General features: G+C 41.0%; 23 protein-coding genes across 60 annotated transcripts; 12 read left to right on the forward strand and 11 right to left on the reverse strand.

Annotated features, from left to right (window-relative positions):
- Nucleotides 1–10,685: 10,685 nt before the first annotated feature.
- vex (vexed) lies at nt 10,686–23,918 on the reverse strand. 5 transcript variants are annotated; one of them, XM_065366624.1, is made up of 7 exons: nt 23,275–23,408; nt 22,541–22,948; nt 20,781–21,303; nt 14,558–14,749; nt 14,355–14,463; nt 12,139–12,215; nt 10,686–12,004 (listed from the first exon to the last, which is right to left on the reverse strand). In XM_065366624.1, the coding sequence occupies exons 3-7, from the start codon at nt 21,070–21,072 to the stop codon at nt 11,697–11,699; spliced, it is 978 nt and encodes a 325-aa protein (XP_065222696.1). In that variant the 5' UTR covers nt 21,073–21,303; nt 22,541–22,948; nt 23,275–23,408; the 3' UTR covers nt 10,686–11,696. The 5 variants fall into 5 exon arrangements, with proteins under 5 accessions (XP_065222696.1, XP_065222697.1, XP_065222698.1 ...); XM_065366625.1 differs by lacking the exons at nt 22,541–22,948; nt 23,275–23,408 and adding an exon at nt 23,781–23,918; XM_065366626.1 differs by lacking the exon at nt 22,541–22,948.
- LOC135847184 (serine protease HTRA2, mitochondrial-like) lies at nt 23,884–26,477 on the forward strand. The gene is made up of 7 exons (XM_065366620.1): nt 23,884–24,341; nt 24,436–24,559; nt 24,696–24,785; nt 25,157–25,351; nt 25,466–25,613; nt 25,732–25,891; nt 26,075–26,477. The coding sequence occupies exons 1-7, from the start codon at nt 23,884–23,886 to the stop codon at nt 26,253–26,255; spliced, it is 1,356 nt and encodes a 451-aa protein (XP_065222692.1). The 3' UTR covers nt 26,256–26,477.
- LOC135847185 (trichoplein keratin filament-binding protein-like) lies at nt 26,358–29,618 on the reverse strand. Its single transcript, XM_065366621.1, has 10 exons — nt 29,412–29,618; nt 29,139–29,328; nt 28,815–28,920; nt 28,595–28,717; nt 28,112–28,338; nt 27,757–27,885; nt 27,369–27,608; nt 27,154–27,259; nt 26,880–27,041; nt 26,358–26,782 (listed from the first exon to the last, which is right to left on the reverse strand). Exons 2-10 carry the CDS (start codon nt 29,324–29,326, stop codon nt 26,738–26,740), a joined length of 1,326 nt encoding a protein of 441 aa, XP_065222693.1. The 5' UTR covers nt 29,327–29,328; nt 29,412–29,618; the 3' UTR covers nt 26,358–26,737.
- Nucleotides 29,619–31,565: 1,947 nt separating this feature from the next.
- On the reverse strand, nt 31,566–36,423 carry AP-1-2beta (adaptor protein complex 1/2, beta subunit). Of its 2 annotated transcripts, none has more exons than XM_065366614.1 (14): nt 35,976–36,423; nt 35,726–35,896; nt 35,410–35,655; nt 35,119–35,312; nt 34,549–35,038; nt 34,137–34,445; nt 33,757–34,025; nt 33,481–33,661; nt 33,223–33,407; nt 33,048–33,134; nt 32,831–32,960; nt 32,575–32,746; nt 32,243–32,397; nt 31,566–32,111 (listed from the first exon to the last, which is right to left on the reverse strand). In XM_065366614.1, exons 1-14 carry the CDS (start codon nt 36,081–36,083, stop codon nt 32,037–32,039), a joined length of 2,772 nt encoding a protein of 923 aa, XP_065222686.1. In that variant the 5' UTR covers nt 36,084–36,423; the 3' UTR covers nt 31,566–32,036. The 2 variants fall into 2 exon arrangements, with proteins under 2 accessions (XP_065222686.1, XP_065222687.1); XM_065366615.1 differs by having other exon boundaries at nt 35,726–35,917.
- A 295-nt stretch (nt 36,424–36,718) lies between these two features.
- LOC135847182 (heat shock protein 60A-like) lies at nt 36,719–39,776 on the forward strand. Its single transcript, XM_065366616.1, has 9 exons — nt 36,719–36,887; nt 37,089–37,244; nt 37,311–37,563; nt 37,643–37,915; nt 38,000–38,168; nt 38,254–38,461; nt 38,557–38,712; nt 38,796–39,131; nt 39,221–39,776. The coding sequence occupies exons 2-9, from the start codon at nt 37,089–37,091 to the stop codon at nt 39,383–39,385; spliced, it is 1,716 nt and encodes a 571-aa protein (XP_065222688.1). The 5' UTR covers nt 36,719–36,887; the 3' UTR covers nt 39,386–39,776.
- A 1,440-nt stretch (nt 39,777–41,216) lies between these two features.
- Nucleotides 41,217–44,883, forward strand: IntS10 (integrator complex subunit 10). 2 transcript variants are annotated; one of them, XM_065366618.1, is made up of 14 exons: nt 41,217–41,426; nt 41,490–41,708; nt 41,797–41,864; nt 41,935–42,062; nt 42,163–42,278; nt 42,402–42,483; nt 42,608–42,732; nt 42,819–42,934; nt 43,044–43,195; nt 43,309–43,530; nt 43,666–43,844; nt 43,984–44,157; nt 44,238–44,497; nt 44,593–44,883. In XM_065366618.1, the coding sequence occupies exons 2-14, from the start codon at nt 41,553–41,555 to the stop codon at nt 44,741–44,743; spliced, it is 1,929 nt and encodes a 642-aa protein (XP_065222690.1). In that variant the 5' UTR covers nt 41,217–41,426; nt 41,490–41,552; the 3' UTR covers nt 44,744–44,883. The 2 variants fall into 2 exon arrangements, with proteins under 2 accessions (XP_065222690.1, XP_065222691.1); XM_065366619.1 differs by having other exon boundaries at nt 41,508–41,708.
- Nucleotides 44,884–47,612: 2,729 nt separating this feature from the next.
- Nucleotides 47,613–48,869, reverse strand: LOC135847187 (ATP synthase subunit C lysine N-methyltransferase). Of its 2 annotated transcripts, none has more exons than XM_065366628.1 (5): nt 48,710–48,869; nt 48,466–48,570; nt 48,192–48,364; nt 47,928–48,116; nt 47,613–47,847 (listed from the first exon to the last, which is right to left on the reverse strand). In XM_065366628.1, the coding sequence occupies exons 2-5, from the start codon at nt 48,542–48,544 to the stop codon at nt 47,689–47,691; spliced, it is 600 nt and encodes a 199-aa protein (XP_065222700.1). In that variant the 5' UTR covers nt 48,545–48,570; nt 48,710–48,869; the 3' UTR covers nt 47,613–47,688. The 2 variants fall into 2 exon arrangements, with proteins under 2 accessions (XP_065222700.1, XP_065222701.1); XM_065366629.1 differs by having other exon boundaries at nt 48,688–48,856.
- A 555-nt stretch (nt 48,870–49,424) lies between these two features.
- mRpL15 (mitochondrial ribosomal protein L15) lies at nt 49,425–51,080 on the forward strand. Its single transcript, XM_065367319.1, has 5 exons — nt 49,425–49,741; nt 49,909–50,054; nt 50,133–50,298; nt 50,446–50,605; nt 50,694–51,080. Exons 1-5 carry the CDS (start codon nt 49,637–49,639, stop codon nt 50,993–50,995), a joined length of 879 nt encoding a protein of 292 aa, XP_065223391.1. The 5' UTR covers nt 49,425–49,636; the 3' UTR covers nt 50,996–51,080.
- LOC135847667 (coiled-coil-helix-coiled-coil-helix domain-containing protein 7) lies at nt 49,465–60,266 on the reverse strand. Of its 3 annotated transcripts, XM_065367321.1 has the most exons (5): nt 51,909–52,221; nt 51,709–51,797; nt 51,505–51,603; nt 51,345–51,435; nt 49,465–51,195 (listed from the first exon to the last, which is right to left on the reverse strand). In XM_065367321.1, exons 1-5 carry the CDS (start codon nt 51,937–51,939, stop codon nt 51,071–51,073), a joined length of 435 nt encoding a protein of 144 aa, XP_065223393.1. In that variant the 5' UTR covers nt 51,940–52,221; the 3' UTR covers nt 49,465–51,070. The 3 variants fall into 3 exon arrangements, with proteins under 3 accessions (XP_065223393.1, XP_065223394.1, XP_065223395.1); XM_065367322.1 differs by lacking the exons at nt 51,709–51,797; nt 51,909–52,221 and adding an exon at nt 60,175–60,266; XM_065367323.1 differs by lacking the exon at nt 49,465–51,195 and having other exon boundaries at nt 51,208–51,435.
- Nucleotides 52,399–57,702, forward strand: LOC135847664 (adiponectin receptor protein-like). Of its 2 annotated transcripts, XM_065367317.1 has the most exons (10): nt 52,400–52,585; nt 52,667–52,722; nt 53,454–53,614; nt 53,986–54,102; nt 55,114–55,369; nt 55,484–55,664; nt 55,927–56,114; nt 56,201–56,394; nt 56,490–56,667; nt 56,772–57,702. In XM_065367317.1, the coding sequence occupies exons 3-9, from the start codon at nt 53,459–53,461 to the stop codon at nt 56,613–56,615; spliced, it is 1,218 nt and encodes a 405-aa protein (XP_065223389.1). In that variant the 5' UTR covers nt 52,400–52,585; nt 52,667–52,722; nt 53,454–53,458; the 3' UTR covers nt 56,616–56,667; nt 56,772–57,702. The 2 variants fall into 2 exon arrangements, with proteins under 2 accessions (XP_065223390.1, XP_065223389.1); XM_065367318.1 differs by lacking the exon at nt 53,986–54,102 and having other exon boundaries at nt 52,399–52,722.
- LOC135847659 (uncharacterized) lies at nt 58,967–74,966 on the forward strand. Of its 6 annotated transcripts, none has more exons than XM_065367302.1 (8): nt 58,969–60,034; nt 64,469–64,645; nt 67,069–67,194; nt 68,367–68,606; nt 68,836–69,143; nt 69,235–69,415; nt 71,424–71,530; nt 71,651–74,966. In XM_065367302.1, the coding sequence occupies exons 1-8, from the start codon at nt 59,974–59,976 to the stop codon at nt 73,454–73,456; spliced, it is 3,006 nt and encodes a 1,001-aa protein (XP_065223374.1). In that variant the 5' UTR covers nt 58,969–59,973; the 3' UTR covers nt 73,457–74,966. The 6 variants fall into 6 exon arrangements, with proteins under 6 accessions (XP_065223375.1, XP_065223374.1, XP_065223376.1 ...); XM_065367301.1 differs by lacking the exon at nt 58,969–60,034 and adding an exon at nt 60,424–60,673; XM_065367303.1 differs by lacking the exon at nt 64,469–64,645 and having other exon boundaries at nt 58,967–60,034.
- A 236-nt stretch (nt 74,967–75,202) lies between these two features.
- LOC135847669 (U6 snRNA-associated Sm-like protein LSm8) lies at nt 75,203–76,615 on the reverse strand. The gene is made up of 4 exons (XM_065367324.1): nt 76,277–76,615; nt 76,150–76,190; nt 75,559–75,686; nt 75,203–75,470 (listed from the first exon to the last, which is right to left on the reverse strand). Exons 1-4 carry the CDS (start codon nt 76,302–76,304, stop codon nt 75,380–75,382), a joined length of 288 nt encoding a protein of 95 aa, XP_065223396.1. The 5' UTR covers nt 76,305–76,615; the 3' UTR covers nt 75,203–75,379.
- Nucleotides 76,616–76,933: 318 nt separating this feature from the next.
- On the forward strand, nt 76,934–79,424 carry LOC135847666 (leukocyte receptor cluster member 1 homolog). Its single transcript, XM_065367320.1, has 3 exons — nt 76,934–77,340; nt 77,524–77,623; nt 77,800–79,424. Exons 1-3 carry the CDS (start codon nt 77,318–77,320, stop codon nt 78,478–78,480), a joined length of 804 nt encoding a protein of 267 aa, XP_065223392.1. The 5' UTR covers nt 76,934–77,317; the 3' UTR covers nt 78,481–79,424.
- Nucleotides 78,980–84,346, reverse strand: Cnot4 (CCR4-NOT transcription complex subunit 4). Of its 3 annotated transcripts, none has more exons than XM_065367309.1 (15): nt 84,027–84,346; nt 83,182–83,296; nt 82,828–83,091; nt 82,658–82,744; nt 82,375–82,564; nt 82,127–82,259; nt 81,722–82,014; nt 81,489–81,630; nt 81,189–81,325; nt 81,052–81,108; nt 80,583–80,716; nt 80,249–80,499; nt 80,026–80,162; nt 79,866–79,931; nt 78,980–79,735 (listed from the first exon to the last, which is right to left on the reverse strand). In XM_065367309.1, exons 2-15 carry the CDS (start codon nt 83,287–83,289, stop codon nt 79,596–79,598), a joined length of 2,139 nt encoding a protein of 712 aa, XP_065223381.1. In that variant the 5' UTR covers nt 83,290–83,296; nt 84,027–84,346; the 3' UTR covers nt 78,980–79,595. The 3 variants fall into 3 exon arrangements, with proteins under 3 accessions (XP_065223381.1, XP_065223380.1, XP_065223379.1); XM_065367308.1 differs by having other exon boundaries at nt 80,953–81,108; XM_065367307.1 differs by having other exon boundaries at nt 80,941–81,108.
- A 1,258-nt stretch (nt 84,347–85,604) lies between these two features.
- Nucleotides 85,605–89,582, reverse strand: LOC135847662 (uncharacterized). Of its 4 annotated transcripts, XM_065367313.1 has the most exons (5): nt 87,956–89,582; nt 87,730–87,856; nt 87,511–87,644; nt 86,166–87,413; nt 85,605–86,084 (listed from the first exon to the last, which is right to left on the reverse strand). In XM_065367313.1, the coding sequence occupies exons 3-5, from the start codon at nt 87,554–87,556 to the stop codon at nt 85,966–85,968; spliced, it is 1,413 nt and encodes a 470-aa protein (XP_065223385.1). In that variant the 5' UTR covers nt 87,557–87,644; nt 87,730–87,856; nt 87,956–89,582; the 3' UTR covers nt 85,605–85,965. The 4 variants fall into 4 exon arrangements, with proteins under 4 accessions (XP_065223385.1, XP_065223382.1, XP_065223384.1 ...); XM_065367310.1 differs by having other exon boundaries at nt 85,605–87,413; XM_065367312.1 differs by having other exon boundaries at nt 85,605–87,413; nt 87,726–87,856.
- Nucleotides 89,583–89,749: 167 nt separating this feature from the next.
- On the forward strand, nt 89,750–190,834 carry LOC135847658 (dystrophin, isoforms A/C/F/G/H-like). 12 transcript variants are annotated; one of them, XM_065367292.1, is made up of 66 exons: nt 89,752–89,954; nt 90,125–90,263; nt 90,739–90,800; nt 90,986–91,078; nt 91,493–91,570; nt 92,438–92,530; nt 92,690–92,779; nt 92,914–93,112; nt 93,238–93,386; nt 93,500–93,721; nt 93,815–93,996; nt 94,084–94,325; nt 94,436–94,674; nt 94,787–94,963; nt 95,061–95,174; nt 95,274–95,544; nt 95,850–96,064; nt 96,552–96,682; nt 97,139–97,313; nt 97,931–98,108; nt 98,210–98,358; nt 98,478–98,687; nt 98,822–99,161; nt 99,240–99,343; nt 99,427–99,579; nt 99,677–99,838; nt 99,962–100,090; nt 100,189–100,359; nt 100,440–100,583; nt 100,763–100,945; nt 101,049–101,234; nt 104,697–105,923; nt 108,335–108,478; nt 108,712–108,876; nt 109,016–109,176; nt 109,400–109,550; nt 109,700–109,798; nt 109,946–110,119; nt 110,257–110,364; nt 110,657–110,804; nt 114,631–114,857; nt 114,947–115,045; nt 131,385–131,490; nt 136,946–137,157; nt 145,133–145,287; nt 146,545–146,764; nt 157,359–157,531; nt 158,994–159,138; nt 159,403–159,538; nt 163,226–163,452; nt 165,827–166,081; nt 169,186–169,316; nt 169,604–169,813; nt 169,889–170,025; nt 170,212–170,416; nt 171,361–171,446; nt 172,385–172,569; nt 172,682–172,824; nt 172,952–173,063; nt 176,877–177,139; nt 177,287–177,424; nt 177,633–177,870; nt 179,326–179,413; nt 183,498–183,623; nt 185,875–185,932; nt 188,421–190,834. In XM_065367292.1, exons 2-65 carry the CDS (start codon nt 90,242–90,244, stop codon nt 185,928–185,930), a joined length of 11,313 nt encoding a protein of 3,770 aa, XP_065223364.1. In that variant the 5' UTR covers nt 89,752–89,954; nt 90,125–90,241; the 3' UTR covers nt 185,931–185,932; nt 188,421–190,834. The 12 variants fall into 12 exon arrangements, with proteins under 12 accessions (XP_065223370.1, XP_065223371.1, XP_065223363.1 ...); XM_065367291.1 differs by lacking the exon at nt 185,875–185,932 and having other exon boundaries at nt 89,751–89,954; nt 177,290–177,424; XM_065367289.1 differs by lacking the exon at nt 185,875–185,932.
- LOC135847663 (uncharacterized) lies at nt 99,121–128,996 on the reverse strand. 2 transcript variants are annotated; one of them, XM_065367315.1, is made up of 5 exons: nt 128,069–128,769; nt 120,575–120,816; nt 118,639–118,920; nt 117,981–118,527; nt 116,374–117,351 (listed from the first exon to the last, which is right to left on the reverse strand). In XM_065367315.1, the coding sequence occupies exons 1-5, from the start codon at nt 128,083–128,085 to the stop codon at nt 117,045–117,047; spliced, it is 1,395 nt and encodes a 464-aa protein (XP_065223387.1). In that variant the 5' UTR covers nt 128,086–128,769; the 3' UTR covers nt 116,374–117,044. The 2 variants fall into 2 exon arrangements, with proteins under 2 accessions (XP_065223388.1, XP_065223387.1); XM_065367316.1 differs by lacking the exons at nt 116,374–117,351; nt 117,981–118,527; nt 118,639–118,920 and adding an exon at nt 99,121–99,161 and having other exon boundaries at nt 120,593–120,816; nt 128,069–128,996.
- A 1,731-nt stretch (nt 190,835–192,565) lies between the features above and the next one.
- LOC135846220 (uncharacterized) lies at nt 192,566–198,059 on the forward strand. Of its 2 annotated transcripts, none has more exons than XM_065365191.1 (5): nt 192,566–193,060; nt 193,404–193,728; nt 194,221–194,338; nt 194,715–194,925; nt 195,347–198,059. In XM_065365191.1, the coding sequence occupies exons 2-5, from the start codon at nt 193,464–193,466 to the stop codon at nt 195,491–195,493; spliced, it is 741 nt and encodes a 246-aa protein (XP_065221263.1). In that variant the 5' UTR covers nt 192,566–193,060; nt 193,404–193,463; the 3' UTR covers nt 195,494–198,059. The 2 variants fall into 2 exon arrangements, with proteins under 2 accessions (XP_065221263.1, XP_065221262.1); XM_065365190.1 differs by having other exon boundaries at nt 192,580–193,060; nt 194,218–194,338.
- Nucleotides 198,060–200,902: 2,843 nt separating this feature from the next.
- 14-3-3epsilon (tyrosine 3-monooxygenase/tryptophan 5-monooxygenase activation protein epsilon) lies at nt 200,903–207,127 on the reverse strand. The gene is made up of 6 exons (XM_065365189.1): nt 206,909–207,127; nt 203,721–203,920; nt 203,530–203,636; nt 203,243–203,380; nt 201,746–201,951; nt 200,903–201,056 (listed from the first exon to the last, which is right to left on the reverse strand). The coding sequence occupies exons 1-6, from the start codon at nt 206,970–206,972 to the stop codon at nt 200,998–201,000; spliced, it is 774 nt and encodes a 257-aa protein (XP_065221261.1). The 5' UTR covers nt 206,973–207,127; the 3' UTR covers nt 200,903–200,997.
- Nucleotides 207,128–207,468: 341 nt separating this feature from the next.
- LOC135846221 (selenoprotein F-like) lies at nt 207,469–209,043 on the forward strand. The gene is made up of 5 exons (XM_065365193.1): nt 207,469–207,800; nt 207,923–208,038; nt 208,115–208,230; nt 208,368–208,477; nt 208,725–209,043. Exons 1-5 carry the CDS (start codon nt 207,747–207,749, stop codon nt 208,827–208,829), a joined length of 501 nt encoding a protein of 166 aa, XP_065221265.1. The 5' UTR covers nt 207,469–207,746; the 3' UTR covers nt 208,830–209,043.
- Nucleotides 209,044–211,786: 2,743 nt separating this feature from the next.
- Mdh2 (malate dehydrogenase 2) lies at nt 211,787–215,359 on the forward strand. The gene is made up of 7 exons (XM_065365188.1): nt 211,787–212,229; nt 212,411–212,605; nt 212,740–212,907; nt 213,028–213,153; nt 213,258–213,395; nt 213,559–213,750; nt 214,523–215,359. Exons 1-7 carry the CDS (start codon nt 212,134–212,136, stop codon nt 214,646–214,648), a joined length of 1,041 nt encoding a protein of 346 aa, XP_065221260.1. The 5' UTR covers nt 211,787–212,133; the 3' UTR covers nt 214,649–215,359.
- Nucleotides 215,360–215,534: 175 nt separating this feature from the next.
- Deaf1 (deformed epidermal autoregulatory factor 1) lies at nt 215,535–219,965 on the reverse strand. Its single transcript, XM_065365187.1, has 10 exons — nt 218,531–219,965; nt 218,076–218,171; nt 217,822–217,965; nt 217,493–217,638; nt 217,268–217,367; nt 217,045–217,177; nt 216,701–216,894; nt 216,458–216,576; nt 216,196–216,283; nt 215,535–216,062 (listed from the first exon to the last, which is right to left on the reverse strand). Exons 1-10 carry the CDS (start codon nt 218,762–218,764, stop codon nt 215,898–215,900), a joined length of 1,419 nt encoding a protein of 472 aa, XP_065221259.1. The 5' UTR covers nt 218,765–219,965; the 3' UTR covers nt 215,535–215,897.
- Nucleotides 219,966–226,513: 6,548 nt separating this feature from the next.
- Kdm2 (Lysine demethylase 2) lies at nt 226,514–250,442 on the forward strand. 5 transcript variants are annotated; one of them, XM_065365183.1, is made up of 14 exons: nt 238,490–240,093; nt 241,536–241,689; nt 242,720–242,845; nt 244,238–244,410; nt 244,684–244,884; nt 244,982–245,251; nt 245,585–245,752; nt 245,861–246,043; nt 246,131–246,367; nt 246,636–246,827; nt 247,557–247,649; nt 247,793–247,843; nt 247,957–248,094; nt 248,195–250,442. In XM_065365183.1, exons 1-14 carry the CDS (start codon nt 239,929–239,931, stop codon nt 249,494–249,496), a joined length of 3,453 nt encoding a protein of 1,150 aa, XP_065221255.1. In that variant the 5' UTR covers nt 238,490–239,928; the 3' UTR covers nt 249,497–250,442. The 5 variants fall into 5 exon arrangements, with proteins under 5 accessions (XP_065221257.1, XP_065221254.1, XP_065221255.1 ...); XM_065365184.1 differs by having other exon boundaries at nt 238,494–240,093; nt 246,666–246,827; XM_065365185.1 differs by lacking the exon at nt 238,490–240,093 and adding an exon at nt 226,514–226,793 and having other exon boundaries at nt 245,861–246,367; nt 246,666–246,827.
- The last annotated feature ends 11,673 nt before the right edge of the window (nt 250,443–262,115 follow it).

Genomic DNA, 262,115 nt, shown 5'->3' on the forward strand with positions numbered 1-262,115 from the left:
CAAAATGATTTTTTACTGACTAACTCAGTAATTTTTCACTGTTTTGCAGTAAAAAAAAACTACTGCTTTAAAAAGGCAAAATGTCGTGACTGCTAAGCAGTGAAATTGACTGTTTCAAATTTAGAGAGTAGGTACGAATAGACGGAATAGACGTACTAAGACGCGAGACGCGTGAAGGCATGTTAAGCAAGGGGAAGGAGCAGCGGGCGGCAGAAACACTCTCTCGATGTTATCCCAACTTCGTAGAGAAATAGAAATTTCAGGTTTTCGGTACAGCGGTACGGTACGGTAGGCTACGGTAGCTTAAAAATTGCAGTAAAAAATTACGATTTGTTGGAACGGAAAAGGCGACAGATTGGCCATGGCCGCCATTCGATTTAAAGTTAACAAATCAACGTTGACGTTAGCGTTGGCGTTAGCAGCCGTTACCTATAATTTAATTTTTACTCGTACTTTTCATCCGTACTCGAAAATGTTATGTTACTTACGAGTAGTTACCTATTTTTCAAGGAATTGGAAAAATTTAACAAAAAAGTCATCAAATAAGTAGGTAGGTACCACTTTGCCGGCAGTTTTGCGCAAGTCTCCCATATCTAATCGGCCATATGGGCATGGGCATATCCGTGAAAAAGTGAAATCGCCAAAATGTGAGATTGTGAGGTGACTTGGCCCCTTTCTGTTCTCACCGATATTCAAATGACTGGAGATAATTTTTCAAAAACAAATTTTACAAAGACAACGACGCGACGCGACGACCAAATTACCGTATGGCTCTTCTTCACTTTAAACCCTATCGTAAATGCTGAAAATTTATTACGCGTTGGTATCACCCATCACTCGGTGTTGCAATATGGAATTCTACTTTGGGGTGGTGCAGCGGACTGGCATATAGCGACGCGACGTTGGGCTGCTAAGGAAATCGTGGGTTTGAAAAAATGGCACAGTTCGGGTCAAGTCTTTGAAATACTTGATATACCCGATGTTGGTAATCTGTTTAAATACGATATCAGGCGGTAAATATTATGCGATGAAAAAAAATACTTATGCTTTCGGGGTTATGCAAAATGAAAGGAGTAGGAAGGTTTGCAAGCTCGAGGCAAAAATACCCTGGTTCCGTTTTGATAGATCCAACAATCAAGCTCTCGAGACGCTACCGAGGGTATTTCAAAAAGCTATGTCAAAGAACCACTCGAATTGTAAGGCTTTTAGAACTCGGTTAATTCAAAATTCAAAATAAATAACTCGATTCGGTAGAACTTGAAATCTTCATTTGGTTTTGGCTGCACTGCTACTGCTGCACTGCACCTCACATTCTACAGTGTCTCTCTATTTAGTGATGATTGCGTTCTTTAATTATTGTTTGTTACGATGTGTTACTTACCTGTTTTTTAATTCTTTGTTTTTATTTATTTATTTTTATTTTTTATCTTGTTTTTTCTCCTTCCCCCACTCCCGACATATTGTAAGCCTATTGTTAAACTACTTTTAGTTTTACCTGTCCAACTGATCCATTTTTTTTCTGCCTGCCAGATTGATTTTATACTTCCTTGCCATATTATTTTTCCAGTCGAGACTGCGATTACCTAACTCTATTTTTTTACTTCATTTTTTTCTATTTATGCCTTTATGTTAGATAGGTACTGATTTCATCCTACTTATATGTACAGGGTGCCCAGAAATATCGTGAACCCCTAACTAAGTTTCCTGCTAAATATTTTGGTTGGTCACAGTGAATGATACGAGTAATAATGATAGCACATGATTGGTATTTGGTTGTTAGACTGAGATGATAACATTCCATCAAGCATATGCATCTACTTCACATTGCCAACCTATATTTTCAATAAAATACTTTCTTCGAGGTTCACGATATTTCTGGGCACCCTGTATTACTCGTATCATTTTTTCATTATTGTTTACTTAGGTACTTTATTTTACTTTGTTATTAATAGTAGTTACAGCTTGTGTGATTCTATCTGGTTCTGTTAATATTGTGATATAGCCACCGCCGCGCGCCGCTCGCGCCTCAGCGCATAGGGGTACTTGAATTTGTTAATTGTATCGCATAAAAGAAGTAAAATATACAGTAGACTCCCAATTATCCGACCTAATCGTGGGGTGGGGGGGGGGGGGGGTAAGGTGGGTCGGATATCAAAAAAGTCGGATAATCCCAAATGGATGTTTTAAGCGTAGAAACGAAGTGCATAAGCTTGAGAAGACAATCTTTTATTCAGAAAATCAAGTTTTGGCTCAAAACAGGATAGCCCAGTCAAATTACGATTTGACCCGGACATAATTGGGATCAAAGGTTTTTTTTGCGAATATTGTCTAGGATGGTGTAGTGAACAACATACTAAAAGCCCCCGCCCCTACCCCTAGAGCTAATCCCCCCACAGTGGAGCAAAGCCCCCCAAAATCCGTTTTTTGTTCAAAAAATTACTTTTGAGTAAAATGAGCACTGATTATTTAATCTCTCCTCAAATACCTATCAAATGAGCTATCAACCAACTCCCTAGCTCCAAGGGGGGCGCTACGACCCCTCAAAGTGATGTGATTTCAATTTCATGACTTTGGGCCTTGAAACCTGTTCTAATCGATCAAATAAAGTCAAACTTGGGGAATGAGATTACTTTGGGACCTCAAGTCGACCCCTAGGGTGGGGGAGGGTCAAATTCGAAAATTACGGTAAGGTCATTTTTTTGGAGGGCCATAATATGGTCCCAAATGAATGAAAATGGTCCAAAATCATATCATTGGTCAGTACTCCCATTGTGATCAACATATCCAAATTTCAGCTTCCTAGGTCATCCTCACTTCTTTTAAGGAGGAAAAAACTGAAAATAGGAGTAAAATGAGGGGTTTCCACCTTAATTCCGCCTTAAATGGGGTGGGAATGACCTAGGAAGGTGAAATTTGGATACATTGATCACAATGGGAGTACTGACCAATGATATGATTTTGGACCATTTTCATTCATTTGAGACCATATTATGGCCCTCCAAAAAAATGACCTTACCGTAATTTTCGAATTTGACCCTCCCCCACCCTAGGGGTCGACTTGAGGTCCCAAAGTAATCTCATTCCCCAAGTTTGACTTTATTTGATCGATTAGAACAGGTTTCAAGGCCCAAAGTCATGAAATTGAAATCACATCACTTTGAGGGGTCGTAGCGCCCCCCTTGGAGCTAGGGAGTTGGTTGATAGCTCATTTGATAGGTATTTGAGGAGAGATTAAATAATCAGTGCTCATTTTACTCAAAAGTAATTTTTTGACAAAAAACGGATTTTGGGGGGCTTTGATCCACTGTGGGGGGATTCGCTCTAGGGGTAGGGGCGGGGGCTTTTAGTATGTTGTTCACTACACCATCCTAGACAATATTCGCAAAAAAAAACTTTGATCCCAATTATGTCCGGGTTCACCCATTTTTTCCCGCTATTTGACTGGGCTAGGAACAAAGAATCAAAAAAATAACGAATAAACGAAAATAATGTACTCTTGTACATACAAGACGATGAAATACTGACTCAAATTATAATTTTTTGAGATAAGTTGGATCGATTTCAAGGAAAATAACACCGTTAGAATACAAAATACTGCATACTGCATTATTATTTACACTCCAAAATCAGAAATTAGGTGTTTTTTGGATTATCCGACCTTGGTGGATCGGATAATGCGAAAAGTAAGTCGGATAATTGAGAGTCTACTGTATACATATGTACTTACAACTATATACTACTACTACTACTACTACTACTACTACTACTACATACTCGTAATGAAACCGATTAGGTAAGTATTGCAAATTGCAATTTTTTTAGAGCAAGTCTGATCAAATTGAATTTCATCAGTTATTAATTATTATGAAGAAAATGCTAATGTAAAGGTCTCGGCGCAGTGTAGTCCAAGAGCTATACCCACTGCGATTGCCCTGAAATAACTGAAAGCTGGGACTGGTCTCAAAAGTTAGTATACATACCCCTATTTTAAAAGCACTCGGTCTGCCAATCCGCAGCTGCTGCTTTAAAGCTCAGCGAAAGCTCAAAAGTTCACAATTTTTCTGAACTTTTGCCCGAGAAAACTGATGGCTCAAATTGGTGCCAAATTATAGCATTTTTCGCGCTGAATCCGAATATGTAGGTCTGCCGACCCTAAAGTGCTGCCAAAGCCCCGCCAGACTGGTTTAAAGAGGGGTCAAATTTTGCAAATTTCATCTTTTTGGGCTAAATTCGCATAAAAAGCTATAAAATCGATTTAAAAATGATTTTCAAGCAGTTTAACGAAATGCTCTAAGGGTAAGATGATTTTTAGATGCCAAAATTTTTCAAAATTTTCATTTTTGGGGGGGTGGGGCATAAGGGGGGTGTTGAAAAATTCAGCAAATAGGGCCTTGTGATACATCAAAATATATGTTTTTTGGGCCGCAGAGTTCGATTATGGCAATATTTTTCACATCATCTGGTCCCCCGACCCGCAGCTGCTGCTTTAAAGTTCAGTAAAAGCTCAAAATTTCACAATTTTTCTGAACTTTTGCCCGAGAAAACTGATGGCTCAAATTGGTGCCAAATTATAGCATTTTTCGCGCTGAATCCGAATATATAGGTCTGCCGACCCTAAAGTGCTGCCAAAGCCCCGCCAGACCGGTTCAAACGGGGGAGTAAATTTGGTAAGGGCGCGGCGGGTTTTTCCAATGTGATGACGAGTGCCAGGAGGATAGGTGCTGGGTGCTGGGTGCTGGGTAGTAAGCATCGACAGCATTTCAAGAAGGTATGTACTGTATATGATTGTGTAGCGACATCAGGGTTAGGGATCACGGATCACGGATCACGAACTTCAAAGTGATCATTTTCAGATCAATTTTTATTAGGTATTACGTATTATTAGAATCATCGAATATGAAAATTGAAAAAGTACTTTTCTCCCACTTTGAAACAAAAATAAATAATTTTTCACATTCCACGTTTTGATCTCATCGCTACTTGAGCCACTTTGGGCAAATCAAACTTGTCATTTTGATCTTTCAATTACCAATTAATCGATTTAATTTAAATAACATTAAAATCGCCTTTATTTGAAATCTTTTCAACTTTTTCTCTTTTTTAAATTACCTTACATGAAAAGTTTCAAAACAAGTAAAACAACGCTGAAACGGTGAAAAGTGAGAAAAAAATGAGAAAAGTAAAAAAAAGATGGTGTCGATGGTGATCCGTCGAATGATCCGAAAATGAGTGATCCGGATCACGGATCAAGACCAAATTTTTGAAAATGATTCGGATCATAAAAAATGTGATCCGGATCATGCCGAACCCTGAGCGACATACTCGTACATAGCGTTTATTTTTCATCAGGGAGGTATGGGTATGGGTTGGGGTTGGTACGAGTATTACTCGTATCGTGAGCTTTCCATGTCTCCAGAAAGGCCAGCGCCCAACACGTATTTACGGCGAATTGCTTATGCAACTTACGAGTACTCGTATACGCGTACCACACCTACTCGTAGTGGGTTGGGTAGGCCAGCCGGGTAGAGGGTTTCGATTCGGATTAGCGAATAGCAATTACGATTACCTAAGTTAGCGATTAGTGCGAGTACGAGTACGAGTCGAGTAGTAAAAACAGAATTCATGGTAGGCATGTGTAATTGTGTATATGTATGTATGTAATACTTATAGCCAGCCACAGGTATTGCGCATTGTGTATGTAGAATGTAGATGTACGTAAATTGTACAACTATGTAACAATGTGCTACATACGATTACGAGTAGTACTTAGGTAGGTACTTGGTATTCTACCCAAGTAGGTAGTTTACAAATACGAGTACGGCAATACGCGTATGCCGTATATGGCATATGGCGATCGCGATGGCTGTAATTTTGGCACATTTGCTCGTTATATCGCGATCAAGCAGGCTTCGGCTTATAAGCACTTACAAACGTACGCTTTCATTTTCATTTTCATTTAGCTCGACTGACGAAGGCGCGATAATTTACAACACATGGATATGCCAACTGCCATATGCCAGCGCCCGCGCCCGCCTTTCAACTCGAAACCTTAACTACTCGAGTGCTTAACGAATATAACGACTATATACTAGTATCAAATACGTGCGACGCGACACTGCGACTTTACTGCCCGCTTTTCGCACACAAACACTACCACTTCCACTTCCACTTCCACTACCAACCACCTCGTTATTACGGGTACGTACCTCATTGTACGTAGCCGTAGCGTAGTAAGTACGTAACGGTAACGTAACGTCACGTAGTCCGTAGGTGAATAGGTGTACTGTATTTACAACATGGACGCGGCCGCGGCGACGTGACAAGATGCGGATGTTGGTGCGTTTTTCAGCAACTGGAGCCCGCATCAAACGTGTCTTGTCTTGTCTTGTCATGTCGTGTCATGTCATAAATCGTATATCGTGCGGCTGCGGGTAAAGATATGAAAAACTACGAGTAGGTACAACAGCCGTGCGTGGTACCGTGAAAAATTTCGCATCGCCAGTTCGAACCTACCCCCACCCTCTAACCTCTTATACCTACGAGTAAAAAATAGGTAGGTAGGTAGGTAGGTAGGTAGGTAGGTACTCGTGTGTACGTACGAGTATAGTATACAATAAGCTCGATTAAAATGCAAAAACTGAAAAACAAAACAAAACGAAACGAAACGAAACGAAGCAAAAAACAAAACAACAAAAGCAAAAACGAAAAAAATAAAAAGAGACGCGTACCTACCTAAAATAAAGAGGAAAAAGTAAAAAGTAAAAAGTAAAAAATGGCAGAAACGAGAACGGCGATAGTTGGAGGGGAAAAAACACGACGACGACGACGACGACGACGCTTAAACTCATTAAATAAAGTAGGGGTGCGGGGACGAAACGGGCGAAAGGGGCAAAAAAACGAACAAAGTGGAATAAAATGGAAATGAGCAATGAATGCTAATGTAAGCATAAGTGCGTTTGATGAAAACCGGAGAACGGGTCATTAATTTTATACTTCTTTTTGCCCGCACGCGGACGCGGACGCGAACGCGAACGCGCACCGGGTGTGCAAAAACAATCCGCGAGTACTTTCTGGGCTTTACTTTATTTCAGCTTATTTTACTCGTAGATATATCTACGAGACGACTACGAGTACCAATACCAATACGGTATGTCGTACCTATTTCAGCAGAAGGTAACACTCGTAATTGCCGAGGCTGTTGTTTCGATTAGCTTACAAGTGAGCCAGCCGCGAGGGGCTAAGGGCAAGCTGTCTTTTGTCCACAATTTCACAAATACTCGTAGTATGTAGTAGTCGTCGACCGTGTACTTGTAATTATTATTACCTCTACCTAACTCGTATCAGTACGGCTAGAAGGCGGCGGAGGCGGCGGCGGCGCGGCGGCGTGTAGTCGATGTAGTAATTGCGAAGGCAGAGGTACCGCTACACGTAATTTTTTCACGTTGAAAATTTACGAGCTACGAGCTACGAGCTGGCGTACGAGTATACTTATGTATGTAGTTAATGGTCTTGTTGCTTGGCGATTGCCAAATCTGCCAGCTGCCAATACGAAAGTCGAAAGCGATTAGCGATACAACGCGACGCGACATACCAATCACCTTAAGCGTCGAGTATTACATATTACAGGTAGGTAGCTAGGTAGTAGGTACCTATTACCTAATGAAAGAATTCGGCGGCATTTGGCACACAAGAGCTCGTTCACCATTATACGAGTACGAGTACGAGTACGAGTAGGTCTAGGTATAGAGGTACCTCTACCTACATACGTATCAACCACGTACAGTACAGTACGATTGTGAAATGTGAAAAATTGTTAATTAATCGACCGAATAGACAACGTGGTGGTGGTTTGCCGCACTCGTTTGTTGCACAAATGTACTCGTAATTCGGCAGCCCGATACCGATACGCTACTGCAGCTACGCCTACGAGTATAAATCTCACGTCAGCCATTTCGCACTTACGCACACCTACGCATTACGCGTTACCACTCACTTACGGGAAATTTTCCCTCCCTTTCTCTTTTTACCTATTCGTACGTACACGTAGGTCTATTTCCTCTCGCTACGGCGCGGCTACATAGTACGTACTAATAGATACGAGTATTCTTCATCTCTCAACTTACGCAGGTACCAATCTTTCTTTGCTCGTAAGTCGCGAGTGCGAGTCGTACTCGTACCGGGTGACCACCTGACCAGCTGACCACTGACCAAGAATAAGGCATTTCCATGTTATCACAAAGGAGAGAAAATTCGCATTATAAAAAATCGGCGTTTGAGTGATTGTTTCAACGAAACGCGAAATAATCTTTCATTTTGCATCGAAACGACGATTTGAAAGCACTTTTTCCCGATTGTTATTCCATTTTCCAATTTTTACTCGGGGAAATTTTTTCCCCTTTTTGGCTTATCAGAACATATCAAAACCCATTATTCTTGGTCACCCTGATACTGATAAGGCACGCATTAGGGTCCAGGCGCGGCGTGCGGCGTTGAATCGCTCTCCCGTCCATCCATCATTCCATCGAGAAAAAAAAATCGGCAAATAGGTATTTTGGAACGCGGTTGCGCTAATTTATTTGTCATTTTCGCCAATTTAAGAAAATGGAAAAAATTTCACAAGGATACGAGTGATAATGATAGCACTGAGGGTGATAACATTCCACCAACCAACCAACCAACCAACCAATCAATCAATCAATCAATCATACGCAAACGCATCGTACCATGCATCTATTACACCGTTTGGCGTTCGGCGTTCGGCGTTCACGTTGCCAACCTATACCTACGGGTATTTTTAATTTAAAAAACTTTCTTCGGAGCATTCGATATTTTTGCGCATCCTGTATATCGAAGGATGGAGGACGTACGAGTAGATACTCGTAAGCCTACATAAGTACATTCCATTACCTACGTGGCTACGTATTACCCAATACGAGTACCAACACATCATCCGCGTACATACGAGTACGAGTACACTACATTACGCAGTAAGTAATTACCCTTATGGGTACATTTAGGTTTACTCGGCGTTTTAGACAAGTACATAACTCATACCGACTATACCTATACCACTCCATGGTCAATTGGTTACTTGGCATCGCCATCGCCATCGCCATCGCCATCGCCCGACTTTCGACTCTCGACTCGAGAGGGTGATAAAAATACTCGTACACGTATTCGGCGACGTTTGTAGGCCTTGGCTAACGACTCGCAGTCGTTCCTTTTAGGTACCTACTCGTACATACAACAAGCATTAGCAGGCGATTTTTGGACGTTGGCGCATATACAATATACATAGACATACATACCTATATTAGGTACTTACGCATAAATACGCACTTACCGTACGCGTATGCACGAGCAATAACCTGTACGTGCGTAGGTAGACTGGTAGAGGTTAGAGGTACATAAGGTACTACATACTACTCGTACACAGACATACGAGTAGTACAAGTAAAATGTACATACCTTTACCTACCTATACTCGTACGTAGGATTAGTATACTCGTAGGATAGCTATACAGCCATACAGCCATACAGCCAAAGCCATAGCGTATGGTTTTGCCTTTGCCAACGCCATTCACCGCACTTGCTGCCCTTCTTTTTGCTTCGATTTCGTTTCGTAGCATCTGCCATCTGGTGTAGTTTTGAGTTTGAAACCACCACCACCACCACACCACCGCTGCCACCATCATCTATCAACTTGTACTCCACCACACCCCACAATCCGTTTAAAAGGGCCTTTTTAAATGAGTTGCTTAACGTTAACGGTTAGGTGGCGAGCGAACGTTTGTCGTTTAACCAACGATTTGTAGTTGTACTTCGTACGTCGTTGTACGTTTGTATCTTGTATTTGGAGCCGGCCCAACCCAACCCAACCCAACCCAGTCCAGTCCAGCGCAGCGTATACTCCGCACCGCTCCTCAATTCCCATTTCCCACATGGTACGGTATATTCTCGAATCTCGACTATACCTACCTACCTACCTATCGTGTATACTGTACAGCGCCGCGCTGTAGCGACGAGTCAAGTATACTCGCTGGTAGGCGAATACGACAATTTATTCGAAATCGACTAATCGTATCCCAATTTTCTACCCGAACGTGAACGTGAACGTTAACGTTAATCTACCATCGCTCGTCGTCATTCGTAACGATAGCATACCGCGTACACATTTTTCGACACAATACAACGTACCTAGGTACTTCTACTCGTACTTACTACTTAGATTAGGTACGTAATTGATTATCTATCATTCGGGACTACATAAGTACGGTAGGTACCTATACCTACATGCAGGGTGCCCAGAAATATCGAGTACCCCTAAAAGAGTTTTCTACTAAAATACTTGGGTTGGTCACAGTGAATGATACGAGTAGTAAATTAGTAATGATAGCACATGATTGGTTGTTGGCCGGACTGGAGAAGTGGAGAGATAACATTGCACCTTCACGTTGCCAACCTACGAGTATATTTTTAATGAAAAACTTTCTTCGGGGTGCTCGATATTTCTGGGCACCCTGTATAGTGTATGTACATGCACTGCTCTCAATAATACATCTGTAGGAGTATGTAGATGTACCTACTACCTACTTAAGGGGCACGCGCCGCGCCATAGAGCATACATACGAGTACGCGTGGCTGACAAAAGTCTACGACAGTCGCCAAACGTAATGATAAATACGTAGCGTAGATAACGATATAATTGCTATTACGATGGGTAATACAATAGTCAGTAGTACATAAAACATAATACACAGGTTACGCATATACGCATACGCGCGCATACGCAGATTGGTACTTGCCACTTGGTAGCAAACACTGAACCAACAGAATCGTTAACACAACAACACCGAACACGAAGCGAATGCGAATGCGAATGCGAATGCGAATGCGAATTGACAATTGACACGTAGGTCTAGGTACTAGGTACCTACGATAAATCTCAAAACAGTCAAACGTCTGCTAAGTACGTACGTACCTAGTAGGTAAGTAGTTGAGTACTCGTATCGCACAAATTCGCGAATTAACTTTTTGCCTCGGCTCTCGTCGCCCGTCGCGTCGTTACGCAATTTCGCATCCACGTCAATTTTCAACGTTATCGATCATGTACTCGTACGCGGTACGAGTATATTGTTTTTGACCGGCTACCGGCTACCGGCTATCGGCTATACTTTTTAATTACTTAAAACGCTTCGTTTGTATTTCTTTTCGTCTTTGTTCTGTTTTGTTTTTTCCTCTCTTTTTTCTCTGTAAAGAAAAAGAAACTTTTTCCGAACTACTCGACTGAAAAGAAAAACGAAAACAAACTTTTGGATTTTGGTTTTCACACGACAACGACGACGACGACGACGACGACAAGAAATTCAATTACTTACGACGCGAAAAAATGTTACGTAAGTATTCGAGTTTAAATAGCCAATAGGTACCGCAACGGCAAAAGTAAACGTAGGTACGTAGCGGAAATTCTGCACAACGCCGCGCCGCGCCGCGCCCTCGACAGATTTGTCGTGACAACACCAACAAGTATAACAACCCACATGGTACGTAGAATATCCGTAGTACATATTACGATTCCGAGCAACCAACAGATGAACGGCGCGTGCCGCGTGCCGCGTGGTGGTTTGATGGCTAAGATCTAAAATACTCGTAGGTAGGTAGGTAGGTAGGTAGGTAGGTCTGGACGCGAGTAAGAATTATACGAAAACGTATCGCGGCCCTTCGGCACATAGACGACGACAAGGATCCGCCGGAAGCGGGTCTGCGGCGGACGACCAAGAGCTCGTCTGAAGCTGCGCTGGCTGTGGCTGTTGCTGTTGCGACGGCGATGGCGACGGCGACGGCGACGCTAGCGAGACACGCAATCGCACCCATTTGCCGTGGCAATGAGGCGCGGACAAGGCGCTCCAGCTGGTAGATCGATCCATGGTACCGTGGCCGCCACATCGATATCCTAGAGACGGCCGCATCGCTTCGCTGTCGCATTGCACGCATACTTTTTCACCTGCCAAACACCGATACCAGATTAGCTTAGCAGATTAGTTAGGCAACTACATACGAGTACCTACGTATGTACTATATACGAATGACGAGTATAAGTATCAAGTACCCGCCCGCGCCATCCGGCCAGATACGTACCTTCGCTCAACGCCGAGAAATGCGACTCTTTTTTGCACGCTTTGGTCGCTTTGACTACTCGAAATAAAACGCAGTACCTGAAAAACCAAACAACTCGCTAAGCAACGTTCCAAAAGTACCATAACCTTTTAACCATTTCATCATTCCTTATACTCGTAGATAGGGAATACCTACCTAAAATACGAACGGTAGATGCGGGCGAGTACAGACGATGTAAAATCATTGTCGAAAATTTTCAACGCGATATGGCGCAGGCGAGTAGAGGCAATGAAGAAAAGAACAAACGCGAAAAGAAGAACGAAAACGACAACTTTTGCACATCGGCATCCAGCCATCCGACCATCCGCCGCGCCGCCGCGCCGCACCGCGTCGTTGTTTAATGCGACTTTGACAATAAAATTGGGCAAAAACTCGTTAGCATTTCGAATAAGACGCGAGGCGGCGCGGCGCGGTGCGGCGGTGGCCTACGGATGGCGTATGGCCTCTCATCTCGCAATTATAACGATAGCGACGAAATGCGGAGCGCAGCGAGGATACACGACGAGCAAAATTCAATTTCTTTCTTATTTTTCTGGAAACGCGAGGTTTGTTTTTTATTTTCGTAGTCGCAGTATACGGCGACGGCGACAGCGATGGCGATGGCGCGATATTCGTCTTTTACAAACTACGACTACGAGTATTGTAGCTCGAGCCGCCGCCGCCGCCGCCGCCGCCGCCGCCTACGCCGCAGGCACCCTGGCATCCGCGCGTCTACTCTTGTCGTTAAATCGACGGCACGACACGGCACGGCACGGGGCGCGTTTTAATTATTACTAGTATTAGGTATCTACGTGTAAAACGACGCATTCGTAAAGCTAACGAAACGAAGTAACGAGACACGACGGACGCGACGAACAAACGACAATTATTTTTGACGCTTTACGACGACATGGCAATTGGCAATATGCTCGCTGCTCGCTGCTCGGGCTATCGTCCATCACTCGCTTACTCGACGTTTCGAAATAGAGTTGATAAAACGCTCGATTAGCAAAAATACGAGTAACGCTAGCGTGGGCATACGGGTTGGAGTGGCGTGGCATCGCATCGCATCGCATCGCATGACGTAGCTGTCCAAGTGTCGAGTGTCGATGTACGAGTATGTACGTAGACGTACCTCTTCCTACGCATAACTACGTCGTCCGAGACGCCATCAAAAAAAATTTCAAAAATAACGCGCCGATCGTTGAAAAAGTACAGTTTTTTTTTCATTTTCGACGTCTCGTCTGCCCCCTTCTCCGCAGCTGCATCTACAATTTCTGGAAAAGTAAGAGACACGGCGCGGCGCCCATTTACTCGTATAATTATTTTGCAAATCCTCCGAGTTCCAACATTATATACGTATCTACACCCAAATAGCCAAAAACCCGAGACGCGAGCGGCGCGGCGCGGCGTTAATAGAATTGCATACTCGGTTCGCCGTAAATATCGCCATCGCCACGTAGTAGTGGTACCGGGTACACATACTCGTATGTACTTGTCCGCTGGATCGCGATCGCGATATGTGGATGTGGATGTGGCGAAACTCGCGCCTACTCGGAGAAAATCTGGTTGCACGGTATTGACGACAGCTGGTTGCCGGTTGATAGTAGTTCGAATAGATCGTTTTAAACACTAACGAGCATTTAACTGAACTCGCGAGTACAAAAATTTAAATGCATTGTTTTAAAGCCTGTTTTTAAGAAACCAGCACCAGCAAACCGCAGTTGGTACGTCCGCGTCATCCGTCTCATCTCCTATCACCCGCGTCCCGCGTCCCGCGTCTCGCGTCCCGCAGTGTTCTCGTCGAACGAGGGCAAAATATTCGACATTTTTCACATTTAGAAAAAGCTAGGTACGCAGTACGCGTCGATACGAATTTATCGCGCTCTTCGATTTTACGTAGGTCTAGGTAGAGGTACAAGTACGAGTATATATGATTGTAATTTGTATTGGTCTTTGGTCGAACAAAAAAATGGCTACGAAAACTACTCGTGTTTTCTTTTCTCGTAAACGCGTCGCGTAATCTTAGGAACGGACAAACACAAACCCAAAGTTGCTATGCAGAAAACGATGGTGAATTGGTGAAATGGTGAATTGGTGATGGATTGCAATTTGTTAAAATACTCGTACGAGTACGAGTACGAGTACGTATTCGGTATTTCGTGTTCGTCTTTGCCGCTGAGGCTGAACTCACTTACAAATTATTATTACGATTTTGCGCAGCCACGTCGTTTTGCAAGTCGAACGGACCACTGCGACGGCTACTGGTGAGTTTGGAAAATTGCGCCGGTAACAGCATAGCTATTTCTGCATCGAAAAACAGACGCAAAAGAGACGATTAATCAAACAGCGGCGCCGGCGGGCCAAGTCGTAAGTGGTTGGCGTGGCGGTTATCGGTTACCTTTGAGCGCGCTGCTCGGATTTTGAGCGCAGCTGGTTCCGAGGCAAGCCCGCCTCTGTATCAACGATGGGCAATGTCTTCCGCCGTTGAGCGGATGCTTGACGATGGTTCGCGTTCTCCACGTGATTCCGGTGCCGCAGTTTGCGTCGCATTCGCTCCAGTTGCGCCACACCGATACCAGACAATCGACCACTGAAACACACAATCACAAGTACAAGTACAAAACAGATGGACAGATACTCGTACTCGTAGATGATACGAATTACGATTACGAAATAGGTAGGTACGAATCGAATGTACAACTAGTCAACTACAAATGTATGTTCTACGACCACGACCACGACCATCATCGTAATGCTATCCGCGCACGCACGCGCGTGCGTCTCTGTTATAGGCAGTTTCAGTTTGAGAGCGTTTGAGGGAAAAGCTAGCGCTAGCACCAGTTTTAACAACCGTAACCATAATAGGTACATTACGAGCGATGTGGGTACGAGTAGTTGGTCTACCTAATTTGGCGCAAAGAAAGACCGCCGCCGCCGCCGCCGCCGCCGCCTCCTTTTGCACCACAATCACGCACACGGTACACGTATACCAATTGACCACTAGAAAAATGCTACATAGGTATTTGTAACGGTAATTCTAGGCTAAGGGCAACTGGCTAACTGGTTAACTAACAAACGATGGCGACGGCGACGGCGACGGCGACCGTCAAGTAAAGATATGTAGAAGCAAGTTGCACATCAAATCCAAGTGCCATGCCATGCCATGCCATAGCGGGTTGCTGGACTGGACTGAATAGGAGGTCGCGCTGCGACACTAAATCATAGTCCACAATACACATTTGACATTACGACATTACACGTACAGACGTACACCTCTCGTACTATGCGAAATTGAAAAGTGCAAAATTCGCGACAGCCATTGCCATTCTAATGGATAACATGTACGATACGGTACGGTACGGTCGCGCCGCGCCGCTTGCAGTGGATACTAAACGCACCTATAAGTAAATGAGTGAGTAGGATGTGTAATAAAGCGAATGAAAGAAAAATACGCTCGTAAAAAAGAAAAGAAAAGGGAAAAGAAACGACAAATAGGAAAGTAACGTGACAGATGGGCATTTCCAAGTTTACAGCAGACGCAGAAACGGTGGCCGTTCCGCGTTCGTTTCAAACATTTTTATACGAGTACTTTTAGCCGGTTGACAATGATAAAGCGCATTTGGCATTTCTTATACGCGTAGAGTAGATGGCACGGCATACTTATTACTTACTCGTTAGTCGTTAGGCTACCAGTAAACCAGTAAACCAGTAAACGGGTTTGGGACTTGGGTACCTCTACCTACCTACCTACCTACCTACCTATTCGTGAGCGTGATAGCTTTACTACGTACCGTACTTCCACATCGCCCGACAACGTAAAATACCTACTCGTACGTAAAAAGTCAACCAACTTTCGAGTGAATCGTCGTTAGCGAATCAGCGGCTACCAGTACCTACTCCACCCCACCCCACCCCACTCCACTCCACTCCAGCTAGGTACTCAGTGTGTTTAATTCAACCGTTTAAAAACAAAAACAAACTCGGAAATTCGATTTGAAATTTGAAAAAGGTACTCGACTTCCTGGGTACCTGCCCAGTGCCCATCTATCTACCTATCAACCTATCAACCCACATTACATTACATTACGGTAACGATTAGGTAACGTGAGAATAAAAACTCGACTCGAAAAGTACGAGTAGATAACTGTGAAACGAGCGAGCTTTCGGATAAAAAGAAGAAAAACAAACTGCCGGAAAAGGAGAAACGTGTCGAAGAAGAAATCTCCGCTCTCCGCTCTCCGCCGACGCCACGCCACGCCACCCCAGCCACCCTTTCACAGCTTCAAAGTTTGCCGAGCGCGAGATGAATAGCTTTTTGATTAAAACACGATTCTACCGACGCCATCGCCATACACTGTACGCTGTACGCGTACGCTGTAAGATTCGTTAATTAGATTAGGCTACGATTAATGCCAAATTCGAACGCAAACACGCCGCACGCCGCGCGCCGCCGCTTCGCCACGTTCAATGCACGTTCACCTACGTCCATCATCGTGCTCCTAGTCTCCCTCTCTCTTTCTCTCTACATCGACATCGACATCGACACGCCATTTGTTATCAAATAAATAAATGTATGTATGTAGCTTGTAGCTATACACGCACACGCACACGTACCTGATACCTATACACATATAGGACATAGGTACTCGTACGAGTATGTACTGTAATAGGTACCTATACCTCCACCTACACCTACACCTACCAGGGTGTACTTCATTTTACAAAGAAAGTTGCAATTTTCTACCTCGGCTGAGAAAATATCTGACTAAAAAGTGATGCGATGCCGGTAGCCTCCTCCCCGCAAGTTGAAAAAAAATGAAAAAAAAGTTAATTAGCGAAAATCCTTCGTTTCTGCATCGAGAATTTCTCTAAATAATCCTCTCTCCGAGAAAAAACTTTCCCCGGCCCTTCAAACCATATTGGCTCGCTAGTAAAAAGACCATAAAAGCCGAATAAATCGTAAGTAAGAAATGAAAATATCAAAATCGGAGGAAAGTTTTTGAAAATATCTCATTTTCACATTAGAATATTGTTTTACATTATGTACAATAGGCCTAACGCCTTTTTCGAGAAAAAACTTTTTATCGGTTCTCTCTAGTACGGAGCATTTCAGCCCCCCCCCTCACTACAAAATTTGGGGAAGGATTGAAAAATATAAAAAATAAATGCCACTGCTGCCTGTAGAAATTTTAGGGAAATTTTTGAACGAGCAGAATCTTTCTAAATAAGCACATTTTTAAGAAAAACCTAACCCCCGATCTTCCGAGTAAGGTTGGTTCTCTTATACGTATAAAGCTCCTCGAAGTCGAAAAACAATCGACAAAAAATAGTTAAAAAATTGATGGATCCCCCCCCCCTACGATGTTGGCCATTTACATAGAGACCTTCGAAGTTTAAAAAATTAAACGATTGGTTTTTTTTCAATTCAATCTCCTTTCAGAATTCTTTTAAATGACTTCTCTTCGAGAAAAAGCTGAAATCGATCCCTCGGTCGTCCAAGCAAATGGAATAATTTTTCGGATTTCTTATACATTTTGAGATCTGGGGGGGGGGGGGAGAAGAAGAGAGGTTTCCTGGCACAATTTGATTTTTACTAACACGGTTGAAAACATTTTTCTCGCGAAACCCGGCAACTTTAGAGCGTTAACAAATCTTTCTTTCACGAATAAGTACGTACTACGTACTACGTAATATAAATAAAGAGTTTTCTCCTCTACTCCGCCGGTTAGTCATCGACGGAGACAGTAGGCTAAAATTGTGGTACATACGAGTATATAAGTTGATTTTACCTAAGTATGGACTCGACTACTGAGGTGTTGGAACTAGAAAGTTGTCAATTTCAAACATTTTGTCATATTTTGCATATTTTGTAAAAACTAGCACCACTTAGGTATTTTTCATCGAGGGGGCTGAAAATTTCGCGGTGTGATTTCCTCACTCGATGTTGCAAGTTCAGAGAATGAAAGGTAGAGGTGGAAAAAACAAAAAACAAAAATCCCATCGTAATACGACGAATAAGGTACGGTACTGGGTACACCCTAGTAGGCTTTCGTCTGATATTCAAGAGCATGCGTGTAGCTACTACTACGTAGCTATAGAGCTAATTACCACCCTCGCACTTTCCTCTCGTCTTTCTTGAAAAAATTTCACAATTTGTATACGAGTCCTACGCTCTTTCCAGTAGGTAGCGGTACGTCTAACGTATCCAACACCAAACATTTGTACACGTTCGAACGAGATCAAAGAAATAGGCGAAGGAAGAACGCGCAACTTTGCTCGAAATCACGAAATCATACGTACTGCCGATGAGAAAGGTGTCATCGTGCAGACTTTTCGACACGCGAAAGGGCAGCGATTACCACTAAAAAAAAAAAAAAAAAAAAAAAAACGCGGTCAAAGTGGACTCTTTTTTTTTGGTCGGTACTATGTATTGGTGATTCGTGCCAGGTTCAACCAACGTGAATACTTATACCGAGGCGCACGCGCACGCACGAAAGCGCTCCATCTCACCTGAGGTAAAAATTGATATGTATTGAGAAACTGACGCCGCGCCGAGGGTGAGCATCGAACCTAAAAAGCTACATGTAAATCACTACATACTCGTATGTACTTTCAAAAACAGGTAGATAGGTATACATAACGATGGTATACGCGTAGGCTGTAGCCGTAGCCGTAGCTACTCGTATTACACTTACAGCCGGCTGACGTCGCGACGCTAAAACGAAAGCGACAGTCATTAATTAAAGCTCGCAAATTCTTAAGAAATGCAAGCGAATTAGAGTCGGCAGCGGCCCGCGCCGCGCCGCGCCGCGCCGAGTACAATTAAAACGAACAAAGCTCTTTAGCGATAGCGAGCGGGAAAATTTCTATAAATTGAAATAACTTATCCAACAAGAAAGCTGTCTATGCGTAATGCGTATACTGGTGCTGGTGCTGGTGCTGGAGCTGGAGCCAGCGGGAACGTTATATCGTTCGGTTTTGCTTACAGGTGCGCTACGCCATACGCCATACGCCGCCCCGCGCCCACCTCGTCCCTCCGTCCGTTCGTCCTCCTATCGCAACTTTGTTAAGCCTCGTTCTCGTTCTCGCTTTCGCAATCGCTTCGTAGTTCGTGTTCGTGTTTCACTATTGTAGACAAGGTAGACAGACACACGCCGTCGACGCGACACTACCTACTGTATGGTACTTACCCCAATACCCCACCTCACCCCGTCCATAAGGCAGATTCGTAAACGTAAACGTAAACTTAAACGTATACGCGCTCCTATACGCATAATACGTATGCATAGATGGAGGCATTGGAGGCACGCAGCGCAGGTAGGGTAGCGGTAGGTATCTCTTTCCCTACAGTTTCCCACATCACGTCAAATTGCAACGCTTCACGACTCGATGCTAATTAAGTCGTCGTCGTCGTCGTCGTCGTCGTCAGCAAAACAGCGAGTTGATTAGGTGTCTTTGATATCAAAGCGAATTCTACACTAGCAATAGGTACTCGTGAAACCGCTCGCGCTCTTACGAGTACTACATAATTTAAGACCTTCTATGTATGTACCTTAAAATTAAGCGAAGCTGCTCTCAGCTCCATGCTCCATCAACCTAAGCCCCTATTTTACTGTCGTGTGCGAAGTACCTACGTACGTAATACGTATCATGGACGACACATCCAACAATGAACGAATGATTCGGTATCATCGGCAATATTACGAGTAAGTACGTCTGCAGCACAATTAAATAGGTCACTCTTATCGCAGTCCATAGATGTGGTAAATACGTCTAGTACACATATCTACCTACCTACTCGTATCTACTCACTTGCAGTAAGCTAAACCCGTAAATAGAAGAGAAAATGAATGCGAGGAGCACCGCACAAAACGCTTACTTACAGTTATACACACACACACACACACACACACACACGTATAATCACACGTAACAATGAAATAAAGCGAGTAAGTATGAAACATAAAAATGAAAAAAAGAAAAAGAAAAAGAAAAAAAAGAGAGAAAAAACGACGGTGCACGGGGCAGCAGAAGATTGCGATCTGCGATGCGATGATGCTGGGCACGGGCGCGCGGGCTTAGCGCACACATTAGTATTCCGTAAACGAGAAATACTCGTTTAAACAAACGACGAATAAACAATATCGAAAGGAACGCGAAAAGAAAACGAGTCCATTTATTTTAAACCGCATTTATCAGCGTCAAAAGTTGGAAAATTTTACGACAGATATTATCGAGCTCGAGCTCGAGCTCGAACCCGAGTCCGTAGAGAACGCTAAAGTAAGATTTTTATGCTAGCAAGGCTACGATTAGGTAGGTAGGTAGTCGTCGTAGTGCTACGCTACATCTTTTTGTCGTCTCGCCAATTCGCCAATTCGCCGATACCCTACCTACGAGTACATAATTATGTTGTATGGTACATGTGTACGATAATTTCGCAAAATACAATACGTAGGTAGGTAGCTAGCTAGGTACCTAGACCTACGCGGTTACACTCAGTGACCTGATGGACCGCAAGTGGTCGTGGTTGTAGACGTAGCTACGGTATACATGTCTAATTTATGCGTACGCAGTACGCAGTACGCAGTATGCAGTATGCACTCTGCTATTAGCGGGCTTACCGTGACACGATTTTTTGAAATCGTCGCAACAGTCGTCCAACTTGAGACAAGCGTGATCGCAATAGCATGGTTTCTCGTTGGAATCTTGGTCGACGGCGTTCATCAGCAGCGTTTTCTGCACCACGCAAGACGAATCTCTTCCCGGACAACATAGTTTCGCCTCGGAGCACGAGCCGCCGCCGCTAGCTACGCGTACGCGTACGCCAATCAACAAGCAAACGGCAATCGAAATCGTAACCGAAACAATCCGCATCCCAGTTGGCCGCCGCAGCCGCTGATATCCTGCCATCATGTCCGTCGTCGTCGTCGTCGTCGGGTATTGTCGGTCCGAATATCGCAGCCGCTTCCACTAATCACCCGACCAAACGTTCGCCGATAGCACGCCTTCCAGCAGCTAGCTAGCTAGCTAGCTAGCTAGCTGGCCGGCCAGCTGGCGGGCCACCGCGCCGGCCAACTAGTCACATACGCGAGCTCGATGTAATTGTTGATGCGCTGCGAAGAAAGCGGTAAGCTGCACTGACACCTGCATCCGAACAATCGCATACATACGAGTAAATATTTATACGCATTAACCACAAGTACATACGAGTAAAATATTAATACGAGTAAATAGGTAGGTAGGTAGGTAGGTAGGTAGGTAAGTATACAAATTCCGCTACAAATACCTACAGCACTGTTGACAATATGTAGCTATCTCATTTTAGTTCACCTACTCGTATGCATGTGCTATGCTGTGCTGCGCTGCGCTGCGCTTACAAGTATGAACGTGACATGTACGTACATAAATATACGAGTAGGTGTTCGCGCCACCGCGACAGGGACATGTGAAATGCGAGAGCGAATCGCATTTTAATCTAAATTCGACTGGCTTTGATAACGGTCGCGGTATGGGTATAGGAGTAGGTTTAATATAGATTACGATACGTACCTACCGACAAATAAAGCGTTACACCGCTCGCCTACGTACAAATGGGACGATAGAACGACGACGATGAAAAATGAAAAATGAAAAATAAATTAAGACTGAAAAAGTGAAAATCGACGCAAAAACACGTCGAACGCGAGCAGGACGCGACACGACACGACACGATACGATACCACGCACGTGCTATACACGCCAGCACCTATTCGAACATTATACGTATACTCGTAGTCGTAGGTACGAATTACGAGTCGCCGCGAACAGCGAGCCAAGAGCGAACACTTACTGAAACGAATCGCAACTAAAGCGAAAGCGCAAAAGCTTACTCATACTCGGCCGTTGCCGTCGCTGCTGTACACGACTACACGTCACACTGCCACATCCGCGGAGAGAGAAACATCGCAAAGCGCAGACAGATACCCAAGTCGAAAACCAACCAACTCCGCAACAGTGCAGCACTTTTGGAATAGCGATATCCAGCGTAAGAGTCGACGACCACGACCACGACCACGATCACAATCACTACCAAGACTACGAACGCCAAACGCCAAACATCAACCAACGAAGAGAAGCCAAGCCAACGCGAAACGCAAAAATTGCGCACTACCAAATAGAAATACCTACCTCACGAAGACACGCGGTATCGCAAAAACCCAGTAGTTGATTTCTCATCTTCCGCAGTTGAACGGCGACGGCGACGGCGACGGCGACGGCGACGGCGACGGCGTTAATACACTATATTCGCATCATAAAAGTCAATGGTCATCGCTCATCGCTCATCGTCATCGGCATTGCCAACTTGCCATTACGATCATTAGCTGTGGTACGTAGTACGTACCTATTACGAAAGTATTCCTACAGTATTCGCCGCGTAGGACCGCATCCAATTTCCAAGCTCCGAATGTAACTGTCGACATTTCGCATCTCCGTTAAGAAACGTAACATTTAAGTATGTACTCGCTACTCGCTACTCGTACCGTACCATGCAGACCGATGACTAATGTTCAAGCCTACGCGTAAACATATAACACGTACCTCCGAGACTTGAAACAAATTTGCAAGACATTTTAACCAAACCATCATTATTTTGATACGGACCTAAGTACCCCCCCCCCCAACATTTATCGAATTTCGCAACGTCGAGCCGCGCCGCCGACTACAAAAATACTGTAGGTGAGTATCCATCTTTACATATCCCCAGCATCCGCTTCGCTTACGGCTTAATTAATCGTGGAATGAGCTGAAGCTGGAACAATGTATAAAAGAGCGAGCATAACTCTCGTACATAAGTATCTGATACTGATAGCACTCGATGACGGATGAGTCATGTCATGAGTGACTCGAAGGAGGGCACTGGCCAAGTGGCCACTGCACTGGGCAGGGCAAGGCAAAAACATTCTACAGAAATTTAGAGCGGGGGAGGGGCGAGTTTATTTTACGAAGGTACGCCCGCAGAGAGGTGCGGTAGTTTCGATTCCAAAAGCAGGATAGCGCATGCATGATTGCATGAGACATTAGTGACATTACTAATAATACGATACATAATTATAATACCTATTGGCTATTACCTACCTATGTGTATTACGACTACTAGTCTACGACCAATGGAAAATGATGACAGGCTGTTGCTGCAGTGTTGCATCGCTTCGTTCATCGACTACTCGTTTCGCTCACAAGTCAGCAAAAGTTACCTACCACGAAGTACGAACCCACTGAACCCAGTAACTGCAAGTAGGTAAATCGGCATTTTTTCACGCAACACGCTTTTATAAATTGATACGAGCGGCATTGATAACGTCGAGTTTGCGTCGAGTCCATCATTTACTCATTATTCGCGGTAAACGTAAAAAGAAGTCGAGTAAAACTGAACGTCGATATTTTCCTTCGTTCAGTTCATTAATTTTCCGTTATTTTTCCATTGGCACATCTACGTAGGTACGTACAAGTAGGTACTATTACCTTAGACGCGTATTTATTATATCAATATGTAGGTAGATAGATACTACACGTTTAGGAGTAAATAATATCGTAGGTAGTTCGTGATTACGATTAGGGATAAAAATTAAAAATGCGCTTACCGACTCGATTCGATACGATTACAGAAACACCGGCGCTGGCGATTCATTAATTAGCGTGCGGAGTGGAGTGGACCGCGACCGTATTGTCATTACGAGTAAGTAAATGGCTGCGAGATTGTGGTTTCTTAGTACCAGTTGCTGGAAGCGCGTACACGCTCATCGCGAACGTTTCTCGACGAAATTACATTTTGTCAAGTCGAGACGATTCGACGTCGATTCGCAACGTCGGCATTGCGGCACTCAACACGACTACGGCGACGGCGACAGCGGCAACCGCAAGACGCGTTTCTACGCGACAAACCAACTGCGGAAGGTGGCTCGTAACGGTTTAACGTGGTGCGGCGCTATCGGCATCGGCATAGGCATCGGCGGATACTATCTCTATAAAAATGAAATAATAAGAGTGAATGCGAGTACGAGTGCGAGTGCGAGTATATGGCCGGTGGCGAGCGCGGCCAGCCTTTCGAAACGCAACCTACGCGATCAATTCAATTTCATAGCCGACATAGTGGCAGAATGCGCTGATGCGGTCGTATGCGTCGATATCAAAGACACCCGCAGGTGAACCTTACATTTACTCGTATCTACACGTATGTGTTGTACTCAACTTACCCGGCTACGTGTACGTGTATCTTATTCGCTTCGCTTTTCGCAGGCTCGATTACTTTTCGAGGAGTCACCCTTCGATGACAAACGGTTCCGGATTCATTGTAGAAGAAAACGGTTTGATTTTAACCAACGCTCACGTCGTGATGGGCCATCCTCGTTCCGCTGTGCAAGTGAGTGGCGCGCGCTTCACCTAAATTGGTTCTACTCTAACATATGTGTGCCTCTACGTACCTGCTCGGTGCTCCAACTACACATACATACCCGTATAACGCGTACCTTGTACACATTATTGCACTATATGTACAGATCAGACTGGCCGACGGAACCGTTTACCCGGGCATCGTGGAAGATATCGACGTAAAATCAGATTTAGCAACGATACGCGTAAAACCCAAAGTACGTACAGCTCGGCGGCCGGCTGATGATATCCGTTTCCTCTACGCATTTGTTAATACTCGTAGTCGTACGAGTAGTTGAATTAGGTACTAAATTGTTAGCTACTCTTCTTAGTAAGTACCTAATAAGTAAGAAGTCACGTTACAGCCTTTACTCGCGCCCTGGCGCATACGGGTATGCTAAATTTGATGTCATAAGACGTATTAATAAAATTCGTGAGAACAAAATTACCGCCACCTAGTTAGGTACATCTTTCGCTATAGGTACACTAAAAATAACGTGCACCAACGAAATCGTACTTTACCAACTTACTCGTACGGCGAATAACGAAACGAGACACAAACTTTTTACGAATCGACGAATCGTTACAGGCCAAGTTACCGGTCATGAAGTTGGGAGTGTCGAAGGACCTGAGACCCGGCGAATGGGTAATCGCGATGGGAAGTCCGCTGTCGCTATCCAACACCATCACAGCCGGAGTCGTCAGTTCCGTCAGCAGAACCAGCACGGAATTGGGCTTATTCGATAAAGACATGGATTACATACAAACGGACGCTTCTATAACCGTAAATACGAGTAACACCTTAACACCTTACGCGAACGCGTGGGTAAGCTATAAACTATAATAACGAACGTTCTTTTTTCTCCTTTTTTTTTTTTTTTTGCCACGTTCTCTGCAGTTTGGAAACTCCGGAGGTCCTCTGGTCAATTTGGACGGTCAAGTGGTGGGCATCAATTCGATGAAGGTTTCCGCCGGTATTTCATTCGCTATTCCCATCGACTGCGCTCGACAGTTTCTGAAGAGAGGCGAAGCTCGCCGTTCCAAAGGTAAACGCGGCGACAAAATTCTTCTATTTTCGATTATACGACTACGACTACGAGTGCGTAACTACTCGTAGTTGCTACGCAGCCGCGAGCTACACGATTATAAACTATTTTTTTTAAGGAATAATAACGCCACCGTCCAAACGCTACCTCGGCATAACCATGTTAACGTTGAACGCCGATACTCTGCGCGCCCTGCAAATCCGAAATCATCACGTTCCGGCGGAGATAACTCGAGGCGCTCTAGTTTGGAAAGTGGTAATCGGATCACCCGCCTACAGGTAATACATTTAAAATACCTACCTAATATACTCGTACTTACTACTTAGCCAGCCTAAGAAAACTACATACAGATAACCGATAGACAAAGAGTGAAGACTGAAGAGAGCTGCAACCGTAATCGAAAGCCAACGTGAAATAGTCGATAGTCGATTATCATATGTTTTGTAACGTTTTCTTCGCAGAGGCGGTCTGGTGCCAGGAGACATCGTAGTCGAAATAAACGGTCTTCCCGTCGAGTCATCCAACGCCGTATACCAAGCGTTAGAAAAGCATAACGTTCTAAACGTGAGAATTTACCGCGATAACGCTTACTTCGACTTAGTTATCCAGCCGGAGGACGTATCTTTCAACGAACAACGTTAACGATTCGAATGCGCGCAGTTTCGCCGACTTATCACGCGTACGACTAGAAAAACAAAACATAAAACGAAAACGAAAACTACTTACATACCAAAGAACAAAAAATTGAAAAAAAAAGCACGGTTTGTATTTATATTTTAAAATTAACGTAAGTAGCGTATGTAAATATGTAATGTATGTACATTTCGGATGAAATTCGCAAATAAAAGCCGAGTATTCGTTTCACATTGGTCAACTCTCTTTCTCATACACGCGTAAACGATTCGTGGTGCTCTTCTTCTTGATTTACTCGTACGTACTTCATCTCTCGTCAAAAATAAACATCTCGCACGTGTACTGCCGAGTATTACAAATACGTGACGCTGAAATCAGTGAGGTACATATATGTGTATTTTATAAAGTGGCAAAATTATTAGGAGCAGAAATCCGGCTTGATTTGAAATCAAACTAGTAGAACTTCAACGGAGACATCACAGTGAAACTTCTTATTGGTTGTTTTCGTTTTGAACATTCGAGCATTTCTCCAATATCTGTACGAGAAAAAAAATCGTGTAAAGCGAGCGGTGAAACGTAAAGCGAGAAATCAGACAATTAATGACGATGAATAAACGTAAAGTTTTACGAAACCTGAGTGTCGAGATCTTGTCGATATTTCTGCTGTTTTTCCTTCGCTTCGTAATTGGTTTCCTTTAAACGAATATTCGCCGCTTCTATATTCTTCAGTAATAATTCTTTTTCTTCGACTAATTTCGAGTGTTGTTCGGCGTTTTGTTCGAGTTTATCTTTAATCTGCGAAAACGAAAGATTTTCACGCCTACGTAAATGTAACTAGTGACTACCTAACGCTATATTACGAGTATGTACTTATAAATGTTACAACAAAACACGTAGGTCTAGGTACCTGTTTTTGTAAAGTAATCAATACGTCACTCATTAGATTATTTCTGGCTTCCTGTTCGGCAATCCAGCGTGTTTCTTGTTTGTGCCAGAGTTTTTTCGCTTCCTCGCTACACAGAGCAATTGACACCGGTTTTAAAAATCATCGCACTCACGCGACGAACACCTATTGGCGATAGGCGCTCGCGTATACGGAATCGTGTAAAAATATCACATTACAAAAATAAGAAATCCATTTCTTTTTCACGCTGCTTTTCTAGATGGGAATATTCGTGCAATACGGCATTGGCGCGATCTATTTCCTTTCTGGCCTGTTCGCGAATCAAACTATTCTTCAGCTCTTCCTGATCTAGGCAGCGAGTGAGTTGCTCGACGAAATGTTGATCTTCTTTCAACTCTTCTTGGACGCGTTTAGTTTTTTGTTTCAACTGCATCTGATACTGATGACGTAGAAACGAGCTGCGCAAACATTTATTTCAACACCGGCGTTACTTTATAGGCTTTCAAATTTTTGACGCGTACGTAAGTATAGAATTTAATTGGAAACAAAACTCGGAGAAAAATTATCATTTTTTGAGAGTGAAAGGTGCGACTATTTAGTACCTACCACAATTCCTTGCTACGTCGTTGTTTTTCGATTAAATTTCTTCGCACAGCCATTTCTTCCAATTCTCTCTTCAATTGTATATCTTGTCGTTCGCGGTGTTTAATTTGCTGCGTTAATTCGTCTCGCTTTCTTCGTGAAACAGCGCGAAGATAATACGCATTAGGAACTAGGTAGTGGTTCGCAACTACGCCATTTTACGTAAGTATCTAAGATTACGATTTGAAAGGCAATCGCCGACTTATACGATAACTACCAATGATACGAGTACAACGATACGTAGACGTACCGCAATAAACATTAAAACATTATACACATAGGCGCGCAAACAAAATAGGTTGGATACTTGGTAACTTACTTCACCTCTTCTATTTGCGACTGTAAGTACGTTTGTAATTTTTTCGTTTCTTCTTTTCTTTTCTGAATATCTCGCTCTCGTACCTGTTCTTCTAGCAACCGTTGTCTGGCGGTTTCCTCTTCTAGCTTCAACGCAAGTTTTCTTTCGAACTCTTTCTGCATTTGCTTCTCTTTTAGCTGTTCGTCCCAGCATTGTTTCATCGATTCTTGAAAACTTCTCTTTTCGAGCTACACAACAATAAGTAATACACCGCGCATGTGAAAAAATGTGCGATAGATAAAATGCATTTTTCCAACAAAAAAAAAAAAAAAAACGGACAAGAAATACACCTACATACAACGAGTACAAATGCCCTGAGCAACAAGCAGTGCCATAAATGATTGCGCAGACACCTCGTACGAAAGAATACTTGAGCACCGTTTCGGTGATTTTTTCACTACAATACGCAGATAATCGCGATCGCTGAAATAGCGACAAACTTACCGAAAGATGACGAACGCCGGAAGACGTCGAATTTCGGGATGCTTTGCAATCGTCGTCTTCTGAGCTGCCTCTCATCTCGGTTTTCTTACTCGCAGTTTTGATATTCTTCGAACGTAGCAACAACTACGGAGCCGATTTTATCGATTAGTAACGATACCTGCTGGGACTACAGCATTTAATAGACTCACATTCGGTGCAACTAGCAGCACTAGAAACATACCTCCAAATCGTGTTCGTAATGTCGGAACTCGTCGCTCAACAAACGTGACAAACGGTTTCTTCTTTGTTCAAGTTGTTCACTGCCATTACGATCATCATCCTCGCATCTACATATTTCGAATAATTTACGCAAGTTCTTAAGGTACAAAGAATCTAGTGCGTCCACATACTATTCACATGCTACGTAGGTACGGGGTAATTGCCTAATTGGATACCACTATAGGCACTATACGGTAGCTGCACCCACCAACGTCGGTGAACATTGATTGTTATGCTACGATAATACCTACTTACCTAGTACCTACTGGTAAGGTGGTCGACTTACTTTGTAGGAGTAGGCGGCTGAGAGGCCCAAGAATTGTATTTGGCAGCTTGTACATCCCAAATCTTATAATAATTGGTGATATCGTTCCAAAACAGTTGCTTGTGATACTCTTGATTGCGTTTACGGGCTAAGCTTTCTTCTTTCAAACGATACGTTTTACGATCGATGCCTATTTTCAGGTCTTCCATATCTATTGACACAAATACATATAATATGGACAATCCGTTCAAATGCTAGTAGTAGGTACTATTAATAATACGTAGATCAACTCACTACCAACGGCACCGAAGTAAACTGTTGATTCATTCCTATTTCGTATCGATGAAGATGAAAAAGTTTGAATAGCGTAGTTTTCGGCAGCAATCTCGAACTCGCCTTTAAATATCGATGAAAATGAAATTGAACAAACACTTTTTAAAGTCCTTAGTAACGTAGTTACCTAAAGATAATTCTTTTTTTCCCATCTAATTAAAAAAAAAAGTTCCAAGTTTTTTGGGGGATTTGTTATTCTCACATACAGTTAGCAACCTACGCGAACGAATCAACTTGAATGAAACGTTCACTGTTCACTCACTTATCAGGTTATCTTTTCGATGAACTTAGTACATAAATCGCTAATTTTGTTGGAGAAAGAATGAAGCTATTAAAATTTAATAATTTTCAAATTTTGCGACTGAAACAACGTAATTAAAACTATTTGAAGATGATGTATTGATGTAGTACAAGTTTTATGATCACAACATCTGATTGAATTTTCACTCTAATCGCTTTCAATTAACAAAGGGTTTATTCTTGTTTTTGTCATCTTGTTTCATACATTTATCATTTTGCATTCAGTATAGGCACACAAATTTACGGAGGAATGTCGGCAAAATGAGAAGTCAAATGAACTATAGAGATGAGAATCTGGTTGTATAATTTCTGAAGTTTGTTTTAGATGATTGCAATCACTGCAATCAGGAATAGAGTTCGAACCAAAGTGGAATAATTAGATCACTATAGGTATAGGGTACAATAGGTACTGTATTTACTTTACCTCTGATCTTTCAACTAATTCAACTTGAGCAATAGCAAATAACAAGTACCTAGTAGTAGATCAAATTGAATTGAATGAGTGGAGTTGAAAATGAAATGCTGAAGTAGTGAAGTATCATTATCGTCATAATCCTCAATGGAAAATTTAGAAGAAAATATGCGTAATTAGATGATGTTGAATGTTGGTCTTTTCTTTATATTATCTTGCTGAATCCCCTTCCAATGGACCAATTCCCCTCAAAAATTAGATAAACTCCATAGCTGCAAGTTGCAAGTTGCAACTACTTAGTTAGTAATAATAATTACTTATTAAAATAATAAAATTACATCAAATTTTCATTCCAAAAACATTCCGCTAAGTTTATCCATTGATGGAATGATTGATGTTTGATGATACGATGTCGATTACGATTTTGCACTTGGATGTTGGATTGATGTTTGTATGTAAAAAAGGAACGAGTTTGAGCGTGAATAAGAGATAAGGTTGCTAACTGTATGTGAGAATAACAAACCCCGTTTTTTGGCGCTCTGGCGGCTGTTTTATTTTTAGGCTTTCTCAGCATGATACGTTAACCAGCATGTCGCTTTACACGCACCTTTACACGCACTCACGGTCTCACGCACTGCACCGCACACCTTGCACCCTGCCTAGCGTGACGTGAGAGGCTGTGACGCGAAACGGAACCGGAACGTGGGAACGTAACTTTTCAGTGTCACATAAGGTTCATGACTTCATGCCCTTTTGCATTTTTTTTTTTTTTTGGGCAAAAAAAAGTAATGAAAAAACGGGTTTTTTGCCCAAACGCGCGACTACTTTGCTGAAATCTGAATCTGAAATGCTGAATGTTGGCGGATTTTTTGGGGACGAGGAATCCAATTCGGGTGTCCAATCGCCAAAGTAAACCAAAGCGAAGCTTCCCAAGTTCCTACTACTCGAAAACTTGCAATTTTTTGAACTCAAAATGAGCTGGAAAAAAATTGTCAAATTTTGCATTTTAATGATGTTTTCTGACCTATTTGAGGTCACTGAATCCAAAAATGACGTTTATTTTGCGATCGGACTCGTATTCAGCGAAATAGTCGCAATTTCTCACTGAAGCAGCGTCTCTCGACACAAACGGACACCAGATTCGGACTTGGCGACCTCGAATTAGTAGAAAACGACATTTTAATCGATTTTTTTGGAGATCAAAAAAATCCGAAAAATGCGAAGGGAGGGTTCAATTAAATTTTTTTCATATTTAACAACCACCGCAACATCAATAATTCGTAGATTCTGAAACCGGCCGGTTCCTTCATGGGTGGAATGAGACTTCTTCGTTGCTTTTTTTTTTCATTATTTATTTTTGGCTAACTGGCTAAGGACGATGATAAGTTTCGAATCAGTCCTCGTTTTCAACGATAATAAAGATTATTTATTTACTAAAATAACGAATGCGTGATACATTAAATACATAGGTAAATAAATAAATAAATAAATGAAACATGACTCGCGGAATGATAATGGAAAATAACGCGCCAAGAGCCGCACGCGAGTAATACTTATGAAGTGTGGCATACGAGTACGCGAGATTGACAAGTACGATCGTGTACATAGGTACATAAAATGAAATAGAAGGTAATCGACTACAATGCACATCCAAGTACATACAATTACATACACATAATTATAATAATACTGAAATTGTATAAAACACAATTTCTTACTTATGATAACGTAGGCAAGCGTTACAATACGCGATACCCCATATCGACGCTTTTATTCGAATAAATATTAAGGAGATATATAGGTACCAAACATGTATGAAAAAAAGAAGCGACTTCGTCGTAAATAAATATAAGTAAATGTACCGCAGTCCACATTCAGTTGCGTAAAATCGCTTCGTAGGCGTGATAAACTCCGGGCGCGACATCCAAAGCTTGGGTCTTCAAAGACAACTGAAACAGTTTTGCGTCAACATTATTCGTACGATAGCAAAGCAATACACATAATGTAGATTCGACGCGACAGAGTATGAGATATTCGTTCTACACGACATAAAGGCGGAATTATTAACGTAGGTATTTACCGTAATATTTGGATTTCCTGGTTGAATTTTCAATTCATTCAGCACCCAAATACCGTTAGTCAGCTTGAGAGATTGATACAGCATATCTTGACCTTCGACGTTTCTTTTGGCAATATTAAATACGTTGTTTTGTCGCATTTTTTGCACCACGGCATCTATTTAAATCAAGCCCGAGAAATGGATGATGAAATTAATATTCGCATTTGCAAATTCGTCGTCGGTAAGTATTTTACTCGAATGGATATTCCAAAAAAATATTGATTTTTTTTTAGAGAAAAAAGAAGAAAAAAGGAAAACAAAGAGGACTATGTCAGATGAAAAGTTTTACTCACCAGCGTTACATGGAACATTACGTATGGTGTATTGCACCTCGTTTTGGGATGGAATATCTTTCCACGTGTTCAAGAACAATCGTTTATCCATTTCGCCGTCTTCCATGAAAAATACGTGCATAGGTACGACGCAAGCGAAATAAAATATGTCGATGCTGTTCTTAACTGCCACCTATATCGCAACGACAACGATAAAAAGTTGGATTGGATATTTTGCAAGCAAAACCACAGTACGTATGTAGTACGACCAACGTACCTGCAAATTCGTTAACGGATCCATTCGCAATACAGCGCCGCTCGTACTCAGAGGTAAGGTACTATCCTGAGAACCGCCGGGGATCAACGGGCTGACTACTTGCAACGGTCGCTGAGGTGTCAATCCAAAACTGAATTTGAATAAGAACCGAATTACAAATTGATTATTCTTCCAATTTAGACTAACAATAGTAGTACAGTACATCGATAGCAGATACCTGTTTTTATTCAACTGAATGGCGAAATCCATCATCGGTTGCATTGCTTTATTTTTAAACGTGAATTCCATGTTGATTTGATTGTTCCTGCGAAATGAAAAAAATGAAAAAAAAAATAAAAAAATTAACACAAGGATAAGCAGAAAAAGTAGCGCGCCTAGATTGAAACACTTACTTTCTGGAAAAACTGCCCCATACTTCCAATCCTTTACCATTTTCAGCGGTCAACCAAATTTGCTTGGGCGGTACATAAGAGGCGGACGTGGGAGCGAAACCAAAAATATCGCCCAATATTCCGGTAGTCGATTGCGACACTGGAGCAGCGGTAACTGATGTAGACGAGTTGACATCCGAAGTTAACTGAAGAAAAGACACGGACGATATTCAACAATACGAATGCGCATAATCGAAAGTTTACCAGTTTTTCACGTACCAGACTGTCGATGCCGGAAGCTAAAAAGTCCACAGACGGACTCGGAGCGGCGGTGTTGTACGTGGCTGGCGGAACGTTCAAATCCATACTTAACAAATCGCCTATGAGCGTATCCTGAGAGGGTATAACGGCCGGTTGCGACACTACCGTAGTTGATGCGGACGTCGAGCCTGTATCGTTTCTGCCAAGACAACACAATACACAATGTATTACATACGTAGTTACGTACATATGCGCATTTACATATATTGAGCGGGATCACATTTATACCGATACCTTGCGGGCAACGATTTTCGAAAACCTGGTCTACCTTCGACGAAAGCAGACGGCGGTTTATGATAAACGGAAGCTAGACTGGAAATGTGGCAAATTAATTCGTCCAGAAGTGTCGGTTCCAATAAATCCGTTTCCTCGGAAATTAACGGTTTCTCAGCCAAGACCACTTCTTTGGCAGCAGCCGGATCGGTTGATAATAATCGCCAATAAATGAAACCACGATCTCGCAAATCAGGATTATCGGAGTCTTGCGTAGCCAGACTTAAGACCTGAAATCCGAATCGTTACAAATGCCAAATGCGATGACGGGATGGAGGTGCGCCGCGCCGCGCCGCGCTGAGCTGGCATCCATCGACACCACACCGCACCGTAACACGTACCTGTTGCACCAATTCTTGCGTATCTGTCGGCCTCTTCAAGAACAATTTCACGATAGCAGTCAACAACTGTAGTTGTACTTGCGTATTTTCATCTTGAAAACCCTCTAAGAAACTTTCTAGTAACTCGTCAGCGTTGTCTATTCGTTCAGCGTACTCGCCAATTATCCATATCATCGACGCTCTAGCTTCTGGCTCGTCCAACGTATCCAAATTTTCGCACAATGTCGATATGATACTTTCGTATTTGTTGGGATATTTACGAAATATATCTTTTATGACGACAATGGCTTCTTGAACGACGTAATTAACCTGCGAGTGTAAGAAAAAAGTCGATGAAAAATCCGTAGGGACAGAACAAGTGTACGCCAGACGCGGTTCGTAACTAATAATGAAGAATACGAGTATCACTCACTTTGGTTTGAATCAGGTCCAATAAGGTTGAAACACATCTCTCGGCTGACTGTTCGACTTTGATAGCACATCGACCGATCGCACGAACGGCTTTTCGCACAAAATCAACGTCCACCTCGGTCGCGTACTCTTTTAATTCGGATAAAACTTGAGCGATATTAGCTTGAGACGCCAAGCGTATCATAATATCCAACTTCTCCAGCTTAACGTAAATAGGATCGTTATACTTGACGAAAAACACTTTCATCTCGTGCTTTAGAATGTCGGGTCGTTTTTGTACGATCAAATTAATGTTACGTAAAGCCACGTATTGCACTTCGGGCTCCGACGACAATAAGGTTACCAATGGAGGAGCTAATTTCTTCGTTAGAGTGGCCACGAAGTCCGAATCGGATGGCAACATTTCCATAAACTTCATCAGCACTTTAACCGCCGACAATACGACAGCGGCGTTAGCGTGCGCGAGTCTAGGTGTAATCCTTTCGCAAATGCTATCGAAACCAGTCACGCGGAATTAAAATCGCGCCAGTACGATTACGTAATATCGAAATTGACGCTCGAAAGCACTCACCTTTGAGCCTCGCGATCGTCTTTCGGCGCGTAATTCGCCAGCGAATCCAAAATGAACACTTGACCCCATTCGGTACATTCGTTAAGAGCGGTCAGCAACTTATTAATCGTTTGCGAATTCATCTCGATCAACATCGATCCGCTGGTGTTGGTCTCGTTCATTTCCGAAAGCGCAGCAACCGCGTTAGCGACAACCTTGAACAAAATATTTCATTCGTAAATCATCGGAAATGGACAAAAAAAAAAAAAAAAAAATAGAAGAAGAAGCACGGAATACCGTATTTGTTCTCACCATCGGATTGGAATCGGACAGCAAATCCTTCAGCTGGTCCAAAAATCCTTGATCTTCGACCAATTGCGCGTTTATGTCGTATAATTTCGCTACGCATACTGCGGCAGTTTTTCTAACGTAAGGATCTTCGTCTTTCAAGCATTTCCTCAACGGTTCGCACAGATATTCGGTTATTTTATCGACACGTATACAACCCATCGTACGTACGGCTAACGCTCTAATAAGAGGATTGGTATCTTCGCAGTCCTAGCAATCGAAACAAAATGTAATTACGCCGACACCTTGCGCAACAACTCACTGTCGACACTGCGCTTACCTTGACAAATGTGTTTACAGCCATAATGGCCATATCGGGATGGCTTTTCGCGTAATTCATTAAATACAAGTAAACCAACTTTTTCAATTCCAAGTTATCCGTTTGCATACAATTAACTACATCGGGAAACAGAGCTGACACATCTTTACCAACTGTCATCGAGGCTATTACCTAATCAAAATCGTTACATATCTTTCGATTACTTTATGAATACATACTACATAAGAGCGACGTGTAAAGCGAAACTCACTTTTTTCACAGCTTCGCGTTTCTTCTCTTTCTTATCGCTATTCAACTCGGATTTTAGTTCGAAAATTTCTCCCTTTTTGGTGGTTGTGAAGTACTTGGAATCCGTCATAGTGATGCGATATACGAACCAATATAGTAGAAATTTAACCAACTCGAAATCAAATTATCGAATGTTACCATAAAAATCACATATCAATTTCAAACTTCAGAGGCGCTTGGTATGGTGACTTGGTGACTTGTTGGTCGTTCAATTTAATTCACGCCGAATATTCACGAAAGCACTAACTTTGCAAGTAACGAACAGTTCTGTTGGTACTTGGTACAGTCAATCATCGATCAAATCAAAAATTAACTGTATTAATAATTAAATCGGCAATACAAATACCTATTACCTAGGGAACTTCCGTCGATCATTAATTTTCTTGTTTCTTTCTTCCCTCCGGCTCCGCAGATTAGATTCGTCACTCGTCGCGTCAACATGACCCATGACTAAACAGCGTTGTCAGATTTCAATTTTTCGTTTCATAACGTTACGGGCTGTTTGATTTTTGTTTTGTTACATCTGGGATTCGTGTGCCGAGAATCGGAACGAAACGAAAACGAAACCTCTTCATGGCACGGATGAAATAGGACGCGTGGCACGGAAGACGGAACGAAACAAGAACTTCTAGAACGTTCCAATTTTCTGTGATTTTCTATGAACTTTGGTGTTTCTGGTGTTTCGGTGTTTCTGTGCTACTTATTTCATCATCTCAACTTATCAAGTTATCAAAGTTCGCAACCGGCTGCTGTAAGTTTAAAGAACCGTGTTCTGCCTCTTTCTTTTTTTTTTTTCGATAAAAGTTTCACCGTAAAATTATTTGAAATTATCATTTTCGAGTCTCTAGATCACCATTATCTGAATTGTGCCAAGGTAAGAATTCGGATTCAAGTTCGTCGCTCGTTATTCTAGATTTTTGTCACCTGAGTAGTGAAACCACGTGCTTGTGACTGATTGCGGTCATTTTTGGCGTTGTTACCCTGGTTTTATGAGACGATTCTGCGTAATTTTTAAACTGCGCAAGTTTGTTTAGTTATTCGACATTCTATTCTTTAAATGTTCCCCGGGTTTCAGATGTATCGTCTACCTAGAATTTTGAAGTCGTCTGCCTGTCGTCAAATGTACAGATGTTACGCCAAAGATGTGAAATTCGGTGCCGATGTTCGAGCTCTCATGTTACAAGGCGTAGATGTGCTGGCTGATGCCGTGGCAGTTACAATGGGTCCTAAGGTAAGTAAGATACGCTATGCATATCGTAGTAGCCGGAAACAGTACCTCAGCATGGAGTGTTTTCAGGGCCGTAATGTTATTCTCGAACAATCGTGGGGCTCTCCTAAAATCACTAAAGATGGGGTTACTGTAGCCAAGGGCATCGAACTGAAAGACAAATTCCAAAATATCGGCGCTAAATTAGTGCAAGATGTGGCCAACAACACTAACGAAGAAGCTGGAGACGGTACCACAACCGCAACTGTGTTGGCTCGCGCTATTGCGAAAGAAGGTTTTGAAAAAATCAGTAAGGGCGCGAATCCGGTCGAAATCAGAAAAGGTATAACCTGCCCAGCTCGGATGTATGATCCGGAGTGAAACTGGTTCGATTTCTTATCCTTGTTAATTTTACGTCGTAGGTGTAATGTTGGCCGTCGACGCGGTGAAAGAAAATTTGAAATCAATTTCCAGAGAAGTTACCACACCTGAAGAAATAGCTCAAGTCGCCACCATTTCTGCGAACGGTGACCATACGATTGGAAATCTGATATCCGAAGCGATGAAAAAGGTTGGGAAAGATGGAGTTATCACCGTCAAAGATGGTAAAACATTGAACGATGAATTAGATGTAATCGAAGGGCTGAAATTCGACCGTGGATATATATCCCCTTATTTCATAAATACTCCGAAAGGTTTGCATACATTTTCCTCTTCAGTTATTAACTGCTGTAAGTTTATCAGCGTATACGCTTATTCTTTTTCATCGCATTTTGCAGGTGCTAAAGTCGAATATCAAGACGCTTTAGTATTATTCAGTGAGAAAAAAATTTCCAGCGTACAATCCATCATTCCCGCTTTGGAATTAGCCAACGCTCAAAGAAAACCGCTGATTTTGATCGCCGAAGATATAGATGGCGAAGCTTTAAGCACCCTAGTTGTGAATAGGTTCGTATTTGTCATTATTAAGTACGTGTGACTGTTGCCGCTTGTTTTTTTTTTTTTTTTAATAATTTTTGTGTTTCGTTTTCAGACTGAAAATCGGATTACAGGTTGCTGCTGTGAAGGCACCAGGTTTTGGAGACAATCGTAAAGCCACTTTGCAAGATATGGCTATCGCTACCGGTGGTATTGTATTTCAAGACGAAGCGGAGACTGTCAAATTGGAAGACGTGCAAATCACTGATTTAGGTCAAGTTGGTGAAATCGTCATTACTAAAGACGATACGCTAATTCTGAAGGTAATTGAATGACGGTATTTTTCTCAAGCGAACGTCTTCGCATTTTGGAAGTTCATTTGATTTACCTACTTCTCTCTTTTTTTTTTGGTTTCTAGAGTAAAGGTAAAAAAGAAGACATCGCTCGAAGAGCGGAACAGATTAGAGATCAGATCAAAGAAACAACGTCCGATTACGAAAAAGAAAAGTTGCAGGAGCGATTAGCCAGGTTAGCATCTGGTGTGGCAGTTTTGAAAATCGGCGGGTCGAGCGAAGTGAGTATTATTCAACGATTGGGATTGAAACATTTTGTAACAATAACATCGGTCGTTGGTTAACCTTTGTTTTACTCTGCCAGGTGGAAGTCAATGAGAAAAAAGATCGCGTTAATGACGCGTTGAACGCTACTAGAGCTGCCGTCGAGGAAGGTATCGTACCTGGGGGTGGTACCGCTTTATTACGTTCCATTAAAATTTTAGATAACCTTAAAGTCGGTAACGATGATCAAAAGACTGGAGTCGAAATTGTCCGTAAAGCTCTCCGTATGCCGTGTATGACGATAGCGAAAAATGCTGGAGTTGACGCGGCTGTGGTTGTATCGAAAGTTTTGGACGGCGCTGGAGATTTCGGATATGATGCTCTCAACGACGAATACGTTAATATGATAGAGAAAGGAATTATCGATCCTACTAAAGTGAGTTTTTGTAATCGTTCGACTCGAATTTATTCTTGTCGTTGACTTTTTTTTTTTTTTTTTTTTTTTAACGAAAATCACGTTTTCAGGTGGTCCGAACCGCATTGACGGACGCTGCTGGCGTTGCATCTTTGCTTACAACTGCCGAAGCTGTTGTCACCGAAATACCGAAAGAAGAGCCGCCAATGGGTGCTGGCGGTATGGGTGGAATGGGTGGAATGGGAGGCATGGGAGGTATGGGTGGCATGATGTAATGCGCTGAACTCTGAAGGTGCGCGGATATTTTCTTCCATTTCAAATTCCACAGCAAGCAACGCGAAAAGAACATTCAGTATTTTAGAGGTTCATTCATTCGTACGGTTTATTACGAGTCCGTTGAACATTCTGTTGGTAATGCGGTATCAACGTATTTGTGTAAAATTTTCATCAACTCTGCGAATCATATACATTACAGCATGCGTTTGTTATTTTTGTGCCTGTATTACGTTACATTCTTAGAACAAATGATGTAGTAGACTTTAATTTTAAGTTGTGTCGAAAGTGTTCCGAACGTTAAAAATGTATGTAAATTCTATTTTAAAGATTGTTTTGTATCAAGTTAATTATTTATTAGATTGTATCAAAAAAAATTTTTACGGTAAACTATTCGAGTAATTTTTTTGATGACCCTCAATTATTTGAAAGTATTTCATAACTGATAGATAACACTCTTCTATTTTGAGGAAAATTTTTCGTCTCTTTTACTTTTACCTTACGGTCTCGATGGTTCATTTATTTGAATCCTATTTACCTCGATCCGTTCCGGCCATGACTTCAGTTGAATAGATGTACGCTGCACTGAGCACCTACGTAATTTTTTTATTACATTCTGTTTAGTCTTCGTTGCGTATTTCTCAGTCCGTAAGATTTCTCCGAAATAGTATGAAAACGTCGACTTGATGTTTGCCAACTGGGCCTGATATTTTCCGTAAATGGAAAAATCGAACTCTATTCTCACCGTTGATCGTGGTTTCCCCAACAACTTTCAAAATGATGGGCTCGGGGGAAAACTTTAATAGAAAAGACACCTGACAAAAGATTTTTACCATGACGACTTTTTCCCTAGTTCAATTGAAGCATACGTTTCCAAAACGCACCAAGTCCAAAAAAATATTCATAAGAAATTCATGGTACTTAGTACAATTTGGAAATGTAGAAATGGCCCAAATTGACCGATTTTTTGATATGTTGTAGCCAAGACCCTTGGGCACAACATATCAAAAAATCAACCATTTTGGGCCGCAACTTTATGCTAGATGGCCTTGCAACCTCAGAATCTTTGAAAATGGACTTGGTGCGTTTTGGAAACGTATGCTTCAATTCCATTCTCTTTTCCGTCTTTCATGTACCACCTTTCTCAAGGGCTAGCATCAGTCAAAAAGTGCTTTTTGTTTTTTTTCAAATTTTAAGCCAACGTACCTACCCTTTCACTTTTGAAATTTGAGTTAGACGCATCCCATCCCATTGGGTTGAACGACTCCTCTCCCCCCCTTTTTGAATTCAGTGATAAGATAAACATTATCAGTTCAGTTTCGGTATGATATGCAGTGCTGCCGTTTACAGTATAATTATACGGAAATTGTATAATTTTAAAATCTCCGTATAACGTTCCGTATAATTCAATTCCAGTATAATTCCCGTATAATTTACCAAAATTGCCAAAAAATGCTGTAGATTTTTCAAAATTTCGTATAATTATGAAAAAACTATAGAAATGTACGGATTTCTTGATTTTTCTCCAATAAATCATGCAAAAATGGACGTTTTTTCGTTTCTTAGACCCATTTTTTTCAAAAAATTTTCGCTCTCGCTTCGCTCGAGCAGTAATTTTACCTTCCCTTTTCTAAAATTATCACATGAATCACGAAATGTTTTCACTTCTGAGTGCAAATGTTATCATATTTTTGAATCAAGATCCCTGAGGATTCCGGAATACCCTTTTAAAAATTGATAAAATGAGTGTCAAAGTGAAAATATGGTACTGAAAAAAAAACCGTATCTTTTCAGAATTTCCGTATCTTTTTTCGTATAGTTGTGAAAGACCAAAACGGCAGCACTGATGATATGCCATGCAAATGCATCGGAGCTCGCGTAAATGAAAAATGAAGAACTTATTCAATAATTTACAAAGAGAATTGATTTGTCTCGATTTTATTTCATTTTGAATAGATATTCAACACCTGTGTGAAATACATTGTAGCTACTAGCTAGCCTGCTGTTTTATGGTGCATGCATCCTAATTCCTAACCAGTGCAGGTAAAAATTAATTATTTTATTCATCTGAAAAGTTGAGAATGAAAGGTAATAGAAACATCCTAGATTACTTTATTATTTCAGCGTTGATCGTTATTCATACAATCGGTTGAAAGTATAAAAATCAAAATGCCTCTACTGGGTGATGATCCAGACTCAGATAATATAGCTGATGAAGAATATTTGGTGTCGAAGTCGAAGGAAGCTTTCCGAATCAATCCTTATCTTTGTAAAGCTTGGATACTGACTGCTAAAACATTATTTCCTCATAATTTTAGAATACAAGTGAGTAATTCTCCTTTGATATGGTCACCGATGACCGATTCGATTGTTATAAGTACCTATAGGAACTTACTAACCATATAATTTGTAGTTTGAAGCTTATACAATCGAGAAGAATAATGATAACGCTAAGGAAGCGGCAAAATGTTTCGCTACACTGTGCGTATAATTTTTGTGTTGATAAATTATCGATGTACGCGTGTCGATATTAATTCTTATTTGTTTAAAGATTCCAGTCTTTCATTTCGGAAAGCGGTTTGTGGCAAGAAATCAATACCCTGACCAATGCGCTGAGGACCGAAAGTTCGAATCCTGAAACGCTGTTTCTCAGGAAAATGTTTTCTTGCATACCTGCTGGTAAGCTCGAGTTGACGTTGATTTACTTAGTATATGTGTAAGTACTACATCGGAATTTTACGCGTTCTTATTCAAACGCGTCTTGCATACATATTCGCAGTTACTCAGCACGATATTCTAACGGTGACCGCAGAACGAAGTGAAGATACCATGGAACATTGTCGATTGATGTTACTTTTATTTCGAAAATTTCCGCAAGCAACGCCGCAGTTGATTGTAAGTTGAATTGCTGTAGAATAAAATAGACACAAAGACGAAGTAGCGAATGGCGATGCTACTCGCGTAGGAATAATGCTTATCGAGTACGCCGCATGTCAAGTATCGTTTGTTTGATCGTAGGTGCGTTTGGTTGACACCCTAATCACGGCAGAAAAGCACGGACACTGCCCGAGCGTTATAAATTGCTACAGAAAAACATTGGGTAAGAGTATAAAGAAGGAGGAGAAGGCGATATCACCATCGCATTATGAACTAGACAATGTAATTCGTGTCACTGGCAGACGATTACTTACCGGCATTTTTTTTTTTTTTTTTTTTTTCGATAGTGTGCGACGTATTACCTTTACTGCTGCACGCGAACGCGGATCTACCCTCTAAACAATTATACCGATTTTTACACAAATCAACCGAATTCTATTTAGCTTCGTTAATGACAAAAAATTCTCAGGAAGTAAGATAGCGCATTTTGTTAGAACGGAGATGTACTCGTATTTCGTTACGCTCAGCCATCATCGTGGTTAATTTTTCCGATCTTAGACTTTTGCAGATGACGAAAGCAAGATTGGCGTTAACTGGGAATCCTTTTACGCTTTGTTACGGTTGTTCGGTGGTAAATTAGATTGGGAATTGTGCTCAATTTTTTCTTATCCTTGGTAAGAAGAGTTTTATTTTATTTCAATTTTTTTCTTATTTCGTAATGTACGAAGGTGAAGGTATTTCGTTCATTTATCTAATCCGTTTGTACCTACGTTCTGGGTGTAGGAATAAAGATGTCACGTGGCAACATATCCTAACTTTCAGTACCGTACGATTAAATGCATTAGATCCGAGTAAAGGAGTTAAACAATTAATTTTCTGCCTTACGATTTTATTTGCATATTGCTTGTATCAATACAATGCCTTACTCCAATCAAGTAAGCTTTCGTGTACCTCTTTAGATTTCCTTCTGTTTTTATTTCTTTATTTCACTCGCCGTTGCAATTTCATATGTATTTTCATTTATACTCGTATTCGTAATATTCATTAGGTGCGGATAATAGAATTTCCTCCGTTCTGGTTGAAGCATTTGTTAGTGAAGAAATGGACGAAATCAATACAATTCCTTCTTCGAAGAGAATGAAAATCGATTCTTCCGATCCGACTTTACCTAATTTGACTGGTGGCGAAGGTACCGGCGATATTATCAAGCATTTCAATTTTGCGCTTACATGTTGGAGTATGTTACAGTCTACTGAAACCTATCAAAAAGGTGCGTCCGAACTCCGTACTATCTTATCATCATTTTTTTACTTTCTCGTTTCGTTAATTAATAAGTTTGGTAAAATCGAGTATACATATTTTGATTCGTTTGATCGTTTCTCGTTTGCTTTTTTTGTTTCCTCAGAATTCTTCAAATTAAAACAACATATACGGCTCGATAATTGGCTTCTAGATTTTACTACAGACGTCGCACTTTATCGAGCCAAATTCGACGAATTTCAATCGAACATTCAAAACGATAACGGTTCAATTCGAACTTGGATTCAAAGACTGTCGTATAATTTTATAGTCAAACATTTCCGCGTAAGTGCTTATTCGAGCAGAAATTGAAATTACGTTTTCTGTATTTTTATTTTATTTTTTCCTACTCCTATCCGATTAAATGTTCATGTTGTGGAAATGTCGCGAATTGATACTCACGTTTGATACGTATTTGTATCAGTTTTTAGGCGAAAGTAGTATTCAGGTGGTGAAGCAGTTGCATACGGTTCATACTATTGGAAGCTGTAGTCAAAATTTAACCCAAGTCGGCGTGGCTCGGCATCTTCATTACTTGCCGTTGACCAAAGTAGCAATTTTACAATACGTGGCCAAATTACTCATTTTGAAGTTCTGGGTAGAGAATTTTGGTTTTTTATTCGTCTGTTTTTTTTCGTGTCGTGTCTCCAATTCGTTTCCTTTTGCTTGTATGTTTAGCAAATGTTGCCGAACGTCGATGGCGTCGATGCGGATAGAATATACGGTTACTTATTGATTCTCGTGCAAGTAAATTGGCCGTCGGAAAAAAGAATTGCGCTGGATGTACTAACGCGAATTAGAAATCAGCGTTCCTTCATATTTCCTTTATTTTTCAAGTACGTCGTAAATGTGGAAATCTTGGAAGAATTCACGCACATGTACGCCAACGAACATGAAACCATTAAATTAGATTTGATGGGTCCAGCTCAAACATCAGGGTATGAAGTGGCACGTGTTCCTAATAATTAGTGGTAAACGTCGCTAGCGATAGCGATAGCCAACTTTTTACAAATATCTTCCTTTTCATTCGCAGGCAAAAAAGAATTTCAACGAGAGGCGCTGACAAAGAAGAACGCGAAGATTTCTTACAAATGATGAAGCAGCAAGTTTGCCGACAAGAACCCTTGTATACGTTGGTAATTTCGTTTTTGTTGGAAGAGGAGAGGTTTATTTCGGTCAAATGAATATTATACAATTTTTTGTACGACGAGCGCATTTCATTTGTTTGGCTTTTGGTCGAGAAAAGGAATGCTGAGCTACAGACATGTAGCCTAATCCTTGCTCGGTCGTTATCGTTACGAAATAAACGCGTGCGTTACATTTACACGTGTATTTTACTAGATATTAATTTGTCAAATCATAGACAGATTTCGAGTACGTATGACAGTTTATTAATGTCAAATGTTTTGACGAATGCGATGTTCGCGGAGCGTTTCGCTGCATAATGTTCTAGGGCCGAGGTGCTCGTTTAACCCACCAGTTTTGCGAAAAAGTTATTTGACTCGTTCGATCTGCCGCCACCGCCATTGAGAGAATTATTCGCTGGCAATGGTAGAATGGTGACTACGGATGGTAATGAATTGATGGCAACCGGTTGATTGGTGGTGGGTGGAATTATAACGTCGGTTGGAGTAAGGGTGGGCGAAGTTTCAATGGCCGGCCTGTTGATCGGCGTCGATCTGACTTTGGGGAAACCAAAATTTCTGGGCACAACTCTGGCTCTTAGTTGGAAACTGCCGTATTGGATATGTAGTTGTGCTGATTACAGCCATGTTGGTGTCCGTGAATGTAGGAAACGTTTCAAATTTGTTACTGGCCAACACAACACCGGATTCTCCGTAGATACTCGTATGGGCTGGTCACAACAAGTTAGATCCGAGTCAATGATTTTGTAAGTAGTGCAAAAGTATAGTCTTCAATTGATAGGTAGTTGCCAAGTAGGTACCATGAAAAAAAAAAGTAAAAAACAAACATACCTACAAGTTTACCATGCAAGTTGCAACTTACTTTTTCAACAGTATTATACCACCGTCTGTTTTCACATCGTGCAGTTCCAAGCAAGGTGGTGGATTGCTGGTGGTTTCTTTGCCAAATAGATGTACTTACTTCTGCAATCACCATTTCTATTCTCGTGTTCAGATTGTTCTCCAAAGTGAAAACGCATTCGCCTGGTCAAATTGTAGCGTAAGTAAGTAAGTATTTGTAAGTACCTACGTATCAATCAATACGTCAACCATTGACAAGAACCAAGATGAAACGAGGCCCAAATATTACTGAATTTAGATAATGGGTTTCCTTAGTATTGGTACGTTATCCAATTCTGATTGAAAGCTGTAAGTATATTAGGTACCCAGAAAGAGGATTAACACGGCGCCAAAGACCATAGAATTGATGTTTGTGTTAGGTACAACTGTTGTTTCGGATTGAGCTAAGGAGAAGGACTGCAGTAAACGATCAACGATCGATATGAAATATAACAGCAAGTGACGTCTATTGAAAAGCCCGTGTTAAACGATGATTCAGTTACACATTCACTGTGTAGTGTAAAAATTTAAAAAAGGGAATGAGGATTGACAACTTACGAGCTTGGTATAAATGTTATGTATATATCTAACTACATATGATGTGAAAAGTAGATACCTATATTCAACTCATTCTTTTCTTCTTGCGTTCCTTTCCCCACTATATTTGATTATGCGAAAGTTGCGGCTTGTGGCCAACCAGTATTGCAATTGATTTAGAGTTTGCATTTCCAGCATAGGGGTATTCTGATAAGATGTGGAGAAAGCGTTGTCAACACTAATTTTACCTATAGGTAAGCGTATCGGGCTTTTGAGAAGGAAGAAAATAATTATGTACCTACTTACCTTTACTCGATATTTCACGATTGTGTGGTGTCTCTATGGCAATTAGGTATCATAGTCATGTCGCTACATACGAGGCCGATCTGTTCTCATACCTAACAGCTAACAGTCAATAAGTAGGTACCTAATAGTTTCTTTCTCTTTGACTTCAAGCGTTTATCCCTATAAGCTGTTAAATTTTTAAAGCGACAGTAGGTGTAGGTAATGTGAAAAAAAATCTGCTTAAAAAAATGAAGAAGGCATGTTCGGACTTGGGACACCTGTACATCTGCTGATGCATAGCATCAGTGCGACTATAGGAATGCCGCGAGGGCCAGTACATTACATACTCGTAGGTAAAGTAGAAGTACTGTTAACTATCAGCATAATCTTTGAACAAAAACAAATTAGGTATCAAAAAATTATTCTTACTTGTATGTATTTTATTAGGTAAATATACCGTTTTGGGTAGTTAAATAAAACAGACACTTTTTCACGATGAAGTAATCTACCTAAACGATTGTTGTAAGAGTATATAAAATTATATTACTTGTATATAGGTGCCTTACATACATTTTACTTACGTACACAGGTAAACGTGACTTGATGAATACCTACGTGTACGTAATAATTCGAAACAATAATTTTACGTTGTTAAAAATAAGATGAACTGTCGGCGTACTTGGTGTAGCATACCCGGACACGAGCTGGTTCTTCAATCACATAAAAATTCAGCCGAGTCGACAATTTTTTGCTTTCAAAATTCATCGCTCACCCGAAATGTAGGCATATCCTGACCATTGACTGACCGATTCTACAGAGCCAGGGAAAAGGCACGCCATGTGCCCAGTTCCTGGTAAAAGTCGAATCTGCAGATGGCTTTCCGCCTTTCCGGTTTTCTCAACTGAACCGCGAGTATTCGAAAAACCCTAATATACCTACCTAATTATAAACAATAACCAATAACCACTTTTGCAGATTTAAGGGAGCAATTTGCGGATTTGATTACATATTCACATTACCGTGTCTTTTACATGTACATGGCTTCGAAAAGAGAACAAAAACATTTAAACACACCGACGAACATTTCACACGCTTGTATTCCATTAATTGGTCACGTCGATCTAGTCGCGCTTACATTGCCTACCTTTTTTCCTCAATTTTTTCCATGTGTTTTAATTTTTTGCGATAAAATACCTACGATCAATAATTACAACTTACGGCGATGTATTTCGAAAATTAAAAATCAGAATATTATCGCAACTGGTGCATTTTCTACCATCGTCTCAGGTCTGAGCGTCAGTTCTGAACACGTATTTCCAAACGGTATCCTGCCCTTCGCCAATAATTTCGACGGCTTTAAAATTGGGAAGAGGAAATCGACACGTGATCACGACACTTCCGTTTGACAATTCGGTTGCTAATTTTTTTTCCATTACGTCCATCTAGATCACATCGTCGAGTGTTTACAAAAGTTTGCAGGTTGAAACGAAACTGAAATGAAGCCATTATGGGACGGGCTTACCATGTTTTCGGCTCCAAATAAAATTACATTCGAATACGGCTTCAAATCGAACGACCATATGTTCTTACGGTAAAATTTCGCGCTCGAGGAAAGTCCGTTCGTAAATGACGAAAAACGTGAATACAATATCAGCCAAATATTCAGTTCTACGCCGACAGCTTCGAACCCATGGGCAGTGGCCAATCGCACCTACGTGATAATACGAAGTAACTTGAATAATGTAGAACTCTACCTTTGGTACGGTGTAAAAAAATTGTACTTTACTATTCGTCCATCTCCGCTACCCAAGTCGACCAATTTTCCCGAACGGTTTCTCAGAGCTTTCATCACGTTACTCATCTGAGTGGACGTAGCAGGAACGTACGGTAAGCATATTTTTCGAAATGCGGGGGATAAGAAAGGAGCAGCTAGCAGTGAAATAGTTACGGCCGTTCCACCTTGTCGAGGCAATGATAAGAAAATTCATACCGTTGTTGTAACTAATATAAAATGACTGTACGCAACTGGGTATTGAAAATTTTCTAATTGATAAAATTACCTGTGATGCTAAGAAGTATATAAGCGAGTTTCGAATGCTTTGTGTTTTCATTAATCGGCTGAAAAGTGGCAGGAGACATTGAAAGAAATTTATCACAGCAACAGACTGAAACAAAAAAAAAATCACTCAAATTAGAAATGGAAGAGTAGTCTGATAACGGTACTTCTAATTGACTTTCAAAGCTGTGTAAGGTAACATCGAACGGCACAGGCACATACACACCATTTCATAAGAACTGACTTACGTTTTCGAATTATTTCACTTCTTTTTACGATAATTTTAAACGTTTTCGGTTTTCATCTCTCGTTCTGAGCTTTGGAAGGGTAATGGTATAGACACTGGACCTGCGTATAAGACAACCAACTGGCAGCCAACTGGCAGCCATCTTGGCAAAAAAACCTGAGTAACGCCAATTTATCCCGCTGGGTGATCTTGGCAGCGCTGTACTTCAATTTTGCAGGCAACAGGGAAGAGGGAGGGTTGTGTAGTCCGGAAGGAACTCCTGGCTGCGCGCGCAGTCAGGAGTACCTCGCGAACTACACAACCCTCCCTCTTCCCTGTTGCCTGCAAAATTGAAGTACAGCGCTGCCAAGATCACCCAGCGGGATAAATTGGCGTTACTCAAGATTTCCTTACCATTTCCGTTCCCCTCGGCCTGCAGTTGGTAGTCTTATACGCAGGTCCAGTGTCTATAGGTAATGGTTAAAAATGGTAACTTCAAAATGAAAAATATAAATGATGAATGATGATAACAAGATCATGTCCGGTCATATCAAACATGTGCGTGTGCGGTGTGAGCATAGACACAGACACAAGAGTACAAACTGGATATGAAACGAACTGTGAGGGGGTGTAGTGTAACGTAACCATAACGTAACGCAATGTAGCACTACTGGTTACGAAAGAGTATTAATATACCGTTTCCTTCCAGTTTTGTGGATTGTCGTATGTATCCATCCATTTTTTTTCCTTATCAGAAATTTGAAAATGAAAAATTGATTTGAAAGTCGAAACTATTTTGAAACTAAATATAACTGGTAATTTTATTGTCGGCACTTGGCGTAATTATTCATCACTAAAATCTTAATTCCGAAATTTTGAGTAGTGATAACTGGTAATCTGTTGAATAACGTTGTAAAGTATTTTGGTTGACTATCAATGTGCGTTTAAGATGAGTAACATTAAGAATCTTACCGAGCATTCGCTGAACCTTTTACGTTCTTTGCCTAGAATTTCTTTAGCAAATATTGGAAATTTGAAGTATAATGCCAAGAAAGTGAGTATTTCCTGTGTGAGAAATTTCACCATTTCTTGTTATCGAACCCTTCTGATGGAGTTGATGAATGAGTATTTTGCTCGTCAGCTCGTGAAATCAATACTGAACGTCAGTAGCGCTACCGAATGAAATTTATCATTATTATATCTGTACTTATTCTTTTATAGAAAGTGAGTAGACGCGGTGATTCCAAAGGCAGCTGTAGTGGACGTGGAAAGACCCGCCGAATCAGTTACTTCCCGTTGGGAAGCGAATGCAAGAAAACTCCGTTTTTCTTGATGTTTCATGAAGAAAATTACTATAAAAATAGACTGTCAGTAAACAATTAACTTAACGGTATTGTATTCGAGTTTTGAATGTATAAATTTTTCACGTTCGATTATCGTTTCAGGTTGAGAAGAGAATATCCACCTTTGACTCTCGCAGCGTTACAAAGGATGATAGATTTGAATCGTGTAGATACGACGAAACCGATAGATTTAGCCGCTATTTGTCGTACGGGACTATACAGATGCGATAATTCGTCGAATCATTTTGGAATCAATTTAACAGACGAAGTAAATATTGTAACAACTACGGCGCGGCGATGGGTTTTCATTAATCGTATCAGAATTTCCGGTCTCCGTAGTTTTTCACAATCATATTCGACGAAGAAGCGGTTCACAGTGCTTTTCGATATTAATTACGTGTACATTCGCTTCCAGGGTGCGGACAAATTCAATGCAAAGATCAACATCGAAGTACAGTGGGCTTCTGAACCAGTTATCGCAGCTATCGAAAGAAATGGAGGCGTAATAACTACAGCTTACTACGACGTTAGAAGTGTCGGTATTTTAGCTAATCCGAAGCGGTTTTTCGAATCCGGTTTGTGTTTACTTTTTTGTTATTCTGTATTGCAATCGTCCTAATTGTTGTTTCAACATTTTGAAATGTAATTTTATTTCATTTTCAGGCGAATCGATCCCAAAAAGAATGCTTCCTCCTGATGATGCAATTTTGTTTTATACCAGTGCCGCGACGCGAGGTTATCTGGCCAATCCGGATGAAATTTCGTGGGAAAGATTAGTGTTATCTCAGAAATACGGCTACAGATTATCAAAATTGGAAGAAGATCCGGATTACAAAATGTTGACATTGAAAAAAGATCCGCGTCAAATATTTTTTGGGCTTGAACCAGGCTGGGTTGTCAACTTGAAAGACCAAGTTATTTTGAAATGCACAAACTCTGACATTGGTGAATTTGTCAAGTCGTAATGAGAGGAACGAGTAGTTATACATACATATAATGGATGTCACTCTGGAGTACATTCTTCTTATTAAAATATTGAGCTAGCATCGAGTAGTGTGCATTTTTTTTTTGCTGACCACGCATAAGCCGTAACACTTATTCAACATCGGAAAATTGAAAAATTCTGGAATATCTCGCATGCTAGTGGGTGCAAACAAGATGCTCACTGTTAAATATGTAACAAACGAAAAATTTGTATGTATTTTTAAATCTAAAACAAGGAGACAGATAATACGAAAAGAAATCTATAGCACAACTGGATTTATATTTGATTCAACGATGACTACGAAGACTGTTTATGTTTAATCCATTTACCAATGTATTCCTTTTTTACGCGCTCTCTTTCTTCGGGAATCGGCAAATTTGGCACGATCCCATTGAACCACCGGTCCCAACTGACGTATTTCTGAAATAATAATAATATCAAGCAATAGTACGAAACATATCAAAGAGCAAACAAACATTCCAACCTTACCCAAAATCGTCTACACTCCGTATAGTTATCGAACACAAGAATACACTTCTCCCGGTCGTAATTGTTGTCATACATGCATTTAGTCGTGAGATTTTGTTCCTGAAAACAGCGTACTTACAATAAGTTGGAAAGAAAATTTAGTAATCCCCTCTTTAGATGAGAAAAAATGCATCGAAACCGGAGACACCCGAATACAAATCACACCTTGACACACGGATTAGTGCGTTCGTCGATTAATATCGGTGATTTTATGACATAATTTCCTTCGTCACCCTTCACTTTTTTCTGTTCTCCTGAAACGACGCAATAAATTTGTGAATTATGTATTGTTTCGTTTTCTAATGAAAAATAATGGTCTCAGAAAAAGTCATCATTATTATAACAATTCTATACGTGCCGCTTACTTCCAATTTGAACCGAAGAAAGTGAGGACATTATATGGTGAAATATTGAAAAATTGAACTATAAGATCGCGATTTATACATTCACTATTAATCAAATTTTTTAATCTAACCGAACGGGGAAGAATCGTAAAATAAATTTTGATATCATTGCGGATGCGGATTCAATGTTTTCATAAAGGTTTTCATAGTTTTCAAAAATTGTTATCAGTGATGGGATGGGAAACCATTGGGAAACGGAAACGCACAAACGCGCACCTGCGCACCACAACAAAATGAAAAGGTTCGGTTTTCGGTTTGGTAGTGTGACCGTGACCACCGGGACCCACCAAGACGGAAACGAAAACTGAATAACGGCATAATAACGGTAACGAATTAATCTGGATCCGTTCACGTTCCGACGTTCCGGTTCAAACCTTAATTGGCAGCGCAGCCTTACCTGGCCTTGTCATTAGTGGTGGTACTTTACTTTGCTTCGATGTCACATTAATTGATTTGATGGCTAATAATAATTTTTACTTTATTCTTTTCTCAAGTTCAACTTTGAATTAAATTTGATTTTAAAGAGCAGAAGTTCAAAGGAAGCGGAATGATTGTTTCTCATGCGACAAGATACGCCAGGAATTGTGCACGTGTTGATTAATTTGCCGAACTTCTGAAGAACATTCCACGGAACTGAAGTGCTTATTTTTCTTCGTGAAATCATAATCTCCAATCTGAGTCCACTTTTCGTGTTTTAAATCGCTTATTTTTGATTTAAGAAAGGAGTTGCTGCACTAGTGCCCAGTTTTAATCGGATCGATCTTCAAGTCTTACGGTAAATGGCTTATTTTAAATGTTGTACCCTAGCTGATTGTACTTATCCCTAACTCTGCAGTCAGTCATCTGAATTCCCATTCACTTTCAAAATTCAAGCTGAATTTGAGTACTCCTGCGCCGTTGATTTGCGTTATCACGGTGAAATGTTCACGAATTTATCTGAAACTGGCGACGCGACGCGACGTATGGCTTAGTATTACGTGTTCCTGTTATTCCATTTCTCTGTTCACGTAATTTTGGTTTAGGAACGAGAGTCGTTAATTTTATGGTTAATTCCGTGTTCTGAAAGAAGGTATCTCGCAGTATCGTAAGTTTACGAGAAATCTATAGACTCGTGCATTCTGTCAGCTCTGCTTCGCGCGTTTCTGGCCCTTTTTTCGAAAGCTGCATTTCTCAAGTTTCCGTAGGTTTTCGTTATGCGTCAGTTATCTATGAAACATTCGGCTGTGTCATTCGAACATTTTCACGTGAAGTGGAATTACGGAGCAATTGAAAAATATCGTCTCGAAGGCACCTCCGAAGCTGAAATTTTTTCATCGGTGATCGGCTAATAATTTGTTTACCCGACTTTTGATCGTGAGGATGAAGTTGAAAGTGAATATTGTTACGCTTCACGGTGCCTACGTGGAACGTTATCGTCGTGATAATGAACTAAGCAAACGTTGCTTATCTCGTTATACAAATGTAGGTATACGTAATAATGCGCGATGATTTGTTTTTTGTTGCTAGGTGCCATGGATAAATCGAATTGCGGTCCTGCGGAATCTGAAAAATGTGACCGGAACGCTTGTATGGATTCTGCTGATGGTAACCGCGGTTTGAGATACAGAAATACGATGGCAGCGTCGTCTCAAAATCAACAAAGTGGTCGCTTACCCGATAAACTAGAGGTGAGGAGCGTGTTTATTCTCGAGTATTCGAAAATTCAGCGCTCACCGACGACGCGTCGGCGAATCTTTGGTAAAAGTAACATTTCGAAAAGTCGAACCAACTATGTACTATAGCTGTAACTGCTAGTGGATTCGTCATTCGTCGACAGTTGCGTAGATTAGGAAAGCGATTCGTTGGTTTGAATTCTGCGAATTAGCGTTATCGGATCTGTTCCTCAGTCTCAGTTAGAGGTAGACTTTCGAGGGATCTCGTTTTTCGCAAAAAATAGTCGTTAATTTACGGCGTCGACGCTAGTTTCTGTTAATTTGTTAATGTTATTTTCTGCTACGCTGTTGAACGATCGGCTGAAGGTATGATTTAACATTTCTAGGAAAATTTAGAAACCGAAAACGGAATTAACGAAAGAAGCGAATTGTTCAACGAATTTCGCGATTCTACTTCGAAGGGAAACGTTGATTTCAAACCGGAATTGCCACGTACTGCCGAGGTAATGAGATTTCACTGTATCTAACCAAGCTATATCGCGTAAGATCGTTTGAATTCCGAAGAAGAATCCGCGTATTCAATTTTGGCGCGGTGTTATCCGAGTCGCCGCGCCGTTGACACCATTATTCATTCTCGGTGCAACGCCTTCGCATCACTCGGTTATGTTGAATAACCGTGTGTTTGTTCAATTACGAGTCCATCGCTAGTTTTTCAGTCTGAATTTATTCGCAAGATCAAATCGAGTAGATAAAAGTTGTAGTGCAATTCTATTCTACATACGACGTGTTACTACTGTTTCTTTAAAAACGAAAGAGACCCGTGATTGAATAGACACAGTTTTGGTAACATAACTTTGACCGGTATGTAAACTGTCTCCACTCCTCAGTATTATTGACTCGCGCTGGTGCAAGGGCAAGGTGCATACACATTACACACACACACACACACACAGCAATATTGTCAATTCGTATCGGACCGGACGGTTTCGCGTTGGAAGAGAAATTTGGTCGCATCGAATGAATTTCGTTTGTTTTTTAATTATGCGAAGTAGTCGCGTACGGAAAGTTGATAATATTCGAGAGTGCACGAGTCTGTTTGAACTCTTGTTAGATTAGACTGGACAGTATGTTATGTGCCTAACTACCTACTCGCCATTCACTGACCCGTCGTTTGCACCTATTCGTTCTTTACCGTTAATTATTAAGTACTAGGTACGTAGGTAGGTAGTTGACGTGAAAATGAGAAATGTCATCTTTATCGATTCACGCGTTATCGTTTACTCGCGCAATGTGCATTGTGGGCGGCTGCTTAAAGTTTGCTCCAAGTGCAAACCAAAGTGAACGACGAAACGAAGATGTAGGCGTAGGCATATTTAAAAAATGCGCGACCAATCCGTCGCTAACGAAATCGATTCGTTGGTAGTAAGGTTAAGAGAATGAAACGATAACGAAAACCGAGACGTCTCAATTTACGAGTACCTATTGTACCTATTCGCCTTGTTGCAATTTTTTAGACTGAAAATGCAGCGAGCATAATCAATACGGACACCTCCGGTATCGGTTCGTTAGCTCACAATGCTGCCGAACAAGCGGAAGAATTTGTTAGAAAAGTTTGGAAAGGATGCCATTTTCACGCTTTACCTCAATGGCTACAAGACAACGATTACTTACACACTGGCCATCGACCGCCTTTGAATTCGTTTTGGGCTTGCTTCCAATCAGTTTTCCGGGTACACACGGAAACGGTGAATATTTGGACGCATTTATTAGGTAAACTCGAATACTTAATCGAATAAAAGGTGTTATTTGCGCGTTTGCGTTGATGCGTTCATGTTGCGTATTTACTATTTACCGAGATGAATTTGATTTTGTTACGTAACGCAGGCTGTATAGGTTTCATGGGAATCGCTGCGTACTTTCTGACCCGGCCGTCTTCCGAAATCAAAGTGCAAGAAAAGATTGTTTTCATGTTATATTTTGCCGGAACTATCATATGTTTAGGATTATCGTCCGCATTTCACACATTACACTGTCATTCGGAGTGGGTTGGAAAACTATTCAGCAAGTAAGCGCTCTTCGAACGTAAACGTAATCGCTTCTTTTTTAAAAATGGTGCGAATTATTAGTTAGAGAAGCGTTCGATCCAGTCCTGTTCTGTTCTGTTCTGTCGTTTGCTAAACGCGTATAAAACGACGAATACGTAAATGATTGTACTGTTACTGTACATATGTATGTACTTGGCTTATAAGTACATATTATTTGTAAATTGCTTACCTCGCGAACCATGGTTAAGTAACAGAATATTAAATTGCTCGGGTTGATTTTAGATTAGATTATTGCGGTATCGCCGTGTTGATTATGGTTTCCTTCGTTCCTTGGTTATACTACGGATTTTACTGCCACCTGTACTCGAAACTGGTCTACACGTGTGTCGTGCTCGTCTTGGGCTTTTCATCTATCGTCGTGTCTTGTTGGGATAGATTTAGCGAACCAGCATTGCGTCCTTTGAGAGCATGTGAGTTGGTCGAGCTCGGCTGCTTAGTGCTTGGCCAAAATGCCAAATGCATCTCTAAATTCGTATCGTCCTTTTTCACATTTCAGGCGTATTTATTGTTTTTGGTTTGAGCGGCGTTATACCGGCTATGCATTACGCTTACGTTGAAGGCTGGTTCAATCGTATCGCGCTGGCCAGCTTAGGCTGGTTAATTTTGATGGGCAGCCTCTACATCATCGGCGCCGTCATCTACGCGTTTCGTGTACCCGAACGTTTTTTCCCCGGAAAATGTGATATATGGGTATGTCGCTTTTTTCGTACATACGAGTACGTTACGTACGAGTATTTGCATTGCGAATAATATTCGTTTTTTTTTCTTGTTTTTCGGTATTCCAGTTTCAAAGTCATCAGATTTTCCACGTTTTCGTCGTCATCGCCGCATTCGTTCATTACCACGGTATCACAGAAATGGCAATGCATCGAATGACTGTCGGAGAATGTCGAACCGACATTGTATACTAAGATCGGCGCGGCGCGGCGTGACGCAAGTTTTTCTGTGAAACACAAACCTACGGTACCGAGAATATATTTTACATATTTTTGCGCTTCGCGCTTATCGATGATATTTTTTATCATTTTCTTTTACGTATTTTTCTATTTTTCTGTTCCATAAAATAGTGTGACATCGATACAAATATACCTACTGCATATGTTATACTCGTATGTACCTAAAGTGTAGTTGTAAAAAAACAAGAAAACTCTCATTTTACAACTTACTTAGTACTTCAAGAATGAAATAGAATACCGTATCCAAAAATATCATATGCCGACGTGAATTTGGTCGAGGTTATAATTATTTTAGTGATAGCAAATTGTGAATTTTCTGTGATTTTTAATGGTACCTAATAATTACAAATAACGTGTTATCGACGCGTATTGTCCGGGCAATGTGCACCGATGAAATATTTTTCAATATTTTGATCACGAATCCCGAACACGGTTTATCTACATTATAGGATTATTAACATCGAAAGAAAGAAAGAAAAAAAACAAGCATCAGATATTGTACTATTTCATAGCGTTCGCTCGTAGTTGATGAAACTTTTGAATACCTAGTTTTCCTTAATTTACGGCTGAAAAATAGCAACAGCAACAGCCGTCATTTTTATTTGTTATTTTACCGAGTGTAGTTATTTTTTAGCGTTTTGCTTTTTAAGAGCTAGAAAAAAACAAAAAACAATTGTACATAAAATATTTTCGTTTGTTCATTTTTAAATTTTTAATAATGTAAAATGTATATAACGCATTGTGATATTTTTTTTTCAGTCAGCTCTAAGCACTTCCGTCAACTACTGTTTTCTTTTAAACATCGTAGGTAGATAAGGTACCTTATCTACCTGCGTCTACGCATCAACTTGACGTATGTATTTTTCAGCGGAAAAAGTAGATTTGCGAATTGCGATCGAGTTTGAAAATGCGATGGAAGAATTTTGTATCGGAAGGCGGACATTGGCGGATTGGAGATTACCGAATTACGTACATATTTTTTTATTTCACGACGAGATGTTTATTTTCTGAAGGCAAATTATAACGTGAATTTACAATGCGACAGTGTAGTTGTTTTATTTTCCAACGCTTTTCGCGAATTCTTTCAATTAGTTGAGAACCGAGTGCCTGCCGATATTACCGATACCCGATACCTGCGAATGTAAACACCCCCTCCCCGCCCCGCCCCGCCCACCCTCGAGATATAGTAGCCTATACTCGTACAATATTTGTTCGCGCGAGTAGGTGGACAGATGCGAGATGGTATTTTTTTCACTCGCATTAGACTGGTCAACCGCCTCGTGCTGTTGAGAAAGTTTTCCAATCGATTTGTCGGTGGAGGGGAAGGGTTACAAAGCGAACTTGCTGGCGAATCGTCCACGGTTACCTACGATTCAATTCTTCGCTGCTCAGTGCTCCTGCCAGACATTGACCCGTTTGCCGTTCTCGTCAGTTGTCAGTGATGTCGAATATGTGAAATTTTACCGAATTTAATCGTTTAGGGTGAACATTTAGACATTTCAAGTAAACTACGTATGCTAACCGAACGAAGTCCGAAACGAATCCGATTGGGTTAACGGGGTAGCCGCAGGTGGTTTGGTGGGGGGGGGGGGGGCGGGGAAGTGGGCAGAATATAGAGAGTCGCGACAATTGCGAGTAAAATATCTGAAGTACTCTGGATCAAAGTGCCTTCGAACAAATTTTCAATTTCTCTTTTGCGCGCAAAAAAACGAAGGTACTGCGTACCTATGCGTTGTCGACTTGTCGTAGTGTCGTATGTATAACGGAATTTTTTCGTTAAAATAGACGACAACGGAAACGTAATGAAAAGTGAAAATACCTAGCATCGTTTTCGTTTTCATAGGTAAGTATTGTAAGTAAAGTACCATACGATACGAATACGATATTGTGTCCTGTGAAATTTGAAAATTAGGTTTAATATCTAGGTACCTACCTATATGCTGTAATTGCTGTACAAAGTCGGTACCTACTCGTCACGATGTCATTTAACGAAAAAATCCAGACAGCTGACTTTAATTTTTCGTTTTTCGTTTTTACAGCTCGCATCGCAGCCGCAGGCCGCAGCCTAACGATTTGATTTGACAACTGACAAGAATTGCAAAGAAAAGTGAAACTGCTATTATTTCAAGTTTCAACGAGCACGGTCAACGCCTGAACGCCCGCCTCAACGTCAACGGTTCTCTAATCTCTTTAGTATGGTTTGGTTTATAATTTATGGCTCCCCGATTAATATGTACGTAGACGTACACACGTAATACGTAAGTATTTCATTTAGGTTTTGTTTCAGTTTCAGTTTTGGTTTTAGATTTTTACGCGGCGCTTAGCAGTCAGCACTCGGCTCAGCAGTTGTGCTACATAGTTGTGCCTGTGCCCAGAAAGTTGGAAACTTGGAAATATGCGCAAAGCGCAATGCGCGTGTCGTTTCACAATCAAATGTTTTTATTCGTCGTACCTACTACTCGTACACTCGTACTCGTACTCGTATCCGTAGGCGTAAATGCGTAATCCGTATTCCGTATCCGTATCGCTATCGTCGACCGTGAGACCGTCAGACTCAGACCGTCGTTCAGCGATCGCCGATCAGCGCCCAGCGGGCCATTAGTTCGGAGGTTGGTGTTGGTGTTGGTGTTTTACTGTTTTTTCAATTTTATCATTTTGCCAAGTCGAAAAGTCGAATTTGAATGTTGAAGATATTCGTGAATCGTGATACGGCCGACCCAACCCGAGTTAAGCGAAACGAGGCGAGGCGAGGCGAAACCCAGTGCGAGTGCGAGTGATTTAAATCGAAGTAATAGTAAAATCAAGTGAACCGTTGGCGAAAGTTATCAAAAAGTTGGAAAATTTTCTTTACCGTTGGTTACGTACCATAATTACTTACCTAATCAGTCGTCAGTCGATGGTCGCAATAAATTAGACGTTAAATTTACTCGTAAAGTCGTAGTATAGGTTTTTAGGTAGGTACTCGTATTTATACTACATTACTACGCGATGAGTGCGATTGATAATTGATTGACCGACCGGTATATTTTGTACTACTCGTAATTCTACTCGCACTCGCTGATCGAATCGTAATCGTATTTTCATTTTTATGAACTGTTGAACTTTCGTCGCCCTGTGCTGTGCTGTGCTGTGTCGACTTCCACCTTCCAGTCCGCCGCGCCGCATGCCGCATAACCGTGAAAAATACGAGTAAATAGGAAATAGGCCTAAATTAGCGAATAAAATATAGGACGGCTATACGATTGCCGTTTTGTTGAATCGTGAGTCGTCGTAGCGTATTCTAATTTTTCAACTTGTCGAGAAATCTTCGATTATGGGTAAAAAAACAAAGAAAACTAAGTGGCGAACTTTGGAAATTTCTCTGCCAGTATCAGGTCAGTATCCGATATGCGACTATCAGTATCTGTATAGCCCTTACTATACTATACTATACTCTATACATATATACGAATTACGATACGAGTATCTACGTATGTATATTGTATTTGTATGTAGATGTACTTGAAATACCTACCATAGTCCATACATTGAAAATGGCACTTGGGAGGTGCAGAGGCGCAGACAATTCTTCCATAGGTAGAGGTACTAGGTACTATTGAAATATTTACTAGTAGCTACTTGTTTCGCGTAGGTAAATTACGTAGATAGAGATAAGGTCGGTTAAATTAGTGCGGGTGCGTAATGCGTAATGCGTAATTGCGTAACTATGCATAACGGTGTAAGATTAAAGGTATCTACTGGTTAGTTATAAGTCCTACGTAGGTACTCGTAAATGGGATTCGAAAACGACAAAAAACCTACTTCACTCGTCGGGGTCTCTTCTCCACTAAAACTTGAAAAACTCTAGTACTCGTACACTATTTCACAATATCAATTCGCACGGGTTCGCATTTTTTTCACGTTAGTATGCATGTACGAGTGTGTAGCTCTGGTGTTTTACGAAAAACATTCTTTTCACGAGGCTGAGGCTGTGACTGTGAGGCTGAAAATTGTTCAATGCGGGATTGCGGGTGGTAAGCTACATATGTAGTACATAAACATAGGTATAGTACATAATCGTACATACACTTTAGCTTACAAGTACCTACTTGCACATTTTTCGTATCGTATATAGGTACATAGATGGTATGGTAGACGTACCTGAATTAGTCGATAATGATATAGTGATAGGTACACATTTTGTATGGTATTGGTATACCTATGGTATTCGTAATAAGACATTTACCGTTTGTGTACCTATATGTAGTGTATGCCTACTACATACATACATACATACATATGTGTATAGTATATTATCACTAGTTGCCTATAATAGTAAATACCCACTGTATAAGTGTATACTAGAATGTAGATTTACTGTCGTCTTACTCGTACATTAACATTACCTACGAGTACCTGCCCCCAGAATGTGTTATGTGTTTTTCAAAAGGTTTCAATTTCAACTGATTTGATTCGAAACTTGATTTAATTGTACCTACTTACTCGTACCGTACGCGAGTACATGTGGTACGAGTACCGAGTAGGTAGTAGGTACACCGGATGCGGAGGGCGATGACCTGAATTTTACGTACGTCTTCAACTGGCTCCGCAACGACTTGGGAAACCCGGAAACGGGAAAAAGATTGCTTAAATTTGGCAAATAGGTCGAAATTACATATATTTTTTACATTTCTCCACGTGCAGCGCGGCGTGTTTTACCTTATCTGGCTACGTACGTACTACGTAGACTACGTAGTACCTACTACCTACTACCTACCTACAGCGAGTTTTTCGAAATTTTCGATTTAAGGGGACTAAGGCCACTAAGGGGCCTTGGCGGAAAATTTAGGATTGCTCGTCCGAAATACCGAAATCCGAATCGGTTCGAAAGTTACTATAAAAATTGATTGACAGATGCCAGCCAGATCTGAGGGAAATTACCGATTTCCGTAAAATTGACGGAAAAAACGGACAAATTTGCGTGAAAGTTTACAATTTAAAAAATGAATGAGAACTGAGAAGCGATGAAACGTTGCAAAAACCGAAAAAAGTTGCACAAAAAGTGCCTTAAACGGCGGAGATTTTTTTTTTTTTTTTTTTTTTTACACATAATCGTGAAAAACTGAACGGAATGAAATTCAGTGAAACGAAAATCCTCGTAGGTATTTTTTGTTCCAATTATTTATTTATTTTTTTGTGGCAAATTTTGGACCGATTTACACTACTAAAGTTGTTTCAACGACGCAGTTGAAAGTATACCTTTTACTGTATTACTACCTAGTACCTAGACCTACTTAGGTCGTATTTTATACTGGTATTCCAAAATTAGGTAAAAGAAGGGCTTTTCATTCGACGTTTGTGTGCCCTGTGCCTTTGGCCCACGCCCATCCTTTACCTTCAAACCTCTGAACCGCCTCGAGGTGTTGCTCGGCGCGGCTACGCGACTCTGCCGGATCAACGACCAACGTGCGCTGGAGCGCTGGTCGAAAGCCATACACTTTCGTCTCCTACCCGACTCGTATTACCACCCGCATTTTCGGACAAATACTCGAGTGAAAAGTAGGAAGCTACCTCCATTCTATTTGCTAGTAGGGTAAATAAGATTGTTTATTATGTACATTTTTAAATACTCGTCAAAAAAGTAATTGGCCTAGGTGCGAGCAACGCTGGGCACCCGCTAGAGTGACGGAGCGTCCAGCCGTCCAGCGATCCGGACAATCTGCCTCGCTGTCGCTGCATTGCACTTTCGAGACCGAGGCCCGAGGCCCGAGGCCGAGGCGAGGTTCCCTCGAGACGGTTCTGCTTCTATTCGAATGAGCAATGAGCTCTGCGACTGCGAGCAGCGCAACTACCTATGTAAATTTCTAATCTACCCCTTCCAGCGAGAATTTTTGCCGCCGCCGCCACCACCACCACCACTTACACCACCATCGTGTCGGTGGTGCGCGCAGCGCAGTAAAACTGCTTGAACAAGATAATCGTAATATGGACAATACTATACCCAATACCTATTGTATGTCATTTATATTGCGCAATGTGCATTGTGCATAATGCGTAGAGCGATAAGGAACAGGGAACAGGGAACAGGGAACAGGGAACAGGGAACAGGTGGTCTCTGGTCTGGCTGGGTTATCGCTTCGATGGTAGGTGTGCGTGCGCAATGCGCTTAGAAGGGTTTCTTCCATTCTTGCGCATTGAAAACACATTTTGCCAAATGCAAATCGAGATAAGGGCGATGACGTGTTCATTGTTCACCTGTCTGGTATTCTTGTAAATTTGGAATTTCCCGTTTATAGTAAAACTGCTCGGTGCTCTGCCAAATTGAATTACAATAGAGAGATAAGGTCTCCTGCATATGTGGTCTTTTGACTGATTGTGAGTTGTGGCTTCGATAACAGGTGTGCACGAAAGGGGTTCTTTATATGAAAACATATAACGCCAAAGATGAATCAGACGAGGTTGACTATAACGTCTGGTATTTCCGGATTCTTTTTTTTTTTCTTCTTCTTCTTCTTCTTCTTCTTCAATTTTACATAGGCACTTAGATAAGGGTTTATCAGCAAACTAGAAATGAAAAGCACCGTCCCGGGCGTCCGCTGTCGGCTGTCGGCTGGTTCTTCGATAGAATATGCAGGGTGGTAAATTTTTCACGTTTGAAACTCGAAATTGTATACACGGAGGTTCGGATAGTGAAATTTTTTTGACACGAGTGATTTTCATCGCTACTGCGTTGTACAATGTACATGTACTTACTTATGTATTTCTGTAAATTTGGAATTTTAAGTTCGTTGAACTCGGTTTATGTTGATGTTTTTGACACTAACAGTAGGTATGAAGAACGAGAGAGAGCCTGTGGAAAATTTCGCCTGAATTCGGAACTGGAAAAATCTTGAGGTGGGTACGGGTAAATCGCGCGGGGATAGGACAAGGTGGAAAGTAAAATCAAAACAAGTACGCCAATTGGCAAACAATTTTCAACCGAATAAAGCTACTAAGTAGGTAGTAAAGTAAATTGGAAAAGCATGCGGAAATCATCTACATTTTGCGAGTTTCTGCCTCGCTGAGCTCGGTTCAATTTTCTTTTCTATTCCTGGATTTTTTTTTTTTTTTTAGATATGTTCGAAGGTGACATTCTCTGATCGAGAAGGGGGCGGGGCGGGGAGGGGAGCAAAAATTATTTGGAAATGTTTTTTAAAATGGTAGCGACAAAAGTAGTGATTTTCGTCTAAGAACTGTCGAAAGTAGGTAACTGCAGTTAGCCCGTGCAAACGCAAATAGTGTTTCTTAGTAGCCTACTGGACCGCGCGATGACTCTATCGACGATCATCCGTTTTGCGAAATCGGTTCCTGCCATTAGAGAAACTAGACGTTGGATACGAGCTGATGAGTTGGGTTAAAACGGTTTTTGGATAGCTTAAAAAAAAAATTGAAAAAATTTGGAATTTCCGAGTTACGTTCGGAGGTTGTAGAATGGCTTCAAACTATACGCTTGTTCGAATAGCTTTCAAATTTGATTTTGTGAAAATGTCAACTTTTCAAAAATCTACTGGAGGCTGCAGAACTGTTTAAAACGGTTCGAAATTGTTTGCAATCGATTCGGGTGGTCGAAAATAGGGTATGTAGTATGTACACATAAGTAGGTACCAAATTTCTGTCTTCTAAAGGATTTTGCGCCATTTTTGAGTAAAATTTGATTTTCAAACATTGGCTGAGATACTCGTACTTACGATATATGTACCTAATGCGCATTATTACTGGTATTACTTAGGTATACTCGTACTCGTACTCGTACTCGTACTCGTATTTTACGCGTTTTTATTGTGTTACAGGCAAAAATTATCACGAAAACGGCGCCAATTTGCAGCTGGACGACGGATGGCGCGCGTCTTACTCGTATGACAAATATCGACGAAACGCCGCCGGCTATGATAAAATCGTCAAAACGTCCGCGTGCGATGCAAAAAATTCATCTGTCGAACAAAATCACGCCAAGGCACAAATTGAAGGTTTGTCACAATCATTGCGTAATACAATACGTATACTTCAATAGGTATAGTGGTATACAATATACGTACTCGTACTCGTACTCGTATTCGTACATACTCGTATTATACCGTTAGCGAAATATGTACGAATTGCATGGTGGCTGCCGAAATCTGCTCTCGGTGTACGGCGTACGGCGTACATCTCGTCTATTAATTACTTACTACATACTCGTACTAGGTACGTCTACGTAATATCTACATACGAGCAAATATGCCTACTGCCTAATAACGATTTCCTCGCGTTCAACTTGGGTCAACTAACAAATTTGTAGGTATCTACTGCTGCGCTCGTATTTGGCCGTTGCGCCGCGCCGCGCCGTGCTATGTCGTTAGTGTATCCTTTAACGTTGGATTAAACCAGTTACATCCAAAACTCGATTTAACAACAGCGTCAGCTTCAGCGTCAGCGTCGAGCGACGACGAATAAAAACAGCTATAGCCTAAAACGACGGCATCGTCGCGTCGCGTCGTTCCATTTCCTTTAGTCAACGAGCTTGCGAGCTTCACAACCGCATCGGAATTATCGCTGATAAACGACTGACAACTTAAGAGGAAAAGTGTGTTTGGACTATATTCTGTCAGTGTCGTGCCTTGTGCCGCAATGTCGGTTCGGGTTCTGTAATCTGTATACAGGATTACAGGTAGAGGTACGAATTACGAGTTTTTGGTACTACCTACGCGTAACTATGTACGTAGATGTACCAACTACCTACTGGGAAAAGTGTAAAATTTTTCGAGGCAAGCCAAGCCCAGCCCCAAGTCTCGAGGATTGTGAGATCATCGCCGCTGCCGCGTTAATTAGATACCTACGTATAATTCGATTGGTGTTTGAAAGGGTGAAATTTGGCATTGACATTATTGGCGGATGATTTTCAAATTTCAAAGTGCAGTTTAGCTATTAGTATTAGGTAGGTAAGGTAGTAGGTCTAGGTACTCGTAATTTTGATTTTCGTCTTAGCACTTAGCGCTTGGCGACGATGGCGTGTATCCTGATTCTTTGTTTGATGGCATGTAAGTACGTGTACAAGTGGCCCGTAGGTAGAGGTACCTCTAGCTATGTAGTATGTAGTGTGTAGTTGTACGAGTAGGTACAGGTACAGGTAGAAGTGCGTTCTGCGTTCTGCGTTGGTTTCTCTCTCCCAGTGTACGAGTACATTACACATACCTACAATATGTCGATGTCGATGTCGATGTCGGGCGAATTGTTGATTACAGTAATGACTAATGTGCTCGCCGAATCATACGTACGAAGTGTACATGACTACCTATGTACAGTACAATGTACATGCAGGATTGAACTCGTACCGTACATACGAGCTGCTGCTTTGTTTGTTCTTGCAACTTCATTCGTAATTGCTATTTGCGTATTTGCTAATTGGATCATGTCGGTTGTCAGTCGTCAGTCGTCAGACGTCGGTTCATCGGTTGTTGTTGTGGTACTTCGTGGCTTTGTCTCTGCGCAGCGCACCTCTATCCTTTAGATACTAAATCAAATTTACATATACTATATGAATGCATTCGTACGAGTACCTATGTAAGTACTAAGTAGTAAGTACATGTAGTTAGCGAGAGCGACGACCATCATCGTCGCACATATTGGTAGACACTAGACAGTGACACAGACAGCTCAGCTACCTTTACGAGTATGTAGGGATACGGGATAGGGAATGAAGAAAAACCTATTGGCTATTACCTACTTGTCTTTTGCTTTCGAATACGTGTATTACGTATTGGCTTTTACCTACCTACCTACCTATCGGTTTAAAAGACGTAAGACGTTATAAGACGTATTCTTTCGAGTTTCCGCATATACGAGTACGAGTACGAGTACCTATTATGTACAGGTACACCCTACACTGTACACTGTACAGGGTGCGTGTGAAGATATCGAGCACGTTGAAAAAAGATTTTTTATTAAAAATACATACGTAATTACGTACATATACTCGTGGCCTGGGCTGGCGAATGACAACGTCAACTACGAGCACTAGATAGATACGAGTATAGTAGCTGATAGTCCAGATCTAGATATACAAATACATTACATACCTAAACCTACATTACATATGACTGATGCGGAATGTTATCACCTCGCCTCATCGCATGAGATATCACTCGTAAGAGTATCATTCACTGTGATCGTGACCAGCCGAAAGGTTTAGCAAACTGTTTCCGCGTATTTCTGCGCACCCTGTAGTCTGTGCCTAACTAGTTGTATTCGTAGGTCTAGGTATGTATGTAGGTACGAGTACGAGTACGAGTGTCGAGTATACATACACATACTCGTATTGTCTACTCGTACCTATAATGATAAGTAGAAGTACGAGTACCGAGTACCGAGTACGTATGACTTACCTATGTTTACTGTTGATTGCGATGTTTAGACGAGTACACAAAAATCACGACGCCTCGTCAGGATGTACTGTTCAAAAAAGGCTATCTTACAAGGCGTAAAACATGGAGACATACGTGCGACGAAAATGCCGCCGATAGTTTCGCTTCAAACGAAAGTAAGTAGCCTACCTTTACGTTTACGTTTACGCTTACTCGTATCTACGAGTATGCCTGCTTAGTAGGTATAGGTACATCTACATACTCGATAGTTCCTTAACAGTTAGTACCTACTACCTAGTACCTACCTCTAGCTGTCTAGCTAATAGCTATATATACACATACACTCACACTCACACTCGTACTGTAGGTACTTGTATACCTACTTACTTAATACTTGGCAGTTACCATTTAGCTGTAGCTGTACAGTGTACGTGTATACGTTTACGTAGTACGTGGAACGTGGACGTACCTAGATCTGATTTGAAGTCTGACGAGCTAGAGGCTATAGGTACCTAGACCAGTAGACCTACTACCTAGCATTTACAGTATGTAGTATGTAGTATGTACGAGTATTTACAGCTATTGTGGCCTCATGGCCTGTAGGCTGTCGCTGTACGACTAGTTCGGATAGTACAGTATAATGGAAATAAACTCTGCAGTTGAATGAAACAGCAAACCCAGCGGGCGCATTAAATTAAATGCAAATTGCAAATGCGCGGTTGCATTCGTTTTTGTGTACACCTAGAGCTAGACCTACCTATACGTGTATGTAGTACTCGTATGTAGATGTACTATCGCGTAAATCTAACCACAAATTTCATCATTCAACGCGCAAACCCACCCTCGCGTTGGCGTTGACCTTCGCTCATTTTGCGAGTGCGAGTGCGAGTGCGAGTGCGAGTAGGTGTAACACTCGTTGGTACACAAACACCTGATTGAAGAATCGCGAGACTTGACGAAAAGGGTTGTTGGTACACTATACATATGTATTATGTATTTTGAGAATAGAAGATTTTTGCAGCCTCATTTGTCGATTCGATTCGAATCGAATCGAAGGATTAAGCACATTCTAACGGAGACGCAGACGGGAGACGGGAAACGGATTTCAAGTTACTAACTATACTACATACTACATACTACATATATATACGTATACTGTATAAACGATTATTTATACTTCAAGTTTTATTCTTAGTCGTATATATGTAGATGTACCTACTCGTACTTAGCTACATATGTAGGTAATTACCTACTCGTGTGTCGTACTACGAGTAGTATACACAGACACACGGTATGGCATTTACGAGTACGAGTACGAGTATTTATATCGCGTCGATACATTTTGCAGCGGCGGTTAATTTAGGCGATATTCAAGCTCAAGCGGACTACGCTAGCCATAATGGCGACGAAGAATTTTGTGATTACGCGTCTATGACGACGGATGGTGGCAGCCGTTTGCCGTCGTTGTCGCCTGTGCAGCCCCAGTCGCACTCGCACTCGCACTCGCAGCAGCTCTTGTGCGCTACTTCTCAGCCTTACATAGACGCTTCCGCAGCTGCAGCCGCAACCGCAACCGCCCTTTATTACGGTAATTCGTTATTTGTGGCGCGCTTTAGTTTACTTTCGTATTCTCGTATTACGTATCTGATAGGTACCTACCTATAGAAGACTGTGGCTGGTTGGTAATTGCCTAATTGGTATCCACACCCAGGCTCAGGTCCAGACCCAGACCCAGACCCAGACCAACCTAAGGTTATTCTCTGTTTAGTTTGGCAATTTCAAGATTTTAATGGACGTACTGTACGTGTGCTTTGTAGGCGGTGGTTATGAAATTTACGATCCGTACACGGGCAGTGTAACCGCGCTGGTGGTCGGTGCGACACCGACGGCGAGCAGCGCCGCTGCCAGCGCTGCCGCCGCCTCTTGTCAACCCCTTTTAACGTCGATGCCTTGCAGACCTGTGCCTTTGCACTCGCTCCAGTGGTTCAATCCTGTACCGTCTTCGAATGAATGGTGTTGCGACGCCAACGCCGCCAGTTCCTACGCTGCCATCGTCGACGACGCCGATGCCGATGCCGGTGACGGCGATTCCGCTGCAAAAGCATCGCATTCCGGCGATTCTACGGTACGTATGTTCGCTGTTTACCTACGATTAGCTGATGCAGCCTACGCTAACATGTACGTGTATGACTGTATGCGTGTATTTTTTGATGCAGAACGCCAACACATCAGCTTCCGAATCATCGTCTGTGGCCGAAAATACGACACCTACAACCGGTGCCGGTGGCGACGTTGCTGCGTATTCGCCGCATCCTCCGCATCCTGCGCATCCGTCTGAGTCGTATATTTATCCGAGTTATGTGTTTGGAACGGCCGCCGTGTATAGCATAGAAGACGGTGGGTTTTCTCTATACTCTAGCCGTAGCCGTAGCCGTTGATATACTCGTACTCGTATCATATAGGTATCTGCATGATCGTATTCCCTTTGTAGCGATGTGTACCTAAGAGTGTTGTATTGCCGTTGCCGTTGCCATTGCCGTTACGTACGAGTATTTGCTGCTTAGCTACGCTCAGGAGTATCATCGTTTTCCGCCTTGTTTTTTTTTACGATTTCGCCTACCTACAAGTATATCGTGGCAGCGAGTTCGTATTACCGACTTCACGTGCCGATGCCGCGTATTTATCGTTCGTTTCACACTCGTACCTCTACCTGCCTATACGAGTATTTATGTACGAGTACTTTCTTCGCGAGCGTATCGCGATCGCTCGATCGTAGCCCGATTTGCTAATCGCTTGTACTCGTATACGTATGTACTATTGCCGTTTGCCGTTTGCCGTTTGTTGGGACGGGACGCGACAACGCGAACGCAAATTCGAGCGCGAGCGCGTCCATGTTACTCGTACATAGTTGTGTAATCGCTAATCGCAGGTAGATACCATTGTCGTCGACCGTCGACCGCCGGCACCTTAAAAATCACTTGGAAGTTTGCCAACATTTCTTTCTTTCTTTCTTTTTTTTTCTTTTCCTCTTCAACATTATAAAAATAGATAATACTGTACTAATACGTAGGCAGTCGACAGTCACAAGTCACAACCACAGCGTAGTGTGCGTGTAATCGTGCATCCGCCTTTTTCTGTGTGATGTGTATGCGTAACAGCGTAATGTGTACATCTACGTTCTTATTCTACGTACGATAGACGATACGCTGGTATTACACTGTAACTGTAACCTGTACAGTGTATACAATTGCACCTGTGTACGTCCGAGCACGAGTTTTGTACTACAGTAGCCAGTAGCCAGTAGCCAGTAGCCAGTAGGTTTTGTCACTGCGCCGCACCGCTGTGGTCGCTGCATGTAGTTCGTTGTTTTTTTCTTTTTTCTCTCTCTCTCTTTTCACATTCGCAATCTTCAGTACACTACACAGTACACACTGCACACTACAAGGGACGAGGCCGAGGACGGAGTACCAGTACATCTGCCATATTTTTCTACATGCTTACCTAGCCTGCCGGCTACCTAGTGCATAAATACCTAGCATACTTGAGTATTTACTTCTACTCTACCAAGTATTTATCAGTTGGCACCGTTCATTAGCTACGAGTGCGTGCTGAGCGGAGCGGCGATTGGTTCAATAACACGAGTACGGGAGAAAAGCAAAGCATTTCCTTTTGTTAATGAACAAATCCGTAAATACCTATCTATAAAAAATTGCACCGTATTGCGCCTTAATTGTCTGCGCGATTTCTTTCCATCATCTTGATGCATTACTCGTACATATTTGTATTGTACGTGCGAGTGCGAGAACGAGTGCGAGTGCTACTACATATTCATTTCAATAGGTTGTCCAGCAATGTGTATCGTGTTGTGTACTGTGTAGTGTAATGTAGTGCCGACTGCCGACTACCGAGTATAAGTACCCGTAAATCCTATCGTCTTGATGTGTCTATAAATAGATAGTATGTCTACGAACATGTCGTCGTCGTCGTCGTCGTCGGTAATCATTGGTCGTAGTTGCATCGTATGTACACTGTACACTGTACACTGCGGTGTTTTCTGTTTGCAATTAGCGCGGACAACGCGAGTTACAATAATCTACAAAAATACGAGCTACCGCAACCGCGCCGCGCCGCGCCTCGCCGAAGACGCTAAACACGTATCTTGTTCTACGAGTATCAATACTCGATAGTCGATAGTCGATAGATAGCGTAGACCTAGGTATTACTAATACCGAATACGAGTAGCAGTAGATAAGTACTCGTATTAGGTATATTCTAAAATCTACAGTCTGCACGTTGGCGAGTATCAACACCCAACGGCCACGAGTATTGTATTGTACTTGCCAGTCGGCGGCGGCGTCATGCGATTCTAACGAAAATTTATACGTAGGTATTTGGCGTGTTACAGATGGTACCAACGTTCGATACTGTTCGCCGGAAAGCTCGATTTTCAACGGCAACGAATCGGCCACTACCAAAAGGAAGAAGAGAAGAAAACGACGCCGACGCTTCGGGGTAATTGTCATTTCGTACTCGTCGTAATTTTCCTACTACATAAGTACCTACATACTACTCGTACGAGTATGTTCGCGTAATAATACGTATGTATTTTCTTTTCATTGTTTTGGCCGACAGGAAACCGAGGACGATTCTGAATCCGGCGTCGAAGAAAATCACGACGAATACGTTTTCAGCTGCGAGAATCAAGTCGTCGATTACGCTCACGACGAGCTCGCTGCCACCGTTCACGTTCACGTTCAAAATCAATCAAACTATTCGCCATTCGGTTCGCAAAATGCGCTTCACGGTCACGGTGGTCGCCATTGTACTAGCTTTCCGCATGCCAGCATAAACGCGCCGCCTTTCGTACCCGCTAATTGTGGCGGCGGCGGCGGCGGCGGCGACGACGATCTATCTTGTTGCAGGTCAAACGACAAATACGTCGATAAAGTCGAAAATAAATCGGCGGCGGCGGTGGCGGCGTCGATAAACGCCGTCGACTCCAAAGTGCGCCGCGAAACGTTCGTCGACGGTGAAAATCAATCGCCGACCGATTCGCCGTCCAGTTCCAATAATTCCGATTCCGGCATCAGTTCTCCCGGAATCGAGGATTGCCCTTCTATCGGCGGCCAAGACCACGATTTCAGAAAATCCGTCCAAGCAGATCGATCAAAAACGAGCTTCAACAACAATTTAGCCACCTCGCCGGTAATGCGGAGTGGCGATGGCGGCAAAACCACCAGCGGCGCCGCCGCCGCAGCCGCAGCCGTTATTCCGGCGGCAGTGGCGGCAGCAGCAGCCGCCGGCGACGCCCCCGCCGCCACCCTGTCCCCCGACGATAAGGCTAAAATATGTGATAGTAGTTACGCTAGTGCCGAAGCTAAATGCGGTCTCGATGATAAACCGCTAAAGAAAATACGCGCCAAAAATACGAGTAGCCGCGTCAAACGGTGTCATTCGAAGAACGAAGAGCGTTACCGTAGGCGTAGCGTTTCCGAGAGAGACGGCGCCACCGCCACCGCCGCCGCCGCGGCTTCACTCGATTTGGGGGCGACCGATCGCCGTGTCGACGACGAAAGCGTCGACTGCGCGCAGAGTGTCGCCGTGTGCGACCAACAGCCGCCGAGCGCCACCGAAAACCGTTCGAAAAAGTCGACGATAATAATTGAAACTACTCCGCGAATCGAAAGAGTCGAAAGAGTAGCCGTCGCCGATGAGAATTCGACGAAATGTTCGTCGAGTGCGAATGAAGAGCGTTCTTCGCCAAACGAAAAGAATCGTCGCCGCTACGAAAGCGAAAACGGCCGAGTTATCGATACGATAAGCGACGTAGTCGACGGAAACGAGCCGCAGGCGGCCGAAAATGACGCGTCTCATCTTCACGGCGATCCGTTCGAAAATCAAATCGCAAATTGCGACCAAACTGACGCGTATGCCGTCGATCCGAATGATGCGGCGTTATCCGCATCGTCGCTATCGCGCGCCGTCCCCCAACAAAGTACCTGTTGGCCGAAAGCGAACGTCAACGTCGACGTCGACGTCGACGCTAGCGAGCGAGCAGCCCCGCAAGATGGCAGCGTAAACCAAGACTCGCAATCGCGACACAGCAGCGAGCGCGTCGCGTTGGCGGCGCGAATTTTAGTCGACGAAATAGTGCAGCGAGCCGAATCGCAGATCCGTATGTCGACGACAAAATGTGATAAACTTCAGTTACCTTTAACTCAGGCTGTGACTAATTGGCTGAACGAACGCGGCGGTTTGCCCGCCGCCGCCGCCGCCGCCGTCGACGGCTTCGAAATCAAAAACCATCGCCGATTGTTTTCGACGCAGCCGCCCTCGGACGAGTCTCTCGACGACGAAACGACCGTATCGCGCCTCTCGCAAAGTAAAGAAACGGTCGATAAGTCGAAAACGTCGTCGTCGAATTGCGTGATTTGTTGATCTACGAGTAATACGTAGGTATCTACTGTAATATCGTATTAGCCATTCGCCATTCGCCATTCTGTCTAGTGAGTCGAATTCGTAGTTGGCGTCGTGAACCAACGATCGACTCGTGACTCGCACTCGCAGCACGCGCGTGCCGCAGCGATCGAATTAGCCAAAAGGGCCGTACGAATCGGGTTTTTAGTTGTTTGCGGTTGCGCTTGTAACGGATCAAACTTATTTGTACTTGAAAATGTAATAATTTGTAATTTGCAAAATTTCACTTTCGTTTTTTTCTCGGCTGGCCGGAGTACGTATGTCGTATACCTTGCTATGTGACTACTCGCACGTAATATGCGAGCAAAATGCCTAATTATTGGAAAAATTTCAAAAATTGTCGTATCGATCCCGATGTATTCCGTCTTCCACTCTGCGGTTTAAATATCTACCTAGAGTATACCTTGCTATGCGACTACTCGCACTATTCGCATTCGCATTCGCATTCGGAAACGTATAACGTATGCCACAGTTTGTTGATTAGCAGCGACCGATACGCGCGCATCGGTTTTACCTATTTTTTTTCTCGAATTGGGCGGTTTGTATCGTAGTTCGTAGAAAGCTGTTTTTACTATCACCGGGGAGGGCGAAGGCCGAAGGGCAATTCGAATTTGAATTTCTCGCTGCGAAATCGTCGCATAGCATACTCGATTCGAGTTTTCGTTTGATTCGTATACGCAATTACGCAGACACGCCGGGTATAATACGCGTACAACCCGCGTACTATACACAATACACATACACTACAGTTATACTCGTACAAAATATGACAATACCGGATGATGTATGGCGTATGACTCGTAAGTCGTAGTCGCCTCGGTAGTCGGTACCAATCACCCAGGCCTGCGCGGATGGCTAATCGTATTATGTAGTATATAATACGTACATAGACGTACATACTCGTCTCGTACACCTACATAGGAAGCTTCGGGCGCGACGTTGGAAAGTTATGCCTGTCTCACGTTTGGCATCGAAGCGATATGTAATGTACCCAAGTACAGTAATGTATAGGAAGGTTGGATTCGCGACTCGCGACACGCGACACGCGCCGGCGCTTGTAATTAAGCGATTAATATAGGCTTAGATATACGATGATAATACTGTAGGTAGATAGAGTAGATAGATACTGCTGCGTAGTGCGTAGGTCTAGGTAGACACGGTTTATCGGTTTAAAAAATAATAATCATTCGTACGTACGAACGTACTCGTACGATTACGATATACATACATATGTGATTATGTCGTACGTATTTCTAATCGTTCGATTAGTGCACGCATTTCAACATACGCGCCTTACTTCATCAGCCGAATACTTACTCGACAAATTCAACGATTCAAGACTGCCTTCATGTCCCCTCCCCTACTCCTTCCAAATAAGAAGGAAATCTTTACGTTATGTATTTTACATTTTATTTGTAATCTGTTATTTATACCAAGTTGAATAAATTACACGTGGCTGATGTTTACATAATTCGTTTCGAAAAAATATGAAATTCAATATCGCCGACTGACCGATTAAGGTAATCATATCGGCTCCGGCTCCGGCTCTTTGCTCGCTTACTTAGTCGTTGCATCGAGGCTCTCTTTACCTGCTACCCACGTGTACCGAAGACCAAATATCGGGTTTACAGTTCGGAACCGACACGTTTTTCGAACGATAATCGACAACGCCGTCGCGTCGCAGACGCAGAATTAAGGTAAACTGACGAATGTACATGATTGTGTATTATACATACATAAGTTAAGTGTATCTCGGTATCACATTATACGTTAAATAGACCTAAGGAACGCCGAACAAATGCTCTCGAAAAAAAGCCATATCGTTCCTTTCCACTTGACAATTACGCGCGACGATTTAGACGACAAACGAATACTTTTTCACGTTTAGTGAACAATGGATGGCAATGGTTCCGCTCTAATTTTACTAAAATCTATGCGAGAATCTATCGTTTCGTCGATTTCACCAACTATAACCCTGGAACAGAAAAATCATCGGCAAAGTTGAAACGTGAAAAAAAAAACAAAACCGAAAACTGTAGACGCGTAGAGCGAGTGTTTCTTACACATTGTCGCCGCGAATGATATGCAGTCCCAGCACCACCTGTTCGACTCCTTGCGTGGTGCTATACACTCGTTCGTGACTGTCATCCAAAATCAAATTCAAAGTCTGATCGAATCCTTTTAAAGTTCCCTGGAAACAACAAGAAAATTAGAGAGCGCGCAAACACGCGAAATTCAAGCCTCACGATCATGTAGTTACAGTACGTCTAGTTCGCCATTCTCGGCTCGTACAAAAAATAAGTCTGATCTCGATACTACGAGTATAATCGCCGTCTCAGCCTTATAGGGACATTATTAATTACAAATGCGTTAGTAAATGCGTCTTATCTACGCGCTCGAACAGTCCTCGGGACAGGCAACCTATCTCGACCCATAGACCGCTAGTGGTAATCTTAAATCGAATTCTTTCGCGTAAGTTGATAGCGAAAAACGGAATTGAAACCGTACGATAGACCGAACGCATTATCTACCAGTCTGAAGGAATCTGCGGGCGTTCGAGGGCTGTTGCTTATCTTAATATCGACAAGTCGTCTGGTTACATCGGCATTAAAATAAAAACACGAAATAAAAACTCCGGTAGAAGGCTAACTCACCACGAAGTGTCGTCCATCCGCCGTTATTATGGCAACCGTGTCTAGGATTAACAAAGTCAAGGAATCAATCTACTTCTATGAAAATCATCGCAATACAAAATATGCATTATTCTACTGTAAAGGATACGATTTACGTAGGTTTCTAGAGCTGCCATTCTTCCATATACGCTGCAACGATTGACATCAACAAATATGTTTGTCGGTGAAAATAATTTTGAGGCGCGAACAAATCGTCAACTTTCTCAGTTTCACGTACTTGTCAAATTACCTCAACTATTCTGTAATACATACGCTATTAATCCGATCATCGAACATAACTTTACTAATTTTTGGCGAAAACTAGATTTTTTCCATTGATTATTTGTCCGTTTTACTTTCCTCCTTTACGTCTTTTTGGTTTTGATTTGGATTTTTTGAAATATTTCAAAATCAAAAAAAAAATTAAAAAATTTCAATCAATATTATGTAGCTGATTAGTGATTATGATTCTGAAACGTAACCGTAAAGCTGAGAACGGAACTTGAACTAGCGTCACCCATCAGAATTCAGAACGGTACAACGGTACGGACAGCCGGCAGGACGGAGTGCTCGAAGCGTGAGCCGTGAGCCGGACTGCGGGGACTGCGACGATTTGAGGACGGATCCACGGATCGGAACAGATTACAGAAACAAAACGTGTCACTCTCACAATGACTCTCACGCGTCGGGGATCACGCCACACGGATTAACTCACGTCACAGTTCCTTGACGTCACGAATGTTGCGTTGGTTTTGCGTAGCGTTATCATTTTGATTTTATCAATTATCAAATTTGCAGATTCCTAATAAAATATAAAAAATCAATTCTAATTTCTATTCCATTTAATTGGTTTGTACTTAAATTCTTCTTTAATTCGCGTTGTTATAAAATGTTTCATGATTTCGACAACCGTATTGTTTCGATGCAGTCTCATTATTGTCTGAATCTTCACGTCGTATTTTTGTAGCGGTTGTTGGGTCGATGATAATAGATAGGTCTGGTAATAATCGTTGTTTTCGAACTTTTCTAACGCAATGACAGATAAAAAAATGTGACATGCGAATTCTATAGACAGCGGACATAATCGTATTTTCACCAGCAATTAATCCACAATTGGCGTCGTTCCTGGATTCGATCACTTCTAAGCGACATGAATATACTGCCTAAAAAGAGGTTTGTATTGGTTTCACTTTGCTGTTGGCACTACATAGAATCGTTTGGGTACATTTATTGTCCTCGTTTAATATAATTATCTATACTTTATACCTCATTCGATCTTTTGAAAATTTACCAATCGCGCCGATGAATAAATGGTCTGTAAACGGCATGTAAGTAATGCGTATGTACGTTTGTTAGGTGGCACGTTCGTAACCGAGATAATATCGCCAGAGTTCGAAGAGATGAACTTGCTGCGCAGAATGAAGAAAAAGAAAAGGAAAGACGAAAACGCATCGCGGTAAGTACAATAACTTGAGATTCAAAGTTACAAGTATTGATAAAATGATACCTAGCCCTCGAAATTCAAAAGTCAAAACCATTTGCAAAACGCGTAAGCGCGATTCGGAAGTCTGTAATCGTATCGTGCCGATTTATGTGCCCCGAATAACGTTGTCGTCTGTATTATTGTTTCAGGAACAAGAAGCCAAATTGGAAATCTTGCGAACGGAATCCAAACGAAACGTCGAATCGCAGTCGCCGACAATTCCGAGAGAAGAAAAATCGAAGCGACGCGAGCATATAAATTTTTTTGAAAAAATCGAAACTGCCGCCGCAAACGAAGAACACGAACGGGAGATAAAAGAAGACAAAGAAAAATATGAAAAGCAAATCGGGTATTTAACGTATCTAGGTCAAAATACTAACGAAGCCGAAGGACGAGTATCCTGGTACAACAAACCGCGCAAACAACTGGATCATTTTGTCAAAGATGGCGACAAAAAAGACGAAAAGTCTAAATCGATTCTGGATCCGTTGACGAGAATAGAATCTATTTTGCATAAAAAATCGAGCGCTGCGGATTGCGCTAAAGTCGAGCGCAGTGTTGAAAGAGAAAAAACAATCGGCCTCGGTATTTCGCCCGAAATCAAAACGAAAAAAAAATACGACAAAAAAGCAGACTTGGCGACGTTACGCGAGAAACGATTAAAAAGAGAGAGAGCGGAGCAGAAAAGAATAGAAAAACTTTTATCGAGCGTTAATGGCGAAAAAACTACTTCGCTCGAAAGCGAGCGAGAGAAATCGGCGACAAAATTCGCTCAAAGGTACAATTCTCAGTTCAACCCGCACTTGGCTAGGCAGAACTTCGCCGAATGATCGAGTTTCATTTATTCGCTAGCTCGAAGTACGATCGTTTTGTTTTGTTTTTTTTTTTTCGAGTAGCGGCTTTTTATCAACGAATGACTCGCGTTTCAAGCGTTCCATATGCGGGTACTCGTCGGTGGCGGTGATTGTAATATTGTACTTGTACGTCTACGCACCTGCGTACAAAATTCGCCGCTCGGATACGACTATTCGTAATCTGCGGAAGCCTGCTGACTGCTGACTGCCGATCGCTGATGCTAAATTGTCGTCGTACCCACTCTTTCGACGTGTTGTTGTGAGAGGTTCGATCGAAGATTGCTCGCTGTCTTACCAGAATACCGTGCAAGGCCGCGCCGCGACAAAATTTCGATAAATAGAATCCGAAGACCTACCGACTTTACACAAATCGTATGGAAACTTGGGCGGCGGAAACCTGTCGAGTTTCAAGTAATCGTCAAGGTATACCTATAGGTATAGGTATTATGGCAATACGAGGATAGAAAATAACTCGTTGCGACAAATATGTTTGTATATTTAGAATTCAGGAAGAAAAATACATAGAAATAGTAACACTAAATAATTGCACCATAAAAGTAAATCATACTGTTCGTTGACAAAAATATATATTTAAATAATAACATAAAGGGATTCATTAGCACTTTCAAAATATAAATCAAGTAATATATATATATATATATTTTTTAAATAAATAAATAAAAGTTTGCTTTTAAGCTGACAAAATCATTTTTATGATGCAAGTATTTAATCTGATCTTTCACATTAATTCACAAGCTGGATTTGAATGAAAAAACCGTCAGATTGACAGACTACAGACACACGAGGTAGAATTTTTACATTCTTCGACGATTTATGAATTATTTCAAAGGAGAGGAACGGTAATGAAAAAAGGGAAGAAAAAAACAAAGAAATTGAAACGAATAATTTTTAGATGAATTCTCATCGAACAAAAACTGCAGAATTTGACGGTTCCAGCATGTACAAAAGAAAATATATATCACTTTTTTCAAATAATCGTCACTTCCTTCCGACACACGTCCAACACAAGATAGAAAAAAAATGAGGAAGAGGATAAAGGGGGGGGGGGGGAGGTAATTGGTGCCAAAAGATTAAATGTAATTGTTGAACATGTATTTGCTATCTATTGTAGGAGTTAATGTAAAGCCAGGCGGTGGCTGTGTGGCATATAAATCACAATGTTGAGCTGTCGCACTGACGATAGCTGGATCTAATGACGGCCAATCCCAGGCTGTGGACAAAATGAAAAACCAAAGCCGAATTAACAACACGTTACGAAGTCTGTCCGTATCTACTGTCGTACTACATATTACTACTACAATTACTACTACTACAACATAACCTAACGACGATTATCTTACTCGCTGGCGAAGTGTGTTGTTGGAAGGCTGTTAGAGTTTGTTGCGTAAACGGCAGAATTTTGTTACCTGCATAGCGCAAAAAGAAATTAGTATCACGACGTACGTACGGCAGCGCTATATAAGTATAAATGAGCGGAAAATGGTGGACGCCTCAACGTACCAGTACGTGGAATGCCTAATCCAAATGCATTCATGTGATTTGCAGAGTTGGAAAATCCAGGAGGCGGTATATGCGTTCTGGGAGGAATATTTCCTATTCGGAGCTCGTCTAATAATTTTGTACAGTTGGCTGCTAGCCTAAACATCGAATAGAACATTTTTGAGCGATAAGTAATCGCGGTTGTAAAAATACGCAAATTTGCAATCCATCTCCTCCTCCATACCTGTTGTTTTGCTGCACTGCAATAAATCTTTTTTGATACACGCTATTGTGGTTGTGGTTGTTGTTGTTGTTATTATTATTCATCATATTACTACTGTTATGATTGTTATTGTTATTATTATTATTACTATTACTATTATTATTGTGATAATAATATCCGCATGTTTGTTTTTCATTTTCTATCATTTCTGCTAAAGCCTTCTGTGTCTCAGTGAACGGATCAAAGCCCAGATCGTCGTCATTACGATAAACCTACGCAAACAAGTCGTCCAGTTGAAATTACGCGTAATCGATAAAACCAGCGCCACGACTAGACCCATAATCTATCATCTTACAGAATCGTCCGTTATTTCGCCGTTGTGATCAGTGCCGAAACCAAAAGCTGCTTGCCAATCTTCGGAAGAATGCACAGGAGGCAAAACGTCTGGCATGTGAGGCTCTCCATTTAGTAACCATTCGTTATGTGATGCTGAAAGCGATAAACATGGGTGAATTTCGCACGAAAATTTGAAAAAAAAAATACTCGAATAAAGGATAAATTTAATCCGATAAGGTCGAAACCGAATGTAAAAGCGCAAAAAGCAAACGCGATTCCGAATGAGTTAACAATCACCAAATTTTTCTCCAACCAAGTATCGTACGATAATTATTTCGAGCGACTAATTGCGGCGGGTAAATTTTTCCAATACATACTATTAGAATTACCGTTTGAATTACAACGGAAATTGTATGACGAGAAAAATGACGTATTATTATCAATATGAACATTATCGAAGGTTCTTGTAGCAACCGTAGATGACGTACATGAATTTTGTTGACTGTGATTATCTACCGTTGGTAAATCTTCCACGTCTGAATTGTCTGAAACAGTGACAGAAAAAGTAAAGGAAATGCGCTTACAACGAAGCAAAAAATCACGGCGCGGCGTATCAATTGCTCACCTAAACGGATAGTGTACTGAGCGATTTCTGGATTACATTGATTTTTAACGATAACTGACTGCAGCATATCTGAAGTTTGCGTTTCCAACGAATCCGACGTATCAGAATATAATGCGAGGTCGGGTTCTTCGATTTTTCTGCGATCACGAATACGAAAATTGAACAAACAAAGAAGACGATTCGTAATTACTTGTTACTTAGGTACTAATGAAAATGCGGGTAAAAATACGTAGGTAGGTAGGTAGGTACTAGGTACGTATTTATGTGTACATGATATCTTATTTGATTCGAAATGCTTACCGTTCGCTTGCGTATCTTTTTTTACTGTGCTTGGGATTGTGTTTTTTTGTACTCGAATCGGAGTAATTTTCGGCGCTATCCGAAGTATCCGACAATGTACACGTATTTTGCTCCTTGGTGTCGTTAATGGAATCATCGTAGTCTGAAATGGCGACGAAATGCGCGTTAAAAAGTAAGGAAACACGAAAGACGATACAATTTACAATAGGACGAGAGCGGCGTGACGGCGTTACTTGAATTTGCTGGCGAGTACGGCCTTAACGAGGGCCAGTGTTCTTTGGGTGAAGTGGCGATAGGGATAGCCACCGCATTCGTAGGTTGCTGGTGCGGCGTTGGCGTGGACGTTGTAACCGAATTGCACGTGTTCGAATTGGATGCGAGAACGGTAGGCGAATTTCGACTGCTGCTGCTGCTGTTCGACGGTGTACCAGGCGAGACATTTTGAAGGTTTGGCGAACTGTTCGATGATGAGTATTGATTCACGCAAGCCGATAATTGAACGGATGGAGGCGACGGAGTCGGTTTTCTGCGACGAAACGACGAAACATTGAAATCGAATAATATTGAAATAGGCTACCAGTAGAAAAAAAAACAACGATCGAGCGAGCGGAGCGACTATCGCAGTTCGCAGCACGTACCTATTCTGCTGCACTTGTTGTGCCTGTACAGTTTGTTGAGTGCTGTTTATCAGATGATCGTGCAGTTTCTTCTCAAATTCTTGATGTTTACCTTGTTGCATTTCTTCTTTCGTAAAACTAGCTTCCGGATCACCTGTTGGGCGAGCGAAATTGCGCGACGAGTTAAAAAACATACCTACTACATAGGTACAAGTACGTACGACGTACGAGTAGAATTTAAAGAGCGAACAGCCGTTTCTCATACACACCCATTTCGTGCAGATACATGCAGTCTGTTTTCGGACACTGTTGATTTTTCATGAAATGCGAACAATATTTCGTAGTGCCGAGAGACGTTTTTATAACGCGTCCGTCGACAGAAATATTATTAACTGCTTGAATCGCTCTTAGAGCGTCTTCTGATCTGGAATACGTTACGTACGCGCTGGCGCATGGACCCTGCGACAGACGACGGTAATCAATTTACGAGCCAACTTAAAATAACAACTTACGGACTACCTATATTGTACTACATATATAGCGTACACGTACCTGATTACCGGCATACGATGTGCTTTGATTAACTACAACTTTTAATATTTTACCGAATTTTCCAAAGTATTCGTGCCTTTTCAACACCTACAACGCAACAGCCAATAATTATACCAACATACATACATACTCGTATTTGTTACTCGAATTAGATATTCGTTATACCGTACCTCGGCATCTGCCAATCTCGTTGGTAGACCCAAAACGAAAACTAAATTCCTTTGCACTACTCTAACATTCCCTAAACTCTTTCTATTCTCTGTGATTTTTTGTTTCTTTTGTTGATTTTTCTGACGTTTCTCGGCTTTGATGCGAGCGAAATCTTCTTTGGACAAGGGTTTGAAATCAGCAGGATCTTCGGGGTAAGCTTTGCGACAAGCCGGACACAATCCATTTTCATCGGTACGAATACGATGCCAACAAAATCGACATATCTGCAATAAACCGATTCTTCGAATTAGTTTCACAAGTACGCGTCTTTTTCGCGTTTCGATAACGAAGACGAATTTTAATCAATAACCGACCTGATATCCGCAAGTACATGGAAAAAAATTCAAATCGTCCACCTCTAAAGGTTCCATACATAATGGACATTCGACCGGCTCTTCGCCGCCTTGGTTTAGCACGGACATTATGTATCTGCAATAAATATTTAAACCAACATCGAGTTAAAATTCTGTTTTTCGGATGAAATTGAAACTGTACAAATAATTCGTAATTTTAGATAGGTACGATAGTAAATTTGAACGTAGAACGACGGACGATAATTTTTTTTCGCTTCGATTCGATGTCACCGTTTCAGCTTGATAGATTCGGCGAAATTCATTTTCTTTTCTCGCTCACGTACAGCGATAATGAAGTTGACGCGTATATGAGAACGTATTTCACTAATATTTTGGTCGTACTCGTGTATCGTGTATGTAGGTCTTTTCTGCAGTAAGTTGCACCAGCATAGCCGTACGGATGATAAGATTACAATTGTTTCCGAATCCGCTCCGAAAGCGTTACATTGCAGATAGACGTTACCATTAGGTATTCGCGATCAAATCGCCGAAATTTCTCACGCGTACATGAATCATCGATCTACCTACTTCGATAGGTTAGTGTAAGTACTGGGAAAAAGTTGACGGAGAAAAATTTGAAATATCGACGATGGATTATTCGCAAAAGTCGAAGCATACGTGATAATGAAACGAAACCGATGGAAATATCGCACGTATCCCAATAGGCATTAATGGGTAGCTTGGCCTACGTCGACCGAATCTTCAATACATCGAAGTGATTACGGATGTTGATTGACACGAACGATCAGCGATCGAATGAAAAATGAAGAATACGATGCGATGCAGAAACAAATATTAATGCGTACCTTGAAGATTATTTTCCTTTTCTGAAGACGAAGAAAGAAAGCTGAATAGAAAACTGTAAATTATGAATCAAAATTATTGTTGCGCAGCTGATAATACGCACTACAGTATAAGGTTAATCAATACGACGTTTTTCTTTTTAAACGAATCTAGTAATAATCACAAAGTGGAAAACACAACAAATGTTAACAAATCTACAAAGATCAGATAAAAAATGAAAAAAAAACAATAAAGTTAAAGTTGAAAGAATTTTGAGGCCACCGATAAATAATACTCTCTCTTTTCCACTCGACTCTCATAACGTAACCAAAAAATCAGGAATTCGACAATGGATAAAACAAAGCGTCCGATTGGTTAAAAGTTGTATACGTGCATCACTTACGAATTCAGTGTTGCCAACATAACGAGACAAATCAAATTCGCCAGACGACCGTCACCACACAGTCACGTAATATTTTTTCGTTACCGTTTAGGTTCCGGCCTTGACACTTGACAGAAACCGAAACAACAAAAACGTCTTCTGAAGTCTGGATTCCAGCAGTGAGCAGTTCCAGCTTCGCCGCTTCGGTCTTGTTTTGTAGTTTTTTTTTTTTTTCATTTTTTGGAAATTTGGAAATGGAATTTTGTGCTATGATCGAAGCCACCAAAAAAGTGCCACAAGTAAAACGTATTCAATTTATAAATAGTCCACAATACATTTTCACTTCACTTGTCAGTTTTACTTTCACTTTACTCCACTCCAGGACCCTGCTGCAACCGCAACGAAACTAAATCCAATCCAACTTCATTTCATTTTTTGCCATTTTTAGTTTTCTTTTAGAAAATCAAAATCAAGTCATTAATTAAGTTTCAATAATTCAATTTCATTATTATTATTCTTCCTTCAACCCTATTTTTCTCATGATTTCATAGTTGAGTTTCCTTTCTATACCATACCTTACCTACCTTACTTACTTGAATTTAATTTTTCATTTGTTTTTCAAAGTTTTGCGTTTCGCAACTCGTAGCTGTTCAAAAACTGAAGAATCAAAATCAAATCATCGAATATTTCAACATTTCTCATTATCTCATTTTTCTGTTTTCGCAATTTTGGAATTTTATCAGTAAAAACCAATAAAATAAAACATTGAAAATAGAAAGTCTCTCGGAGTCTCGGGTAAAGTTTTTGAAAAAATTATCGAACTCCGAACCTGAGAGAATCTTGCCCCCCCCCCCCGGTCCACCACTTTTACCTGTGACTGCAGAAAGTAGCGAAAAAGGCGAAATTAAGATAGGTAGTTGAAAACTGCGATCCATTCAAAAAACACAGTACTTATACGTCTTGTACATATGTAGATACTAGTGGTGTTCAAGCGCTCTCCAGCAAGTTGCAAAAAAAACCTCCAGCAATACATAAAATATAAAAAAATTGTGGATGGAAACTGCGGTTATTAAATACAACATTGTTTGCAGTTTGCTATAAATTATTGAATTGACGAGTTGCAACTCCAACTCAATTATTTCTTTTTGAAGCTTTACTTTACTTTCAAATATGCTGATAACGAAATACAATATTGTTGAAAAATAGCGGGAAAAAATGCTTTACTACGTTTAATAACTCGAATGGAAATTCATAATCTTCTCGATAACAAAGGTACCTAGGAAAAAAATAAAAACCAAAAAATTACACAATATTTAGATTTAGAAGTGCCATCAGCAAAATCTTAGAAAAAACATAATTACTACATTTTGTATTTTTTTTTTCAAGTAAGAACATAAAAAATTGGGAAAATTTCAAATGAAAAGTCAAAAACAGTATAAAAAGAATAACAATCAAAGTGCAATATATGTAAAACAATATAACATGAAATACAAAACTGAGAACTCGTAAATAATAAATATAGCGTAAAAAGAAAGTCTTTTTCTTCCTTTTTCTTTCATCACAGGAACGAACTACGCGGGTTAGTCTTCAATTAAGAAGCTTGGCTCAATTTTATCAGCGACATCACTCGGCACTGGTATTTTCAGTTTTATAGGCAAAGCTCCTTGATGTTGCTCTCGAAGTTTTTCTACCTGTAAATCTGATAGCGGTATGAAAGTACCATTCGCCAAATTCACGACATATCGTAATAATCCTCCTATACTGCGGCCTGAAATAGTACCTTCGATTTCATTTTTAAATAGCTTTCTCTGCTTGGGCGGCTTTTCGGGCACAATTTTACGAGGAGTAATAGTTACGCTTCCAGTTCCGGTATGTATTACGGTCCCACTCGGTGAAATATCTCCGAATTTATTCAAAACACGAGTTGCGCTAGTTTTCATCAAAGAGCAACCTCCTTTCGAAAGCATCGTCTTTTCACTAATAATGGATGCATCGATATTACGAGTATTTTTAACTATTCTACCGACGCTGGAAAGTCGCGGATTTTGATTTTCAGGACACATTTTGCGAGGTCTAGTAACAGGCGCATGATCAATTTTGTGATTTTTCACGATCTTTACATTATTTAATCGTGTAATGGACGAAGACGAAAGTTTATGAGAATCGGCAGCAGGCTTTTGCTTAGACGGAGCGCCTCTCGTTTTTGGTATCGAAACTTTACGTCGATTGGTGGCGGTCATGTTGGGAACATTACTCGGAGAAATACGAGCAGTTATATTCGAAGGAAATTGCGAACTTCCAAAATTTCTTTCGCATTGGTAATTGAAATCGGTTGATTGACTGGTTCCTTTATTCGAGTCGCCATGTTTCTCTGAAACCGTACTTTTCGCCGAAACTACTTGACTAGAAATAATTGAAGGGTCCATTTGAGATGGAAATGGCTGCGAAAAGTTGGCAGGAGAGGTATTCATTCCGGAGACTTGAAAATGATTAGTGGAATATTCTATAACAATCGGTTTACGATCGTGTTGGTCTTTGTTTTTCACCGAATGTCTCGAAACATCGTCGTCATTTTTTATTTCAATATTTGAAGCGGACGACTCGCATTTAATTTTCTCGGCTAATCTATCGAGCGAAGGCTTTGTATCTCTTGACGAAGTAACATCATTTTCATTCGACGTCTGCTCCAATTTCGTTTTTACCGGCGACGCGATGCGGTTCTTTTCTCCATCAACAGTCGATGGAATCGATGAAACCTTCTCCTCAGTTGGTATACATTCTTCGACTACAGCTGCAGCTTCAGCCAACGCACTAGTTGACTTACTGAGTTGCCGCAATTTTTTCGTTTTCTCCAATAATTTCGACTTGAGCGTTTGTTTGAATACAGTTTTCTTGTTTCGTTTGACTTTCTGTTTACGAGAAACATTCCATTCATCATCTGAATCGTCGCTGCTGGAGAAATCATCTTCGTCGGATGCGGGAAACGGTGCAGATCTTTTCATTATTCTGGTTCGTTTTGATGTTTCCGCTAAAAGGCACAAAGCATAAATCAACCACACGCATCAATGACAATGAGTACGGAAACAACATCGTATCTCTTTAGGAATTGAATGAGCTTAACTCACCGGAATCGGTATTTTCGAGACAGGGTTGTTTTTCTTTATCTTCCATGGACGTTTCAAGCCGGAACAATATCAGATCACTTGAAGAAACAACACTATGTTTCAAGCATGAAGCAGTACGCCGAATACGCGATGTGCTGCGAAAGCAAAAGTAATAAAAAAATAGTGAAATTAATGGTTAGACCAAGGATTTATGAAAAAACTGAAAAAAGTAATACCTACACAGAATAATTTGTCACCAGGATACTGGAAATAGTATTTATAGTTGTTGCTCGATCAGAATAAAAAAGAAATTATTAAAAGTTGACCAGAGACATATTTACGATTCGGGATTGGAGAGCTCTGAATTCTGAAATGCATTCACATCACAATCAATACAATATAGTATGTTATCACACGCATTATTTTTCAATTTTGCATTCATTTTACAGGAAAACAGTATCCTTACATTTTTTATATTTGATTATTATTATCATTATTTTTAAATGAACAATATTATTTCCCTCCCTTACTGCAACTTGCAAGCTGCAAGTATATAGTGCAATTTGCAATTGCAATAATGCATTTTTCGGAATTATTTATTGCAACAATTGCAACCTGCAACAGTCACGTCACGTTGGCACTTGGCAGATCGGAGTTGGGCCGGAACGGGAACGAAATCGGAAACAGATGCAGCCGGAACCACGAAAGAACACTCAAGTGAGAGCAGTCACAGGGCGGCTATTACCGAAATATTTTTGCCTCCGCAATCGACGTAATCCAACGCAATGAACGTAAAAGATTGCGTCGTTTGCATAAATAAAAAGCAACCGTGTTGAGCGTAATGTGCGTTATTTTAATATTTGAGTAACAATAATGTTAATAAAAGCCCAATTAACAATTAAAATTTTTTATTTTTCCAGATAACGCCAATAATTTGCAACGCTCATTACGTCGATTGCGGCGATTGCGGAAGCAAAAATATTTCGGTAATAGCCGCCCAGGTCACAGTCACACTCACATTTTGAAACCATGCAATACCACCTATAGTAAAAGGCCTGAGCGCTGTTTTGTGACGTCATCACTATTGGGGAGTACATACTCCGATAACACTATAGAAATGAATGCAATATTAATGCACTAGAACGAAATAAATCCCAAGAACATTTAATTTTGCGTTTTAAATCACATTCTGATATTTAATAATTAATTTAAGATCACTAAGGAATGATTTAAATGAACAAAATGAAAAAATGAGGTGATAAACAACACTGTTTTTCAACATTAAAGATGAAAGTTATGCATACACATGACAAAATTATACCTTTTGGAAGATATTACAAAACTCACTGGTGAAATATAATGAATAATTGTCGAATTTGTCCAAATCCCACTAAATTAAAATGATATCAACTCTAATTCCAATGTGTGTATTCCATTTCCATTTTCAACTACAGGTAAAAAACCACAGGACAGATAACTGTTTAGTTTCTTCAGCAGTGATATGATCGATAAAAACAATTTCTCTGATTTTGCTGACCAACTTGAGTGATAAAATTGATGATTCGAACACTTTCAGCAAATTGGTTTGAGATTTTGATGGTTTCTTGATCAGATATCCATTGTAGTTGGATGGTTGTATTCTTGTATTCACTATGCAGGTTTAAAACTCATTGTAGATTTTATGGTGCACTATTCATTTCACTGCAACGTTATTCAAGTAAAACACAGGCACTAGTACACATCAGTTTTCATTTTTATTCACTTCACAAGATATCTACACATCCAAATCACACAACAGTCACAACACAAACAGATCGCGAAAAATTCACTTTTGTACAAAAATAAATGATAATCCAACACCACCAGTAGATAAAAACAACAATATTTCATCACTGTACCACATTTTAGAACGAATTTAATTAATTAGTCATCATTTTAATAACTTTTTCAACGAAAGTTTTACTCAATTTCACAAATTCGCCATTTAATCATACGTTAAAATTCAAATGGTAAACACAATCGAGTCCCCTTAAGGTGTGACGTCAGAAGGTGATAACGATTCAGCGCTCAGGCCTTTTACTATAGGTGGTATTGAACCATGCCGTTTCTGTGTCCCGTGTACGTTACGTGTAAGGTGTTTGTGTTATCCTTAACTTTTAAGTTTCAACCAATCAGATCTTTACCTTTTGGGAATCGACCAATCACGAATCGAGGCTAAGGAGGTGTAGCGGGTGTACGTGTAGGCGTAATCGTGAGGCTTGCGCTCGCCGTCTCGCGTCAACTAGTGTCAACGTAAATCTTGCTTAATTAATTAATTTATTTCATGTACCTAATTAAAATGTAAGATGTGAGAGAAATTGTGTGATAGTGACCGATGAATTAATATTATCAATAATAATTTGAGACCCAGGAGTTGGAATTATGATACAACATACAACTTGAAGATCGTTCGCATTCCGACCATCGTAAGAATAAGACCATATACTTTTTTTGAAGCCTATCTAAGTATAAATTACCTTTATTTGTTCAAGATTCAGTCGAGTATTCTGTATTTTCAGTTTTCAATTGGTAAACCGAAAGAAGATTGATACTGTTGCAAAATTTGATTTAGAGTTTGTATTTTTTGTTTGCTTAGGCTAGAGACTGGAGTCGATTATTAATTGTAATATATAATTTGAAGAGCGAAATTCTTACCATGTAGTATTTTCCCTAACGACGAATAATTGTTTTCATTGAGTTTCGATTTGGAAAAATGGATGAGAAACTTTTCGTAGGTGCGTATACATCATCATACTCAGTTTTAGTCTAATATACATACCTACATACAGTTTTTACAACTTCAATTGTGTTTTAGGCAGCCTAGGTACTCATTTTGTGTTGTTTATACAGATGTAGTTAGATTTAGTACTTACTACATATGACAATGTAGATAGTAGATACATATTATTGACTGGCAACTAAACGATGCTATTTTCCTAGCATTGCTATATCCAGAATCCAGGATTCTCTCGTTTTTATGGTCAATTTTTTCTCCTACAACTACATAATACATATGTCCTTTCGTAATCTCTCAGCTTGCGTGTACGACAACACTGCATTTTCTATTTTCCTCGATGGGTTGAAGTGAGGTTATTCCTCTTCGTCGAAGGAAGAAGGCGTTATTTCGTGCAGTGTGCATAGTGTGTCAATTAGTACCTACGCTTATCAGGTATCGTCGGTAATGTTAATTTATGCTATTATTTTGCGCAGACGAGCGAGAAGATATTCAAAAGAAAACTTTTACGAAATGGATGAACTCTCAGCTTTTGAAAGTAAGATTTTCATCATTGTATGTATGTATATGTACGTATGTTAGATGTATACTCAAGTATGTACTACGGACCATATTACGTACATATTTATTGTACACATGTATCTACTTTGGATTTCGTTTTATGTTACGAGTAGAGAGCGGTACCTCTACCTATATTCTTACTCTGCGAATTTGATTGTTTAGGGAGGATATGCTACCGTGAATGATCTATTTGCGGAATTGCAAGATGGAACAAAATTGCTTTACCTATTAGAAGTGTTGACCGGCCAACAAATTGTAAGTTGGATTAATTTACACCGTAGCCTAAGATAAATTATCCTGCAGGTGTAGCTAACGCGTGTTCGTTAAATATCAATTCAACTGTCGATATTTTACGCACTCATCCGAGATTCTATTTGAATACGTACCCTGTACCCACTACCCACCACCTACTTTCTACTTGCTATTGTATTCATTTTGATCGATGTAATTGTACGACGGCCATGGGCGACATGGTTGCTTTGCAGAGCTGTAGATAAGTTAAGGTATACCGTATATTATGGCCTCTGAAGCGCATAGATGATACGATTTGCGGTCTGAAGAGATTACCTAATTTGCAACAGGTTTTCACGAGAAATCGCCCAATAAACACTCGTATAAGCGCGTTTTAGCGAAAAATTGCTTTTACTTAAGGATGTGTAATATTTTCAGAAACCTGAAAAAGGATGTATGCGAGTTCATTACCTAAACAACGTGAATAAAGCGCTGCATATTTTGGAACAGAACAACGTAAGTGAGAATCGTTATTCGCTGTCGAATGTCGAACGTTTATCAAGCAAATAAGTACCGGGTGTCCAAGAATTAGGGATTTTAATGTTACCAAAAAGGAGAGAAAATTCCCTGCTTGAAAATTAGAAAATTGAATAATCGTGTAAAAAATGAAACACGAAAGAATCTTTCATTTCGCATCGAAACAAAAATTCAAAAGCACATTTTTTCGATTGTTTTTCAATTTTTACTCGGGGGAATTTTTTTTCCCGTTTTGCCTTAGCTGAACGTGAGTGTACACATCAAAACCGCCTATTCTTGAACACCCCGTAATTGACTGCGGCACTCGCGCACTTGATGTACACGTCTAGAGCTGAAAACGGTTTCGCTAACCGTTTATCGGTTTAAAATACCAGCTAACTCGCTAGTAATTTGGTAACAAGTCGACTCCTATACTACGTAGTCGTACCTAGACCTACACGTAGATTGTAGCGATAACAACCACATTATATTCGCATTCGTACTGGATTAGTCATCACATCCCACTCGCTGCAACACTCGTCGCACAATGCCACCCTTGTGTTCGTGTCCATGATTGACGTTTGATTGTGATTGATGACGTAACACCGATACAATAAGCTACAAGTTAGAATGTGAACCGGTGTCAAATTTTTTCAAGTCGCTATCAAGTATCAGCTTTATGTATGTCGATGTACTAGCGAGTAGCTGGAATTTACGGTGCGGGTACAGAGAGTAGTTGCCCGTTGTTCGCGAATCCGAGCACCATTTTCAGCTCTAGCGATGTAGTATGTAGTATGAAGTGTGTATGCGTACTGTGTACCACGTAACTATGCTCTACAGTGATGCTCATCTAATGACGTTTTGCAGGTAAAATTGGTGAATATAAGTAGTAATGATATAGTGGATGGCAGCGCCAAGTTGATATTAGGTCTTATGTGGAGTATTATTCTGCATTGGCAAGTAAGTACCTATAGGCTATTAATGTTGATTTTTGTGTACGAAATGCGAACAAGGTTGTCGTTGTATCACCTGTTGCGCGTTTGCGTACCCAGAGTCCCAGGCCCACTGTATATATTTATGCGAGCAGAGTGCGGCAATTTACCTTAACTCGTTTATTAGGTTCATTGCCACTTGAAAAATCTTATGAGCGAATTTCAACAAACTAATCTGGAAAAAACGTTATTAGCGTGGTGTCGCCAGAATACAGCGGTAAGTTGCGTCGTTTTCCATATTCGAGTGTGTCTTTTTTTGTCTTCGGTGGTGCCGTACAAATCAGATGATAAGGTATCCAATCAACTCGTATTATCACGGTGGTTTTTCGTTTGTTTGTGTTTTGCGTACAGAATTACGCGGTCGTCCATATTAGAAATTTCACATCGTCGTGGAGTGACGGACTCGCTTTCAACGCTTTAATTCATAAATTTCTTCCGGACTTGTTCGACTTCGACGATATTGTCAAAAAACATCCGAACGCTCGTCTGGAGAATGCGTTTCAAATTGCGCGTGATCATTTGGGAATCGAACGGCTTCTCGATCCAGAAGGTAGGTAGTACGTACTACGTACTTAAGTAGTTACGTAGGTAGGAGGTATATCTAATATCTACATTTATATACTCCGTACTCGTATACTATCGTGCGCTGGTTGATGACATTTTATTAACTCGTAGATATAAACACTTCGCACCCTGACAAAAAGTCGATAATGACGTACGTAATGTGTTTATTTCAATCGCTGCCCTACTCTGGGTTGGAGGATTCGAGCTTTGATTTTTCCGACAGCAGTTCGTTGACTTCTCCCATGGCCGAACAATCAGAGGTGAGAATACATACGTAGGCTACATACCTATTACCTATACCTACCTAAGATTGCATAGCGCTTGCGTTTACCCGCGGTACGCGGTACTTATCCTTTTGCCGGTAATTTTATAGCTGAATTACGAGGCTGCGATTACCAGTCAGCGTCAAATGACGTCCAACAGAGAAGAAAGACCAGTCAGTTTGATGACCAACGTATCGGTCGAATTGGGCGCCTACCAAGTTGCTTTAGAAGAAGTGTTGACCTGGTTGCTCGAAGCCGAGGATAAATTAGCTCAAAACCACTTCATTCCCGATAATCTTGAAACGTTGAAAGATCTTTTTCACGTTCACGAAGTACCTACCTGTAGAATATTTTTCGATTTTTTAATGGCGACGGTCAATCGACGCCGCGCTGCCGACTTGGCATTTACCGTGTGAATTTTTCAGAAATTTTTAATGGAATTATCCGGCCACCAAGAAGGTGTCGGTGCCGTCTTGGAAGAAGGCGCTCGTTTATTATTGGAGGGAACGCTATCGAGCGAGGAATCGGACGAGGTTCGTTTACAAATGAAATTATTGAATTCGCGATGGGAAACGCTTCGAGTAAATGCTATGGAAAAACAAGCTAGGTAAGCAAAGTTAACAGCCTAAGTAAATTTATCGAGTTGCAAACTACCGCGCATAACCGCTTATCTGTCTTGTGCGCGCTTGCGCAGGATTCACGAATCTTTAATGAAAGAACAACAGAAACAGTTGGATAATTTGAGGAAATGGCTTACCTTGACCGAAGACCGAATATCGAGATTATCTGAAAAATTCGGCCCCGATATAAATGCTCTTCGATCGCAAGTAGACTCTTTGAAAGAACTACAAAGCGACCTACAATCGCAGCAGAAAAACGTGGATTTACTATCTAATCTGGTTGTAATCGTAGACGAAGGAGCCAACGAAAACAGTGGTAAAATCACCGCCTATTTAATCAATTTTTTATTTACTTTACTTACCTACGTACTAACGTATTTTATTTATTTTTTTAATTTTACGTTTTTATTCTCATTTTTTTTTCAGTTTACAATCAAATGGAAGATCAATTGGTAGCATTGGGAGAACGATGGGCGCATATATGTCAGTGGGCCGAAGAACGGTGGTCGAAATTACATTTACTCATCACTCATTGCAATCGAATCAACGAGAATATGTGTAAAATTCAATCGTGGATCGAAACAAACGAAACCTTGATCAAACAAATGGAGTCGGAACCAGTACTCGAATTTGCAGCCGTTTTCGATCGCATGAAACAGTTGAAGGTTTGTGAATTTCAATCGTTACCTATCACTTGTCAGTCAATGTACTCGTATGTACGATAGTTATTCTTATTCTCGAGTTGTTCGATAATTTTCGCATGTACGAATTACGCAGTCGATTAGAAGACAAATGGACAAACAGCAAGTAGTTCTCAACAGCTTACTGGAATCGGCGCAGTATACATTCGAAGAGATAGGTAGCGACGAGAATAGGAAAAATTTCGATAACGTGGAAATGCTGCAAGATAAATTCGACGCGTTACTTCAAATAGTCGAAACTCAAGCCCATAGGGTTAGTATACGCCGTGTGTGTGTGTGTGTGTGTGTGTTTTTTTATTATTATCATTTATTTTGAAATTTTGAAATGCGGACGCGCGTGTGTTTTTCAGATTTCTACTTTAGGTTTCGAGTTCAGCTTGAGCGGCGAACACGAAGAATTTTCCTGCCATAGTTCGAGTTCGGATAACGAACGTGCTGTTGCAACCGTTGCTAGTGCTCTCGAAGTAAGCATGCAAGTTGTTGACACGCCCATTACTCGGGCGCGTTAGCGTTTCCGTATCGGCTACGAACTGCGAATTTCAAAATTTGCGTCTTGTTAACAGGATTCCGATAAGAATAGTCGGAGCTGCAAACGTAGACGATTAACCGGCGTGAAACGGGTGTCCTTGGAGTCGTCGATTAACGAATTACGTCGCTGGCTCGTCGTTAGTCGAGATGCGCTCATGCAACCGAATCCGAGTGCAGCCGACGAAATGGCGAAACTGTACGCGCGTCTGCAAGGCGAGATGATCTCCAAACTGGACGAGTTGAAAGCCGTTCAAATGCTGGCTGGCGAGTGCGTTAAGGAAGGAGAATTCAATTCAGATGACGACAGTAAGCAGCCCTAGCCTATTCGTTATCCTCGCCTTTTACTGTATCTACTATGTAGGCCTGCAGCCTGCGATACGAGTACGAGTACGAGTATCCAATTATCCATCCACGCTGGCAAGTGTGTGAGCTGAGCTGGCTGTCTTGTCAGCAGCGTGACAGCCGATGCGATGCGATCGCGCATACCTAGTTACCTAATACCTAGACCTACCTACCTAGCTGATCCCCTTGAAAATTGCGATATACTCGTATTGGGTACAGCGAGCGTAGTTTAGGTGAAGTAAAATACACTCTTTCGTCGTGTTTTTCAGCTGATGATTCGCAATCACCGTCGCAGTCTCGAAAGAAACAGCTCGCTTCGCTGGAAGATCAATTTTCGAGCTTGCAACTGCAATTGCAAATGTTCAGGAATCAACTCGAACCGCAAAGTTACGACGTAAAAGCCGAATTCGATTCGTTGAAGAGAAAATTGGAGGAATGTGATAGATGGTTGGAATACGGCGCTCATAATTTGGAAGAATTGAAGGTTAGATTGGCACGACTTGATCATAATACGAGTATCGACGTAATTTACAAAATGCGAGTTGAAAAAAATTTGTTCGAAGTAATACATATTATTTTCGTTGAAAAGCTAAGAAACGAGCCCTTTCTATCGTACGCGTAATTTGTGTGTCGTATGGTTATCAACTACTTATCAATGTGCGAGTCATTTATGTCGGAATAATATGTATTCGCACTTTTCGTTCGGCACGCGTCACCTGTCTATTTGTACCTTATGTTGTCGCATCATTCTTACTGTATGAAAAATACGAGTATCAACTAAACGTAATTTATGTAAATGCGAGTTGAAAAAAATTATCGAATGTTATTAGCGCGTTGTTACGGATTACCTATTGGCTATTACCTATAATTATTACGAGTATTATCGATAAGCTCGATTTGCATACCTCTATAATTTATGTAGTAATCTACCTTGTACTTACCGATGTGATACGATTTGCACGTGTACGTAGGATAACTTGAAATGTTTGCGAGAATTGGAGGAAAGAATTTGTCGACTGAAAGAACGAAGCGATACGTGCGACGAATGGTGCCATAAAGAGATACACAATATATCGCATCATTGGGAAGATTTGATTATCAGGTAAATACCGAACTAATTTATCGTATCGCTTTATGTAACCCCAACCCCACATAGTGGAAATGGCTTTGAAATCAACATAACACTGTGCTTAATGCTTACGATTGCACGAGCGTCGATAGCTTTTCAAAATGCATATGTGTAGGTGTAGGTATGTAGATTGTAGAAGTAGAACGTAGGTACGGTACAGTACAGGTAATGAGTAAGGCAAGATGGCTCGCGCTTGATGTTTAAAAAAAGGTAAACGTTGCGGCTTAGGCGTGTATGTACTCTGTACCTAACCTATTATCCTACTGCCTATTACCTACTACATACCTAGTGCCTACTACGTAGGTAGTGTGATCGGAAATATCGGCACCTATTTCCAAGTTATACGCATTACACATACGCAGAGGCAGAGGTAAATACTCGTAGGTATGTGTCGCTAATAGAGCACTCGTTGCGTTTTTACTCGTGTAGGTTTACGTCGTTGGAAGAATTATCGAGCATCGGCGATGCTGCGAAAACGCAAAAATTCGTAGAGAACAAGATTAACCTTATGAATTGGATTCACGACGTCGAAGGCGTTTTACTGAGCGAGCACGCGGTCATCAACAGCATTCACATAATGGAGAATCAGTTGAAACGTTTTAAAGTAAATAATCTCGAATTTTTCACGTTGATTTAGTCTGTAACGGATTTTTTTTTTCTCCGGTGTTTTCGTCGAATGATGAACAATTATTATTTTTCGCGACTTCAACTTTGAAATACGGAAGTAATGAAGCGACTTTACTTCGGGAAGCTGTTTGAATCTGGGGTGGGTTTCAACTCGAATAATCTAGGTAGGTAGGTAGGTACGTACGTACGTACGTACGTACAGGGTGCCCAGAAATATCGAGCACCCCAAAGAAAGTTTTTCATTATAAAATATAGGTTGGCAACGTGAACGGTTTAATAGATGTATATGATTGGTGGAATGCTATCTCTCCAGTCCAACAACCAATCATGCGATATCATTATTACTCGTATCATTCACTGTGACCAACCAAAGTATTTTAGTAGAAAACTGTTTTAGGGGTGCTCAATATTTCTGGGCACCCTGTATGTAGACCGGTGCCAGGTTGGTATTACTTACGTGAATTTCCGATGTATGTACGTACTCGTACTGTGAAATCAAAGAGTAGTGGGGGAAAAAATATGTAAAAATGAACGAATAAATAAATAAATAAGCAAACAAACAAACAAACAATACGACTCGTTGATTGATTACAGGATTTAGAACGCTCTATCGACGATCACCAGTCAGAAATCAAGTTTATCAACGCGGTAGCGGACGAAATATTTCACGAAAACAAAGAAGATCGATTACAAATCGAAGTGAGAGAATTGAATACCAGATGGACCGACATTCCCGCCTTATTGCGAGAACGATGCTCAAAATTGGAAAACGGTACGGTCATTTATGGTAATCGTATGGTGGCGATGCGATGGCGCGTGTTTGGCGTGTCCGGTGTCAGTAGCTAACGTTTGGTTTTGGTCGGTGTGTTGTAGGTATCGAAGAGCTCAAACATCTTCATAAAGACATGTCAAATTTTTCCGATTGGTTGAACGCGGTGAAATACGATCATTCGAATACGTACGATGTGGATAATTGCATTTTGAATGCGGACGCGTTCAACGAAAAGATGCAGAAGAGAAAGGTACGAGAGTACAACCGTACGTCTCGCACGTACTATATCTTTTTCTTTATCTACCTATTAGTTTCGGTTATTAATATTATCTAGCGAGTTTTGATTTTTGCGCGCGCCCCTTTTCGCAGGATGTTTTGAAAGATATCGCCGATAAATGCGATTTTGTCGAGCGTATTCGTGGTAAAATTGCCGAATTGGAGCGCAAAAATGCTCATTCCGTATTCCTGGATGAAGTGAAAAACAAAGCCGAAGAATTATTCGTCGATTTCGACGATTTATTTTCGCGATTTTCGCAACAGCAGGATAAACTGTCGAAAATAAATAGTTTAAACGAAAAAGTAAGCGTACTTAAGGTAGCCGGCCGGCCTGCCTGCCTGCCTGCCTGATGCGAAAATCGACTCGCAGACGGCGTTTTACAAGTACATAATAATGCGTACTACGCGCAATTACGTATTGCCGTACCTGTTTTCAGATCAACGATAACATGTCCGAAATTAACGGTTGGCTGGCGGACATTCAGTTGGCTCAAAACGTTCCGAAAGTATGCTCGCCCGCTGCTCTGTTTCAAACCAAAGCCAAGTATAAAGCATTAATCGAGCAGATAGAACGCAAATGCAAAATTATCGCTACGATCAAATCGGACGGAAATTTGCTATGTGAAATGCTGAAGCGCAGCCATTTGTCAGATAGCGAGATCGCTTTGACCAAACAGATAAAAAATTTCTCCGACAAATGGAATAATATCGCGGAGATCGCTCAACGTCACCACACCTTGCTTCAAGACGCGTCCAAGAGTTACGGAGAATTCAAAGGTGAGAAGAGTTTTGATTTGGCACGCTCGCGCGCTTTCTACATATCTTCTAACTAACGCGTTTGACGATAATTTTCAGTGTTGATGGCTCAAGAAAACGATTGGATGGATAGATTGGAGAAGCAACTTCGCCGTTCTCCTAAAATGGCTGCCGACGCGGAGGAAATATCCGAAGAGCTCGACGTACGTATGTCGTGTATGTCTAGCGGTAAGCGTTAGTAACGTTTTAAACTATCGTCTATTACTTACCTGCCTACCTACGCTAGGATTTAGAAAACTGCTTGCGCAAACATTCGGAATCGAGGCTGAAACAAATTCAAGATATCGGAGAGGCGCTTATAAACCAGCACATTATGTCGGATAAATTGCGAGCCGATTTGGACGACGTTACCGATAGATGGAACAAACTTAGTCAGCAGGTGGGTGGTGTTTTTCAGATTTCGCCACATTTTACGAGTACTTACGTAGACTGTAGACACGAGTAGTTATGTATTGTGTACCTCTACCTTGGCGTAGGCGAGCGATCGCGCATTATTGCTAGAGCAGTCTGTGGTCGAAGCGCAACAAACCGAAAACAGTTTCAAAGATTTTCAAGAATGGCTCGAAGGTTTAGACGCTCAGTTGACGGCACGCATAACGAACGATACCGACGCTAACGACATACCGGACGACGTACAGGTTAGTGTACGTACTACGTACGAATAATTACCTATATGTACTATACACCTATACCTATACTCGCGCAATATCGATTCGAGCAGTTTTTCCGAATCTGAACTGAATTTCAACGTTTGTTCGTAGCGTATGGCGGACGAATTTAAAGCGCAAGCGAGCGTGGTGCGTGAAATGCACGAACAAATTGAAAATTACGAAACAGCGGGTAAAAAAGAAGCGGCCAACAGATTGAAGGAACAATTGGCATTGTTGGAGGTACGTAGACGGACTACTACCGCAGGGCGGAGACCCTACGAGACGTATTTGTGTCTTTTGTGATTTGTAATTCGGCTTACCTACTCGTCATTTTGCAGAAACGATTCCGCGGATTGGAAGAAAAATTCGAACGATTCAGATCGACCGATTCAGAACCAAAGTTGATGCACGCGTTCAAAGAACTGCGAGAAATCGAAGAATCGCTATGTTTATTAGAACTGGCGTCCGATGATCCGGAAGGAATCCAAGGCCAGCTCAGGCATTGCAACGTAAGTTTACTCGGGTACGCGCTATGTTGGCAGCGACAGCGGCATGTTTGCACTACACGACGACGTATTTCTTCTTCTAGAAATTCTTCGACGCGCTTAGCGAAATGAAACACGAAATTGAAACGTTGATTCAAAACGGTAGAAAATTAATCGAAAGCAATTGCGTCGTCGACGCCGATAGCTATTCCGCACGATTGGACGCTTTGAAGAGCTTATACAACAAGGTAGGTAATCCCGCGATCGCGAATCGTGAAGTACTCGTAAGTATATGTATGTATGTATGTATGTATGTATGTATGTAGATTGTAGGAGGTATACATGTAGCGTAGCATAGCGTAGCGTAGATATACTCGTAAATCGTGAATCGTAATACGCGGCGGCGGCTGGCTAATTTCATGTACAGTTGGGCGTCAAGATTGTGGATGCGAAAACATGTATCGAAGCGGCTTTGGAGTTATCGAAAAATTTGCAAATCGATGTGACGGCTTTGTGCAAGTGGATGGACTCGGTCGAACACGAATTGGATGAAATCGACGCGACTCCGGATGCTGATCGAGATGTAGACATCGAGGTAGCGTTTATAACGGTGAGCGAGTCTCTATCGACATTTTCAATACAGTACGAGGTCGAGTATGTTCAACATTTTCAATTCGGTAATGTGGTGGTGGTGATGATTTGCAATTGCGCAGCAAACCGTCGATGTGGAATGCGTGAAATGGGAAGCGTTGAAAGATTCGATTAAAAACAATTTCAAGGCCTTCTCCAGCCTATGCGATCCGATGTATTTGGAAAATTTACGCGATCGCGTTTACGAATGCGACGACAGATGGAACAATATCACGCGCAAGTTGCAACGCACCATGAAACATTTGCAGGTAATACCTAATTTTGACTGGCTAACTACCCATACCCATACCCATACCCACCTACTCCGTTTCTTTATGTACCTATTGTATCGTACGTAGGCCTATTCGCTATTCGCTATTCGCCTGTGTGTCTGTATTTGTACTCGTACCCACATGGTGGATGGCGAATGGCGGATCGCATTAATCTGCCTACGTAGGTAAGGTACATACTACATAGTACATAGTACATAGTACATAGTACATAGTACATAGACATACATACTCGTACGATATACATACATATGTACATGGTATAAGCTTAATGGCGAATATTTGTAGAAATACCGATACCGCGCTTCCTTCGACGCGACATTGTACCGTGCTACCGTGCGTTATTTTTCTCGAACGTCTCGCCGCATGTTGCATGTAGTTTCTACGTCGTCGTTTCGAACTACAGTATGTACAGGTAGACTTGTTTCCCGAAAGAACTACAAAGTCCCGGTCCTGTCCGGTTAGCGAACTCGTCGTTTTCGGAATTTAACAAGTATTTTGTTTGATTTTTTTTTTTTTTAAAGACTCCAGTAGAAAGATACCATTAGAAATTTGTCGAACTACAAGTTTTGTACATGTGTCGATGAGTCGAGGCTAAAAAAAAACCATTCGGTTGCGGGTAAGTTAGTACTTACACTACGCGGGTTCCCAAGCTATGCCAAAAATCGAATCCAGGTACGCGCTTATTTAAAAACCCCGCCCAACAACCAGTACCTATCTATTATTTTGTAAATTTGTGTTCGTCCCTCAATTCGTTCGTTCGTTCGTTGGTTTATTTATTTATTTATCTATCTATCTATCTATCTATCTACTTAGTACATACGTATTTATTTTCACTGTATTTGAGTATGTATTTACTTGTTTGTGTTGTTTTTCTGTTGTTCTCTTTTTACGTATTGGCGGATGTTTGGATCACTTCACCGAAGGTGGCGTGATGGTGATGGTGATGGTGATGGTGATGGTTATGGTAGTGGTCGTGACGAACTTTATTCAGTATCTATGCGTATGTGTATGTACGTACCTACTCGTAGATGTACTCCTTTGTACGTATTTAATACCCCTCGAGTATTGCGTAATTTTATTATACGGTGTGCGCTTTGAAGGTATACTACTATACACGTATTAGGTAGGTAACTCATCTTCGAGTACTTACCTACTCGTAGTTAGGTAGTTTGTAAAATGTAGTACCCTACCTACTCGTAGTAGCTGCTATTGCTTATACTCGTATGCGACTTACGAGTACTTGTATTCGAAAAGTGAAATGCATACCTATGTGTAGTTGTGTACCTAAACGTAAACTCGGGCGAATGAGCTTATGTACTCGTAAGTACCTAGTTGAATAGGCTACTTGTATTGTTTTAATCGCGTTTCCTCGTTGCTTGTCAGTTGTACTTACGCGTGTGCCTAATTGCCTATCCCTATGTACTGTACAAGTAGATGTACATAGTACATAGTACATAGTACATAGTACATACTAGGTAGTAGGTACGATTTATCTGCGGGTGCATTTACTCGTAACTCTGATTGAGAAACATTTTTAAAGGAAGCTCTATACTCTATAGCTCGTATACTGTATCAGTTTTTGCGTTTTTAACTTATGCGTGTGCGCTGTGCAGTGTGCGTTGAACTGTTAATGTGCTAACGAATCGTTTGCGTTTTCATCAACGAGTATCTGTATCTAGTCTGTGTGTGTATTGTGTATTGCGTATTGTGTACGTACGAGTGTGGCCAGTAGTTACTAGTTAGGTATAGGTACTGGTACTCGTATACGAAAAACGTTTGCACCTTTACAAATGTGCTAAAGGTACCTGGTACCTGGTACCTGGTACATAGTACATACCTAGACCTACTCGATTTAGAAATTTCATACCGCATAAAAGGAGGGACAAGGCCATCGCCGACCGCCAACCCCTGCACACTGCAAGTCCTCCCTCGTATACACGCAGTAATGTAGACCTGCTAATGAAGCTGCATAACCAGTTTGCCGTAAATACGCATTTCGGCTTTCGAGCCTACTTTATTGTACATTGTACCTTCTCGAGTACAGGCTACGAATTTTAGCCAATAATTATTATCGTCGCGTTGCGTCGTGTCGGAATGAATTCTCAAATCTCGAACATTATTATTTATTCCACGCTTGTCGTGCAAAAATTTTCCATTGTCACTTTGAAGGGAGATGGTTGTATAGAATTGAACCAAAAATCAAGTTCGACGGTACTGTACCTAAGTAATCGGATTTCGTTCGTCTTTTTAATTTTTTTTTTTGTTCTTTTTGTTTTGTTTTTCACAATTTTTCTTCGATGATCAAGTGAAATGACCATCGCGAGTGCCGCCTTAATCTCCCGGTGGATGAAATGAGAGGAAAGTGACGAATGACGATTTGCCGTGATTACCATACGTACGACTTTTTTCAAAGCTGCGGAACTTAAAAACCTCAAAATTTGTTTGCGAGGTTTTAAACGGCGCGGCGCGGCGACATATTAGTGGCCGATTTGAAGTACGTACAAAAGTTGAAAGATACGACGAGTTGAGTAACACTTTTTCTCGGCGTCTTGGGGTATCGCCTTTTCAATGCGAGAGTTTTCAACACGTCTGGCAGGCACAGCGGCAAACGGCAACAGCAACGGCAACGGCTCGCAAATTTTCATCCAATTTTTGAAAGAATCTCATAAGAGTGACGAAGAAGCGTGGCGCGGCGCGGCGTATCGAATCGTTGAATGCTGCTGAAGTCGAAGACGTCGCGTCGAGTTTGAATATCTGACCGATTAACGGCTGGTAGTGGTGTTTTCTATGCAAACTCGTCACCTCTCTTCTCCCTCGCAGTGTCGCAAAAGTGGCGAAAATTCCGAAAAATTGGTTTTTGACGGGGCTGATGGGCGGCTGGGTTGGGTGCGGTGCGGTGCGGTATGGTTTGTGGTTGCAAATATGGTGTACGGTGAATGGTGAATGGTGAATGGTGAATGGTGAATGGTATCTAATAACGCGTAATACGAGTAAGTATGTACGTACTTAGCCGAGTGCAAACTGCATTTTTATTCTGCCTCTGCCTCGTATTTGTAGCTAATCTGCTGTCTGGTTTCTCGAGTGTCCTTTTCGTTCGCTGAACCCTCTGGTTCAAGTACATACATACATACGAGTAATGTACTTGGGTAGCTACCTACTCGCCTAACAATCGTGCTTAATAGTGCCTGCCTACCTACCAACCTACTCTTTACCACCTAGTCAATTATAAGCGTTAGGTAGGTAGGTAGGTAGGTAGGTAGGTAGGTACCTATTTGTATTTTGCGTTGCGTTTGTAAGACTGCGGCTGTTTACGTTTTGTGTACTGGCCTGCTCGAATTGAAACGGAGCTACGAGTATACCTAGCTGCCTAGCTGCCTAGCTGCCTACTAACGCCAACATTGACGAGGAACGAGTATAGGATTTTTTTGTTTTTTCCAGGAATTAAATTGGTTAAATGATACTACACGTAAATATCGCGCGTCGCCAAATACGAGCACGAGCATATCGAACATCGCAGACGTTGAAAATACGCGTAAGAAGAAGCGTTTCGATCGCGAGTCGGTAAATATGACTCGGCCAGCGCCAGTGCCAGTGCCAGTGCCCGATGAAACGGGCACGTGTGCCGAGGCCGAACGTATATCGGAGGAAATGTGCGACGAGAAAAATTCTCTACCGAGCTGGTGCGATAACGACGAAGAAACCTTCCTTCTTACCAAAGATAGCTCGTTGTTTTCGCAAATATCTAAAAATCAACTTTCTTACGGCGATGGCGATGGCGATGGCGATGGCGATCACGATCACGCCGATGCGAATCCGTGTCAAAAAGTTGAAATTAAAACGCGCCAATTTATTCCTTCTTCTTTCTCGTGCGCGGTAAAAAAGTCGGCTGTTTCTTCTTGTACTTCTCCTTCGTCTTCGTCGTCGTCGTCGTCGTCGTCTGCCGATGATTTGGTAAGGTTGCACGAAAGCTGCGTTCCTTGCTATCCGCAAAGCGCCGAAATTGTCGAATTGGTCGAGCAAAGCACGGATGAAGAAGAAGAAGACGACGACGACGGTTTTGAAGAAACGAAAGAAGAGCGGAGAGCAAAACGAACGGAAAACGCGAAAGAAGACGATCAAATTTCGGCGGTTTTCGATACGAAAAAAGCAGAAGCAGGAGCAGGAGCCGGCGACTGCAAAAAGCTATTTCGTAGCATATTGGTAGAAGTAACCGACCGTGTAAATCGCACCGAAGAAGCTATCGTCACGGCCGCTTGTGATGGCGATGCCGAAGCCGATGCCGATGCCGATGCCGCTAATGCAGTGCAAGTCGCGGCGGACATATCGTCGCCGTCGCTGCCGCCGCCGCCGCCGCCACCGCAGTCGTCCTTTTCTGTCAATGAAGTGAAAATGAGAAAGGAAATTCAACTCTGTAGAACTTATCGCCTTGTCGGTAGTTACGAAAAACGCCGTTCTAGTTCCTCGTCTCCGGTCGACGATTGTCAAAGTTTTTACGGCAGCGACAAAGAAACCGACGACGTAATTACATTTTCTGACGAAGAAGAGGAAAAGCCTCGACAACAACAGCCGCAGTCGCAGCCGCATCCGCATCCGCACCTACCTGACGGCCCGTCGTCTAACACTGCACCGCGTCCGTGTCCGCGTCGATTGGCCGGCCATTTCGAGGTTGGTTGCTTTCTTTTTGGTTTTTTCCCGTATCCCCCTCCCCACCATTGCTGTGTAATGAGAAAACCTAGTCGCGTGTAGACGGATGGGTGAAACGAGGTTACACATTCGAGTATACTCGTATCTATGTAGAATTTACTAGGCAGGTACTACATACATACAACTACGAGTATGTACGTGCGTACCGTACCTTACCGTACCGTACAGAATCAGCATGTTGGCCGATAACTACAAAAATGTACTCGACCCGTACTCGGAATTTTTCGCGCCAAAAAAAAATTACCGTCGCGTCGCGTCGTCGAATACCTATTCACCTTGCGAGATCGCATATTAGTGTACCTACATATTTCTATAAAAATATAATACCTCGACTCGACGGTCGACGGTCGACGCAAGTCGCGATTCGTTGGTTATGTTATGTCTCATCGTCGAAATTCGTCAAAATTTAGCAAAACTTGCGCGTACTCGTAACACTAGTAGAATGTGCTGGAAATACGAATGAAGCGTGAAAATCACTGCAAATCGTCGACAACAGAACCGATGGAATTATCGCAGATCTATCGAAATTTAAATAAATTTTCACGAGACAATGTGAAAACTTGTTGAAAAATTACATTAAAGGGCTAAAATAGAGCCGCGAAATTAATTTAAACTACCTATTGTACGTCTACGTACGTTTACGTCGTACGTACCAAAAGCAGATCGAGTTTCTGCATAATCGTATCGAAAAAACTGAAAACACGTACCTATTGTATGTACAAAAACTACATACAAAGTAGGTAAATCGTTCGAAACGTGGCAATTTTATTACGTACTTTCTTATCGTTGGTAAAATTCGAACCCACTAAAAATATTGCGTTGGTCGTTGATGTTTCGAATAGATATTTTTTTTTAAAACGATGAATTTCAATTGTTGCGCTGATTGTGAAAAGTTGAGCTTTCGTCTTGAAAATTCAGTGAAAAACTTTATCCTATTGCTATAGGTATTAATTAAGGTAAACTTTGAAACGCCGCGCCGCGCCGCAGTTATACAATCGTGTGCACAATACGTAGGTACTCGTAAATAATAATTTGTGTCATTCCGCAGGTAAAGGGCCCGTTTGGTCGATATTGAGTTAGGGGTGGGGGGTGGGGGGTAAAGTAGACCTCCGGAGCAATCATATGAGCTGGATAGAAGCCCAAAAAGTGCAAAAAAACCTCCAAAAAAAATCCAGAACTAAAAATTTGAAAAACTCAACTTTTGAGAAAATTGTCTTCAAAGTTTTTTTTCTGAAAAAAGCTGAAATTTCACGTAATCCGAAAACCTTCATACCTAAAATTGAAGATTATTGTTTCTGATGTCAAATATTACTACCCACCTGGAATAGCGATTTTTTTTTTACTCAATATTTTCATGTTTATGAGTATTTTAAGCCTGAAAAACAATGATTAATAAATTTAAATTTTGCCTAAAAATTCATTACTCTGTTCAAAAGCAGAAAAAAAATGATTAAATTACATTTTCTGTCAAAATTCAACTTGTAAAAATAAAAATCATGAAAAAAAATTTTCAAAAAATTTCTTCCCCCTGGCGCGATCCGAACCCAGACCTCCTGCTCTGCAATCCGTTATCAGTGTCACACGGCTAACGCTGCACCAACGTGAAACGTGATTTTGAATGGTATCCATGTTGCCACTGGCAACTAGGTGCAGTATAATTTGTAGGGTATTTTTTTGGAAGCGAATTTACTGCTGAAAAGCAAAAACGACCAAATGGGCCCTTTATAGAAAAACTTTAGTTCCGTTTTTCTCTGCTTGGGGCGCACCTGCGGCCTTGATACTTCGACACGAGATAGTCGGATATGTTCTACATCGAAATCCATCAAAACCTCGATTTTCGATTTTTTTCAACTGTTTCACTAAAAACACAATCATCTCGATAAATAGAAACGACCAAATGGGCCCTTTACCTACGGAATGACATTTAAAGAAATACTCGTACGTGTCGAATGATTTGCATACTCGGTTTGCCGTAAATACGTCTAATACACGCTTCGCGTTCGCGTTGTGCCTCGTACCTATTTACGGCGAACCGAGTATGCAATTCTATTAACACATTTTCTCTTTCTTTTTTCTACGCATTTAACGTTTGGTCGTGAAATTTCAACTTCTCACGATGCGACGGACGAGCGAAAAAATTGAAAACTGACATTTATGAATTTGAAAAAAATCATCTATAAAAATTAACTACCTAGTACCTACTGCGAATCAAACTCTTTGCCCCTTTGGCGTTCGTAACGAATATGTGTGTGTGTGTGTGTGTGTGTGTGTGTGTAGGTACCTCTACCTACCAGTGTAACCCTATTTACTACGTAGTACGGTACCTATAATTAATTTGCGGTTGTTTTTTTTCTTTTTTCACGTGTTCGCAGTCGACCATGGGAGACAGGGAATGCTGTCAAGACGTGATCGAGATGTGCGGCGACACGGCCGTCGCCTCAGTTTCTGCTGTCACCAGCGCCGAAGAGAACTCGTCGTCACTTTCGGCGCAAGTCCGCTCGGACGACGGTCAGCCGGTATGTTCGAGTTACTTTTGTTTGTTGGTTGGTTGGTTGGTTGGTTGACAAGAAAAATTGAATAGTCAGTCCGCCGATAGCCGATACTGTTTTTTTCTTCTATCGCGTGGCAAAAAAGAAAAAATGCCGCACTGACGCGCATTTGGCAAGGCAAAGACAATACCAGTAGACAGTAGGCAGAGACACCGACGCTACAGGTATGATTTTTTAAAAATCGGTTTTTATTTCAACAGGCGAACGACAGGAACGTACTCGTGAGAAACTTTGTTACCGAAGTGAACAAGAACAGAGAAGCCGTATCGCTTCTCGGCAGACAGCTCAATTCGTTCGTCGCCGAAACGAAACCAGATTCCGATACGCATTCGCATTCGCATTCGTCGTACGAACAACAGATTCGGGTACGTTGCCATTTGCCGGCCATGGCCTTTGTTTACCTATTGTATGTATGTATTGTATGTATAGTGTATAGTGTATAGTGTATACCTAACCGAGGCTATTCGAATCTTGTGTTTCGCATGTGGTCGGCTGTTGGTGTAGTTTTTTGACAACAGCGTCGGAATTTTGAACGAATCGATGAAAAATATCGAAACCGCGTACCAAACGTTGGACGAATCTATCAAATGCGAACAACGAGAACAATTTGCGCGTGTAATGAGCAAGTTGAACGACGAATGGAGTCAATTGCTCGATTATTACAGGTTTGTGAGGATAATATGTACCTACGAGATACGTAGTACATTAGGATTAAGTACCGATTACGAACGAACATACGAGTATGAGTATCTATCGTGTTTCGTGTACCCGTACCTGTACCTGTACCTGTACCTGTACCTCTACCTAGTACAGCTACAGTACCTACGTACTATACGTTCTGTATTTGGTTCGAGTCGAGTTGACGATACGTTGCTGTTGCGGTTGCAGGAAGAACGTTCAAGTTTGTAGAATCGCAGCCGAAGACAAGGTCATATTGGAGGTGGCTGAGTTGTGTATGCGAGAAGCTCGCGCCGCTTTAAGCGCACCCGTCAATTGTTCGGACCAAGATTTGTTAAATTCGTCGTTAGCCGCCGTCAAGGTGAGTAGCGGTCTAGCGGTAGCTCTATGTCTACAACTCTATACGTATACGTATACGTGTGTCGTGTATTTTCCATTAATCGCGTTTTGCGAATGTACGAGTACCTATACTGTAAGCGTATAGTATACCTTTCTGGTTTCGATTTGTAGGAGTTGGAGAGCAAATTAACCCTGCACCGACAAGAAATTGAAAAGTTACAATCTGCGCCATCTCACGAAAAGCACAGTCTCGTATTAACCGTAGATGAGGTAAGTAAAGTTGGCTAATACTCGTATGTACTATACGGTACTATACGCGTAGTTGGTAGGTATAGCTCCTACAGCAGTGTGCTGATCGTTGGCTCGCCTACGCTCTGTTTTTATGGCTATTGGCTACCGCTTCGATGATAATCGCAGACGAGAAGAGAACTGATCAGCCATCACGAATTGCTCGCTCGCAAAATACTGTCGCTGAAAAAATTCCTTTCGCAGTTGGACACTCTGTCGAAATGGTTGCGCGAATGTAAGTTGGAAATTTGCGACTACAAGCAGCGCTCTTTAACTCGTAAGAAAAACATTCGTCTGGTTTTGGTAAGTACGCTACGTACTCGTACAATGCAAAATGTACAACGTACTGTACCAGCAGTACCTGCTACTACGTACGCGGTCATTTATTTATGTACCTATTTATTATTATTATTTTTTTTTTTCATTTCTTTCATTTTCAGACCAACATTTCGGACAGAGAAGCAGAAATTACGCAAATACTCCGAGATTTCCTTGTTATTCGAAAAGAATGCCAAACAAATCAGCAAATCGTTTGCCAATGTTTGCAGGTTTGTAGGGAGTTTGAAAAATGTAATAAATAGAATAGAATGAACTTTCGCGAGTATTTAAATATTATGAAATTTGCGAATGTCAAATTGCAAAAACAAAAAACAAAAAAAAAAACGTAAATAAAAAATCACCAAAAATTATAAGAAATACTCGTAGACTTTATTTTGAAATTGTTACGGTATACATTTCTCATCTCGGACTAGGTATGATAGAATGTAGTGTATAACTGCGTACGAGTATGTAGCTCACTACGATTAAGCGCTGCGTTTCTTTTTTCCCTCGGTTTCGTAGCAAAAAATGGAACAGTTGGAGAATGATTGGCGAGTGGTTACAAATTTCAAAAACGAACCGGAATCCGAATTGGCGAACAGCGACTACACATCGACGGCTTTGCAAAACCTAGAAGAGAAGTTGGCGTTGGCTGACGCGACTGCTACAGGTAGGTTGTAGCGAAATGTTACCTTTTTTTTTTTCCTTTTTTTTTTGCGGTATTTTGTTTTAGTTTTATTTGCTCGGGTTTTAGTCGCTTTTATGGTTTGCCGGCGTGGCTGCCACTGTCGATGTCGTCGTATTCGGTCGACCGTGCGTTGGTGGTAGTGTGAACGTCGAATGTTGCGTTTTAAACGAGACACGCATTTGCGAAATCTTTTCTATAACTTTTCCATAGCAGGGTATCTTAACAGGCTGGTTGTGCTGAAAGTAGTGAAAAAGTAGCGAATTTTGTTGAAAAGGTAGTGAAAAAATGAAAAAGTTGAAATTCGCTCCCTTTTATCGATCTTCATTCCGTAAGAAAAGATCTCATTTGTCGATTTTTTTTAGAGCCTGAATTACAGATTTGCGAGGCCTCGTGAAAACCTTACTCATTATTCAAATTCGAGAAATGTTGAAAGTTTGAATTAGAAAAATGAACTCCACTCCGCGCGAAGAAACTTTTTTTTTTACTTCTCAAAACGTGAATTTTTGAATGCTTTTGGCCTCGCTTCGCTCGAGCTCGATTGTTTTTTTCTCTCAATTTTGAATTTTTCAAAACAAATAATTTGAATTTCAATATTTTGAAGCGAAGCGATAAAAAATACTGATTTTCGAGAGCATTTGCCTTCGCTTCGCCAGGGTGGCGAGTTTGTTCCTCCTTTCCGCAATTAAAAAATTCCACACTCGAAGGAAAAATCAAAATTTTATACGTTGTACGAATATTATGCAAAATTGTATCTTTCAAATGACAAAATTGTCATTTTATCTCTTACTTGTTGTACTTTTGAAACTCGCCGTTTCATTTCGAAAAATTGGTATATTTTTATTTTTTCCCCACGTGTCGTTCAAATTTTCCGTCAATTTTTTTTGTATTTTAAAAAAATTTGTTACCCTATGTTAAGAAAAAGTTTTTTATTCGCCCAATTTCATAACATTAGCAAGAACCTACTCGTAAATGGTGAAAATGAAATCAAAAACTGAAACGATAAAATTATATTTTCGACATACGCTCGCTAAAAAAAAATCTCGGGATGTTCGAAGACATTGGAAAAGCGAAAAATTCTAATTTAAAATTTTGCCTCCCACCCGGCTCCATTTTCTTATAAATTTTTTTATTTCGTACAAATTGTTCTTCCAATTTCAATTTTTTTGAGGATTTTTAATTTTTCGGCGAAAACTTCGACTTTGTTAATTTTTATGTGGTTGGGGGGGGGGGTGGGCGAGTGGATAGCATTCTGAAAATTTGGTTGAAAACAGATAGTGAAAAAAGTAGTGATTTAGTGATTTATCCAAATAAAAATCCGTTAGATACGTACCATATGCTGATAGGTTTCGAGTTGGAATCTTTGTGATTGCGTTTCGGAAGGCGCACGTGTGGCGTGGGGCGTGGGGGTGGGGATTGCGTTCATATTTCAAAGGCCTCTCTAAAGTGCGAGTACGATGGCGTGTATGTTGATAGGAAAATATTAGGACCCATCGCGTATACTCGTACCTACTGGCTACAAATATTCTCGTAGGTACGCAAACACATACACTCGTGTACAGGGACTACAGGGTGCGCAGAAGTATCCAAGTTTTCTGCTAAATGTTTCGGTTTCGTTTGGTGGTCACCTGGTCACCAGTGAATGATACTCGTACGAGTAAGAGTAATAATGACGGCACCGTGATTGGTTGCTTGACCGAGGTGATGACATTCCACCAATCGTACGCATCTATTTCACTTTTTGCCGTTCACGTTGTCAACCTGAACCTGAACCTGAACCTGAACCTGTAGGCTGTACCTGTATTTTTAATTTAAAAAAAAAACTTTGTTCGCGGTTCTCGATATTTCTGCGCACCCTGTAGGCTGGCTGGCTGGCTGGCTGGCAGGCAGGCAGGCAGGCAGGCAGCTAGCTAGCTAGCTAGCTAGGTAGGTAGGTAGGTAGGTAAGGTGAGGCGTTATGTTATGGTGTAGCCAAGGTGCACGTGCACGTGCTAAGGAGCGTGAGGCAGTGGCGCGGCGCGGCGACGCATTACATTGCTTTAGTCGCACTCACCACTCACTCGACTACGGAATCAATGAAGGAAGAAGGAAGAAAGAAGGAAGGCTGCGTTTTGGCGATTGTTTTCGCCTTTCGCATATTGAAAGTTTGAAAGTTGCCTCTTACCGCTTTCCGCGTGTTGCCTTCCACCTTGGGCCGCCGCCGCCGCCTACCGCTTGCCAGGTTGCTGCAGGGTTCGGTACCTCTGCCTACTTACCTACTCGTATTCGGTAGACTGTGTGGTGATGGTGATGGGCGCCGGCGCTGGCGCACATCGGCACATCGACCCTCGCTCGATTCGGCTACGGCTACGGCACTCAGCTACCTGTCGCACCGATTGCCGTTCGCCGTTCGCCGTTCACCGTTTTCCGTTCCGTTCATTTAGTCGAAATTTTCGCCCGCCTATTGCCGATTGCGTTTTACTTTTGTTGCCGTCGCCGTCGCCGTCATCATCATCTTGTCTTTTAACCATAATTACCCTGTGCACATCGTCATATTTCTTACTCGACGTACTCGTACCTACTACCTACCATGTAGGCAGGTTAGTTGGTTATTTGGTTGACGTTCAAGTTGAAAGGCATTTGTACTGGTAGACTCGTAGCTGTGGTATCTAATACGAATACACGATTAAGCATTGGCATTTGGCACTGTTGTTGTACTTACGACTCTTACGAGTATGTATGTGTAGGTATGTGTTTTAAGCTGCGTAGTGTTGTGTAATGTGATGCGTCGTGTCGTGTCGTGTCGTGTGGTGTGTAGTCGTAGTTTTACGTTCTGCGTAAACTACGTACCATGTACACGTACAGTACAGTACAGTACAGTACAGTACCAGAGTACATATCTACCTAATTACGCATAGCATACCTATATCGTATCTACGAGTACGTACTACGTACGTAGCTACGTACTAGTTGGACCTATTGCTACTCGTCGTACTCGCCGGGCAGTGGGCTGGTATTTTCGAATCGAAGGCTACATTATAAGCTTCCGGCTTCCGGCTTCCGGCTGCTACCTAACTGTAATTACTCGTACTCTGCCGAGGCTATGCTTTTTTTTGTGCAGTCGACTTCATAGCGTATTGAAATTGGTTTGCTGAGTGAATAACCCTTCATTCTTGGACACCCAGTAAGAGTATATGATTTGTTTCGATACTTTTCGCTGGTTTCGGTGTTACGATAACCATTCGGACTACCGTACGAAGATGTAAGTAGACGATTGTGCCGCTGCCTAGTGCCTACTACCTGCTTGAGAAGAGAAGAGAAGAGAAGAGAACGAGTAGCTAAACAATTTTAGAGTTGGCGACGGTGGACACAGAGGGTACTGTTGTAGGTTGTAGCCAAGCAAAATACAAAAATGAAAAAAAATGCACCGGTTGAAATCTGCTCGGCTAAACATTACCGAGTAGGTAGAGGTACCTTATATCCACTGAGATAAACTCAAAACTCGCTCACCCAACTGCCCAAGTGCCTACTAAGCATTGAAGTACGCTTTAATGCGACGCGACCAGTAGAAGTAGCTTAGATATTGTTGGTAGCGGAGCTAGAGCCGGAGCCGGAGCCGGTGTCGGTGCATCGAACGTTGTCGTTGAAATACTCGCTCCTATAGGTGTATAGTATTAGTGTACGAGTATCTGTATATATATATATACTGTATAGTGTATGGTGTATGGTGTATACCTATTACCTACACCTACTGCAGTATGTAGGTAGATGTACCTTAGCTACCTAATGTAACTAAGCCGTTTTTGCGTGTTTGTTTGTTTTCGGATATCAGCAGCTGCGACGCGAGAAGAACATGATTTCGAGTCGTTTGTGCGATCGACTGCGAATAGAACGCCGTCGCCGCCGCCACCGCCGTCGACAACGCCGCTGAAACATGTGCGATCGGTTCAAGTACAGACTCCTTTGCCGTCGCCATCGCCATCGTCGTGTGGTCTTCCCTTGGCTTCTTCGTCCCCTAGAGTTACATTGCTAGCTAGCTTCGACAAATCTATTTTACAAGTAAGTCGCCTCCACCTCCACCTCGTCGCTGTTACCACCCTTAGCGTAGGCTATTCTTCTTCATTTCGTACCGTTTTTTGTTTGCGTAGATTTGCGATTGGCTTACTTACGAAGAAGAAATGTTGAGGCAGCAAACCGTGGTCGTAGGCGACGTCGACGATATATTACAAGTTCTCGACAAACAAAAGGTAAGTTCATGCCTGTTACAGTGACGAATTTTGTTTTCAATACTCGTATGTACATTTTAATCGAAAATTTGTGATATTTGTACGGATGGCTAGTACGGTATCTTGTCTAAACCCAATCTGTCAAAAGCCGGAAAATGAATTCGGGCATCTGAAATTCTTGCGTTGTAGGGGATCGCGATCGTATTCTTGGAAAAAATCGCGGCATCGCGCATCGTTAGAATGGGAAAATAGTATTTTGAAAGGTTTCGTCGCGTCGCCCTCGTGAGAATGACAGAATTGCGATGGAACTACGAGTACGATGCGATGTAGGAAAAAAAATAACGAGTAGGTAAGAGGGAAAACTGCAACCTCGGAGTGCGTCGCCCGAAAAAAGGCGGACGAGTTTGACCAAATTTAGCGGAGACCTACATTTTGATTGGAAACTTACCCGAGGCCAATACCCGCAAAAAAACTCGATCTCCGGACATGTTGCGGGAGGGGAGAAAAGTAGCGGTGCCAACTCGAGAAGATGGAAAACATTTTTTCAAGTTTTCGACTACCGTATCATTTTTTTCAATTTTTTGAATTTGAAATCGACAGTAATGACAATGACCAAAAAATTGGTACCACCGCGCCGCGTTGCAAAACGTTTCCCCAGTTTCGGGCGCGATATCTTCCGATATTTTTGCTAAATTAATGCGAAATGTTTGGCGAGAAAAAATTTTTAAAACACGACAAATTTATCCGCAGAAATAAGCGATTTGCAAATTACTCGTATTTCTAACCGCTCGGCGAACCCCTAAAAATGGGTCTCGGATTTTTACGACAATAGCGTAGATCGACGCAAAATCTCAAATACGAGTACCTACTTTCATTCGAAACTGGACCATTTTTCCCAAAACAGATTGGCTAGCGACAGGAGCGAAAAAACCGCCGTCCCCCCCCCCAATGCCTCTTCTTTAAGGTCCCATTTTTACCTCCGGAGCTGAAAATTCTTCGCACAACTTTCAACTCGAAAGGAATTTTTTTTTTAGCGATCCACTCTACATTTATAATTTGCGCGTACAATCTTCTTTTAAAAAAATTTGGCAAAAAACGCCAAATTCTTTGCGCTTGGCGAAAAAGCAGCGAAATAGTGCGAAAGCAGTACCTAACGTTGACATTTTAGACTCGAATACCTCCATTGTTTCTCACCTTTAACGTTTGTTCAAAAGTTAAGTAGTCGTGTCCTCGTGTCACCTGTGAAGTAATCGACCTTACGCGTTGTTTTACGTATTTGTATTTGAGCATTGAGAGCAGCGAGTATTCTAAAAGTCGATGTAATATTTTAATAACTTCCACGAACTAAATAACGTTTAGATACTTCGAATAAACAAAATAATTTAATCAACGAATGAATAAATTGCAAATAAATAAACAAACAAACAAACAAACAAACAAAAAGGTAAGTAAATTGAAGAAGAAACAAACAGACAACATTGACAACAACGAAATAAATAAATAAATAAATAAATAAATAAATAAATAAATAAATGAATAAATGAATAAATGAAACACACACACACACAAACAAACAAGAACTAATTATCGTATACAATAAAATGAAAAAACATTCGCACTGCTAGTAGAGCCTAGTACCTACTACCTACGTACAAAAACGATTAAATAAAATGAAGAAATAAAAGGACGGATTTGAAATCTATGTGATTGGGAGTGAGCTTTTTTCTTTAGCGAACATGTCCGTTGTGGCAACTGGCAAGGTGTCCGACCCCAGAATGTTAGTCGGTTTAGATCGGACTGCGGTAGTTGGCCCAACGAACACCGGTGCGCATGCGATGCGAGTAGATATAACTGCCGGCTGCGTATACTGGTTTCTGGATGCTCGATGGACGATGGACGATGGACGTTATATGTACTGTACGCAATGTTCAGCCGCTGATTGTGAAGCTGCAGAAACGAATGACTCGAGTATGTCGGTGGATAAAGAAAGGAATCCAGGTCGACGATAGGATAGGATGGGTTAGTTGATGGCGGCCGTTGCGACGCTTTTGACCGTGGTCGCGGTCGCGGTCGCAGTCGCAGTCGTAATGGTGGAACTTGCGTCGTCGTTGTCGTTGGTGTATGGCCGTGGGCTGCTTCTGGCTAGCGCTAGCTGTCTGCTGTAGGCTGCCAGATGAGCGTAGGGTACGTTGAATCGTCGAGCTTGTTGGGCCGAGATGGCGAACGAATCGTCCGAATGACTCAAACTTCTCGCTTGAGCCGAGTTGGCAGCGGCGGCGGCAGCGCCGGCGGCTGCCGCTGTGGCGCCGATACGCGACGTGGTGTACCTGCGTGGAAAAAAAAGCATTTTCAGAGACCAGCGAGTAGCGAGTAGCGAGTAGCGAGTAGCGAGTAGCGGATATAGGCTACGTATGTACGAGCAACAGTATGCGTAGGTGTAGGTGTAGGTATTGCGTAAAAGCGGCTATCAAGTTTGCTACTAGTGTGGCAGTGGCAGTGACAGTGACAGTGACAGTGGCAGTGGTTCACTCTTACATGAAACCAAGTGCTTGGTGAGGGGCTGAGGGGCGCTAATTGCATACCGCATACCGCGCCTTTGCAGTGAAAATGTGTTTCATATTTTCAAATAAGAGCGAATTTGAAATCTCGCACGCGCGACGCGCGACACGTGACGCGACGACCAACACTAATCGTTTTGTTTTGGCCAAAAACATAAGTGCAATGGTGAAATTTCACATTTTTTTCATACGAGTACGAAACAATATTACGAGTGCTTATATGTACTACGTATCTACAAAGTGCAAATGTACTGTACGTAGCCAGCGGGCCGGCAATCACTCCAAATTTGCGTTATGTGCAAAGTATACCGCTACGCAATACACATACGTACGTACGAGTACATATTTTATTTATGTACATACTCGTAGAAACAGTAAGAGTAAGTGTAAGTGCTTACCTGGAGTCGATGTCGGTGTCGCTGTCGCTGTCGGCCCCGACGTTGGTGGCATCGGCGGCAACATCAGCGTTGGCGTCGACCGCTTTCAAGGTTATTCGGTGCGGAGATTGCGGTTGCTGTTGCTGTTGGTAGTGGTATTGGTGTTGGTGTTGGTGTTGGCTGGCCATCGAGTGCGCTTCGTCCAAACTTCGCGCGTAAGGTCCGCCTTCGTATCCGGTGAAATCGTTGGCGTAGTGCGCGTTTTGCGCGGCGTTGCCGCCCGAGTACTGATGCGAATGCGTTATGATGGGCGTTTTGACTATTTCGTAGGTGGTCTTTTGCGAGTGGTGACCGCCGCTGAACAGCTTTTTAATCGCCACCAGCAGAGCCAACGTCAGCGCTATTTTACTCACCAGCAACGCTTTGCCGGCCAGCAAAGCCAAACCCTTGTACGCTAGCGCCATCATACCGCCCTTCATCATCATCATGTACATGTACATGCCTTTATTTTTGTCTTTTTTGCCTCGCGCCGCCGCCGCCGTCGTCGTCGTCGTTCCAGTCGTCGAAGCTGCAACATAACACAACACAAACTCAGTCCACATACTAATAGCATGTACATTGTACATTGTACATAATTCGCTCAAATCATACGGGCTAACAGCTGTAATGGCCTACGTACCGTCATGAGTGAGGTTTGCGTTATCGTTGTCCTTGTCGTCGTAGTCGTAGTCGTAATCGTCTCCGAACAGCAGTTTGTTCACTCTGAGCTGTAACGATCTGCTTTCGACGAATTGCTTGACTCGTTTCCACAACAGCTCGTCCAACTTTTCGTTGGGCTCTTTCGTTTCTTGCGGCAAGACCGCCGCCGCCGTCGCCGCCGTTTCGTCGATAGCGTTATTCGTCGTGGACCAGTGCTCGTCTAGCGATCTTTGGTGGTCTTCTCGTTTCGCCAACGAAATTCCTGCGCATCAAAACCAACGCCGAACCGGCGCTACATTTTATTACCCGCTCCTTGTCCCAGTCAAAAATCCACGTTTTTCGCGAGCGCAAAATTTTTATACAAAAAAAAAACAGGAGGCCCGGGCCGGGTTTAAAATACAATTTAACAGTTATCAAGCTGGAAATCTGATCCCGACGATGGCGATGTCGTGTAATTTTGCAACCTTTTCTCGTAACCTGCCCACCCCACTAGGCAGTAGGCAGTAGGCAGTAGGCACTATCCATCTTGGAAAAAAAGAAAAGTAAAACTTTGCCTTTGAAACAATAGTCGCGCATCATCACCGTTATTCGCTTATTCGCTTATTCGCCTCACCAGATATGAGATACGAGTGAGAGACGTTCGGGCGAAAGGAACCTTTGTTAATGAATTTTTTAAAAATCATTCCCGGTCGTTGGTAACGCTGAAATTCGATAGCTAGTAACCATGCTCGATATTAGGTACCTAAACGTACAAGTATATCTAATCCGTAACACCGGCAAAATTTGATGTTTTCGAAGTGTACTGTACATAGATGAGACATGTTCAAAATGATACTGTTAAGGTAAATTTAGTTACAGTTCAACATTCAAGTCACTGGGTCCACGAGGCTTGCACCGCATATGAAGGGGTTGGTATTGTTATGTACCTAAATTACGCTAATTAAGTAGGTCCCAAATTATTTTATAGTCGATTCCGTCGGCCGTTTTTATATCAACTTACTTTTTTTACCTTAAAATGTAACGATTTTGTTAGCGGTTCTTTTTGCCCGGGCATTATTTTCACGTCGAAAAAAAGGTCCTCCAGAAAAATCAAAGTTTATCGACCTTAAATTACGCCAATTTCGACGTACGAGTATGTGTAAATACTCGTATACCGTTTTGTAGCCGAGAGCGTGCTTAATTCGATGACGTATTCGGATTTGAAATTGACCCGAAAAGAAAATATTTGACAGTACTTTTGGCTTAAGTGGTTCCTCTTGCCCGAACTTGCCTTACGTTAAGTAGGTAGGTATAGGTAAGGGGTAGACGGTACAGGGTGCACATTTGATTCGGAATACACTGTAGGGTGAGGGTGAAGTGGAGTATTGGGCTACGATAGCTACCTATCTACGTATGTGATTGGCTGAACAGTGAACAACTGAACACCAACACGTACTCGTAGCACCGAGTTGGCGGATGCGAAACGATGTCTTTGTTCCACTCGCTCCCGAAGTGTATCCCGAATCAAAAGTGCATTGTTTTTGTGCACGCTGCACTGTACGTAGGAATAAATACGTACGAGTAAGTAATTACTCGTACGTAATTCGAGCCGAGCAAGGTGCACTGATAAGATGAGGCTAGCGGGATTGGAGCGCGAAACCGCTCGAGCGATCTGCCGTGCCGCATTTTACATCATTTCGCGAAAAAAACAACAATTGCGAGACAAAATTTGTTTAACTGTAAAACTTACATTTTCGATTTCGAAAATTAATTAAAAAAATTAAAGCGCTCGCGTACGAAAAAATGTAAAATTTCCAGCTGTCTGGCGCTTGCCTTATGTACACTAAGTGGCGGCGCGGCGCACCATATACCTACTTGCTCGGCCCGAATAAGGTACATAAATATACAATGTACGTTACGAGTACGAGTATAATCACCTTCTGAAATGGGAATATTGTTGATGGCTAATGCCCTGTCGACTAATTTGAGCGCTTTCAATTTCAAACACGACAGCATGTTGGGATCGCCTTCGCACTGTTTGTAATTGTTGTAAACAGTTCTGAAACCGGATTCGATGGCGAAGCCTGCGGTACCACTGCCGCCGCCGCCTGCATCTTGATTAATTGAGGAGGCAGCGACCGTTGCACCGCAGATTATCGTCACCGTCAGCAAACTCAACCTGCGAAATCAAAAATCAAAAATCAAAAATCAAAAATTAGCCGGCTTAGGTATTCGAATGTTTTTTCGCTAGACGAGATTATAACGGCGGTCGCCAAACTACGAATAGCATTAATGGCATTGGCATTGGCATTGGCATTGGCAGTTGGCAGGGCAAATCAGAGGAGGGCATGTGGAAGGTTTTTCGCGCGTAGATAGCTCAAAGTACATACGTTACGTACGTATGTAGTATGTAGTATGTACTCGTACTACGAGTACCTTACCTATGTATGAAAAAAGTTTCCGATGGAAGATACACGATACCTACTCGTACTCGTAGTAGAGTTACGAGTACATTACATAGTGATAGTACATTTACGTAGTAGTTTAGTTTTGTAAAAATATCCAAAGCCAACGCCGAATGAAACGAACGAAAACCGCAAAACTAGAAGTAAAGATGGGAAATGGGACGAGCTGCTGTAACCGTTTTTACGGCGCTCGGTTAGGCAATTTTATTAACGTGCCGTGCCTTGCCCTGCCCTGCCCTGCCCTGCCCGTTGTACTACTATAGGTAGAGGTACATATTATCGCACCTTGGGAGTAATGAGATTACATTTTTAAAAAAAATTGATTTTGACATTTTCGCATTTTTGGGGTTTGTATGACCCTCCTTCTCCCCCCCCCCCCCCAACCCAAAATAACACTTTGAGTTGGGTACCCTATCTAGATCTTGTAAAAACGTCAATGGTATAACTCAAATTCCAAACAACATCGCAAGTTGTTTCGACTTATACGGGGTACATCTCAAAAAACTCGGCCTTTTTTGAGTAAATTTCGTACGTACAAAGTGTTAAAAACAGTTTTGATTGTTTCAAATGTTTGTCAGATACTCGTAGAATTAGTCGCGAGAAGTGTATATTTTTTATTGGTTTGTACCAAATGAAGAGTGATACATCCAAAACTCGCTTTGTCCATTTTCACAACTTTTCAGGAAAGAGGAAAAACAGTTTCCCTTTAAACGGGTAAATTGGCTTTTTAGGCGAGTTTAGTACTTGATTTGGGTGGATTTATGATGTAGGAGTGTAGGTATCTGGTATACACTTCATCCACTAAAATACTGCTGAAAAAAATTTTAATAAAAATGGACAAAGCGCGTTTTGGAACGTTATATTTTTTTTTTTTTTAATTTTAGCGAATTGGCTATTTAGGCGAGTTTAACACCTCATTTTGGTAGGTTGATGGTGTAGGAATGTGAGTTAATACTTCATCTACCCGGTACCGCTGAAAAACGCACTTGGATAAAAATGGACAAAGCGAGTTTTGGTATACGAGTATCACTCTTCAAATGGAAAAACATTTTTAAATCGATCACTTTTCAGAAAAATGAATTCGCACGTATAATGAAATTTTAGATTTTTGAGAAAAACTAAAAAACTAAGCACTCTAGAAAAAAACCAACGACATTACGTCGCCGTCGCCGTCGCCGTCGCCGTCGCGTCGATTGGAAATTTAATTCTCTACAACTTTGTCGACGTGAATGTTTTTTGGGCGCTTCCTTTCGCCTCCAGATCCGAGTCTCGCAATCTCGCAATCTCGCTCGAATAGCTAAGTAGGTATTAGGTAGGTCTAGGTACATACTCGTAGTAGGGTACTGCAAATACGAGCATAGGAGACGAAACGAACTCTTACGATTGGCATTGACGTTGTACCTCTCCTCTACTTATACTCTCATGTAGGTACTAGGTACCTACATTGTGCGAATAACTTACTAAATAATATTTTTTTACGCGTAATTACGGTAATTGCGTACCCATAGTACGAGTAGATATTAGATATCTGTACCTCTACCTAGCTACCTAAGTACCTACATATACTCGTAGATACTCGTAGTTAGCGTATAAACACTAAGCAGGTATAATCTGTGGAAAGTACTCGCACTACGAGTACACACGAGTACGAGTATGTAATAGACAATAGTACATACATATGTACATACTCGTATAATATAGGTATAAACTCGCGTAATACAGTATGGGTTACGCGGCTCAGGTTGGAATTTGATAATGGGTAAATGGGTAAATGGGTCTACTCGTATTAGTAGTAGGTACGTGTTGGTAGATCTAACTCTTAAATCTGCACTGCACTGCACGCTGTTCGCTGCTCATTGCTCACTGTACGTGTACCTGTAGCATTTGCATACTCAACTGATTCGTTTTACTTTCTTCGAGCTTCGGCTTCGGCTTCGGCTTCTACGTACGTCTTGTACTTTCAATTGATTTTCATCTCGCTGCTCGCTGTTCGCTGTTCCTTTCTTTTCGTTTCGTTTCGTTTCGTTTCATTTCGTTTGGTTTTTCTTTTTCTTTTTCTTTCCTTTGCGCCTTGTCTTTATTGTTTGTTGCATTTTGTCTTGTTTTATTTTACTCGTACTCGTATTTTATTCAGTTAGATCAATCGATCGATTGATTGTTTGTTTGTCTGTCTGTCCGTCCGTCCGTCCGTCTGTTTGTTTGTTTAACGGTTCGGTTGGTTTGGTTGGTTTTTCGGGTGATGGTGATTTAACGGTATACCTTACCTTACCTTACCTTACCTTACCTACCTAGCTAGCTGCCTTTAGAAGAGTGTCAAACGTAGGCTACGCATTCGCACAATGGATCTGGTAATAGTCGTAATTACTCTTCGTACGACGAATCAGCGGCACGGCACGGCGGCGCGGCGCGGCGCGGCGTCTGCTCTGTAGTAGGCAATTAGAGAAATTACACGAGTACCTACTACCTAGGTATCATTATCGAGTTAATCTGTGGCTGTCGCCTTGCAAGTCGTCGCTGTCTGACTCTCATTGTCTCTGTATGAAGTGCATCTGCATTGGGAATCCGCAATCCGCAATCCGCGCCCCCCCCCCCGCCCCGCGCCCCGAAGCCGACACTCAGAAATTGCCTTTTACCGTTTACGTAGTCTTCGCCTTCGGTAATTTTCCTTACAAATCAGAGTACCTTGTGGGTACATATTTTTCCCAAGTTTAGGCCGTTCGCGTTGTTTTCATTATGCGACATACGTACGTATGTACGTATGTCGCATGTACGTACGACATACTCGTACGTACAATATAACGTATTATAACTTTTGCTGCCGTTGATCTTATTCTTGTTTCACGTACCGTACGTCTTATTCGCGTTAATCGGTATTCGGTATTCGGTATTCTACTAATTTGCGTATTTACGTTTCTACATTGGCTAGGGAGTAGGGAGGTACTCGGCGCTCGGAGCTCGGTGGACAAACTAGCGATTCTCTGTCCCTTAAGGGCCGATTCGATTCGATTCCGCATACACGATTGCATACCCGCTCCGCCTGATTTTCGAGTGTTGAGATCTCGAGAATAGATCTATCCGACGAAAATCGATGAAATTCGAAATACATAAATAGATATGTAGATACTACGAAGCAATTAGAAAAAAATGTCGGATGGGATTTTCAATTACATACTTACTTAAATAGGTATCTGTAGTTTCGGAATGAACAACCATTGAAAAGTGTTCAAATTTCGTCGATTTTCAATTTCAAATTCTGCGAAAAATATTCGATCAAATGAAAATTCCATCCGACATTTTCTTTTAATTGTTTCAAAAGTATATTACGAGTATATATTTCATCTAATTCTGTTCAGTAGATCTCCAGTTCTGAAGATGCAAAGATTTACGCAGTAACAAGCGGGGTTCACACGCTGCTAGTTTATTTGATTCGAGCAACCGCGAGTAACTTACCTAATTTTTTAATTAATCGCTCGAAACGAGTGAACCTTGCTGAAGGATTCTGCGTGCTGCTTATGCAAAAAAGCATGCGGAATTGTGGAATTGCGGAATTGCGGAATCGGTCCTTGAAAAACGTAAAATATCTTACGCAACTGGGAATGGGAAAATCACATTATCTCCCTAGTTGCATCGCATAATCTATGTACTCGTACGTCTACGTACTATTGCGTTTGTGTGCGCTCGTGCGCGTGCGCGTGCGCGTGCAATTATCGAGTACAGTAAATACTATACTTAGTGTTACAAGTTAGGTATAGGTATAGGTAGAGGTACCCCAAAAAAAGTTTTTTTGTTGAAAATATAAGTATGATTGGTGGAAATGTCATCTCCTCAGTCCCAACAAACAATCGTGCGCTAACGTTATTGTTATTAGCAGACATTACATATGTCATATGTCTCATCATTCACCGTGACGCGTGACGCGTGACGTGACCTGCCGAAACATTTGGCAGAACATTTTTTGGGGGTAGGTACAGGTAGTAGGTACTCGATATTTCTGCGCAATGCGCATCCTGTATCTGCACGGAAAAAAAAGTATGAATAATTTTTACTATTTCATACAGTAACCGGATCCCATTCAAAAATATTGTGATTTTTACTATGAGGATAGTAAATTTTACTATGAGATTAATTTTTTTTTCCGCGTGTGTATCAGATAACCACAACTTATAGGTAGGTAGCCTAGGTAGTAGGTACCTACCTAGTACCTAGGCTACCTATAGTTATTACTTATTTGCGTACTGCCTCTGTACTCGTAGGTAGGTCTAGGTAGGTAGGCTTGTCAAGGATACCATTCTTGAAAACGATTAGGTAACAGTTGAAAGTATCTTCTTTTTTTTTATTATTTGTCTCTTTTATCCATATTTTTTCTTCATTATACCTACGTATGATATTGCCGCCTGCCTGCCCGCCCGCCCGCCCGCCCGCACGACGCGACGCGACGCGACGTGACGCGACACGCGCGCGAGAAAGTTATCGTTACAGTTGCAGCGTTTTAATTATTACCTGTACTTACTTCGCGTCGCTTAATTTCCCATTAAGTAGGTAAATGTGCGGAGATGCGTATGCGTATGGGTATATGTACTCGTAGATGTAGATGTAGATGTGGATGTGGATGGCTATGGCTAGATAGGAGTAGTGATGCGGATTAGCGTCTTGAAAATTTCCAACAAACCCCCGGCACGGCGCATCCACATCAAAACCAATGTTCTGAAAAGTTTGGGTGAAAAAAAACGGCACTGCGATAGGTACTTACGAGTATGTTTTAGCGAATGTTTGAAACCTGAACGAGGTTTAGCTTCGGTAATAAATAATATTGAAGCGTAGGCGTGAGCGTGATGAGGAGAAATTAAAAATTTTAGCAAAATTTGACGAGTCGGAGTGTTATTTTTACTCGTAAAAAGCGATACCTAAAATCATTTTATGTGTAAATTAAGGTTAGAACTGATTGAAATGGTGCGCGTCGCGTCGCGTCGCGTCGCGTGTTGAAATGGCCTACGAGAAATACATACAATAAGGTAATTTGCAGCAACATTTTGAAATGCGTTCGAATCGCGATCGCGATCGCAATCGCGATCAAAGCTGGCTACATGTACGTACGAGTACATACGAGTACATTATTCGACTCTAGGAAAGTAATGTGATTTTTCATTTTTGACAAATTTTCACGTTTCGGTTTACTCGTATTTGTTCTGTATTTCCCAATTCCCGACAGAAGCGAGGGAAGTAGGCAAATCAAAACTATTGAAAATCGTTCGAGTATTTTACCTGCAGTTGAATAATACCTATTTATACGTACGTAGACGTACGTGTACGTACGTTTACGTACTACGTAGCGTAGGTATATTTTATCCGCAATTGTGGAAAGAAAAGGCGTATTTCGATCACTCGAACGATTAGCGAAAGTGAATAATAAGCGACAAGAAGCGTAGATACGAGTAAACCCCGTCGCGCGTCGGCCGGTCGTTAAAATACTCGTACGAGTAGGTGGATCGCGAATCGCGATGGTTGAAAACTACCACTACCGGGAATTGGTGAAATTTACAATTTCAATTGGCTGGGTGTGCTGGGTAGGTCAGCAGGTCTGCATCTCTGCAATTTTAGAGGTGAATTTCAGTGAAAACTTGGCGAGTGTTGCGACGATGTCACTTTTAAATCGTTGAAACCCGCGGCGCGGCGCGGTCCTAGGGCCTAAGGCCTAGGATGTCATGTCATGTCATGTCACTATAAGTTTCTGGCGATTTTTTAAAAGTATCTACTTTAGGTAGTCTTACTCGTATACCAATCTAACGCGTTTTAAACACGTTTCGCGCAATTTTTCTCCAAATTTCATCGCATTCGCGTTTTGGTAGTCTGGAAACTTGATTTTAAGCCTTCCAAAACTCGTAGGTATTACGCGATTTTCGCTGAATTTTCACAACTCGCTTTATGCGCAAGAAAATGATAAAGCTCCCCGTACCTAAATACCTATTGGTTAACGTACTCGTATGTACGAGGTTGGTTCAAAAAGTGGCGTCCTTTTTGACTATTACTCGAGTTCTATGGCATGAAACTGGAATCTAGAAGCAGGAGAGGAAAGCTCGAACCTTTCCGCGTCTTTTGACGTACTAACCATTCCTGTACTGTACACGTTTTAGTTGGTTTAATTGCGGGGTGACAATGAATGCTCTAATGTCAATTTGTGCCCAAGAAAGAGTGCGTTCGATTGATCACTTAAAATGCTTAAAAAAACTTGGTACCCATGTTGAAAGATAAAGAAAAGATCGTAGATTTCGAATTTTCAACCCGTTTTTGTCTACTCGTATGTTTATAATTAAATTTTTGACACCAAAAAACGACGTTACATGATGCAGAACTGCAACAGAAAATGCATTCGCGCTTATGTAACTTGGACACGGAATTTCATTGCAGCGAATAGCGATATCGATAAACTCCTCCTAAATTGGGATAAAAGTATGTGTATGTGTAATTTTGGCGACTATGTTGAAAAGTAAAGGAAGGTCGGTAGATTTTGAATTTTCAACCCGTTTTTCTTTATCTTTATTAATAAATTTTTTATGCGTAAAATGGACGTTACTTTTTGAATGTACCTCGTAGGTACCTTACCTAGGGCAGTATTCAGACACTCGGTAGGCCTATGCTTATTGCTTACTATGCTTACTATGCTTATGCCGATTGCTAATACGCGAGTACTCGTACTTGGGCGATCGCCGATCGTACAAATCAAATCGCGTACATTATTCATAAAATGGCTAATACAAATACCTACGTTCCGTTCGTCGTTCGTAAATAGCCGAATAGGAGGTGCGAGATACGACGATACGAGTAGGTACTAGGTAGAGGTACGTATTGGAGCCTCGCCGCCGCCGCGCCGCGCAGAGAGTACATTAGACATTACAATATTACATACAATTGCGGTTACGACTTACGAGTTATCGAGTATTAAATTATTGTACGCGTACGCGTAGTTACCTGAGAATTGCAGACATGCTGAAAATGTAGGGGATAGCTCGACCTACGAAGTACACTCGTAGTTTATAAAAGGTAAATTTCGCGACAACACCGCGCAAAACACGCAACACGTAACACGTTGTACGTTAAAAATGACACGTTACATGTAACGAACAACCACCACTGCACCGCAAGAATAACAAAAATCAAAACCGCCGCAAAAATAACGCAACACAGCGCAACGCAACGCAACGTAACGAGGATTGCACTCGAACTGCAGCAGCAGCAGCAGCAGCAGCAGCAGCAGTAGCAGTAGCAGTAGCAGCACAAAATGCACGCGATGCGTCTACGTCTGCGATCGTCGATCGTCAATCGTCGATTGTGACGAGAGAGTCGCTGTCGCTATCGCTATCACTATCACTGGACTGCTGCTGGTCTACCTCCACTGTCTGAAGTGTCTGCGGCCGACTAATGCGAATTGCGAATGCCAAGAGTCGCCGATAATCGCCGAGTACGAGTACGAGTTTGAGCGACGAGCGTATAAGCAGCAGCGTTTTAACGATAGCGAGAGCGAGAGCGAGAGCGATACCGGTGTCAATATTACAGCCGAATCGAACGCCGTATATTAACAGAGCATGAAAAACGAGATCATTGCTAGTTATAGCCAGGCTACGCTACGCTTACACATACTGCACGTACCTGTATGGAGTATGGAGTATGTCTGCACGTCGCGTCGTCCCACCCTGGCCTATGCCTATGCCTATGCCTATACCTATCCCATTCATCGTACCTATATCATTCTACGCTATCGCTATCGCTGTCGCTGTCCTGGAATGATGCGGTGTGTGGTGCGCGGTCCGCGGTCCGCGCTCCGGATCAAGGCTCCATTGACCATTGTATATGTAGTGTAGTATGTACATGTACCTAGACCTACAGTAGGTAGAGGTACGTAGACGTACTCGTAATCTATAGGTTAAGGTATTTACTCGTACATGACGTGTAGATGTACTCGTACAGTACAAGTGCTGCAGCAGTAGCGGTAGCGGTAGTATTCGGTTCACTTTCAATTCCAACGTCGCGTCGCCGCTATGTGTGTAGACGTGGACGCACCCGCCCATCTGTAGCTGCTGTAGCTGTAGCTGTACTACGAGTACCTATGCACAACCTAAAGGTACAATATAGCTTTAACTTCTAGACGTATACGAATTACGAGTACATAGTATGTCTATCTCCTCCTCCTCCTCCTCAGCTAAAAAAGGCGGCCGATTCTGACCTGCAAATTCAGCGCAGACCTTAATTTTGAGTTGAGAGTTACACGGTACATTTTTTAGCTCCGGAGGTGCTACTGACGGCAAGAAATGAGCCCTGAATGGCGTTTTCGCTCCTGTCGCTACTCAACCTGCTTTGATGAAAATGGCCCGGCCTCGGCCTCGGTCTCGGTCTGCGGTCTCGACTGAATAGTACCTACCTAGTTTATTCAACTAGGGAGTAAAAGTGATTTTCGACGAATTTCGAGGTTTATTGCCTGAAATAATAATTCAAAATCGTCGAAAACCACTCTTACTCGCTGGTTGGATAATACGAGTATACTCGTATTTTTCGTTATGAGGAAGAAAAACGCCAGTATTTATGTACATATGTACGAGTACTTGCAAAAATCAGAAGCGAGAGCAAAAGTAGCACTTTTTCTTCCTAAGGCCTAAATAACGAAAAGGGAGATCTTTCGTCGATCCAGCACGCTACGTGTACGTCTACGTATCGCAGTTGCCGTCAAAATCCCGCATCACTTTTAGGGCTTTACCGAGTCGGGCGGTTGAAAATTTGCTGCAAATCGCCGCCGCCGACTGCGGCTTATTTTCGGATAATACTCGTACATATGCAACGCGGCGCGGCGCGGTGGTGTCGATTTTTAAAAAAATGAAAAAAATTTCGCGTTACTTTTCAAGTACATATTTGAAATTGGCAAAAATGGTCCAAAAATGATACACTTTGCCCAGTTTTAAGGACGATACGTATTATTCGATATTTTAGCCGAATTAATGCGAAATACTCGTACCTACGTACTTATTCTCTATACGTATCTGCGTATCTGCGTATCTGCCAAGAAAAGATATCCCGTCCGCAAACTCTTAGGTAAGTGATTTGCAAATTTTCAACAACCACTCGTTAGAAGCCGAAAAATGTCTCGAGTCTTAACGACAATCGCCTTATTAGCCTTATACGCGTAGTCGCGTACGAGCAGGAGCAGGTCGACGCGCAATGTCGAATACTCGTCATACTCGTAGTACTCGTAGTTTCATTTAGGACTTTGGGACTGGGCCATTTTCCCCACAACAGATTCAGTATCGACAGCAGCGACAGAGCGAAAGAGCCACTACCTGGGTACTAGGTGTAGGTAGGTACTTAGGTACTAGGGGTACCTATTCCGTTACTTGTACCTACTAACTCTGCTCTCTCTCTCTCTCTCTCGCAGCCCGCCGCGCCGCGCCGCGCAGGCAGTGTTGGGCAAACTTTTTTTGAAAATGAAAAACAATCGACTCTTCAGTCGATTCAACTTATTCTGAAAAGAATCGCTACTCGACTCTTTTAAAGCTCTTTTTAAACAAGAATCATAACGATCCGTATTAACGACTGCGACTGCGACTCCGTTCGAGGAGTTGGGTTCTTTTTCAACTGTTTCATGCAATTTAAGCCACTTCATCTCGTACCTACTTGCGAATGCACATTGCACATTGTACATTGTACATTGTACATTGTACGCGTATGCACCATCAAAAAGAAGAGCGTTATTGAATTCGAAAATGAATTTAAAGTACGTAGGTAAGGGTCTGCAAATGAGGATTCAGTAGGCACTAGGCACTAGGCACTAGGCACTAGGCAGTAGTTACTAGTTGGAGCTAGGTAAACCTACTACGTATACCTACTCGTACTCGAACGCCGAAAATATGTACAAATACGTACGTCGCGTCGTACGCGTACGAGTGCGAGAGAAAGTCGCCGCTTGGCGCTTGGCGCTTGGCCAGGGTCTGAGGGTCGGGTCGGTACTCGCGAATGCCTCTTGCAACTTGCATATTGCATTTCTAACCAATAACCACGAGATAATGATTTATGAAATCGCAAATCCAAAATGGATTGGGTATGGGTAATTGGGTAATTGGGTAATTGGGTACCATACCTAAAAGCTATAAAAGGGGTCGTCTTACGTTGGTGGTGAATTATAGGTACATACGAGTAATACATACTGTATTTACGAGTACATAAGTACGTATCGCGTATTACGAGTAATCAATGTATCAACGATGTGATAATGATAAGGCGCGTATTTTTGTGTTTTCAGACTGTTTTGCGAGAATTGGAACAAAAAAAGCCGCAACTCGACGAATTGGTGCACACGGCAGAAAATCTAAAAGCTGACTCTAATCGTCAACAATTGCATGGAAAAGGTAAGCGCTATGCATCGATAGTTTTACTTACTTACTTATGCGTACATAGACATACTATTACTACATAGTACATCTACATACATACTCCGTACTCTACTCTACTCTACCTCTACCTCTACCTTTACCTCTACCTCTGGCTCTGGCTCTGGCTCTATATGTCATATGTCGTATACCTGTTACCTGTAGGCAAGGCTGTAACGCTGCGCTGTAAGAATAAGGCGGATAATTTACTAGGTGTAGGTACTATGTACTAAGTACCCTACTGGCTAGTGGCTACTAGTACTATATTACCACTACTCGTATCTGCATGTATCGCGTCTACTATACGTGTACATATTTAGATATGGAAATTGGAAAATTTACGCGAACGCGAATATTCGCGGTGAAACGCGTTGAAAGCAAAATGAAATAGCTATAAGCGTGGCGTGGATACGAGTAGGTAAGGCAGGCAGGTAGCGCTGGATCGAGATCGAGATCGAGATCGAGATCGGTGGATCGGTTATTAACATATCCAGTACATTGTAACGGTAAAGATATTGAAATGCGCCGCGCCATCGCTATTCGTCACTTTTCGCGAAAATCGCGATTGGATCGGCTCGTGCATTTTTGTCGTGATCGTGATCGTGATGGTGATGGTGAAATATTCGAGTAATTCTCGGAAATGATGATACGAGTATCTACCTAATACCTATCCAGTATCCATCGGCATGCGGTATGCGGTATGCGGAATGCACATGGTACGAGTACGAGTACGAGTACGAGTACGAGTATGACGACGACGGGACTACGCTTGTAACTCGATACCCGCCATGTACCCTCTGTTTTGGGGGCATGGGCACGCTAATTCTCGAAACGTCCGAGTCCGTTCCAAGCATCCAAACAGAATTGATTTCAGTCTTACCACTTGGCACTTACCCTACGCCTACGCCTACGCCTACGCGTACGAGTCTCTGTTAAAAAGTACTTTTCTCGTTTCAAAATTGCAAAATTGTCCGATGCCCGACCAAAGTTCATCTTTTTGCCAAATAATGCCCCAGTCAAAAAGCGTCAATTTTTGGATTATCCAAAAAATTACCCGAATTTACCAAAATTGTCGAGGCGCTTTCTTCGCCAAAACCTCCCAAAAAGCATTGACAGGGTGTCTAACAGGTCCTACTGGTCCTATTAGTCCTACTAAAGTCCTACTTTTTCAAATTTTCAATTTTTCCCCCTTTTCCAAAATTTTGAAAAAATGTAGAAAAAGGCTCATTTGTCAACTTTTTCAGATTTTGAATTACACATTTTTGAAAGCTTTTGCCCTCGCTTCGCTCGGGCTATTTGCATATTCTTTTCCTGCGTAAAAAACTTTTTGTTCAAATTCAAGAAATGTGCAAAGTTTGAATCAGAAAAATAAACTCCTCTCTTCGTGAAGAAACTTTTTATTTTTACTCCTCAAAACATGATTAAGTTTTTTAAAGCTTTTGGCCTCGCTTCATTCAGGATTGTTTGCTTTTCTTTTCTAAGTTTGATTTTTTTTTTAAAATAATCATTTGGATTTTAAAAATTTTGAAACAAAAATAATGAACTTCTTCATATTATATCGTACAAGAAAACATCGTTTTCATACCCTTCAAGATACTAATTTTCGGGATTTGCCCTCGCTTCACTCGGGTTTGTTTGCTTTTCTTTTTTCAATTTTAAATTTTCCAAAAAAAAATCATCATTTAAATTTTAAAATTTTGAAGCAAAATAATAAACTTTTTGTAAGTACGAGTGCATAACTCATCACACTAAAAAAGTTGGTTTTATACTTTTAATTGAACATGATGTGATATTCATCAAATTTTTAAAATTGATAAGAAGAAAATCAAACGAAAAATTGGAGCAAAACATTATATTTTTGGCATCTACTTGTTTAAATAAAATCATAAGGTGTTTGAAATCATCAAAAAAGCAAAAATTTTTTTACAAAATTTGGCTAAAAACTTGAATGTAAATTTTGACCCCCCCCCCCCCAATAAAAAATTCCATAAGTGCTCGAAAAATGACCTGTTGAAAGTCCTGCTAAAGGTCCTACTTAAGTCCTACTTTTTCATATTGAAATTTTGTTAAGGGGCGTACACATGATCCAATATATTTGACAAACTCGATTTGTCAAATCAAATTGAATTTAATCAAACATATTCGGTTGTGTGGACGCTCTGATGATGTCTTTCTCAAATTTTTAACGTTTTGTTGATCGGAGACACCATAGACACAACTCTGAAAATAATTCTGAAAATATAAATAATTTCTATTTTCAGAATTGGTGTCATCGATCAACAAAACGTTGAAAATTTGGAAAAAAAACTTAGATTATCAGAGCGTTTACATGATCTAATATATTTGACTTTCCATGCAACCAAATATATGTTGATTATATGTTGATAAATTTTATCAACGATGTCAATTTGACAAACCTGGTTTGTCAAATATATTGGATCGTGTATACGCCCCTTTAGACACCCTGATTGATTTTTGCATCGGCTGCTTAAAAAGTAGGTTTTTTTTTCCAAGTTTGCCAAGCAAAAGTGCTGTTTTTTCATTTTACGAAACTGCCTAAAGGCTAAAATTCGTCTTTTTAGAGTTTTAATCTCTATTGTACTCATTTTTTCATTGTCGTCGTCGTCGTCGTCGTCGTCGTCGTCGTACTTTCATCAATAATACATTATCCAATCAGTGAGTAGTATTTCAGCTAAAGGGCCAATCAGCGAGTAGATTTTGAAAATGCTAAGCAATATGCAAAAATAATTGGCTACGTTTATGTTTGTTTCTAAATTCCGAATTGTCCGAAAAACGGATCGAATCGGAGATACGGAGAACATTGTAATTTTCCAAAATAAAATATAACGATATTTCGCGTAGCAAAATTTCAAAGGTTATTTTGAATTCAATTTCATGAAAATCGGGCATCTTTCTAAGTATCTACATATATTAGAATTGAAACGGTAAATTCAAAAAAATAAATTCTCCAGCTAATGATAAATGTCTGAGGTGAGATTTTACTTATTGATCTTATCATCGAGATTTGTTGAAGAAATATTCAAAAGCATAGAGCATCAGATCACCCAATAAGAAAAAGGTAAATGCAAAAACTCTCTCGCAATCAGCAAATAGCTGATGGCTTGTTTTGTGTCAGATTTCATTTTCCGCTTAAACACGAGTAGGAGTAGGTACATTGAGAAAAATTTGCGTAGTAGGTTTAAATTATCGTAATTATTTATATGTATGTGTACATACGCGAGTAGTACACTCGCTCCAAAGGCCCTAAAATCAATTTTGAAAAATGTCGAATACTTTTTTATGTTTTCTTCCAAATTGCAATTTGAATGGTCCCATACAGGGGGAGATATGACCCAAAAACCAATTTTCGGGGCCCCCTCCTCTATTTATGAAAACTGAACCGATTTTGCTCGTTTGAAAAAAAAAAAAAAAAAAAAAAATCTTCCTTACAACGTGTAGACGTGTTATAAAACATTTTTGAATTTAAAACTTTTTAGTTTAAGCGTGAAAAATTAAAAATCAAAAAAGCATTTTTTTGAACAATCGTAAGTTTGAACTTAAATTTCCCAGCCAAATATTTCCAATTTGTTAAGCATTTTATTTATAATCATACTAATAGTAAACAAAAAATCCAACTTACACTTCTCAGCCGAGTATTTCTCTTTATTTTGCTTGGCAAAGGCTCTTTTATAATGGTAATTGAAAAACTAGCAAAAGTAATTGAAAAGTTGAAAATTCCAACTTTTCAATGAGAAATCACAGAAATTTCAATTGCTGATTATAAATGGTTTCATTGAAAAACGACAGATGAACTTTTCAATTATTTTATTTTATGTTTTTCAATTACCATTATAAATGAGCCTTAAGTTGTAAGGAAGAGGACTCGGGGTCAACGTTGAAAAGGCGAGTTCTGACAGAGAAAAGGGAGAAGGAAGGAGGGTTCGCGGTTCGCCCTCGGAACGAGACCGTAGGTATAGGTATAGGGTGTAGGTCGTATGTTGGTTTGGTACAGATGATGCTGTACGATACCTTAGTACGTACTCGTAGCTACTCGTAGCAGCTACGTACATGAGGCAGCTTGGTCGTCGATACGCGTATTTTTGGAATTGAATGCGGCCAGAATGCGGATGCGCCGGCATGCGGATTGCCGATGCCACTGCCACAGCCACAGCCACAGCCACATGCATTGCCGATCAGGCGCGGATCAGGTGGATGGCTTATTTACAAATACCAACGTAAGCAGTACCTAGACCTACGCCTATGTGTGATGTGTGATGTGTGATGTGTGATGCGTATGATGAAGATTGAAGATTGAAGATTGAAGATTGAACATGTACCGCGTACCGCTACTGTGCCTGAGCGCGACGAGCGCAAGGTATTTGTTGAATGCGCCATGCGCCGCGCCGCAACGTGAGAAAATGATGGGCCGACTCGACCGTAATTCCACGAATGTTTTCGATTCGCTGCTTATTGGCATTGGCTATTGGCTACTGGCTACTGGCTACTGGCTACTGGTGTGAGTGCGTGTGCAAGTGGACTGTGGTGACCGTTTACTCGCGTCGTCGGTCGATCGGTGCAATGCAATGCAATGCAATGCAATGTGTATCATGTATCATGTATCATGTATCATGCATGTATCGTCTATCGATATCGAAACTCAGCTGACAAGGTACTCGGTTTCGTGATTGCGATTGGCAATTCGGCATGGTTCTGCCTTTAGTTCTGCCTTTTCGGAAGGATTTCGCTGGCTATGAAGCAAAAATGAAAATCTTACGTAAGCGCCATCGCCATACGTCATTGAAAAGGGTGAGTTTGGAACCGGCGCCGCGCCGGCGAGTTATCCTAACGAGGTGCGGGGGGACGGGCACGGTCCGAACGAAGCGAATAATAACCAACTTGCATTTATAGTCTGTTGTAGATAGAGATAGATGTGCGATTCTGCGATTTGCGAGCATTTTGTTTTGGAAAAAAATAGGCATCTTCCCTCGCATTTACACCTACACCTACACCTACACCTACACCTACACTCATAGGCCTCTATGTATAGGTGTAGTGTAGAGTCAGAGTGAGAAGGAAAGGGAACGATAATTCACCAATGTCCAATATACGCTACGGCTACATAAATGTACTATACGAGTACGAGTACGAGTACGAGTGCGATAGTCGATACATGTCCAACTGCAGTCTACCTTTATCGTTATTGTTATTACCTAATACCTACGCCTCGCACATACTCGTAGCCTACTACGACTACCAGTGTCGAGTACATCCATACCTATGTATTGTCTCTATGTATGTACCTATAGATCTACGTATTTTTACGGTTGTTTTACTCGTACGAGTATGTACTTGGATTTATACGAGTAGGTATACCTACACTCTACAGTACACGTAGTCGTAATTATGTACCTATTTGATTTTGTGATTTGAACAGTGACCAAGCTTAGAGAGCATTGGGATGAAACAAACAGTAAAGTCACTCAAAGAAAAACGCAATTGGATACCATGCTGGCCGATAGTCAACAGTACGAAGCTAAAAGGATCGAGGTGGACAATTGGCTACAAAGGATGGAAATGCGATTCGAAAGAATGGCCGCTGTCGGCCATACCGCCGATGTTCTGGAAGCCCAGTTGAGAGAACAAAAGGTATGGCTATTGAAAATGTTACCGTAATAATACGAGTACTCGTATGTCTTCCCGTCTTCCTATAGGGCAAAACGCCCTGACGTCACAAGGTGTATAAATATGGTGGTATCTCTTGATTCCCCTTACATTCTGTAGGCTTCATTGGCTTCAAGCTAGTGATTGTTCTGTCCACTTTGCATTTTGATATGCCAAAACTTTTAAACCATCTCGAGGATCTCATTATTTTAAGGCTCTAAATTGTAGAGAATTTTGTCCCCTTTCCAACTGTATTAAATTTTTTGATATCCGCAAAAGTCTTCCTTGAGAAAATTCACTCAACTAGCTGAAAAAGGTAGCCAATTCAACATATTGTTCTGTTCAATTTGCACTTTGAGGCAACAGAACTTTTAAACCATCTCGAAGACCTCATTATTTTATGGCTCTAAATTGTAGAGGATTTTGTGCCCTTTCCAACGGTAATAAATTTTTTGAAATCCTCAGAGGTCTTCCTTGAGAAAATTGACTTGAGAAGCAGAAAAATGCGGCAAAATTCAACTCATTGTTCTGTCAGCTTTGCACTTTGAAGTGGCAGAACTTTTAAACCATCTCGAGGACCATATTATTTTATGGCTCTAAATTGTAGAGAATTTTGTGCCCTTTCCAACGGTACTACATTTTTTGAAATCCTCAAAGGTCTTCCTAAAGAAAATTGACTTGACGAGCTGAAAAGTAGAAGTGAACAGCATTGTTTACAGCTAGACTTGTAAGGTTTAGCCTACCATTCACAGGGTGTATGTATGCAACCTGAAATGCGCGTTTTGCCCTATTCCTAATACGAGTACCTTACATGTAATTGTACGTAGACGTACCTAACGCCTATTACAGTGGATCGAAAACAACAACAACACATACCTCGAATCTTAACCCAATTACGAAGCAAGTTTACTTCGAGTTGAAAGTTTCTCATAAAAAATTTGAGCTTCCTACTCCTAGGTAGGTAGATTCGAGGAGGTAGGGAGGTGATTTTCGAAAAAATGCGGTTGTTTTTTCCCCGCAATTTCACCCCGCAAAACGTTGCGCAGAAAAACAGACACACCCCTAAAAAGATACGATTTGAAATTGCGCATCTCCGCATGTCCCTGCTGCGTCGAGATCAAAATCCAAAGACACTAATTAGCAGACCGAGTAGAAAATTTGTAAATATGTATTACATAATTTTCATAAGTTGGTGCGAGCTCGCAATTAATGAGACACGGACACCCGTGACCCGGTAGGTAGCCAGGTAGCCAGGTAGGGTTGGTAGAGGTCAGAGGTACGTCTACGCGAGTAACTTAGCCAACTTAGGTAAACGTGCGAGTATCTGAGTATCTGGCTCTGGCTTTGGCTTTTGGCTTTGGCTGGCTGGCAAATTATCCACGCGAATATTTACTCGCACTTACGCTTTTCATTTTTTACGCCTTACTCGCTACGAGTAAGTAATAATACTCGACACTCGTAGATTAGCGGTGTGCGCGCTATAATGCATAGTTTGCATACCTTACCTACGAGTAGATACTACAGAAGAGAGAGGCCGAAGGGAAAAAACTAACGAGAACGAGAATGAATGAATAGGGAAAAAACGCGAAAACACGAAAATATGAAAATACTCGTACGTAGAAGCATAAAATCACGCAGTTGCCGGTCCCCGTCCCCGTCCCCGTCCCCGTCCCCGTCCCCGTCCCGGTCCGGTATGTAGGTAATAAGTTGATGAATTTATTAAGATTACGGTTAGTAGGTAGATTCCAGGTACTGGAATAACGATAATGAATACGTCTATCGTGATAATGACGAAGACGAAAAATGAAAATGAAAACAAAATGAAAAAAAAAAAAATAGAGAAAGAAAGGAAAAGAAAATCGGTATAAAAACCAAACAACAACCGGTAATTATTCGAGTTGGCGCGCGCGTGCGTGCGTGTAAGTGAAAATGCTTGCGCGTTTGTTTGTACTCGTAGGTAGGTAGGTAGGTTGGTAGGTAAGCAGGTGGAGGTACATCTGCATATACACTGGATCGATGGACTAGTGGGTCTACGTGTAGTCGTGTACCTTGCTTTACATAAGTACGTACTTATAGCTACTGTTTCCATAAATGTAGCTAGCTAGCCAGCTGCGAGTGTGGTACTGCGGCTCGGCGTATGTAGGACCAATGTAGTAATACACATCGCTCGAACGAGAGTTAGAGAGACATGGTTTAGAAGAGCGACGAATATCAAATAGCGTATGAGGATGGCGATGGCGATGGCGATGGCGGTTTGCGGTTAATCATAGATCTGACGTGACGTGACGTGACGTGACGTGACGTGACGTGACGTGACGCGACGCGACGCGACGCGACGAGCAGCGGCGGCGTGAATTATTGACCGGCACTAATTTGCAGACAAGCGATATAGTACGAACAGGTTGTATGCGAGTGAGAGCGTGAATGTAAATATTAATAAAAAATTAAACGAAAAGATGATCGATGTAAAGATTGTTACGCACGCTTGGCGAATCGCGAATGGTGCTGGCGAATCCAGTATACCTCTACCTCTACCTCTTCGTGTATTTATTTACGTAGACGTAGCTACATACTCGTACCAGTGTATTATCCATGCTCAAGTACATACCTACCTACTTATGTACAATGTAGCTAAGCTATTCGAACTCGCGAGCTCAAAATCAAAATTTCAAATTCATCGTCATCGCATCGATTAGCAGCACGTATTCGCATCGCATCGCATCGCATCGCATCGCATCGCATCGTACCATTTCTCTGGTTCGCCCCCGTACACCGCGCCGCCGTACAGCATACGCGTACATGTACAGTTGTACACCGTACAGCGTGCTCGCAAAATATCGAATACCTCGAAGCTCAAATACGCGTAAATACTCGTACTTATTGGCTATTACCTATACCCATACCCATACCTACTCGTAAGGGCCGGGGTATGACAACCGCGTGTGGTATGTACTTACCTCGTACCTCGTAGTCGTAGGTAGAGCCAGACGCCAGAGGTACATCTCGTAAGTATATGTAAAAACTTGGATTTTGACGGCCGTAGGTCGACGCAGAATCTCAATAGTACGTATATTACAATACCAGGAGCGAAAGTGAAGTAAGTTTGGTCGAGTTAAAGCACGAGAGCAAACATTCTTCACGTCGCTTCTTGCATTGTAAGATATTTTTCATTATTCATGCTACGAAATAGACATTTTCCCACCATTTTTGTGATTCCATTCCATTCCATTTCATTACATGACTGAATGAAATGAAATGAAAAAACCACATCACCGTCAAAACTACGAAATCTATAACCGAAAATGGCGTATTTCCATACCTAACATCTAGTTCCTTAATGTGATAAGAGCTCGGTTACAGTGTTGAGTGTATCACTAATCACTACCTATGTAGTACCTTTTTTTTTACTCGTAGTCGTAGCTGTTCCGAAGTAGGTATGTGTGTGGGGTGGTGTCCGCGTTCGCGTTCGCGATGCCTATAGGCACGGAAACCAATTGCCCTAAGTTGGGAGTTTCTAGCCGTTTGCTCGGCCTCAACCTGAGGAGCAACCTCTGTGCGGATCCGTAGGTATCATCTCTACTTACGGCAGCATCTGCGGAAGCTGCTAGCATTTTTCCAGCGTCATTTTCAACTGAAAATGAACGAGTCTGCCGCGCCGCGTCGCGTCGGTGTGGTCGGACCGAATTTCGGTTCTACGAAAATTCATCCTGCGAAATTCATCCCGCGAAATTCATCTTGTGAAAATTAATATTGCGGAAAATTCATATTGGAGAAAATTAATATCGCGAAATTAATACCTAGGTACCCAGGTGTTAAGACACATTCGTAGCATTTATATTGTACACGACTACACGTAGTTAAATTAAGTGAATATCTACGCTAACATGTAGTTTTGTGGCTGATAAATATAGGATCTCATTCCAGCGAAGAAGAGCTCAGCGTTATCCATTGAAATTATGGAATTGAAGCATATGTTTCCAAAATGCACCAAGTCCAAAAAAATATTGATAAGAAATTCATGGTACTTAGTACAATTTGGAAACATAGAAATGGCCCAAATTGGCTGATTTTTTGATATGTTGTAGCCAAGACCCTTGGGCACAACATATCAAAAAATCAGCCATTTTGGGCCACTACTTTATGACAACGCCATTAGGCTGCAAAATATTGTTTTAAGTTATGATGAGGATGAAGTAAATGTTATTGAATATATTCGCGGCGTGGCGCATAATATTGCCTACTAAGGCACCTGTGTATCTATCTACCTACTTGAAATTTTTACTCTGGCAACGACTATAATCTCAATTGATTGATTTTTGTGACATTTGTAATGAATGCTTAAGTTTTGTACAATATGAATTTCGCAATATTAATTTTCCCCAATATGAATTTTCCACAATATTAATTTTCTCAATATGAATTTCGCGATATTAATTTTCCTCAATATGAATTTTCGGCAATATTAATTTTCACAGGATGAATTTCGCGGGATGAATTTCGCGAGATGAATTTCGCAGGATGAATTTTCCGGTCACCCGAATTTCATCAAAATCGTACCCACGACATTTTTTTCGCCATCTACCTGCCACCCTAATGCTCGAAGCTCGACGCTCGCCGCGCCGGTTCGATGCTTGCAGTTTCATCGCCTCATCGCGTACTCGTTTCGGTAGCCGTGCACTGTATGTACAATGTACATTGTACAAGACGTACAAGTACTATGTAGTATGTACTAGGTAATAGGTAGAGAAGAGATACGAGTATTATGGTCTGTTTACGCGTACGGCGCGGCGTATTCGACAGTCGTGTTCCAGATTTAATAACGCGCGTCCGCGTCCGCGTCCGCGGTCCATTCACGGTGTTTAATTTCGTTTTACACGCGTTATAACCGCCGACCGACCGACCGACCGACCGGCTGGCTGGCTGGCTGGCTGGCTGCTGTTGTGTGAAAAGCCGACGACGACGTCAACTTGGGTACTCCTACGTATGAGGTACAAGTACGAGTAATACGTAGATACTTACTTTATTAGAGCTTCCAGCCGAGCAAGATTAGGAACAGAAGGCAATGGGCCGTGGGGGGGGGGGACGTGTTATCTTATGCTTACATCGTACCGCTATATGTACCTATATATGTATTTTTTTTTATTGCACACCTACCTATCTGCCTATTTCTTGAAAATAAATAAATGGAAACTACTACTACTACTACTACTAGCACCACCACCACCACCACCACTACTACCTACAGGGTGCGCAGAAATAACGAGTAGCGCCCAAAAAAGTTTTCTGATAAATATTTCAGTTGGTCGGTGCCGTCGTTGGTCACAGTGAATGATACTCGTAAGAGTAATAATGATGATAGCGCGTGATTGGTTTTTGGACTGAAGTTACGACATTGACATTCCATCATTCAATCGTACGCATCTACGCGTACATTTTTAATAGAAAACTTTCTTCGGGGTACTCTCGCTCCCTCCGTCCCTCCGTCCGTATAACTTGAGGTACGGTGCCGCCACGCCACGCCACGCCACGCTGCGGTCATTGCGGACTGCGGTACTTGTAGACTAGATAGCTAGTTGGTACTGGGTAGAGGTACATATATTTCGTATGTGTAGTATGTACGAGTATACGAGTATTGTATTATTAGGTACATTTAGGACTCGCGACTATCCTCGGACCCAGGCCACGGACCGTTGCATTATTAAAAGCTTTCTACTTTTCTCTTTTCTTGATGGATGGCGATGGCGGTGGCGGTGGCGGTGGCGTGGGCCGTAAGTTTGGTTCATCTCGTGCGTAAAACCGTAAGGTGCACGAATGTACCAGTAGGTAGCCTATTTATAATTGACATTTTGTACTGGTAATTTCGTCAACGGCCGCCATACACGCGCATTCTCGCCACACTGTCCTTTTTTCTCTCCCCTATGGCCTATAGCCCCTATACTGTACGTTTACGTACGCAGACACTCTTTAGATACTCGTACCAAGTACCTTACCGTACGCTCTCGATAACTCGAAACTCTTCAACTCGAAAACCTGAAATTAGCCGAAGCCGAAGCCGAAGCCGAACCAACCTCCATTCGCCTTGAAATCGCTGAAAATCGCCGAAAATAGCGAGAACGAGAAAGCCTCTATAAGTCGTACGTTCGCGTTGTTGGGCGTTTACCTCTGTACGAGTAACTCGAATATGCATTTCAATAATTCGTACCTACGTATGTACTTGCATCTTTTACGCGCTTACATATCGCTCTCAATATCTTACCTGCGTAACTCGAAACTGATTACCTCGAAAACCTGTATAAGACGAATTAACGACCATTCCTCCCCCACCCCCACCCCCTCCCCCTTGGATTTCGAGTTATCGAGAGCTTACCTAAACGTATGGTACCTCGAAAGCAAATTTTCAGTTGGCCGACGACGCGACGTTGATTTTTCGAGTTTTGGCTAATTTTTGAAAATGGCTAAACAGCCCCATTTTTACTGACAACTCGTAAACATACTCGTAGCCTGATAGCCGCTAAACCGCGAGAATAAAATCTGAAATTTGGTTCGGATAACCTTACCATACCGATACCGATACCGATACCGATACCGATACCGAAATCGACCACTCGTAGGGGGTAGCCGTAGGTAGGGTTTTAGGTTTAAAAAAACCATTTATCGAGTTATCCTCAAAAATGCATCAGAGAGACGAACTGAACTCGATTGTGAAAGATACGAGTAATCCATCAGAAACAAAAAGGGACGTAGGAATTTAGTATCGCCAAGTTCGTAAGATTGATACTGTTACCTAAATGCAATTTTCTGAAAAAAAAATGCAATTTTCTGAAAAACTTCTGTTCCTCCTATTATTTAACGCCTATCCGTGAAATATCTCGAACTCGGTGTTCTCAATCTAAATATCTAATTCCCCACGAGGTAATATTTTTTGTACCAATGGGACAAGTTTCTCAGGGTTGGAAATCTTTCTTAAATTGCTCGCATTCTTTGTCTTTTGCTTTTTTGGGTGGGTATTTTACTAATATTTGAAGAAATTACCTCGTGGGGACTTATAAATTTGTGTCTCGAGAAAGTATGCGAAGAATTTGGCTGGATTAGTACATTAGGTCGGTAGGAAAATTTGCAAATGTGGTGCTGAGAAATTTTGATTTAAATTTTTTTCAAATTTCTCAGAAATATAATTTTCCTACCGATATTATTAGTACTCTTTCTGACTCAACTTTGAGGCATTCTGACTTGGATAAAAGTGATCTACTTACGTATCATTATGTGGGATAAACAGGTCCAACATGAAGTACATATTTACTACGAGTATAAAAGTAGCATTTTGGGAAGCTTGATTTTCCTACTACAATTTTATGTTTTCACTGCCCCTGATGGCTTATATCAAGTTTAGAACCCATATCACTTCATAAAATGATGAAAGTAATCAAAAAAACCATAAAAACCTTAGCTACCCCCTTAAGAGAAAAGTGCGGTAGTGCGTATCGCGTATCGCATATTGACGGAGGAAAGGAAACTATCCGAAACAAGGGAATCTGCAACTTGCAGTACAACTGGGTTTTTCTCCAGCACACTGGAATCGCTCCAGAAAGCGCTACATATAATCAACTTGGCCAGCCAAAAATTTGGTTTCGAGGTGTTGGTACGTTAGTTGCATATACGCAATACGCAATACATAATATGTATACTCGTATGTACGATACATCACATACTCGTGCTCGTATACGTATCTCTGTCTCTCATATCGTCTAATTAGGTGCCTGTGCCTGTGTCTAGCTGCCTTCATATGGCATTTGCTAATGGTACACGCGTGTATGTACCGTACCCGTACCCGTACCTGTACCACCCGTACAGCGCGGCGTACATGTAGAATTATTGTAGATGTAGATGTACATACATACACGTGTTTGTACATACAAGTACCTAACTACCTACGTACGAGTAAATACGCTGTTCGTTTCAGGCGATTCACGCAGAACTGCACCAGTACAAACATCACGTCGACCTGTTCAATCAATTGACGCAGAAAATGATTTCGTTCTATCAACAAGACGACACGAGCAGAGTTAAGAAGAAAACCGAGCAAACAAATACGCGTTACAATCAACTGAACGCCAAGTAAGTACAAGTAGCAGTAGCAGTAGCAGTAGCTCCAGTTACGCTACGGCTACATACGAGTAGTACGTATTACGTATACGTTAACGTACGTCGTACATCTACCTAGTATGTACCTATACCTACTCCTACACCTACGTAGTACATAGTACATCTACATATGTATAGCTGACTGACTATTGAAGCGGATCGGCCCTCGGCCCTCGGCCCTCTCCCGGCTTCCCGCACCCTTCGTTGTCCAAAAAAAAAGTCGCCGGATTTCGAGCAAATTCAGCAGAGACCTGCACTTGGAGTTGCAAGTTACCGACAACAAAAAATGATAGCCCCCGCCGAGCCACGCCACGGTGCCCCTGGGGCCGGAGGGGTGATACGAGGCCTCAAACTAGGCCCTACATAATAATCTACTGTACGTATTTTGGGAAACACGGTCGCGGTCCAGTGCCGATTCCAACTAAACGTACCTACTCGTATTTGAGATTCTGCGTCCCCGTCCATTTATACCCCTTGAGAGCTGACTTGACTGAGGAAACCTCCGGGTCCATGTCAGCAGATGTCAGCATAAAATTAAGTCATCGCTTAACTCATTAAGGGACAACGAGAGCTATCGCTGTCAAAACCGAACAGCACTGTTAGGGTTCCACCGAGCGCGAGCGCGAGCGCGGCGCGGCGCGGCGTGGCTCATTTTTGGATAAATTGGCGTTTCGGAATTTTTTTTCTTCGCAATTAATATTTCGCATTATTTAGGCCAAAATATTGAAAGATATCGGTCTCGAATGTGTGGAAATACTCGTATTTTGGAACGCGCCGCGCTGGTGCCTGCAATTTTTTCCGCTCATAAGTACCTACAGATTTCAAGAAATTGAGAAAAACAGTCGAATACTCGCGGCATTTACTCGTACGAGTACAACCGAAAACCTGCAGGCACCTCTATCGCTACTCTAAGAGTAATGTCGCGCTCGATGTTTATTGTTTATGCGTAATATAACCGAACATGTGTGAAAATTTGTTGCGGGTTGCCATTTACTATTACTACTACCCCTCGGTGCTGCCTAATCGGTGTAGGTAATTTTAAAAAAGAAAAACGAGCTCCAGCCGCGCCGCGCCGCGTGGTAGGCCTCCTCGTACAATATACATAATTATCTTTACCTACAGTACATACGTAATATGCGTATTGCGTATGTATGTACGAGTAGATGTACTCGTACTCGTACTCGTATATTGTATAGTGGCTGTAGCGAATTTGTTTTTGCAATGTTTCAGCATCGTCAATCGTGGAAAATTGATCCATTCCGCCATGAGTTCGTTACATAACTTTGACAAGTCGTTGGACAAATTTTTGGCCTGGCTTTCGGAGGCCGAGTCATCTTTGGAGACTGTCGATTCGGATATCGTGGTTGCGACTGGCGGCAACGGCAGCGGCAACGGCAGCGGCAGCGCCAAAAAAGACCACGCCGCCATCAAACCGAATAACCAACTAAAGGTACGTCGAATTACTCGTACTACCCTACAAATAAGTCAAATACGAGTATGTATGTATGTATATTGTGTATGTACATATCGCACCTCGGGAGTTATAAGGTCACATCTCAAAAAAGTGAAATTTTACAAGAGGGTGATTTTATTTTTTTTAAAAACTTGATTCGTTATTTTTATCAACTTTTAATTAATTGTGAGGAATCAATAGCACCTCATTTTAAAGATCTGGTATCCTACCTTCATTTAGCATAAGAACACTTTGAAAAATAAAATCTTATAGAGGAAATATTTCAATGTTTGGAAAACATTTTGAGTTATAACCTTTCATTAAAGTTGATGTGGAGGCGAAAGGAAGCGTCCAAAAAAAATTTCACGTTATCAAAGTTGTAGAGAATTAAATTTCCAATCGACACAATGTCGTTAGTTTTTTTCTAAAGTGCTTAGTTTTTGAGTTTTTCTCAAAAAACTAAAATTTCATGATATGTGCAAATTCATTTTTCTGAAAAGTGATCAATTTAAAAATTTTTTTCCATTTGGTACAAACCAATAAAGAATGCACTTCTTGCGACTATTTCTATCTGGCAAACATCCAAAACAATCAACACTTTTTGTTAACACTGTGTTTTTGTTAACACTTTGTATGTACAAAATTTGCTCGAAAAAGGTGGAGTTTTTTGAGATGTACCCTTATACTTAACTCCAAACAACTTGCAATGTTGTTGGGATTTTGAGTCAGGCCATTTGCGTTTTTTACAAGATCCACATAATGTACCCAACTCAAAGTGTTATTTTTGGTTGAGGGGGGGTCATACAAACCCCAAAAATGCAAAAATGTCAAAATCAATTTTTTTTTGAGATGTCACCTTATATTATTAGAGCGGGCAAATAGCGGTTTTAAAAAGGAAAAAATTGGCACATCAATTTTTTCTTCGGGAATGTGTTCGAATGGACCCTCTGAACCACCAAAAAAAAAACCGACTCTCCTATCCCTGGAGGAAAATTTTTTAGGGGGCTGAAACCGGTTCCGATTCACGTTTTTTGCGTTTTACTCCGTAAATATTAGGTTTTTGAGAAAAACTACCATGACGAAAAATGTTCCCCTTTCAATTCTCGACAATTTGATGCTACGCTCGATACCCATTGCTCAAGGGGGGTGTCCAAAAAGAGGGGTGGAAAGAGTATGTGTTTCAAAAAAGGTCAGTCCAATAAATTAATCAAAATTACCACTTAAAATCATTCGTTTTGGCTCAATTTTTTTTTACAAAGTCTACTCACCCAACTACTAATCAAACTATCATTGGTTTGTCTTCAACCCTCCTCGGGGGTTCGTGAGGGTTGCTTGATTTTTCAAGTAACACACTACTGAATCATATATTTGAAAAACAAATCTGGACGTGCGATCTATCGAATAGTACGTTTTCGAGGTCGCCGAGTGCGAATATGAACTTATTTTTAGAGTCCCACCCCCCAATGTCCCTCTGTGCCCCAAAATGAGGGTGAAAATTTTGAAAAATCGTGAAAAGTCGAGTGATATATCGAATTGCATGTTTTAAAAGTCGCTGAGCACGAATATGGCCTTATTTTTCGGGCCCAACCCCGCACAGCTCCCAACTGCCCTCAAAAAAGGCCAAAATTTTGAAAAAATGTGAAAAGTCGAGTTGCATATTGAATGGTATGTTTTCGAAATCGCTGAGTACGAATATGAACTTATTTTTTGCCTACAGCCCCTCAAATCCCCTCTGTGCCTCAAAGTATTCGCATCGTACCCATTTCAGCCGCAATAAATGCGTGCGTTTTATGCGTAGCGGCGCGGCGGCGCAGCGCACATTTTCAACTTTTTCGCGAATAAAACCCCATTCTCCACATGTAGATACCTAACCTACGTCCTACGGGTAATACGAACTCGTAATTAGCTAATTACATACGTATTTGTGCTTATTCGTATTTTTACGAGAATGCCGACAAAGTTGTAACCTGTAAGCAATCCAAAGTGTAACAAATAGCCAGGTACCTCACCTTTCCCTATAGCGTAGGTAGAGGTAGGTAGTAGGTAGTAGGTAGTAGGTAGTAGGTACATACGAGTAACACGTAACAGCTACCTAAGACACTCGCTGCGCTACGGTGCGCTGCGGTGCGGTTCGGTGTGCAGAAATATCGTGTCCTATTACCGAGTACCTAGTACCTACTACCTACCCCTAAAAAAGTTGTCTGCTAAATGTTTCAGCCAGCGTTAATCACGGTCATAGTGAATGATACGAATAATACGAGTATTGATAGCGCACGATTAGTTCTTATAGACTTTCTTCGGGGTTGACGATATTTTTGCGCACCCTATACCGTATACCTACCTACCTATATTCTTTAGCGCCGGCGCCGGCGCCGGCGCCGTTGCCGTCACGACGTGACGCCTGTTCGCTGTTACTCGTATTTTTACAATGCCGGCGCGGCGCGGCGCCCAGCGCTGTAAATGCAGACATAGGTAATGGCCTAATGACATGGGTGGGTGGTGGATGTCTGGTGTTTTCCGACTTAAGAACTAATGTACACACGTATACTCGTACGTATGTACATACCTATATTACTGTATTAGTCTACGAGTATCTAGACCTACACCGCCCGCGGCACAGGCACCGGCACCGGCACCGGCATAGCCTGCAGCCTGCCGCCGTCATCTGTTACTGTATCTGTATCTGTATAGTGTATTAGTGTATACTGTATACGAGTATAGCCGATGATTGCACTTGATGCGTCTGCGTCTAATGAACACCGAACAAGTACCTGCTGGCAATTGGGCAATATGGGACAATTACAACATACTCGTATACGAGCTTGGGAAGAAACGTTGTGTGGGGGAATTTTTGGCCAACCGGCGTGGCGTGGCGGCTATTTGTTTGGGTATTTTTAGGTATAGGATATAGATAGGTACGTGTTCGATGACCGGATTCAAACCACGAGTATGAGATTCATGCGGATACGCCGATACGGGATACGTAATTCGGATGTGTTTCGTTTTTCGTTAGACTCTCTACGTAAACGTACCTAGTACCTCTAGGTCTAGGTACATTAGGGTGACAATGAAATACACGGGGAAAAATTTTTTCCAATATTTTTTTTACAGCACACCTGAAAAATGTGCTATGAGCTGTCAAAAAATGATCCCCAAAGTTTCATCTCTCTAAGTTGATTTTAACCCGTGCCTCAAGGGCCCCAAAGTTTTGAACATGACGTCCGAGCGCGACCTTACGAGTTCCACCGCGACGCGTGGTGGAGAATTTGTTGAATGCACGCGACATGTACGAAGTGCAAAGGAGTAACGATATACTGTATTTTTTGATCAATTTTTTTTTTTTAGTCACAAGTTAACTTGAAAACAATTTATAAATTTATATTTTCTATGAAAAAACACGATTTTTTTATTTTATTCCGCTATGGAAAAAATTGAGCTTTCAACACACTTCTGTTTACGCTTCTGTACGTTTCTCTACACCTTCTTCAGCGCCTGCATAAAATTCAAAACGTTACAAGAATAAAGTTCATTTATTACACTAATTCAATATTATTTCACTCACTATCATGTTCAATTACCATCAATCACCTTATGAAAATCTGGTTTTCATTAATAAAGTCATGTCCATTCAATGGAAGTAGTTCTTAGCAAGGATATGAGGTAAATGATGGCCATTGGACATGGATAGTGAGTGAAAAAATATTGAATAAGTATAATTAGTGAAATTTATACCCTTTTAAACTTTTGAATTTTTTGCCGGTGGTGAGGAAGTACAGAGAAACGAACAAAACGAAAACAGAAGTGCGTCGAACGTTCAATTTTTTTCCATAGTGGAATGAAATAGAAAAATCGTGTTTTTTCATAGAAAATATAATTAACAAATTGTTTTTAAGTCAACTTGCGGCTGAGAAAAAAAAATCGATAAAAAAATACAGTACATCATTACTACATTGCACTTCATACATGTAGCGCGCATTCAACAAATTCTCCACCACGCGTCGCGGTGGAACTCGTAAGGTCGCGCTCGGATGTTATGTTCAAAACTTTGGGGCCCTTGAGGCACGGGTTAAAATCAACTTAGAGGGATGAAACTTTGGGGATCATTTTTTGACACCTCATAGCACATTTTTTAGGTGTGCTGTATTCAAAAATCCGAAATTTTAATTTCATTGTCACCCTAAGGTACATATTATGTGAACAGCAGGCCGCCTGGCCGCAGGGGTGATTATCGCACGAGTACATGGTACTTGTGCAGTGCAGTGCAGTGCAGTGCAGTGCAATAAGAGTCCAGTACCTACATTACGATTACGACTACGCACTACGCACTAAGCACTATGCAGTAGGTAGGTACTAGGTACTAGGTACGACTACGAAACACGAGCAGCGAGTACTTAAAATAAACCGAACATGCCGGGATGGAGCGGCGAAGAGAGCGGGAAAAAAGTCGAAAGCCGCAAGCCGCACCAAGTGTCGATGCCGTCGTCGCGTCGCGTCGCATTACCGCAGTTACTGTGGTAGGTGACTAGGTTCCGTCCGCGCCGCATCCGAATAAGAGAATAAGGGCGCTCACTGCTCACGTATGTACGAGTAGAAGCAAAGTACGAGTATGTACAATGTACATAGCCCATAGGTAGAGGTGGGCAGGCAGTGAAAATACGAATGAATATGTAATACGAGTATGTACGACGTACGTCTACGTTGACGTACATTACATACGAGTACTACCTATATCTACCCTACAATGTACAATCGAGTGCATGGATACCTTTACCTACCGTACAGGTGGCGGGTAGCGGGTAGCGGGTAGCGGGTAGCGGGTAAGGTACACGCTACCTACGAGTACATATTGTAGCCCCACGTTTTGAGTCGAAGATGCGGCGTGGATGGCGGATGGCGGATGGCGGATCAATTGCAGTGCGCTTGCGATACCTACCTACCTACCTACTAGTTTTTACGAGTAGTTGGAGTTGGACCGCAGCGGCAGCGGCAGCGTCAGCGTTAGGCGCAGTCGAGAGTGATCTAGCTTGACTCTTGGCCTGGCCTGACTCGACTCGGCCTGATGTGGCGGCGGTGGGTGCGCCGCTGCATTCTCACCTCTTAATCTGCGTCGCTCGTCGCTCGTCGTTTATCGTTTATCGTTTCCTACACTACACTACACTACAGTACAGTACGCTGCGCTGCACTGCACCGCACCGAGTACACGGTATTTTTTTCTTTTTCTTACTCATCTTAGGTGGTAAACGTACTCGTAGTAACGCAACGTACATGCAGGGTAGTTGATGGGCTATTGCCGTGGCCATTTCTAGTGTGTAGTCGTATCGCGTGTCGCATGCCGCATGTCGCGTCACGTTTTTTTCTTCGCTCGATTAAAAGTGTGTTCGGTTACCAGCGTTACGTTGGCTGTGGGAAAAATGTCGCACTACTCGTGACAGTGCGAGTGCCGGCTCATTTTGGTACCGTTTCAGCGTGACCTATGTACAATTGTACATAGACATACCTATGTTAATTATCGCGTTGGCGTCCGGCGTACGGCACGCATTGAAAACACGACGCGACGAGCGACGAGTTCGCAGTCAAAGCGAGATAGTTTACGTTATCGTTATACTCGTAGATGCTACAGGTAGCGCCTATCGCGTATCGCGTATTAGTTATTAGTGGCCCTTTGATATGCGATGCCGCCACTCTCACTGCTCGTACTCGTACACTCGTACATCGGCATCTCGTTCGGTATTTCGTCGTCGAATTTCATAGTGATTGGCTCTGTGTGAGATGAGCGAAGCCGCCATCGCCACAGCCGCCGCTGCAGATCACAACGCGATCGGACGGCGTAAATTTTCGCACTTTCTCGCATTACCATGTTCCAAATTGCATACGTTGAATTTCGATCGTACTCGTAAATTTGATAATCGTCGTCGTAGTCGTCCAACGTCGTCGTCATCGTCGTCGTCGAAAAAGAAAAGCGAATCGTCGCAACTGCAACTGCAATTGCAATTTCAACGGCAACGGCAACCGCAACCGCCATCACCGCCCGCTTCTTTCTCGTGGAGAAAGAAAATTTGCGAGTGGAGAATAGGTCGATCGATCTCGCTGTCGCAACGTAGTTTGAGAATTCCGAAACGCATTTTGGCGTATTCGAAACGTAAATGCGATCGAGACGACGAAGCCGAGGCGATCAACTATTCGACCGACGACGACGGCGGATTCGAAATATGGAAACGTTGCGCGTCGCCCAAAAGGAAATGCAATCGACGATCGCGATCGCACCGAGATCGCCCGAAAAGCATCGCTTCGCTGCCGGTACGCTCGTCCGAACACATAATCGTCCACTACGACGACGACGACCAAGACCAAGACCAAGACAACGATCGCGACCGGCGGCGATTGGCCACGGCCTCCGCTGTCGTCGCCGATGAACGCAGTTTTTATTGGCGGTCACCGCAGCTCGGCTGTTTCGGCCGGTACAGCGACTGCCAACGCGTTCGAGCGGGAGCGGGGCAAGCAGCAAAAGAAGAAGAAGAAGAGGAGAAAGTAGAAGAAGATGGTGAAACTGCGGCAGCGGCGGACAAAGAAGAAACGCGAACGAGACTTTGGCATTTTTCAAGCGACGATGCGGCGAGTACGTTTCAGTTTTGGTCGAATGAAAATAGTCGACGTACTTCAGGCGGCTCGGGTATTCGCCTTAAGGCAGCCACCACGAAATGCGTGGCCACATCCGCAGGCGATATAGTAGCCGCAGCCGCAGCCGAAGCCGCCACCAAACGCCACGTCCATCGGCTTTTTTCGTACGCTTCGTATCCGGATCGTTTGTACTCGCGTTGCCACGACGAATACGCGTGTAAGACGAGCTGGCGCTCGGGTTTGCGTCGGCGTTCTTGCCGCCACGATTCGCCATCCGCCGTCGCCTACCAACCGCAACTGGTCTCTACTCCGGCCGTGACCGCTGCTCGACAATTGTCCTCTAATCCGCCTCAGCCGCAGCCGCAGCCGCAACCGACATTGTCGTCGTCGTCCTCCTCCTCCTCCTCCTCCTGCCACACCCGTAGACGACCCGATCACTTTCCCAAAGCTTTGGTAACGGCCAACGAATCGCCCGTTTGCGAACCGCTGCCAAAGCACTCTCAGTCTCAGTACGCCGCGTTCTGCTCAATGTCGAATCACGACGACGACGACGACGACGACAACGTGAAAAGCCGAAAAAATAGCCGGCAACCGATCAAAAGCCGACGCCCACGCCCGAGCCCGAGCCCTAGCCGAGGCCGAAATTGTTTATCGTTACCGACGGCGACGTCTGAAAGTGCTAGAAATGCGGAATGGCCGAGTTGCACGTTGCGCTGTTCGAGTCTTTCGTCTGTATGCGACGCCGACGCCGACGCCGACGTGGCGATGGCGTCCGCGGCGACGTCGTTAGCTTTGCAACAACTGCTAGCCTGTTACCGAAACGTGAATGCCGACGCCGACGCCGACGCCGACGCCGACCACGCCAGTTGCCGGAAAATTTCTCTTCTACTCGATATACTCGATACCCAGCAAAGATTCGCCGAGGTTTGTCAATTTTTGTTTGTACCTCTACCTACCTGGACGTGCCTCTCTAGCCTACGCCGTACGGTGTACACTGTACACAGCGTACACCTCCAAGTATTTCTATTTCGACGAATTATTTTAGGCACGATAGGCCTAAAACCAAAAAGAAATGCCGCCGCGCCGCGCCGCGCAAACACAATTCGGCCAACTACGAGTATTGTATAATTGTACTCGTGTATCTACACGTATGTAGGTATAGGTAACACGCTTTATTAACATTTTTTTCGAAAAAGATGAAATTGAAAACCTGCGCTGCGGCGCGGGGAGCTCGCCAACAATTGATCTGGCGCCCGGTACCTAATACCTACATGTAGTATACAATACACTATACACTATACACTATACGGGGTGCCCAGAAATATCGTGAAGCGTGAACCCCTAAGAAAGTTTTTTTCATTACTGATATCGTGAAAGTGCGTTTTCTCACTCCTGCGTTGACGCACGAAAGCAGCTCTTTTATTGGCAACGCGACAAGTATTGTTGCGTGCGTTTGCGTTTACGAGGACTGAAAAGTTACTTTTCGGTCCTAGGACTGAAATTAACTTGAACTGCGCATGCGTGTACGGTGCTGAAAACGCGTTTTCATGATATCACGTAATGAAATAGTATATTATGCAACTAGGGAGATAATGTGATTTTCAACGCAAGCACCGAGTGAGCATTTTATGCCTCGCAAATTTACGTCCCTCGCCTTCGGCTCGGTCCGTAAACATTCGCTCGCCGTGAAAACGCTCACTTTCGGTGCTTGTATTGTAATATACCTACTATTTCATAAAAATATACGCGTATACGCGTAGGTTGGCAATGCGAAATGGATGCGTATGATTGGTACATAGAATGTCATCACCTCACCTCACCTCACCTCACCTCACCTCAGTCTAACAACCAATCATGCGCCATCCCCATCATTATGTTACTCGTATCATTCGCTGTGATCAACCGAAACATTTAGCAGAAAACTTATTTAGGGGTTCGCGATATTTCTGGGTATTCTGTACCTAGACCTATCTATGATGTGTTATTTGTACACGCTACACGCTACACGCTACACATGCAGCCGCGAATGCGAATCACCTTTTAAACGCGAGCTTGATTTTGAATTCGTACGCTCTCGAAACGTTACGATGAAAAAAATAACTGTACGAGTGTCGAGTATCTTGTAGGTTGGTTACGTTAGTACGTAGACGTACATAGACAAAGACATACATACGTGAATAAAACAAAGACGGGCGTTTGCGTTTCACGAAAGCGCGAGCCACGAGCCGACGCGACGCGACGAGGAGAAGGGGAGTCGGTAAAAAAAAACGACGCTTTTGTTTTCATTTACCTACCTTTCTAGCCTATAGCCTTTTTTTGTGCCACTCTTTCCTTTTGCTGGTAGCCGCGGTACATTGGCCGTTCGTTATTGCGTTTGTCTGCGCCGCGCCGCGCCGCGCCGGGGCCGCGCTGCAATGTTGCGAATTTTAGGTAGGTAGGTAGAGGTACGTACGAGTACAATCATCGAACGAGTATTACGAGAGCCGAAAGCGGAGGTACATGTCCTGCCTGCCTTCAAAGCGGACAATTTTGCCGCATTTCCATTTGCGCTTGGCAACCTTTGTTGTTTCAAGAGCAGATGAGCAGGGCATGGCCCGCGGCCACGCGGCGGCGCGCGCGGTGATTGACTCTCTCTCGTCTATGTTGGGTTTAATTTTTGCCCAATGCAGATTACAGACGTCGACCTCATCGTCGTCGTCGTCGTCGTAGTGGGGTCGTCTGCGTCTCGCACCGAAACGTATTCCGCTGTATGTAGGTATACGTTTACGTATCTATGTACTACGATGAGTATTGAGTATGCTACTCGAAGATGTACGTATAATTATGTACGTATGTACTACGTACATGCATACATACATATACTCGTACGTACATTACATACTCGTAGCTCTGTATAGCATGTAGCCGTAGCCGTAGCTATAGTTGCTGCGTTCTATGCCGATCTACGAGTATGTACGAGTGTACTCGTAGGTGAGATACACTGTACAGCGTACAGCTAGGGATACTATGTAATACAGAGACAGACATAGACACAGAGTGCGCTTAACGTGTACTGTACTGTACGTCTACGTATACGCGATCGACGCTGTTCAAAAAATAGCCTACTCGCGAAGCGCTGCTCTCTCTTTTTTTTTACACTTGTATATTACCTATACGAGTAGGTACACATTATTAGGTATAGATATTATTTACTTGAGAAAAACGAAACAAACGTAATTGCCGACGACTTGTCTTACGTAGAACGCACACGACACACGACACACGACACACGACACACGTAGTCTACTCTACTCGCGAGTCGCGAAAGCGTCTTTCCCTCTTGAATTCTAAAGGTTCGAGTCGAGGGTAGGCTTATCGCTTTCATTTTCTACTTGCGTATCTGTATTCTGTTGGCAAATTTCCATTTTACATACGTATTTAGAATCGAATCGAATCGAATCGAATCGAACCAAATCGTTGGGGTAGAGGTACCCGGTGTAGGTATCTGTCAATCTGTCGTTAAGACCGTTTCTCAAGTTGAAGAGGTTAGTTAATTTTCCAAATTCAACGCGGATGTTTGCCGAATTCTTTGACCAGTAATACTCGTAGTCGTACGTAGCCCTACTGCATGTACAAAAATACATATGTATATCTCGCTACCTATCTAAGTATCTACCGTATGTACTTGTACCTACTACCTACTCGTAATTTAACAATAATTAGCAGTTGTCTGTTACTCTTATTGCCGACTGCATAGTGTGGATAGATACGCAATTTTGGCGATTTTCTCATAGTTCGGTGGGTGGGAAAGTTGCTTCCCCTTTCCCTCTTCTCTCCTCTCCTCTCCTCTCCTCTCCTCTCCTCTCCCTCGCACAATTAGTTTCGCACTGTATCGCACGGTGTCACGTGTGTCAGGTATCACGTTATCGGCTTATCGAGCGATTAATTTTTTGTTTTGTTTTTTGTTTTTTTTTCGGTCGTTTCGCGGCATCAGGATATTCAATTGGAGATCGAAAATCACCGCGATGTGCTCAACTCGCTCAACAGCAGCGGTAAGAAACTACTCAACAGCCTGGCTAGTCAGGAAGACGCAGTCATGCTGCAACGACGTCTCGATGAAATGAACCAACGTTGGCATCATCTGAAAACTAAAAGCTTGGCTATCAGGTAATAATTACCTAATACATAGATATACGTTACGTACCTATATGCGCTTACGTACTAACATCGATGAATGCGCGCATGTACCTCTACCTACCCCAGTACCACATACTAGGACATATCTAGACCTACGTAAAAATATCGTCCATAAAAACGATGAAAATTAGTCCCGAATCTACGTGTACGTAGTACGTAGTACGTAGTACGTAGTACGTACTCGTTAACACTATTAACCCCCGAATCCGAATTCCGCCGTTTCCACCCATTTCCAGCCAGTCTGGAACCTGCGGCGCGGCGCGGCGTAGCGTGATTTTCGATTTTAGCGGAATTCTGAATTTGCTCCAGAAGGCGCGGATGAATCAACTCGGGCTGCTAAAAATCGATTTTGTGCCTTATATCCGACCTTGTGACCATGACCCGTCTAACGAGTTTATCCACATTCCAGCCGCAAATTCCAAATTCTGGCAAAATTGAAAATCGCGCTACGCTGCACGCTGCTCGCTGCAGGCTCCACAACGGCTTGCAATGGAATCGGTCATTTCGAAAACCCCATTCTGAACTTTTTTAAATTTTTCAGGAAATGAAAAAAACTGTTTGTGCGCTTTATTTTCGTGGTATAACAGTAAACTTGCGCAGTAATCGATAGGTCTTATGATTACAAATATTTCTGTACCTTTACCAGAACTTGAAATTTTGTAGGCTGCGCGCAATTCCATTGTGAAATATGTGGAGTTATGGGGTTTTCGAAATGACTTTTTTTTAAAACCTGAAAAGTGACACGTAATCCAAGAAAATCCAGTAACTACAATACCCAAAATGATTGAGTATGGATTTTCGTTCATTTATTGAAGTTATACCTGCAATCTACGATTCGATTAATTTAATGTAATAAAGAAGCAACAAAAATGTTATCCATTTCGCGGCATAAATTAAAAAATTGAATTACGTTGATGTTCGTGAAATTAATGTTCTTCGTTTGTCTTATAAAAAAATGATTTCAAAAACCCTGTAAATGCAGGAGTTATGGGGTTTTCGAAATGACAAACGCTGAAATATGCACTTTTGAGCTACCTTCCAACTTTATCCGATAGAGCTCGCAAAGCACCATCAGAATCAGTGAAAAACATAAAAACCCCTTAAATGGTGATTTATGGGGTTTTCGAAACGACTGATTCAATGGTGAAATTCAGATTCGCCTCGGGGGTTAATAATGCTCGTAGTCTCGTACTACATCTATGTACAGCTAGTACAGCTGAGCTACGCGCCAACTGGCAACCATAACTACGTATGTGTACGCGTACCCGTACACGCATATTGGCTGCGTATTCTACATACATACGTTAGGTACAAATACAAAAATATAGTACGTAGATACGTACTCGTACTCGTTTGTACCTACAATGTACCAAGACCACGAACCTATACGCAGTTCTGTCCTCTTGTGAACGTAGACTGTTGTGTTGCGCAGGAATCGTTTGGAAAGTAACGTTGAGCATTGGAATGCTTTACTGCTGTCGTTACAAGAGCTCATCGAATGGGTGATCCGTAAAGATACCGAGCTGACTGGTCTCGGACCGATGGGCGGTGATACCATATCTTTGCAAAAACAACTGGTAAGCCGTAGGCTAATACGAGTAAACGTAAGACAAATTCAAATCAACCATTTTACCATTTTCCAATTTCTATCGCATGCGATGCATCGCTAAAAGTCTTAAAGTAGGTAGGTAGGTACGTAGGTACCGTAAAAACAAAAAAACAACATCAACAAACAGAATACTCACATACCTACCTAACTACCTACACCTATGTTAAGGCACGAGTAGCTACTAACGACTGGATTTGTTTTGTTTGTGGGGTTGTCGCGCCTCGCCACGCAGGATGATTACAGAGCCTTCCGAAGACAATTAGATGACAAACGTGTAGTGATTGAAAGTAATTTATTGAGCGGTCGCCAGTACATCTCGAACGAATCCGCATTGCTGAGCGGCGGTGTCAACGGCCAACTTGACAGTAGTAAGTTTCCAATTCGCCAATTCCAATTCCTATTCCAATTTAGACAATTAGACACGATTATGTAGATGTACCTACCGGCTACCGCTAGGCGCTAGGCGCTAGGCGCTAGGCGCTAGGCGCTAGTTGTACCTCTATTTTACCTACGAGTATATCACTATTACCATTACCTAACCTACCTAAGGTTAAGTTGCCAGTTGCCTGGGGTTCGTGGTTTGTACACGTAGTTTGTGTTTTGTATTTGTATTCGTACGTCGCGCGTCGAGTAGTTCGTTTCACTGTTTCACAACGTTAGATCCTACGAGTATAATATACCTATTGGCTATTACCATTACCATTACCATTACCTACCTACCAAGTATACTGACTATGAAACTATTCGCTATTTATTCGTATGTATGCTAAGGTACCTTACCTACTACCTACGTACAGGGTGCCCAGAAATATCGAGCACCCCAAAGAAAGTTTTTCATTAAAAATATACGCGCAGGTTGGCAACGTGAACGGTTAAATAGATGCGTATGGTATATGATTGGTGGAATGTTATCTCTGCAGTCCAACAACCAATCGTGTGCTATCATTATTACGCGTATCATTCACTGTGACCAACCAAAGTATTTTAGTAGAAAACTTTTTAGGGGTGCTCGATATTTCTGGGCACCCTGTACAAATTTGGTCTACCTAAGTACGATACCTAGTCGTAGGGGAATGTAGTGTACCATGGGAATCTATGCAATGACGTCACTTGGAACAAAAATTCTGCCGGTAGCCTGTGGAGCGCTACGATACCAAACATTACCCGAAACCGAAACCAACTTTTTTTAAATATGTAGCATTTTTTCTACAAAAAAAATCAAAATAGATATTATTTTTTCAGGAACTGGTGTATCAAATTTTTTCAAGTACTAAATGTTGATTAAAAATTTTGCTTTTCGCACTAAAATACCTATTGTACATTGGAATACCTTGGTAGGTGTAGGAGTACAGGGTGTCTAACGGTCCTTCCGGTCCTTCTAGGTCAGTAAAAGTTTGTCTTTTTTCCTATGGGTCCTCTTTTCGAAATAGTCAGTAAAAAGTCCTCCTTTTTGCGCGGAGGTCCTTCTTTTTTCCAAATTTTCAAATAGGGTAGAAAAATTGACTCCTCGAATCAAAAATACTTAATGTTGGTTTACCTCTCAGGAATTGTGAATTTTCGAAAAATTTTCCCCTCGCTTCGCTCGGGCATTTACTCGTATTTTTACACGTGACGAGTTAAATACCAACTTTATGTTATTTTCTGAAAACTTGAAATTTGAAAATTTTGAAGCTATGAAAATCAACTTTCGACAATGATGTTTTACGTTTTGTATCATCAATTTTTCACAGCTTTCACCCTCGAATCGGTCGATCAGATTTGAATTCTACTACATCAATTTTCAAACATTTCCTAGAATGGAAGAATCAACTCGAGAAATTCCAAAAACATTTTATTTTATATTTTTGTTTCCAGCTTTAAAAAAAAAAATGATTGGAAAAATGTCGTTGGGAGGGGAGGGGGGAGTGTAGAGTAAATAATTGGGAAAATTTAGCGAGATAATGGGGGGGGGGATCAGTTGGTACATTGAAAATGTCCTTCCAAAAGGTCCTTCCATGGTCCTTCTAAGGTCCTTCTTTTTAGTTTTCAGATTTTGTTAGACACCCTGGAGTAGGTAAAGGTATAGGTACTCGTACGTATTCAGTTTTGCTGAAAATACATCGCTCTTCCACCACCTATGAAAAAACTGAAAAATGAGAATCGAGTACCGTGAGAAGTGTACCGTGGGAAATTGGGAATAGCTAAAAAAAAGTGTTTTGCGCGTGGTTTTGAGCGGAAATTTGTATTTTGCCGGTATTTGGAGTGATTTTATTGTTTTTGTTGAAATGTTGTGAATTTTTATGAAACGATGCCGAGGTCTAAGAAAGAAATAACTCGAAAAGTCGACCCTAAGAACACACATTTTCAACGAGTCAGTTTTCATTCCAAAAATTATCGAAAATACCTCGTATTTCAAAAATACGTAGATTTGACCGTTGACGTATTAATTACGTACCTTTTGTATTCGAGCGGTGAAGCTGAAACCGTTTTCACAATGTTTTCGAGCTTATTTTTGCGTAGTGCCGTGGGCGTGGTGGCGATGGCGCGGTAGTGGTACTGCACCTATTTCCCATGGTACACTCAACACTCGACAACACTGCATGGTTGGACCGTGACACAAAAAAAGGGCTTTCGTCAGGGTGTCAGGCCGTCAGGGTTGTTGCGGATCACGGATCACGGATCACGGATCACGAATCATCCCAGAAAAAAAATGATCCAGATCAAGTTTTTTCACGGATCATTTCTAGGATCATTTCTAGGATCATTTCTAGGAAATTGTATTATAAGGTACTAAATTGTTTTTTTAAAATGAAAGATGGAACAAAAACGTGAAAAAGGAAGTAGTCTCCATTTTATTTTCAAAAAATTGCAATAACACATTATACAGGGGTGGGAAAAAGTAAGCCTCAGCTTGCAAACTTGCAGAAATTGAAAAATGATATTTTCAAATTACAAAAAGTTTTAGTTTTTTGTCAAAAAATCAAAAACTAAGCATCCTCTGGCGAAAAACCAATTATTCGTTATTATTACGTCGATATCCAACAAATCGAGTTCAACTCCATTAAGTTTTAATATAATCGAATGTTGGAAGCAAAAACTTGCAGCAATGCAGCTTTCTGGTGAAAAAATGATCTGCAGGAAATTTTGAATCGGATCATAGATCACGAATCGTTGTGGTACATATAATGATCCGGATCACGGATCACGATTCCTACTGCAGAAAATGATCCGGATCACAACGACCCTGGGTTTCGTAAATTAATTCAATATGGCGCGGCGCGGCGGGGAGAGGGAGAAAGTCGGAGGGATGTTTTGGGGCTCGTCTTTTTTTCTTTTCTTTTTTTGTAACGGACCATAGTACAATGAGTACAATGTGGGCCAAATTTCGTTTCTCAAAGTCAACACTACCCTCCCCGGCTCCCCTACATGTAGGCGACTCGCGAGAAAGTATAGCTATAGCCAAATTGTAATTGTCAATGTTTTGCCTTTCGAGGTACATAGGTACGGTACATGGTAGACCTACAGCGTATGATTTATGATTCGATTAAGAACAAATTTTTGATTAACCACGTCTGAAATGTCTAACATTTGAAAATGTTCAAAATCCGCGTGTGCTACCTAGTACCTATACGTATACACTGGGTACACTTGTATGTACTAGTGAGTAAGTATAATTTTCAATTTCCATCTGCCAAAATGATGCGTACCTTCGACATCGACATCCATGCCGCACCGCACCGCGCTGTTCGAAATTTGTATTTTCCTATCTTCGCAGGTACCTACTACCTAGGTATTTTTGGAACAGGCAGCTGGAAATGAAAACTTTTTGACAGCTAAAATAAAATTCAAGAAACGCGCAAACGCGATTGAATCTCTCAAGTCATAACTCTATACCCATTACCCACTACCCACTACCCTCTAGCCTACTTATATGCAGGTTTACCATAATGAGGTGTACTCGTAGGTAGGTCTAGGTAGCTACGAGTAGATAGGTACTAGGTACCGGTAATATGTATGTATGTATGTATGTATGTATAATCGTATGCTTAATTAATAGCGCTTTTTCTCCCCCACAGACGATGCGTATTGCAACAACAACAACAACACCAACATCGCCACTAACAATGGCACGAATAATAATAATAATAATAATAATAATAATGGTAATATTAACAACGAGGATCAAGCTCGCAGTGATCTGTCTAGATGCATACGTAGAGAGGTGAATAAATTGTCAGACAGATGGAAAAGCTTGTTGGATAGATCGGACCTATGGCAAAAGAAATTAGATGAAACCTTTACGGTGAGTAAAAGTGGAAAATTTACGCATGTTTTACCGCCTCCGCCTCCGCCCGTTTAACGATTAGATTAACTCGTATACTCGTATACTCGTACTCGGCCGAGGCCGAGGCCGAGGCCGGCATGGCAGGTCCGAGTACGAATATTTTACTTGGATATGAAATTGTCCAAGTACGCCATTTTTGGTTCAATTTCCTGAAAGACTCGCTGAAATAGCCTCAACCTATCCGAGTTACGTAAAAACTTTGAATTTTGAAAATGCGTCGTTAATTTTTATGGAATAGGCTTTTTAATGGCGGAACAGCGCCGGGCCGTGCCGCGCCGCGCGGTCCAGCACCGTACAATCGATGGATAACTTGCGCTGGTTAGTTTTAAAATCCGAGCATAGGGCCAAGTCGCCCATTTTACCTTTACCTGGCTTTGTTTTTTCTCCAAAAATATTTCAAGTTTAACTACATTACAACATCAACATGAACATCGAATACTTGACAAAAAAAAAATTATGTTCACACGTACATACGAGTATTTTGTCTACCATCGAAATTGAAGGAGCTACGAGTTATGTATAATATGTAGGTACATAAGTTTAAGTACCTATTTGAAAAGGAGCATGCATAGACGTAGCAGCGTTTATATGGTGGATATACGAGTATGTATGTATGTATGTACTAGGGGGCTCCGCCCCGGGCTGCTTTGCGGTCCAACCCCCCGTATCCCCTTCGTTCCCCCGTTTCGCTCTCAGAACTCGCTTTTTCTGCGTTTGTCCCAAAGTCCCTTTCCTTACAACTATTACCTATGTCCTATACCTACTAAGCAATACGAGTGTAATTATGTAAAAAGAGATATTACGTACCTATGTACGTGGCTGAGAAGTGTGAGTTGGATTTTTTGTTTATCTACATTTACCTAAGTACTATTTGATGATAAAGAAAATGCTTACAATTAGCAAATGGGAAACATTCGGCCGCGAAATGAAATCTCAAAGTTATACGATTGTTCGAAATACCTAGGTAATGCATTTTCAATTTTTAAGACTCAAACTAGAAAAATTTTGAATTCTACGTGCTTCGTAACTTATCTACATCACTACGAGTCATAACTCATAAGAAAGATCTTAAAACAAAAACGAGCGAAATCGGTTCAGTTTTCAAAATTTGTTGTTTTTGGTACATTATCTTCCCCTGTCCTTTTGTGGGGCCAAATCGGTTCAAATTTTGGAATTCGCTTCAAAATGAGATTTAAAAGAAAACATTTTTCCAAAAAGTTTTACGTCGAGTTTAGCTCCCCTCTCCTCAAATATGGGGTCCTTAAATTCAAGATTTCCCCTCCGCTATAGTTTTCGCATCAAGTACTCGTCGAAGGCTTTCTGTTTCTACATTTATCTGGGGGAAAAAAATAGCTTCCTAGCTACAAAGCTACATGTAATAAGGGTTGAATGAGAGTCCGCTCAACTTTTTTGCTTGTAGCTGTATTACTCGTATGTAGACGTAGGACGTAGATAATGTACTGGCTCACTTACCTACTATACAGGGTGCCCACAAATATCGAGTACCCCTAAAAAAGTTTTCTATTAAAATACATACTTGGGTTGGTCACATCGAATGATACGCGTAATAATGATAGCGCATGATTGGTTGTTGGCCGGACTGGAGAGATAACATTCCACCAATCATACGCATCTATTTAACCGTTCACGTTACTAACCTACGCGTATATTTTTACTCGTAATAAAAAACTTTCTTAGGAGTACTCGATATTTCTGGGCACCCTGTAGTAGTTACCTATACCTACTTAAGTGTACCCGTACCCGTACCCGTACCCGTACCCGTACCCGTACCGGTACCGTCGGCTTCGTCAAAAGGGTTACGAAGAGGTAAAATTATTATTGTCGGCGTTGGTGCGGTGCGTTGCGTTGCGTTGCGTTGCGTTGTTTCGAACGCGCATGCCCATTTTTTGATTCTCTCGACGCTTCATCTCACCATCATTCGATAAGTATAATACGTACGTATGTAAGCTGAAAGCTGAAATTCGCCTGTAGTATCTGCTGTTCATCTCGACGACTGGGTGTTGTGTCTCGCGAGCCAGAGCGCGTGTTCGCGCTCGCCCAAGCCCAAGCCCTTCGATGGTTCGGATATTTTAAGAAATGCGATGCGGCTCGGCGCGGCGTGCCTACTTTAGACTTACTACATACGAGTAGTACATAATTATGCATTTACTGCTTGCTCGTGCTGGTGCTGGTGCTCGTAGCTTAGTTGATTGATACGAGGAGTAAGATTAGCGCAATATACGTATTACATACGTATGTACCTACGAGCGAAGCGGAAAAACAGAAGCAGTGTAAAACTTATACGCGCGTTTTGGTTTTCATTTGTTGGCAGAAAATGCGATCATTTCAAAAGAACATCGATGAAGTTTCTGACAAGTTGAACTCGGCCGAATGCGTTTCCAAGAATTGGTTACCACCGAATGACGTGAGCAGTGTGCCAGATTTGTTGGACGAATTACGAGTAAGCATCACTTACTCGCACTTTACTACTTGTATGTTTTGGTTTGGTTTGGTTTGGTTTGGTTACTTATCTACTGGTTTACGCCTGTTTACGGCGCCGTTTACGACTTGGGTTAACTTCGGATCGGTAAGCATATGTAGTAGATAGAGATATGTAGATGTACCATTGTACCTAGTATACTTACGAGTACTTGTCTGTGTCTCTGTAGTATCTACTATCTACTATGTACGCACGGTCGCACGCATACGGGCTACAGTCCTACTCGTATGTACTTGCGACTGCGAGTATAGCTGAAAGTACGAGTACGAGTACGAGTACGAGTAAATCTACACAAATCAAAATAAAATTGCTATCATCGCAAAAGGTAAAATCTCGCATAGGTGTTGTTGATAGCGTACGAACGAGTAGGTAATATAGGTATACTCGTACTCGTATTCAACTTACACGCTTACCGGGTGACGGGGTGAGGGAAGGGTGTAGGACTTACAATCTGCTGTCCCCTGTTGAAAGTTGAAAATGTATCCGAGGTTGATTTTATACGTATACGTATTACATGTACATACTCGTACATGTATGTATAGGTACGAGTATAGGAATAATTTCAACCCTCCGAGGCCCTAATCCGAATATCTGGCTGACAGCTCGAAATTGTGATCAGAACGCCCTGAAAAATGAATTCAAATTTGTAAAGTTGAGCTTATTTTATTGATCGAGTTGCCACAAGTTGCAGATATCAAGACTGCTACGCGGACGCGGACGCGGACGCGGGTATTGGCAAAGTTGGCCCAACAACTTTCCATTCCAACTGCAGTAGGTCTAGGTACAATGTACATGTTGTCTGAAATTTGAGCGAATATCGTTTGAAAGATTAGTCTTCTTTTTCATCGCTATTCAGTATTCACTTTGAAAATATATGTACGATAGTACCGCACGCCGCGTTGATCGGCGCGCGCGCGGTGCGGTGCGGTGAGTATTTTCAGTCCCAAAGTAGGTACTACCCCTACCTATAAAACATTTCACTTTTGATCCGCCTGCAGAAATGAAGTTTTCACTCGTCAAATCAGACATTTTCACCCTCGCTTCGCGCAAGCTTCAACTTTGAACTATTTCCATCTACCTAATAATTGTAGCGATGGCAGACTTAACTACGATGTTACGTGGCGGTCTCCAGGCTACTGAGACACCAAGGGATCTCAAGGGCCATGTTTGAACCAAAAAAAAAAAAATATATCATTTCAAATATATGTATTTCTGTAAGTTTTTGCAATTTTTAATTAAGCAGGTACGTACATAGTACATACGTAGGTATCTACGTTCAAATTCTTAAATTGTGTTGACAATAAAAAAAAAACTGTTTTTTACCTATCGAAATACACATTTTTCAAACTTTTTGCCCTCGCTTCGCTTAGGCCTCTCGCGTTTCTTTCCAAATTAATTGAGACGGCACTTTTATAAAAGTCTATCGGCTATTCAAATTTTAAGAAACGTTTTAACCAAAAAAAAACCTCATTTTTCACCTAAAAAACATTGTTTTTCTACTTCTCGAAACTACTCGTAGCTTTTGCTCTCACTCCGCTCGGACCTGTTTGCTGATTTTTATTATCAAAATTGAAATTTTTAAAAACTTGTCATTCAAATTCTAAAATTTTGATCCAACATAGTTTTTTTACCTCTCGAAGTAGGTAGTAGGTACACATTTTCAAAAACTTTTGCTCTCGCTTTGCTCCGGTCAATTTTTCTAGGTATCTCTTTTCTAAACCAAAAAAATAAATTGTTGAAACTTCCAGGTTAAAGAGAAATAACAACTTTTTGGAAAATTTGTTATTCCATCGTTTTCGTTTATTTAATTTTAAGAACTCGTCATTTTATTCGACAAAATTGGGAATTTTTTTGCTCCCCCCCCCCCTCCTCCCAACAAAACACCGCTAGTTTTGTTCGTGTCGGGTTGACTAATTTTTGCGAAATTGTACCTATAGGTATAGTTCGAGAATTTTAGATGAAACGAGTGGATTTATTCGGACTAATTCCTACAAAAGGTTTTTTTGCGGGATACTGTAGTGGAAGGGGTCCTGTTCAACGTATTAAAAGTCTCATTCCGTACCCCGCGTGCCTCGCGTGTAGAGCGTAAAAAGTGTCCCGCCGCGGCATTTTTTACAATTTTTTCGCGAGGGGTTAATTTTACGTCGCAAATAGCTCATTTTTTTGTTTTACGTCCAATTTCCGATCTGGTGATATATCAACTGTCCTTCTACCCCCAAGGAGGGGGGGGGGCTAGAACCATTCAAATGGCTGAGAGGGGTTTTCTAAAAAACACAAAAAAGCTACGGGCGCGTGGGAGGGATGAAATGGCCTTCGAGAGCGTTCGGGTTGATACTAGCATGGAAAGTGGGTATACCATCGAGAAACTCGCGCTTGAAAAATGTCAGATCCACACCACCTCCCCTTTGTGGGGAACCCCTTTTTTCTGAAATTTCATAACACTTTTCTCAGTCCAATTTTCAGTATGTTATACGTATTGTAAATCCTTAGTAGGTGTAAAAGTATCCCCACAAGAATTTTCAACCCCCCCTCCCTCCCTCCGTCCCTCCCTAGCAAATATGTACTCGTACCTACCTACGTATCGTATTTTGAAACGCGGAAAGCGAAGAACCCGCAATTTTTTCGAAAATATGTACCGACTCTCTAGAAGAGAACCTAGAGGGGCATCTCCGAAGCTGAAACTTTTTCTGGCTGATTTTGGACTGCTGAATTTGGTCGAAATGAGCGGACCTTTTTTCATCGCCAGCGCCAGCCATCCACCCTAATGTCTATTATCTGAAGCTTCCTTTATAGTGGCCATGGAATTTTTCTACAGAAAAGTCAAATGTGTAGATTCAAATGGAAGCATTTATACTGGCTGTGGAATTTTATCAATTTTCAATGGAACAGTCAAAATTTTTCAACTTTTCCATAGAAAAGTGACGAATGAGATGAAGATTAAAAAGCTTTTATCAAAGTGAATAATCATCAGAATTTATAAGAAATGTTATTATTTTACAAGTTTAGAGGTTCAAAAGTGCATAAAATTGAGTTTGAAAAAATTCCACGATTTTCTGTAGAAATTTTCTATTACCAGCTTATTGCCACTATAAAGGAAGCTTAACTACTCGTACATAGTAACTAGGCACTGTTCAATACTCGTACCTACTACCTACCTACATTTTGTGATTTTTTTTTTTTTTACATCGCAGAGATTTGGTGAAAGTCTTAGTCCGTTGCAGAGATCCTTGGAAGATGTGAACGATCAAGCCACTTTACTATCTTCTTCAGACGTGTACATATCGCCGAGTAATTTGCGTAAAGTAGAAGATTTAAATAGCAGGTGAGCAAAGCACTAAGCAGTAAGCGGTAAGCGGTAAGCGTATATACACTCGTACATTACGACTTAGGAGACGAGTAGGAGTAGCCAGCGGCAGCGGCAGCGGCAGCGGCAGCTACCCTACCCGCCTGCCTAGTGCCTTGTGAAAGGGCGACTGTTCTGCTGCAGACACCGCGCCGCGCCCGCGCCAGGCGCCAATCAGTAGTCTTATCTTCATTTTGTATGTAGTATAAGTATACGTACATACATATACAATATACGAGTACATGTACGGGTTTTCACTTTTTTAGATGGAAATATCTGCAAACTGCCATGGATAATCGGTACAAGCAGCTACGCGAAATAGCGAAATGCGGAATAGGCGGCGGCGGCGGCGGCGGCGGCACATACACGAGTGGCGCACCAACTGGCACAGCCTGCGCTCAAACTTTACTCGCCAAATCAGTCGATCCGCCTTGGGAAAGGTCGACGACCGCCAACAAAGTACCTTACTACATAAAGTGAGTATGACAGCGCGACAGTACGACGTGACGGTTCGGGTTGTAATTTCGGTTTTTCTTTTCGTTCTTGTTTAGCCACGATTGCGAAACCACTCATTGGGATCATCCTAAAATGACCGAATTGCTAGATTCGTTGTCCGATTTGAATCAAGTGCATTTTTCAGCATATAGAACCGCTCTAAAATTGAGGACGGTTCAAAAGAAATTGAACTGTAAGTCGCCACGCCGCAGTCAGGTGTTATCGTACTCGTTGTACCTAGCTAGTATAGCTATAGCTACCTGACTACGTATACGTATACCTAGCTAGTAATTATCCGCGTGTAATCGTAACACCAATTAAAGGTATGTACTAATGCATCCTATTCGTTTGTTTGTTTGTTTACTTGGATTGCAAACAGTGCATTTATTATCGTTGAATCGAGCCATCGAAGCGTTTGATAGTCACGGATTAAGAGCTCAGAACGATAAATTACTCGATGTCCAAGATATGGTTACCGTTCTCACGTCACTGTATGAAATTCTAGCCAAAGAGCATCCGACAATTGTCAATTTACCGCTCAATATCGATCTCATTGTCAATTGGATTCTCAATATTTACGATAGGTAAGTACCTACTTAAGTACGTACTACGTAGGTAAGCAAAGTAATGTGTATCTACTAACGTAAGTAGTGAGTAGCTAATAGGTAAATATAGCTAGTACGAGTACCCATATATATGTATTATGTGTATCTGTATTGCGACTGTGACTGTGACTAGTCAGTAGTCACTGTACAACTACATAGTACATCACTACGTACGAGTACATACGTCCGGATCCGGAACATTTTTCAATGGTCCATGATCTGTAATTTGTAATCTGTCGTCTGTCGTCAAAATGATCGATGATCCGTGACTTCGAGAAGTGATGTGTGATCGCCGATCGGCGATCACTTCAGAATTTTCAAAAATATGAAGCCAACAATGCAAAAAAAAAAAGAAGAAAAACAGCAACCAAAACCGCTTATACCGGGGTAGGTATTTTTGAAAAATGTATGGGAGCTATGAAAAACGATTGTGAGTTTCTACAAGTAAATTCCACACAATGACATACTTAGGTACTCGTATTTTTGAAATGATTTTTGTTTGTACGAGTATTACTCGTAATTTGATACCGGTTTCGCACTTTCTTCTTGGAGCTGATTTTGTAGGTATGTAAGTACTAAGTATGTACCTACCTACCTAGCTTGAGCTGAAATGGTTTTCAAAAAGAACGTTTCCCTCGAATGTGATTTACATACTCGTATACTCGTACGAGTAAATTCATCGATCTGTTTCAAAATTCTCCACAATCTGTGATCAAGATGATTTGTTTGTTGCGACGACGCGACGATCGCGGTTGCAATGCCGGTTGTTATACTTACACGTACTCGTACACCTACAGTGATGTTTTGTTTAGTCGTTAAGCCTAATGTGTTGCTTTGTGCACAATGCACATACTCGTATGTAGGTAGCTAGGTACAATATACATGTGACATGTGTAACGTACGTATCACAAATATTTTTACAGTCAAAGAACCGGCCAAGTTAGAGTTTTGTCGTTCAAGGTTGGCATCATATTGTTATGCAGAGGACACTTGGAAGAGAAATACAGATGTAAGTACATAATACACGTAGTTACCTGGCTATATTACCTATAATACATATACATACATTATGTAGATACAACATTTATACGTAATACGAGTACCTAACGTACCTTACGTACTGAAAAGGCTATACTCGTATGTACTCGTACAAGTACAACTTTTGCGCGGCGCGGCGGTTGTTGTGTAAATATGCTCTGTGCTCGGCGCGGCGTGGTTTCTGCAAAAAATACGTAAAAGCGCACCTAGGTACATACATACAATACATACATACACATGAAAAGTGGTATTACGCAGCCCATACTAGATAAACCTCAGACTTTTTGCGGCCCAGTGCGGATGCCGGGCTGCAAAAAGTCTATTCTGTTTCCACTCGCTACAGACATTCAAAAACAAGCCAACTGAGTTTGTATATGAGGCAGAATACCACTAAAGACCTGTATTATCCGATTTTATCAACTTGGCGTTACATGCACGAGCTATTCGAGTTCCTCACCTCTCTGGAAGTGAATAAAAACATTTTTTTGATGTTGGAAAAAGTCTGGGGAATATCTAAAAAACATACACTCGAGTGGGGAGCCCTCCTTAAAAATTGAAAATTGAATTACAAGCCTAAATATAAGTCTTTCTCCAACCTGATGGAGTAGGTATATACCTTCTTTTCGTTGCCCAGCAGTGAGCTGCTTCGAGAACACATGGAAAAAATCAAGCGCGCCTCTGCTAATGTATGTATGTATGTATGTATGTATGTAGTAAATACGTACACGTACACGTACATACACACGAAGCTATGTACCTACGAGTATTTTTGGTGGCGCGGGCGTGTGGCGTGTGGCTAACTGGTGCGTGATAATCGAGTACAAATACAATACGTATAATATGTAGTATGTAGATGTACAGTACTATGCTTATGTGCATACGTGATTTACTCGTCTTATAAAATGGCAGATTTGTACCGTTTGATTGCGGATCCAAATCGCTTGGTGGATCAACGAAAGCTGGGATTGCTGCTGCACGACTGTATTCAACTGCCGCGACAGCTGGGCGAAGTTGCCGCTTTCGGCGGTTCCAACATCGAACCATCAGTCAGGAGTTGCTTTTTGAAGGCCGGCAAAGACAGAGCTACCATCGAAGTATGTACATACCTATATATTGTATCTACGTCTACGTCTACGTATACTATATTAGGTACTACTCGTATTTACTATACCTAATGCGCATACCTATTACCTACGTATTTTGTAGGCCGTTCACTTTTTAAGCTGGCTACAACAAGAACCTCAGAGTATGGTTTGGTTACCAGTTCTTCACAGATTGGCGGCTGCCGAAAACGCTAGACATCAGGCTAAATGCAACATTTGCAAAGAATATCCCATCACCGGTTTCAGGTGAGGCTATTTTTTTTTATTTGATTTTTTTCACACTCAATACACTCGTACTCGTACTCGTACCATCTGCTGCCGCAACGAGTGTTGTTTTTTTTTCAATCATTTTTACCGTTTACGTACTTTGCAGGTATCGATGTTTGAAATGTTTCAATTTTGACATGTGTCAAAACTGTTTCTTCTCCGGTCGCAAAGGCAAAACTCATAAACTATCGCATCCGATGCAGGAGTATTGTACGGCGGTAAGTTGTTCCAGTCACAATCGTTAGGCATTTGTTTTACATTTTTGCCGATTGCCGCGTTATTTTTCCCCGCTCGCAGCCTCATTATCATTACATATCAAAGTTGTTGTTAGGTACTTGCGATTGCATCGTTTTCACACCTTGTTAGGCATTGCAAAACACAAGTCTCCGCGTGTGTTTTGTTTATCACACATTATTCGCACGTATGCAACTTTTTCTTTCTTTCTTTCTTTCTTTCTTTTGATCAATTGAACAGCTCTATTCCAAAGTGGGTTAAGTCATTTTTAAAAAAAGCACGTTTTACGGAGATTTTCACTTCAAAAGTGGGTCAAGTCATCGATTTTTCAAAGTGAATTTTTCTGCAAGCAATTGTTCTATGTCCAAAGAAAGGAAAGGTGCACCGACCTTCGCAAACAGAACAAATCTTAGCATCAAAAATTATAAACGATTTTTTTGGAGAAAAAAGTGACTTGACCCGCTTTGGAATAGAGCTCTTTAATTAATGATTAACAGTTTTTGAAAAAGTGACATACTTACATAGTTGATTTCAAGTCCTTGAACTCGAAAAGGACGTCGGCAGAAAAATGTGGTCATCTTGGTCTTTCAGAAAAAAGTGTCGAATAATTTGAAAATAGCTAGCCGACAAAGTTTGGTATAACCTACATAAAAATATGCGGTACTCGTATTATTATTGAACGTCGCTGCGCACCCTGTAACCTACCTTTACCTAGTACCTAGTACCTAAATATGGAAACCAAAAACGTATGAAACTTGGCTGAAAATTGTTCAACTGTAAATTAAATTTCAGTAAGGTTAAATTAACTCGGCAACACATAGCGAAAGTTGTGAGAAACATTATTAAAATTACTTGCGGGTCATTCCGCGCCAAATCAGCGGATTTTTGCGAGATGGGTCTTGGATTTTTTAAAAAGTCAGATCACGTGTGGAAGTCATCAAACGATGACGAATGACGCAAACCAGACATTATTTTATTTTATTTTGTTTTTTTTTTTTTATGGCGAAGCTATGGGGCTTCAAAATTCTCCAAAATGGCCGAAAATGGAAAATTTCAGTTGCAAATTGCTCCGGTTGTACGTGGTAGAGAATTTTCGACTTTTTTTTAAGTTGTAGTTGGTGCATACCTGGGGAGGGGGAGGATAATGGACGAATGGTGTCAAAATCTGCGTTTTCACTTTCAAAAACCTAAGAAAATTGATTTTAAAACTTATATATGTATGTACAATGTAGGTAATTAATTTAAATATAATCACGATGTCCGCGAGTCAAATTTCTGAAAACATTTTCCATCGAGTCCTTTTTATGTAGAATACGTGTCTTAACATATCAAAAAATTGGACGGACATTTTTTCGGGGAGGGAGGGAGGGAGGGAGGGGGTTATTTTTTCACATGTTCGTCTACACATTGGTAAAATATCTCAAAAATGTAAAAATGTTATTTTTCAAGTTTCTGATGGTATTTCTGCAATAAGTGCCAAACTTGTACGGTACATAATTTTTTTTTCTCTAAAATGAAAAAAAAATGTCCATCCAATTTTTGGATAGGTACCGAATGTTATTCTACATAAAAAGGGCTAAAACTGAGAATTTGTTCAGAATTTTAACTAGTGGACACGGTGGTTATATGTATTTAAATGATGGACACCGATTTTGACATCGATCGTGGATCGCCCTCGCAAAGTGCCTACATACTGTAGTATAGGTTTTCAGGATTGAAAAGGAATTTTTAGACTAGGGAATACATGCGATGAAATAGGTAAGGAAAATAACTTGGAAAGATTAATGGGAGAGGTTCGATAGGAAGAAATAAACCTACCTATCTACGTAAAATAAATGCTCGAAAGAATATGAAAATAGGTTTCGAATACATGATCGAATAAAAAGAGAATTATATGTACTATACAAGTTAAACTAAAAGCGCATGTGAGGAATATATCCCCGATACGATCATCGAAATATAATCTATCGATTACGATCCTATTTGAATTTTAGAAATTAAATATGATTAGAAAATTAAGCGGGGAGATCTTTACCTAGATCAACTAAATTATAAATTAGGTTAAAAAGTTCGTACCTGAACTATCTTATTCGAAACTTAATTTTATACCATTACCTTGGCAATCTTCAATAAGTATCAATCCCAGTCTTTTTCGTAGACTATTTTTGACCTAACCTTTTGGAATAAGACCCTAGATGCTGACCATAGCTACGGGTTGAGACCTTTGCCTCACCCTAGCTGGTGCACTCGTAAATATTCGCTTACTCCATTATACTCGTATTCTCGTACTCGAAAGTATTAAAATAACTCCATTTGGTGAAATAATAACACTCGCGAATCGAAAATTAATTCGTTTTAATTCGAGTCGAAAATTATTCTAATATTACATTACATGTAATAACGTGGAAAAAATAATGAAATAAAAAGGTACAATTCGAACGCACGTCCGGAAACATTAATCGAATTAAACAGGATGGTTAGTAGGTAGGTATAGGTACTACCTAGCGTTATAAACCTTCCATTTTCCCACTCTCGATTTTTAACCTCGAAGAGGCTCGTTGAATAAATATCGAAAGCGTCGCCTAGATCAATGATCAGGCTCACTTAGGTATACGACAATACTACAATAAATTTTTTTAAAAAATGTTCAAAATTCGATACCACGTACAACCACGCCGCCGCGCCGGAGGTATTTACTAGTCGAGTGAAGATTTTCCATTTTCGGTCATTTTGGAGAACTTTGAAGCCTCACAGCTCTGCTAAAAAAATTGAAAACATATAAAGTTTGCGTAATTCATTACTTCATTAGTCATCGTTCGATGACCTTTACGGATGATGTGATTTTAAAAAGAAATCCAAGACCCATCCCGCCGATTTGGCATGGAATGACCCTCGTAAGCTAAAATAGTAAAATATACCCTACTTACATATAAATATATGTAAATTTAGTGCAAAACGAGGTCAAAAAATTATATACATAGTGCAATACGAGATCACCGACTCATTTTTGGTGATCTCGGATTTTTTCACATAGCACACGTTAATAACGAGGTCATGTACTGTCTCTGTACAAAGTTTGAAGGGTGATCTCGTTTTACACGCATTCTACGTACGGATATACATTTTTCAATATTATATAAAGGGCGCGTAAAGCGGGATCATGGTAAAATTTAAAGGAAGTGCCGTGTAGGATCTCGGTTCATACGTACGCTAAAACAAAATATATCTGGCCATGCTCTGGCCCTATGCCTACGTATGAACGTGCAGTTGAACGCGGCCCCCATATAATAAGTTGTATTTTTTTGATATTTTCAAAATTTTTTGGAGGTGATCTCGGATTGCACGTTGTATATGTGTGACCTCGTTTTGATACAAATATGTCTAGATTTAAACTTAGTCATTGTGGTGCCCGTTTTAAGTATGCGTAGTCATTGTGGTGCCCGGTTTTGGGCTTGTGGCGCCCAAATCGGGCACCACAAGGTCTTTTTATATAAAACGATATAGAATTTCATGAAATGCACTCTAAGGTGAAAAAAAAATTTTTGAGGCAGGCACCACAAGTACCAAGTTTATAGAACGGGCACCACTATGACTAAAAAACCCAAAAAAAATAAACTGCTCCAAAACACCTTTATCATACATATATATGTGATCCTCTATGTACGCGGGCACCACAATTACCATAAAAGACCCGGGCACCACAAGGTACTAGGTACGTGTATTCATATATATATAGGTCGGTTAGGTACTTTGTATTTGGTGAAAAAAAGCGTGTGTTTGTGTTTGTTTATTTGCAGACTACTTCGGGCGAAGATGTGCGTGATTTTACTCGAGCTTTAAGAAACAAATTCAAATCAAAACGCTACTTCAAGAAGCACCCGCGTGTTGGTTACCTTCCCGTACAGACGGTTCTGGAGGGCGACACTTTGGAAAGTCCGGCACCTTCGCCGCAACACTCGCACACTTTGGGCCCGTACGATATGCATTCTCGTCTGGAAATGTACGCCAATCGTCTAGCCGAAGCGGAATTACGTAACCGAAGCAATTCGACGCCAGACTCGTGAGTTTCCTTACGCTTATACATAAATACTCGTAGTCGTAGTCGTAGTCGTAGTCGTAGACGTAGGTAATCGCGGTAACTGCGACTGTAATCAGTGTAACTGTAATCACGCTTCGTACCTGACGACGTTGTGTTTTGTACTCGTAGCAGCGAGGACGAGCATCGATTAATCGCGCAGTATTGCCAGTCGCTGAACGGAGATAGTATACCTGTGCCTAAAAGTCCGGTACAGATAATCGCCGCCATAGATGCCGACCAACGCCAAGAATTGGAGGCGATGATAAAGTAAGGGGTCGCGAATTCGCGATACGCGATACGCGATACACAACACTGCAACAGTAGGTACCTTACCTACTACCTACGCTACGAGTACTTAGTACCTCTACCTATACTCGTAGTCGTACCGTACTTAGGTAGTAGGTTCTCTGGTACCTGCCGTCCACTGCACCGGAGAGGTTTACATTACAAGCGAGGCAAATTTTGCATTTTGCAGGGATCTGGAAGATGAAAACAACGCCTTGCAAGCCGAGTACGAACGTTTGAGAGGCAGCAAAAGTAATTGCAGTGGCAGCGCTACGTTGCCAGCCAACGTAGCCGAAGCTGAAATGGTTGCCGAAGCAAAATTACTGCGTCAGCACAAAGGTCGCTTGGAAGCTAGAATGCAAATACTCGAAGATCATAATCGACAGTTGGAGGCGCAGCTGCAGCGTCTCAGACAACTTTTGGATGAAGTGAGCAACTTTAACTTTAACTTTAACTTCTGCCTTTAGGCTGTAACGTATTACCGTATTACCGTATTACCTATCACAGTACTCGTACCTATACTTACATACAGGGTGCCCAGAAATATCGAGCACCCCCTAAAAAAGTTTTCTACTAAAATACTTTGGTTGGTCAAATGGTCACAGTGAATGATACGCGTAATAATGATAGCGCATGGTTGGTTGTTGGACTGGAGAGATAACATTCCACCAATCATACGCATCTATTTCACGTTGCCAACCTACGCGTATATTTTTAATGAAAAACTTTCTTAGAGGTGCTCGATATTTCTGGGCACCCTGTACAAGTAGCACCTGTGGTCGTAGGTACCTATACCTATTCCTAATGACCCTGCTTACTCGTATGTGCAGGGTGCACAGAAAGTTTTTCTTTGAAAATACATCGTACAATGTACATAGTATGTACATTACATACCTATACCTATAATATTATACTCGTATAATAACTTACTCGTACATATGTATGTACCTACTCGTATGTTGGCAACGTGAATGGAGAAATACATATGTATGTCTATGTACTACTTATGTACAAGTAGATGCGTATGATTGGTGGAATGTCAAATGTCATCGCTTCAGTCCAACCACCAATCATGTGCTACGAGTAGAAGTATGATTATTACTCGTATCATTCACTGTGACCGACCGGGGCAGGTACATACTTACTTGATATTTTTGCGCACCCTGTACGTTACGTACATTCCTTCCTACGCCACCTACGGTAATGTTGAAATATCGACGATAGGTGACACGCCTCACGCCATCGTGATCGCCATCCCATCTCTCGTCCAGTGACACTTGCAGAGCTTGAGCTAAACGTTTTTCTCATCAACTGTTGACTTGAAATGAAAGCCTCCGCTGAATTTGGTCAAAATCCGCAGGTAGGGAAGGGAAGGGAAGGAAAGGAAAGGAAAGGGGCGGGGAGGTAAGCGGAGGCGATCCATCTCAATGTACATTACATATGTACAGTAAGTAAAGTACCTAGTACATATGTAGATGTACCTACTGGTATGCAAGGTGCGCAAAAATATCGAATATACCCTACTACCTTGAAAAAAGTTCTTTATTAAAAATACCAAGTGGCGACGACGCGACGACGTGAAATACTCGTACGAGTAGATGCGTTTGATTGGTGGAATGTTATCATTATCAAACACCTCAGGTCAGTCCAACATCCGAGCATGTGCTATGAGATTATTACTTTTTGTATCATTCGCTGTAACCGTGACCAGCCGAAACAGTGTTAGCAAACAACTTTTTTGGGGGTACTGGTGGGTAGTGGGTACTCTCGATATTTCTGTGCACCCAGTATTTGAACATTGCGAATTAGTAATCAATTGTGTTTATTGTTGGGGTGTTGCCCGCTGGTGCGTGAGTATTGAGTACCTATGTTGTATTTTTCAGCCGACATTGCAAACACGATCGGTGACTGCTTCCCAGTTAGCCACAGATTCGCCAGCCAAAATGAACGGACATTTTGTCGATACTCCGGGTGAGTAATGACTCGATGTTTAATTATTGTATGTACATAGTTATACTCGTAGTCGTTAGTTGGTTATGGACTGTTTGTTGTACCTGCGCCTGCGCCTGCGCCTGCGCCTGCTCCTGCTCCTGCACTACCTACACAAATCCCATATACCAATTACCTATTTATGGCTGGCAGGCAGGCAGGCAGGCAGGCAGGCAGGCAAGCACCGCTACCCGCACCACCTACACATCTCGTATATATATGTAATATGAATACACGACACGTACTTACTTAGTACCTTGTGGTGCCCACGTACATAGAGGATCTCATATATGTATATGTATGATAAAGGTGTTTTGGTGCAGTTTGGGTTTTTAGTCACAGTGGTACCCGTTATATGTATAAACTTGGTACTTGCGATGCCCGCCTCAAAAATTTCTTTTTCACCTTAGAGTGCATTTCATTCAATTATACATCGTTTTATATAAAACGACTTTTGTTCGGGCACCACAAGTCCAAAACCGGACACCACAATGCCTATGTACTTACCTATACTTCAAAGGGGCACCACAATGACTGAGTTTGAATCTATACATATTGTATGTATAAGTAGGTAGCCAGTAGGCAGGTAGGCAGCGTTTACTGACTGCCAGTGCTACCTACCTACTCAGATATTGGTCATATTGAAGTGGATAATTCAACCAACTTCATTTTTTCAAACAAATTTATTATAAATCAATAAAGCTGAAGATCGCCATTAGAATTTTCAAAATCAAGGACTTTGGTCCGTATTGAACTCGATTTGGTTCTAAAAAAATACGTCATTAGGGTTGAGTGATGAAATGATACGAGTAACGAGTATAATAGTTGTTGACAATAGATCCATTAAATCCCTTTTAGGTCAAAGAGTGAGCACCAAGTTTGAACAAACATGTACAGTACAACATGTACGTACTCGTACTATCTAGGTGCTTTGAGTCAAATCGAGTGAAATAAAATTATCAGTTATCACGATTAAAGAAAACAGGAATAAAATGAGAATACGCCGTTATAAATTTCATAGGAAATTTAAAAGAGAGCATAAAAAGGATAAGTAGGAAGATGGTTAAAATCAGACTTGGCTAGAGTAACAGTGAGCATCTGTTGATGTGAGAATTGTGATCATCCCTACCCTTCCATATTTGATAAGAAATAGTTCAAATGCATGAATTTTCCACTCATCATTGCTCATTGTGGTGCACAATACGAGTATTTGTGAGGGCGCATACGGAAAGGGACCTTATGACCAAAAAATCAATTTTTTATTTCTTCGCCAAATTTTTGTAGGGACTCTTTAAAAATCGAGTAGAACCCTCTATAGGCTCCAATTTGTATTAAGTATATCATCGATTTTTTTTACTTTTAAGCGAAGCATGCATACATTTATCATTCATAAAAGTTGAAAAATGACGCAAAAAATTTGAAAAAAAAACGTAAAAATGCGTAAAAAATGAAAATTTTACAAAAACTCGTGACTTTAATAAGACATGAGTGGAAAAAATCATTTAAAAAATTTTCCGATAGCGGAACTGCGGAACTCGAATCGAAGACTTTCAGCAAGGTATACATACACCTTAGCCACTGGTATTGATTTACGAAATGTATTTTTTAATAATATGTATATAACTAACTTTAATGTGAAACTATATAAAAAACACAAGTTGAACCGAAAAACATTGCCACAATCAGCAGCAAACGATTTTTATCAAAACTAATACCCTAAAATTCTTGATAATACCAACAGAATTGCTCACTTTATCAACTTTGTAGTGCCTAATTTGGCCAGTACAGGTCGTTGGAGGGCGTGTGTGAATTTGTGATAATGTATAGGACCTTCGAAGTTGGAATAGCCATAATATGTAATTGTACCTTAAAACAAGGGAAATAACGCAAAACTTTAAACCCGCCTCTTGTGAAATTTTACTTTTGGTTGTAAGGTCCCTTTCCATATGCGCCCTCACATTTGATATTTCATCTACGTATTATTTTGAGAAAAGAAAGGCGAGATTTTTGTACTTGCCAAATACGCACTACAATATGGCCAATGGGCAGCTGATACAAGTAAGTAAGTGTAAGTACCCATGTAGATGTACCTGTACTATACTCGATTACTCGTGTACTTTGTAGGTAGGCGTAGGTAACTGATGCAAGTAGGCCTAACTACTCCTACTATAAATCAAGTATGTTGTAACAATTATTAACAATTACATACTGAAGGCTATTTTTTACCCCTGTTATCAATAGCAATTTTTCATAAAAACTACAAATGAATATCTAATTATAATGTGAAATGCGACTACCATATTTATGAACATTGTTCATACACACAGTACCTATACCTATGTGTATTGCACAGTGTTGTCAGTTTAAAACAGCACTGTATGTTTAAAACAAAATTCTGTTTAAAATGTTTTTTTTTTGTTTTAAACAAGTTTTTTTTCAATTTCTGGTTAAAAAAGTAGTGAAATTGAAGGAAATGAATTTTTAGATTTTCATTCTTCTTCCTATACTTTTTTTGACGGCAAATTTCGTGTTTTTATTTTAATTTTATATTTATTGAACATTATAGCAATTTTATGACATCACATCTTAAAAGTTGATGACTGGATATGTGGATAACATATATTTGAAAAAATGAATCCAAAACAAATGAATTTGTGTTAAAAATGTGTTTAAAACACATTTTAAACATGTTTAAAACAAGTGAGAATCCAGCAGTTTAAAACCCTGTTTTAAACAAAAAAAAAACGTTTGTTTTGTCTTTTTTTTAAAAAAACGTTTTTTTCCAACACTGGTATTGCATTTACAGGGTGCCCAGAAATATCGAGCACCCCTAAAAAAGTTTTCTACTAAAATACTTTGGTTGGTCACAGTGAATGATAATAATGATAGCACATGATTGGTTGTTGAACTGGAGAGATAACATTCCACCAATCATATGCATCTATTTCAGGGTACCATTTGTTTCGCCGCGGACGTTTCGCCGCGGACGTTTCGCCGCCGCCGAAAAAAGGTCATTTTTGAAAAAGCGTTCATTTCGCCGCCACGGTGATGTATTACAAAATACACAGCTGTTCATACATGAAATGAACTGAATGAGAAGTAAATAAGTACGTGCTGAATGAGAGATGTTCTGTGATGAAGGCAGTAGTCCAGGTCTTTCAGGGTCCAGGGCTTGAATGAAGTGTTCAGAGCTTTCCGGGGCTTTTCAGGGCTTGAAATTAGGAGTTCCATGGAAAAGGGGCCTTGGTTAATTTTTTATTTTTTTCACTGATTTTCATAAGTTCAAATGGATTTGCAAAACTTTATTACAAGCTAACATTTTCCAATTCGTTTTACGGTTTTTTCTCATGGAAGAAAGTTCAATCAATATGTATCACTGAATATGGTGAAATTGATATAAAAAATAATTTTTCATACATTCAAGCCCAAGCTCCGAAACCCAGAACCTGAAAAAAAATCGTTTGGGGGCTCACCGAATGTCATAAATGTGAATAATTTTCTAATTACATACTTATAATTTTATCTAACATGATTTCATTTTTTATCATTACGTAATGTTCCACTGTGGCGGCAAAACGATCGCTTTTTCAAAAATGACCTTTTTTCGGCGGCGGCGAAACGTCCGCGGCGAAACGTCCGCGGCGAAACAAACAGTTCCCTCTATTTCACGTTGCCAACCTATATTTTTAATGAAAAACTTTCTTAGGGTTGCTTGATATAGTACATACCTTACCTGCATGGATACTACATGCTTGCCTGCTTAGGTACGAGGTACCTATTCCTACTTGACACTATGACTATAGGGTGCCCAGAAATATCGTGAACCCCAAAGAAAATGTTTTATTAAACATATAGGTTGGCAATATGAAGTAGACTCATATGATTGGTGGAATGCTATCATTCAGTGTGATCAACCAAAACATTTAGCAGAAAACTTTTTTAGGGGTTCACAATATTTCTGGGCACCCTGTACCTAGTAACTACTACCTACCTATCTACCTACCTACCTACCTACTTGTAGTATGTATGAGTACTTATGTGATGTTTGTTTTTGTTGTTGCATCAGCTGGTCGGTGGGTGGAGAGTGGTCTTGGCAGTTTGGACCGTCCGCCACCGCCACCGCCTCTGGTTAGCAGTTTGGTGGCCACCGGTCATGGTCCCGGTGGTGTTGGCAGTTTACATTTGATGGCAGGTCCGTGATGTGTGTTTTACACTTTTTCTTTTTACCCAGAGTATTTGTGGCGTTTCATTGTGTCTGTGTAGTGTGGTGTGTTATATGTTGTGTGTATGCAAATTTGTAATCAGTAATCCGTAATCCATTGTCCAATAGTCCATAGTAAATACGAGTAGTGGTTGCATTGCTACCAGTTGCAGTTGGCATGCTGTGTTATGCTACTGCTATTTTTAGTGCTTGCTGTGCTGTGTAGTGTGCTAATTTGTGTAGGCCTGCCTAGGAATTGATTAGATGATTTTGTTAGTGTGACTGTGACACTTGTGGACTTGACTTACTGTTGCTACCATAGCCTGCTATCACTATATGTACTACACATAGTTGGTAGCTGTTCAGTTTGTATGTAGGTTAGGGTGACCCTTAAAATGCAAAAGTAAATATTTTTTTGGTCTGACCCCCTAAATTTTTTAATTATATCATAAAATTCTCGAATACAAAATTTTAGCCCATTTGGAGGTCATTAACCCGTGCCGAATTGACTAGAATGTTTAAATGGGATTTAACATGGGTTTTTAAGTGAAAATTGCATTTAAATTCCTCTTAGGCGCCTAAAAAATAATTCCGAGGGTTTTTTACAAGAAAATGCTACAAAAGCATGTCAAAGACCATATAAAACAATAACAGGTTCATGGGGACCCCCCTGCCCTTCCTTCCTGCCCTAAAAATATAGGGGAAAATTCAATATTTCCAGGGCGGGAAGGAAGGGTAGGGGGGTCCCCATGAACCTGTTATTGTTTTATATGGTCTTTGACATGCTTTTGTAGCATTTTCTTGTAAAAAACCCTCGGAATTATTTTTTAGGCGCCTAAGAGGAATTTAAATGCAATTTTCACTTAAAAACCCATGTTAAATCCCATTTAAACATTCTAGTCAATTCGGCACGGGTTAATGACCTCCAAATGGGCTAAAATTTTGTATTCGAGAATTTTATGATATAATTAAAAAATTTAGGGGGTCAGACCGAAAAAATATTTACTTTTGCATTTTAAGGGTCACCCTAATGTAGGTACAGCTAGGTACTTAAGTACATAGTACCATGTGAGTTTTGTGTTGTCAGTGGGACCAAACAGCTAGAGTCAGCAGTGTCTTATGATTCAAGATGAAAAGTAGTGGGTTAGGTCATGTAAGCTGACTTAGCTGAGCCTCAAAACTGCACCAACTTTGAGCAGCTACTTGAATTATGCAAGGTGGAGTGTGAGAGTTCTGCGCTAGTCCTAGTATGAGAGTGAAATTCTAATCAACTTGCTGATTTGTAGATGCTTTCAGCAAATCATTTGTTTGTTCGCTTGCTCGCTTGCTTGCCTGTTGCAATGTTCCAACTTTGCATGGTGTTTCACATCACCTCTCACAAATTAAAGTACCTACTCAGATAGTACTCGTATGTACAAGTACTATGTACTATGTACCTACTTTGCAGACCCAATATATTGATATTCTGGTACCTATATCAGGTACACAAAAATTTTGAAAATCATTTTTCCTCTTTTCACGTTGTTAGGCCTGTTTAGTACAGAATATTGATGAATACCTACAGCCAATAATGGTACTGATCAGCCATATCAGTAGAATGGTGAAATACATAATAACTATTGCATCCTGTAAATCATGTTTACTTTTTTGAGAATACTAAATTACTTACAACAAATGAGAATAAGAAACAGCTTAGAGTTGCTCTCAGTTTCTTTCTTTACAAGTACCAAAAATTAGCTCATTTTAATATGCTCTTTTTTGAATTTTGACAGTCAATAATTTCTGATAGGTACATACCATATTGATTATGATGAAATATTATCATCCTAAGTATCGATAATATCACATTGGTAGTATCACATCGCTAGTGAATACATTACCAATCATGTTGACATCGGCATGTGCCATATGGCATAATACTGTTTTCTTGAGTTGCATTCGCATATCATAAATGCTCTTGCAGTATTATTTTATGTGTAGGTAGGTCAATAATATGTAACAGTAATGTATGTAAGTATGTCTATGTACTACATAGCTTCATTTGAAATGTAATGGATGCTAACAATATGTAGATGTGCAGTTAAGCGGCTTGGCACACAGAGTGGCCTGGAAGTCGCACCTCTAATTGAAAAGCTTACATTTGCTTTTTCCCTTTTCTTATTTTTCTTCTTCAGATCTTACCTAATTTTCAACAATTTTTGATTTAATCCGTGGTGTGTTTTTGTTTCGCTGCTAATGATAGGTGATAATATAGATGATGATGGCGGCAGTGGTTGCATGCGAAATGGAATTATTTGAAGGTTAGTGATTTCTCATGTAGGTATAGAGATACTAGTCACTTTTAGTACACATGTGTGTGAACTGTGAAATGTGAATGTGACATTTGATCATCATCATTTTGTCACAACTCCAGATGGTGAAAAATCCAAAAAGATTGAGTGAGTGAGTGAGTAAGTGTATGGGTTGGTTGGTTGTTTGGTTGGTTGGTTGGTTGGTTGGTTGGTTGGTTGCAGGATGTGTTTTTGACAAGTCCAAAGTTGTATCTCTTGTGATTGCGCACTCTAGTCCCCGCGATGATTTTCGCAAACTATTGATTTTCCCTACGATTAATTTTTCTCATTATTAGGTAATTTTCACACGATAAATTTCACGCTATGAATTTTGCACAATGAATTTTCTTAGAACCCTCTGGTGGTGTAATCCATGAGAGACAATGCAGAGCTGTGAGTGGAGTTGGTCTGAGGCACCCTGTCACCAATCAACAGGCTTCATTCAGGGGTACATCCACTTTTTTAGCATATGCTGATCATCCCCATACTAGGCAAGCATACTCTGCAACTGAAAGTACAGCGCTAGCGCTGATGTATGCAGGACTATGGTTTAGCTCCCCAACTGCTACCTTCCATCTTTTAGATCAGGTTTGTTCTAGCAGCCACTTTCATTTTGGTCTTTTCACAGTTTTGCTGGTAGGTGAGTGATCTATCCAGTGCCACTCCTAGATAATTGGGGTGGTCATTGTGATTCAGTGTGGTGTTTCCCCATGGGATGTTAAGCTGTCTCTTGGCTTCATGGTTTTGCAGGTGGAACAAACAGGTTTCTGCCTTAGATGGGTTTGGCCTCAGGTGGTTGGCAAGTTCTTCTACTGCCTGACTCAGCATGTCGTCCATCTCCACAAATGTGTCACACTATGCTGTGAGTGCCAAGTTGTCTGCATAAAGAAAGGGATGTGCGGGACCTCCAATTGGTTGGTCATTGGTGTAGATACATATTAGAAAGAATGGGTGACCAGACACTTCCCTGTGACAAGCCATTCTTTTGCCTTCTTCAAGTGCTATTCTTTCCATCTAAGTCACATAGAACCTCTGGTGTTTAAGCAGTGTCATGATGGTTTCTGTAAAGTTGTAGTCCCTGGCCAGTTCATAGATCTTGTACCAAAGTATCTGATGACACACTGTGTTGAACACCGCAGTGAGGTCCACAATCACTACACCAGTGACCTTTCACTGTTCAAAACCATCCTCTATGTGCTGTGTCAGCCTCAGGACCTGACCAGTACCAGTTCTGAAACCTGCCTGCTGACTGATTAGGTTCTTGTCAACATGCTCAGCTATTTGATTTAGGACCACTTAGAGATGTGCACTTTTCAGAAAAGTAATTTTGGTGAAATGAAAAGTGAAAAGTTCATTGAAAAGTGTGAAAAGTTGTGAAAAGTGTGAAAAGTAAATCGTGTGAGACTCATTTTAAAGCTCTCTGCAAAAGCTTCAAATTGATGTATTTTTTGTCTATCTAAAACAAACAAAAAAACAAACTCATTTTTTCCCACGTAATTAATCGAATAGTGGTGGTTTTGAGCTTTTCTAGAGCCTCTAACATTTTTGGGTTTTTCAATTTTGAAAAAAATGTAGTGAAAAATATCAAAAATGGGTGCTGAATTGCGAAGGTGGAGGAGTGGAGAGAGTTAAACTTGATATTTGACTTCATCAATGAGATCAGTGATCTCTGATGAGTAAATTGATTGGTCACTCGCTTTTTTTTTTAGTGAAAACTGAAAAGTGAAGTGAAAAGTAGGAACTTTTCTTTTCAACTTTTCATTGAAAGAAAAGTACTTTTCACTTTTCACTTTTCAGACTGCACATCTCTAGGACCACTACCTCGAATATCTTATACAGGTGACATAGTAATGATATAGGGCGGTAACTTTTAAGGTCATCTGGGTCTTTCCCTGGCTTCTGGATAGCAATGACTTGGGTGGTGACTGGTGAGCCTGCCACCATGATTGAGGTATTTTTGATGTTTGAAGTACAGCGCTGCCAAGATCACCCAGCGGGATAGGTAAATTGGCGTTACTCAGGTTATTTTGCCAAGATGGCTGCCAGTTGGTTGTCTTATACGCAGGTCCAGTGTCTATAACTGCAGCGAATGATAGGTACAAGTACTCATAATAATGATAGCAGATGAATGGTCGTTAGACTGAGGCGTGATGATGACATTCTACCAATCATATTACTCATCTAGGTATCATCTACTCATATGTAGTATTTCACCATTCACATTGCCAGCCTATACAGGTACATATTTTTAATAAAAACTTTCTTCGGTGTACTCGATATTTTTGCATACCCCTGTATAGTGCATACGGCGGTGTATGGTTGTACATCTACACAGTATGCAATTACTGGTAGCACCATCGCCATCGCTATTCACTAGGTAGTAGATAGAGATACATATAGTTCACCAGTACCGCAGTAATTGGTTATAAAAATGTTTTTCTGTCTGTTACGCTTGCAGAAGATTTGGGAAAAGTGGTCAGTGAACTAGTAACAGCCATGACGGACGAAAATGCTGAAAACCACCAGCTCCAGCTCCAGCGCCATAATAACGTATAGGCTCGATTTGGATTTTAGACTTGGATTTGAACTCGGCATTGGCATCAAGCTTTTCACAGCGCCGCGCACCATCACCACCACTTACGTTACCTTACCTAGCTGAGTAGCTACGTACTCGTATAGTACGAGTATTATATGTATTACTACTAGTACTCCTCTATTTGCTGGTTACGTTCGCGCAGGGTTATTCCATTCCAAAAAACTAAAAAGTATAGTATAATGTAATGTAATGTAATGTAGGTGTAGGTAGGTAAACGTCAGTAAACTACAAATACATATAAAGAATTCGCGCCGGGTTCTCAATTTTGATCGGTCATCTCCTCAGACGTTTGTGTTCTTGTACAATCATTTGTTTTTGTTTTATGTTTTTTTACCTGCTCACTTTCTGTATTATGCGTATCTATTCATTTGTCCTATGATCCTATTTTTGAGTACTTGTTGCAGACAATAAAAAATTACAATTTTCATTACTTGTAAACGATGATAACTACCTAGCACCTAGGTACTCGTAATGCCTACTGTAGGTACATATTTATGTACAGAAGGGTGCACAGTGCACACTACGCAGAAATATCAAACATTTCCAACCAAGTTTTTTTTTCTTTTGTGAAAAACACACTGTAGGTTTTGGTGGAATACGAGTATGTAATGTAATCAGAATCATGCCCACGCCGATATGGTTATTCACAGCGACCAGCCGAAATACGTATTCGAGGCAAAACTTTTTTCTGTGTACCTACTACTCGTACTTATACTTACCTACTAGGTACTAATATTTTTGTGTGCACGCCGTGAGCGCTACATACCTACTCGTGCCTACACAGCTGGTCGGCCGTGTATTAACCCTACATTATTTTGAGGAGCTCATTGCAGAAATAGCCCTTGTCATTTTGAAAAAAAATTGGGGAGGTGCTTTTCTCCACTGCATTGTGTATGGATGCATCAGTATTATAGTCCTCCAAAAGTTTTTCTCGCAATAACAGAACAGCAAATACTCGAGTTGATAAAACAAAAAAATCACTTTGAACACAGTACTTATACCAATTCATCAGGACTTTACAGATTTTTTTTTGTCTCGCTTGTTTTTTATTTTCATTTTTGACAAGGGCGATTTCTACAACGAGCTCCTCATTTCTCTTGGCATTCAGGACCGCCTGTTATACATACGTACTCGTAGCCGTAGATAGAGATACACATTATTATGTAGATGTAAATTTTTTAAAAACTCTTTGTCCGCAACTGAACTGCGATTATTTCGACGTTGCGTCCTGCGTGATATTACTGTTTATTAATATTGTACTTTACTTACCTATTTAATTGTAGATATTTTTTCTGTCGCCGCGCTGTGTACTCGTTCGTAGATAGGTAGATCTAGATACGTACTCGTATATAAGTACATATGTACATACATATAACATACCGCATACGCACTACTTTCACAACCATAGTAGGTCTACTGCGGGTGCGTACCCTTCTAAGATACGAGTAAAACGATTCCATATCATGATGATACGCTACGCGTACGTCTTCATACCTTTACACATATCGAGACTAGGTATCATTTTCCGATACAAGTAAGTAGGTCAGGTAATAATCGTTTACCATATACGCGTACGTACGTGTACGTACGTGTAGGCGTCATTTTCATCATCCAATTGTCCATATCCACTGCAGCAATTCCCACCACCCCATAGTCGTACGTAATTCGGATTCAAAAATTGTTTGGCCGTTTTGGCGCCGCAATTTGAATATCATTCATAGTATGTAAAGGCCTGCGCGGTCTTTTTCAAACATTATGTAGTCGCCTTTTTTCCATAAAAAACAAATTCGATATATTTTTTTTTACCTACCGTATATAGGTAATATACTCGCTACTATGCCTACAGATTGCTTTGTGCAGCTATCGTGTAGGCTTGTATGTACGTGATATACACATCTAATCAAATTACAGTGCATACGTCCTGCACCGATTACTTTTAGTATTTCATCAGAAGGCGTCTGTATGTAATCAATTTTTAATATTTTAATCCTAGTGGAATATTTGTACCTATTTTCGTTAACTAGAGCGGACAGAAAAAATCAAATCTTCCAATTTTCCGAGTACCTGCTTACCAATTTAGGTATCTAATTTGGTAATTTTTTTTAATTTTTAATTTCACTTCCAAGTCGCGAATTAACTCTACGAAGTAGACCTAGTTACGTATAAGTTGTAACCTGAATAAACGTATGTACGTTTCGTATCTAGTATTAACGAATATTTTGTTCGTACAAGCTATCTCATAAGTTATACAATATATGTTACAAATTGTTTACGAATTCATTTTAACATTCAGCCTATCATGACCAAACGTTTCTTCAAAAGAAAATTCTTCTAACGATCAATTTTGGGCCCAAAAATGACGGAGGAAAATGTAGACGTTCCATAAAATTAGAGGTAGCCGAGTCCGAATCTGGTGTCCATTTTTGTCATAGACTTGATCATCAGCGAGAAATTGCGTCCACTTTGCCGAATTCGATTCGGATCGCGAAACAAACGTCATTATTGAATTCTGCGTAGTCGAATTAGTCAGAAAACGATATTAAAAATGCAAAATTCGAAATTAATTTTCCATCATATTTTGAGTCCAAAAAATGGCAAAATTTCCAGCAGAAGCAAGCGTCATGGCGAAAATCTGAATCCGGCAATGCATTCCCCGTACCAAAAAACCCCGTAGCCCACATTTTAGCGGGATTGGCGATAAAAAGTTTTTTTTCACAAAAAAATGTAGGAACATACCCCTTTGGATTTTTTGGATTTTCAAAAAAATCGAGCAAAGGGTCGTTTTAGACTAATTCCAGCAAGCCGAGTCCGATTTTGATGTCCATTTTTTTCTTAGTTGTCTCCTTCAGCGAGAAATTGCGAATATTTCACCAAATACGAGTCTGATCACAAAACAAACGTCATTTTTGGATTTAGCGTGCTCAAATTAGCCAGGGAACGCGATTAAAAATGCAAAATTCGGAAAAAATTTCCATCGCATTTTGAGTCCAAAAACTGGCAAATTTCCGCTAGAAGGAAGCGTCGTGGCGACAATCTGACGTCGGCAATGAATTCGCCGTCCCAAAAAACCCCCGTAGCCCATATTTTAGCGGGATTGGCGATAAAAAGTTTTTTTTCACAAAAAAATGTATGAACATACCCCTTGGCATTTTTTGGATTTTTTTGATTTTCGAAAAAATCGAGTAAAGGGTCGTTTTCGACTAATTTGAGCAAGCCGAGTCCGAATCTGGTGTCCAGTTTTGTCCTAGGCGTGTTCTTCAGCAAGAAATAGTGCCTACTTTGCCGAATTCGATTCGGATCGCGAAACAAACGTCATTATTGAATTCTGCGTGCTCGAATTAGTCAGAAAACGACATTAAAAATGCGAAATTCGAAATTAATTTTCCATCATATTTTGAGTCCAAAAAATGGCAAATTTCCGCTAGAAGGAAGCGTCGTGGCGACAATCTGACGTCGGCAATGAATTCGCCGTCCCAAATAACCCCCCAAACCAGATTTTCAGCCGGATTGGCCCCAAAAAGTTTTTTTTTTTCAAAAAATGTATGAACGTTATGTCGAGAGAGGCTGCTTCAGTGAGAAATTGCGATTGTTTTACACAGTGGTTATCATAATCAGGTAAGTATTTGCAATCTTACCTGCATTTTTGTAGGTGTATCGTGTATGGCAGTAAATATGCATGCTGTTGTTGGACGGCATTCACCGGCACGTTTTAGTCGTTAGATAGTTAGAGAGGTAGGTAGTAGGTACATAGGGAGATAAAATTTGTGACGTTCAATGCGGACGCTATGCCGCGCCGCGCCGTGCCGCCCGTTGAATTTGATTGTTTCGGTTGTTGTAATGAATGCAATGCATAGGAGTGTGCGTGGACATGACGTCGTGTTACATTCAAGATGCGAAAGCCGGAGGTGCGGGCGTGCGGCCGGCATGCGCATTACCTTGGGTAGAATGGGATGTAAACTTTTGTTAAAGTTATACGTTACACGTGGAAATATGTTATCTGATCATACTTATATGTAGAACGTGGAGCATGAATGTACATATGTACATATGTTGGATGCTGAAAGTAACTTGTTGGTAAGCGTTGCGGTGGCGCAGGTGCAAAAGTGCAACTACCAGCTGGCGGGATATGGCATGGTGGACAAACTACGTTAGGTACTGGTACTTGTAGTATATTAGGTACCTACCTGAGTATTAGTTTCGCGCATTCGAGTTTCAGTTTCGCGATTGCGCGTATCCGTTTGAGCGAGCTGCATCCAACAGCAAACAGGTGTTTTTGGCGTATGCCTACGATTATCATGTATGTACGTACATAGATGTACAGTACAAATATGTCGTGTATGTAATGTACCGGTACGTACACGTAGCACGTACGTAGCTTCTTCTACCCGTTTGTATTCTTATCCAGCTTTATCGTGTCGATGCTTCGTCTTCGGTTCTGACTGTTGTCAACCTCATTTCGTGACCGCAACGCAACGCAACGCAACGCAACGCAACGCACCACCGTAAGTACACGAACGAGTAGGTACAAATAGGTTTAGGGGGCGGGTGCCGGTGCCGGTGCCGGTCGAGTGAAAAAAGAAAAAAACACAAGTTATGAGGAATGACAGATAAGTTTTGAGCGCCTAGCGAATAGTAGTCCTCAATATAAGTAGGTACTTACAAATAGATAGTAGGTAGGTATTAACGCGAAGAATGGGAAGCCTACTTGTTATCAGTTATGCGTGAAAAATTACGTCGGATTACGAATACCTAGTCGAGTTGTTTTGCATTTTTGAATTTGTAGTTGCACATACTCTACTCGTATAATGTACTTATGTACCTTTAGCTTACCTACTATTTTTCTAGTTTGAAAGAGTACGAGGCGGAGTAGGCTGCAGCGGTAGCATCTGAGTCACATGTGTGCGTATGAAGACGTCGACGTGGACTGCGGCGTATGCGAAAGTTTTTGTTACTGCACTGTTGGCGGCTACACTGGCGCATTTCATATCATCTACGACGTCTGGCGACGCGGCGCCTGTACCGGCGGTGACGATGACGGTGCCTTCCGGCTCTACCACCACCAGATCTATTCAAGCTTGCGGCTCAGCGTTGGCCGATCTACTCAAAAAAGTTTGTCGTAACGGGTACAATGCGCCGCCACCTTTATCCAATCGATCCGATCATCGTACGCGTACGTATACAATTATACATACACCTGCTTACCTAAACACGAGTACGGATAAGCGTAATCTATCAGCACTGCTACAACCACGTGCACGTACCACCTCCACAATCCACAATCCCAAATATGCACATACTCGTAGGTACCTACCTACCTACCTACCTGCCTACCTATGCTGCATTGGCTGCATTACTGCTGGTCATTTGACGAGTGTCGAGTGTAATTGACGGCAAAACTGCTAGTCAAGTGGAGACTGAACAAGTACCTACATAAACATACATTACATGATATGTATGTGTATGTATGTATCTCCAGTCCACCTCCACCTCCACCTATCTATCCAAATAGTAGGACGTAGGGGCTAAAGACGAAAGGTGAAGTAAATCTACGCTTAGCCGCTTACGTTCTTAACGCGGCGAGAGTTTGTTACTTAGGTACCTACTTGTTTATTCGTTCATTTATTTATTTACTTAGCTAGCTTGTATTCATTTTTTACAGCAGAATATTCGAGAAACGATGACGACGATGGTCGAGAAAAACGAGCCATCACGCGAGAATGTTGCCTGCACCCCTGTACTTTGGCAGATTTGTTACAATACTGTAACATCGCTTCTTCCAAGTAAGCAGAAACACACACCGGTCAATACCTACCTACCTACCTACCCAAGTACCCACAGCCACAGCCACCTCTACCGGTACTCGCGGTTATCGGCATCTACGTTAATATAGCAGCGGTGCGGCGCGGCGCGGCGTGGCGTGTTCAGAAATAGTGTAGACAAGACATTCTCATACACGAGTATAGTAGCATTATTTCATAATTTACTCGCATGTAGAGGATTTGTTTCTCAAAGCAGTAGGTTGAAAGTGCTGCACCTGCGTAAGCGCGTAGTGCATTAGTGCACATAGGCCTACCATAAACAATGCTGCGTACATACTACATAGGTAATACTGATACTCGTGTGGGTAATTCAATTGTAATGTAATGTGCATTTCAGAAATGACTTGTGGCCGCATCATAGCGTCGGCGGCGGCGGCGGCGGCGGCGGCGGCGGCGGCTGTGTTGTCGATGGTAATACCAATACCAATGCGAGTACTACTGCTTCGGTGCCAACCACGAGTACTCGTCGCGGTCGCACCGATACGGGCCTAGGCTTAGGCGTAGGCGCAACACGGATTAATTCGCCGCGGCGGTGGCCACCTGAAGCCGTAAGTTGCATCGCATTCGCGTATACGTTTATAGCGCGTAATATCGAGCCCCCTACCCGAAAAAGACGACAGTGAACTAGTGAACAGCACAGACCTACATACTCGTATGATGATGATACGCCTAGCGTGCGATTGCGATTGCGATTGGTTGCACAGTGACAACTGATAACATCTCACCAAACACGGCGGGCATCTTAGATTTGCCTACTACTAGTCCTACTCGTATTTCACTTTGTTTAGGAATGCCTCCTTCCACTTACAAGTACGAATAGGTACATACCTACGGTCTAGGGGATCGGTATTACGTATTACGGTATTGGATTAGTCTATAATGTCGCTCGAGCTCGGTACACACTACACAGTACACAGTGCACAGTGCACACTGACGCAGATACTGATAGATACCTAATTGGTTTTTCAGAGCACGCTTCCCAACACGGTTGACTCGAATCAATGGAATGTAAAAGCCAAACCCTCTGGCGCTATCTATTTCCGTCAGCAGAATAAACCGTCGTCCTTCACCATCGCCATCGCCAAAGCCAAAGCCAACGAAAAACCACAAGGATGAGAAAATGGCGCGAGTAACTCCATGTCTATTGTCTACCCTCTGTGCATATATGTACCTACACATACATGTACTTATACTTACCTATTGTACTTACGTGTAGCTGTAGATATTACGAGTACCTATACGCGTATATTATGGTAGCGACCGAGTAGGTATATCCTATTCCGTATTCCGTATTCCGTATTCGTAGAGAGATTTGTCGGATGCATGGCATTCAGGCATTGCCGCATTGGATTGGCATGGTATGGCGGCGCGGTGCAATTCGGTAGTAGGAAAGGCATATGGTTCGATCCCCGGTCAGGGTGAACATTTTTTTGTTGTTAGGAAGATTTTATTCCGTATTTTAACGAATCAGCCGCTTCCAACAGGCATTTTTCCGCCGGCGAATCCATTGTCAAATGGGGGCAGGCGGCACGCGGCACGCGGCAGCTTTCGAATTGTCCCAACGGTCCCCAAGACAGTGACAGGGGCACAGACGAGAGAGAAAGATCAACGCGAACAACTAAGTGTAAGTACATAGGTACGTGTACAATCGGTGTCACCCTCACTACACTACACTACACTACACTACACTACACTACTCGTATTTACGGCGAATCGCCTATGCAACTTATTTAACGCGCCGATTGTTGCTTGCCTGGGTTGGGTGAGGTGAGGTGATGAGAGTTGGCTCAGGGCAATGTACGAGTATTGCGGACTAACTTGACGAGCTTTAGTCGCAAGTGCTTCGTTGGTCTTGGTATGTCTATGTACGGATACGAATACGAGTCGAGCTTACCGCTTACAGCTGGAATTGGTCGCCAAGCCGCCACGCGCCAGTACCCCCACACCCACACCCCACGATACGCAAGCGGTTGCATTTGCAATGTGTTGTACGTACACGTAGTATGTACTTACGATTAGTTACTTACCTCCCTAGTCTCTACATAAGTACTGCATACTCGTAGTCGTATGTATAGCTGGAGCTGGTAACCTGGTATTACGTATCGTCATACGAATGCTGATTGGCGATTGGCCGTAATACTCGTGTTAAACGTTGGGCACCTACGCTACGCTACGTTACGTGTTACGTACTCTCTCGCCCTCGCCTAGGCGTATCTCAGCTTACGCAATAATTCATCGTAGGTAATGTTCGGTGTTACGAGATGCTCTATGTAATACTACTCGTAGTATCAATACGTATGTATACTCGTACGAGACATGTAAATTACTCGTAGCTACCTGTACCTACCTTCTTGTATTGTTTATGTAGATTGTAGATGTACCGTATGCGGTATGCGGTATCGGTATGTACATATACATTGTGCCACTGTCCAGTACGTTGACGTTCATCTATTCGACATTTCAATAGGTAGGCAGTAGGCACTAGGCCGAAGCCCCAAGGCCCTAGGGGTAGCGTAGCTTTCTGATACGAGGTGCCGCCGAATATACGAGTATCGTGGTCGACAACGACAAATGGTCTGCGCGCAATTTCCACTCGCTCTCTGTTCGAAACCAAAATTGTAGGATTTTGATTGGGAATTACGCGCGATGCCATTGCCATTGCCATTGGCCACGCATCCACCATCCACCGTCCATCAAATACTCGTAGCAAATCTTAAGAGCGTTGAGCGATGAGGGCCAATCAAACAAAATACACCAACACCGTGAACGTATGAAAACTTTTATCGATTTAATAAATACGTAAAACGAAAAATAAAATTGTTCCACATTCGTTCCACTAGACACGAAGCACGCAGAGGCGTAGCGAAAGTAGGCAGCGGGGAAAGGTACCTCGTTTCACGGAATGCAGGTATGTAGGTCTAGGTACCTAGGGGCGAGGCGAGGCTAGGCAAGACTAGACGTACGAGTACGTCCAACTCTCTAGATCGAGACTCGCCACCGCGCCGCCGGTTCCCGATAACCTTACTTTTTTCTTTCTGTATTTTCATTTTCATTTTCGTCCACTTTCGAGGTGAGATCGCAATTCGCAACTCTCTCCAAAACGTGAGTGCCTCGTTACGCCTCCGCCATACACTTCGTAAATTTATGTATCAAGTAAACAGATTCTTACTCTACATTATTCTTTATTAATGTGCAAAATGTTCAACTAACTAAATCATACGAGAATATTTTCACTTGTTACAAAGAAAAATTTACTCGCGTAAAAAAAGTAGGTATCTAAATAGGTAATACTTAAATAGTATTTCAAAATTAACCAACGGGTAAACGCTACGGTTTCATTATTTATTATTGTTAATTTCTTTTTTTCCTTTTTTATCCTTTTTTTCAAAGTAGGTAGGTAAATTCTTTCGAACGTTTTACTTCGTTGTTTTTCTTGTTTTGCTTTTTAATTCGTAATTCGCATTCGTATATATGTATTAATAAAATAGAAATAGATATACTTACATACGAATATCTATAGACCTATGTATGTAGTATAATATGCAAAAAGAATTCACATTACTTTTGGCTTTTTTTTTTTGGTCAATTTTTTTGGTTTTATTTTATATAACAAAAACTGATATATTTACGTATTCAAAGTAATAAAATGTAGTAAAAAAAAAAAAAAAAAAAAAAAAAAAAACACTGTAAAAACGACTAAAAAAAATTCAAATAAAAAAAATATATATCGATTGAGTAAAACGATGTCGGAATGCGTACTGATACAACTGCAGAAAGGAGAAGGCTAGCCGACAGCGCGACGGCGATAAAATTAGCGCATACAGTACGTAGATGTCAGAGGTGAGACGAACCACTACCTAAGGTAAGAGAAATGCGAATGCCTCGCCTCCTACCTACGAGCCACGAGGCTACGAACCATCTACAATGACGACGCGCGACGTACCATAGTCGTAGACTACATATAGGTATGTTACATAGGTAATTACACAACCGATAGCGTAAGTAATTTACAAATTACAATCGTGTAAGTAAATGCGTATGCGTATGCGTAGGTATAAACAAACACAAACTCGGAAAGCTAAAATGCGAAACAAACGAAACAAATAAAGAGAGAAAGAATAAGAGACAAAAAACAAACGAATGAAAAATTTGAAGAAAAAAAAATGTAAATGCGCGAAAGTTTAATTTTCTCCTAATTTCGGTGCGGCTGCGGCTGCGGTTACGGGGAACCCGATGGCAGAATGGCAGAAAAGAAACAAGCGAAGACGAGACGGACGCGACGACGGGCGCATAACCAACTCTAAGCATAACCTGCATTTTGGCGGCGGCGGCGACGGCAACGGCAACGGCGGTAGTCGCATAAAACGCATAGTGCATTCGACTCGTCAAAAAGTACGTACGTAGTCTTACACACTATTTACGAGTATCTACTTTTCGGGCACACAAAATTCAATTTGGCAATTTGATCGACTAATCGTACTCGTGTCACAATTTCCAACTTTCGAAGATGGATAAATCAGGATCGGGATCGATGTCGGGTCGCAATGTTTGCAAAATGCGATGCTCTTAAATACGAAGAGGGGAAAAAAACAACAAGTAGTCTTGGAAAATCGCTGGCAAAGTAGCGTTCGCAATGTACGTCTTTGCTCGTCGTCGTACTGACAATAAGAAGACGGAACAACTCTATAATACGAGGTACTATGCAGCAGCACTGAAAACCAATCTCCACTTACTACCCGTCTGCCTGCCTAGTACCACATACCTTTACCTACCTTAGCCTAGCCGATACCGATGCATTTTCAATCAACTACGAATACGAATGCGAATGCGAGTTCCTTTAGCATTTGGCCATTCCAATGTGTTACCAGCAACTTGAAGAAAATAACGCGCCACGTGGTGGGTTATTACAGCGAGCGAAGGTAAGGCATCGCACTTAGAAACCAAACGTTTTTGGTGGCGCGGACGCGAGGATACGACACATACGCATACGTAGTATCGCGCAATGCCCGTACACGAGCACCAAACCGCTTCAATATTAACACGCTGTCGTCGTCGTCGTCGTCGCCCGATGATATGACAACAGTTCCTATCGACAAGACAAGACTGTAAAAGTGAACTAGGCGAAATACACGCTGCGTCCGCGTCCGCGGCCGCCACCGTCACCGCCATCGCCTGAGCGAGAGCTTACCGTATACCGTATGCGAGGAAGCCGCCGAGTAATAATACAAGTGGCGCGGACACGACATTTCGCACCGATAATCGAAAACCCAGGTGGTTAATTTTCAAATTTCGTACGTAGCCGTAGGTAATTAGACTTACGAACACGATGTTTTGCAAAAATAATCGCTCCTTCGCTCGAAATTCTCATCGAAACGCTCCACCAATGACCAAACTCCTGCTGGCTCCTTTGCACTTTGTTTGGTTGTTGATACTGTACTCTCGCGCCACGCGTTCAAATCCGCGCCAATTCCGATCTATTTTTCTCATTCGCCGGAGTATTGCGATCCGATAAAATTGATAAGGAACAAAACGCGCGTAAAATGCGCGTACGTAATATTCAAAAAGGGGGAAGGGGAAACGTAACGATAGTAATAAAAAAATAAAATGATCGATTTAAAAAAAAAAAGAAAAGTAAATCGATACTGTACACCTAAACCTAAATGTATTTATCAATCGGGAACAAATTTACTCGAAAAAAAAGAAAGAAAAAAAAAACAAAAAAAAGTAAAATAAATAAATAGATGATGATAATAAATTTAAAAAAAAAATCGAATAATAGTAGTAATTGTAGCAATTTGATGACGATAATCGTAAATAATAAGAATTATCATTATTACTATAATTATAATAATAGTAATAGTATTTAATTAATAAATAAATCACACACATCAATTTTTAACAAAAGTACATTCAAAATAAAAAAAAAATAAATAAATAAAATAAAGAAAGAAAAAAAGAAACGAAAGATAAAAAAAGAGAAATTTTTTTCAACTAAATCTCTCGGCAGAGAATTTAATACTGAAATGCGAAGCGAAGAGCTGGACTACCATAGAACACAAATTATTGCCTAATTGGGGGATGATTACGTGGCGCGAAATTGAGACCGTAAATCGTACGTAATATTTCTTCTTTTAAAAAGCGAGTTTCTCTCTTTATTTTGTTCATTTAAAAGGCGGAAAGGGGGGCGGGGGTGAGGGCCGACCGCGTACGTACAGTACGACGACGACCGAGGTTGACGACAAAGTTACGCGCGACGAAATCGTAACTCGTAACAACACTATCGTTTCGCACGGATAAGAGCGGGCTTCCGGGAAGGGCGGGGAGGCGGAATGGGAGGGGGAAGGAGGGGTCGAGTACATTTTTCAAATTTACACGGACAAACGCGCAACGCATTCGTTGGGATACAACTGCGAACGGAATCGCGAATCGCGATCGTTGTCGTCGTCGTCGTCGTCGTCGGGGACAAGGCCAGAAAAAAACACGACAGCGGATGAAAAAAAAATGAAATAAAAACAGCTTACGAAATGAACGTTTTACCAACTTTTTTCGTATTTCAATATCTTATAAAGGGGAAGGGGATCATTTAACACATTAAAACGACGCGTGATAACGAAGCTTGATTACGACACGTCTTGATCTTCGACATCTTGAACTTGCTCCTTTTGTGGTTCAGCGTCACCTGCGAGCAGAAACAACAAAACACACATCGATTACGAAATTTCTCGTACACGTACGTCTATTGTCTATGTATGTATATAGGTATGTAAGTAACTTGTGTGTTGTGCACTTCCGATCCGATATAGTTACTAGTTTCATCTAATTTCATTAACATCCACCCCTCCTCCTCCGAAACTCACCACCTATCTACGACCAATTACCACTCGCATTTACGTGTACCAACCACCTACAGCTACACCAAACCACCCGCTCATTTCTCAGATGTTCGAGTATGAAGGCGTAGACAGACTGGTAGAGGTACAAGTACATGGTACCTACATGGTACAAAAAACCAGCCGCATTCGATTTAAAACATTTCGCCCGCTACCCTAGTTGGAAATTAATTTCGCACTCGAATCGCTGCGCACAAAACATTCGTTTCAACGAGGTTGTGATTTTGGTGAAACGGAAAACCAGTCGTCGTCGTCGTCGTCGTCGTCATCATCATCATTCCACAACGATGTAAAAACTCGAAGCAAAACAAAAGTAAAACCGAAGGCGAAAGCGACGTCGCTCGAACGTATTTCTCGCACGCTCGGCTGTCAAAATCGACCAAAGGCAAACGACGAATCGAAACTCGCAACAATTTTCAAGTTTAACCCTTTGTAGCCTAAATGAAAATCAGCGACAGCGCCGCGAAATGACACGTACCGTCTCCTTGCATATCTGACGTCCATAAGGTTAAGTTATCTCGTAATAGCTGCATGATCAACGTAGAATCCTTGTAGCTTTCCTCCGATAATGTATCCAACTCGGCGATTGCGTCGTCGAATGCTGCTTTCGCTAATCGGCAAGCCCGATCGGGAGAGTTCAAGATCTCGTAATAAAACACGGAAAAGTTGAGCGCCAAACCCAACCTGCGAAACAAAAGTTTTTCATTAAAAAGTACTCGTACATATACGTAGGTATTGCAAGTACTACGAGTAAGGGCGGAAACAGGTAATAGGTTTGCCGAACGTAGTGACGAGTAAGAAACGACGTGCGATAGATTCGTGTGAATTGAGATTGCCGATTGGTGGAGTGTTGACGCATCACGCGTTGCCGTCGACGCTCACCGTTCACCGTTCACTCTGACTGCGACCAAAATGAAAGTATCAACGCAACGCAACGCGAGTGACACGTTAAGACAGCCACATCGACTATCGACTCGTACGTATTCGCAATAGCCTATCGGAAAGTAACTGGCAGCGTTAGACAGCCAGTTTAGGGGTTTACGGTCCAGGGATTGTACTCACTCAAATCTTTCTCAAAAAAAAAGTAACTTTAGTAACCAAAAAAATGTTCGATGTAAAAAGAGGGTGAAGGGGGGACCGAAATTCTCTCAACAGTTCACGCTAGGTTCTCCCGAATTTTTACTCTAGACTCACCCCGCCCCCCCCCCAAACAAGATTTTTCCAAATAATTGGTCAGATATGGTGTTCGAACCATTTTTTAAACAAAAAGTTAGAAGCAAAAATGCCGAATAAAAAATGCATTCGAACTTTTTTATCGATTGTATCATGTTTTTGGAATTTGTCGAGTTGATTTTTCTATTTTAGGAAATGTTTGAAATGTGTAGTAGTAGAATCCAAATCTGCCCGAGCGAAGCGAGGGCGAAAGCTGTGAAAAATGTATGATTTGAAACATAAAACAACCTCCTTTTTCACGCAAGACATTGATTTTCATAGCTTCAAAATTTTCATATTTTTAAAGTTTTCAGAAAATGACATAGGTATGTATTTGAAAAATATGAGTAAAAGCCCGAGCGAAAGCTGCGAAAATTGATAATATGAGACGTAAAACGTCATTCCCGATGATGTAAGGAAAAGATTAATTTTCTTAGCTTCAAAATTTTTAGTTTTCAGGAAATTCTTATTGTCATAGAAGTATAAAAAACAGCCCGAGCGAAGCGAGGGCAAAAACTTTTGAAAATTCACAATTCCTGAAAGGTAAAACAGCATTATTTTTGATGAAAAGAAAAGAGTTCTGGGTAAAATTTTGAAGAAAAAAACTCGGAAAAAGTAACTTTTAGTAACCAAAAGTTACTATTAGTAACTTGGTTACTTGAAAAGTAACCGAGTACGATCCCCGAGTCGGTCGTCGGCCAACCTAACTGTAAAAAGTACAGTACAGATACGTAGTAGGGAATGGAATGCTGCGATCCAATACCTGATGGGATTTGTAGGTGGTAACTCGGTCATTGCAATGTCACTAGCAGCTTTGTAAGCTACCAACGAGTTTTCCGCGGCTTCTTTACGATCGTTTCCGGTAGCGAATTCGGCCAAATAACGATGATAATCTCCTTTCCTGCCAACACGAAATCACAAAAATACATATACACATATAGCCACTATTAAATAAAAATACCGCCATCGCCAGCCATCGAGTAGGTAGACCGGTCGGCAGACGGTAAACGGTAGACGGTAGAGGCTAGCGGTACCAGCGAGAGTACTTACATTTTATAATAAAAAACTTTGGATTCGCCGGTCGATGCGCACGGTATCAAGTGTTTGTCTAAAACTGAAAGGATATCTGAACATATGTCTCTGAGTTCTTTCTCAACCTATCGCCAATCAAACCAACAACAGACGAATCAGCGATAAAGGTAGCTCTCACTTGCTACACGATCTACGAGATATACACGAACCTGTGAGCGATACTGTCGGATCATCACCAGCTTATCTTCGGCTCCTTTGTTCTCTTCTTTCTGTTCGATACTCGATATTATTCTCCAGCTAGCTCTTCTGGCACCAATCACATTCTTGTATGCTACGGACAGCAGGTTTCTCTCCTCGACCGTCAGTTCGACGTCCAAAGAAGCGACTTTCTTCATCGACTCGACCATTTCTGAAATCAACAGCAGACAGCTCGTTATCACTCGTCAGTATCGAGTTTCGAGTACATATCACGCTTCAACTAGAGATAGCCGAGACGTCTTCGACCGTAATATAGGTATACTATACTATACTATACTATACGAGTACGAGGATACACCGCATCGCACCTCTTATCAAAAATACATATACGAGTGGTCGTAGCGTAGCGCAGCGACCAAATCGTACGTTGCAAACTTGGAAACTTATCGCAAAGGTAACGCTATTCGCGAACGCGCATTCTTATATCAAGCATGTGCATGTAAGCGGCGGCAGAGCGCGCTTTCTACATAATTTTCATCGTTTTGGCTTTGGCAACTCTCAACATTTCTAGCGAGAAGTGAAACAAAATCGTAGCGAACAGTCGTTGGTCGTTGGGAAAAGGCGATTTCCATTTGCTGGAAGGTCTTAAAACCTCGTCCAAACTCTCGTTATCCAAATATGAAATGAAAAAAATTGAAAAGTCAAAACGTTCAAACTCGACATTGCATACTAGGTACCTACCTACGATCGTAATGTTCGATTATTTATTTATCTCCAATACGACAAGTTTCAGAGCAGGTCACCTTAAATTTTTCCCTTACAGTTGAAGGGTAGTCAGGCAGGCAGGCAGGCAGGCAGGTAGGTAGGTAGGTAGATGCTAGACTGAAGGATGCATCGAGTAAATTGGAGTTGAATATCGACTGCGCTGCGCCGCTCTGCACTGGACATCGTCATCAAGTCTAGTAGAGAAGCAATTCGGAAAAGAAAATGGAAAATGAATCGTATCTAGAAGACACCTTAAAATTTGTACGAAGAGATAGGAGAAACGAAAATTGAGAACGTTTGAGAGAAGAGGCGAACCAAAGACGAAGCGTAAGGTAAATAGCTGTTGAGAGCGTCGAGCTGGCAAAGCTCAGAATTTACGTTTTCCGCAACGTACCTAAAGTAACAAGTCGAGTGTGTAAAAAAGGTAAAGGTGGTAGGCATTAGGCAGTAGGTATGTAGCAGTAGCATTGACGGCCACGGTACATCATACTCGATATCAGTAGGTACGGGTACGTACAACGACCAACGACGTTCCAGCACAGCATAAGGACAATATTACGAGCACGTAAAAGTAATACGCATATTACGTATTGGCGTACGTTATGTTATACCTTCCAACAGACGAGCGTACCATAAATCAATATTTTTCTGGGCGAACGCGAACGCGAACACGATGCGCCTTGCGCCGCGCCAGCAACGTAGCAATAATGTAGTAAACGACGGCGACGGCGACGACGACGCTTAACAACGGGGTGACTCAAAAATGAAACGGGGAATAAAAACTAAGGGTTGCCGTGGAAACCAATGTTATCCTTAACCGACCGCCAACAACCTCCGCCTCTCTCCCTGCTCGCCACCAACTTCCTAAATTTTCTTCGTGAATCCGATTCCGAATGTTCTACTCGCTTTCGCAAAACGTCGACGTCGAGGGCTTTACCCTTGTTATTCACACTCACCACTTACCGCTCACCCTAGCATACACGCACGCACGCACGCACGCATGCATGCAAGCATGCACACGCGCGCTTGCTCGCTCGCTCGCTGCTCGCTACTTTGCATTCCACTGGTGCGACGCCATTTGAATTAATTAATTAATACGCGTTAAGCGTTACACGCTACTTGGGAGTGTAAATCTGCAAAAACAACGTATTCGTCGGCAAACTTGTCGTATGCGGAGGGTACCAAGAATCTACTCGTACACCACTACCACCCACCACCCACCAACCATAGATGGGGGGGGGGGGGTCCAGTGTACGTCATTCACGTAACGTAATCGCCAGCGACGACGTTCAAAGGCCAACGACGACTCGAGATTTGATTTCCTCCAATCGACAAGTTCGTCGTTCGGTAGGACGCGACGCGACGCGACGGGACGGGAACGAGGCGCTTCAGCGCACGTTTTCTCATCTCGCACGATCGAGTTGATTGACAACTGCTTCAGCCGATCGAGAATGCGGCGCGGCGGCTCGCGAGCGACGACGGTCTCGCGTCCGTAGGCCGACTGCATCTCGAGATAAACAGCGTCCGTCTCGGACCAGAAAGAATCTGCGTGCGAATAGTTAGAGCGACGTTTCACGGCGGTGAAACCAACACCGAACCCGCTCAGCCAACAGCGTAAAGCTACACCGCGTTTCATTAGGTCATTTATCCTCGTCCTGCAGCTTATCTCGGTCATTTTCCACTCGATGATGCGCTATAACGTACCGAGATTCGCGAATCGTACCGTCGCGACGCCGCCGTATCAAGCCTCCGAAACGCGAGAGTGGCCAAGTAAATGTAATCGACGCTTCTGCGATACTTGGCTACACGATCGCGATTGCCGCCACTCGTACCACGACACGGCGGAATACCCGTTAGACGCGTAAAAGCGCCATCGTCGCCGCCGCCGCCGCCACCGCTTGAAATTCGAATTCCGATTTCCAAAATCACCTCGTACCTGTTACGTAAGCGTGCACCTGTGCAATCAACAAAACAACTAAACCAGGGAAAATAGAGAAAATCGAGAAAGTAGACAATGCGAGAGTTGCGTTGCGGCTGATGTTGTAAAGCAAAACGTATACGTAAACGAGGCGGACATTGTCGTTGTTGCTGATTTCATTCGGCGAAGCGAACGAGGTGGACTTTCAAAAGCCAACTATCGTACCCAACCGACCAGATAGATAGATAGCAAACGTAAATCGAAAGCGTCACCAGCGGCTACTCGACGGCGAGTTTTCATGTCTCGTAAACCAACCAAACCAAACCAACGTAACGCGTTAAGGTTAAAAGAAACGAAAACCGAACGTTCGCCCATTTTCATCGCCGTCGCCGTCGCCGTCGCCATCGGTCGGCGGCAAAAACAAATCAAACAAAACTACTCCGTTATATGAATTCGCGATTTTAATAATGTATTATAGCAGCTACAAACGAGACGAATGTACCGACTCGGACTTACCATCGTAGCGTTCAGCTTGCTCCGCCAATTTCGCTTTATACACATTTTCATCCCTTTCAGCCATTTTAAACTACTTATATTTAGAAATTTACGTAGATTAATCAAAAATGCGAAAACACAAACTAAATTTGACTCGATACGCGAAATCGAAAAATATGGCCGCACCCGCCGACACTAAAATATTGAAAATAGTTCCGTAAGCAAAACCATTAATGCATGTGTATTGTGTTCGTCCGCCACCATACGTCATTTTCTCACAGATGAAAACATAACGTACGCTCGCCGTCGCCAGTCGCCACGAATACCAACATGAAATGTCGCGTGCAAACCCCAAAAGCTTTCAAGTTTCATCTTTCGCATTTCGTTCTTTGTTTTGTTTCCGTTTCCGTTTCGCGACTCCGCCGATTACCGGTGCCGGTGCCGGTTACCAGTTCAGTTACGTTACGGTCCTACGGTACGGTCGTCGTCTTGCTGTGGTTTCAGTTAATTTCAGTTACAACGCCCCGTGCCGTGCCAGCTCCCCAGCGATGCTCCCCAACAATCCAAATTAATCATTCTTATTCTTATCAGTTATCATAGAATCGTTATCAACATTTTCGAATTCGAATTTCGTATTTTTCAAATTTCAATATTTTCCTTCAAATTTAATGATTATTACAAGAAAGAATTTTTTCAAAATATTCAAATCTTGAAACTCGACCCGTCAACCGCTCACCGTTATCGCTACATTTGATGTCTTTACAGTGTCCACCCGGCTTATCGACTGGCTGACTGGCTGTATCTGTATGTAATAATTCACCATCTTACGTCTTTTAAGAGGAACAAATGGAACAATAATATGTTCTCGCGTAGATTTTCAATTACAACGTTATCGTTTCTTCTGCCTGTTTGGGTGAGTTATACCGGTTGTACGGCTACTGTCATCAGTGTCATCGGAATAATATAATGCGAACATATTTTCCAATTTGTATTTACTTACGTTTTTTTGTTTTTTTTTTGTTTTTTCGTTTTCAGTTTCTCGTCGTGGAATGTAAAACTGCGCAAGAATGTTTACAGGTCGGATACAACAGTACGATTTTAAAATGCGCATCCTGTTCTTCGTTATCTAAATTCAACTTGGAACCTTTAAGGTAAATTTGAGCGGTTTTTTTTAGCATCGCTGGCTTCGTTAAATAAATGTATAATATTCGCATTCGCACCTACCAGAGAGAGCTGTTTACAATGCTGTCAGTTTACCGAAGACGAACCGGCGATTAAAAAGTTTAGCAAAGCTCGATTAGAAATCTGTACTTGTAAATTTGGAGCCTATCCTCAAATACAAGGTAACCGTATAGACTAAGTACGCGAAACGCGATATCGTAGGAAGTACATTATGTATTTTGTACGCGATATACGTATCAACTTTTCATCGCTATATTTGCCTTCTTGGTAACTGCGTGTTTCTTCTATCTATTCGAAGCGTTCATCAAGAGCAAATTACCCGAACAACATCCCAATCTGCAGATTCGTTACGTGCACGGTAGAGATCCCATCATCAAACTTATCGACGAGACGGACGAAGTAAAAGAGGTACGATTTTTTCGGCAGATGATTTTATTCGAGCATTCTCGTACCGTACTTGTACGAGTCGAGTTTACCTTACGTCAGTCGGTCTGTTCGAAAATACCCGAATTCCGAATTGACCAATTTCTTTATCCGAATACACTCGTAATTTTGTAGTACCTATTACCTATGCCTACCTACTGTGTTTACGGCTACGGCGACGTTAGTCATTCTGGTTTTTAACTTGGTTGCCGTCTGATTTGTTTGCACGCAGATTATAGCTATCGAGAAATGGAATACGGAAACAGTAAACGAATTTCTTAAAACTCACGTTGAAAACGACGACCGGGATTATTTGAAATCGAACCTGATTCGATGAGTTGCGCATTTCGTTTATTGCATTACGCCTTCTTATCGTCGTGAGTCGGTGATCCGCCTGTTTCATCGCTTCCGTAATTGAGGTGGCGCGGCGCGCTGTAATTTTGATAATTTTTCTCTATTTTCTCGGTGATTTTGGTTTTTAATCGGTAAACAGCATTTATACCAACCACTGGAATTTCATGATACAGAATAAATACATACATACCTACTTACGTGTTCAGTACCTGCTTGAATGAGATGGTTCGATGTTCGCTGTTCGCTGCTGAAATAGCAGCAACAACCTATCTGCGAACGAAAACTTCAATTCAATACGGTTTTCAACGAGGAATGGAAAGACGATTATTAATGAATCATACTTTGTAAGCGAATCGAATAATTAATAGTAACAATGACAATAATAACAACAAGTTGGCAGTTGCAACTTGCTGAGTTGCTAGAGACAGTGAGTTGCTGGCAATGTAACAATTGAAGGGTCTGATGGAAGAAGGTCCTCCTCGGAAAAACATAGTTGCGAGAAAAACGTGTTCTAAGTTTTACTCTTGTTGCCAATTGAAAACTACTTAACGTATTGATTTGTGGTTGCCGGTTGGTGTTTTTGTATAAATCAAAAACTAAGCTAAGCATTTTAGGAAAAAACTAGCGACATTACGTCGATTGGAAATTTAATTCTCTACAATGTTGGTTACTTGAAATTTTTATAGGATGCTTCCTTTCACCTCCAGATCAATTTTTATGAAACTGTAACACGTATCTATCTACCAACGGTATGGCTGTACGCCGATTGAGATGGTTTGTTTTATTCAAAGAGATATGAATAAAACATCCCGTAGCTTGCTCTAGGAACAAGATCATGAACTGAAACTCACACCAAAGGTAGTAAAGACTTCAAGGAACTCAAATCACCAAAGTGCGGAAAAAGGGCCTCCGGCCGAGGAGGACCTGCCATCAGGACCTTCAATAACAATGTTTGAAATTGAAATGAAAAATGATGAAAATTCGAATGAATGATTATTAAATTTTCAAAAATTTTATTTGAACCTAACTAACGAATGCAAAGCTGTTATAGTGTTGCGCGAATATTATTCGATTAATCGTTTAATCGATTAATCGCCAAAAAATAATCGAAATATTCGAATATTTTTTAGTGGATAAATAATCGGATAGTAATCGATTATTCTGGAATAATCGATTACTCGTTTTTTTCGAATTTCAATGCAAATTAACTGTAATTTAACTAATTTTTCATAGCAACTCCAAAATTAATTATTTCAGTTATGAATTCTTTATTTCAAATATTTTTTCAAACTACAAAGACCAAAAAAAAGTTGAGAATTTTGAATTTTTGAGCAGGCTATGCTGTGGTTTTCTTTGAGTGTATGCAACTTTTTTGATATTTTGGGCAATTTGTGCTTAGTTTTTCATAGTTTGATAATTTTTTATCATTTATATGCGAATTTAGTGATTTTTTATACGTTTTTTTGCAGTTGTTGCGTGAATTTACACGTAAATTTAAAAAAAATCGATTAATCGATTATTCGATTATTTTTAAGACGATTAATCGATTGTACGATTAATTGAACTTGTGAGTAATCGAATAACGATTAGTGCGGAATAATCGATTATGCGCAAGCGCAACACTAAGCTGTTACGGTTCGTTTTTGGTTTCTGTTTTTACTTTTTGGTCTCGTCGTCAACACTCAACAGTCGTCTGCGGGCCGAATTCATAGACGTTACTTAAGGGATACTTGACTATGTGTAAGTGGTGAATTTTGATTCAATTTTTCTCACGAACGAATAAAAATTTCATATTTTTAAAATTATGAATCAATACTTCGGAGTCCAATCTCTTCTCTCAATTAAATAAAAAATAAAATTTCAAAAATTCAATCACGCCTGGAAAAATTACTTCAAAATTCACCACTTAGCCAAGTGATCCTTAAGTAACGTCTATGAATACGGCCCTAAATGTCCGGCTCCGGCACGTTCCGTAGTTCCGTTCCGCGCTTGTTCCGCGAGTTCGGGTTTCCGGCATCGACCTTTTATTCCCTATCTGGACAGCGATTCCAATCGGAATTCAAACAAATCTCTGATGCAAACCTCCCAAATCGAGTTTGTAAAGAATGCCTCTGCGCATTGCGCGAACTCGTCTCTTACCTTACCCCACTTACCAAGCGTACCACCGCGTACGATCATAATCGCGTGTGGAAGGAGATAACCACCTTCCACACGCGATTATGATCGTACGCGGTGGTACGCTTGGTAAGTGGGGTAAGGTAAGAGACGAGTTCGCGCAATGCGCAGAGGCATTCTTTACAAACTCGATTTGGGAGGTTTGCATCAAAATGAACCCTTGGAATCGCGGTCCAGATGAGGAGAATAAAAGGTCGATGGTTTCGGGGTGGTTCAGGCCGTGAGCCGTAACCCCTACGTAACCGTTTAAGTGGCGCTCCTAGAGATGTTTCGGTTTGTTAGAAAATGTCCAAATTGGCGGAGGCTAGAGTTGTCAAAATATCGAAAATTATCGATAACTATCGATATTTCAACTATCGATAAGTTATCGATAACTTTTCACGTTATCGACCTTACAAGGTCGATAACGTGAAAAATTTTTATGCAGATAAAGCCTGAAAAATTGGCGAAAAACCAGCGTTGCCAGATGCTGAGGCACTGAAATCGCCCATTTTCTCGCCTCAAAGCGCCAAAAAACGCCAAAAATGAAGAAATTTAACCGCCGACACATAAATTTGGCGTTTTTAAGCCCAGTTTCCGCAATTACGCCCAATCTGGCAACACTGGAAGCGTTATTGATAAACTATCGATAAACTATCGATAGTTTTGCAAAACTATCGATAGTTTATCGATAGTTCATTTTTCCGATATTTGACAACTCTAGCGGAGGCGCTGTCGATGGCGGCATTGGCGGAAAGCTCGGTTCAGTGCTATGTGACTTTTTTGATGTTTTGAAGGTTCAAAGGGTGAAATTAAAATAGCATTTTTAGCAATAGGGAAATAGAGAGAAATTCAATGCTAACGTTTCGCAAGGTGTTTACCATTTATTTTTGATTATACGAATATTTGATACGTTGCATCGGAGCGTTTTGCGTTTTCGTTTTGTCTTGTTTTTTACCGACGGAATTGAACTACCTAATGGAGTTTAGTTACTTGTAAATCTCGCGTCTATCGTCTCTATACTTATCGTAAATCACTAATCAGAATCGGTAGTAGTGTGTCGTCGAGGACATTTTCATCGTTTTCCATCCGAAGCGCTTTATATTTTTCGCATTCCCATTCGCAGCCGCAATATGTATAAAAGTGTTCGTTTCGTTTGCAACGAGAAATTGGCGTTATCCCGTTGGCTGTACGCTATTGAAAGAAGAAAATTCTCATCTACCGCACGAGTAAGTTGTACTACGATGTAACGATGTACTTGGTATTTTACAATGCGTACAATCACTGATCAGGGTAGCCGCGCCCCGCGCCGTAGCTATTCCTGAAACGAAAAAAGGTCGAGCAGGTATTTCATTTCGATTATTTCATCCTCATCGACTCATCGTGTTTTTATTTGTCTCGCACTCGCAGAATAATGTCAAAGTTGCGGTGTGCGGAGCGAGCGGTGGCATCGGACAACCTTTGTCTCTACTACTCAAGCAGTCTCCATTGGTCACGGAATTATCTTTGTACGATATCGTGAATACACCGGGCGTTGCTGCCGACATAAGTCACATCAATACCAACGCCAAAGTGAAGGCTTTCAACGGACCCGATCAACTGCCGGTACGGTTCAGCTGTTCTCTCTCGATCGCTTTGCGTGTATTTTATTCGCATATTTTTCCTCCGATTTTGATTTTGATTTTGTTTTCGTTTTGGTTTTCCTTCTTCTTTCTCTCAAATTATCGAACGTTGTATAGGACGCTGTAAAAGGAGTCGATGTCGTCATAATTCCTGCCGGTGTACCCAGAAAGCCTGGTATGACTCGAGATGATTTGTTCAATACAAACGCTTCGATCGTAAGAGACCTCGTACAAGCGGTCGGACGTAATTCGCCCAAGGCTCTGATCGGTATCATTTCGAATCCGGTACGTTTAGCTAGCTAGCTAGCTACCTAATATTTTTATTGTTACTCGTATTTTTTCGTCGCATCCCATCGATAATTACGTATTTGTTTGCTTTTCTACGTATACTACTCTACCTACCAGGTCAACAGTACGGTGCCCATTGCAGCGGAAACTTTGAAAAAATTGAACGTTTACGATCCGAAAAGATTGTTTGGTGTTACTACTTTAGATATTGTGCGTGCGAATACATTCATCGCCGAAGCCAAAGTGTGTAATTCGAATATCTTATACCGTACTAGTTATACGGTCGCCGTATTTTTTATTACTCGATCGATTGTAGACGTGTGTAACGCTGTGTTTTGGCTTGTCAGAATTTAGACGCGACGGCTGTCAACGTGCCGGTGATCGGTGGACATTCCGGCGTTACCATAATTCCGTTAATTTCGCAAGCCAAGCCGAACGTTTCGTTTCCGGACAATCAATTGGAGGCGCTCACTCAAAGGATACAGGTAAGCGAAAGCGAAAGCGTAAACGTAAGCGGTCAACGCCACCGAGATACGACTACGAGTACTCACACGCGCCGCGCCGCGGTCGAGCGTAGAGTGCGAGTTTGCTTTAATTTTGATTTGTTTGCTACTGCTTACGATCTTTTGGTTTGTGTGTTCTCGACAGGAAGCCGGCACGGAAGTTGTGAAAGCTAAAGCCGGAACCGGATCGGCGACATTGTCGATGGCCTATGCCGGCGCCAGATTCGCTGTCTCACTATGCCGAGCTCTGAACGGCGAACCGAACATTATCGAATGCTGCTACGTCGAATCGAACGTTACCGATGCCAAATTTTTCTCGACACCTATTTTATTGGGAGTACGTGCCAATGCCAATATACGCGCTACAGACTGCAGTAGTCTTTAATTATTACATATGCGCGCTTACTGCCACTGGTCACCGCTCAATGCCGATTTTTTGTTTTTTTTTTTTTTTGGCATAAGACGTGACCAGAGAATGGCCGTAATCGCGTATTAGTTAATTTGCGATGCTCCTACGAGCGAGCAAGTCGTATCAGATGCTTTTTTGCGTGTACATAATATTGTTGCGAGCTGGTACAATGTAAGATGCGATACGACTACGAGTATCACTTGCGTGGTATTTTTTATTACTCGCGAACGAGGCGCATCCGCTTTTGAAACACCTTCGTGTAGATAGAGAGGCGCTGTACCCGAATATCTAGCTTACACGTAATATTGTTTCTCATGCAAACAGCTGAGCACTACCGTCTCTCACGTTTTTACCCTCGATGTATCAGTATGCAGTTTGCATTTGCAGTATGCAGTACGCACTAGCGTTTGTCAAGTATGCGTGCGAGTGTGATGCGAATTGCGCCTCGTTCGCCCTCTTCTATGCGCAAATCTCCGTATCTCGAACAGATCCGTGCACATACGTAGGTACCTTCGAAAAGAATTTACGTAATTGTACTCGTACGACAGCACCCTATATGTACGTATGTACAATCGAATACCGTCCCATGTTCAACAATTGACGCTTCGCAAATGGGCTCCTACAGTATCGTCTATTCGCGTTTGCTTCAACTTACCTCCCGACTTTAGTTGACGATAATCGCTGTTGTTTTGTGTTGCAGAAAAATGGCGTCGAAAGTAACCTAGGCATTGGTAAATTGTCCGCTTACGAGCAGCAGCTTTTGAAAGCTGCCCTTCCCGAGTTGCAAAAGAACATCCAGAAAGGCGTCGATTTCGTCAACAAATAATTAATCGAACCATCCGTCGAGTACTACATTTTCCTCAACTGCTCATAATAATGGTTAACCTAAATTCTACACGCGCTACTTTATTCTTCTGCCGGGCGAGCTCCGAGACGCGCGTGTGGTCGTATTTATCAAGTTACTAATGCAACGCGTGCAACTGTTGACTATTCGCGTTTATAACTTTCATTGTGATTTTTGTGCAGTATTCTTCATTTAATCGCATCTAGATAATCATCATTTTCGCGTAGATTTTCCAGTGTAATAATAAATTACACGTATTATAGCGTTGTTAGTTGAAAAATAAAATCATATAGAAAAATCATAACTACATAGACATACATAGATACGTACATTATGCGCTCCAAATTCAAATGTGTCATGCCGATGAAAACAACGACCGTCATCGTCATCGACTCATCGTTAACCATTTTTCCATTCGTCACAATGCGTTTACATTTTGTTACCCAAGTTGCGCCGCGTTAATATACCTACCTACCTACCTACCTACATAATTATGTATTACGTTTGATTTCCATTCGGTCGTTCTTCGTTCCCAGAGAGCGATCAACGATCCGATTCGCTCCGAGTTCTTTTTTTCTTTAATTAATTTTTTTTGTTTTTTTTTCGTCCATTATTTATTAGCAGATTTTAGTAACGCGAGTTACGTATGTATCATTTCGTATGAAATATAATATAATATCGTGAAAACTTGAATATTTGTATCGAATTTTTTTCACTTTCTTCTTGGGACCGTTACATAATCATTTCATTGGCTCGGATGATCGATGACGTTTTGTCACGACTGATGAAATGATGGACGAATTGTATGTACATATTTGCGATGTTGACAATTTGGCTAGCGGCCACGCGTGAATAACGATAGTCGATAACAAATTGAAAAACTCTAATTTCATAAAATGATTACCAATGTACATAGGTACGTCGAAGATGAAACATTTTACTCAACTCCAACATTTACAATTGGGGGAAAAAATAAACAAGATAAAACAAAAGAGAACAAACCACATAATAGGATAAGATAGGATACATTCGTAGTCTACATAAGTAAATACTTACATTTTACGACTGCCGAGTTCGGAATAATATCGTTGAAAATTAAAAACGATAACCGCGATTACGATTACGTCAAATATGGGCGCAATTCGAGGTTTCGCCATCGGAAAGGCGGCCCGCGTGAAAGTCTCGATTTACTGTCCGTTGCCGGCAGCGCTGACAATCTCGCAGTGAAAGATCAAGTACAACTATTTCCGCCAACGATGAGCATTATGCCAGGCTCATCGCGAACGCAATTCATTTGATGCATAGACCAATCTTTTTTTTGACAAAATGTAGAGCAGTACGGTGTTCTTCGACAGAGTGAGCATTCCGCATAAGCTTCGCGATTACAATTGGCACACTAAAGAAACAAAGAAGAAAATACTAATAATTATAATTATAATAATAATAAAATGAAAGAAAATAACAGCGAAATAGGTAAAAAAAAACCGAATCAAATGAAGAAGAAGAAAAAAAAAGTAAACTCGACATACTTTTTTTACGTCGGTGTTACCAGTTCGCGGTTGAAGACTGATATTTGTGACAGTTTCTTCTATGCTCATACTAGATTCGAAGTTGGAGCTAAAAAAAAAATTGTCATCAGAATAAACTCGACGATATTTATACGTACACGTAGGTGTAGGTATGTACGACGAAGCGCAAGACGATACCGAATCACCAACATACGTAAAATCATCACTTTGATACGTACGAGTATTACGTATAAATTTATCGATAATACGTAAAATAACAAACCCGTCTATTTTGTCATCTTTTTCATCGCGTAAAATGCCACTTTCCAACTGCCATCTGACTTCGGCACTTTTTACTATACTCCTCATTTGGTGAGCTAATTTGAACATCTTGGCCGACATCTAAACGTAACATTAACATACGCGTATGTAAGGAATTATGCATCGAGTTTGAACGCCGCCGACAATGGATAGGATCAGTAACAAGAAAGTCGAAGCGTGAGAAAGACAAGCAAAGGGCACGTACATCGTTCAACTTTTTGAATAAATCACTCAAGTCTTCGGATTCGGAGACGTTACCGGACGAAATGGCTCCGTTGACATTGGTCGCGGTTACGTGTGTAGTGGTAACGCTAGTAGAAGTCGCGCTCGATAATGCTGGCTGATCTGCGACGTCATCACTCGCATTGATGGACCAACTTTCTTCCTTGCATTCTGCACCTGATGGTTTTAAAAAAATAAGCGCATCAGTCGGTTTGTTTTATTCCATTTCATTTCATTCCAGTGTAGAGAAATGGTGAAAAATGTGTACTCGTTCGTGTTCGTACGAATACGTAGCCGTAGCTGTAATTGGTACCTATATGTACATACCTGAAGCGGAGTCGCTTTCATCACCGTTACTCAATGCTTCGTCGCCGCCAGATGAGGTTTTACACTTCTTCTTGAAACGTCGTTTCGATATCTTGCGACGCTTGTACGGCGTGAACAATCGAATAGGGCCAGCCTACATCGAAATCAACAAGCAACGTCGCATTACTACTAGCAATAGGCAAGGCAAGAGGTACTATTTTTCAATAACGAATGGAACGCTTACAGCCGCAACGTCGTCGCAACAAGTACTACAGGTACAACTCGTAGCGTGTGGAATTAGAATTCTTTCGTCAATCAAACTCTGTAAACTCCTTCCGCCAAACCTAACCAAGGTTTACAAAGTAGCGAGTTAGTAAGATGTAGGATAGCGACAGCGCGGCGAGTCGACGCGACGCGACGTGACCAACAGACCCGTTGGCTGTCGGTAGTGTTGATGTTGGACGTTTACCTGATACTTCGCTTCCAATCTTTGCTCGATGCTCGGCCGCATACAGCTTCAAATTCGCTCGGCGTATACCATTGATTATTGAGTTTAATGCAACGACCTCTTCCTCCGGAACCAAACCTCGCTTTGTGCAACTCCGCGTTTGTATTCTATAAACGAGTTGCCGCGAAAAAAAAATATATATAAATAGCGGTACCTACACGACGTATTAAATCGAGGTAGATAATTTCAAAAGCGCGTCGTTAACGCCTACCAAGTCCGAGTGACTGACAAATTAACGACGACGACGACGACGACAGCTGATGCCGTCTTGAAGTCGTGATATTACCTACCTTGCATCTGACATGTAAAACTGGCAGACTCGCGGCTTTCGTATAGCTATACGTGATCTTTTCGATAGTGTTCTGATCGGAGGTGTCATCGATAACTTTGTTTCCATTTTGAATGACTATATGCGTTGCGTTCAGTTCGCCGCTCTGTCAACAACATTCCACCGATGATCAATGATCAACTACTTACATCTACCTATGTATTACGTATCTATAGCAAAAACCCGACATCGTCCTCTGACAGAAAAGAAACGTACTTCCGAATGCACCAAGGTGTGCCAAGTTTCTCCACTCTTGACATTACCGCTGCTGCAATTGTTGTCCACGCAGAGAAATTCTCCTCCGGCCGCGATCTAGAACATACAAAAGCAGTGTTGGTGAGCGAACGGGCATACAACAAAACAACGTAAGTAGGTACTAGGTAATCGGAAAATACGACGTATACGAATTACGATATTATTCTGTAGCTCGGTGCGAGCGTAATGGCAATGGCAATGGCAATGGCTATTCTCATCGCCAGAACAGAAAGGCCAAAGGAGTGTCGCGAGTACGTAATCACGTGGATATTATGATCGTAATCGTAATCGTAGGTGTTGGTACTAGCCGTAGGTTACAGTGTTGTTGTTAGTACATGGTTGGCAGATACACCGGCGAGGTGCGAACCCTTAATCTTATCGCTAGGTAATGGTGAAATTTGTCATTCGATAAGTACTTGTAATTGATCGGATGTGACAATATTGAATGTTTCTCCGGTACCAACGTTGATCAAGGAACCAACTGGAATTGTAGACACCGGCACCGCTTCGACATCCACCGCCGTCACCCGAACAGGTACATTCTTCTGATCTTCGGAAACGGAAATCATATTTTCATTGTTGTCGGCCTCGTTCGTATGAGATTCGGACATGTCCGGTATCACGACATTTTCCGAAGATTCCGAAACCATTTTTGATCGTTCATTCAGAGTCGACGTTCAAATTTTGGAAATTCCGCACTTTGACGATTGAATTCGATATGTTTTCGTCGACCATGAAAATTCAACTCGCAAAACGAATTATTTCCGTCGCCGTGAACATGGTAAACAATATAAACATTCGTCGACATGTTATCTAACTACGTGTTTTAATTCAATAATTCAATATGGCGTCGCATCGTCGTTCGATAAAGACGTTTTGATAGATACATGGTGATGACTCTCAGGTTTCCGTTTCCGTTCCGGGATGGAGATTCTCAATTTCATTTCGTCACTCGTTACGTGATACGTGATACGGTGAGTTTCGTTTTCGTTAAAACCGTGTCAGGCTAACGTGAGATATGTTCCGTTTTTCGTTTCGTGAATTGTAACGACAGGCACAGGCGGTCTACGCCTCTACGGCGTACGTAGTACGTACCGTGAAATGTTTCCGAAACGGGAAATACATGAGATGAGATAAATTCATGATGTACTGTGCTGTACGCTGTAGTCTGTAGTACAGTCGGAAGCTCGAGATGTTGAGAAAAATTTTTGGAAAATGAAAGGAACGTAGTTGTAATGGTAAAAGGCGAAAAAATTGTAATATTGTAAAAAAAAGTTCAAAGTTTCAAGGGGTTTTTGGCAGTGTTGTCATAACGAAATTTTTTTTTCGTTACGTTATATCGTTTCGTTTCAGATTTGTGAAATTTTTCGTTACGTTATTTTTCCGTTATTTCGTTGCACAGATAATTCCGTTACGTTATGTTTTTCGTTTAACGTTATTACATCATTTTGTTTTTCCGTTATTTCGTTATTTCGTTTCGTTTTTCGTTATAGCACAAAAATGTCCAAATTGGGGGTTTCTCTGAAAAAAACTGAAAAAAGTACAAGGTTGGTCAGTATACCTAAAGTGTACCTTCATTTCTCAGTAACTTTATGCAATTTCATTCCAACTTTTAAGCACTTTTCTCTATTTTTGCAACATTTTTTTAATAGGTGAACTTTTATGTCAATATTGTCAATTGAGCCACTTTATGCAGTTATTTTTATGAAATTTTTCCAATTGTCAGTACTTCTATTTTTTAGGATGTCTAACAAAATTGTTGAAAAATGACAAAATAGGACTTTAGTAGGACTTTCAGCAGGTCATCTATCGAGCACTTATGGAATTTTGGGGGGGGGGCAGTGGTGTTGAAATTTACGTTCAAATTCTTAACCAAACTTTTGCAAAAAATGTGAAATTTTATTCCAATTTTTCAATTTTAACCAGAAAAAAAACAAAACATGCAGTTATTAGCGATGAATTTTTAAAAATTAAGTAATTAACCATCAATTTTAAAATTGATGAATGAATGAATATCACATCATGTTTGCTTGAAATCAAAGTCAGACACCTTGATTTTTCGATACATGTGTGTTTTTCTGCTCATAAATTTTTTCATTAATTTCATTTTCAAGTACAGTATTTTTCAATTTTTTATTGATTAATCATTTTTTAATCATTTTTCCCAAAAAATTGAAGAAAAAAGCGAAAAAAAAAGCGGAAAAAAACGAAAAAATAACAGAATTTTTTTCGTTTTCCGTTTCGTTATAGCATTAAGATTTTTCATAACGTTATAATTTCGTTACGGTTTCTTCTGCAACAAATTTCGTTTTCGTTTATCGTTACGTTATTATAACGAAAAAAAATTCCGGTTTTTTCCGTTTTTTCGTTTTTTCGTTACGTTATGAATAACGTTATGACAACACTGGTTTTTGGTACAGTATTTTTACTATTTTATTTATATTCTGCAGGTAGTTCATTGTTCTTTGAAAAATGATAGGTAGGTACTTGAAAATATGAAAAAAAAATTAAAAATCAAATTCTGATTTAAAAAAAAAACAGTTCGTCAGTTCCATTCAAATAATTTTGAAAAAAGCAATCGGAATCTGCCCTTGAAATGTTTTTTTTTTTTTTCAACAGAAAATCAAAATAGGATTTTACTTTATTCTTCATTAAAATTCCAATTTCAAACCCCAAAAAGCCCCGAAAAGCCCGGAACACTTCATTCGAGCCCTGGACACTGAGCCCTGAAACCCAAACCCAAAGTTTCCTGGGCCCCAATCCAAGCCCAAGACCTTGAAAGCCCAAGCCCCGGAAGGCCGGAACCCAGAACCCGAAAAAAAATCGTTCGGGGCCTCATCCCCGGTTCAATTTCTGCGATAAAATTGTTTGAAATGCAAGGAAGGAAAATTAAAAAAATTTGTAGTAAATAGGCCTAATTGGAAATTTATTATAATTATTATTAGTGTTGTAGAATAGATTGTAGATAAGATAATTAGTCAAGTAGTGGTAACTTGAAAATTGATAAATGACATTTGACATTTTCAATTCGAGTAACTGACATTTTTTTAGAATAAGTAAGTACATACCTAATAGAGCATGGACTACCACATTTTGAAAAAATATGAATTTCCACTTTCCAGTAACTTTCTGGAAAGTTTTTGCAAGTTTCCAAGATAATTAGTACCTACGTACCTATACATTTCTGGAAAATTGATCATCTCTGTTCGGAAAGTCAACATTCATCAGATTTGAGACTTATTTAATTCCAGAAAATGAGTTTGAGAATCAAGATCAACTGTCAAACCGCAACTCGACTATGAGTCGAGTCGATTAATTGCGTCGGGTAGATATAAGATACCTATGTTTGAAAATGAAAAGCAACCATAGTTCATTAATCGAGAAAAATATCGTTTTATCCGATAATTTTTCTAAATGAAATTTACCTCAAATTTTTAACGAAAACAACAACGAAATAATTACATTAAGGCTAGGTAGGTGCTCAACTTTCGAATACGAAAGACGTATGTACTTATAGAAATGAAATTTCAAATTTGTGCATTTGGGCTCACTTTCGAATCTTGGTTGATTTTCTTGATACGATACCTATCTGATACAGTTACCGTTACCGCAACACAAATTGCAATTGCATACCTATACTGAAAACAACCATATACTTACGAAGTCCACGGTTTCATTTTTAAAGGAAAAAATTCGATTTTTTTTTCTTTTGCAGTCTTCGATTATACTTACCTATGTTTTTTCATTTTTTCATCCTACCTACTAGTGGAATAAAACGTTTCTACGATCCCACTTGAATATAAGGTAATATGTACCTACGTACGTTATTCAACTAAGTAAGTACCTATAATAGTAACTAAAGTTATTTTCGACGATTTTTAGTTACTTCCCTCGCTTTGTTCGGGACATGAACGTTAAAAATCTTCAAAAATCGTTTTATTTTACTAGAAGGATAAAATGCCATTAGGTAAGTATTTAACCTTACTTTTACTATTTGGTAAATTTGGGAAACAATTTAACATCAGCCGACGGGGCCGAATACAATTTTCACCTCCGAAGTGCGATTTCACCGCGTTATTATTTCAACCTCCTGGCTCCTGAAAAATATATCGTTTCATTTGTTGTCGTATGTCTATGTCGTATGTACTTAGACCTACTATAATATGGTTGTCCTTCATACCTACATGCAGGGCCGCGCAGAGAAAATCCGGACGGTCGGGGAGAGAAAGAAGAAAAGAAAAAACGCCATCGATTCGACTTTTCTATTTTTTTAAAATCTACGTGTAAATAAGTAGGTACTAGGTAGATGTAGCCTTTTTCCAAGGCCAAGGGCCCGCGGACCCGGACCCGGACCTGGACCCGCTTCTAGATTCAAAAAACTCGACCGAATCGCACGAGCTCAACCTACAACGCCAACGGAGAATGTTGGTCAAACTCGGTAATCCTAACCTTCCGTTCGTAGATCAACGGATGAATTCTTTTTGTTTTTTATTTATTTTTACGCAAATATTGGCAATTGCCAATTGCAGTTAACTTACTCGATTCCCTGAAGGCGTATCTCGCCAGCTCCCTCTGACAAGTTTATTCAACTGAGGAGAAAAAGTGTGTTTTTTTGTGACGATTTTGAGGTTTATTGCCCGAGCGAAGTCACCACACACCCCCCCCCCCGACCGTTTCGAACGCGTAAATACGCGTGAAAACTGGAGCGATTGCTTCAAAATGGTCGAAAATCGCTTCTGCTTCCTAATTTTTTTTTTGTCGCGGGGTAAAAGTAGGAACACATTTTCCTCTCTTATAATACACAATACACATACGATATAACGAATAGGTAATTGATATTTACGCGCGCTCCTCGAACAATTGCGGTCATTTTCATATCTTAGGTACCTATACTCGTATGTATGTATGTATATTTTTTGTCGCGACAAAGATGTTTGTTGATGGAAATTGGATATCTATCTACATAACTCAACTCTGCCTACGTGTGCACACCTCCTATTTGTAAGTAGGTACCTACATAAAATGTCCGCGAATTTATGAAATGAAAAATTCTTCGGGGGAATAATCGCGAACGTGATATCGAGTCCGTAAACTTGCAACTAACTACAGTATGTAGGCTCTCTTAATGTAGGTAGCTGATTTTTCAAAAATCACAAAACTCGAGGCACCTACGCCCTCCTACTTTTCCGGAATAGGTACGAGTGCATTTTTATTATGTACCTTAAGACGTAAGTACTCGATTATTTTCTTAGGTGGTTCGGTCACGTCGATTTTATACAATAAATACGCGAGTAGGTACCTACGTTGTAGTGTAGTAGTTGTAGACATGTGTAATGCAGGAATTGGAACGTTGAAACTAAAAGATTAGTTTTATCGAATAGTGCAAATGGAAAAGTAAAAATTACAAATTACCTTCGTTGCGCCTTAAATTTCGCGATTCAAGCATCATTTGTACGTAGTTATCTATTACTTAGTTAGGTATAGGTAGTAGGTACCTACAAAATTTCACGAATTTTGAGAATTTGGATTTTGGATGTCTTTTTAAAATCTCTCGTTTAAACACTTTTTAGATTCCACTCCCCAACTTTCAAAACCTCAAAAGTTTTTATTTTTAAAGTCAAGCTCAATACGAATACACATTTCGTGGATTCTACATTTGCTAAAATCCGTGTAAAAATAACACATGTATTGTACCTACCTACATCATACGAGGACGAGACGAGGGTCAGGGTGTCTCATATTGTACACACGCAGCAGGTACCTACTACCTAGTAAAAGTAGAGTAAGTAGTAGATGTAGATACCTTCTTAGTTTTCAATTTCATTGTCGTGAATTTTGATTCATTCAATTCAATTTTTCTCATAAACGGATAAAAATTTCATATTTTTAAAATTATAGATATCAATAAATCAATACTTCGGAGTCCAATCTCTCAGTCTAATTAATAAGTACCTAAGTACCTGATAAAAAAAAAATTCAAAAATTTAATCACGCCTGGAAAAATTGCTTCAAAAATTCAAAATTGAAAATTCATCACTTGACCAAGTGATCTCTAACCCGGCCCTGCCCCTACGGTCGTACGGTCCTTAATTTCACATTTTCATAGTCGCACTCATGCTCAGCTCAACTCATCTCATACTAGTCAGACTCACTCACCTACTCACCTAGTCCTCTCTGTCACATTCACATCCTCACTCCGTTCAGTTCGAGTTCCGTATTCGTGACTCATGACAAGTCATGACTCATTGTCATCACGAACGTAGGAACGTAGCTACAGGGTGGACAGAAATATCGGGTACCCCTAAGAAAGTTTTTCATTGAAAATATAGGTTGGCAACGTGAAATAGATGCATATGATTGGTGAAATGTTATCTCTCCAGTCTAACAACCAATCATGTGCTACCATTATTATCATTCACTGTGACCAACCAAAGTATTTAGCAGAAAACTTTTTTAGGGGTACCCGATATTTCTGTCCACCCTGTACAGTAGCGCTAGCGCTTCGAGTGAGTCGGGATTTGTTATTCTCACATACAGTTAGCAACCTACGCGAACGAATCAACTTGAATGAAACGTTCACAGGGTTGTAAGGTAATTTATGTCGGTAAATTACGGCGGTATTTTACCGTATTTTACGGTATTTTACCAAAAGTTTATTACCGTATTTTACCGTAAATTACCAAAAAGCATTTTTTTGCCACATTATTTGAAAGTTGAAAGGATGAATCAACAACTGAAAATGATTGGCATCAAAATTCACAATTAATTTGCATCAATGCTAATGATAAATGATAATTGATACATGCTACATATAAACAGGAAAATATCTTGAAAATTACCAAACAATTGCCAGAAAATTATTCACAATTGGTCAAAAATCAGAAAAAATTGCATCAAATCGTGAAAACATGTTGAAATGTCATTAAAATGTACTTCAAAATCATTAAATTTTGGTTATTTCAATCATTTTATTTAAAATAACCAAATTGGTCAATTTTTCATTTTTTGACAATGTTGAATGATTTTAAATTTTAATTTTAATCCATGCATGGTTATTGGTTATACAATTAATTTTTCCCCATTGGCATTGGCCATCTTTCATCACTTTTTAGTTTTTACTTTTTAGTAATTTTCAGTAACTTCAATGTTTTTCAATTTCAAGTGTTGTTAATGTAATTTTTAATTTTAACGCTTTCATATTCATAGTTTCATATTGTTTTCAAATTTCAAGCAGAAAATTATTGAAATTTCCACCCATTACATATGTATACAATAATTTTATATGTTTGAACTTTTGAAGGTTTGAAGTTTGAACACTATAAGTTCATTATATTCAAGTTGGTAAAATACGGTAAAATACCGTATTTTACCGTATTTTACCGCCGTATTTTACCAGCGAATAAATTACGGTAATTTAACAACCCTGAACGTTCACTGTTCACTCACTTCTCTCAATCACACAATCAGATTATCAGATATCTTTACGACATTACGATGGAGAAAGAAATGAAAGAATAAATTTATTTAAATTAAATTTAATAATTTTGCAAACTATTTGAAGATGATGTGTGTAGTTCAAGTTTTATGATCACAATTCACCACTTCTGATTGAATATTAACTATTCACTTCCTTTCAATCGCCAGTTTCATTTCACAATGGGTATTCTTGTTTTTGTCATCTTGTTTCATAAGTACATTCATTATTTTCATATTTTGGGTATAGACACAATAAATTTATGGAGGAATGTCGGCGAAATGAGAAATCAAATGAACTAGAGATGAGAATCTGTGTGTATAATTTCTGAAGTTTTGTTTTAAATCATTGGGATCAGGAATGGAATAGAGTTCGATATCTATGAACCAAAGTATAAAGTGGAATAATTAGAACATTGTAGGGTATAAGCATTTACCTCTGATCTTTCAACTTGAACAATAACAAGTAGTGAAGTAGTAGTAGATCAAGATCAAGCTGAATTAAGGTTGAATGAGCGGAGATCTGGAGAATTGGAAAATGGAAGATAAATATGTGGAATTAATAATTATATGGTGATGTTGAATGTTATGTTGGTACTGTTTCCTTTTCCCATCAAAATTTAGAAAATTACTATTCATTCATTCATTCATTCCAAAAACATTTCGCTAAGTTTAATCGTTTATCGTTATCCAATCCATTCCATCCCCATATTCCATTGATTACGATTAAGATTTAAGAATTACGATTTTGCATTTGGAATTTCCGATTGACGCGTGATTGACGTTTGTATGGAAAAAAGGAACGAGTTTGAGCGTGGATAAGAGATAAGGTTGCTAACTATATGTGAGAATAACAAACCCCACTTCGAGTCAGTCCGGCACACCGGCAGACGTCGCAGTGGGCACTGCTAAAACTAACAACAATAACTACAGTCTACAGTACAGAAAATACGTTCAAGTTCAAAATTTCAATTCAAGTGTTTCTCTTCTCTTTCCTCTTTCTGATTCTCATTTCGTATTTCGTCATTTCTCACTTCTCACTTCTCAGTCATGATTTGCAAGTGCGCGCGGGCTGTCGCGGTTGTGAGTGATCTGTGTTGTGTTACGCTGCCATACATTTATCGTAAATATTTACGAAACATTTGCGATTAACATGCTCGTATAGTATGTATGATGGAATCATCACGTGGACCTACTCGAAATTTAGTAAGTTTTCATAACAGTAGCCAACTTGATAATTTTATTGCTAATGCGAAAAACGAATACGTTGCGACCGACCGCGTTTGAATTTCGAAAAATATTATAATGTTAATTCTGTCGGGCGATGCATTGCTTTGTTTTGTTTTGGTTATGGTATTGTTTGATCCGCCATAATCCAGTAAGGTTCATGTCACGTACGTTGGTATCACATCAGCACAGCACAGCACATCAGCTGATGGCGATTATTTTCCGCCGCCGTAAAAAGATTAATATCACGCTATTCCGCGATCGTATTCCTATTTCCCATTTGGTCTGGGAAATTTGCAGAAAGAAAATCTTATCAAGTGGCCGAACGCCGAATGAGCGAATCACGATTACGAATTACGACTCGACTAGATAGTATTAAGAGACGAGTGAGGACTGAGGTTTGTATTCAGTAATTCAGTATTGTACTACGTGCAGAAGTGAATCGTAATCGTTATCTCCAACGATGATAATTTGGTTCAACTTTAAATACATATGTACTTATCTGCTATCAGTGCTATCTGCTTGTCGATGACTCGATGTCGATGTCGATACTGTATGCTGTATGGGATGCGCTACGGCTAGTCGGCTACGCGAGCGATAAGCGTAAGAAAAGGCATAGGTAGACTTAGGGCCGTATTCATAGACGTTACTTAAGCAATTAACACTTGGCTAAGTGGTGAATAGTGAATTTTGAAGCAATTTTTCCAGGCGTGATTGAATTTCTGAAATTTCATTTTTTATCAAATTGAGAGATTGGACCCCGAAGTAGGTATTGATTTATCATTTTAAAAATATGAAATTTTTATTCGTTCGTGAGAAAAATTGAATCAAAATTCATCACTTAGTCGAGTGTTCTTCAAGTAACGTCAATGAATTGTTGAATTCGGCCCTTACGCACTACATACTCGTATGTAGTACGAGTACATTACATACATAGACATACACATACACATACAGTGATAGATTGTACTTGTATGTAGACGTAGAGTAGGTAAGGTACTACAGACAGCCGCCGACAGGCGACAGGTACAGCCTACACTCCTACAGAATACAGATTACAGATTAGTGATTACAGATTAATTACAAAATGATGCGATGGAATTTCAAAATGCTTATTGCTTATGCGTTACGGGTTACGGGTTACGGGTTACGCCGCCGTATGCGTTAATCGTTTTACGTTCTACTCATACCACTGATGCTTCCAAGTTGTTCTCGTCTCTTCCGTTTCTTATCACTTATCAGCCATCAGCCGCTTACCAGTTACCGGTCACCGGTGTCCGCGTTAATCGCGTCTCCGATCGTCGTGTTTCGTTATTTCGCGATTCATTTAGGTACCTTTGCTAATTACCAACTTACGTGCGAGTAAATCATTCCACTCGCTCCGTCTCATCTCATCCCTCCATCTTCTCCACCGAAGTACTTCCTCTTCAATCCTCATCTGATGCTGATGCTGTGTAGTGTGTAGCCGGTAGCGTGTAATATCAATGTACAGGGTGCGCAGAAATATCGAGTACCTACTACCTACCCGTACCGCCATAAATGTTTGTTTGCTAAACGTTTCGGCTTCGGCTGGCTGCTGGCTGGTCAGTGGTCACAGTGAATGATTCGCGTTCGCGATTAATAATGATAGCGCATGATTGGTTGTTGGACTGAGGTGTTGACATTCTACCAATCGTATCAATCATATCAATCATATGCATCTATGTACTTGTACTATCTACTCGTTGTATGTATGTTATCAGGCGAAAGGTCTGCGAGGTGAGACGTGACTTGGGCTGTCCATTTTGAGAATCAAATTCAAATAAATCAGGCAATTATAGGCTAAAATGAGCCGGTACCGTACTCCCGAATGTTTATTAAAGTCGTGTCGTTAAAATTCACGAATATTATCTATGTACGATGTACGAGTACGCACATACATATGTAACGTCGAATGCACGTATCCAAGTGTAGCGGTTGCAGACTGCAGAGTGCAGACAAGGTCGAAATGAGAAATGCGAAATTTGGAAATTCCTTCTGAAATGCCAAATACTCTATCGCTTTCGCTATCCAGTCGATGATGGAAGAAAAGTAAAAAAATTGAATATATAGGTACTCGCAAGTCGCAGTCGGCTCGTCGTTAATTTGCGGTACACCAGTACACCAGTACACCTGCGGGGCTGCAGCGCTGAATGCTGACAACAACACAAACAAAATGCAAACCACGAAACGCTGATCGCGAATATCTTTACATGCGAATATAAATCTCGTACTAAAAATGTACTTACTCGTATTGTTATACGTATTAGCTACTTACGGGGTGATGGAATAAATTTCCGTCCGGCGTCCACCCATCTACTACCTAGACCTAGTACTTTCTGTTGAGATTTTGTGGGGTTGTCGGTTGTCGTTGTTGAGCGTAGTAAGTTGTGCAAGGAGCGTTGTTCAATTTGCAGAGGAGTGTGTCTGTGTGCTCGTACTGCTCGTAGTGCTCGTATAGACGTGTGCAGCTTGTGCAGGTCGCCCGAAATCACCGCATTCATTTCTTACGAGTACATTTTTGATTTTGTCGTCAATTAAACGAAAACGCTACTTTTTTGCGCATCCTATGATTTGACGGTATTCTATTCAATTCAACGGGTTTTCGTCCAATTTTAGCTGCAGCCGCAGGTAAACTGAAGTGACTGTAGTAGGTGTGTTCGGGCGACCTCTTCAAACTCTCCAAAATGATATTGTAGAGCTTCAACCCCTGAAAATGTTGTTCGGGCACCTCTTCAGACGACCATGTAGAACCTCTACAAGTTTTTTTTTCAAGAGCCCGCGCCAACCTCTTCGAAGAAAAAGTTTAAAGAGTTGTAGAGTTTATTTTCATCTCTCGGTGTGATAACGGAAAATAATTTAATTTTTGAAACACTTTAACAATTTGAGGGGAAATTTCTTGTACAAGTGAATTTTTTATATCATTTATTTTGTATGACAAACAAAAAACTATACCTACATTTTGGGACCTAGTTAGTAAAGTTCTTGAATTAACAAAAAAAAAAAAAAAAATGTATGTATCAAAATTCAAAATGTTAACGTAAGTGGAGAGTGGAGACTGGTAATGGACTGGTAACGTTACCAAATTTTTTAACAATACCAGGAAAAAACTTTAAAATATGTATGCAAAAAATCAGTACCAAAACTACTACTAATACCGAAACATTTTAAATAGCATTCCCAATTACCAATACCGCTTCCTCTGAGAAAAACTTGACAATACCAAAACCAATAGCGAAATGTTTTCCTGTTACTTCGAACTAGATACTTACTGCGAAGAAATGTGAATTTGATCTTTTTTTTTATTGGAAAAGAAAAAACTCTCTTCTTATTTTCAAGCTTTATATTGCGAAGATCTTTTCAAAAAGTACAACTTACTTTTCATCATCAGGCAAGATCCAATTATTGGACTCCTTAGTTTTGGTTCATCCTTTACCTTGTTTTTAAATATATTTTCGTGATTGTGGTGGCTGAATACCTCTTTCTTGTAGAGTGTTCAAAAATCAACTAAAATGGTTTTTCAACTCCTCGATTTTGATTTAAAGTCAACTATATAACTATACCTAAGTATATGTAATTCGTTGGTTAATTACGCGTACGCTATACCTATTTATGTAAATTTCCAAACTTTTTGCGGTGTTTTGTGTTCAGACGCAGACGATTCATTTCGGGACCGTTCCCTGACGGAGGCACCGAATGAGACCCTCTACATTTTATTCCCTCCCATTCAGTTTCAGAATTTCCTACTCCTGTTTTTTCTCACATTTGGATCCTCGAATGCTAGTTGTATACAGTATGTAATTGACTTTTGTTTTTGCCTTTTAATTAAATTTCGCAAAAAATAAGTTGAACTGGCGGAAAAAAAATTATAGGTTTTTCGGGAAGGTGACTGAAAATCGAATAAAATGACGAGTAATACGTACGTAAATGTAATACTCGCATTAAGGCTTATTAAAAAATTGATTGAAACTTTTTTTTAAAAATGTCAACGATCAATTTTTTTAAAAGTTGAATCAGAAAAAAAACACTCGCGAGGCCCGAGACAAGATGAGGCAAAGACGAACGCTTACAAAAATGTGTATTTTTGAGAAATAAAGAGTAAAAACAATGTTTTGCGGTGATCGCAGACGACAGACGAGTCGTATTTTTCGACTCCACAGCCACACCATTATTCTAGAATTTGAATAGGTAAATACCTACTACCTTCTACCTACATACGTATACGTAAAAGTAATCCAAAATTTTAATTGTGAAATAAGACGCAGGCAATCGAGGATCGAGTGAAGCGAGGGCAAAAGTAGGTGAAAATTTATGTTTAGAAAAAGTAAAAATTATAATTTGTTGTCAAGGCCCCTGCCAATGTTCACCCCCCATTTCGCGTTTGTGTTCTATTCATCCTAACTAGTGGTGCCAGTGGTGGGATATTATCAACGTATATCTATCAATGTATATATATGCGAGCGAGCCAAAATTTACTGATACTTATTTAATATCCGATGTGTAGGTATATATTTTTTTTAAATTGGTAAAAATTCTGTAAATCAACGTTGTGCGATGTTTTTTTGGTTTTTTCACACATTGTCAGGCTTTTTTTTTGGTTCTAAATATTGATTAATACGTCATTCATAACCATCGCATCGAGTAAATCATGCTTACTTTTTCACGCCATATACGCGGATGCAGAAAAATACTAAATTACAAGTATGTAACAACAAATGAGAATAAGGAATAGTTTGAAGTTGATTTTAGTTCCTCTTATCGTCAAAAATAAGCTAATTTTATGTTCTTTTTTAGCAGTCAAAAATGTTAAATACGTACAACATAAATAATATGTATTATTAGATTCAAATTTAGTCATTACTTATAGAAAACCCGTAACAGCCTGTGTATATGAGGTCCAATTCCCCAGACTGACCATTTTCGGTAGGAGGCAGAGGTTCCGGAAATAGCGCGATTCAATTTTTTAAAAAAAGTAAAGTAAAACGTGGAAAAAATTGACGAATTTAGTTCAAATTCAGCTCGATGGTGCCAAAATTGAAGTCTTTCGTAAGAACCTTCAGGGAGGGGGATTTGTCTGAAATTTATGGCTTTTGGCGAGAAAACCCGTGAAAAATGAGCTTTTTGCATTTTTGAATGCTAGGCACCTGTATAAAAATTTCTGAAAAAAAAAAAATATTTTAGCGATTGCACCTCCGAAGCGAGTTACCCTAATGGAGTTGAACAAGTACAAATGCGCATTTTACCTGCGAAAAGAATTTACTCGTAAGAAATTTTTACGAATGACCGTTGTTTCATTCGCATTTAGGGGCTCCCACTGAACATTTTTTGAAGCTCTCAGCTCCAGTCTCTCGAGGAAAGGATACGCTTCGCTTGTTTCCTCGATCAAAATAATATTTATTTTTCTCTATGTCGATTGAATTTTGAAAAACGTCCCAAAACTCAAAAAGAAATACTTATCTACGTATGTACGAGTATACCTTTATTTCTTAAATTTTGCCTATCTGAGAATTTTTAGATGCTGGTTCAGTTTTTTTGGCCTCGATCAAAATTGTTGCAATTATATCGGTGTAAAGGCACTTTCAATTATTTTTCAAAACGTGGTCTCCCACCCTAACTGCGCGAGAATTTTCAACAAGTTTGCTCAAAAAATCGCAGCTAATTTGCACTTGTTTTACTCGACCTAGAATGAAATTGTGTTTTAAGGTAATACCTACTCCGATGTTTTGTTAGCGATACTTTTATTCGACAAAAGTTTTAAAAAAATTGAAGCAAATGATGAAAATTGAAAATTAACGAAATTAGGTGTAGGTATTCAAACTCTTACGCATAGTTGATTAGCAAATAATTTCATTGTTTTTAACAAACCGAATAAAAATTTACTGAAATTGTACTTTCAAAAAATATCAGATACCTAAAAGTAGGAGTAGGTGTACGTTTTTCAATATTTCAAAGCGAGCATTGAAAAAATTTTAAAACTAAAGCGTGATTTTTTTGGTATTCCTAATATTTTTCGGATATTTTAAATTGTGTGAGATAAGTAAAAGCAAAGTGACTCGAGCAAAGCGAGGGCAAAAATTTTCAAAATTTTACGATTCAGAAGCCAAAATGTAGCGTTTTTCACGATGAAAAATAATATTACTGTACTTTGCATTTTTCAAATGCAAGTTTGTCCTTCTGACTCAAAACTCCCACGATTAAAATGTCAAAATCGCCAGATCACCCTTTATGCCTTTAAAAGGAGTGTAATTGACGTTTCTTTCAAGAATTTCTATCTGTGGTGGTTCTCTATTGATGTTTGTCAAACTTGCAGGGATGCTAGAAACTACGTATTAACAGTTATTTGTAGAAATTTGTTTGATTTTTTTCAAATGTAGAATACGCATTTTTACTTCTTCAACCCCATTTCAGTATAACAGAACTTAGCTTCAGAGGTGCAATCACCAAAATATTTTTTGAAAAAATGTTTATACAGGAGCGAGGAGCCTGACCTTGAAAGTTTTTTTTTGGTCAGACATTGTTTTTTCACGGAGATCTTCCAAGGTACAATCTGTATATTTTTGCATAAGCATCGAATTAGATCAAATACAACGCAACTGGAACTTTCATGCTTTCACTCAGCTTCGGCAGGGAACTTTTGTTGCTAAGCTTTTTTTCTTCATGTTGGTCTTTTTTTGAAGCTTTTATACGATACAATATACATACTTCTTTGTATATGTGGAATAAGCTAAGCATAGATCAAAATATCGCATGTCACAAAGTTTTGAGCTTTCACTTAGCTTTAACTGATTACTTTTAAAAGTTTTTTTCTGTCAAAAAACTGTTTTTCCGTTGAGATTTTTCAAGGTACAATATAGGTACCTATGTCTATCCACCAATACGGCATTATAGATTATTGAACTTTTTTGAGCTTACGGAGCAACTTTTTCAACTTTCAACATGAACCTGCACATCTATACACTTTGAAGTCTTGGGCCAATCACAACGCAGCATTCAGCAAGCGAAAAGTTTTGCCAAATTTCAGAAAAAAAACAACTCAATTTTATCAACTTTCAAGCTTTTGATTAGCTTTGGCCAGAAACTTGCTCAAACTTTTTTTCACCAAGAATTGTCTTTTTGCGAAGCTCTTTCAAGGTACAATATACGTACTTCATTGTATATGTCAAATAAGCCAAGTACAGTCAATACTGCATATTATCAAGTTTTGAGCTTTTGCGATCAGCTTCTGAAAGTTTTTTTCAGTCAAAAATGGTTTTTGAGGATATCTTTCACGGTAGAATGTAGGTACTTTCGTGTACCCATCAAACATGTCATAATCAATTTTGAACTTTTTATCAAGTTTTGAGCTTTTGCTGAGCTTTTACCATCAACTTTTGAAAGTTTTTTCAGTCAGAAATTGTTTTTTCGGGGAGATCTTTCAAGGTGCAATGTAGGTCTAGGTACATACTTCTGTGTACCCATCAAACATGGCATAATCAATTTTGAGCTTTTTTGAGCTTTCAGTGCAGCTTTTTGAACTTTCAACATAAACCTGCACATCTACATTTTAACCCCTTTCCATCGAGATGTCGTTCATCAAAATCAGTTTAGCCGTTGCCGAGATCTCGCTGTCACAAAAAAACGACTTAATTTTAGTATAGGTATAAGAAGATTTTAGTATATACATACATATAAGATTGTGGTGCCCTTTTGAAGTATACATAGTAGTCATTATTGTGGTGCCCGCAAGGTCTTTTTATATTAAAGGATGTAGAATCGAATGAAATGCACTCTTAAGGTGAAATTTTTTTTTGAGGTGGGCACCGCAAGTACCAAGTTTATATAGCGGGCACCACTATCGCTATGACTGAAAACCTAAACAGCACCAAAACACCTTTATCATACATATAGGTATGTTATATGTATATCGCACCTTGGGAGGACTAAGGTTACATCTCAAAAAAGTGAAATTTTACAGGAGAGTGATTTTCTTTTTTTTTTTTTTAAATTGATTCGTTATTTTGAATTCCAGAACTGAAACAAAATCTTTTCCGTTTTAGGATTTCAATTTCTGCCTTTTTCCCGCGATTTTATTTTGATAAATTGTCATTTTACATCATTTATCATCATTCATTCGGATTAAGGTAAACCCGGGTAAGATGGCCAACGGGGTAAGATGGCCAGGGGGCCATTACTCGAATATGGGACGGCGGATCGCGCTGCAAAAAATATATTTTATTCCTCATAACAAAAGAACATACCAGACATGAAAAAAATTTTCAGTACTTCATTTCTGTCTGTGTGAGAAGTGTTAATAACATTTTAAGGCTAATTTTTTTGCCAATAGAAGAATTTCGGATTTTTATTATCGTTGCCAAAACGTATTTAACGCAGTGATAAGTAAATATTTCACATATCATTCGAAACCTAGAACTCTCAGCTTCATTTTCATATAAAGTTTTAGTCATTTCAAGACTTCACAGAGTCACCAGAATCAAAAATACGTGACCGTGTCATTTGGGAAAGATGGCCAGGGGGAAGATGGCCATATGCTTTACGTGTTAAATTCACGCTGAAAATAAATTAATCGATCTAGTACATGTCTCTGTGATCGTAATACATGTCTCTGTGTTATTTTACAGCTATAAAAAAAGAAAATCCTATAAAAATAAGATAGATTTTGATAAATAGTTGGAATCTGTACCCCATTTGGGGTAAAATTTCCACCTCGCTGTAAAAATGATTAAAAATTGCAAATAAATGAACAAAATGCAAGTTTCTCAAGTTATTAAATTTAAATATAGGTAATAAAAACCCCCGAAACTTGATTTTGTTAATTTATTTGCATTTTTAATCACTTTTATGGGATGGCCATCTTACCCTGGGTGGGTTGGCCATCTTTCCCGGGTACTTTTTTGAGAGCCCAAAAATCAACTTTTCGAATTTCTTTTTTTTTTATATGAATAAGTTCACCAAACCACTTTTCAATTAAGGGAAGTTGTAGAGGGATAACTTAGGTTTATTTTAAAAAAAAAAAAGTAGAATCGGACAATTTCTGTTGACTCCAGAGCGGTTTTGGCAAAACATGGCCATCTTACCCGGGTTTACCTTATACTCGTAATAATAATTACTGGACGAATTAAGCGAAATATGCATTTTAAAAAACTAATAATTACAACATCGGATTCCCCATGTCAAAACATCCCATTTTTTAGATCCCTTGCAGGGTCCATTGGTCAATTTGGCCTTAGGCTTAAAATTGATTGAAATGGAAATCCCAAAACCTAAACTGATTCACGCTGGAACCGAAACAATTTTTTCAATCCCAAAACCGAAATCCAATTCCAAAAAGTTGCGTTTCGGTCCCACAGCTCTGCTCTCAACTCGTTAACTGAAAGAAAATTAAAGCATTGTTTCCGTTGTCGATTTCAGCCAACCACCGAGCAACTTCTTCTCATTATACAGTATGACACAAAAGTAGTGTTCGGTGGCATTTATTTCTAAGTGGAAGGAGCTAGAGAGATGAATGAAGCGGCGTTGAGTAGGAAAAAATAAGGGCTTTCAAAAGTAACCTTGAAAATTTCAGGCCCATGCACAGTGTGTCCACAAATTGAAAAACCAGTTTGGTCAAAAAATTCAAACTGGTTTTTATTGGCGCAATGTACGCGTATTCTACACACCAAGGCGACAAAAACGTGATACGAATTTTTTGAAACCGGTTCGTTAATTTGCAACCGGTTAACAAAAAATACCCAAAAGGCAAAAATTGTAGATAGAGAAAAAAGTTTGAAACAAAAGTTGTAGAGCGTGATAAATTACACAATTCTGTCTAATCACATTTTGAAACCGGTTCATTGGTCCACATTTAGCAACTGGTTTTTGACAATCACCTAAAAATTGAAGATAAAGAAAAATGCTTGAAACAAAAGTTGTAGAGCGTGAAAAATTGAACCATTTTCACTGATCAGATTTTGAAACCAGTTCATTAAATCGCAGCAAACCATCAAAAGTTACCTGATTGTAAGTTAGTCATTTTCAAAATCCGGTCATCACAAATGGTTCAATTATTCACGCTCTACAACTTTTATTTCAAGCATTTTTCTCTACCTTCAGTTTTCAGGTGATTGTCAAAAACTGGTTGCTAAAAATGCGAACCAATGTACCTGTTTCAAAATGTAATTGAACTCAATTGTTCAATTTCTCAAGCACCACAACTTTTGTTTCAAGCTTTTTTATCCATCTCCAATTTTTAGGTAATTTTGATAACTGGTTGCAATTCAATGAACTGGTTTCAAAATCCGATCAGCAAAAATGGTTCAATTTTTCACCCTCTACAACTTTTGTTTCAAGCATTTTTCTCTATCTTCAATTTTTAGGTGTTTGTCAAAAACTGTTTGCTAAATGCGAACCAATGAACCGGTTTCAAAATGTGATTAGACTGAATTGTGTAATTTTTCACGCTCTACAACTTTTGTTTCAAACTTTTTTCTCTATCTACAATTTTTGCCTTTTGGGTATTTTTTGTTAACTGGTTGCAAATTAACGAACCGGTTTCAAATAATTCGTATCACGTTTTTGTCGCCTTGGTGTGTAGAATACGCGTACATTGCGCCAATAAAAACCAGTTTGAATTTTTTGACCAAACTGGTTTTTCAATTTGTGGACACCCTGTGCGTGGCATGGGCCTGAAATTTTCAAGGTTGCTTTTGAAAGCCCTTATCTTTCCCTACTCAACGCCGCTTCATTCATCTCTCTAGCTCTTTCCACTTGCAAATAAATGCCACCGAACACTATATACTTTTGTGTCATACCTACTGTATAGTGAAGAGCACTCAGGGCAGTCAGGGCTGAATTCATAGACGTTACTTAAGGGACACTTGGCTAAGTGGTGAATTTTGATTCAATTTTTCTCTCGAACGAATAAAAATTCTTATTTATATTTTTAAAATGATAAATCAACACTTGGGAGTCCAATCTCTCAATTTATTCAAAAACAAGATATTCACCACTTAGCCAAGCGATGCCTAACCCGTAGTAAGTAAAGTCTGAATCTGGCCCTTAGTTTGTATTCGGTTATGGTTATTTCGGTTTCAGTTTTTGCTTTTGCTGATTGCCACCTTCAGTCTTACTTCAGTGTTGTGTTGTGTGTTGTATTACTTGTGTTGTACATATTTTGTTTTGGGCGGCTCCTGTGGCCTGTGGCCTGTGGCCGGCCATAACAGGCAGCCGGGCGCTCGTCTTCACTTCTTCAGTCATCCGTTTCCGTGTTTTGTTTTAGTTTCACTGTTTCTGTTCTGTTCAACTAATATGTTCTGTGTTCGTCTTGTAAGTTGTAACGTTACGTTTACGTACGCTGTACGCAGTACGCTCTATGCTCACGTAGCACTGATGATGCGTGTTGCCTATTGCCTATTGCGTATTGCGTGGTATGGTATCTGGTATTGGTGTACCTGTGCGCGCTACGCCGTCGCGCTGTGGTGCGGTGCCATGCCACTGCCATGCTAACCTCCTATCGCTGTGTCGCCCCGCGCCGCCCCACCTTCCGCTGTTCCCCAGTTCCGACCCTTCTTGTCTCGTATATTTTACCGTACACCGTACCTCATTCGAGCAATGCTGCTGCTGACGTTGCCGTTGGTGCTTGGTGAGACCGCGGCGCGGCGCGTCATCAGCTTCGGCTTGGGCTGGTTTTAGAGGTTTTAGTGTAGTAGTAGTATGTAGTGTACTCGTACTTTGCTCTGTCTCTGTTCTCGCCATACTCGCCTACTCGGTACTGTTCTGTTTCGTTTCGTTTCGTTTCGTTTCGTTTCGTTAGTTAGTTTTTTACTTTTCAGTTTTTAGTTAGTAAGTGATCATATCGCGGTGTCGTATTGTACTGTGTTGCGCTGCGCTGCGCTGTGCTGTGCTGTGCTACGATTGCGAGTCGAGTAGTTTGTTGTAATATTATATGTACTTTTACATTACAAGTTATCTTTCTTTATTTCTAACCCGACCGTTTTCTCATTTTTTTCTATCTCTCTGTTTCGCTATTTAGTTGCTATACCTACCTACTACTCGAAACTCGGAAACTCGATGCTCACTGCTCACTGCTCAGTGGTTTGAGTGGTTGATACCGCGATTGTACGACGCGACGTACGGAGCGCGTAAAGTGAATTAGTATATTTTGTGTAATATCAGTCAGTAATACCGTTACGGCGTTACCGTATACCACCTCGTACCTCGTAGATTCGATACTGTATGTGTATAGTGTATTGTATAACAACGACGATGTAGTGTCTAGTGTAGTACGAGTACCAGTACCAGCACCAGCACCAGCGATCGAGCGTCGAGTTATCGTGAAATTATTGTGGACTTGTGGTATGCACTATGCAGTGCACTGTGTTGTGATGTGTGCTAGTGCTTGTTTACTTGCGAGGTTGTAGTCGTCATCAGTGGCTCGGCGTCGTCATCGCGTTCGCGTTCGCATCCGCATCGGGCGATCGGGCATACAATTACATAGCTGGTAGTGGTTACTCTTTGAGTGAGACTGGTTGATGGACTCGTACTCGTACTCGTATTATTGTAGCGAGCGACGTTGAAACGTGCATTTTATTCCGCTTACTGTGTCTCTGGCGGCAGCTGCAGTAGCTGGTGGTCACGTTATCATAAGGATCAAGGATCGTTCGTTTACGTGCTAGCTGTAGCTGTAGCCGGTGATGGAATGCGACGCGACGTCGACATCGGATCGGCGCTGGTCAGTGCAATGTAGGTGGTCATGTACTGTACCTGTTCCTGTACCTACACCTACACCTACACCTACTGGGCATCGGCTTCGGCGGCGTGGCGTGTTGTGTTGAATTGAAACTGAAACGAGAAGTCGAGAAACGAAACACGAAGAAAGTAGCAGCAGCAGCAGGGGAAAAACGATAACGCCGAAGCGATAGCGAACGTACGATTGCCGACTGACTGACTGACTGACTGAGGTGATAAACAACGGCAAGTTGGCAACGGCTCGGCTCGGCTAGGCTGTAGACGCTTGACGCTTGGCGCTTGGCGCTTGGCGCTTGGAACGGTGTTAGGTTGTGCCGCTGGGCGCAGTAAGCGTTTTTTTTTTCATTTGCTACAAATCTCGAGCGTCATCATCATGTCGAAATTCGATTCGATTTCGAGCGGCAGCCGTCGTCCGCGAGGACGGCCTCGCAAAAACGACGGACCGGAGTCTTCTTCTTCCAACGATGAAAAGCTCATTAGTCGCAAAGAAAGCTCGAAAGCGTCTTCGTCGCGAGACGAAAGATTTAATAGACACGCGGTGAGTGTGCTGTCTTGTTTGTTTGTTTGTTCATTAATAAACTCGTACCGTATTACCTATCTATTTGAGACCACCTCATGTGTTAGAATGGACAAGTATTAGAATGGTCAAGTGGTAGAAAAAGAGGGGAAAAAAGGGAAAAATATTTTTGTTGCCAACCCACTTTGTTTGGAGAAGAAAATTTTGTAAATTAAAATGAAAAGTAAAGCCCAAGTATTAGAATGGTCAAGTTGTAGAATAGTCAAGTATTAGAATGGACAAGTGTTAGAAAATACAAATATCAGCATGGACTCGGAGAATGTGAGAATTAGGCGAGGCGAAGCCGAGCCGTTTAAAATTTATATTTCATTCAATGAGCATTACTCCCCTTGGTGAGTTCAGACGGAGGCTGGACATTACCGTGTATGTAGACAGTACCTGCGGTAGTTTCTAAAAAAACTGTACTCACCGAGGCCGAAGGCCGAGGGAAGTTAACAGACATAGTATGAACAACAAAGCGACCCGCGCAACCGAGGCGAAGCCGAGGTGAGCGGACACAACGCCCCCCAACCCTGAAAACGGCTACCCTTGTACCCTATTGTCCAAAAAAGTAGTAAGTCTAAGTACCACTTCCTCATCCTCTTATAACAGATTGCTCTTTTCCCCTTATTTTTCAAATACTTGACCATTCTAATACTTGACTATTCTACAACTTGACCATTCTAATACTTGGGCTTTACTTTTCATTTTAATTATTTTACAAAATTTTCTTCTCCAAACAAAGTGGGTTGGCAACAAAAATATTTTTCCCTTTTTTCCCCTCTTTTTCTACAACTTGACCATTCTAATACTTGGCCATTCTAACACAAGAGGTGGTACCTATTTTCGTTTCCAAGTTCGCTTTTTAAAAAAATCGTCTCACCCTCGAACCAGGCAGGAACCACAGCTATCCAATTAGAAGATGGGAAAATCAGGGAGGAAAACAAGAAAGAATGGGGGGGGGGAGGAGGAGGTTTAAAATAAAGTATCATTATAAAAGTCACCTGGCGAACTGGCGAGCCATAGATCACTGTTATTAGTTTTGAAATCATGTAGATCGTATGTAGCGAAGTAGCGATATATCAATAATCAATAGGTACTAGGTACTCGTGGGTCTGGCGCTGGGTAGGTATAGGTACTAGGTATACATAGATAGGTATTAGGTACTACCTGATGTATGTAGTTTTCACAAGATGGACTTTTGAAGGTGTTTAAGAATGGCGATTAAATTTCACGTTGCGCTAATGCGCTTAAGTACCTCTACTTTATTACCTACTCGTAATTTTATTGTACCTAGACCTACATAGTCATGTAGTGTTGGTGTCGGTGTCGAGTGGACACTGGACACTGGACAGTAGATGAGTAGACGAGTAGACGGACACGCGATCTAACCTGCGCGACGTGTATGTTTTGTGTTTTTTCAGCGAGCTCGTAAAGAAAGAAAATTGTACTCGGATGAATGGGCTTTGGGTGATGATGACGATATGGACGGCGGCAACATCAGCGTATTCAGCATTACGGATAAGGTCGAAGCGCCCCGATTTTCCCAAAACTTTGTCAAAGAAATGAACGGAGCAGGTAAGGGTCAAGATTTACCGCATTACCAGTAGGTACTTACCGAATACGAATACGAATACGAGTACGAGTATTTGTACGCGTAGGTAGTAGGTACTAGGTACCACCTACAGGGTGCGCAGAAATACCATATCGAGTACCCCAAAAAAGGTTTTTGCTCAACGTTTCGGCTGCTCGTGGTCACAGTGCAATGATTCGAGTAATAATACTATCTCAAATATTACGGATTAGCGCGCAATTGGTCGTTGGATTGGGACTGGGGTGATATAACAGGATTCCGCCAATCGAAGGTAAGTATTTTCTTCGGGGTACTGGATATTTTTGCGCACCCGGTGGAGTGTGGAGTCTGGACACTAGATCGGCCTGTGCCTTTGTACTATGTAGGTATAGGCTATAGGCTTACGAATAGTTGCACGCAAATTGCTTGAAATGTTAGAAAACAAGACGTTCAACTGCGCGCTGGTAATTGTTGAGGTACAAACGAACAAACAAATGCATTCGCATTATACTCGTAGGCCTGTATCGGAGTCGGAGAAATTCGTTCAACGACAAATTAGGGGTATAGGTAAAGTAAAGACCGATAAAATAACGCCGCCCTGTATGAGGAGTAGAGCAGCGCGTTTAAATTTTCGAGGTTACAGGCCGAATCTGCTGTCTAGGTACTCGCTATTAAATTGTCAATGTGTATTTTGTTTTGTAAGAGATATTTATTCGAATACCTATTGCCTATTACCTATACTATTATTTATACTCCGGGCGAGTGCGAGTGCGACTGCCTGGCTATCCGAGTTGGCTGTTGAGCTAATGAGCATGGCCAAGCCCGATATGCGCTTACTACTCGTACTATGTAATGTACGTAAACGTACAAATATGTACACTGTATACGTGTATACGTATACGTATAGGTACTAGGTAAGGTAGCTAGAGGTACCGGCACCGGCACCACCGGCACGGCTACATACGCGGTACGGATAGTGTTAGAAATCAAAAAAACGAGTCTAATTCGCTTTCGATTTGTTTTGTTTTGTTTCAGACTTCAATCTGGCTTACCTGCAAAGATACGGTTTCAACACTCCGATTCTGTTCAAAGAGAAAACCGGTTTAGGGTTGCAGGTTCCTAGTTCAACTTTTACTATAAACGATGTGCGAACCTGCGTAGGTAAAGTATTCTCATTTGTTATTTGTTGCGATGTGATTGTCGTGATGATACGAGTGTGTAACTAAACTATGAATGTGCCACTGTGCCAGCTACCCCTCGGGGTTCCTCGCTTATTCCCCATTTTCAGTTTTTTCTTCTTCTTCTTCTTCTTCTTCTTATCAAAGTATCGCGCAGTTATTTCTATCGGTTATTTGATAAACAGCAGAAAAAATGCACTCCAACTCCGCCGACCACGAGTTACGCGTCTTTTCGTTAAAAAAGGAAAAAAAATGAAATAATTTCAAAATCCGTGTGAGTGAGAGCGAGAGCTCGCTGTCGCTATCGCTATTAATCGGACAGCGGACACCCTGTACCTAAAGTGGTACGTGATATGACAGCATGTACTTGGTACATATACAGATACACAATTGTACCCCTGAATGAAAAAGTTTTCTGTTGAATGTTGCGGTTGGTCACGGTCACGGTCACAGTCACAGTGAATGATACTCGTAAGAGTAATAAGATGCGTATGATTGGTGGAATGTTATCTCTCCAGTCCGGCCAACAACCAATCATGTGCTATCATTATTAGGCCTGCTCGTATCATTCACTGTGACCAACCAAAGTATTTTAGTAGAAAACTTTTTTAGGGGTGCTCGATATTTCTGGGCACCCTGTACCTATACCTACCTAGTACATACCTACACATGCAGCAAGTATGCTGAGATATGTAGATGCGAGTGCGAGTGCCTAGATGTAGAGTGTAGACCTATACGAGTATTGCCCAAATTCATTATTTTTGCTTGAATTGTTTTTGCACTTACACGCTGTCGCTACAATACCTACTACGATGTACATACGAGTACACAGTACACGTAAAACGAGTGAAAAAAATTACATGCTTTTTAATGACCGTGAAAAATGTGCGAATTGGGGTGTGCTGTTCCGCTGAACGAGTGAATACGAATCCAAAGTGCGATAAAGTTGGTGAGAAATGGTCCATTTTTACGATTCGCCGAGCTTCTAATATCGTATCATCGGTAGAGGGCTAAAAATGGTCTTTAGTTTTGAACTCGATGTGTCAGGCTCTCAGGCTCAGTCAGGTAGGTTCGGAAACTCGAACCGCAACAGGCTCAACTTTTTATTGTTTGTGGGAGGGGGAGGCGGCGGCGGCGGCGGCGGCGGCGGCTCTGATTCGATTCAAACTTCCTCGCCAATCTTGGTCAAAATTCAGGATATGTTTGTTCGCTCGCTCGCTTTTTTTGATCGACTCGAATGTGTATGCAATATGCATGCGTGTTCACTGTTCATCGTTCATGTGCACCGAATGCGCAAAACGTGCCGTGGCCGTGGCCGTGGCAGTGTTGTATTCGTTAATATTACCGTATTATCCGTAATTTTATTTATTTGCAGGCTCTCGTCGTGTTCTCGATGTTATGGATGTAGCTACTCAGAAAAATTTCGAAATGACGATGAAAGAATGGCAAAAATATTACGACGATCCGCATAAAGATAAATTACTGAACGTTATTTCTTTGGAATTTAGTCACACTCGGTTGGAGAATTATATCAGAAGACCGTACATTGTTAGTTATTTTCGTTTACCTATTAGTACATACATAAATTAGATGTTTTTACTGGCGAGTTGCGACTGCGACTGCGACTGCGACTGCGACGAGGACCAATCACGAGTCACCATATTGGCACGGTGTGGTCGTAGTCGTAGTCGTAGTCGTAGTTGTGGCTTTTCGTTAGCAGTAGCAGTAGCGGTATCGTCTAACGTAACGTCGCCAGTACAAATATTATGTCGAAGCTTATTGTTACGTATTACTTAGGTCATGTTTGTTTTGTTCGTGTAGGTAAGATTGATCGATTGGGTGGACTGCGTTTGGCCGCGCCATCTGAAAGATGCTCAGAAAGAATCGACGAATGCTCTCGACGAAATGATGTATCCGAAAGTTCAGAAATATTGTTTAATGTCTGTCAAAGGGTGTTACACGGATTTCCATATAGATTTTGGCGGCACCTCGGTGTGGTATCACATTTTAAAGGGAGGAAAGGTTGGTTGGTTGCCATATAATTATGGACAGTTGGACACGGACATTGGCTTATGGTGTCATCGGTGTCATCGTATTCATCGTATTCGCTTGTTGGCAGGTTTTCTGGCTCATCCCTCCGACTGAACATAATATTCAGCTGTACGAACAGTGGGTGCTGTCTGGAAAGCAAGGCGACATATTCTTCGGCGATACGGTGGAAAAATGCGGTCGAGTCATTTTGACCGAAGGCAATACTTTTTTCATTCCTACAGGATGGATACACGCCGTCTATACGTTGAAAGACTCGCTAGTTTTTGGCGGCAATTTTTTACACTCGTTCGGAATCGAAAAACAGTTGCGCATCGCTCAAGTCGAAGATGCCACCAAAGTACGTATACGTTTTCGTTTTCGTTTTCGTTTTCGTCCTCGTCCTCGTCTACGTCTACCTAGGTGTAATAACCGTCTGCGTCTACCCGTCTATTCTACTCGTATTCATCAGCTATCTCGCTGCGTTCAGCACTGCGTTGCGTTGCGTTCGTCGCTGTTGGTTTAAAATGGGCTGTATTAGGCCCGCTATTGGCCGTTCGGCTTTTTTAATCATGTACGAGTATTAGTGTCGAAGCCTATTCATTTTCTCATTGTTGTTGTTGACGACTCGTCGTCGTCTGTTTCACTGCAAAACGTTATATTCTAATTACATATTTATGTGTTGGTTTTCAAGGTTCCGCATAAGTTTCGTTACCCTTATTTTACCGAAATGTTGTGGTACGTTTTGGAGAGATACGTTTACTGTTTGTTGGGCAAATCCCATTTGAAAGAAAGAAACGGAACGATTTACGATAATCGAGAAAATGTCAAACCGAACGAGCACGTTCATTTGACGCCTCAGGTAATGCGTAGCTCTAGCTATACTCCATAGACATACCTACTCGTAAGTTACCGTACCGTAGCGTAGCGCGCTACATTGTCACCTATGTATTGGTTTTTCAATTCTCAGGAACTGCACGGGTTGAAGGCGATAATTAAATACGTTTACACGTTGCCGTCTAACAAGAAGAACGTTCCGGAACTGATTAGCGATCCCATACTTTTAATCAAGGATGTTCGTACTTTAATCGAATTGCATTGCCACGATAGTCCCGATCAATCGGTTACCGGCCGTCCCGTTCTACCGCCGCAGGTGCGTTTTCTAATGGTCTCGCCATTTTTCTTTACCTCTTTACTTACCCACGTTACGTATCTCTATCTGTTGCGTTTGTATTCGCAGGAAAAACCGAGGAAATCGCACAAAAGCGAGGAAGACGAATCGAAAGTGAAATCAGTTAAACACACTCATCATTCTAAAGCAAATCTCAACTTTCCTCGACGACGGCGGACACGATGCAAGAACTGCCAGGCTTGTAAGCAGGCCGATTGCGGCGAGTGCGCTTTTTGTCACGATATGGTCAAATTTGGCGGCCCTGGAAAAGCTAAGCAAACCTGCGTTATGCGACAATGTCTGCAAGTAAGTCTGCGACTGCGTAAAATTAGGCGTACCTTACTTATGTAATGTACGTAGGTAGGTAGGTAACTCTAACTATAGGTATTCGGTGTCTGGTGTCGGGTATGTCGGGTATATCGGGTATCGGGTGTATTTTGGTTCAGCTAGCTAGAGGTATCGTATGTGCGTGCGTGTGTGTGTGCGTGTGTCATCGTGTTGCGTTGCGTCGCGTCGTCGTGACTAGTAAGAAAAAACAAGCTAACATAACCGTAACATACTCCTACCTATCTAGCTAAAGCGGGAAAAACGCGTGCGATTTCAGCCCATGTTACCGGTAACCGCTGCTTGTATTATCTGTTCGCTGGACGGATGGGGCCAGCAAATTGTCGTGCCGATCCAAAAATCCAGCAAATTAACGCCCAGCAGTCTGATGGAATGCAGCGTATGCTACGAAATCCTGCATCCGGATTGTATTGCCAAAATGGTAAGTAACGCGCGGCTGCGCTAAAGTGTCGCTATTGCTATTGCTACCGCTACCGCGAACGCTAACGCTACTACGTACAACTGCAACTACGCCTTCGGTTTTGTTCATATACCACCCCGTATTTGTACATATTTTATTTTTTGGTGGCCAAATCGCAAATGTTTCGATTCGAGAATCGCTATAATTACGAATCGTGTACGATAAAAATTGAAGATTCGAATCGTACCCGCTTGAGAACCGCTTCTTTTAGAACGAAAAATTCATCTAAAACTTTTCGGCTGAATTTCATCCGTACCGGATGTAAAAATTCATCCTGAAAAAAATTAAAAAAACAAACAAAAACGCAAATACATACGCAAAAATTAGCCGAGTACCGAGTCTGAAATGGTCTCTTCTTTTGGTTCTTGAGCGATTAATCATTGGAAAACACACGATGGAAATACCTAATGTACGTATCTACTGTTGTCAATTTTATTTACAAAAATATAATTCGATAAATTCGCGCATAATTTTGATACGCGTACTGCGTAGGCGTAAATCACCACAAATCACGAATCGAGCTAACAAGTTGAGAACATTTCGATTCGAGTTGTAGCGTGCGTTGTACGAGTATGTACTTTTACGGTGATGGCCGATAGGATAGGTAGATTGGTGGTAGTTGGTACAAATACGTGCATTGCTCGAGTTATCTCAACAGCAGCCATGTTTGCGTTTGTTTGCTTGACGCAGATTCCAGATATCGAAGGAGTTGTTAACGAAGATTTGCCCAACAGTTGGGAATGTCCGAAATGTTGCAAGACAGGAAAAAACTTGGAATACAAGGTAAGGCGCGAGTTATGTATTTTTTTTGTAGTTGAAAAACCTGGCGAAAATAATGTACTACAAAACAAACAAGCAAACCTTCCGACCTACCTACCTACCTACCTACCTACCTGCCTACTAATTATCACATTCTACTTTTGCAGCCGAGGCATTTCAGAGCTAGACACAAGTCGTCCGATTTGAGACGTATGTCGGTAAGTACCAGCGGCGACGACGGCGTTATCGTAGCGTGTCGCGTCCATCCGCGCCTTTATCGTACATAACGTACTCGTATGTAGTATTAATTTTTTGCACCGCGCTGTTGCAGGAGGATTCAGACTATTCCGATTCCGAGGGTAACGATACCAAAGGGCCTTCGTTGTCATCGTCCGTTCCTAGTTACAGTCAGACTAAGAAACGTAAAACCGATTCGAGCGAACAAGCGAAAAATAATATTTTGAACGCGGTAAGTACCTATCGTTTCCGTGTCAACGACGACGCGACGTAGCGGCTTGCGGTACGAGAAAAGCGCCATATTTCAACCGAATTTTCGACATTTTTTACAGCGCCTTAACGAAGATAACGTCAACAGATGCGACGAAGGTGGTTCCATCACCGCGGCAACTTGTTCAGCGGCGGCGACGACGACGACGACGACCACCACCACGACCACCACCACCACCGCCACCACCACGCCATCGCCGCCATCACGCGCTTCGGCATCATTGTCATCGTCAACGTCATCATCATCGGTAGCGGCGGCGGCTTCTACGGCGGTAGCGACTTGTACGGTTTCTTCGCCGTCCGCCACAATCGCAACGTCAACCTCTGCAGCAGCAACAACAACAGCAGCATCGGCCACGACTACGACGACGGCGACGACGACGATGCCGGCGACTGCGGAACCTCCTCGTAAATTGGCTCTACGAACGCAGTTGGCCAACCAGTTGACCGGCAATTCGATGAAATCGCTGAAACGTCCTCTGTATCCGGTTCGGCCGGCTCCGGTTGCGAATAAAATGACGAGCGCCGAGTGCAGCGCGTTGCCGTCGTACATGACGCAATCGGCGCTGCTGTTGGTGTTCAAATGGTTGACGCCGAACGAGTTGGCCAAATGCGCGCTCGTCTGCAAAGCCTGGTCCTCGGTCAGCGTCGACTCGTCGCTGTGGAAGCGCATGGACGTGACCAGCAAACGTTTGACGGCGTCTTGTCTGGCCGGCGTCGCCAGACGACAGCCCGAAAGCCTGGTCATGGATTGGACGGCGATCGCGAAACGCCAGCTCGAGTGGCTGATCGCGCGACTTCCGCAACTCAAAGAACTCTCGCTGCAGGGCTGCTCGTGGACCGGCGTCGCCGCGCTCCGCACCTGCAACTGTCCGCCGCTCACGTCGCTCGACCTGAGCTTCGTTACCGGCATGAACGACGCGTCGCTGCGCGACATACTGTCGCCGCCCAAAGACACCAGGCCCGGTCTCATCGACACCAAGTCGCGTCTGCGCCACCTGCGTACCTTGAAGCTGGCCGGCTGCGAAATATCGGACGTCTCTTTGCGCTACATCGTGCAGAACACTCCGCAGCTGTCCGCTCTCGATTTGTCGCAGTGTATTCGTCTGACCGACGCCGGCGTCGCGCAACTCACCGCCGCGCCCGCCACCACCTTGACCACGTTGACGTGGCTCGATTTGTCCGGCTGCTCGGCCGTTACGGACGCGTCTCTCGACCATCTCTCCAAGTGTACCGCCATCAAGCATCTGGATCTGCGACACACCACCCAGGTTACCACCAACGCCGTCAATAAATTCCTAACCAACAACGAGCGCTTGCACATGGTCGAGGATCGATTGTTGGTCGCTAAAACGTCGTCGTAGCCGTAGCCGTAGCCGTAGCCGTGCCAACACTTTTTCAATGGTTAGGCGCGCTTCCGCTTCCCTTTGTGTCCGTTGTTCTTCTACATCTACATCTACATCTACATCTACATCTACACTATACGCGACTCTACTAGCCATTCGATACTACGTATTGTCGTCGCATTACCTCCCCTCTCCCTTCCCTCCTCGCCTTATTGAGAGATGATTTTTGCTAGTCGTCGTACGCGGTGCTCTTTTACCTGTAAACTTATCGATGAAGGATGCGGCCGCCGTGCGGCTGTGGCCGTGAATTTGGCCGGGAAGCCGAATCCAGCCATTATGAAAATTACCGATCTACCAGCGCGTTTTATACGGTCCAGCGTTTCCTTTCACGATAAGTACACACGAGCACGACGTACGTTTGTTTTATTATTTATTTATGTATTACCTACCTACCTACCTACCTACCTACGTTGAATATGTATGTAAATATATTCGGTATCTACTTTTTAAACTGTAAATTATGAATTTTAAAGTTTTAAAAAAACAAAATACCAAAAAAAAAAAAACACAACCGAATACCGTGTAAATTGACGCCTGCGCTGCCTCGTGTTGGCGGATTTTTATTTAAATTTTTACGAACCCGTTTCTTACTTTTAATACATTTCGTTTCGTTGCGCTCCGGTAACGTTTCTCTTTTTCTTTTTTTTTTTACGTGTACCTATTTTAGATTTTGTCATTACGTTTTTATATAAAAAGAAAAAAAGAAAAAAAATCGACTCGAATTGCGCGCTGCTGTCCGCGCAATTGTCCGAGTGAGAAGGCGAAAGCCATTCTATCACGTGTAATTCTATTTTTCGTGCGTTCGTTTTTTACTCTTTCATTTCTCTTTGTATTGTACCTATGTGTTTTTTTCTTAAAATTCATTCGTGCATAATGAAGTAAAATGCTGTGTTCGTTTTTTGTATCGATTATTATTTTTTCCTTTTCCTTTTTTCGAATAGGCCTACCTAGTTCGTAATTTCAGTTTTTCATCAGCGACGACTGTAGCGCCAAGCGAGCTTGCTGCGAATGCTCGTAAAACACTCGACGAATCGCTACAGAAAGAAATGAACTGATAAGTGAAAATCCACCGAGTATGCGATACATGTGCATCCTAGGTCATAGGTGATTGAAACAATCTATTCTACACCGACTATGATGTACTATGTACTCGTTGTCGTACCTGGACCTGGACCAATATTGCAACGTTTGACATTTCCAACTTGCGTTAAGAGCTTTAAATAATATTCTCAGTGTGCTATATACTGCTATTAAAGTCCTGCTATGCTATAACCAAAGGCAAAAACCCAAACAATAAGCTTGTTTTGTTGGGTACCTAGACCGAAGCTAACATTGCAATTGCATAGATCTCCCATCAAAACTCAAAAGTTGAATGAAAGTGTGACGTGAGGTGACTTCATCTGTGTTCCGGTTATTCTTTGTTGCGTTTCAGATTCGGTTCGGTGCAGCTGTACCCCGTAATCGCTTCGTTGCGGCACGGGCATTCGTTTCCGGTTTCGGTTTCGGATGCTCTGTACATTACCGTATTCTAAGCGTAATTACGTTTTGTAGTTTTATACAGCTCTGTTACTCATTTTTTCTGCTCTTTTTACACTACCTAAGATTCCTAAGAAGGAATAGTAAAAAGGAGTAACTTTGTCGTTCCCTGATAACAAAACTCACAATTTTTTCACTTTATTCGAAATGAGAGCTGAAAAAAACGAGATATATAAAGTCAAATTTCTGCTCGGAGTCGGAGTCAGGGATCGCGGAGGGGGGGGGGGGTCTAGTGCCTCCACCTCCAGCTCCCGCTCCCAAAATTTTTAAAAAAATACCTCCGGCTCCGGCTCCAGCTCCGGAGATTTTTCATGAGTACCTCCACCTCCACCTCCGGCTCCACTTGAAAAATTTCAAGTACCTCTTGCTCCGGCTCCGGCTCCCGGAGCAAGGCCCAAAAAAGCCTAAAAAGGGTACCCTCCGGGGGGCTCCTGCCCTCCAGCTCCGCCTCCGGTGGTCAAGGAGGGGGGGTTTCGAGCCTTCCCCTCTGGCTATTTGAAAAAAAATACCTCCGGCTCCAGCTCCGGCTCCGGTTTTTTTTTGTAAGTGCCTCCGCCTCCACCTCCGGCTCCAGTAAAAAATTTCAAGTACCTCTTGCTCCGGCTCCTGCTCCCGGAGCAAGGCAAAAAAAGGGTACCCTCCGGGGGCCTCCGGGCCTCCACCTCCGCTCCGCTCCGCGATCCCTGGTCGGAGTTGCTCTGAGCAGCGAATTTTTACTCAAATTTTACCAATTTTCAACGATTCTCAACGAATTTCAACGATTTTTACTCAAATTTTAACCATTTTTGATCAAAATGATATGTCAATTTTCAACAAATTTTAACAATTTTCAGAATCAAGCTGAAAATTGGGCTATGGGGGTTTTTTGGGACGGCGAATTCATTTCCGGCATCAGATTTTCACCAGAGTGCACCAATCTCGCGAAAACGGCATTTAATTGGGCCAAAAAATGACCTAGAAAAAAGTTGTTGAATTTTGCATTTTCATGACTGATTCATACTAATTTTGGGTCGCTGAATCCGAATTTGACGTCAAAATTGGTGAAAGAATTTTTGATTTGGAGATAAAAAAAAAAAAAAAAAAGCGCATTGCTCCATGAAGGAGAGCCGAACGCTCGATTCTGACAGCAAATTCGAACTCGCCCTCGGCGTCCTCGAATTAGTCGAAAGCGACACTTTACTCGATTTTTTTGAAAATCAAAAAAATCCAAAAAATTCAAAGGGGTTCGTACATTTTTTTGGGAAAAAAAACTTTTGGTCACGAATAGAGCTGAAAATTGGGCTATGGGTTTTTTTTGGGACCACGAATTCATTTCAAGCGTCAGATTTTCACCAGAGTGCACCATTCTCTCGAAAACGGCGTTTTATTGTGCCAAATTTTCTCAGATTTCAGATTTGGTAATCGAGGCCCCAGCTGTTGGCGTTGTTGATTTAGCATGGACGATATTATCTTAACCTTAACTCGTCCGTATCTAAATTCCCAGCGAGTAGTTGAAAATGTTCGGAATAGGTTCCATCGATGATGTTGTATGACGGGATCCTGCTAAATCAGCTACCTACAATAATTTATATCATCACCGTGCTTTATCCTCTGCGCAGAAACCTTTTGCACATTATTACCGAATGATCTTTTTAAAGTCTACAAGTTGAAATATCTACGTGTTCATTCGTACTGAAAAATCTTTTTTTTTACGTTTCATTCCTTTTATCCCGGTAAATTGAAAATTAGATCTGAAAAACCTTAAAACCGCTTAAAATACCAAATGTTGATGACATACTCGTATTTGTAGAGAAATTGAGTAGCTAAAATGCGGTCGCGTCTTGGCAAAATATGTCAACAACGCTTTGAAAATAACTTAGTTGTAAGTAAGTATCTACATGAAGAGTGATATTCCAAAACTCGCTTTGTCCATTTTTATCAAAGTGCGTTTTTCAGCGGTACTTGGTAGATGAAGTAGTAACTCACATTCCCACATCATCAACTTACCAAAATGAGGTGTTAAACTCACCTAAATAGCCAATTCACTAAAAATTTAAAAAAAAATAATCTTCCAAAACGCGCTTTATCTATTTTTATTGAAATTTTTTCAGCAGTATTTAGTGGATGAAGTGTATACCTACACTCCTACATCATAAATCCACCCAAATAAAGTGCTAAACTCGCCTTAAAAGCCAATTTACCCGTTTAAAGGGAAACTGTTTTTCCTCTCTCCTGAAAAGTTGTGAGTTTTGGAATATCACTCTTCACATATATTTTATCGCGTGGAGTATCTGAAACATGGTTGAAAATAACGCGATCCCGTAATTTTTAGTAAATTCGCGATGATAAGATTCTGGAAAAAAAAATTTTCAAGATGATTTTACTAAAATGTGGTATCTGTTTTGGAGAAAAATATGTCTCGTATGTGAGATCAACTGATAGTTTTCGTGGTTCTTGCGTATTTTCGTGAAAATGATATTACCCTACCTGCACCTTATTTTTGGCCTATTTTGTTTCTCTTTTTCACCGGATACCGAAATGGTTTTAAATTAGATGCGAAAATATGTATTAGAAAAATCAATATCCCCAATTCCCCATCATTCCCTCTCCCTCCCCCCCACCGCGATTTGCGAATTTGTTTTATTACTCTTGAAACTGTTGGAAAATAAGTTTGTATTGTTGTCTTTTGGTATGTTATATTATTATTTGTTATTGATGTTTGTATAATTTGTTACCTATTCGTGTATTTGTATGTGTAGGTACATATGTATTTACGTATTTGTTTTGTAATGCTCGATCATTTTTATATTCATATTATCAACGATAGAGATTAATCCGTAGAAAAGCATCGCAGTGATAGGCTATGCACGATGAGCTGGAAATAATTAAGCTATTCGCTCATCGGCTCTGATCACGATGAATTTGATTAAATTCCGAAATTAATGGATAATTATAAGTAAATGAAGTTTCGAAACCATAGTGAATGATTGGAATGATACACTCGGTACCACATTCGGAAATCAGTAGTGGCCAAAAATCGTGGTTGAAATTATTATTCAGGGCCAACGTGATCGAGAAATACGATTTTGATGCAAAACTCTGTTGTTTAACCGGTGGATTGGCAATCCTGACTGAATTGAGATGTGAATTTGAACTATGTGTACCGATTTACCACGAAATCTTGTCTTCAGCGTTTCTAGAGCGTGTTGAAAGGTAGGAAAACGTGAAAACATTTAAAAGTGTCAAAGAAGTTGCCTACTGTCAAGGCGCAAAATTAATACGAAACAGCGTTTTTTCAAATTCGTGAATTGATGAAAAAATTACGTCTAGTTTGGTTCAGGATGGTCTTTGAACCGGTAAGTTGGCATCCTTGACTGAAAAAAACTAAGAAACTGTAAATTTGAACTCGGGGCTCCTGATTTAGTTTGAAATTGCTTTTTTACGCTAAAAAAAAGGTTTTAAAATTGAAAAAGTAGTTTGAAATTGCTTTTTTACGCTAAAAAAAAGGTTTTAAAATTGAAAAAGTTGAAAAACGTGAAAATATTCAAACGCCAAATAAATTTCCTACTCTCGAGGCGCAAAAATAATGTAGTACTAAATTATCGATATAAAACTGTTTTTAATCGGGTAAGTTGGTATTCCTGAATGAATTAAATTGTAAATTGGAACTCACAGGCCTCGATTTACCCTAAAATAGTTTCTTTCAAGTTTGTAAACGTGTTTTAAATGGAAAAAAAACGTGATTTTATTCGATTGCGTCGAAGAAGTTGCCTGCTCTCAAGGCAGAAAAATTACTCGAAACGTGGCGTTTTTTTTTTTAGCAAATGTGATCATCAATAATAATAATAAAGAATTCAAATGGATTTTAATCCGGTAAGTTGGTATCCCTGAATGAAATAAATTGTAGTAAAAACGCGATTTTATTCGATTGCGTCGAAGAAGTTGCCTACTCTCAAGGCAGAAAAATTACTCGAAACGTGGCGTTTTTTTTTTTAGCAAATGTGATCATCAATAATAATAATAATAATAATAATGAATTCAAATGGATTTTAATCTGGTAAGTTGGTATCCCTGACTGAAATAAATTGTAGTAGTGGTGTCAAGTATCGTCGAAAAAAGGTATCGATTAGTATCGAATGATTCTCCAAAAGTATCGATACTCTAATTATTCACAGTTTTACCCGTGTTTTTTTTTTACCTTGGGCCATGGCCTGTAGGAAAAATTGAAAAATACAATGACAAATTGACAACAGCTTGAATTTTACAGAAATTTGAACAGTTTTTGGTAATTATAGTTTTTTTTATGCATTTCACTCGCATTTAGACGAGGTTTAAACGATGTTTTTCACCATTCTAACGAAACTTTGTATTCGATTCTCGCTCAAAAAGTATCGATAAGTATCGAATACAGCCAAGTATCGATACTATCGATATTTTTTGACACCACTAAATGTAAATTTGAACTCCGGGGCCTCGATTTACCCTAAGGTAATTTTTTCACGTTTGTAGAAGGGTTTTAAATGCAGAAAAATGTGATTTTTTAAAATTGTGTCGAAGAAATTGCCTACTTTCAAGGCATAAAAATTACTCGAAACGTGGCGTTTTTCCACAAATGTGCATATCATCAATTAATGAAATAATACGTGACGGTTTTTAATCCGGTAAGTTGGCATCCCTGAATAAAGTAAATCGTAAATTTGAACTCCACGGCTTTGATTTATGCCACAATAATTTCTTTTACGTTTGTAGAATGGTTTTAAATTTTCTGCCTCTTAAAACTCGATTGAAATGGATAAAACCGCTACTTGTTAAGGAATAGGTACCTTACGTAGGCCGTCGTCGTCGTCGTAGTCGCGCTCCTTTACAGGAGATAGCGTATACTTCCATCTTTATCAGCCGGTTTCTAGCGTATCTGATAGTTTCTTTCAGGGTCTTACAGGGAGAGTTGGCCGGTGAGTTTGTTGTTAACATCTCCGATCGTTTCCTCCCTCTTGTAGTTCTTCCTTGAATTTTCCCCTGTACCGCTAGCATGAAAATACCGTTTTCTCGTATTTTATGAGCTAGATACTTTAGCTTTCTGTTCTTTATATCTCCTACTACGACTTTCCGCTCCTCTCCTATTCTTGCTAATACTTCCTGGTTGGTGATGAAGTCCTTCCATGAGATCCGTAGTAGCCTTCGATAGCACCACATCTCAAAAGCAGATATTTTCTTCTCGCATTCTTACGTAGGTACAAGTATAAAAGATATCATATGGTACCTAGGTACGTGAATATTAAAAGTGATCTTTAGGTGCTCGAGAATCATTCAAATTCAAGGTACATAATATGCACATATTTTTTACATATTCGACTGTTTTGGAAAACTCCGATAAATTTTTTAATGTGATCCTAATAGTTTGTATCTAATAATGAAGTGTATTTTTGTAATTGCGAAAAACGACTCCGTGGCGTGAAATCACTTTCAATCGATCTCAGATGCTACAATAGGTAAGTATTTGACAGAGCAAAAAAATCAAAAAAATTAAAATTGAATTGACCCATCAATCAGGAAACACGTCCTCCGGTTTCTATTGATGTTTTTTCACGAGTTCCGTTCGAATCATCAAAATATGAAGACTCCTACTCTATCTCAATAGCCACTGCCTGTTAACAGGCCTTCGAATATAAAAATAGAAGATTCCAAATCAAAAATTAAAATTTGAAAACCTCAAAACGTAACCTTCAAGGTGATAGCTGTACTATTCGTAATAAAGGAAAAAAATTAAACTCTTTTCTACTTTCTTCTCAACAAAATAATTTTCAAAATAAGATCCCAAAAACCTTCCAATTTGTCATAAAAATGCAAAAAAAAAAAAAAAAAAATGGAAATTGCACCTTAATTGTCCGTAATCTCATTCTTTCAGTTGCAATAATTATTAATTCGTGGATCTTGAACTTGTACTTTTTCGAAAGATACCGCATTAAAAAATACTTTGTCGTCGTCGTAGTCGCGCTCCTTTACAGGAGATAGCGTATACTTCCATCTATATTAGCTGGTATGCGTATCTGATCGTTTCTTTCAGGGTCTTGCAGGGAGAGTTGGCTGGTGAGTTTGTTGTTAGCAGCTCCGATCGTTTCCTCCCTCTCGTCGATCTTCATAGGTAACTTCATTTACTCTCATTCAACATTCCTGAAATTTAGTACATACATCTACCTACTAAATAATTGTTAAAATTAACGCTCCCTCACCTCACTGTGCCTCGATTTCTTCGAGAATTGCATAAAATTTATGCATCAAGCGATAGAATTTCTATTTTCTTTGTAGAGGATTTTTATTTTTAGAAACGAGCCAAGGGCTGCGTGAAAAGAATGAAGAAAAATATAATAATTAGTGAAACGTGATTTATTTTTTGTAACAGTAGATGGATTTCAGATATCACTAAGTATGCAGAAGAGAACACACAAAATTGCGCAATTATATGAGTTTTGTTCCAAAATGTGTTCTGATTTTGTGTAAAAATCTGTAAACTCTAAAAATCAGTGATATAAGAAAAGATTAAAAAGTAAATTTGGAATTTTTCACTTCCCCACGCCTCACCCCCCCCCCCACTAATACAAAAAAAATGAGTGCAGATTCAAATTCTATGACCTCGAAAACATATCAATCGCGACATATTACAGAATAATATAAGCAAAATTTGAAATTCCCCCCACCCCACGCCTCACCATTCACCCCTACCAAAAAATAACTTCACATTCGAACTCTGTGACCTTGAAAACATATTAATCGATATATTACACGATAATATAAGCAACATTCGAAATTTTCCAGCTCCCCACGCCTCACCTCCCACCCTTAAAAAAAATAAGTGCAGATTCGAATTCTATGACCACAAAAACGACAAAAACGTATTATTCGACGTATTGCACATCAATGAGGGTTGAATCCAAATTATCACCATTTTTTTTGGGGGGGGGGGTCTGTGGCCCACTGTGAAGCATAGTCAAATTTTATCACATGTCATTTGCCATTCCATTTCGAATAACCTTTGGAAAAAACTTGTATTGGTGGATGTAGGCTGCTTTTTTGCCCAACAGGGTCTGCTGGATGTGGGCCAATTTAGAGGACATCCAAGTTAATGGATGTGGGCCGCGTTGCTGCCATTTGTGTCTACTGGATGTAGTCCGCATTGGAGATTGTCAGGTTGGTGGATGTAGGCAACGTTTATGGCCACCAGGGTCCACTGGATGTGGGCCGCGTTCGAGGACATCCGGGTTAGTGGATGTAGGCCACGTATATGGCCACCAAGGTCCACCAGATGTAAGCTGCTCTTGAGGACATCCGGGTTGGTGGATGTATGCCACCTTTTTGGCCACCAGGGTCCACTGGATGTGGGCCAATGTTGAGGACGGGTAGGTGGATGTAGGCCACGTTTATGGCCACCAGGGTCACTGGATGTGGGCCGCTTTTGAAGACATCTGGGTTGGTGGATGTGGGCCACCTTTTTGGCCACCAGGGTCTAATGGATGTAGGCCGCTAGTCCATATCCTTTATCAGATTTCCTTTACATTTTCAATGTATACACCTTATTTAGTTATTTTATATGATTTTTTTTTTTTTTTTTATATTGTTGAGACATTGGCCTGAGGCTGCAGTACAAGTTTGTTTGTTAGGTCAAGGACGTCAAGGTACCATTTTGGAGTTTTTTTTTTTTTTTTGGGGTTCGGCCAGGTTTGTGGTTAAAGTTAAGATTTGAGGAGCAATAGTGAACACTGTGAACAGTGTGTTAGGTTAGGTGCCAGTTTGCATTGGTTGACACAGAAGTGCCACAGTGTGCCTTATGTTCACAAAAAAGTCATAGTACAACTTTGTAGCATTTTGTAGTGCAACTTTGTATGTAAGAAAAAAAAAGTATTGAGATAGAAAAGGTAATGTAGAAATGAAAAAAAAAATAAAGTATTGAGATAGAATAAAAAATGTAAAAAAAAAAAAAAAAAAATGATTATTAAAAAAAAAAGAAATTGGAATACATTTTTCAAAGTTAAGAAGTACCACTTTACCTACATATGTGTTGGGTGGAAGTTCCGTTTTGTAGTACCACTTTGCATGTATTTGGAGTAGAAAAAAAAAAAAAAAAATTTGAAAATTATTATGAAAAACAAGAAGGAAAAAAAAAGGAATTTGAAAAAATAAAAATATAAAAAAAAGATCAAATCAAAATTGTGAAAAAAAAAAAAAAAAAAAAAAAAAAAAAGTGCGCAGATTTGGAAAAGGTTTACAAAAGTATGGACACTATGGAGCAGATGAAAAAAGTAAAAAAAAAAAAAAAAAAAAAAAACCAAAAAAAAAATAAAAAATTGAAAAAAAAAAAGTTTTCATGGTTTTAATAAATTCAAAAATTTGAAAAAAAAAAAAAAAAAAAAAAAAAATTCAGAAGAATAAATGAAAAATGTGATTGATTTTGCATGAACTTTCAAGTATGGATTGTGGGACCAGTTTGCAACAAATATAAGTGTTAAGTTGTCTGAGTTTTGAAGTTCGATCAAGTTTGATATTATGTTAAGTTCGAAGTTAGGTTAGGTTTGAAGTTAGGTTAGGTTTGAGGTTAGGTCAAGTTCGAAGTTAGGTTAGGTTTGAAGTTAGGTTAGGTTTGAGGTTAGGTCAAGTTCGAAGTTAGGTTAGGTTTGAAGTTAGGTTAGGTTTGAGGTTAGGTCAAGTTCGAAGTTAGGTTAGGTTTGAAGTTAGGTTAGGTTTGAGGTTAGGTCAAGTTCGAAGTTAGGTTAGGTTTGAAGTTAGGTTAGGTTTGAGGTTAGGTCAAGTTCGAAGTTAGGTTAGGTTTGAAGTTAGGTTAGGTTTGAGGTTAGGTCAAGTTCGAAGTTAGGTTAGGTTTGAAGTTAGGTTAGGTTTGAGGTTAGGTCAAGTTCGAAGTTAGGTTAGGTTTGAAGTTAGGTTAGGTTTGAGGTTAGGTCAAGTTCGAAGTTAGGTTAGGTTTGAAGTTAGGTTAGGTTTGAGGTTAGGTCAAGTTCGAAGTTAGGTTAGGTTTGAAGTTAGGTTAGGTTTGAGGTTAGGTCAAGTTCGAAGTTAGGTTAGGTTTGAAGTTAGGTTAGGTTTGAGGTTAGGTCAAGTTCGAAGTTAGGTTAGGTTTGAAGTTAGGTTAGGTTTGAGGTTAGGTCAAGTTCGAAGTTAGGTTAGGTTTGAAGTTAGGTTAGGTTTGAGGTTAGGTCAAGTTCGAAGTTAGGTTAGGTTTGAAGTTAGGTTAGGTTTGAGGTTAGGTCAAGTTCGAAGTTAGGTTAGGTTTGAAGTTAGGTTAGGTTTGAGGTTAGGTCAAGTTCGAAGTTAGGTTAGGTTTGAAGTTAGGTTAGGTTTGAGGTTAGGTCAAGTTCGAAGTTAGGTTAGGTTTGAAGTTAGGTTAGGTTTGAGGTTAGGTCAAGTTCGAAGTTAGGTTAGGTTTGAAGTTAGGTTAGGTTTGAGGTTAGGTCAAGTTCGAAGTTAGGTTAGGTTTGAAGTTAGGTTAGGTTTGAGGTTAGGTCAAGTTCGAAGTTAGGTTAGGTTTGAAGTTAGGTTAGGTTTGAGGTTAGGTCAAGTTCGAAGTTAGGTTAGGTTTGAAGTTAGGTTAGGTTTGAGGTTAGGTCAAGTTCGAAGTTAGGTTAGGTTTGAAGTTAGGTTAGGTTTGAGGTTAGGTCAAGTTCGAAGTTAGGTTAGGTTTGAAGTTAGGTTAGGTTTGAGGTTAGGTCAAGTTCGAAGTTAGGTTAGGTTTGAAGTTAGGTTAGGTTTGAGGTTAGGTCAAGTTCGAAGTTAGGTTAGGTTTGAAGTTAGGTTAGGTTTGAGGTTAGGTCAAGTTCGAAGTTAGGTTAGGTTTGAAGTTAGGTTAGGTTTGAGGTTAGGTCAAGTTCGAAGTTAGGTTAGGTTTGAAGTTAGGTTAGGTTTGAGGTTAGGTCAAGTTCGAAGTTAGGTTAGGTTTGAAGTTAGGTTAGGTTTGAGGTTAGGTCAAGTTCGAAGTTAGGTTAGGTTTGAAGTTAGGTTAGGTTTGAGGTTAGGTCAAGTTCGAAGTTAGGTTAGGTTTGAAGTTAGGTTAGGTTTGAGGTTAGGTCAAGTTCGAAGTTAGGTTAGGTTTGAAGTTAGGTTAGGTTTGAGGTTAGGTCAAGTTCGAAGTTAGGTTAGGTTTGAAGTTAGGTTAGGTTTGAGGTTAGGTCAAGTTCGAAGTTAGGTTAGGTTTGAAGTTAGGTTAGGTTTGAGGTTAGGTCAAGTTCGAAGTTAGGTTAGGTTTGAAGTTAGGTTAGGTTTGAGGTTAGGTCAAGTTCGAAGTTAGGTTAGGTTTGAAGTTAGGTTAGGTTTGAGGTTAGGTCAAGTTCGAAGTTAGGTTAGGTTTGAAGTTAGGTTAGGTTTGAGGTTAGGTCAAGTTCGAAGTTAGGTTAGGTTTGAAGTTAGGTTAGGTTTGAGGTTAGGTCAAGTTCGAAGTTAGGTTAGGTTTGAAGTTAGGTTAGGTTTGAGGTTAGGTCAAGTTCGAAGTTAGGTTAGGTTTGAAGTTAGGTTAGGTTTGAGGTTAGGTCAAGTTCGAAGTTAGGTTAGGTTTGAAGTTAGGTTAGGTTTGAGGTTAGGTCAAGTTCGAAGTTAGGTTAGGTTTGAAGTTAGGTTAGGTTTGAGGTTAGGTCAAGTTCGAAGTTAGGTTAGGTTTGAAGTTAGGTTAGGTTTGAGGTTAGGTCAAGTTCGAAGTTAGGTTAGGTTTGAAGTTAGGTTAGGTTTGAGGTTAGGTCAAGTTCGAAGTTAGGTTAGGTTTGAAGTTAGGTTAGGTTTGAGGTTAGGTCAAGTTCGAAGTTAGGTTAGGTTTGAAGTTAGGTTAGGTTTGAGGTTAGGTCAAGTTCGAAGTTAGGTTAGGTTTGAAGTTAGGTTAGGTTTGAGGTTAGGTCAAGTTCGAAGTTAGGTTAGGTTTGAAGTTAGGTTAGGTTTGAGGTTAGGTCAAGTTCGAAGTTAGGTTAGGTTTGAAGTTAGGTTAGGTTTGAGGTTAGGTCAAGTTCGAAGTTAGGTTAGGTTTGAAGTTAGGTTAGGTTTGAGGTTAGGTCAAGTTCGAAGTTAGGTTAGG

Source organism: Planococcus citri, chromosome 5 (genome assembly GCF_950023065.1).
Source record: "Planococcus citri chromosome 5, ihPlaCitr1.1, whole genome shotgun sequence".
Classification (NCBI taxonomy): Eukaryota; Metazoa; Arthropoda; class Insecta; order Hemiptera; family Pseudococcidae; genus Planococcus; species Planococcus citri.

What these genes read in the sequence shown, in the direction of transcription:
- vex (XM_065366625.1), bottom strand. Translation starts at nt 21,072, where the DNA reads ATGATGGCAGGATATCAGCGGCTGCGGCGGCCAACTGGGATGCGGATT. An exon ending in TTTCAAAAAATCGTGTCACG is followed by an intron (nt 14,750 to 20,780) that starts GTAAGCCCGCTA and finishes TGTGTGTTTCAG; the next exon opens with TGGTCGATTGTCTGGTATCG. An exon ending in CAAAATCGTAATAATAATTT is followed by an intron (nt 12,216 to 14,354) that starts GTAAGTGAGTTC and finishes TTGGTTTTTCAG; the next exon opens with GTACTGCGTTTTATTTCGAG.
- LOC135847184 (XM_065366620.1), top strand. Translation starts at nt 23,884, where the DNA reads ATGGCTGCGAGATTGTGGTTTCTTAGTACCAGTTGCTGGAAGCGCGTA. An exon ending in GATATCAAAGACACCCGCAG is followed by an intron (nt 24,342 to 24,435) that starts GTGAACCTTACA and finishes CGCTTTTCGCAG; the next exon opens with GCTCGATTACTTTTCGAGGA. An exon ending in ATCGGATCACCCGCCTACAG is followed by an intron (nt 25,892 to 26,074) that starts GTAATACATTTA and finishes TTTTCTTCGCAG; the next exon opens with AGGCGGTCTGGTGCCAGGAG.
- LOC135847185 (XM_065366621.1), bottom strand. Translation starts at nt 29,326, where the DNA reads ATGGAAGACCTGAAAATAGGCATCGATCGTAAAACGTATCGTTTGAAA. An exon ending in CAGCCGCCTACTCCTACAAA is followed by an intron (nt 28,921 to 29,138) that starts GTAAGTCGACCA and finishes CGAAATATGTAG; the next exon opens with ATGCGAGGATGATGATCGTA. An exon ending in ATTACGAACACGATTTGGAG is followed by an intron (nt 28,718 to 28,814) that starts GTATGTTTCTAG and finishes TCGGCTCCGTAG; the next exon opens with TTGTTGCTACGTTCGAAGAA.
- AP-1-2beta (XM_065366614.1), bottom strand. Translation starts at nt 36,083, where the DNA reads ATGACGGATTCCAAGTACTTCACAACCACCAAAAAGGGAGAAATTTTC. An exon ending in CTGTAAACACATTTGTCAAG is followed by an intron (nt 35,656 to 35,725) that starts GTAAGCGCAGTG and finishes TTCGATTGCTAG; the next exon opens with GACTGCGAAGATACCAATCC. An exon ending in TGTCCGATTCCAATCCGATG is followed by an intron (nt 35,313 to 35,409) that starts GTGAGAACAAAT and finishes ATTTTGTTCAAG; the next exon opens with GTTGTCGCTAACGCGGTTGC.
- LOC135847182 (XM_065366616.1), top strand. Translation starts at nt 37,089, where the DNA reads ATGTATCGTCTACCTAGAATTTTGAAGTCGTCTGCCTGTCGTCAAATG. An exon ending in ACGATACGCTAATTCTGAAG is followed by an intron (nt 38,462 to 38,556) that starts GTAATTGAATGA and finishes TTTGGTTTCTAG; the next exon opens with AGTAAAGGTAAAAAAGAAGA. An exon ending in GAATTATCGATCCTACTAAA is followed by an intron (nt 39,132 to 39,220) that starts GTGAGTTTTTGT and finishes TCACGTTTTCAG; the next exon opens with GTGGTCCGAACCGCATTGAC.
- IntS10 (XM_065366618.1), top strand. Translation starts at nt 41,553, where the DNA reads ATGCCTCTACTGGGTGATGATCCAGACTCAGATAATATAGCTGATGAA. An exon ending in TTATAGTCAAACATTTCCGC is followed by an intron (nt 43,845 to 43,983) that starts GTAAGTGCTTAT and finishes TATTTGTATCAG; the next exon opens with TTTTTAGGCGAAAGTAGTAT. An exon ending in TACTCATTTTGAAGTTCTGG is followed by an intron (nt 44,158 to 44,237) that starts GTAGAGAATTTT and finishes TTGTATGTTTAG; the next exon opens with CAAATGTTGCCGAACGTCGA.
- LOC135847187 (XM_065366628.1), bottom strand. Translation starts at nt 48,544, where the DNA reads ATGTCTCCTGCCACTTTTCAGCCGATTAATGAAAACACAAAGCATTCG. An exon ending in TATACTTCTTAGCATCACAG is followed by an intron (nt 48,365 to 48,465) that starts GTAATTTTATCA and finishes TGCCTCGACAAG; the next exon opens with GTGGAACGGCCGTAACTATT. An exon ending in GTAGCGGAGATGGACGAATA is followed by an intron (nt 48,117 to 48,191) that starts GTAAAGTACAAT and finishes ATTATCACGTAG; the next exon opens with GTGCGATTGGCCACTGCCCA.
- mRpL15 (XM_065367319.1), top strand. Translation starts at nt 49,637, where the DNA reads ATGAGTAACATTAAGAATCTTACCGAGCATTCGCTGAACCTTTTACGT. An exon ending in TGAAGTATAATGCCAAGAAA is followed by an intron (nt 49,742 to 49,908) that starts GTGAGTATTTCC and finishes ATTCTTTTATAG; the next exon opens with AAAGTGAGTAGACGCGGTGA. An exon ending in GAATCAATTTAACAGACGAA is followed by an intron (nt 50,299 to 50,445) that starts GTAAATATTGTA and finishes ATTCGCTTCCAG; the next exon opens with GGTGCGGACAAATTCAATGC.
- LOC135847667 (XM_065367321.1), bottom strand. Translation starts at nt 51,939, where the DNA reads ATGTCCTCACTTTCTTCGGTTCAAATTGGAA. An exon ending in TTCTTCGGTTCAAATTGGAA is followed by an intron (nt 51,798 to 51,908) that starts GTAAGCGGCACG and finishes GCGTCGTTTCAG; the next exon opens with GAGAACAGAAAAAAGTGAAG. An exon ending in CGTAAAAAAGGAATACATTG is followed by an intron (nt 51,196 to 51,344) that starts GTAAATGGATTA and finishes CATATTTAACAG; the next exon opens with TGAGCATCTTGTTTGCACCC.
- LOC135847664 (XM_065367317.1), top strand. Translation starts at nt 53,459, where the DNA reads ATGGATAAATCGAATTGCGGTCCTGCGGAATCTGAAAAATGTGACCGG. An exon ending in GCTTACCCGATAAACTAGAG is followed by an intron (nt 53,615 to 53,985) that starts GTGAGGAGCGTG and finishes TAACATTTCTAG; the next exon opens with GAAAATTTAGAAACCGAAAA. An exon ending in TATTTGGACGCATTTATTAG is followed by an intron (nt 55,370 to 55,483) that starts GTAAACTCGAAT and finishes TACGTAACGCAG; the next exon opens with GCTGTATAGGTTTCATGGGA.
- LOC135847659 (XM_065367301.1), top strand. Translation starts at nt 60,571, where the DNA reads ATGTACGAGTGTGTAGCTCTGGTGTTTTACGAAAAACATTCTTTTCAC. An exon ending in CGCAACCGCCCTTTATTACG is followed by an intron (nt 68,607 to 68,835) that starts GTAATTCGTTAT and finishes TGTGCTTTGTAG; the next exon opens with GCGGTGGTTATGAAATTTAC. An exon ending in AACGACGCCGACGCTTCGGG is followed by an intron (nt 71,531 to 71,650) that starts GTAATTGTCATT and finishes TTTGGCCGACAG; the next exon opens with GAAACCGAGGACGATTCTGA.
- LOC135847669 (XM_065367324.1), bottom strand. Translation starts at nt 76,304, where the DNA reads ATGGCAGCTCTAGAAACCTACGTAAATC. An exon ending in TCTAGAAACCTACGTAAATC is followed by an intron (nt 76,191 to 76,276) that starts GTATCCTTTACA and finishes TGTTAATCCTAG; the next exon opens with ACACGGTTGCCATAATAACG. An exon ending in CGGATGGACGACACTTCGTG is followed by an intron (nt 75,687 to 76,149) that starts GTGAGTTAGCCT and finishes TGTTGTTTCCAG; the next exon opens with GGAACTTTAAAAGGATTCGA.
- LOC135847666 (XM_065367320.1), top strand. Translation starts at nt 77,318, where the DNA reads ATGAATATACTGCCTAAAAAGAG. An exon ending in AATATACTGCCTAAAAAGAG is followed by an intron (nt 77,341 to 77,523) that starts GTTTGTATTGGT and finishes TACGTTTGTTAG; the next exon opens with GTGGCACGTTCGTAACCGAG. An exon ending in AAAGACGAAAACGCATCGCG is followed by an intron (nt 77,624 to 77,799) that starts GTAAGTACAATA and finishes TTATTGTTTCAG; the next exon opens with GAACAAGAAGCCAAATTGGA.
- Cnot4 (XM_065367307.1), bottom strand. Translation starts at nt 83,289, where the DNA reads ATGTCCGTGCTAAACCAAGGCGGCGAAGAGCCGGTCGAATGTCCATTA. An exon ending in CGAGATTGGCAGATGCCGAG is followed by an intron (nt 82,745 to 82,827) that starts GTACGGTATAAC and finishes GTTGCGTTGTAG; the next exon opens with GTGTTGAAAAGGCACGAATA. An exon ending in TCAGTACACTATCCGTTTAG is followed by an intron (nt 81,109 to 81,188) that starts GTGAGCAATTGA and finishes TCACTGTTTCAG; the next exon opens with ACAATTCAGACGTGGAAGAT.
- LOC135847662 (XM_065367310.1), bottom strand. Translation starts at nt 87,556, where the DNA reads ATGGAAGATAAAGAAAAACAACCCTGTCTCGAAAATACCGATTCCG. An exon ending in TCTCGAAAATACCGATTCCG is followed by an intron (nt 87,414 to 87,510) that starts GTGAGTTAAGCT and finishes TGTGCCTTTTAG; the next exon opens with CGGAAACATCAAAACGAACC.
- LOC135847658 (XM_065367289.1), top strand. Translation starts at nt 90,242, where the DNA reads ATGGATGAGAAACTTTTCGTAG. An exon ending in TGGGAAGATTTGATTATCAG is followed by an intron (nt 96,683 to 97,138) that starts GTAAATACCGAA and finishes TTACTCGTGTAG; the next exon opens with GTTTACGTCGTTGGAAGAAT. An exon ending in AAATATCCGAAGAGCTCGAC is followed by an intron (nt 99,344 to 99,426) that starts GTACGTATGTCG and finishes TACCTACGCTAG; the next exon opens with GATTTAGAAAACTGCTTGCG.
- LOC135847663 (XM_065367315.1), bottom strand. An exon ending in CAATATTCCCATTTCAGAAG is followed by an intron (nt 118,921 to 120,574) that starts GTGATTATACTC and finishes TTTGATGCGCAG; the next exon opens with GAATTTCGTTGGCGAAACGA. An exon ending in GACACCGACATCGACTCCAG is followed by an intron (nt 117,352 to 117,980) that starts GTAAGCACTTAC and finishes TTTTCCACGCAG; the next exon opens with GTACACCACGTCGCGTATCG.
- LOC135846220 (XM_065365190.1), top strand. Translation starts at nt 193,464, where the DNA reads ATGAAGACGTCGACGTGGACTGCGGCGTATGCGAAAGTTTTTGTTACT. An exon ending in TCGATCCGATCATCGTACGC is followed by an intron (nt 193,729 to 194,217) that starts GTACGTATACAA and finishes CATTTTTTACAG; the next exon opens with CAGAATATTCGAGAAACGAT. An exon ending in TGTAACATCGCTTCTTCCAA is followed by an intron (nt 194,339 to 194,714) that starts GTAAGCAGAAAC and finishes TGTGCATTTCAG; the next exon opens with AAATGACTTGTGGCCGCATC.
- 14-3-3epsilon (XM_065365189.1), bottom strand. Translation starts at nt 206,972, where the DNA reads ATGGCTGAAAGGGATGAAAATGTGTATAAAGCGAAATTGGCGGAGCAA. An exon ending in GCAAGCTGAACGCTACGATG is followed by an intron (nt 203,921 to 206,908) that starts GTAAGTCCGAGT and finishes TGTTGATTTCAG; the next exon opens with AAATGGTCGAGTCGATGAAG. An exon ending in TCCGACAGTATCGCTCACAG is followed by an intron (nt 203,637 to 203,720) that starts GTTCGTGTATAT and finishes GATTGGCGATAG; the next exon opens with GTTGAGAAAGAACTCAGAGA.
- LOC135846221 (XM_065365193.1), top strand. Translation starts at nt 207,747, where the DNA reads ATGTTCTCGCGTAGATTTTCAATTACAACGTTATCGTTTCTTCTGCCT. An exon ending in TTCAACTTGGAACCTTTAAG is followed by an intron (nt 208,039 to 208,114) that starts GTAAATTTGAGC and finishes CGCACCTACCAG; the next exon opens with AGAGAGCTGTTTACAATGCT. An exon ending in AGCCTATCCTCAAATACAAG is followed by an intron (nt 208,231 to 208,367) that starts GTAACCGTATAG and finishes ATCTATTCGAAG; the next exon opens with CGTTCATCAAGAGCAAATTA.
- Mdh2 (XM_065365188.1), top strand. Translation starts at nt 212,134, where the DNA reads ATGTATAAAAGTGTTCGTTTCGTTTGCAACGAGAAATTGGCGTTATCC. An exon ending in TCGGTATCATTTCGAATCCG is followed by an intron (nt 212,908 to 213,027) that starts GTACGTTTAGCT and finishes TCTACCTACCAG; the next exon opens with GTCAACAGTACGGTGCCCAT. An exon ending in CGCTCACTCAAAGGATACAG is followed by an intron (nt 213,396 to 213,558) that starts GTAAGCGAAAGC and finishes TGTTCTCGACAG; the next exon opens with GAAGCCGGCACGGAAGTTGT.
- Deaf1 (XM_065365187.1), bottom strand. Translation starts at nt 218,764, where the DNA reads ATGGTTTCGGAATCTTCGGAAAATGTCGTGATACCGGACATGTCCGAA. An exon ending in GTTGCGACGACGTTGCGGCT is followed by an intron (nt 217,178 to 217,267) that starts GTAAGCGTTCCA and finishes ATTTCGATGTAG; the next exon opens with GCTGGCCCTATTCGATTGTT. An exon ending in TGAAAGCGACTCCGCTTCAG is followed by an intron (nt 216,895 to 217,044) that starts GTATGTACATAT and finishes TAAAACCATCAG; the next exon opens with GTGCAGAATGCAAGGAAGAA.
- Kdm2 (XM_065365182.1), top strand. Translation starts at nt 239,929, where the DNA reads ATGTCGAAATTCGATTCGATTTCGAGCGGCAGCCGTCGTCCGCGAGGA. An exon ending in AAAGATTTAATAGACACGCG is followed by an intron (nt 240,094 to 241,535) that starts GTGAGTGTGCTG and finishes GTGTTTTTTCAG; the next exon opens with CGAGCTCGTAAAGAAAGAAA. An exon ending in ACGTTCATTTGACGCCTCAG is followed by an intron (nt 245,753 to 245,860) that starts GTAATGCGTAGC and finishes TTCAATTCTCAG; the next exon opens with GAACTGCACGGGTTGAAGGC.